Source organism: Barbus barbus (genome assembly GCF_936440315.1).
Source record: "Barbus barbus genome assembly, chromosome: 27".
Classification (NCBI taxonomy): Eukaryota; Metazoa; Chordata; class Actinopteri; order Cypriniformes; family Cyprinidae; genus Barbus; species Barbus barbus.
Genome location: NC_136755.1, coordinates 11,437,759 through 11,726,116, shown reverse-complemented (window position 1 = coordinate 11,726,116; position 288,358 = coordinate 11,437,759). Strand labels below are relative to the sequence as shown.

At 36.6% G+C, this 288,358-nt stretch overlaps 16 protein-coding genes across 28 annotated transcripts; 9 read left to right on the top strand and 7 right to left on the bottom strand.

Annotated features, from left to right (window-relative positions):
• The first annotated feature begins 8,223 nt into the window (after positions 1–8,223).
• On the top strand, positions 8,224–13,640 carry LOC306847175 (CBY1-interacting BAR domain-containing protein 1-like). Its single transcript, XM_079380983.1, has 8 exons — positions 8,224–8,400; positions 8,963–9,197; positions 9,277–9,345; positions 9,561–9,662; positions 10,426–10,530; positions 11,276–11,389; positions 12,170–12,289; positions 13,128–13,640. The coding sequence occupies exons 1-8, from the start codon at positions 8,372–8,374 to the stop codon at positions 13,227–13,229; spliced, it is 876 nt and encodes a 291-aa protein (XP_079237109.1). The 5' UTR covers positions 8,224–8,371; the 3' UTR covers positions 13,230–13,640.
• A 28,233-nt stretch (positions 13,641–41,873) lies between these two features.
• Positions 41,874–48,217, top strand: LOC306847609 (tribbles homolog 1-like). The gene is made up of 3 exons (XM_079381653.1): positions 41,874–42,436; positions 43,215–43,507; positions 47,219–48,217. Exons 1-3 carry the CDS (start codon positions 42,152–42,154, stop codon positions 47,682–47,684), a joined length of 1,044 nt encoding a protein of 347 aa, XP_079237779.1. The 5' UTR covers positions 41,874–42,151; the 3' UTR covers positions 47,685–48,217.
• Positions 48,218–73,802: 25,585 nt separating this feature from the next.
• LOC306846891 (protein LRATD2-like) lies at positions 73,803–76,033 on the bottom strand. The gene has a single exon (XM_079380580.1). It carries the CDS (start codon positions 75,603–75,605, stop codon positions 74,799–74,801), a length of 807 nt encoding a protein of 268 aa, XP_079236706.1. The 5' UTR covers positions 75,606–76,033; the 3' UTR covers positions 73,803–74,798.
• Positions 76,034–77,576: 1,543 nt separating this feature from the next.
• Positions 77,577–102,915, bottom strand: LOC306847392 (protein FAM91A1). The gene is made up of 24 exons (XM_079381319.1): positions 101,459–102,915; positions 100,149–100,233; positions 99,776–99,927; positions 98,775–98,832; positions 96,578–96,645; positions 96,237–96,350; positions 95,796–95,886; positions 90,383–90,445; positions 90,078–90,184; positions 89,951–89,989; positions 88,219–88,331; positions 86,996–87,105; positions 86,718–86,827; positions 84,776–84,862; positions 84,327–84,456; positions 83,470–83,618; positions 82,929–83,063; positions 82,151–82,264; positions 81,968–82,040; positions 81,706–81,843; positions 81,301–81,408; positions 81,043–81,166; positions 79,351–79,420; positions 77,577–78,975 (listed from the first exon to the last, which is right to left on the bottom strand). The coding sequence occupies exons 1-24, from the start codon at positions 101,528–101,530 to the stop codon at positions 78,790–78,792; spliced, it is 2,496 nt and encodes an 831-aa protein (XP_079237445.1). The 5' UTR covers positions 101,531–102,915; the 3' UTR covers positions 77,577–78,789.
• On the top strand, positions 102,862–108,509 carry LOC306847393 (kelch-like protein 38). Its single transcript, XM_079381320.1, has 4 exons — positions 102,862–103,160; positions 103,993–105,346; positions 105,431–105,536; positions 106,774–108,509. The coding sequence occupies exons 2-4, from the start codon at positions 103,994–103,996 to the stop codon at positions 107,061–107,063; spliced, it is 1,749 nt and encodes a 582-aa protein (XP_079237446.1). The 5' UTR covers positions 102,862–103,160; position 103,993; the 3' UTR covers positions 107,064–108,509.
• Positions 108,510–111,694: 3,185 nt separating this feature from the next.
• LOC306846841 (protein spire homolog 1) lies at positions 111,695–159,309 on the bottom strand. 5 transcript variants are annotated; one of them, XM_079380479.1, is made up of 18 exons: positions 158,828–159,309; positions 154,989–155,020; positions 135,226–135,459; positions 127,764–127,889; positions 125,298–125,369; positions 125,037–125,201; positions 124,326–124,412; positions 124,045–124,174; positions 119,737–119,784; positions 118,301–118,458; positions 118,102–118,195; positions 117,844–117,986; positions 117,146–117,163; positions 115,676–115,813; positions 115,394–115,464; positions 115,277–115,304; positions 114,986–115,140; positions 111,695–113,406 (listed from the first exon to the last, which is right to left on the bottom strand). In XM_079380479.1, the coding sequence occupies exons 1-18, from the start codon at positions 159,138–159,140 to the stop codon at positions 113,157–113,159; spliced, it is 2,262 nt and encodes a 753-aa protein (XP_079236605.1). In that variant the 5' UTR covers positions 159,141–159,309; the 3' UTR covers positions 111,695–113,156. The 5 variants fall into 5 exon arrangements, with proteins under 5 accessions (XP_079236605.1, XP_079236604.1, XP_079236606.1 ...); XM_079380478.1 differs by lacking the exon at positions 117,146–117,163 and adding an exon at positions 116,356–116,382; XM_079380480.1 differs by lacking the exon at positions 117,146–117,163.
• A 5,875-nt stretch (positions 159,310–165,184) lies between these two features.
• Positions 165,185–174,337, bottom strand: LOC306847292 (V-type proton ATPase subunit C 1-B). Of its 3 annotated transcripts, none has more exons than XM_079381154.1 (13): positions 174,169–174,337; positions 173,662–173,818; positions 173,508–173,575; positions 173,202–173,287; positions 171,350–171,444; positions 171,168–171,259; positions 170,972–171,070; positions 169,139–169,207; positions 168,308–168,400; positions 167,405–167,498; positions 167,106–167,203; positions 166,911–167,034; positions 165,185–165,806 (listed from the first exon to the last, which is right to left on the bottom strand). In XM_079381154.1, the coding sequence occupies exons 2-13, from the start codon at positions 173,788–173,790 to the stop codon at positions 165,711–165,713; spliced, it is 1,143 nt and encodes a 380-aa protein (XP_079237280.1). In that variant the 5' UTR covers positions 173,791–173,818; positions 174,169–174,337; the 3' UTR covers positions 165,185–165,710. The 3 variants fall into 3 exon arrangements, with proteins under 3 accessions (XP_079237280.1, XP_079237281.1, XP_079237282.1); XM_079381155.1 differs by having other exon boundaries at positions 173,662–173,792; positions 174,169–174,320; XM_079381156.1 differs by having other exon boundaries at positions 173,662–173,795; positions 174,169–174,296.
• A 1,479-nt stretch (positions 174,338–175,816) lies between these two features.
• LOC306847306 (antizyme inhibitor 1-like) lies at positions 175,817–183,932 on the top strand. The gene is made up of 12 exons (XM_079381183.1): positions 175,817–176,189; positions 177,615–177,758; positions 178,358–178,534; positions 178,659–178,832; positions 178,935–179,107; positions 179,877–180,005; positions 180,093–180,174; positions 180,275–180,349; positions 180,436–180,601; positions 180,682–180,797; positions 180,883–181,100; positions 182,791–183,932. Exons 3-12 carry the CDS (start codon positions 178,433–178,435, stop codon positions 182,864–182,866), a joined length of 1,311 nt encoding a protein of 436 aa, XP_079237309.1. The 5' UTR covers positions 175,817–176,189; positions 177,615–177,758; positions 178,358–178,432; the 3' UTR covers positions 182,867–183,932.
• Positions 183,933–184,105: 173 nt separating this feature from the next.
• Positions 184,106–190,761, top strand: LOC306846786 (ribonucleoside-diphosphate reductase subunit M2 B-like). The gene is made up of 9 exons (XM_079380398.1): positions 184,106–184,330; positions 184,901–185,032; positions 186,252–186,368; positions 186,484–186,617; positions 186,991–187,085; positions 187,185–187,318; positions 187,463–187,567; positions 187,659–187,772; positions 187,861–190,761. The coding sequence occupies exons 1-9, from the start codon at positions 184,283–184,285 to the stop codon at positions 188,011–188,013; spliced, it is 1,032 nt and encodes a 343-aa protein (XP_079236524.1). The 5' UTR covers positions 184,106–184,282; the 3' UTR covers positions 188,014–190,761.
• Positions 190,762–192,813: 2,052 nt separating this feature from the next.
• Positions 192,814–201,401, top strand: LOC306847593 (protein LYRIC-like). 4 transcript variants are annotated; one of them, XM_079381633.1, is made up of 12 exons: positions 192,814–193,340; positions 193,931–194,038; positions 196,390–196,474; positions 196,609–196,770; positions 196,900–196,947; positions 197,509–197,673; positions 197,956–198,036; positions 198,155–198,238; positions 198,720–198,844; positions 198,931–199,029; positions 199,139–199,253; positions 199,798–201,401. In XM_079381633.1, the coding sequence occupies exons 1-12, from the start codon at positions 192,987–192,989 to the stop codon at positions 199,863–199,865; spliced, it is 1,494 nt and encodes a 497-aa protein (XP_079237759.1). In that variant the 5' UTR covers positions 192,814–192,986; the 3' UTR covers positions 199,866–201,401. The 4 variants fall into 4 exon arrangements, with proteins under 4 accessions (XP_079237759.1, XP_079237757.1, XP_079237758.1 ...); XM_079381631.1 differs by having other exon boundaries at positions 192,820–193,340; positions 196,606–196,770; XM_079381632.1 differs by having other exon boundaries at positions 192,820–193,340; positions 193,928–194,038.
• A 1,044-nt stretch (positions 201,402–202,445) lies between these two features.
• LOC306847108 (lysosomal-associated transmembrane protein 4B-like) lies at positions 202,446–213,880 on the top strand. 3 transcript variants are annotated; one of them, XM_079380890.1, is made up of 8 exons: positions 202,446–203,074; positions 203,182–203,280; positions 204,536–204,653; positions 206,162–206,235; positions 206,502–206,624; positions 206,717–206,815; positions 207,629–207,724; positions 211,012–213,880. In XM_079380890.1, exons 2-8 carry the CDS (start codon positions 203,188–203,190, stop codon positions 211,084–211,086), a joined length of 678 nt encoding a protein of 225 aa, XP_079237016.1. In that variant the 5' UTR covers positions 202,446–203,074; positions 203,182–203,187; the 3' UTR covers positions 211,087–213,880. The 3 variants fall into 3 exon arrangements, with proteins under 3 accessions (XP_079237016.1, XP_079237017.1, XP_079237015.1); XM_079380891.1 differs by having other exon boundaries at positions 203,006–203,074; positions 203,150–203,280; XM_079380889.1 differs by having other exon boundaries at positions 203,006–203,280.
• Positions 213,881–215,257: 1,377 nt separating this feature from the next.
• Positions 215,258–216,940, bottom strand: LOC306847720 (large ribosomal subunit protein eL30-like). The gene is made up of 5 exons (XM_079381844.1): positions 216,905–216,940; positions 216,742–216,790; positions 215,877–216,022; positions 215,643–215,773; positions 215,258–215,360 (listed from the first exon to the last, which is right to left on the bottom strand). The coding sequence occupies exons 2-5, from the start codon at positions 216,760–216,762 to the stop codon at positions 215,305–215,307; spliced, it is 354 nt and encodes a 117-aa protein (XP_079237970.1). The 5' UTR covers positions 216,763–216,790; positions 216,905–216,940; the 3' UTR covers positions 215,258–215,304.
• Positions 216,941–228,617: 11,677 nt separating this feature from the next.
• Positions 228,618–235,498, top strand: LOC306846926 (uncharacterized protein). Its single transcript, XM_079380630.1, has 4 exons — positions 228,618–229,105; positions 231,451–231,702; positions 232,746–232,796; positions 232,897–235,498. The coding sequence occupies exons 1-4, from the start codon at positions 229,027–229,029 to the stop codon at positions 232,914–232,916; spliced, it is 402 nt and encodes a 133-aa protein (XP_079236756.1). The 5' UTR covers positions 228,618–229,026; the 3' UTR covers positions 232,917–235,498.
• LOC306846925 (2-iminobutanoate/2-iminopropanoate deaminase-like) lies at positions 232,480–237,218 on the bottom strand. The gene is made up of 6 exons (XM_079380629.1): positions 237,039–237,218; positions 235,625–235,727; positions 235,311–235,365; positions 234,770–234,838; positions 234,037–234,092; positions 232,480–233,779 (listed from the first exon to the last, which is right to left on the bottom strand). Exons 1-6 carry the CDS (start codon positions 237,101–237,103, stop codon positions 233,720–233,722), a joined length of 408 nt encoding a protein of 135 aa, XP_079236755.1. The 5' UTR covers positions 237,104–237,218; the 3' UTR covers positions 232,480–233,719.
• Positions 237,219–237,857: 639 nt separating this feature from the next.
• LOC306847374 (serine/threonine-protein kinase 3) lies at positions 237,858–242,419 on the bottom strand. The gene is made up of 11 exons (XM_079381287.1): positions 242,240–242,419; positions 241,883–241,963; positions 241,667–241,795; positions 241,454–241,568; positions 241,205–241,369; positions 240,555–240,722; positions 240,325–240,462; positions 240,039–240,164; positions 239,749–239,947; positions 239,490–239,662; positions 237,858–239,403 (listed from the first exon to the last, which is right to left on the bottom strand). Exons 1-11 carry the CDS (start codon positions 242,260–242,262, stop codon positions 239,245–239,247), a joined length of 1,476 nt encoding a protein of 491 aa, XP_079237413.1. The 5' UTR covers positions 242,263–242,419; the 3' UTR covers positions 237,858–239,244.
• A 1,498-nt stretch (positions 242,420–243,917) lies between these two features.
• LOC306847373 (cytosolic 5'-nucleotidase 1A-like) lies at positions 243,918–260,145 on the top strand. 2 transcript variants are annotated; one of them, XM_079381285.1, is made up of 7 exons: positions 243,918–244,360; positions 246,266–246,310; positions 251,182–251,349; positions 252,316–252,445; positions 256,609–256,731; positions 257,522–257,706; positions 258,543–260,145. In XM_079381285.1, exons 1-7 carry the CDS (start codon positions 244,214–244,216, stop codon positions 258,885–258,887), a joined length of 1,143 nt encoding a protein of 380 aa, XP_079237411.1. In that variant the 5' UTR covers positions 243,918–244,213; the 3' UTR covers positions 258,888–260,145. The 2 variants fall into 2 exon arrangements, with proteins under 2 accessions (XP_079237411.1, XP_079237412.1); XM_079381286.1 differs by lacking the exon at positions 246,266–246,310.
• Positions 260,146–288,358: the final 28,213 nt, after the last annotated feature.

Sequence of the window (288,358 nt, the reverse complement as noted above, 5' to 3'; positions counted from 1 at the left end):
ATCCAAAGGCTGATCATTTAATGCTTATGTGGACTGCAAAAACAGATTTTTTTTTATTATTTAACAGGATTACTCACGGACTTTGAAAATATCATCCATTTATTTACATTAAAAAATATATTTTTAACAGTGGATTGAACTGAAAAACAAATAGAAATAGATCAAATTAAATATAAATATACACACGGGCTTTTAGGGAGGCACTATGAAGGAAAGGATTGTGCGGTTTTATTTCAGCATTAGAATAATAATTAAAAAAAAATCAGAATCAAAATCAGATTAAACTCAAATCAAGAGCTTGTGAATCTTTATTGATGCCCAGCCCTAATAATTTATGCTCATACAACCATTTTAAAATATTGTCAATTCCACAAAAAATGTGATTTAGAAATTATGTGATTTAGACTTATGGGCACAAATATAAACATTAAAAATATACTTTAATACAATTTTATCCACATAAGATGATCTTTCAGCCTGTTTACACTGAGCTTCCTGTTCACAATCACAAGGTCAACTAGTTATGGTAATTTTGCATACTTAATCTATGAAACCTCTCATGACTACAACTAAGCATTATCTGAAATCAGAATCTGCATCTATTTTTAAGCACATAAATTTACATTTAGGCTAAAACAATGTCATGATCACACATAAAAAACACACAAAGAAGCACAGTACTTCCTTATGTTTATGATACAGCACATTGACCATAAGAGCTTTCCCGAAGTAGCCTCTCACTGCGACCTCAGTCTCATGGGCACCATGATGTAAATGTGCTCGTAAAACTGCTGAGCAAATGGGGGGCTAGTTGCTTAATTGGGTTTTATTGAGCCTTCTGGTTCATCTGAAGGTGGGAGTTAAATTGTCTTGATACCTCAGACCTGCCATGTTCACTCTGCCACCAGTCAATATTCACACTCCATCATTACCATTAATGTCCATTTAACACTATTTATTGTCTTCACACCTTTAACTTCACACTTGTAATATGGTCATTCATTTGAACAGGTTATAACGAGAACACATTCTGAATACACATTAATGAGTGAACCTTTTTTAATCCCATTTGTGGTGTATGTCTGAATGGAAGGGCTTATTGAACAAGGGAAAAAAATAGGGCGGGACTTAATTTCAAGGTTATTTTAAATGGGATAGACAACCAAAACATGATAAAAATAAAATTAAATAAAAAGTTATCAAGCTGAATGTTCAAGCTGCTATTTTCCAAATAACGACAGTGATAAAAACATTTATGTTTTACAGAAGAGAGAGCATAGAACAATGTGAGGGTTAAGATATGACGACATGATTTTTGAGTGAACTTTCCCATTAAATATAGCATATTTAAGCAGTCCTCTTTAAGTATTATAATTATATGCCATCGAAAAGAAAAATCTATGTAGAAAAAAGAACCAAGATGCAAAGGAAAAGAAAAGAAAAACACAAAAAAGACCTCACAGTGACCACAAGCTGTTTTAGGAGGAGCACTACTGCCATCGTATGGTGATGTAAGACTCAACTCAGCCTAAAACTCTTTATCCACACAGCAATATTAAACTCATTTTATTTGTCTGTTTATTTTATATTGTTGTCCTCACCAACAGATGCTAATATTAAAATGCTAAAAGTGAACAGACCTTGCTGCCATGTTCTAACAAAGCATTCCCAGAAGAGTGGAAGCTATAATTAAATGTTCATACTTTTGTCCATATTGTGTATGAAAATCATTTAAGTACTCTCTTTTCTTTTGGGAAAACACAAGCAAATAGTACATGCATAATGTAGCAATAACTTTTGTTTCCAAAAACAGTATCACATTACCTTACCATCTGCCTTTGTGTCTGTGTCTGATGCTTCTCTCCATTCAAGACTGCAAACATGAGAAATATTGTGTATAGTATACACAAGTCAAGTGAATTATACATTTTCTGATAACTCTATTTTCTGTGTTTGGATATGCCATGTATGACAGCACTTGGTGATCAAATATCACATTTGGACCGGACCAGCATCCACAAGCATGCACAGCAAAAGACTGGCATCACATTAGAAAAAAAGAAAAAGGGGGAAAAACACATTTTTTTTCCAGATGCAACCTTTCCTCTCCTCCAAGTGAGTGCACTATAATTTTCAGGCTGTCCTAAATGTGAAAGGATATTAATATGCGTTTACATCTGTCTTCTATTAATATTCATGCCTGAATCCACATCTCTACACAAAGCCAATTTTCTGGCCATCTGGGTTATGGCTGGTGGAGGTGATGGATCCGTTTTTATTTGCAACGCAGCTATACATCATGAATTCCCTTCTCCGTCGAGGTGTTGTGGAGTGCCTGAGCAAAAAGTGGAGGATTTTAATTAGAAAATAAAAGATGGGTTTCATAGGGACCCCCATCTCCCTCCAGTCTTTCTGTGGAGAACGGCAAAAAATGCAAACATACCCCCACCCACATGAAGATATAGAGAATCACATCTGCTTTTAATGGTTTTATTGAAAGAATCTGAATTTTTGCTGAATTTTAAAAGCAGTAATGAAATATAAGATACAATGATATAATGTCCTGCGATCCTACAGAGGATAAGCAGTTTAGAGAATGGATGGATTCCTTTTCATTCTTAAGAAAAATGTCAATACCTAAAACAACATCACAAAACAAATATTATAATATTTAACTAATAGGGATGGTATAACTAAAAGGGTAAATATCAGAAGTAACCAACCTTAGAAGTCAGTCTTTATCGGAAAACATTTGGAAAGGATGACAGTCAATTGAACCACTGTCTCCCTATTATTACACAGACATCAATTATTGGAATAGTAGCATGAGTGTGCGTCTCAGGAGGCCAAACGCTGGCCAGGCATGGACACTTCTTAATGATTAATGCTGGAAGTTATTCCATGAACTCCTACTGCATACCCAAGGGGCTTAGAAGCCTCACAAAATGACCAGTTTTATTGCAGTGCTGAGAATCAATTATGCTAACAGATTCTAAAGAATGCACTTCAGGGAAACAAAGCTGCACTCTTGGCGATTTTATCCATTTGCATATTGATGACATAAGGACAGTTTTTGCAATGCAAAAGAGAAATACAGCAAAAATTGTGTGTCTCAAGAGGACTTATAAAAACACCTTCGATCTATTGCTCGTGCCACTGTACCTCACACACACACACACACAGAGATTAAACCTCACAGGACTTTGCAGTGTTTCTGGAGTCTGAAGTCATCCTCAATTAGCCGGTAAAGCAAGAAGTTCTGGAAGCACTCCAAAACGGCCTCTCTAGGGAAGTGATAGATATTGTGTGTTCAGGAGGGGCAGTCTATTACAGCTAAGAGGTTAACGTGCAGTGAAGATACTCAGCTGTTTGCGTGTGTGTGATGGCCGCAGTCTGGTAGCATCACCGGCTCGGAGATGCATTAAGGTAAAAAAAACAGGGTGGGGAATCTGGCTCAAAGAATGCCGGAGCACAATAAAGATTGCTATTAATATTAAATGTGGGATAAATAAATTATACATGCATGACACTTCTGTGGTGTGGGCTTAAAGGTACAATCAATTTTAAGGGTATGGAGGAGAATTACATGGCTGATTCAAATCTGTGCAGTTGTTAATTTATCTGCACATTTATGTCCTTAGCAGACACTTTCTTGCCTAAAGCTACTTACAGTAATGTACACACATCACACAAGTGCCAATAAGAGCACATGATACTGTATATGCCATGCTATGTCTCAAAAGCCATTAAGAACTAGTGCATAAAGCTTAAAATGTGTCTTGAGGATGATTTAGTCCAAACTAAAATTTGAATATGATAATTTTTTTCAATTAGGGAACACAAACCACCCTTTCAATATATAAAAGTTTAATAATCCATTAAACGTATATATGGCTATGTTGAGGAATATGTTTTATACTTTAGTTAGTATTTAATTTGATAAAATGGGGTATTTTTAATAAATCAGTGACAATAAACAGAAGTTTTTAATAATCCCTTTGGACGGAGCCCCTGAAAGTATATGGTGATGCTAAAAATATATAAATGGAAGGAAAAAAAAAAAAAAAAAAAAATTGTATTTCAAGCCTTCAATCCCAAGCAAAACTTTTGGTTACTGAAGAAACTTTGAATCCACTTGTAAAACTTTTGCATTCTCTTACACAAGACTCATGTATGTGAGAAAATTAAAAATAATATGAGATGGGAGGAAAACAACTATATTGTAATGTTTTTGTGAGTGAAGGTAAAATATCTAGGCTATATAACTATTTCAATTTCTATGTTTTCGCAAGCGAACACAAAATATCTCAGGGAAATACAAAAGTTTTGCGAACAAACCCAAAGTTTCTCAGAGGAACGCACACATTTTGCAAGTGAACAAAAAACTGTTGGAAATCATCTGAAAAGTATATTTATATAAATAAAGGAGAAAGTATATTTCAGTGTTTTTGTGTATAAATATAATATTGTCAGGGAATGCAAAAGTTTTGCGAGCAAACGCAAAGTTGGTAGGTACATGAACACAAAAAGCATTGATTGAAATATAATCTTTCCCATTTGCATTATCCATGCGTGGGCTCCATATTTTTTGTGTGCTCTATTCACAGCACATATTGCGTCAACTTACCCACAACAAATGCTCAGCCTGTGTCTATTGAACTTAATCTTTTTTTCTGGGCAGTAATTATGAAAAGTGTCCAAAAACATTTTTATACTCATGCCTTTAAATTAAAAAAAAAAAAAAAATGGGGACAAAAAAAGTGACAACTAGGCCTAGCCCCAGTCTCTCCCTTTCAGTTGGTGCAGATGCATCTCAACATTATGTAGACCCTTTTCAGATCTAAGTATGCCACACAACAGACTTAAAAGAAACACACCACATTTAAAGATGTGAAAGAAGATTTCTTGGGACCAATATGCAATCAGAATATAAGCCAGATTCAAATATACACAATGATGAAATGATTTCTCAGAGGGTTTTGTTTGCATGCTAATGAAACTATTGCATTCTTCTAGACAAATTGACATCACGCAGGCCGAAAGCATGAGCATAAGGTGGGCCGTGCATTTTAAATGAGAGCAGAATGAAGTAGTAATCAGCAGAAGGTTTTGCTCTAATTTCATGTAGCTGCTGACAGACACCACAGAGCACATAATGACAGAAGCAGGCAGGCGTGCGGACACACTGCTGCCGGTGATTGGTGGGGTGCAGGGACCGTAGAGATGACTTGACACCCTTAGAGAGCACAACACTGATTTGGTCTCACCTGCAGGCAAGAGGAGCAATGCTCAAAGGCCCTGATACCTCTCTCGCTGGGCCCTAGACAGCCAAGGCTCCTGACATATGTCATTCCCAATCTGTTCAGCGGGAACACTTCTTTCTGACATAACCTGTCAGCGCGGCACAGACGGCCACCAGCACGAAGCTCAGAGAGCTGTGTTGATGCAACCCACTTCCTGCTAATTGGTGTTTTTGTAATAACACCATCTGTTCCTTAAGAAAGTCAGACTCTGTCTCTAAAAGGACAAAATCTTCCAGAACAAATGAATACGCCAGGCAAACAATGTTTTTTTTGGGCCGAGGGCAACTTCCACAAGGTGAAGACTGAAGATATAAGGGAAAAGAAGAACGCTGTGCTCTAAACATCTGTTCGTTCCTCACTTCATATGAATGTATCATGTAGACTACACTTTAAATCAACACTGACTGCAATCTAATCCCATTTCATTTTTTCCATGCACTCATACAGAAATGATCACATATATACATAAGAAAATGTGCGGTAAGAAAGATATTGGCTGCCATCTAGTGGAAGATAAATGTTCCTGCGCTCCACCGCATAGACTAAAACGGTACCATTAAATTTCTATTTTAAATTCGGAACATATTTTTATAAGTGATTTGTCATCTGCATTGTTTCTTGAAATGCCATATATATGTTAGCTATTATGACTAAAATGCTGTCGTTATGATTAAACAAAGGTTATCATACAATAAACTGGTTTAGCACACCTTTTTATAAAATTAAAATTATATTTTAATATAATATTTTTTAATATAATAATTAATATTTTTTAAAGGAAAAATGTACAGGCTTCACACCTATTTAATTTATTTTATTTTTTTGTATAACGTTACACGTAATCAGCATATTGTAAATGTACAATTTATTCTGTAACTGAATCAACACATTAATTTATACTCATTCTTGTGCTTATCACACAAGAAAATCACAACAAAATCACACAAAAGCGCACATAATTGCAAAATGTAGACCAGTCCTTCTAATATTTTTATAATATTAGTAAAACAAACTGATCAACGCTTCAAAAAAAATGTTCAAGCCAGACTTTCACAGCATTTAATAGCCTATCACTCCACATCTAAGTACCGCGAGAGCGATATGAGAGCAGACGGATCCTTATGCTTTCGAATCGCTCTCGCGGTACTCTGATGTCATACACTGATCATTCTGCGCAGCGCCGCTTCAAGTGGAACACACCTTTCGACACTGAAAGCACTGCAGAAAACTTAAAGGTACAGCACAAACTGTTTCTATACAATTTGGAGAACCGCCCAGATCAGTGATCCTCAAATCTGGCCCACTCCTGCAGAGTTTAGCTCTAACCCTAATCTAACACACCTGAGCATGCTAATCAGAGTCTTCAAGATCAGAGGTTTTCAACCCTGTTCCTGGGGACCCACTATCCTGAAGAGTTTAGCTACAACCCTAATCAAACACACCTGAAGTGGCCAATCAAACTCCTCAAGCTGCTTGAAAATTGCAGGCAGGTGTTGCTGAAGCGGTTGGAAATAAACTTTCCAGGAGAGTGGGTCCCCAGGAGCAGGGTTGAAGACCTCTGAATCATTAGAAAATCACAGGTGAGTTTGATCAGGGTTGGACCTAAACTCTGCAGCAGATTGGACCTCCAGGGAAAGATTTGAGGAACCCTGGCCCAGATGATTCAGTTAAATGAGTGAGTCGTTCATGCTGGAATCGCTTCGGTCGATTCAAGCTGAGGATGACTTGTGACTTCGGATCCTAGAAGCGAACCGACTGAAATTATTGGTATTTGTTGATGAAATATTATCAAGAAAAAAATACATTTGTGATTCACTGACTTCTAATAATCAATAAAATAGCTTAATTACTGAATGCATAATACCTGCATAATGTGGTTGAATTATTCGCTGCTTGCACATGCTCCGATTAATGTGCAGCTACAATGGATGTAAGGTGGCCACATGTCTTTGTTTTTACATGTCCAAAAATTCATTCCAATACAGACATCATATTTCATTCGTTAGATTAACATTTCTAAAAACCAGATAGCCTATTATCTCTAGACATTCAGGTTAATGTGTTTACATGACATTTAGACACAGAATTTGACCAGAGCATAATATTATTGTCCGTGTAAACAGCCAGTGATTAAAAATAATGTAAGTGACCGTTTTAGGCCTTTAGACTTCTTAAATAGGACTCAATGCACAGTGCACACATCTAAGCGCAATGTGTTTTACACAGGCAATCTGTTACAGTGGGATCAATTCCATGGATGATTAAGCATGATAATGAAGGTTTTTGGACATTCTCCACAGAGGCGCAGACACAGCAGCTGGTGACATTCATGAGCGCATCACAATGAATTCCCATTACTTTCAATGATCATGAAGTCTGCTTTTGGCAATGTTACAAACCCAATAAAACCACTAAAGTATGCCATATGTGTATGTTAAGAGGGGGATTAAAGTCAAATTGCTTTATTCATAGTAAAAAGGGATGCAAATCCAGCAGATGATTGTGTGCTTTCATGCTGTTGACATAATGATCAAATTAATTTACAGAGGGCAATACATTAAACATATAGGCTAAGCAAGGAGGAGAAAAATAGGCTATAGTCATTTTCGTATGGACTTTTCAGCTTAAAATTCTAAAACCTTAAAGAATGAACATTGTCACATCATGGGATGTATGCCTTATATAAGTGAACATTAAATATTATAAAAAATATTTTTGATTTATATTATATTATTCGTGCAAACATTTTATCTTAACATAATTTAGGCCATTTCATTAGCCTATCTAGACTTAAAACTATTCACATTATTTGCCAATTATTAATCATATACTGCACTGACTACATATTTGTAATAGTTTTGTTGTTGTTGTTGTTGTTCCTTTATGTACCTGTAGAGGGCGCATCTTTAGCTCCATGGTTACGAAACGGCGTTCCTCCAGATTTCCCGTTTGCAGCTTTAGCATAGAGAATAGACACAAAACTGTTTTTAGCTTTTTAAATACGTTAAGATTCATATCCCTTGAGATTACATTTTTAACTAATACATGTATATTGGTTTCTAGTAATCATGAGCCGTACTCCTGATGCAAGAGCGAGGTAAAAGTTGTCCAGATTTGTTTTGACGGTTGGGAAGCTAGCTACCCAGCTAACGTTAAGCTAAATTATACAACGTTAGTTCATATGAGGGCGTGTTTTATAATATTATTGACTGTAAATGCATAAGAAGAACTTCTATCAAAATATTAAAACAAAAACTGCATAATTATGTGTAACCGAAATGTAAAATTGCTAACAGTATAGCATGTTTGCACATTTCCAAGATACGAGAGGATAAAAGATGCTAACGTTACATATGAAGCATCCTCAATTAAAGTGTATTATTAAGACATGTCTGCTTAGTTTTGTATTATAATTTCTCATGCCATATACGTTGGTCGAATTTTTTGACAAAAACAGGCTGCGACAGAAAACTGCATTTTTACTACCTGAAGGAATATACATCATGATATTTGCACTGTAATAACTAACTGTTTCTCTCATGCACAATGACACATAACCCTTTTAACATGCTGATAGAAGGCAAAACCTGTAGTATAATTTATATTAACAACATTACCTCAGTCAGATAATCTTAATTTTTCTTTGTTGCACATTACAGAGACACCCAGACCAAGCAGATCCAAGAGAACATCACCAATGTTGAGAAGCACTTTGGAGATCTCTGCCAACTGTTTGCGGCTTACGTTCGTAAAACTGCACGACTTCGGGACAAAGCCGACCTTCTGGTTAAAGAAGTTGGCCTTTATGCTGACACAGAGACACCGAACCTGAAACTTGGATTGAAGAATTTTGCAGATCATCTGGCCGAGATTCAGGACTATCGACAAGCAGAAGTGTGTTCAAAATCAAGAAGGCTTACTTCAGCATATTTGTGTTTCCAACTAACATACTAACACATACTGTTGTTCACAGGTGGAGAGGATGGAAGTGAAAGTTATAGAGCCTTTAAAAGCATATGGGAATATTGTCAAAACGAAAAGGGTAAGGCTTTTCACTATAAGCCCCTCAGATAGAAGGATTTATACTTTATAGTTCAAATATACAAATGACCTTCTCCCAGTGATCTCATGAGGGCAGCATTGCATCACATTCTGAGTAAGCGTGATGTACAGTGACTGTTGTCATAGGTCGAAACTTAAGAACTAGAGTGCTCTTTCTCTACCAACCTTTTGTGATTTTATCAAATTTATGTACAGGAGGACCTGAAGCAGACACAGATGGCACGGAACAGAGAGGCCAAGCAGATGCAGCAGCTTGAAAGGATGAGGCAGAAAAACCCCTCAGACAGACAGATTATTGTATCCTACGGTCCAATGTTATTATTTATTCTTTTGCTGAAAATACATAGCTGTTAAGCAGAAGAGTAGGTCTGACAGATTTTACATTCAAGATGCCGCAGCTCTCAAATTGTCCTGTAAGTTAGGGCTGTCAATCAATTAAAACAAATTAATAGATTTAAATGCATGATATGTTGTTTAATTTGTCAAAATGAATTCCATACATATCAATATTTGCTGAGAAATCCCCTAAATAGAGATTTAAGACATTGTGTCAGATGAGTACAGTAATGAATAGATGTATAAAAACGTTCCATTAAAAGTCAGTTACGTCTGCAAGTTAAAATGTTTTTAAACATATTTACAATATCTTTAACTAGTATAACTCAAAATTTCTGCATATTGCTGCATATTTGCGTAAGGTTCTGAATTAAATGTTTAGTTTTTTTACACACAATTTTTAATTCAATTAACAAGTATCAACATCCCTACAAGACATTTTAATGTCAATTAATCTGAAAGATACTTGTTGTAAACCAAATCACAGATTTACCTTAACAGCCTCTCTCAGTCACAGGTGGGACTTGTGTGCAACGAATTGTAATATTGTCTTGAAACTACTTTTAATTAATTTAGTTATAATCAAGTAGGTCCAACCTGATGTGAGTCCTCTTATTTTTCTCAATTCAAAACGTCTTGGTGAGCTGATAGAATCAAATCGTGTATGTCTGCTTCTTGAGACCATTTTGTGCTTTACATTTCTTTGTCTGTTGTGTCACGAAAGGCTGAGAGTGAACTCCAGAGAGCCACAATGGACGCCACACGCACGACTCGCCAGCTGGAGGAGACAATAGATGACTTTGAAAAGCAGAAGATTCGTGATATCAAGGTCCTTTAGACTGCACGATGACTTATTTTATTTGTGAATGGATAAAACAACCTTTAATATTATACTGTATATTATACAAAAATAATATAAAGTATATTTCTATATTATTACATAAATATAATCTAATATAATACGAAATTCAAACAGAGTCTTTGAAAACGTTACTGTTTAAAACTAAACCCACATTTAAGTCAAAACCTTTTTTTATTGCATTTATTTATTATTGCAGGATGCATTTAATTAATTAAAAGTGACAGTAAGAATATTTCTGATGATACACAAGACTCCTATTTCAAATAAATGCTATAGTTTTGAACTTTTTATTCATCAAAGAATTCAGGAATAAATGATTACCATTTCCATGAAGAAATTAAGCAGCACAGCTGTTTTCAATATGGATAATTATAATTCAGAATAATGTCTGTTCGGCAACAAATTAGCCTATTAGAATGATTTCTGAAGGATCTTATGATGCTGAAGAATGGAGTAATGATGCTAAAAATTCAGCTTTGCCTTCACAGAAATAAATTACGTGTTAAACAATATTCAAACAGGAAACAGTTCTTTTAAATTGTAAAAAATATTTCACAATATTACTGTTTTTATTGTATTTTGGATCAAATAAATTCAGCCTTGATGAGAATTAGAGCGAGTAAGATAATTACACTTTTCCATACATCAAATCCTCCAAAGCTACTTCACAGAAATGGTTATTTAGACTGATGTTCTCATGTGTTCTATGCAGAAAATTCTCGGTGAATTTGTAACAGTGGAGATGGCATTCCATGCCAAGGCTTTGGAAATTTACACAACTGCCTACCAGCACATTCAGAATGTCGATGAGGAAGGAGACGTTGAGGTGAGCGCTCTGCACCAGCACCGCTGCACTGGCAGTCCTGCTGGTTCGAGCTTGTCTGTCTTAATGTCTAATCAAATTATATTCTTTTTCCTCCTGAGATTCCCATGCTGTCATGATGAAAGCTCTGGTTGCTGGGGTATAAGGCCTCCTCCAATCCTGATGCTAAAAGAACCAGAGAGGCATCTTGCAATGCATGTTCAGTCAGCTGTGAAATGTTCGCAATGGCTAATGCATTTATTTATGAATTCATATTCATTTTTCTCAACTTTGTTCATATTTCCTTGACTTGCCGGGGAAGAATATCGCATGAATATTATTTCATCAGGAATTTTCTGGGAAACGTTTCCTCGTTCTTCTGAACTTTGCCTGTAATTGGATGTGTAAACTTGTAATAGTCATATATTGGCACATGGTAACAGGTTTATGAAGACACAGCTAGAGCATATAGAGATAGGTCATAAATATTCTTCCTGTAATATTTAACTGGAGTTAATAAAGTTGAGGTGACAATGTTTGTTGGCACACCCTCAGCAGGACGGTGTGTGTAAATGTTTTTCCCCAATCTAAATAGCATGGTTCTCTGTTGCTACAACACACTATGTGGTACTAGTTTGTTGACTCATTTCTCTTTTTAATGTATCTTGTTTAATGTCTCTCGGCTGTACTCGTTATTGTTTTATTATGTGGGGGATTAGGAGATGACATTAGGTTCCTGGTGGTCCATATGTAGAGTAGTCTACAGACCTCTTTTTTTTTTTTGTCTTTTTTTTGTCTTGACAGGTGTTCAGGAACTCACTGCACCCCCCTGATTACCAGTCTCGATTAGAAATAGTTCGTGCCAATTCTAAACTTTCCCTAAATCGAACTGGTACATCAATGAGTAAATCAGGAACAATGCAGGTTAGTGCTTCCCCATATCTTGTGTTACAGATAAAATGATTTTCTGTTGTTATTAATTATGGATTATTAATGTTATAATCAATGCATCATATTCAAAGAGAACTTCTACTTCAATACAGTTCATTAACTATTGGTCCCGAAAAATGACACCTAATGTAAAATGGCTTAATATGCTTTAAATACACACATTATATTCAAGACTGTCTTCATAGCATATATCTTTGTGGATTAATACTTCTTTTTGATGTTAAAATGACACAAAAGAAGATATTTTTGAAGAATGTTGGTAAGCAAACATTTGCTGGTCATTGACTTTAGTAGTATGGAAAAAATACTATGGAAGTTAATGAGGACCAAAAACTGTTTGGTTGCCCGCATTTAAAATATGTTCTTTTGTGTTCAGCAGAAGAAAGAAATTGATATAGGTTACAACTTGAGGGCAAATAAATAATGACAATTTTTTGGGTGACCTATCCCTTTAAGGCCCATTCATACAAGAACCAGAACTGTAAACATAATAATAATCATAACTGTATTAGTGTCCACACCAAAAGAATATAATGCTCTGTTTATTCTAAGAGTGTGCTGCAGTTTTGTCTTCTGCCGCTTTAAATGCTCAAGCTCATTAAAGGGTGGATTCTGATTGGCTGCCAATGTTTTTTTTATCGCTGGTTAGCTGGAGGAAAATCATTCTTAAAGTGAATCCAATGATTTTGGCCCTCTGTGTCATTATTGTTATAGTTGTGATGTGTTCTCACAGAATTATAATTTTATGAACAGCCCTTTAGTTGTGTCTCGTATCCCAAAACTGAGATTTTTTTTTTTTTTTCTGGTGTAGTCAAGAACGTCTAGTAGACAGAGGAAAAAGGATGATGAAGAAGATGAGGATGAGGAGGAAGATGAGGATGATTTAGAGGAAGTGACTGATGATGAGCATTAAAATATTTTCTTTGCCATTTCGTCAAATATTTTCAGACAGTGACGTTCCTGAACTGTATTTAAGAGTGTTTGAAAGGAGATGAGAGATATTATAAAACTAATTTGCATCACCAGCAATAAATTTGATGTAATGATAGCTCAGTTATGTTAGGTAAAGGTGAGTGTGTGGTTAGTTGTTGGCTCTCTTGTAAATCATATACTTTAAAATTATATATATACTGAAAACACATTCAAAGAGAGTGTAACTTTTTTTTTAAATATGATTTTAAATCTCCCATTATGTTTTTTGTGTGTACAAAGTGCCAAGCAGTTTATGTGGTCAATATATTTGGTTAGTATGTGCCTTAGAGCATTTTGGTTTACCAATAAAGCTGGCTCTTGCTTTTGCATAATAGCCCATTTTCATGACCTCAAACGTCTCTGTGTGTATTTGTCCTTCTGTTTACAGAGTGTGCATACCGAAACACTCACTGTACGTTATACACACAAACAATAGTGAACCCCTGGAAGTTGACCCACCCTGTGAACGGTGTCTCATAGCTTTTGTATCAGTCATGAATGAGTCAGAAACAGAAACCAGTACTGCTGGTGTAATTATGACTTGGAGCAAAAGTGTTGAAGACACATAATTAACATTGAAATGCATGTTTATGGAATCACTGTATGAACCTAGAACCATGTCTGCTGAAAAAAAAAATGGACAGGCAATTTTTTTCTAATCAAATGCATGCATCTCAATTATCTATACAATATATTCACACTGTTTAGCATTTGTGAAGATTTCACTAATTTAAAATTCTAATTGGATGCACTTTTGGATTGTGGTCGTTGGGCTTTGTCTCCAGGTGTGAGGATACATGGCGTTTCGTGACAGATGCACAACGTAGCCATTCATTCAGTGGCATTGAGGATGACAATATCTGAGGAAAGGATTCCCTTCTCACCCGTATGACTCATCTTTTACAGAGGCCTTAATGGGAACCAGTGTGTGTTTGTGTGCGCTGTAGCGCCTGACTGTACTGAATATTAACATGATGGTTGCCTCGCAGCGGTTTAAAAAAAAAAAGAACATAGCTACAGCATGAGTCAGAGAGAGAGAGGTGCTGTGGGCTCTGGGTAAATGTTCCCCAGTATATACACTCTCTCCATCCATCAAGCAGATGCAGAGATTTGGTTGTCACGAAAACCCTCTTTGACTGCTGCAGTGGCGTGATTTTGGCATGTATCATCTCTGAATGACAGTACTGCATGACTGAAATATTTCTGATCTTTTTTTTATTATTGAATGAAAGTTACATTATATGATACATACACAAGTAACCATGTAAATACAAATTTTGACATTTTATTTTTTCATCTCAAACTAAAAATAGTAAATAAATAGTTTATTTTAGCAAATATTTTAGGATTAATTTTTTTCTTTTGTAATGTACAAAGTCCCAATGAAACAGAAGTAGTGACAGATGTTTTATGTATTGTGACATACATAGTAGAGGATTGTTGAAAAAGGACAAATGTAGGGTGAGGACATGGTTCTACTGATTGGATATTGAGATGGCATTGCACTTAAAAATCAATGCAAGCTTGCGATCAATTGCAGAGGGATGGGGTTTAAGCAGACTAAATGATGGTAGAAGTCCTGCATATGTCACCAGAAAGTCTGACGTTGACTAGAAGATTGAGTTGGGATGTTCAAAGATGAATTGTCTGCAATAACATCAATTTTAAAATGGATAGGGTGAATTTTCATTTCATGCCGACTTTAATAGCAGGAGCATTTCAGCATGTGTTTCCCTCTGAGAGTGACCAGAGGTCTTGGAAAGAAAATCAAACAAAATATTTTTGGTTTCTTCAATGCAATTTGTTGTCTTTCTTCTGAATTCCTAGAAAGAGAAGGAAAATACAGTTGCATGTTCCCCTTTCAAAATTCTTTAGAATTATGAGTAATGAACTTAGTAACAGTTGAAACATGTCGAAAGTCGAGACTTATTTATCAAGAATTAACGTGATTCTTTATTGACAGATTTAGTTGTCTCTGCATTCAAATGAAAGCAAAAAACTGGTTAACCATATACTATGTTCTGAGTAGAAGTACCTGCACTCCAGGTTTGTTCTGTCACTCTGCTTGTTTTTGTTAATGGTTTCGACATCTGCCTTCAAAAGCGTACTGCTGCCACATATAGTATTGTGCAAGTGCTTATCTGAGTCTAGGATGATACAATCTTCCAGAGATGCCTTGGGGTCATAAGCTACAGCAGGCGGAATAGAAAACCGGCATCTGTCTTTGCTGGCTCTGACCCACTCAGCTGTGCAATGATGAGGATATGCAAATCTGCATGCTTGGATAAGTGTGTTTGTAGAAATATCTATGTACATTCCATTATTGGTGTTCAAATATGCAGCAGGTTTAAGTCAGCAGTCACTCTGCAGCAATGTCCTGTTTTCAGTGTCAAGAACTAACTCAGATTCATTGGAGAAGCATGTTGTATGAAGCACCAGACCCATACGTTTTGCTTCACAAATAAGGAGTGGCTTCGCGCCCTGAACAAAATTTGGAGACATGAGTCAAAATGTTGATTAAAAGTGATGCTTTAAACTGCAGAGTCTGGGTGAGTACGTGACACACCTACACTGCTTCAGATAGTCTGGATGGCAAAAGAAATACGCTAAATAAAAACCTTTTCTGATGGTTTTACACACAGAATCAGTGGCAGACCTGTGAGGAAATGAAATTTTTCCATGTATTCTTCAAAAAAAATGGGGGTTTTGCAGCGAAGAATTTTTCATAGAAGAATAATTTTTGTTTTGCAAAAGATCATTTCAGTTCTTGAAATTTTTCGTAGTGTGAGGAATCATTTTCCCCTAAGAACATTTAATAACATGAAAAGTTTCTACACTTAAAAATAAAGGTTCCAAAAGGGGGTTCTTGCAGCGATGCCATAGAAGAACCACTTTAGGTTTGCAAAAGAACAGTGTGAGGAATATTTTAATAATCTAAAGAACCGTTTTCAACTATAAAGAAAATTTTATGTTATTTAAAAACGTTTCTACGCTTAAAAATGAAGGTTCCAAAAGGGGGTTTCACAGCAATGCCATAGCAGAACCATTTTTGGTTCGCAAAAGAACAGTGTGATGAATATTTTAATAATCTACAGAACAATTTTCCACTATAAGGAACATTTAATGTTATGGAAAGTTTTGGGAGGTTTAACAGTGATGCCATAATCAAACCACTTTTTGGTTCCCCAAAGTACCTTTTAGTAAACAGTTCTTAACAGAGCTATTTTTGTGAAGACAATTTTAATAATCTAAAGAACCTTCTTCCACTATAAGAACCATTTGTCCAATGGAAAGGTTCCATGGATGTTAAAGGTTCTTTGTGGAACCAACAATACCAAAAAATATCCATTATTTTTACGCTTGTAGGGGTTCAGGAAATTCTCACAAGGTCATAGAGCAGGATGCCAGACCCACAGGGGCCTGTCAACCCCTGAAGAACCATCGTAGGTCTTGACCTCATTGGCATAAATCCTCCTTGTTTGAATTATACGACATGCAAAAACGTTGACTGGGTGCATGATTGAGCTATAGTCTGTGATATGAGAGCAATTCATTACCCACAGTATGGAGCCAGTGGTTTTACTAATGTCTGGGAACAGCACGCTAATTGGGAAAATCCCATAGGATTTCTACAACAAAGAGAAATGTGTCCCAACTCTTTATGACCACACATGTTGTCAGCCAAGCACATTTTCTGTTTCCATCAAACGTGCCAACTTTGAGCTGGATCCACACAGGTGAGACATTGAAGAAAAATATATTGTATTGCACTAAAGTGTTTATATTCTCACACGGCTTAATAGCGCTTTCATTAAACCTCCATTAAACTAATGAAACTTATGTCGTGAAGACTGCTTGTTTGATAAGCAGTGCCCTATTTCATGTGAGCAAAAGCCCAGATTTCCTTATCAAGTGACATACGGCTTCTCAAACTCCTTACATGGGCTGCTGGGCCATGTGTCATCGGAAATAAACAGAGTAGGCAGAGACAAACAAGCGGTGGCCATTTCAAAGGAACGGATAAGAGAGACAGTCACAGAGCTTTGTTTTGGAAAAAGTGGAGAGGTTTCCATGGAGCCACTATATGATCCCATGATAATTAGCTTAGTTCACTGATTGCACAACATCCTCTCCATTGGCTGCGAGGTGGACTCATCATCTGGAACATGCCTCTGTTTATGCTTACAGTCGCCACAATGCCTGACTTGAGTTTAAAACGGCTCATGATCATCACAGGAAACACAACGGAGGGATGTTTGTTGTTGTCCATCCGCTCTTGTTTTTACACAAATGACGTTTAATGGTTATTGCTATAGCTGTATGTCAGGGTTGCCAGATCTGCATAACAAATCCAACCTACTGGCCAATCAAAACTATCCCACTGACCGATTAAACTAGCCCCAAATCTAACCCAAATACTTAAACTCAAAATATAAATATAATTCTGTTTAAATTATGTTTTACACACAATTTCAAAATTACATACGGTAACACTTTAAGGTCATATTAATTACTAATTTTAACTAACAATGAGCAATATAGTTGTTACAGTGTTTATTTATTTTTGCTAATGTTAATAAAAATATAACTGTTCATTGTTAGGTAATGTTAACTCTGATTCATTAAATAACATTAACAGATACAATTTTTGATTTTAATAAATGTATTAGTAAATGCTGAAATTAGCTAAGATTAATAAATCACTTTTGGTATATTTGGTTTTTCATTGTTAGTTCATGTTAACTAATGTAGTTAAATAATATTAATAATAAAAGGAACCTTATTGTAAAGCGTTACCAAAATCACAATTTATTTAATGAATGGAAAATGCTTTTAAAAAATGACATACTTTTATTTATTTGCAACAATCCTTGAGAGACCCGCCAAACTGTTACCATGGTAATGGAAACACATAACAGCTCACTCCGTCTCATCATCTAGCACAGTTTTATTATTGGTATTAGGTAGAGTAAAATATTTCAATACAAGCTTTTCTGTCAAATACAATTTACACAATATGTCAAACCTTTAACCCTAGAGGGAAAAAAATCAACCCGCTGCAAATGTAGCCAACTTGGCAACCCTGCTGTAGTGCAGCAGTGCCATAATGAGCTGCTTAAAACAGGCATTTGTGTATATTTGCCTTGAGAAATGGGTAGAGGCATCTTAAAGAGAGTGTACACCCAAAAATAAAAACTTTTACTTTGCAGATGTTAGTCACAATCATTGTGTGTTAAAAAATAAATAAATAAAAAAGAGCAGCTGGCACATTCTGCTAAATATCTTAATTTTGTGTTGTATGCAAGACAGACAGTCTCATGGTTTATGAAGAAAAAGCTTGTGAATAAATTTTAAGGTCGCAGTTTCAGTATCCTCCAAATCCCATAAACCACACCGGCCTTTGGATAGGAGTTACGGTAATAGAGGATTACAGCTAAAACCAGTGTAAACCCATAGTAAATTACCCCATCAATATCCATTCCAGAGAAGAAAACTTATACAATTTACAGATTTGTTTTTATGCAAGACAATGCTATGTTCAAATATATGGGTTTCATTGAACTTTCGTTATTTCGTAATTAGACTGTTTCCATAGGCTGCAGCTCTAATCTATTATTTGCATCAGAGAGTGGCTGGGGTTGAAAAGGTCTTGTGTAAGTGTGGCGGAAAGGGGCAAAAAGGTTCTGTTTGAAGGCTTGGGGGGTGGATTTTGCAAACCGGCACTGCTTGCTTTTGTGCCTTTTGTTTACAGCAGGTTGTTGTGAGAAGCCGTTTGAACAGCATTTGGTAGAACAGTTGTGCAACTGGCCCATTTGCCCAGAGCAAATAGCAGCTTTCTGAGAAGGGGGGCGAGGCCTCATACTGAGCCACTGCTTTTTTCCACTAGTGTCATCGCTTTTAATCTCCTTGACTCCTGCACAATTAGTTTCGAATTCTTATTGTGCAATGTGTTGATAAAGGTTTCAAAGAAAAGTAGCACACCAAACCATTACAGACGAAGCCAATGTTTGCCGATGACTCACGCGGTGCCCATTATGATCTAATTATGCACAATCACGTTCTCATTTATAGAATGTCTCTTCATGAATAATCTAAGGCGTCGCATGAGAACTTCTAAAGGTCAACACCAACAATCGGCTGTTTGAATTAATATGTATATATGTGGACAAGCCATGTTGAGTAACTGGATGCTGGCTTGTAAAGACCTGCAGAGTTCATTTACACATTCCAAAATCTCTAGAACACCTTTAAGAGCTGCAGATAAGAAACACTGTGGGTCATTGCATTGCATTTTAGGAATTCCTGCAGAATATTCAACTGTACATAATCCAAATACAATGATGCATATGCATACATATAAATTTTGTTTAAATAATTTGTTTGAATTAAAACATATTATTCTGGTTTGACAGTGGGGTCCAATATTCTGAAACCAAATTTTGGATGTCTCCTACCATTGAGTTTAGGATTTAGATTCAGTAAATATTAAAATTTTTACATATTTTTCTAAATAAATTAATATTTTTATTCAGTTAGGATACATAAAATTGATCAAAAGTGACAGTAAAGACTTTTGTAATGTTACAAAAGATTCCTTTTTCAAATAAATGCTGTTCTTTTTAGCTTCCTATTCGTCAAAAAATATGGGTTTCCAAAAACTATTAAGCAGCACAAATGTTTTCAACACTGATAATAATAATTAAAAAAAAAAAAAAAAAAAGTTTCCTGACCACCAAAAATTTCTGAACGATCATGAGACACTGAAGTCTGGAGTAATAACTGCTGAGAATTCAGCTTTCCTATCACAGGAATAAATTATATTTTAAAATACAGTAAAATAGAAAACAGCTCATTTAAATTGTAACAATATTTTACAAATATTACAGTCTTCACTATATACTAAATTAATTAAAATGTAATTTTCTTTATTATTATTTCTTATGTTTTAGTATTTTGAAAAATGTAGCCTAATAAAAAAAGTTATAAATAAAATAAATAAATAATCTTGTGACATCGATCATGTGAACACCTTTATACAGACAGTCAGATGTTCTTGCTTCCATTGATACACAAAATGCTTTTTGGAACATTCTCAAATCATGCTCAAATGGTTTTACACACAATAAGATTTATTAAGAAAATGTATGCAAGATAGAAGCATTTTGACTAGTGGTGTATATTCCATATATGACAGATATAGGATGCAATGATGGAAGAAGCCCAAAAAGCCCAGTGGGGCTGCATTATCATCTGTTCTGAGCACAGCACAACAGACAGAACAGGAACAGCTGGTGTAAGAAGTAGAAGCAAACCTGACCTTTCCATAGAGCGGGTCCCTTCTTTATTAAGAACAAACACTGGGCAACAGAGCAAAGAAAGGAAATGGTACATTTGTGTCAATATGTCTGAGGGCAAACACACTCATATAAACAAGTGCCGCTTTCTGTTATCAAAAGCAGAGGGGTGTTGCTCGTTGGCCAATGATAAAGCCAATGTTGAATGGGGACTACCGGGAATCCGTGTTTATTGACCGTCCAGCGGTGTTATTGAGAATGATCATCTGATTCAGAGCATGGTCAATATTTCAATTCAAAATTTCCTCCTGATGCCAATTAAGCAGCATTCCATAAAGATCCAGATGGGATTCTGAATTAAAACTGGTTCTTGGGTCATCATGGGTGTGAATATGGTTTTTGGGATATGGAATAAAAAATATTTCTTCTACTGAAGAATCTTCTTAAACAATGTTTTGACGGCCTATTGAGACAAAGCAGTCCATGTAGGATGGAATTCCTCACATTCATTTGTTATTTTGAGTCATGCTGCATCCCTCCTTTGTCCGGTAAAACTTCCCATAAACAGAGCTGCCTTTGAAAAACGGCGAATTTGAAATGTAAAAATGTTCTTTTCAGCCGGCGCTGTGATTAATGCAGCAGACCACACACTCAGTGGGTGAACAAGCAAAGGCATTTTTCCTTTTAATGAGCATCTCAGGTCATAACAAGCAGTTTCATTCATATTCATGTGTAACTGTCTACGCAACCAGCCTAATTTTATTTCACATCAGAGGTATTTCTTCAAAGCTAACAGGGGTGTTGACAACAGACCGTAAATCTCTAACTTTAATGATTTAAAATGAAAGAGCTTCTTAACATGAATAATTATCTCTTCATATTCCGGTGGGTCCATGTGGTTGATTTATTGTGGAGATACAGCAACTGTTGCATGATCATAAACATTCGTGATGAGATAATAACCAAAGTTACCACAGTGATTGCATAGCAACCATTTATCTTTCCTGTAGTATTGGAGCTAACATATGTATAAGAGTGTTGCAGGCTAAAACTAAGTCAATTTAGGCAGAACTGGAAAAACAGCTGGCGCATCCTCTTTATGTCAGCATCATTAATTACTCACCCTCATGTCGTTCCAAACCCGTAAGACCTTCGTTCATCTTCTGAGCACAAATTAAGATTAAATCCGAGAGCTTTCTGACCCTGCAACTGACACATACAAGGCCCAGAAAGGAAGTAAGGACATTGTTAAACTAGACCATGTGACATCAGTGGTTCAACATCAATTTGAAGCTATGAGAATACTTTTTGTGTGAAAAGTATAGAAAAATAATGACTTGATTTCTTCTCTTTCGGGTCAGTCTCCACTGGCATTCATGAGAGTACCACAACGTATTTTTGTTGTTGTTTTTATTATTTTTGACATATAGCACCGTTGCGCTACGGGTGTCCCGAATACGAATCCTGACTCGAGGACCTTTCCCGATTGCACCCCTATCTTGCTCCCACTTTGCTTCCTGTCTGTCCTATCATAATAAAGGCAAAAATGCCAAAAATAATTCTTAATCTTAATGTGTTTTGAAGATGAATGACGGTCTTTTTTAAGCAAGACTATCCATTTAAGCAAGTTGATATGATTCAAAATTATGCAAACATGCAACTTGATCAGCTAATTCAACTGAGCAAATGCAACATGATTCTTTTATCATAACTTTTATCATCCAAATTGAATTACATTTAATTACATTACAATTTAATAATCTGGAATATTTCACCCAAAAATGAAAATTGTACAGTAAATGGGTGCCATCACAATGACACGACTCCATAATGTCTTGTAAAGTGAAAAGCTGCATATTATTATTATTATTATTTAGTCATTTAGCAGACGCTTTTTATCCAAAGCGATTTACAAATGAGGACAACAGAAGCAATCAATTGTAATATTAAAACAACTAAAAACAGATCCAAAACTAAAAGCTAAAACTTTATAAATACTAAAAATAAATTAAATAAAAATTACAAATGCATACAACTAAATTTCAAAACTTAACATTTAAATGAAAGAAATAAATAAAGCTAAAAACAATTCAAATTATTAAAGAACAAAAGGTATGAGTATAATAATGATTCTAACATAACACTAAGCCAAACACCAAAAAACAACAACAACTATATATATGTATATGTACAACCACACACACATACATTCGTACATACATATATATACATACACATTTATAAATTCTATATATATATATATATATATATATATATATATATATTGTAGTGAGTGGGGCGGGGCCGAGAGCCGTGGGAACGGAGCGAGGCCGGTGGAGTGGATGATAATGAGCGACACCTGCGCCACTCACCGGTCTCGAGTCCCACGGAGGAGCTCCGGAAGGATAAAAGGAGGAGTGACGACAGTGGAAGACGAGAGAGGACCAGGCCTGGACTTTATTTTGTGTTTTGTGTGTGGCAGTCGTCCGTGAGGGGCTGCCGCTTTACTTTTGTGTTTGTTTGTTTTGGTTGTTAAATTCGTAAATGTTTGCCGGTTCCCGTCTCCTTCTTCCCGATCTACGAAATTTGTTACATATATATACATATATGCACACACATATATATATATATATATATATATACACACATATATATATATATATATATATATATATATATATATACAGTGGTGTGAAATAGTGTTGGCCCCCTTCCTGAATTTTTTTTTTTTTTTTTGCATGTTTGTCACACTTTAATGTTTCAGATCATCAAACAAATTTAATTATTAATCAAAGATAACACAAGTAAACACAAACATGCAATTTTTAAATGAAGGGGTTTTTTTTATGAAGGGAAAACAAAATCCAAACCCACATGGCCCTGTGTGAAAAAGGGTTTGCCCCCCCCCCCCCCCCCTCCCCCTGTTACATAATTGTGGTTTATAACACCTGAGTTCAGTTTCTCTAGCCACACCCAGGCCTGATTACTGCCACACCTGTTCACAATCAAGAAATCACTTAAATAGGACCTGCCTGACAAAGTGAAGTAGACCAGCATGGAACAGTGGTGAACCTTCCCAGGAGTGGCCGGCAGACCAAAATTACCCACGAACGCAGCGACGACTCATCCAAGAGGTTACAAAAGACCCCACAACAACATTTAAAGAACTGCAGGCCTCACTTGCCATAGTTAAGGTCAGTGTTCATGACTCCACCATAAGAAAGAGACTGGGCAAAAATGGCCTGCATGGCAGAGTTCCAAGACGAAAACCGCTGCTGAGCAAAAAGAACATAAAGGCTCGTCTTAGTTTTGCCAGAAAACATCTTGATGATCCCCAAGACTTTTGGGAAAATACTCTGTGGACTGACGAGACAAAAGTTGAACTTTTTGGAAGGTGTGTGTCCCATTACATCTGGCATCTGTTCTTGACCTCAAGCTGAAGTGAATTTGCGTTCTGCAGCAGGACAATGATCCAAAACACACCAGCAAATCCACCTCTGAATGGCTGAAGAAAAACAAAATGAAGACTTTGGAGTGGCCTAGTCAAAGTCCTGACCTGAATCCTATTGAGATGCTGTGTCATGACCTTAAAAAGGCGGTTCATGCTCGAAAACCCTCCAATGTGACTGAATTACAACGAGATGAGTGGGCCAAAATTCCTCCACAGCGCTGTAACAGACTCATTGCAAGTTATCGCAAACGCTTGATTGCAGTTGTTGCTGCTAAGGGTGGCCCAACCAGTTATTAGGTTTAGGGGGCAAGCACTTTCACACAGGGCCATGTGGGTTTGGATTTTGTTTTCCCTTCATAATAAAAAACTTCATTCAAAAACTGCATGTTGTGTTTACTTGTGTTATCTTTGATTAATATTTAAATTTGTTTGATGATCTGAAACATTAAAGTGTGACAAACTTGCAAAAAAAAAATAAAAATCAGGAAGGGGGCCAACACTTTTTCACACCACTGTATGTATATATATATATATATAATTTCATTTCCATTTAGTTTGTTGAAGTATTAAAATAACTCAAATAAAATAAAACTTAATAAAAGACCTATACAGACATAATAAATTCAGACATTACTTAAATAAAATTAAAATAGATGAATACAAATCACGACAGTATAGTTTCAGTAATCCTAAGAAATAACACTTCCAAACACACATGCTAAAAACAACAACTTACTTACACATAGTAAGAAATGGTTATAAAAACTGAAACAGAAGTGAAACAAGTTGTAGAAAAGAGGAGAAATCAAAAATTATACTTATATCCTTTGCCGGTGTCCCAGCCCGGTGGAGTCACACGGTAGAGTCGATGGTCTTTACACTCTTCGGTCATCACACGAGGAGGCCTTCACACGACAACTACCGTGACCGCTGCCGTGATAAACTAAGCTTCTTTTTATACCCATCTAACAAAATACTAATTGAACTTCGCTAGACACACTTTCCTTATTTTTTTCACAACAAATGGCCAAGCAAGCGCAGACACTGACAAGATACTAGAGACAGAACGAGACCAAACGCGATATCAGCACGTCTCCACACAGTAAACAAAACAAGCGTTTACTATCAACGACAACTGCGCTAAACACTAATAAGACAAGTAAATACACTTATGAGCTGCTTTTAACTTCCGCTGATAAAGACTGCTTCTCTCGAAGAGTATTTCTTTACACTGTTTTCTGCTGGTGCTTGAACACACTTTCCTTATTTTTTCCCAACAAATGGCCAAGCAAGCACAGACACTGACAAGATACGCGAGACAGAACAAGACCAAACGCGATATGAGATATTTATGAGAAACAAATGCATTATTGAGGCATTTTAACTGTTTTTGTGGCCAAAATACCAGTCCATAATCTATAAAAACACTTCCTCCAGTGAAAAAGTTCATCCCCTGTTGTCCTCTCACCACCAACATAATTGTTTAGAACTGCTCTGGACTGTTTTTGCTTATAAAAGGTGCTTGACCTGTGCATATTTCTCTCCTAATTTAGACAAGATTACATTTCCAATACAGAAAGCAATATTATGTACAGATGACTATTTTAGCTGGAGGCAACAGTTTGAATTTAAAAACATTAATGATGGATTTGTTTATTACAAACACAGCTTTTTACTTCAGAAGACTTTAATTGCTGGGCTGGAGTCATGGATATTACGCGGATTATTGTCATGTTTGGCACCCATTCTCTGCAGAGGATCCATTGGTTAAATTTCTCCAAATCTGTCCTGATAAAGAAATTCTGAAAGCCTTGAGAGTGAGTACATTTTCACATTTCATTTTTGGGTGAACTATTCCTTTAAATTTCCAAAATAAAAGTTTGCCTAAACCATTTGCGTTGGGATTACATTAATAATTTTCTTTGGCGCTAATGTAGCTGGGCAGGGGATTTCCAGTCCCATGCAAAGCAAAGCATGAAGGGAGTAAATGTTGAAATGAATTGTTATTTTGAGTTTTTGAAAAAGAAGAAGAGGTTGAGACTAGTTCATGTTTACCGTTCTATTATGCAGGGATTTAGACACGTTTCTGTTATGTTGTGGTGAAGAGCGGAGCTTGTACTGCTGTCAGGGTGGGATTTTGTGCATGAAAAACTGTATGTTGCTTTAATCAAGGAGCAATTACTGAACAAATGTCTTCCAAGTGCAAACACCATAGACACATGATTGCTTATTTCTTGTTGGATTACAGTTAGTATGCTAACCCTATAGCTTGTCATTCAATTCAGTTACACAAACTTGAGTTCACGCCTTTATTGAATGACCAAAAAACTAAAAGAAACATTTGTCACATGTGAACCATTGTCCAACTGAATTAGGTTCAGCTAAAGAATGTTTTGGCCATATATTTGAGTACAAACACATCCCACACACAGGAGACATCTAGTAACAGATAGGCAGTAACTGAGTGTGCTTGGCATCGGACCTGAAGAACAAAAGAGAGCAGGGAGGATACACAGTGTAATGGAGCACATGCAGGATCCCTGCTTTGTGTCCCTCTGCCTTTCTGAGCGTTTGTTTGGGTAGGACAGGATGTAGAAAGACATCTGGACGAAATCAATCCAGTGTTTGCTATACCCATCTCCAGGACCTTTAAGGGTTTCTTGTCACGATGGTCATGGAAAGGACACCACTGGCTCTGATGCTCAAAGGTTAGATATGCTCGAGCTCAAATTATGTCCAGTCTAGGTTATATCGCTACAGTTTGGGATACTACATGACCTCAAATAGACAATGTTTAGCAATACCATTAGTCAAATCCTTTCAAAATAAAGAGCAGGCATAACCTTTGGAGTTCATGAACCTGTTTAGAGGTAACTGGGTCAATGACATGTTAATTGCATTGTCCAGATATATTAATTCATTAAAAAACACATAATAAATGCAATTCATACATACAATGACTTGAAAACACCTCTTACATGATAAATTTAGAATATAATTAAAATTAATTTGTAAAAAAAAATTATATAATTTTTGTAAGTAAAAATTCTATGAAATAATATCTGGGTGATAAAACTGTCCTGCAAGATCAGAAATTAATGGGGGTTTGCGGCAAATAAAAAATAGTTATAACAAAGCCACTGTGTTATGGTATTCGTTGTTGTAGACAAATAAAATAAAGGATCAGGAGAACGAAGTAGCATCAACACATTTCAAACCTTTAATCAACATTAAGCTCAGAAAAAGACTAGGGGAGAACTCAGGACTTTTAAAGTGAGCAACCAAACGAGGAAACAAGATAATTAATATAACACAGGTGAACTGAATGAACAGTGATTCAACTAATGACAGGAAAAACCAAATAAGGAAACCGACACGTGACACACAGCAGAAATGTTACACATACTAAATGAATCTGCATTTTTGAATGAATCAGTTGGATCAATTATTCAATGATTTATCAGTTAAATGAATGATTTACTGGCTCATCACCTACTGGTGATTTTAGTTACACATTTCATTTAATTTTTTACCGATTTCATATTATATTCAAAATATTACATTTGAAACAAAAATATCATAACCTTGTTTATGCAGCTATAATTGCAGTGTAAACACATCTATGCCACCTCTGAGCTGCATTAAACATCTAAATGCCACTTCAGATGCGGCTTCTGTCCCACCTATTGCAAAGATGGATTTTCCTGATACAGATTTCATTTGATTGGTAACAGCCATATAGTTTCTTATTATTCCAATAAAATGTATTAAAGTTATGAATTTGACATTAAAGATTATGCATACATAATGATTGAAACACACACACACACATATACAGTCGTGGTCAGACTGATTGGCACCCTTGGTAAATATGATCAAAAAAGGCTCTGAAAATAAACCTGCATTATTAATCCTTTTGATCTTTTTTTTTTTTTTTTAAATCACAAAAATCTAACCTTTCATTGAACTAAAACAAAAGAAAATTGGGGAAAATCTCATTATGAAATAGATGTTTTTCTCAAGTACACTTTGGACACAATTATTGGTACCCCTAGAAATTCTTATGAGTAAAATATCTCTGAAGTATATTCCGATTCATATTCACAATTTTGAGCACTCCAGGGTGATTATGAACATGAAATTATCCAGCCATGGCTTCCTGTTTCACAGAAATATAAATAGGAGGGAAAACAAAGCCCAAATTCCCTTAATCATCCATCACAATGAGAAAAACCAAAGAATATATTTCTGATGTGCAGCAAAAGATAATTGAGCTTCACAAATTAGTGAAGTGGCTTTAAGAAAAGAGCTAGAGCAGTGAAAATTCCTATTTCCACCATCAGGGCAATAATTAAGAATTTCCAATCAACAGAAAATGTTACGAAACTGCCTGGAAAAGGACGTGTGTCTATATCGTCCTAATGCATGGTGAGGAGGAGAGTTTGAGTGGCTAAAGACTCTCCAAGGACCACAGCTGGAGAATTGCAGAAAATAGTTGAGTCTCGAGGTCAGAAAAACTTAAAAGAAACATGTCAAACAGCACCTACATCACCTACATGTTGTTTGGGAGGGTTTCAAGAAAACTTCTCCTAGCTCATCCAAAAACAAACTCCAGCATATTCAGTTATCAGACACGACTGGAACTTCTGGGACTGGCTTCTATGATAAGATTAAACTAAAAAATTAGCTTTTTAGCAGCAAACACTCAATATGGGTTTGGAGAACATAGGAATAAAAAAGTACCCCATGTGTACAATTAAATATACTGCTGTATTTTTGATGTCGTGGGCCTATATTTCTGCTGGAGGTCCTGGACATCTTGTTTAGACACATGGCATCATGGATTCTATCAAATACCAACAGATAAAAAATCAATAAGTGACTGACTCTGTTAGATATCTTATAATGGGCCATGTTTGGATCTTCCAACCGTACAATAATCCAAACACAAACCTCAAAAACAACACAAAAATGGGTCACTGAGCATAAAACCAAGCTTCTGCTGGTCATTCCAGTCCTCTGACCTGAACCCTGTAGAAAATGAGTGAGGTGAACTGAAGAGAAGAAGCACCAACATGGAGCTGGGAATCTAAAGGATCTGGAGTGATTCTGGATGAAGGAATGGTCTCTGATCTCTTGTCAGGTGTTCTCTAACCTCATCAGGCATTATAGGAGAAAATTTAGAGCTGTTAAACTGGCAAATGGAGGTTTCAAAAAGTATTGAATAAAAGGGTGTCGTTAATTGTGGCCAATCTGTATTAGAGAAAAACATTTATTTCATAATGATATAATGAATTTTTTAAATTAAAGATCAAAAGGATTAACAATGCAGATTAATTTTCACAGCCTTCTTTGATCATATTTACCAAGGGTGCCAATAATTCTGACCACGACTGATATATATATATATATATATATATATATATATATATATATATATATATATATATATATATTAGGACTTTGACATGTTTTAAACTAGACTGTTAAAAGATTTCTCCTTTTCTTTACTCTCTTATATGTCATTGACTAAATTAGCAGTGGATTTACCCAAAAGTCTTTTAGCATGGCTAACAAAATAATGTGTTCTATTGGTTTAAACTTGTAATTAAAATGTAGCTTGCCAAGCAACAAGATATTTAGTACAAGCTACTAACAAAAGTAGCTAATAATACACTAAAGAAAAACAGCTAAACTACTATCACTAGCTCTTGTTGTTATGTTGCGCCACAACTTTGGTTAGTTTGCTTGAGAGAGCAATAGTGAAAGTCTAATAACAGAGTTCAGGCAGAACATAAAACTAATAAATCTTTACATCTTCTGAATATGATCCAAAAGGTTGCTGTTACTCATACAGACCAAGACACGAGCACGGTGGTCTATTACGTTAACTCACTTTCTTCCATCATGAGCGTTGCAGGAGCTGGCATGTTACATTGCCTCCTTCTCTCACCAAGCAAGTGTCAGAGAAGCAGCAGGGGAATGTCTCTCCTCCTCGGCCAGCTCCGGCTGTTTCCATTTACCTTCCAAACTGATGAAAATATTTACTCCTGAAAACCAAGAGGATAATTTTCCTTCTCTGACTCTGCTCCAAAGGCATCTGGACTGTGTTAAGAGCTTTTGTGTGAGGTGGGAACAGACGGAGTGTGAAGACAAAACCTGAGGAATGTCTGCGCAGTTAACTCCTGAACCCAGAATGACCCATCATGACACTGAGACATCGTTGTCTGCTTTGCTTTACCAAGAAATGGTGCGTATAATAATACAAACACTGTGAGATATTCATAAAAGGCACTGAGCTCACCATTACTCCAGTCTTCAATATCAAAAGATCCTTCAGAAATTAATCTAATATGCTGATTTATATACATTTGTTATTATATTATCATCAATGTTGAAAATGAGAAAGTAAACAAAAACTGCATTGTGAGAATATAAATTACAATAATGTCACGTTTGATCTATTTAATGTAATTTAATGGTAATTATTTAACCAAGAAATTATGCATAATAATACAAACACAGAGAGATGTTCATAAAAGGCATTGAATTGCTTTGCGCACACAAAATAAACTGCACTGGCATACTGAATCGTTAAGAACGCGGAAGAAATATAAGGTTTATATTAAGTTCAGTAACTTGTTAAACTATGCAGAGCTGGCGCACAGACGCTCCTGATGAGCCTTTTCTCTGTTCCCATCTATCAAGTACAGTGTGTTCATAAACACACAGGCCTCGTCCCAGCTCCAGACTGCACATACTGTATGCCAATTCTACTTTGGACTGCACAGCAGCTGATATTCAATCTAGTTTATGCTCGCCTTTGTCCTGGCTTGTTCATATCCCATGAAGATTTGATTCGCAGCCTCATTTCATATCATTTCCCCATTGTGGGAAATTTGGCACTCTGTAGCAAGCGTGTTGCAGTCAGAGAGGCAATTTGCATGAGTTTGTTTTTGGTGTCAGCAAGAGCCGTCAGAAAGCTTTCGTCATCCTGTTTATAGTAAAACTAATCTCATCATCAGCTTTAGAGGAGAGACAAAGCAAATATGGCTAGTTTTGGTCTTTACTCCTCATATGGCATGTACAGCCTTGTGTCCCAAGCATATCACGACTCAGCTGAGATCGAGAGCTCTAGATTTGGTGGGTGAGAGTTCTGACAGGTCCAGGGAACAACAGCGGGTACATGAACATGCCGACGACCCAGGGTGGTGGGCACGACAGATCACGCCACAGCCTATCATTGTAACTCATTAGCATTAATAATGCATGTTTCCTTCTCTTAATTACCTCCGCCTACATGCTATCATAACACCTTCCTCTCAGCACTCACTTCATACCCAATCCATATGACAAGTACGAGCCAGTCGCTGACCCTGAACAGAGCTCTCACGAGTCCACGTTTATGGAAATAGTGGTTGCATAACCCCTGCACACCTCTAAACAAAGCTGACAGGGGCACTTCTTTTCTACTCGAGTTGAGCAAGTGCTGCTGGGGTAAATGCACTTTAGAACTGATGTTAACGTAAGTCTTGACTCCAGGGTTTGCTGGGATTCTCTTGACACTCATCCAGTGTCAGAAATCACCATTTAAGAGCAAAATTCACTCCAACCCCGGAAAACATTTTCCAGTGCATTTTACTTTCATAAGGGCATATTGCTGACATAGGATCCCAATTATTTGTATTAAATAAAAAATATGGTTGTTGCATACAAAATTAACAAAAAATATACACTACCAAAAAGGTTTTTGAACAGTAAGATTTTTAATGCTTTTAAAGAATGCTCTTCTGCTCACCAAGCTTGCATTTATTTGATCCAAAATGCAGCAAAAGCAGTAATTGTCACGGTGCACACACGAGGGAGGAACCAGGAACACGCAGACGAGGATGTAAACTCAAATAACATACTTTACTGGGGACATCAAGGCAGGGCAAGACAAGGCAGAGCAAGACACAGACATCAAACACCGGGGATAACGAGTAGACCAGACAGCACGAAACTCAACAGACAGGAACTTAAATACACACGCTAATGAGACGAACACGGCTAGACAAGAATTAACTGATGATTACATATGACAAGGACAGGAAACAAACCAAATATGGGCACAAGGGGCAGGAACACATGACAGACATACAACAGTTCCCTGACATAACTCCCCCCTCCCGAAAGGCTCGTCCCGAGCCTTAACAGTTCCATCGGGGAGGGGGGGTGGGCGCTCTGGAGGCCTCTCAGGACAGACACGGACCACAGGACGGGGACCTCCAGAGCGGAACAGACAGACAGGACCCATGGCGGAGCAGGGAGCTCAGGAGGCCATGGCAGGTGGTAACTGTGGCCATGGCATCCTTCTTCGGCCCACCCACTCCACCCAGAGCTCTACTACCCCCCCCCAAAATTTCCATGGGGAATCCAGGGGGTATCAGGAGCCCTCCGGGGCTAGACAGACAAAACACGAAAAGACACGACAGAAACCCTCCAGGGTCAGACAAACAGGACAGGACATCCCACAGGAACCAGAAGCCCTCCTGGGCTGGCTAGGAAGCTGAGTCTTCCTCTGGGCATGACGAGGAGTCAGGGGCCCTCACAGGGTCCCTCAGCAACCTCCTCCACTTCTGCGACAGGGGGGGCAAGCGGCTGCAACTGGCCTCCATGGCCACAATTCAAGGAGCCGCCTGCCCCAGACGAGTCTCCATGGACAAGACAAGACATGACAAGGTAAGTTTAAAATGTTCCTGTGGGCACAACAAACACAAACACGGCTCTCCTGGCCGTGACATGTGGACTTGATCCACGGAGAGGGTATCGGCGACCGGCAGGCTTGAGTCAGCGGCAATCCGGTGGGCTTGAGTCAGCGGCAATCCGGTGGGCTTGAGTCAGCGGCGGACCGGCGGGCATTGAGTCAGAGGCGGACCGGCGGGCATTGAGTCAGAGGCGGACCGGCGGCGTGCACAGGGGAGCCGCGGACGGCGGCGTGAACAGGGGGAGCCGCCGACGGCGGCGTGAACAGGGGGAGCCGCCGACGGCGGCGTGAACAGGGGGAGCCGCCGACGGCGGGTTGGCTTTCCCCGCGGACGGCAGCGTTGATCTCCCGCGAACGGCGGGCACGGTGAAGCCGCCGACGGTGGGTTGGCTTTCCCCACGGACGGCGGACTTGGGTGAACCGCAGGTGGCGGCGTGAACTCCCGCGAACGGCGGGCTCGGTGTGCCGCGGACGGCGGCGAGAACAGGGGGAGCCGCCGACGGTGGGTTGGCTTTCCCCACGGACGGCAGCGTTGATCTCCCGCGAACGGCGGGCTCGGTGAGCCGCGAACGGCGGCGTGACTTGGGGAAGCCGCCGACGGTGGGTTGGCTTTCCCCACGGACGGCGGACTTGGGTGAGCCGCAGGTAGCGGCGGATATCTCCCGCGATCGGCGGGCTGGAGGGCTCGCGGCCAGCGGACTCGCGGCGATCCTGCCGAACTCCCACGCCCACTTGACGCGGGCTAAGGCAGGATGACGAGCGGCGAGGTTGGGATAGCCGCGGGCAGCGGCGGATATCTCCCGCGATCGGCGGGCTTGACTCAGCGGCGATCCCGCGGGCTTGACCTGAGGGCTCGCGGCCAGCGGACTCGTGGCACTCGCGGCAATCCTGCCGAACTCCCACGCCGACATGTCGTGGGCTAGGGCAGAAAGACGAGTGGCGACTTCCATGCAGCGAGGGACAAACAAAACAGGAACAAAACAAGACTTTTAAAAAAACGGAAAACAAAACGAGGTGAAGGGGCGCCGCTTACTGTTTTGGTCTGGTCTTCTGTCACGGTGCACACACGAGGGAGGAACCAGGAACACGCAGACGAGGATGTAAACTCAAATAACATACTTTACTGGGGACATCAAGGCAGGGCAAGACAAGGCAGAGCAAGACACAGACATCAAACACCGGGGATAACGAGTAGACCAGACAGCACGAAACTCAACAGACAGGAACTTAAATACACACGCTAATGAGACGAACACGGCTAGACAAGAATTAACTGATGATTACATATGACAAGGACAGGAAACAAACCAAATATGGGCACAAGGGGCAGGAACACATGACAGACATACAACAGCTCCCTGACAGTAATATTGTGAAATATTTTTACTATTTAAAATAATTATAATATAATGTAATAAATATAATGTAATTTATTCCTGTGATCAAGGCTAATTTTTCATCATCATCCCTCCAGTTTTCAGTGTCACATGATCCTTCAGAAATCATTCTAATATGCTGATTTGCTGCTCTAGAAACATTTATTATTATTATTGTTATTATTATTATCAATATTTAAAACAGTTGAGTAATTTTTTGGGGGGGATTCTTTAATGAAATTAAGATCCAAAAGGTCAACATTCATATATCAATAAAAAGCTTTTGTAACATTATACACTATACCATTCAAAAGCTTGGAGCCAATATAATTTTTATTTTATTTATTTTTGGAGGGTGGGTAGAAATGATAGAAATTAATGTTTTTATTTAGCAAGGATGCTTTAAATTGATCGAAAGTGATGATAAAGACATTTATAATGTTACAAAAGATTTTTATTTCAAATAAATACTGTTCTTATGAACTTTCTATTCATCTAAGAAATCTGAAAATTTCTACTCAGCTGTTTCCAACATTATAATAATTATAATATATATATTTTTTAGCAGAAAATCTGAATATTAGAATGATTTCTGAAGGATCATGTGACTGGAGTAATGATGCTAAATATTCAGCTTTGAAATCCCAGGATTTAAATACATTTTAAAATATATTCAAATAGAAAACAGTTATTTTAAATAGTAAAAATATTTCAGAATTTTACTGTTTTTGCTGTACTTTGGATCAAATAAATGCAGGCTTGGTGTGAAGAGGAGACTTATTTAAAGAACATAAAAAATCTTACTGATTGGTGCACTACTGTTCTAAAGTATGGGATCAAAATATTTTATGTTTAAAATATCTTATGCTCACCCATTTTTTATCAAAAACAGTAAAAACAGTATTTTTATGAAATATTATTGTGATTTAAAACAACTATTTTCCTTATTTAATATATTTTAAAATTTAATTAATTTCTGTGAAGCAAAGCTGAATTTTCAGAATCATAACTCCATTCTTCAGTGTCACATGATCCTTCAAATCACTAATATGCTGATTTGGTGCTCAAGAAACATTAGTCATTATTATTAATGTTGAACCGTGATACGTTTTTTCCCAGAATTATTTGATGAATAGAAAGTTCAACAGAATAGCATTTATTTGGAATATAAATTGTTTGTAATATTATAAATGACTAAATGACTGTCCCGTTTAATCAATTTAATTCATCCTCGCTGAATAAAAGTATTATTTTATTTTTAAAAATCTTACTCCAAACTGGTAGTGTGTATTTATTTATATATCAAGTCATTTTAAATAATTGTGCAGTCCATAATGTTAGATGGATTCACTATATTGGGCCCTTTTTGCTTCCTCATTTTAAATGTGGGTTTTAAAAATAATTTTCCATGGCATATTTGATTAATCATGAGTCAAACAGCAATTAATATCAAAATGCAAAAAGTTAATTCAGAGGTTTTCCTTCGCTCAAGCATTACCGAGGATAATCTGGCTAAAAACAGTTCTACTACAACACTTTCTTCCTGGTCTTCCCTGGCATCCTGCCATAATGCCTGTGAAATTATTGCTTTATCCTTTCATAGTATTATTGGTGTAAATATCCGCTGTTGCAGTACAATGCTGAAGGCCATTGAAATCCTGTTAATGTGCTGCAATTAAATTCTTTTTGAAATGCTAAGCTCTCCCTCCCTTTGATAATTTAAGAACAGTTGACTCACGCTTGATGATTGAAAGGTTTAGAAGGATTCACGCTAACGGACTCAAGACGAGTGTAAACTGTAGGCCTACGCTTGACTGGTATTAATGCGTTTTTAAGAGGTTCCCCTCCACTGTTTCTTTTCCAAATGGAATTAAACCCATCTACTCAATGCTTTTTGAACCTGCAAGAAGCTATTAGCAGAACTCAATGCGATACTGCAGCAGACGTCGCTCTCACCATTTAACCTCTCACTTAGGCATCATATGAGAATCTCAACACAGCTCCACATTTCAAACCTCTTTCGTAAGATCATACGGTTGTAAGCAGCGGCGCCCTGCCTCTCAAAATGACTGTACTTTTATTTTCTCAACTGAAGGAGACTGGCGTCTGGGTGGTATGAGGAGCTGCCCTTAGCCACCACATTGCACTTTATTTCCTCAGACTGACAGGATGAGCTCTTACTCACCACGATTGATTGTTGATGATAACACTTTCCACAACAAACACTTGGTATTTTCTTGTGTAACTGGATCCTGAGGAACATGGCGTAAAAAAAGATGCCAACACTACAGCACATGGGAAAAGTTCACAGTAGAAATACAGAAGCTGCGTGGAAGCTTAATAATGGTTCAACTTGGCCTGTTTGAAATTTGATGCTGGTTTAACCCTGGAATGTTTACAAGAGCGTTTTAGGGGTGCTGAATGTGAGCCAATGCGGCTGAATGTATTATGTCTTGTAAACCATCAGGATTTCAAAATCTTGCCACTTGAGATTTTATGAGCCTAGCAGTAGATGTCTAGGCAACACTTCAAAAGTCCCTGCACACATCTGTGACCAAACCACAGCCGCTGAAGGGGAAAGACTCATGATTGAATTACCGTGGGGCTGTTTGTTTCACAATCTGCTCACGGTAGCCCCAGACCTTCCTGACCTCCTGACCCCCACACTACGTCAGCTACTAAGACCACTGTGTCAGCCATTACCATCATGACATCTGATGATTTTGATAATAATTACTCATATTATGGTATTATTAATTCATTCATAATTATAGACAGGAATGTAAAGCGATTGTTTACATGCCATATACAGTGCCCTCCAAAAGTATTGGAACAGTAAGGCCAATTCCTTTATTTTTGCTGTAGACTGTAAACATTTGGGTTTGACATCAAAAGATGAATTTGAGATGAGAGATTAACATTTCAGCTTTTATTTGCAGGTATTTTCATCTGGATCTGATTATAGCACCTTTTGTTTGAACCCACCCATTTTTCATGTTACCAAAAGTATTGGAACATGTGACTGACAGGTGTGTTTTGTTGCCCTGGTGTGTCCTATTAATTGATTATTCAAACAATAAATAGCACTGAATGTCTGCACTCAGTTTCAGATCCATGCAGACTGCATTTATAGTTAGTTAGACGTGTAACCAACATGAAAACCAGAGAGGTGTCTATGGGTGAAAAACGAGCAATTGTGAAGCTGAGAGAAGATGAAAAATCAATCAAACCATTGCACAAACACTGGCGATAGCAAGTACAACCATTTGGAATCTCCTGAGGAAGAAGAAACCACTGGTGTACTAAGTAACACACCTCATTCGGGTAGATCAAGGAAAACATCTGCAGTTGATGACAGAAACATTGTGACAGCTGTAAAGAAAGACCCTAAAACAACTGTTAGTGACATCAGCAACAACCTCCAGAGGGCAGGAGTGAAGGTATCACAATCTACTGTTCGCAGAAGACTTCATGAACAAAAGTACAGAGGCTACACCAGAAGATGCAAACCACTCATTAGCAAGAAGAATAGGAGACGAGCCTCAAAATTTCTGGGACAAGGTTTTATGGACTGATTTTATGGACCAAAGTGATGGAAAGGCTAAAGTTTGGAGAAAGAAAGGATCTGCTCATGATCCCAAACATACAAGCTCATCTGAAACACAGTGTACACAGGTGTACATTATAGTACACATTACACAAGTAATGTAATGGCTTGGGCTTTCATTGCTTCTTCTGGGACGGGCTCATTAATCTTCATTAATGATGTAACACATGATGGCAGCAGCTAAATTAACTCAGAAGTCTACAGAAATATTTTGTCTGACAATTTACAGAAAGATGCAACCAAACTGATTGGGAGATCCTTCATCATGCAGCAAGATAATGACCCAAAACATAGTGCCAAAACAACAAAGGAGTTCATCAGGGGAAAGAAGTGGAAGGTTTTAGACTGGCCAAGTCAATCTCCACACTTAAACCCTGTAGAGTATGCATTTTACCTGCTAAAGAAGACACTGAAGGGAGCAACCCCCCAAAACTGAAAGAGGCTGCGGTGAAAGCCTGGAAAAGCATCACAAAAGAATAATGCAAAAGTTTGGGGATGTCAATGGGTCACAGGCTTGATGCAGTTATTGAAAGCAAATGATTTGCAACTAAATATTAAGTATTTTTCACTTTAATCTATGTTAATTCTGTCTGTTCCAATACTTTTGGTAACATGAAAAATGGGTGGGTTCAAACAAAAGGTGCTATCTTCTAAGTTGTGCATCAGATCCAGATGAAAATACCTGTAAATAAAAGCTGAAATGTTAATCTCTTATCTCATATTCATTTTTTGATGTCAACCCCAAATGTTTTCAGTCTACAGCAAAAATAAAGGAATTGGCCTTACTGTTCCAATACTTTTGGAGAGCACTGTATAAGCATGTTTCTGCATTCAAGAAATAATAAAAGGTAATTGTGACATTATATCTTCCTACAACAGTTTTATTTCTCACACATGCCTCTTTCTTTCTCAAAAGTGCAACCTTAAGAGGAAGGTTCACTTGTCATTCTAATGTTGTTTCAAATCTGTATGGCTTTCGTTCTTCTGAACAAACATGTTTTGAGAAATGTCTCTGTGGGTTATTATGTTTTCGGACACTATTTGCAATAAATTAAAATTAATTATAGTTTAAATTTACACTAAATGCAATCAGTTTTTTGACCCACTTAAGTAGGACTTAAGTACATCTTCATATGCAATAGCATAATTATTGTTTTTGAAATACAGTTAAAATGTACTACCAAATGTACAGATACGTATTTATGGTAAACTAAAATATAATTTTAATGTAATTTCTAATTAAACTTGTGTCATGTATTTAAATATATTATAATTTTAAATATGTAATTATGAAGTTGCAATTTAGTACATTAAATTTACAGTATTGTCTTTAAATGTAACTGAATAACACACTACAGTGAATAACATTAAAATTATAATCAAGTACTTTACATGTGCTTTAGTAGGCCTCTTTACATGTTGCCTCAAAATATGTGTATTACATTAAAACAAAAAAAGAAAATTATTAAAACTTAATGATTAAAAATGTACTTTAATGTAAAACTTTTAATTTGATATTACAAAGTGCACTTAAGTATATATATAAACAGCCATTAAAGTGCACTTCCTTTAAGTACACTTAATTACTATTCAGTAATATTATATTATCTGCACATTTAAAAAATACGCCTTTAAAGATTTGAAGTACACTACAAGTGCACATTCAATACAATTAAGCTCCCGGTTACACAAAGATATCCCTTTAAATCTCACAATTTTATCTTTATTTCTTATTTTAAACTTTCTCTCACAATTACTTTATTTATAGTTTTTACTCTGAAGCAGAAATGGATCTCCATAAATAGTTTTATCTGGTGACTGAAATGCTATCTTGTGCGGTAAACCTACTGACTTTACACCTTTTGGGCTGCGTCTAGTACTCAGACCTTCCCTATTTTTTGTTTTTGACAGTCATATTCATGGTTAAAGTTCAGCCACACTTATGATGTATCATTCCTGTCAAGGCCAGATTCACCAGTATTTTTTTTTTCTTCCAAAGCATCTGGTGTATGTGCACTGTGCATTGTGTGTCTAAAGAGAACGTACCTGTTTCTGGCTGAGTTGTTCAGTGTACAGAATGATCAATTCACTTTGTCTTTGCTACTGGCAATGAGTCAGCTAATTACAGTGGAAAAGAGCTCTGTTAGGGCTCTCAAGCGAGAATGACCTCAAATAGCCATGTTCTCTGAATCACATGCAAACATAACACAAATACCGTCCAGTGTGGTCTCAGTGACACCTGTTTATGTCATAACAAAGGAGAAGTAGATATTTCCCATGGAGTGTAGGGTGTTTTACTCTAAAGGGAAAGGAAGCGCAGAAAACCTGTTCTGTTCCTGCTTAACAGCATAACAAACACATACATCAGATATCAGATACTGAGTCATCAGAGAGATATTTTACAGTCAAAGAAAACATGGTTGCTAAAAATAATCTGTCTTTAATGTTAAATCCTCAATCTGACCACGTTTGAACTCCAAACCTGCAGGCCGCAGATGCACCATCTATTATACACAAGTTACGAATTCAGGCAAGCAGGACAGGAATGAAGTGTACTGAAATATTCCACGCTTCTTTTTTGGAACTGCAGGAACCTTTCTCATACCACGAAATCACCTCAGAATACTTTTATTCGGCACATATTTTAGACTTTGATCATTAGCCCACAAAAACACTCATTTATCTTTCTCATTAACACTGAAAAAGCTCTGATATTTTAAGCAGAAAAAACTGCCCACATTCCCTTGAGTCTATTCTAAACAGGGCTCTCTTTTTCTGTCTAGTGAAACAGGTGCTTGTTCAATTACACCCTTCCAGATTAAGAGCGGTCACAACCAATGAAACGGGGACAAAGGTTTCAATAGTGACTTACTTAACAGTCTGTGTGGGATATATAGCCATATGCAGCCAATTAGGAGCTGAGTCAGATTTTATTTTGTCACACAACTGATGTTTGAAATACAATGCTGGAGTCGCTGTCTTGCGTGCCCTGCAGGCTGTTTGCCGAAGTATGCTAATAGGCCGAATGAGACGGTGAGACACAAATTTATTTTGTGCGTCATATAGGCATATGTTTTCCAGCTCTTTGTGCATTACCCTTCTGGTTAAATTAGACAAATATCTCCTTCCTAGTAAGATCTATGGTTATTCTACAAAGGGCACCACCACCACTCCCATGTCTTTCTCTTTATGGCGATGACTCATCAGCACATTAACAAATATGAACTGCAAATATGAAGTACAAACCCACCGATTCCTCAGACACAGACATGTTTTTATGCCAAGCGGGATAAATATTTAATTGTGGTGGTTGACATATTTGCAGGAAGATGATAGGCCTACATAAAACATTTTAGTAAGAAAACAGGCATATAGTGCAGCAGAATTAATGAACACAACATAACCCCTTGAGCCCTGAATGTCGAAACAAGTTAATCATTGCCGAGCCATGTGTTTTGATGAAGAATGAAAAATATGAATGCAACTTCCTTGGATTTCACAATGACAAACATTTGGAGTAAATTGTATACATTTGAAAAGAATACAAAGGCAGCAGTTTTATATAGCCTAAGTGTTACTTAAACTCTTTGCATGCAGATTTGACTGCTGAGGGGAAAGGAAAGTTGATTAAACCAGCGCTTTACTATTCATCTGGAAGGTGAATGGCATGTGGCGATTGCTCAATCGTCGAGACTGCAATGAATGTGTCACTAGAGAGAGTCTGAACCGGGCGGAGTTCCAGCTTTGGGAAGTCCGATTCATTTTAGCGAATCGCTTCGTTCGGACGAAATGATTCGATAAAAGCGATTCAATGATTCTTTTGAGTCATCACTCAAAGGTTCCGCTAAAGTACCTATAAGCGCGATATTGTGTGCGTCACGTATGAAGTAAAACACATTTTAGTTAAGCTAATTATCGCTTTGTTTAGTTTCGGCTGTATCGATCGTATTGCTTTTGGATTCAAACACCTCGCAGTTGTGCTGCCAAGGTTCGTCCATTCAATGGAATTATTAAAGAAGCTTTCGAATCGATTCAATTGAATCACTAAAAAGAACCGATTCGTTCGAATCGGACATCAGCTGAAAGTAGAGCTCAGAAAATAGCATCAGTAGTTCAATGAGTCAGACAGCCCTTCTCTCGGGCTCAGATCTACACCGGGAATATTTCACACCACACAGCTGCCTCATACAGTATCTCTTGGGCTTCAATGTTGTTCACAAAGCTCAAACGGACTAGCTAATGCAAAAAAAAAAAAAAAAAAAACTTACATTGACGAGTAAGTAGGATCTTTTTTCCTTTTTGCAGCGCAGTGCACAGATCCTTTCCTGGAATATGTTTGCTTGAAATCAGCCCGATTATATCAGTTTCAACTACTGCAGTTTGTAAGAATGAGCGTGCAGTGGCTTCAGAATCCGGTACCGGGAAGATACGGACACAAGCCCTTTGACACAGATGAGCCTGTGACCAGATGTCCGCGGCTCAGCGAGTCCTCGGCTGATGCGGGTCTGCTGGGTTCCTCACCGGGATCCCCGGTAAGCGGAGCACCTCTGAGCTTCAACTCAGCCCACCAGGGTCCCGCTCGTATCGGCCAGTTCCTGCTAGTGCCCCTGACCGACCGACCGGGTTTGCACAGCGCTTTGGACATGGACACAGGAGAGGAACTGCTCTGCAAGGTAAACCGCTGCATAGCCTACTATAATGTACATGACCTACATAAGTATGATCCACTTCGGTCAGCTAACACGTTTTATGCCTCCGAGACCCAGCACAACATGTTATAGTCTTTAGTTTAAAAATATATATAAATATGAAAGTGTTAAGAACGCAATGATTTTAAAGTTTAAATAATAATAATAATAATTAAACAAATTATTATTATATTGTTTGTTATTTATATTATTTATATTTATTGTATAAATATTATAGTCCTATATTATATAGAAATATGCAAATAAAACAGAAAACAATACAGCAAACTTAAAACTGGCAGGTACTATATGATCTCAGAGATATTAACAAAAAAATCTATATGAAAAAATGAAATTGCAAAAAAAGAATTGTCGGGTCTCATAATCTTTTTTTTTTTTTTTACATAAATTTTTTTTACAATAATTATACACTTTCAGTGGGGAAGGGATATCAGAATTTGTGTGCAGATTACATGGATGCCATTTTATTTATATCTATAAAATCAAATATGACAGTCTTGTGGATCTGTATCAAGTATTTCCAAATGCATCTGCAACTGTGTGAGAAGAATGGGGCTGACATGACACACAAAAAGGCTATATAGGATTATTACTTCAAAAGACATTCCATTTTTCATAGTGTGTTTGTGCTTTAATCTTAGAGCATCACCTCCATTCACCTCCAGTGAACTGACTTTACCAGGTCAGAGTTGTAGTTGACTTATAATACTATACTGAACACTTTTTGTTTTGCCATCTGCAGGTGTTTGATATGGGCCATTACCAGGAGAAAATAAGAGCCTACAGCATGCTGTCAAGTCATAAGAACATTGCACAGATCAAAGACATAGTTCTTGGGGAGTGCAAGGCATATGTGTTCCAAGAGAAGGATTTTGGCGACATGCACACCTTTGTAAAGAGCAGCAAGAGGCTTCCTGAAGACCTGGCTTCCAAGCTTTTCTACCAAGTGGTATCTGCAGTGAACCACTGCCACCAGGTTGGCATCATTTTGGGAGACCTCAAGCTTTGCAAGTTTGTGTTCTCAGACAAGAAAAGGTGAGAGTTATAGTGTCTGTGTGAGAGTGTGAGAAAGCGGGTGTTTTTTTGGGCATGCCAGGTGCGGTACTTTACCTCGTGCATCAATGCTGTGACATCAGCAGCGTTTTACTGGGTGAATGGTGTCAGTTCTAGTTTCATTCAGTTTTCGCTTCCTCACAGCAATGTGTCACATTGCGGGTGATTGGTGCTGCTTCCCTAAAGACTCAATGGAACAAACCTATTAACACTAATTTACTCATGTTTCTCTGTAAAAGGAACAAATGGTAATCCGACCTCCGAACCAGAGATTTTTCTGTAGAAAACGAGAGTCCTCTGAATTACTTAAATGAATTATTAAAAATAAAAGTGACTGAATTTAATTATTTTTATCCACAATCCCCAATGAAGAGAACATTGGAGCCTGATGATCTATCTATCTATATATATTTACACTTATGCATTTAACAGACGCTTTTATCCAAAGCGACTTGCATTGCATTCAAGTTACAGTTTTTGCGTTTTTATCAGCTCTTGCTTTCCCTGGGAATCGAACCCATGACCTTGGCGTTGCTAGCGCCATGCTCTACTATTTGAGCTACAGGAAAGCTATCTATCTATCTATTATTGATATATAACATATAGAACTGATATATATAAAGAATAAAACTGATATATAAAATATTATGTATACATATTTTATCATTTTTAATATTTGATTAAATATTAGTTTATGTATTTTTAGATAAAATATTACTTATTTTTATTTTTATATAAAGATAAATATGAAACATTACTTTTTATATTTGAACATAGATGCTTTAATTAGCATGCTGTGTTTCGGCTGCTAGACAGTAGCACTCACTTGGAAAAGTTTGCTTCCAAAATAATTGTGTGTCAAATTAATCCAGTTTATACACATGGCTTGGGATTCCTGCATTCTGTTGCATTACACTGTGTCTAAATGTTTTTGAATGCAAAAACGATGTTACTATGTAAATTTCCCTTTAAAACGCATCTGTTTAGTGTCAACTAAACTCATCTAATTATACCGGGCTTCCTTAAAACCAATTAGTCAATAGTCTGTCAGGCAACCCACCAATTAGCTGATTTAGCAAATATGTTGTTTTTCACATCTCTCAATACATACAGTAGGTTTGCCATTTCTGGGCCAACATTTTTAGCCTGACCTTTGGGCATCGGTTTTCATTTGAGTGAATGTAAGCAGACAAGAACGTGTAAGAGGACGTAGTCACCCTTCTCTCATAGCAGCCAACGGGTGCAGCAAGATGAGTCATAACAATGCACACAGAGGGGAAACTCACCATTCAGGATCATACCAACACACTCGACACTCCACTCCTGACTACGGCACCGCTCGTAGGTGAGGTGCGCCGGCTGTGGCCATTGCGACACTTACAGATTGGCAGTCTGACCTAGCAGATGCGTCCGTCTAGCGTAGACGTGACCGGGGCATGCTGACATTTGGTCAGACGAAAAGCGCAAAGAAGCATTTGTGTTTTCTTTCACTTTGTTTGGCATCAAGCACCATAGTGACAGGTTATGCAAACCTGCTGTTTGTACACACTGTATCTTTCCGAATGCATTTTCCATAGCTAGAATAGCTTTTGCAAAATGTGGTAATGATGAGTGATGGATAAGCAACAAAAAGGCCGAAACTGTGATAACGCTGAGATATGGTGTGTGATCGCATACACAAAGACGCTCATTGACCTGGAATGCATCTGTAGTTAGATTGTGAAACACGCACACAAACAGGCTGGCTGGGCAGGGGCCATTCATGCATCACTGATGTAACAGCGCTGTTCGTGGGTAATAAGGCTCTGCCAGATGCCGTGAGCGTACGGCACAGGTGCAGGAAGAACACAGTGGACCTGCAGCACAGCGCAGTGCACTCATTTGTCCTCAGTCTCTCTGTCTGTCACACACACACACACAGGACTATGACTCATTCTCTCCACTTCCCTGGCAGAATGCTGTTGTGTCATCTACAACCCCCCCCCCCCCCCCCCCCCCCCCCCCAAACCGAGGCCGATAGCCAGTGATGAAACACAATAGCACGCAGGGCAGCTCATTTTACTGAAAGGGATACCACAGACTCATTGGTCATCAAGTCTACCGTTAAAGTCCACAGGGATATTCCTAGAGTAGTAGGGGATTTGTTTCCTATTGGAAATTGAGCTAAACTTAGCCCAGACTTTACAAGAATACATTACAGAGCGCTTCGGAATGAGAGGAAGTGTGTTTATTTTGTGTGTGTGCATTGTGGAAACTCTCGTGCGTGCTTTTGTTTAATCAAAGGCCGTAATTAGATGAGGATCTGTGCTTTATTTGTTGTAGTAGCAGAGTTTGAGGGTCAGAACTAAGAGCGGCTGTCTTTGCCGTGATTTACGTTCACAGCAATCTGTGAGTTCAACAAACGTGACAGAGAGTTGTTTCAGCTCAGTGCACAATAAAGGAAGGCTTCAATACATCACTTTGTTTAGCAGGGGAAGAGAAAGATACTAAATCCATCATCGGCAGGCCCACATGAAATCTGTGCCCACAGAGTTCTGCAGAAAGCTATGCAGACTTCTGCAGAGCCGGATCACCTGTCATTTACATCGCCCCATCCCCCGTGTTTTAAACTGGCTAATTTGATTGTGTTTTCAGATTTGTTAAAAGTGTAACACAAGATTAACATATTTTACAATGCTTAAGGCTGTTTGTAACGTGAACTTGCTCTCCAATGGCAGTTTATTAAGAGATTACCAGCTATGGAAATGCATAACAAGGGCTGTCAAATTTATTGATACCAAGGAACAAATGAGGCCAAAAATGATTATCTTTTTGCAAAACCCCCCTTCTTTAAAAAATGTAGGCAGCTTAATATTTTAATCTATAAAAAAAATAAAAATAACAATTATCATTATGCTAAAGCAAACTGTTAAAATATTATTTGGAAAATATATTAAGGATCTTTACTTTTTAGTAATTTCTTACCTGTATTTAGAAAGCAGAATGAAGTATTATTTTTTATCAAATCTAGTGAATGTAAAATAATCATTGCATCAATATCTTTATATTAATTTATAAATTCATGCATTAAATATGACAGCCTTAAAATACACTACTGTTCAAACATTTGGGATCAGTAAGATATTTTAAAATAAATAATACTTTTATTCAGCAATGATGCATTAAATTGATCTAAAGTGACAATAAAGATATTTCTATTTCAAATAAATACTGTTCTTTTGAACGTTCGAAGAAAAAAGCTTTCCACAAAAATATCAAGTAGAACAACTACTAGTACATCGTACTACTACGATGATAACAGCACTGATAATAATAAAAAAAGTTTTGTGAGCAGCGAACGAGAATGATTTCTGAAGAATCATGTGACAATGAAGGCTGAATCACAGGAATAAATTATATTTTTAAATATATATTAAAATAAAAAAAGAGTACTGTATTTCACAATTTTACTGCATTTTTGATCAAATTAATAGATTTTTTTCCAAAGCATTAAGAAATCGTACTTACTTCAGTTTGGAAAACTCCACAAGTTTTACATCAAAAGGAAGTGTGGAAAATGTAAAATATGACCTGATCATTAGTGAAATGTAGCTGATTCTAAATGGACTGCATAAGCCAGTCATATGACTTTCTTAACAGCCACAACACTATAACTCTTCCATGGCTGTACTAAACATGATGTGTTTGTTTTAGGACCCAACTGAAATTAGAGGGTCTGGAGGACTGCCATATTCTGTGCGGAGAGGACGACTCGATGTTCGACACACATGGCTGCCCTGCGTACGTGAGTCCTGAGATTTTGAACGGAGGAGGGTGTTACTCAGGCAAGCAGGCGGATGCATGGAGCCTCGGCGTCATGCTGTACACAATGCTGGTGGGCCGCTATCCTTTCCACGACCCGGACCCCGCAACCCTGTTCTCTAAGATTCGACGGGGCACATATTGCCTTCCCGATGGGCTGTCCTTAAGGGCACGCTGCCTACTTCGCAGTCTGCTGAGAAAGGACCCGAGCGAAAGACTGACCACAGCAGACGTCCTCATTCACCCGTGGTTCAACGGCAACATGCAGGACACAGGAAACGCAGAACAGCACGTCAACCTCAGAGAACAGACAGTGCCCCAGATAGAAATGGAGCAGGACGAGGATCTTTTCTCCTGAGGAAACCAATATAGCTTGAATATGGACCAAAACTGTTGGTTATCTTGGTGTTTTGTTTTTATTATTTGGTTTCTTATATGGACTTTGTAATAGATTCAGAAGTATACACTCAGTGAATATTCACTCAAAGTACTGTATCATCTGTGTCAGGTTTAAGGACGATGTGCACAACAACCAGTGTATTTTGAAGTCGTTTGCTAGTGAACCATTCTTGTGCTGTATGAAGTGAATGAGACTGGGCATTATGGGTCATGTGATAATGAGAGAATGTGAGAATGTTGGCTTGGTGACTAACCTCGGCCTATGGGCCAGACCTGTGGCTTCAAGATTACTGTCAAAACGAAACATGTAGGTTGACTCTCCAATTGAATACTGCGGTACCAAAGTTACATGTGTATATTAATAGGAGGAGAATGAAACCTAGAGGAATCTGACACATACATACATATGGAGGACTAGAAGTGCAGCTTAAAAAATATAATGAAGAAACAATTATCAATGCATTTAATAAAAAATATATATAATTTCAATAGAAAAATAGAAAACCTTAATTCATGTTTAGAAATGTATATAACAATAGATGATAAATAGTTTTTAAATGCAAAAGTTTTTCTTTTAAAGCATTTAAAACAACAACTAATTGCTTTTCTTAATTCTTTTATTCTTTACACATTGACAGGCATTGTGCGTCAAATGTGTGTATCCTAAAAGTCTATCAAATTTCATTGGTTGCTGCCATTTATGAACTATCCAATGATATTTTCGAAGCTGACTGACAAAAGGATAAAGAAAGCAATTGGCAAATGGCTTATATATAAAAGTTGGATTGTTTTACTATTTATATGAATAATTTAAAAAAATATTTTGTTGTTATATTTAAAATTTTAAACATTAATTAAATAAAATACTAGTAATTAAGTCTATATTTGTTCATTTTTAATAAATGTAATAAATTGATCATTTAATTCTTCACTTCATTTTTAAGTGGCACTTCGTCTTACATGCTATATAAGCTGTTTTAAATCACAGATACTGTGAGCTATTCTGACTTAAGCCTCTCAGAATTGCCAAACTGTTGCCGTTCAAAGGTTAAATGCCACTCATTGACTGTGACAACCAAGGGGTCACCGTTACATACAGATTCTTAAATGTTCAGGATGAGCTTCTTGCAGACTGATACAAAGTGTTCATTTATTCTGCTGTATCCTGATCTCTCTAGTCCTTCTAGTCACGGTTTCCTTACTTGAATCCAAGCAACCTCATAAAAGCATGAGGCTTCAGCATGGCAGGCCAGTTCATACTGCCGGTAAGATATAAGATGACTCAACAGCTGGGCGTTGGTGTAACGAAGAGGAAAGGGCTATGAACCCAGATTAGTGTGCTCAGTATGACTACATATGCATAGCTTTATTCTCACTTTAAAGAAAGGAGAACAGTACTACAATAGCACTACTGTAAGGGTAGAGCGTCCTATAAAGGTCTGTTTTCTGCTTCCCCTCGTGTTGGGGGTTGTGTGTTACCTCTGGACCCAAGCATAATGGTGATACACGACGTTTATGGTTTCTGAAAGGTTCTTTATAAGCGAAGGCTGGAGGGTATGCAAAATGGCTGTCTCATGCATGCAACACATGGGAAAGCTGACACGAGTGCACAGAGTTCATATTGCACTGTGAATTATGTATTTGTGACACAAACCTCAAGGCTTGACCCACGAGAGTTTAACGGTTAAAATTCATTGTACAAATGAGTATTTGTAAATATGTACATCTTAAGTGTGTGAACAAAACTGAATAAAGATTACTCTTTCTTATTTACATCTGTGGTGCATTCTGTGAAATACATCTCTCTAGTGTAGCACAGTGCATTGCATGTAATTCCTTGTGGTTTCTATTTACATTTCCAGACCATCACAAATCACTAATAATTTTATTGAAGTTGCAGGATGTCAATATATAACTCTGGTTTAAAAAAAGGGTGCTTAATTGAATATGCACTTTTAGTGTACTACAGTATTTTAAAAGTACATTTTATACTTTTTAAGTATATAGCCTAGCTGTACTTGCAGATAATATAATATGTAAGAATCTGTTAATAACATGCTGTTAATAACAACGAATGGAATATAGTTTCTTACTCTTTGTACATTAATAAGATTCAAGATTTCAAGATTATCCTATTCAAATCAACGTGATAAACGAGTTAGGTCAAACGCAATTTAAAAGTAGTTAGATTATAGCCTATTACCTAAAATGTAATGTAATGAATTACGTTACTATTACAAATTTTTACATGTAATTTGGAATCAGTAATGGATTACAATTTGTAAGTAATCTACCCAGCTTTGCCCATATAATGATGAAATAAAAGGCCACTAAAATGTACTTTGTTTTTTACAGTGCACTTAAAAAAAAAATTCTTACATTGTGCTCTTAAACACTTATTTGATGCGCTCACTAAAACATTAAAAATAACGAATAAAGTCCTTGATTATAATTTTAACTGCAGGGTTATTCAATATTAAATTTAAAATCAGCATTTTAAATGTACAAAATCGCAACTTCATTATTAAAAGTATTATTAAAATTATAATAATTATTTATTTTTTTTCAAATTATTCAAATACATGATATACAAAACACAGAAAACACCACTAAAGTTCAGCTAATTGCATTTAATAGGACTATAAACCTAAACTGTAACTCCATTTTATTGCAATTAAGATTATGAAAACATTAAATTTAGTTTGCACATATTATTTCTTAAAAGTATGTTAAAGTGTACTTCTTTTACACAAGGGAACTTAACCACTGGCAGCAGTAAAATGTCCTCTTGGGCTAAATTCAGGGCAGACTGAAAGAGAAAGCTTAATGTGCATTTTGACCTGAGAGTCAGGTAGCTCCGCCCTCTGTTATGAGCTCACAGAGGCTTGCGTAAGCGGCTGATTGGGTATCAACAGAGTAGCTAGAGCGTCTCTTTTGTTGGGTGGCTGCCAGGGCGCTTTGCACGCCATGGATGCGATTGCCAAACATGTCGGAGCTGGCCTTGGATGACGCTCTGATAAAAAGCTGTGTTGACACTAGTCTCTCTGAGTGACATTGTGAGTCACTACCAAGTGTATGAAGTTGTCTCCAAATCAAAAGATGATGTGATGGGATAAGGTCATATTTAAGGGCCTGTTAGCAGCTTAGTTGTGATATGCAGTCAAGCTTTAGACGTGATGATAGATAAAGGGGTGTAAAGTGACCCTGTAAGCAACTTGCGTCACAATATGTCAACTGGATCGACTATTAATCTGCTTCAAGTGAAGGTAATGCCATCAGCCATGAACTTAAGCCTCTAAAGACTTGATTTCAAGATTTACAAGAGCAAGAGCACTCCAGGAGCTATAATGATGCACAGCTTATTACTGTAGAGCATTTCATCTTTTGACAGTACCATTTAAACACAGATACTAAAGCACACTTGCTGTTGTTACAGTCAGTTATATTGCAGAGTCTACATTCCCACACATAAATAAGAAGCAGAGGTTCACATGATCAAAAAAATTGTTTCACATTGCATCATTTTAAGATTTTCCATCTAAAACAACTTTACAACACTAATTTCAAAAGTACACTCATTTGAGGTCAATGGAAAGGGTTGGCGGGGTTGAAAAGATTAGTTGAAGAACGTTATTCGTAAGATGTTCACAGTATCAGAGGCCAAGTACACGTCTGTTATGGATGTCTGTATTGATCATTGCCATAGTTGAGTTCAAGCCATTTTTAAGCATATTTGTGTTGAGTTCAAGCCATTTTTAATCATTTTTGTATGCTATTATATACTTATTAATGATTTTATGTTTATATTCTCAGTATTCATTTAATTTTAGTTTACGTTTTAGTAATTATGCTTTTGTCATTTGTTTTGTTTTTAAAAACATTTCTATTTATTTTTATTTCAGTTTTTAGTTTTAGGAATTTACTTAAACTTATTTCAGTTAGTTGCAAGGGCAACATTTCAAATTTTCATTTAAGTTTTGTTTATTTTTTTCCATATAATATTTAGGCTATATTTTATTTGAGCTTATTCAGTTAACCAAAACGATTTTTAATAGTTTTAGTTTAGTTAAGAACAACATGGCTTATGCACATTTCCACATATCTGTAATAAAGCAAAAGTAGGGCAAACATTTACTAGAATCTCTTTGAGGGCAACCATTCATATTTGATCATTAGTGCTATGTCACACTCATGTGGATAAGGTTTGGTACTGCAACAATGATTTTTTTCCAAAACATGTATTCCTGGAAAACAGGAACATAATTAAATTGGACAAATTAGGGAAAAATCACTAGAATTCACAGAATAATTCAAGCATTTCCATATGTGCTAAAATACACAAAAAGCCTGCAGTTCTTATTATGCATGACTATTATTAACCACCAGAGGCCAGTATTTCAGCAAAAGCTGATAAAGTTGTTGTCAGGCCTGTTGAACAGATGGTTTGATGGTTCTCCATGCTGAATGCAAGCATCTGTTTCATGGTCTGTTTCAGTATGTAAGCTACATAAGAGCTCAAAACATTCTGCCGTTCACTCACACAAAATGAGACGCTTTACTCTGTAAACTGGCATCTAAGGAAATCATGGATCTCCTGTCAATTTTAATAGCTTGCTAAATATAGATCATCGTATTATTTTAAAAACACCAAATGTTAGGTGTGCCCTATTTCTCCCAAACATACTTGGATGTTACCACAAACGTGACATTACGAGCATTATTTTAGTGAAGAACCTGTATTTGCCTAATTGAACTTAAGGTGTGCTTCAAATGGTCTCTCACCACGTGTTTATATCAGACATCTGAAGTAGTTCCTCTAAGACGTCAGTAAGACTACGAAACCGTCAAAGTTTAAGCGTTTTTAGCATAGTTGATTGACAAGGGGCAGTGCATTCAAAACGCATTCAACCACATGAGCGTTTACACTAATGCAATGTGGTCTCAAGTGTTTTCCGAATGTGAATGAAACTGAAAAACCTCAAAAGGTTTTGTACCCCATTTACACTCCTATAAGGCCTAGTATTGTTGGGATTCAACTTAATATTCAACGGCTTTTGTTTACGCCACGGACCATATTAAGGGGTGCTGGCAGATCAAGGTTTGTTCTTGGTTTGATCTGCCATAGTTCATGGTCACAGGGAGGGTGGTTTAATGGTAGACTCAACTGGTTTTATTTTCAAACTTGTATTTTGTCTTATTATGCAGTAATTCTGTTTGATAGCTATGACTGACCTTAATATTCTAGTATTCTTAGTTCAAGAATCCCATTTGAAAGAGGAGGATATACACAGGTGTAATAAGTTTTATGAAGCTGTATCTCACTCCTCTTCGGATACTAAAACCAAGGGTGTCCTAATATTGGTGCGGAGGACTTTAAATATTATTATTTTAGATAAAGTTTGTGATACAAATGGTAGAATAACACATATAAAAACAATGGTGGAGAATAGGAATATTGTATTTCTCTCAGTATATGCCCCTTGTACTCCTGACACTACTTTTTTCTCTGTTTTTTCAACCGATCTCTTGAATCTTAATGAGGATGTGCATGTTTTATTTTCCGATCAGGTATGGGGTATGTTTAAATTGTCTTCTAAAAATCCTAATCACCAAATGATTCATTGGAAATTGCTACATAGGGTTTACTTGACTCCAATGAAACGTTTTTATACGAATCTGTCATCTAATCTCTGTTCCCAAGGAGTTTTAGGCAGGTTTTATTTTATGTTTTATTTTTTTGTTTGTGTGTTTTTTTGGGAGTGCCCCTCTCTCTCACGTTTTTGGACTCAGCTCTCACAGGACCTATCATATTTGTTGGGTACTGAGATATGTTTGACTCCTTGCCATTTTTTTTTTTATGATTGACTTGTGGGACTTCACCTTGTCCGTCCAACAAAGATCTTTACTGTTAGCTGCCCTCACAGCAGCAAACAATTGCTAGTCAACTGTTGGAATCCTCCTCACACAATGAACAGACGAACCTGGACGGTGTATCTTTTGGACATTATCTCGATGGAACTCTCAACTTCTTGTATACATGGATCTAATGTGAAGGCTGTGGGTTTGTGGCATTCGGCTTTTGATGTTGTGTCATCTTTTCTAAAATCTTCATAAGAATTATTTGATTGTTATTTATTTATCTATTAAAATTTATTTTTATTATTATTGTTTATTTTATTTTATTTTGCTTATTTATTTATTTTATTATATTTTGGGGGTCTGCCGGGAGGTGGGGTGGATTCTGGATTTGTACAGCTGCTTTTTGTTTTGGGCTACTGTTCCCGGAAAAAAATCAATAAACAGTTGTTAACAAAAAATTATTATGTAAGCAAATTCCTATGCCTATCAGAACACCATAGGAACACCCAACCACTTGGAATGCTTTAGCTAGCAAATTTTGGGAAAGTTTTCATGCCAACTCATAATTACAAAAAGTTTTGTAGACACAAAAAATCTTGAGGTAGAGGTTAAAAATAAATCTATTTTCTGTCCTTGTGGTGTTTCCTCAGGATTTTTATCCTTTTCTGCTTTGTACAAAACACGATTCAGGTTTGAACCAGCGTCCTTAACATTTCAAAAGGCTTTTGTCTCCTGCAAGTGACAAATAACATGGGGAATGTTGCAACAAATCTGAGCGAGAGCTAATCTTTTAATAATCGCACTATGGTGTTCTGAATGCGAGCTGCAGTACGCTTGCTCTCCCTCATGAGATCACGGGTTTGTTTGGCTGGGTTATATCATAACCCCTCCTGATGGAAGTGAGACTTTCAGAGGAGCCATAATTTCGAAACTGCTCAGACAGATGACGTTTGAGTCACACTCATAATTTTATTACCGTTCTCTCTAAATGTCATGTTCATTCCTGCTCAGTCATTCATCAGCCATCACATCTGTTTATAGCCCTACTGGAAATCATGCAGTCTGTACATCATTGAGATGGTAACACTAAGCAGAAAAGCAACTTGTAGAACCTGTTTTCACTCACAACATTGACTGGTTTTATATTAACAGTGAATCATTATAGTACTAGCAAACTTAAGATAATATGAAGGTTAAAATAAACATAATAGGTTAAAAAGAGGTAGAGGGAACATATTTTTGATTTGATGTTGAAGAAGGGGTGTTTGAATGTTTCTAATGAGACTGAGAGGGCATTTAAAACAACAAAGACAAAAAATCTTACTGAAATTCTGTTGATGTAACTTAATTGCTTTATGTGTAACCAGTCTACAAAAAGCACATATTTTACTGAATAAACGTTGGGAAACTGATGTTTATCTTAGGGATGTATGCTATTAGCATTTGAGAGGGTGAAATTATGTACAGTTTTATTAGTAAGAAAACAGTGTGTGGTCGTAACGTTATTCTGTCAAATAAAATTAAAAAAGAGAGGATGTTTTTTTGATATTTAAAGAGGGTCACATGGAGCATTAAAGCAGGAGCACGCTGTTGCATAAAGATAACAAAGTTTTCCTTGTTAGGCAGTAGTAACTTTCAAAAATATTGCTGTTTTATTAAAATAGTGTGCTCTTTATCGAGAGTAAATTGGACATGTTGGATGTATTGAATGTGACACAGTGGAGCAAGAGGCCTAAGTAGCTTATTTTCCAGGCTCCATCAGCAAATACCCAATCAGCATTTTTGAAAAAAAAAAAAACACCCAAAATAGCCAGAAAGATTAATTCTAATCAGACTTACACCGCATTGTGAGAGGCTTAGCTGCACTTTCCAAAAATTGACCATTATATCCAAGCGCACAGACTGCTTTTGGTAAGGAAGCTGTACATTTTTTTGGTGTAAAAATTAGTTAACGCCTAGCCTTCTGTAAAGCCACAGAAGAGAAAACCCTGGCTTGAGCAACAAGATTAGATTCTCAGCACATAACACCTATTGTTTTCGCTTCAAATCCCACAGATCAGCCATCTCATTGGCAGCCTTGCTGGTTGTTCTCCCCATACGACTACGGGGATGGGATGTGTTAACAAGAATATAAATAAACTCTGTCTGAAAAAAAGTCACTATAGAGAAACGATGGGGCTATAAATTTAAAGTGAGGAAGTTCCTTGCCATTATGTAGGCCTATAGAGTTATACAAAACAATTTCCTTGTGAAAATTCTACAGCTGTCAAAAAATCAATATACTTGATCAATAGTAATGTTGGTATATGGGTATTTAAAATAGAATTTCTTTTTTACTTTTTTGCCTTCACTAGTTTATTTTAAATTATCTTTATGCAATGTCTTTGGGTCAACTTTTTCTGTTAGTAGTTTTGGGTCAAGATTACAGGTTTTTATTTTGGTTACATGCCAAGCCGAACGCATCTGCTTGTAATCAAACCTGTTGTTAATGATCACAAAAAGAAAAATTTAAATTAGTGCTGTCAAACCATTAATCACGATTAATCGCATCCAAAATAAAAGTTTTTGTTTACATAATATATGTGTACTGTTTTTTTTTTATTATGTATATATTTTGTATACAATTTTATATTATATATAAATATATTTAATGCATAAAAATATTTTTCATAAATATATACATGCATGTGTTTGTGTTTATATATACATAGTAAATATACGCAGTACACACACATAGATTATGTAAACAAAAACTTTTATTTGGGATTAATCATTTGACAGCACTAATTAAAATGCATTTTTGAACCACATATTTTACATATAGCTTATAAATTTGTAAGAGAAAAAGGAAGGATGCAATTTGTTTTTACGTGTTTTAACACCTCCACTCCCTGCTGTCCTGTGACAGATAAATTTTTAAACATGCAAATGCCCCATGTCATTTCCTAATTAACATGAGCTCATAAAAGCATTTAACACTGCAGGATATCTCACCCCCCCCCCCCCCCCCCCCCAAAAAAAAAAAGAAAATAATAATAACAAATTCATGTCAACTACTTGTATGTATGCAGTGTGTATATTTACATATGCATCTGGCAAATGCCTTCCAACCTAAGCAATTTACAAAGACCGCAGGAGTGAGTCAGCACATTGTTTTAATGATGAGAAAAAAAGTTTTGTTCCATTATTATGTCAAGGAGAATGCAAAACCTGAGATTAACCTCCACCCACACAGAAAAACCGTGCTCTGCCTTTTTATTGTTGCTCTTTTAAATTACAATGTCTTGCAAAATCTTTCAAAGGAACAAGAAGGCCTTTCAAAATTTTAGTTTCAACTTTTTGTGACATTGTGCACTTCTAAACCCCTGTTTTAAACTCCTTGCAAAGTGCACAAGCATACGTTATTGGCCCATAGAAGGTGTTTAATGTTATCAACCCCATTCTTGTGCTTGATTTCAGGGTGTAAGGTGGTTATGCACACTTCCTTCCACCCACCACCGAAACCATGAACTGTCAATCTGATGCCGTAGTGCCTGTTGCCGACCACTGCTGTAGTGGATTGTGAACTAGAGTATGATGAAAGGCCATCTGCCCTATAAATGCAATGAAGGACATTACATTATCAGAAACCAAAGAATGTTTTATAAAAATGGACAAAACATTCAGAGGCTACATTAAAAGCCGTGACCTGTACAGATGTGCAACAGCGTGAGATTCACATGTCAGCGGGTGAAGTAAAGGAGGAGAAGGGTATGCATGACCTCCTGCTGGAGAAGCTGGGCTACTTTAATTACATTTCAGCAGTGCTGCTTTTCAGAGGCATAGACCATGGTTCTGATCATCTCCTTCTGATTATTAGACCTTTGTAGAGACTCTGTGTGCTGTCAGGCTGTAATTATAAGAAGCTCAGATAGCTTTTTACATGTCAGTGCCTTACACAAAGCAGTTCCGGAGATCTACTGGCATTAGGAGAAGAAGAAAAAAATTGATGAGAACTGCACCAGCTATATAACTGAAGACAAATAAGGTAAACATGTATTTCTTATTTCAATTATAACTATTCCGGTGTTTCTTATATCTTGCATTAACTTGCATTGACTCTCAACATCAACGTTAATTTCAACTGCATGGAATGAATGTAAAATTGTGTTAAATGTCATGGTGCAGGGAGCATATTGCTTATTAACTGCACCGTAAAAAGCACAGTGTGAAGAAATGCCATGAAATTGTGAGATGTATTAAAGTTCACCCCAAAATTTTAATTCTGCCATCATTTACTCACCTTCGTGTTATTCCAAACCCATAGGATTCTTGTGCAACACAAATTAAATTAAACCATTAAAGTGAAAAATTTAAATTTGCTGAAAATGTAAATAGATTCATTTGTTTTTTCATTTAGGATTTTAGGAGAAATTTAGGATTACAGCACTTGCTCACACATGGATCCTCAGCAGTGAATGGGTGCCATCAGAATGAGATTCCAAACAGATTAAAAACATTACAATAATCCGCAAGTAATCCACATGACTCCAGTCCATCAATTAATGTCTTGTGAAGTGAAAATCTGCCTGTTTTTAAGAAACAAATCTTTCATTACGGCGTTTTAAATTTAAAATGTTGCTTCTGGCCAAAATATGAGACCATACTCCATAATAACACTTCCTCTGGTGAAAAAGTCCATCCTGTGTTGTTCTCTCATATCAAAATCCACCAACATACTTGTTTAGAACAGTTTTCCCTTGATAGTGCTTGTCATGTGGACTACTTCTGGATTATTGTGATGTTTTTATCAGCTGTTTGGAATCTCATTCTGACGGCACCCATTCACTGCATGATCCATTGGTGAGCAAGTGATGTAATGCTAAATTTCTCCAAATCTGTTCAGATGAAGAAACAAACAGATCAGCTTAGACTCTCTGTCACACATAAGGGTCATAAAGGGTTTGGAGCAGCTTAAGGGTAAATAATGGCAGAATCTTTATATTTGAGTGAGCCATCTCTTTAAGTACTGAGGAAAGTTGGTCAGGAGTGGATTGGCCTCATTGAGTTCAAAGATAAAAGGAGCTTTATAGAAAATGGGAGAGTGAGAACTTCTTTATGTGACTCATCCTTTCAGCCAGAAGCAGCTATGCTATTAAAAAAAAGGCTTAACACAAGCAAATATACAGCCATGAAACTGGGATATAAATAAATATTATTCATTTTTCTCATGTTGTAAAGAAATATCCAAAATCAACCAAGCTTATGGAACATGAGACTTTCTATTTGTTAGTTATTTGTTATTTATACAGTGCCGTAAAAAGGTTTATACCCCCTTCCTGTTTTTTTGTTTTTTGTTTTTTTTATTATTTTTCGCATATTTGTCACACTTAAACGATTCAGATCATCAAACAAATTGTAATATTACACAAAGATAATGCAAGTAAATACAAAATGCAGTTTTTAAATGATGATTTAATTTATTAAGGGAAAAAAGCTGTCCAAACCTACCTGCCCCCTCCTGTTAAATCATGAAAGAACTGTGATTAACCACATTATTTTAGAAAGTTGAGTTAAATTACTAGCCAAACCCAGGCCTGAGTACTGCCAGACCTGTTGAATCAAGAAATCACTTAAATAGAACCTGTCTGACAAAGTGAAGCATGCTTACAGAGCAACACATCATGCCGCAATCTAAAGAAATTCAAGAATAGATGAGAAACAAAATAGTTAACATGTATTAGTCTGGAAAGGGGTATAAAGCCATTTCTAAGGTTTTGGGACTCCAGCGAACCACAGTCACAGCCATTATCCACAAATGGAGAAAACTTGTAACTAGGGCTGGGCGATACATCGAACACGATGATCATGCGCATCTCGTCAGTAAAGCTGGTTCTGTGATTAGCGGAATCACCTACTTTCAAATGGAGCGGCATTTAATACACAAAGCCGTAGATCACTGACAAGCTATGCAATATCGCGTTCATTATCGCAGATGAATCACCTTCGATAATGAATGCGATATTGTGTAGCTTGTCAGTGAACAACGGCTCTGTGTATTAAATGCCGCTCCATTTGAAAGCAGGTGATGGAGATTTACCACTAATCACGGAACCAGCTTTACTGACGAGATGCACATGACAATCGTATGCAATATATCGCCCAGCCCTACTTGTAACAGTGGTGAACCTTCCAGGAGTGGCTGGCCTACCAAAATTACTCCAAGAGCGCAGTGACGACTCATCCAGGAGGTCATAAAAGAACCCAGAACAACATCTAAAGAACTGCAGTCCTCACTTGCCTTAATTAAGGTCAGTGTTCATGATTCAACAATAAGAAAGAGATTGGGCAAAAACGGCATCCACGGGAGAGTTCCAAGACAAAAGCCACTGCTGACCAAAAGAACACAAAGTCTCATCTCACATTTGCCAAAAAATTTGTAAAACCAACACAGCATTTCATAAAAAGAACATCATACCAATAGTCAAACATGGTGATGGTAGTGGGATGGTCTGAGGCTGCTTTGCAGCTTCAGGACCTGGATGACTTGCCATATTTGATGGAACCATGAATTCTGCACTCTATCAGAAAATCCTGAAGGAGAATGTCCGGCCATCAGTTTGTGACCGCAAGCTCAAGCGCACTTGGGTTATGCAGCGGGACAATGATCCCAAACACACCAGCAAGTCCACCTCTGAATGGCTCAATAAAAAATAATTTAAGGTTTTGGAGTGGCCAAGTCAATGTCCGGAAATCCAATTGAGTTGCTGTGGCATGACCTTAAACATTTCTTTCATACTTGAAAAACTTGTGAAAGACTCATTGCCAGTTATCGTAAACGGTTGATTAAAGTTCTTGCTGCAAAGGGTGCCACAACCAGTTATTAGATTTAGGGGGCAATTACTTTTTCACGCAGTGCCAGGCAGGTTTGGACAGCTTTTTTCCCTTAATAAATGAAATCATTATTTCAAAACTGTATTTTGTATTTACTTAGGTTATCTTTGTGTAATGATCTGAATCATTCAAGTGTAACAAATATGCAAAAAAATAAAAAAACAGAAACTTTTTCACACCACTGTATGTATCTATAGATGATGATCTGCTGCAGTGCTTGTGCCAATTCTTGCTCATCTAGATTACCCTCTTATGTCTCACAATATCTTTCAACTGGACCACAGCACGCAGCAGGTGTTCACTGATGTCCAGCAGTGTCCAAAGCTTCGTATCCCACAATTCCCTTCACCTGTGTCGACTGAAGGTCCTTCACCCTCTGGGTGAACAGGAGGCTTCAAACAGCTGCTGCAGAGCTTTGAGTGGATCACTCTCATCTCTGTCTCCAAGTTGGCATGAAACTGAAAGGTGCTTCAAACTTCCCATCTCCTGAGAGAGGCATGCTCTCAGGGCAAATACTGTTATGGACTATAAATCCAGGTTTTGCTCTGGAGATACTGTATGAACAAAAACTATTCATATTCCAAGACTTTATTGTTTGAATATAACTTGATAGACTTTAAGTAGATGGTGCCAGTTCTCCACGGGTTAACAGAGGAACCACAGGTGTTTTAATTCTACTCATTATGAACATATGAACATAGCATTTATTGTCCAAATATGTTTTAGGCTTTGGACAGTACAGTATTTGTGTTGTTCAATTTACCTAATACATTTTATTTATTTTTTTTGTATTCAATATTTTGTTATCTATTGCTTTGCCATTTATTGATGTGTATTCAAATTTTAACCCTGAAGACTAATTTGTCCACTAACAATATCCAGCAGTGGACATATATAATTTGTCTGAAATTATATATTGTGTTTAACATATTTAATATATCTTTCTGTGGTTAAAATAATAGTGGTGGAAATGAATTTTTAACAAAATGTCTGATCAGTTTGTCTTGATAAAGCTAAGTTACAATTGTGTGTATCCTAAATACATGTAAATAAATAATATTATAACAGTTATTTACATAATTTTAAAAATACATGATTGGGAATGACGTACAGTAAACTTATTAAAATCTATATCTAAAGGGCATTTTAAAGGTAGAAAAAATAATGAAGGCCAGGTCAAAAGTTTCCAAAATAGTTTTAATGTGATGTTTATATAACAACAAAAAAAAGTCATTAGTTAATAAAATTTAAACGCCCTGGGACATTAAAATTCTTGGAAGTAAAGAAACACACTTATATATCTGTATGTGTCGCTTATATGTAATACTCTTTGGGACCACTGCATGTCTACACTGATACTAAAAGTGATACATCTTGAACAGATGCCTTCAGTATCACTCCTGACAGTAATATCAAACAGACTGTTCTTTCAACAAAGCTAAATAGCTTTTTGAAGCCCCCCGGCATCGTTCTGTTTCTTTAGACAAGAGTGTTTTGCTAGTTGATGTTAGACTTGATATTAGATATCAAGCTTTATGGTTCCCCCACATGAGTTTCTTTGACATTACTGGGCACATGGAGGAGGCTGGGATGTGAAATTAACGTTACGCTCTGATAGCTCTGACCCTGAGCTTGCTGTATTCAGTGCTCCAAATATTGATGTACTTAAAATGCATCCGAGGCAATCACCGATGGGCACCAGTAAGGCGCTGTGAATGAATCATTCAGGCAGCCCATGGGAAAGTGAACAGGAGCAGTGATCGGATCATTCAGGCCTTACCTGCAGAACCAGCAACGAATGAAATCAAATTGGAAGAGATTTTGCAGTTGGTATAACCAAGGACTGTATCATTCAGCGTTTGGTGTTCATCACAGTGGCTCCTGGAGTTCTCTTCACAATACTGATCAAAGAAAATTGGCCTGCCCTGCAGGTAGTCTGCAGTACTAGCTCTAGCGTTCTTCTGAGTATTCAGAGAGTAACATGACAGCTATCAAAACACAGTCAGACAGGGTAAACAGTGAAAGTAGCTTGCACACAGTTTGGTGGTTATATTTATAATTATATTTATAATTACACTGTTGACCCATCCCTTACACCTTAACCCACCCTTAAACCGACCCATACCACCAAACCTTACCCATATCCAACCTCAATAGCAGCAAATGTGTTTTGCAATACAATATGACCACAATAAGTACATTGTACTTATTTTTGATGTAAGTACATAGTAATTAAGGCCACCTAATATAAAGTGTGACCAAAGCTAGTTCTGGTTTTTACTGTTTGTATCACTCAGCTTGTTTTTGTGCAGTAGCTCTTTCTGCAGGTTACATCATTACACTAGTAGGAGGCAACACAAAACTATCTTTGAGTGAGGCAGCGAATCAATAATTCAGCCTTTTCATTTAAAAACATTGATTAATTCAGCAATGAAAGCAGCGACTGTCCTTATGAATGAGTCATTGAATCATTCATTTAATTGGTTCATTCAAAAACAGTGATTCATTCAGGAATGAAACGTCACTACTGTGTATTGCTCACACCCTAATAGATTGGGAGCATTCCATAGTGTGGTCAAGACTATTCACACCAGGGATGATAACTATAACTCAAACGTTTTAATAATAGTTTTAATTCTATGAGAATAGACCATTTGGAAATACTGTAGACAACATAGTTACATAACTTTGCATGCGCACTTTGGCGGAACAAAATTAGACAACGTAACTATCAATATTGTGTCTAAATATAAGTTGCTCAATAATAACATCTTGTTTATTGAACTGTTGTAGGCCTGTAAAAGCAATATAACGTTCAGCAGGACAGTGATTTGCTGATATACAAACAAACAGCATTCTTCTGATACTGCTTAGGCTTAATTGAAAAGACAAATTTAAAATTACAAAGATACACACTGGAAAAAGCTCTGCTAGTGTCTGATATAGCCTAACATTTGATTCAAGCACTCATTTTAACAGTGTTCAAACACGCAGACAGCATCATGCGGCTTCTTCATTCATTCTGTTATTGAAGCAAATGTGAAACAAATGACTAAGAAGCAAGCTGTGGAGGGAGAATATGCTCCAATTTATTGGAACCATGTAATTAAAAGCAAAGCAGATTACCCAGTGAATTCATACATCAGTGAAGGCTTGATTAGAGCCTGGAGTATGTGACTATTGGCGTTTCTCCACAGCCAAAATAAAGCTTTTTCACTCATATTCTCAGATGTTTGGTGTCAGACAGGTTTTTGTATCTTGGCAACCATTTAATCTCTCCTTAAACACGGTGGCGTCTAAATGGGCCTCATTTCCCAGCAAACTACTCATAGGTATTGTTTCAAATTGTCGTGTCAAATGTTGTTATGGCTGCTAAGCCTGAGTAATGTCAAGAGTGTGTGTGCATGTGTGTAAACATCCAATAACAATTAAATCACTTAAAGCTTTTACTTCAAGTTAATGGGATAGTTCACCAAACATAAAAAAACTGTCATCATCACTCACCCTCATTTCTTCTTTCAAAGAAGCAATAAAGTTGGCATGAAATGAAAGTTCACCCTATTTGTTTTCTAAACACATATTATAGGCCTTACTGTGAACAATTCATCTGTGCATAGAAATGTGTTTGTTTTATCTTTAAAAAATGTTCTGACCTTGTAATATCAAACCTGGTGAAAAGTACAGATTTAACATGTAAGTCTGACAAGTAACATGTTCATGTTCATCCGCATCCACAAGTCCACATCTCAAAATGTTTTCCTTTTTTGAATAATCTATAACACTCGGATCTGTTATACTTCTGTTTCATCTTGACTTTGAAGAATGTTTTACAAAAGCATAAAAGTGCCATAAGGTTTTAAGGGACAAAGAATATAACTCATGCTATATCCCAAGAATATTAAAGCCTTATCATAGTGTTGTGTCAGGAACAGACTGAAAATTGAATTTTAATTTCATTTTGAATTATTTATTTATCATTTATAATATTTTTTAATAATTTAAGAAGTCATTTTAATTACATTTTTTATCATTTATAATAATTTATTCATTTATTCTCAAAATTGTTCCATCTGCCATTACTGTCAAATTTCATTTGCATATGCATATACTAAAACTTGATTGATCAAGATGCCAGTTTAGAAATCACAATAGATAGATGAGTAAAACATGAGTAACATGAGTAAAAAATAATGTAAATTATCACATTATTATTATTATTATTATTATAATAACTGCGTTAAATGTGACCGTTGTCTTGTTTTGTAACAGATAAAACCCAAAATTAATAATCTTATCTGTTTGTAACAGGTAAAGTGCATGGTTACAAATATTGAAGCTCTTCTCTGTTGCTTTGTTCCTCTAAGAAATCTTTTTGATTGTAAGTGCTATAATTTTCTTCCCTCAAGTCTATCAAATTTATCATTTCTATGAATATAAGATGATGCATGAAAAGTGTCATACAGGATGCTGTTCCTATTTCCCACGCGCATCTTTTGCATTTCATGCCGTGTTCGAAACCCACTTAGTGGCCTCCATCAGCCTTGTTTTAATGCACTCACGTTCACAGTCCTCTGGAGTTGAACAGAACACATTTACTACCAATTACCTTCCTCAAGTCATTTACTTTTCTGACATAAAACTTTTAACTCACTCACCGTGAGGTCCTCTTAGCAGTAAAGGTGTAGTATTATGAATGATAGAGGTTTGGGCTGGAGGAGCTTTTATGAGTCAGACAGGAGAAGTGAGAGAGCTGTAATGATAGATAAGGCCAGTCCTCCACAGCACTTATCTGCATGATGCAGACCTCAAGACGCCCTCTTCTCTTAAAAGTATTAATGCATAACCAATCCCTGTCTCAACACACAGAAAAAAAGCGTTGATTATTCCCAACACATTTAAGCTCTCTCGTAAATACATTAGGCTGCTGTTCAAAAGCACTCAATTGATCAGAAAGTAATGTGCAGTGGCTAGGGATGTGCAAAATATATTTTCTTAATCGACACGTCAGTGGGTTTCCTGAATGACTAGCTGACAACGAGATCTTAAGAAAGGTTTGTATATTCAAGGAAGTCTATAATAGTCTCTGCTCAACAATTGTGTGTAAACCTTTCAAACTGACCTATTAAGAGATCCAAGGTTATTGATTGATGGAATATGCTTCTCTTGAAGCCATTAATAAATGTTCTTTCAATCTCATTTTTTTTAAATCACATTTAATAGCCAATTCCCAGTTGACCAATTACAGTACCAATGAATCCTGAAGAGACAGATCCATCAATCAAAAAATTGTAGAAAGCAAATCATGACACCCCCACTCCCATGAAGCATTGCACAGATATTAGAAGGAAGCAGCAGTCTTTCTGTTGTAATATATTTTAAAACGTAATTTATTTATGTGATAGTAAAGCTGAATTTTCAGCATTATTACTTCAGTCTTCAGTGTCACATAATCTTTTAGAAATCATTCTAATATGCTGATTTGCTGCTCAGGAAACTCTTATTGGAAAACAGTTGTGCTGCTTCATATAGTTTAAAAGAACAGCATTTATTTGAAGCAGTCATTTTTTATAACATTATAAATGTCTCTAGTCACTTTTGATCAAGTTAATGTGTACTTGTTAAATAAAAGTATTGATTTATTTAAAAATTGTACTGACCTCAAACTTTTGAAAAATACTGTATGACTCCTGGCAAGTCATTTGTTCGACTTTTATACACTACCAGCCAAAAGTTTTTGAACAGTGAGATTTTTAATGGTTTTTTTTTCTCATCAAGCCTGCATTTATTTGATCCAAAGTGTAGCAAAAACAGTATAATTTTTGAAATATCTTTACTATTTAAAATCTTTGTTTTTGAATATATTTAAAAATGTAATTTATTCCTGTGGTTTCAAATCTGAATTTTTAGCATCAATAATTTTTAGCATCATGATCCTTCAGAAATCATTTTAATATTCTGATTTGCTGCTCAAAAAACATTTCTTATTATTACTATTATGTTGAAAACAGCTGAGTAGAATTGTTTCAGGTTTCTTTGATGAATAGTTCAGAAGAACAGCGTTTACCTGAAATAGAAATATTTTGTAACATTATAAATGTCTTTATCATCACTTTTGATCAATTTAAAGCATCATTGCTAAGTAAAAGTATGAATTTCTATCATTTCTTTCCCAAACAGAAAATAAAAATTATACAGACTCCAAGCTTTTGAATGGTAGTATATAATGTTACAAAAGCTTTTTATTGCCGATAAATGCTGATCTTTGGATCTTTCTATTCATCTAATAATCCTGAAAAAAATTTACTCTGCTGTTATTGATATTGATAATAATAATAAAAATAATAAATGCTTCTTGAACAGCAAATCAGCATATTAGAATGATTTCTGAAGGATCATATGACACTGAAAACTGGAGGAATGATGCTGAAAATGTATCTTTGATCACAGGAATAAATTATATCTTAAAATATATTAAAAAAGAAAGATAAATAGTAAAAATATTGAACAATATTACCGCTTTTGCTGTAGGCCTATTTTGGATCAAATAAATGCTTGGTGAGCAGAAGAGAATTCTTTAGAAAACATTAAATATCTTACTGTTCGAGAACTTTTGACTAGTGTAGCTTTTAGTCATGTCCTTTATCATTGCATTAAACATGATTAAATGAAGTACAGCTGAACAATAATTTAATATGTGAATAAGGTATTCTGACATTATCTCCACACATTATGCTAATTCTGAACTGTTATCTACATCATGAAATATTTAATGCATCTGATCACAATGCTGACAAAGGCACCTGATATGATTGATATGCTAATGTCTTGTATTTTCAGACATGTCATGCTTGTCTCATAAAAGAGAAAAATCAACATTAATCAAATTAGAATAAGGCACTGCGTCTATCAGCACCACATGCAGTGACTTTCTGTTGTGCGCCCAGTGTTATGATGCTGCCCGGCATCACAATGAGGCCCTGAATTTCCATTGCTTTGATTGAGCCAGCAGGTACTCAAGCTAAGGGTGATCCAAATACACCCGTGTGAGTTGATTATAATAACACATATCCAGAATGAAAATATAACTCATGGAGTCTGGATGATTGATAGGTGTGTTTGGCATTTTTATGCCACCTTATTACGCTTCGGGCCATTTATTAATTATCACCAGCTTTAGAAGTAATTTAATCCTTTAAATTCAGTGTCATTAGGCTGTTTAAACAGCAGTTCTGAAGGACACACTTTAAAATCTTTAAAGCTTTCTAAAACATATTGGCACTCTTTCATACGTCTACAATGTAGGACCGAATTCAATCTACCTTTATAAAAAATGTATTGATGTGGTTTTTTGAGACGGGGGAAACAATATTTCATGAGTCCAGCAGTGGTTTCCATGTTCTTCTATGATAGCTTTTATGTTGCCGATCAAATACGTTTTTTTTTTCTGGAGAAATAAGATAAATAATCAAACAAGCTTTCTTCTAGGATGTTCAAAGCAGAACACAGACAGTGGGTAAAAGTGAATTTTACTACATAGCCTGACAAAATTGCTTGATGACATTTTTTGTCTTTCATGTGGAAGAATAATGGTAATTAAATACAAGATAAAATTAAGCACTAAATTTACCAGTTTATATTCAGCCACGTTTTTTTTTTTCAAAGTAATAATAATAATAATAAAATACAAGATAAAATAAGCACTGTATGAACTAAACATGTTTATATTCACCTATATATTTTGCATTTTATAATAATAATAATAATAATAAAATACAAAACAATTCACTACATCAAGCAAGTTTATATTCAGCCACTTTTTTATTTTTAGAATGATAGATTTTGTATTGTTGTTGTTAATATTATTATTGTTATTAACTACACAGATTTCACCTGGTAATTATTTTTAACACCTAACTCAAATCTTTTTAAGTATTTTATTAGTTTAAATAAAATATAAATTTAATTTATAATATTAAAAATGTAATAAATATTTTAGTTCTCTCTGAGCACAACACTTCACATTAATTAGCCAGTCAGTGACCATTTTCACATCAAATATCTAGTTGCAATAACTAGTTCTTATAGAAAAGCTTGATGGGTCTTTATGTATTTCAAGGGCACTTGCCTCTAAATCCAACAGAGGTTTCATACAGACTGTCTCTTTTAGGACATAGTAAGGAAGGATTAAAACATTCAGAAAGGCCTTGCCTTATCTTTCTGATAACAGTCACTTTTCAAAATGACAACAAACCTTTTAAAAGAAGAAATAATTGTATGCACCGTTTATATTACAAGATGTTACTGTACTTACAGTGTTTTGTAATGGCTGAGAGGTCATTGTTTAAAAGACAATACAATTTCTCTTTAGTGGTTTTAAATGGATCTGTTAGGTTAACGAATTGTTCTCATTCATTTCCAATGACTCCAACCAGTGAACAAGAGGCAGCTGACAAATGTGCAAAAATTACTGATGACCACACACAATGCAATGCCATAAGGACATTACTGAACGTTACTCATAAAGAAAAAATCCAGAATCAGTATTTTTTTTTAACAAACTGGCTGAATGAACGATTTAAATGACTCACTCATATAGAAAGTCACTTGTCGCCACTTTTGAATCAAAATCCATTACTTATATTTCTCCTTTATACACTGTATTGTCTACTGAAAACACAATAACACAATATTCTCCAATGCTGCTGACTGTGTGAGGTCTCATCTAAAACAGCTGCTTAAAAAGGGTTTCAATTTAACTTTGAGATGAAGTTGGAGAAGTCTGTCAAAGCTTTGAACCATAATACAAGAAGACTGTCAAACTGAGAACAAGGGCAGCTTTCGGAGAAATGACCAGGAGGCAGGTTACAACCCCCAGAAGAAGAGCTGCAGGTCTTTTTGGCAGAAATATTAAAAACAGCCCGGATAGCAACACACATACAGCACTTCACAGATCACGACTCTGAGAGTGGCTAGAAGGAAGACATTTCTGACCAACATTAAATCATTCCTGGAGTTTGAGAACATCTGACAGCTTCCAAGGAACAATTTGTGGACTGATGAGACTAAAATTGAGCTATTTGTCCTGAGAGTGAGGTGTTATATGTGGCACAAACCAAATATCCTTCACAGTACCATGCTGTGGAGATTTTCACCTTGGAGAACCTGCTTCAGTTAGCCAGAGATCCACATGGTGAAGATTGATTTTCCATCAGGACAATGACACAAAGCACACAACAAAAAGAATAAAAGGAATTGGAACTGCTGCAGCTAGAGCCAGCCTTGAATCCAATCGGAAATGTGTGGTAGACTCGACAATTGCTGTCCACCGACGCGCTCGTCTAATATAGCAGAACTAATTTGCATTGAAGAACAGGTAAAACATTCCTATTGTAAATGTGTGACATTCAAACAAACACAAGAAGATTAAAAGGGAGAATTCCTTTGTAAGTGGGAAATATGTTTAAATTTCAGAGACATCACTGTATTTCAATAAATATTTCTTTTTGGTTCATAAATATGTTGTTGGGGGAGGAAATTTAATTGGAAATGAGGAGGGGGTGCATTTTCTGCCAAAAGATTGTATTTAAACGCTTGTTTAATAATCTTGCTCTTCCCAAATCATATTTGGCTCAAAATAAAACTACCCCCATATATGACGTAAACTGACACAGGCCTGAAACTACAGTACACACTGCAACTGCTTGCAACAGGAAGATTCAAGTACAAGAAGTGACTGCAAGTAACTTCCTTCCTGCAGTTAAAACTGAATTTGCTGTAGCCTTATATGTCTTGTGAAAGAGAGGCCTTGTATAGTGTCACTACTGCAAGGGTTAAAAGGATGGTTGAGGCTTCATCTCACTGAAATATTAGCATAATTTAAACATGGCTTAAAAGGGCATTTTGTAAAGCCCTAAGGAAATCAGAGGTATATCATTAAAGGACACGCTCTTAACTTGCATGGTAATTTGCAAGAAAACTGTGACTACATTTATAATATTAATTAAATGTTATTATGAAAGGCTATCAAACGCTTCAGACATTACAGCATAAAGTGGATTTACATAATGACTCAGGTATGATAATGAGAAGCAAGGAAAAGATTTTGCTGTGGTTAAATAAGCATGTTTGACGAAGTTGATAAGCTATTTAAGCACTGACAAATGAGCTTCACAAGTTCACCTCAACCCAGGTCATCTGAAGTACAGGTCTGCCAGAAACCATGCAGCAATGATAAGGACACTGGGATTTTTGTCACTGGACTATACATTTCAAAATATTTTGGTTTATCTATTTATTAGAATGTTTATGCCTGACAACTCTTTTTATTTTATTTTTATTTTTCTTTCTTTCTTAATATTTTTTTAATTTAACTTAAGAGAATTTATGCAGCTACAATAATGACACTTGAATTTGATTACTGACACTTTATTATTAATTTTATTCATTATTTATTTATTTAATTTGACTTTAATTTAGAGAATATGCAGCTACAATAAGAAAAGTAGGATTTGATTAATGTCCCTGAACTACTCATGTCCCTGAATTTTTCATTTATTTATTCACTTATTTGGGAGCATATGCAGCTACAATAAGAACACGCAACGGCTTCACTACTTTTTAATTTATTTCCATTTTTCATTATGTATGTATTTATTTATTTAATAAATGAGAGAATCTCTAATCTCTCTTAGATTATTTCAATTTTTCATTATTTATTTATTTATCTTCAGCTACACTGAAGACACTAATGAATGTGGGCTACTCTATTTAAATATTTATGTATTTATTTATTTATTAGGAAATTATGCAGCTACCAAAAGGACTTGATGAATCTAACATTATTACTCATTTTTTATTATTTTGAAAATATAATCAGCGATGACAAACACACTTGGATTTGAAGGACATCACTGGACTACTTATTTAATTATTACTTATTTTATTATTTTAATGTTTAATTATTTAAATTTTATTTTTAAATTTCTATCAGTTAGAGAATCTAGATATAGGACATTGGGATTTGATGGCCATCACATGTCTACTTATTAATTATAAATTTTATTATTAATACTTATGTAGTTATTTAAATTTTTTCATTAGAGAATCTTCACAGCTATGAAAAGGACAAGGGGATTTGATTAATGTCACTGGTTAGAACTTTGCTACTCGTTAGAAAATTGCTTTTATTTTTAAATATTTCCATGGTATCCATGGTCTATTATTATACTTGCGTAGTTCAAACCAACAGAACTGTTTAATTAAGAGGTCAGTGTGTTGCCTAACCCCAGAGGTTGCCATGGGTTCCCTCAGGAATTTCTCATACTAATTCTATTCAGCGTTCTTGCACAACAAACCAAAAACAGCTCTATGGCGGAAACTGCTAACTATACACAGCTCAGCTGAAGGAACAGGGCAGAGACCTGCACTCACAGCACAAAGAGCAGTGTCACAGAGTCAGGTCACATTCGAAACATCACCGACTAAGTGCTCATTAGGGGGCTGTTGTCTCAAGCTGGCAAGAATGTTTGCTTTCCAATGATTCACAAAGACTGTGTTGTTGCCTTTGTGGGCAGCCATTACTCACTCACAGTATGGCAGTTGTAATTACTTCCCTGTTTCCCAGCATCCCGTGTTTACTCAGAGTGGCCCTGTGGCAGTGCGATTGGGCTCAAATCATAAAACACCCTTTGCTCCTGTAACAAACACATCATCTGCGGCATATCTCAAAGGCAGGGCTCCTGTTCAGAGAGATAAGTCACACCGAGTTTCTGTGACACTGTGTTTTGACCTTTCGGATTGTCTATGCATTTCAAGTCTGACCACCTGATGTTTTCCTATAGGCAAAGTTTGAAGTCAAAGTCTAGTTTGGATGAAGCATTTGCTTCATGATCTCATGACTGAACGGCTATGAACTACTGCCTGTGGCATTTGTTAGGGCTCTTATTATAGAGTTTCAAAGCAGAGATTAATAAATCATCACCTACGTGGCATTTTATGTCTTGGCCTTTGCTGTATTTATTTAACCCAGTGTTAGCAAACTGTTGCTTTCAGCTTCTTTTCTACAGCTTCACATCATCAAATTCAATTCACACACTCAGAGAAAATTGTATTCAAATTCACAAGTGGGAGGACAATTAGAGGGTAAGCCAACTTTGGCAGCCTTGCAAATGAAAGTCGTGGAGAGTTTGCAGGGTATTGAAGAGGCTCAGGATTAAAGCATATTCTGAATATTAAAACACTACATCAAATGATTTCCATCAGATTTTTTAAAACAAGCTCATGTTTTCACCTGAAGCTTTCCAACTCCACCATATTACGTGGCCTCTGGTAATAAAAAAAGTAAAATATATAAACATGAAAAAAACCAATGAGTGCTGTCATGATGGATTTTCAGGAAAAGTATGTAATTAATTACTCACTCTCATGTCATTCCAAACCTGTAATACCTTTGTTCACCTTCAGAACACAAAATATATTTTTGATGAAATCCGAGAGCATAGATGCAGCTACCACGTTCAAGACCCAGAAAGGTAGTAAGGACATCGTTAACGGGTGTCGAAGACTGACAAGGAAGAGAAGAAATTGTTGAATAAAGACGTTATTATTGTCGTAAGTATTCTCTTAGCGTCATAAAGTTATGGTTGAACCACTGATGTCACATGGACTATTTTAATGATGTCCTTATACTTGAACGTGGTAAGTTAGTTGCATTGTTGTCTATGCAGGGTCAGAAAGTATCTTAATTAGTGTTCGAAAGTCTTAAGGGTTTGGAATGTCATGAGGGGCGTGATTAATTACAGAATTTTCATTTTTGGGTTAACTATCATACCTTCAAGTATCAGTTTCAAAATCATTATCCTCAGTAACTTCTGTTTCTTTCCCCTGCTTCCCACCAAGCTGGTCTGTCTGGAAGTCAGTAGTTTGATGAGAGGGTCATTTTCTACCTATTAGATTGTGTTTTATTAACGTCTACACCAACCCCAACCCTAAACCTATACCCCTTACAAGTATTTATTGTTGTACAGTGTGACAAAATATACGCTGTACTGATATGCGCATGCCGTACAAAATTCCGCGAAAAGTGTGGATTGCTTTACGGCAGCAACAAATGCACACGTACATCTATATTGCTATATTTACGACAGTGAATTCCAATTACTTAACTTCTAGGGAGCTCCAAAGTCTCCAAAAATTACACAAAACTACATACAGTTGTGTTAAAAAAATGCACCATACTGACGTAAAACCATAAAGAGCGAGATGTGAGCTCAGATATGTTCTCAGATTGTGTAATAATAAAAGCAAGAACAACTGAGAGAGAGAGAGAGGATAAACAGGTGGATTCAGTCACTGTTTACTTGCTGTATAGTTTCATGTGTGCCATAACTTTTATAAAGCAAGATCCACATATAATGATTTATGCAACTCACAGAGAGCCTGATTATACATTATAGAGAACAGCTTATAACTTGAGAGGCAATCTAGTTGAAAAACAATACCACCCAACTTAAAATATTTAATAACTGAGTGTGAAATTATTTCGATTTCCAACAGAAGGAAAATTAACATAATTTGTCATCATAATATGTGATGTCAGATAACACAAAGATGAATCTCACGAAGCCCCAAAATTAATTTATCTTTTTATTAATTAATTACTTTTGCAAAAGTAAATGAAGCCTACATTTACGACAGTCAAGATGTTTTGCATTGTAACATTATTTTTAAGAAAAGTTTTACCAAATTTGGTAATAATAGCCTACTATATTTTCATATTACAGTAACGAGTGCATAAGAACATAGGCTATTTTATTTTATTTTTTGCATTACAGCAAGGAAAATTTTGGTTAATTGTTATGAAAAGAATGTTTTACATTCACAATAAGTTACAATGCAAAACATCTTAACCAATAAACCCATAAATTGTCATTATGGGGATTGGGGACACTACAGCTGATTCTTTTAGCCATTATTATATTCACAATGCAGCGTGGCCTGGAGTGATTTATTGTTTTTATAAAGATGGTTGCAACAAATTAAAAATATCGAGGACACATTTTTTATTGAAACTTTTTATTTTTATTAATTAAATTCATTAATTGATATCCTTCCGCTAAAAGATGTAGTCCCTGACATGACAGAACATCTGCTATGGGAGCGGCGCAGTGATATAATGAAGAGTATCGTGGAGTTGACCAATCAGAATCTGTCCCAGTTCTGTCATTTTCTTTGAGCAAAAATTCATTAATTTTAATTTTACAATTAAGTGTTCCGGACGGGTTTCGTGAGAATCACGCACATGTTATGTTGGGATACATTTCTTTCCGCTACCTGTTGCGCGTCAATGAACTTTCGCTTCACTTCCGCTATTGCTCAAATGATGTGCCAACTCCTGTAAAACTGCCGCTTTACCGATCTGATCGTTTCTCCTCTTTTCCATGATCAAATCCTCCAAACTCTGAAACTCCAGCACATGAAACTGTTTGTCAGGCAAGAAGAGCTTTAAACTGTACGGCTGTTTTCCTATCCGTATCTCCCCTCCCATCTTGAACTCTCGTTTACCGAACTTGCACCATGCGGCGAAACACTCCGAATTTCTCCAACTTAACTCTCTGTCTTTGGCCCCCATCTGCTCCATCGCGTTCTGCACCACCATGTCAGGACTGAGGGGCTTGAATTTGTACAGCTCGTTTACGATCCTGCCCCTCCTGCCCTGACTAGCATCGGTCAGGAAACTGTTCTTGACCTCCGCCCGGTGCAGGTGCACCACCTGGAAATCCCCCACGTACACAGCCCAGTGTGGGTACTGACCGGCGGACACGAACTCCAGCACATCCCCAGGCTTACATTTATTCAATAAATTCTCCGGGGTGAACGTCTCCAGTTCCGTAGTGTGGCTACTTCTCTCATAAATGCACTCGTCTCGGTGGTAAACCGCGCAGTCCAGCTCGTAGTGCTTCTCTTCCTCCTTCTGCTCCGATCCATCGACATGCTGATGATGGTTATCGTCCAGTTCGTCGTCGTCGGTGGCGAAAATGTACGAGACCCCGATCCGCGGGCCGTCTTCCTCCGTGTCCAGTCCGTTCGGGTCGGTCGTGGGAACTTCGGCGTAACTTAGGTGTGACAGTTTGTCAACCTGGTTGCCCATATATGCCACTTCAGCAGCGGACAGATGGAGTGAAATGAGCTCCACCTGTTACGAGCAGAGAGAGATGGACATCTGGAAGTAGATTGACTGCGATGCTCCGTCTGCTGCATGTGCCAGATCCGCGCGCATCACAATTACAAACAAAGCACTTTATATAAGAAGAGTTATTGTGTGGGATAAGTCAGAGGTGTATCCAATGATTCGTGTTGATAGTTTGTTAGTAGACCTATCACACTTGATGTTTCCAAGCAGAAAGTTCTTCACTGACATAGGCTAACGACTGATGAAATGAATAAAATATTGCTCCGGTATCCGAATAGAGCACGTTATTTCCGTCCTTACAGAAGCGTAAAGCGCGCTGTTTGTCAAAATGGTCTGTGTTTCGAGCAACACCTGCTGCGCGTGTCTCGGGTTTATCAGATATTATGCGAACTAACAGGCAGAGCTGAAGAAAACCACAGCCACACTCATTTAAAGAGACATCGCTGCAAAAGCACAACACGGTGTAAAGCAGTTTAGACAGGCGTCATTAAGAGTTATTAATATGATAAAGCAGCTCACCCAGGACTGTCCTGTTAACAGCAGTGCTGCTCTGCCAGTCATATTAAAGGAGCCACAAGAACTATAGCCTAACTACTGTAAACAACAAACAAACAAAAATATAATTTGTGTCATAATAATAATGCATAAAATAATTTTGTTAAAAATGACATATAAAGTAATTTTGTTCACAAACAGGACTCTTTTTACTGATAAATCCTTGGGATTACCATATTTTATGTAATATTTACAGTATTCCAGTGATCATGTCATTCGTGTTTTCTGAGCTGTTAGATTCGCAAATCAATCAATAATCGGTCAAAATAGTCTAAATGTGATTCATTCACTTGTACAATGAGCAGCAGTTTCTCCAAATAGTTGAACTTGACCAAGAATAGGCTAACCCAAAAATAGTAATTTTGCATATTTTAAAATAGCAAAATCAAAAACTGTTGGATGTTCACCAGTCCATTTTAAGAAACAAAACTTGCAAATATCTTCTACCATTTTTCAGCAAATAAGCCCCAGTCACACCAAGCACAATAAGATAACTATAAGATTTTAATATTTGTTCTCATTCTATGAGAATAGTATGGAATCCAGTTTTTGGCACAGGATTTTAAAAAAAAATGCAAAAAGGTTATTGTTAATTTTTAACTGAATTGTGTGATAAAGATGACATTGGACTCACATTCATGATGAACAGCTTGAGCATTTAAAGACAGACAACACAACTGCAGAGCGTGCTCATAAGCAGAATGGTTTCATCTGTTGGTGTGGATGGTAATAGTTATTGTTAGTTATCTTGGTGTGAATTCGCCATCTGCGTACAGGTTATGAATGGCTCTGTGCTGTAGGTAAAGACACAATATAACAGTATCACAAAATATATCAAAATATGGCAACGCTTTTGGGGGGGGGGCTTGTGTGCCATGCAATTAAGCTTTATGAATTTAATAATTCAGAATCAGACTTTATTTACAGTCGTTTTAAACTGTAAATAATAGTATTTAGCCATCTTCCAATTAAGTGACAAATTAAATCAAGATATATTTATTTACATGGATTATGCCAGTTTCTGACTATAGTCACTGACCTAGTTTTAAAGAGCAAGCCTCCAGATAAAACCAATTGTAATTATTAAGCTACAAGATTAATTATGAAATTAATGACAGAAAGTCAAACCACTATATGCACTGGCCTCGCACATATTGTAGGATGAAAAATAAAGAGCATCTCAATATGAATTGTTGACAGGCCTCATCAAATGCTTTTTTTTTTTTATCTGGTTTGTGCCATTCCTATGATGATATGCCCCATTTCAGAGCCTCAATGCCCGCTGGTGACACCCTGAATTTGTGTTGCTGTAGCCGACCCATCAACAACCTGAAGAAAACATCTTTTTAAATGACAAACTCCATGCTAACACTTGCAATGGGTGTTTTTGTAACATATTTATTAGTACTTTCATATACTTTTTACATATTCATTTGTTATGACATATTTTGAAGAATGGGACGGCGTGAGGGGAAAATGTAACTTCTGTACCCATTTAATTACAAGAGCATGTTTACAGTCCCATCAAGTACACTACAACAGAGAGTTCCTAAAATGCAGGGTGACTTTATAAAACTATCAGTTATTTTTTCCCTAACACTGACAGGGTCAGGCACGGAGCCGGTGTTGTTTTGGATCGCATCGTTGCAGGAAGAAATGGAAAGGGGAAATAAAGAGATGAGGAGAGGATGGTGCACAATACACACAACGACTCTACACACTCATCATGCAGCACCAAGATCTCTAATCGGTCTTCAAACACCACTACCATAAGATTTGATTGGGGAAACACTGGCAGCACCCTCAGTAAAGGCGTGAGGGAATCATTTTAATGCTGTATTACTGCATATTCGCATAATAAACTCTAAACACATCTACATACTGATGGATAATCGATGACCTTGTTGTCACTACTTGAAGGTTTGTGGACTAAAGCAGATAGTGTGAACATATTCAAACTGGTCTAGTGGAATAAACGCATTCGGTGATACAGTAGTCTAATGGGCACAAAGCAAATAAGGCAGCAAAAATTAAAATAATAGTAAAAATCAACATAAAACAAGTAGGTCTTTGGTCTCAGTGAAGCAGAAACGCTCCTCTGCTAAGCAGAATTGAGACGGACAAGATTTCCAGCTGGAATACTACCTAATAAACCGTAATCAAGTCCCAACAAAGGTCATCCACAGGCTTTGTGCAAAACGTACACCTCAACTTTGTGTTTACAAACCCTGCTGATTCAGTCAAGTAGTTTTTGAGATTTTGTGCAGTGATATCATGCAACAGGTCACAAAACACGGTAATACGAGTAGGGCGACTTCATCCAACATCAGGATTGGTCCTATGTTTTCCAAGCAAAGTCTATATACACATTAAAAGGTTTTTTGTAAATAGATTTTCTATTTGTTGTTTGGGTGAATGGGACGTGTGCCGTCGGGACTTTACTCTGGACGCTCGCATCCAGACGTGACGGATGGCGGCTGCAGCACTTGATGGCTATGTGTGATTGAGTGCCACAGGTAACATGGTAACTCATGACATAAGCGGTGTATGGTGTGGATCTGAACAGGGTTATTTTGAGGGTAGTGTTTTATGTGGGCTGATCTCTCTGTGGGGCAGAGATGTGCAGGGAGGGCGGCGCTCGGCCGCTCCATTCCTTCAGCTCGCTGTCCTTGAAGAACAGGTTGATTGCAGGGAGGGGGACGCCAGACTCTGCCGGGGGCTGACTCAGGGGACCATAGACCCCGCTGTCAGGGTCCGCGGGCTGTTTTCCATCCTGTGAGGGACGGTGAAAAATAGTCAGCTCAACACACGTACAAAGAACATCTGACAGTGAAAAATGCCAGGGGTTTCACACTTCTTACCCAGTTTTATAGAGATTGCACTCTCATAGAGCAATTTCTAGCTGATTAAATATTTTAGAGCAGAACATAACTAGAAAAAATATATATCCACTATAGAAATTTCCATGACTTTATAAGATTTCATTAAGTTCCTGTAGGAAATAGCTATTTTAAAACTTGCTGATACTTCCTGGTTTTCCATGAATGTAGTACAGCTGAATGACACCTTTGAAATAAGACATTAGCACTGCTACTATGAACTAAACCCACATTATAATAGGAATAAAATAAAATTGGTGAAGATTTACCTGGAATGAATGAACAAAACTGAGAACTTTTAATGCCAGTTTTCGACTGGAATGTAGTAACTCTTGAAGACTGCAAAAGAAGAGTGTGTTTATTCTTTAATGCAGATTAAACATATATACTGTAATTAAGGCTGTCAAAATGAACAATTAAATAAGAAAAATTAAGCATATTTAAGCATTATGCATAACACTTTTAATGCATTCATTCAAGGGATGCTGGTTCTGATTAGGGATGCAACTATATAATTTTTTCAGAAATATTTCAGAGTATTTGCCGATACCAGCGCAGTTTTTTTTTTTAATCGATGTAGAATTTCTATACTTCTCTGTGTTGACCTGATCGTCACTCTTTTGTGCGTTAAACACAACCTACTACATATAGATAACTTCATTTTAATGAAAAATAACATGGAAAAAATATACAATCATAATATGACAAAAATACTATTATAAACTAGGTTAGTGGATAATTCAGAAGCAAAAGATACTCTAGAAAAATCATGGGTGCACAATAATTTGATAAAACTTAAAACATTTTGTATTTACAAATAAAAGTTAATAAGTGTAGGACTAAATCTGGTAAAATGGTACACATTGCTCTTTGTATTGTTGTAAAATACATTCATGAAAAAAACAAGCAAACACATTTATATATAAATATATACTATAAAATTAAAATACCTTTCTTTTAAATCTATAGCACAGTAATGAAGGTAGCAACATATGATAGATATAACAGAACTATTAATAATCTTTCATTGCGCAAAAGTATTATAATATGAAAGGCTTTGCGCATCCCGTGAACAGAATGATGCGCTTGAAGCGACATGGAGTCACAGCGCGCAGGCTGCGCAGCCCTCCGAGTCTGCACAGAAAGTTTAAAGGGAAAAGATATTGATACGTAGTGTATTAAATCTGTGCGTTAGTTTATTGATCCTTTTCTTTTAACAGTTTTAAACCTCAGTAACTGCGCTCTTGAAGAGAGTTTGACTGTAGTAACCGAACGTGACACGCAGTTTGAATGCTGAATGGAGGATGACAGACAGCCGCAGTGGAGAGAGATTACCTGAACTTGAATTTAACGACTTAAATATCCATCTGTACCTCAGATGAAACTATGGAACAGCTTCAGAACACTTGAAATATAGTGAAAGAAAACTTTATGGTGCTTTCTAATGTTTTTGTGCTTTCGTGGAGCTTAACAATAACACAGAATAGTATACGCACAATATCAGATTTGGATCGGTCTCGTCTGACCGATACCCGATCTGCAGAAAATGACTGTATCGGAGCCGATACCGATACTGAGTATCGGATCGATGCATCCCTAGTTCTGATTAAAGAAGAGGCCAGTCACAGACTATCACAGAGACAAGTGTGATTTCTCACACCACCCATTTTAGTTTTATCTGTCACTGTAGGGGCGAAAATATATAAAATAAAAAAAAAGCCAGGGATGATAATAAAACGTGCCAAAGGTAAAATATTTGGACAGAGGACAGGAAATGATGGGATAAAGAGGTGGGACTGGGATCAGTAAAATAATGGGTTGCTAGAAATATTTGCAGGCATGCACTGGCACATTGAGCGACGGTGCTCATCGCAGCTAAATATGCCAGTGCATGTCTACAAACACAGTATTTTTAAACACTTATGCACACTAAAAAAGGGGACATTTGTTCAGGTTGTCACCTGTCTTTGCTGCAGAGTTTGTGGGAGACGATCCTCTGACACACTTTGTGGTTTAACTCCGAGCTAAAGAGAGGCATCCCAAAGCAAAGCTCCAGAGGAACCCATTCATCCTCACTGGACGACCCTGGGAGAGTGAACAAACAGGGCTTAGTCGCATGACCTGATTGATTATCAGTACCCACAACACGTTTAACTATACTCTGCATGTTTTCTACAAAAAAATCTGCAGATTCTGGCTCTCAGTCAAACACCACCTACCTTCTGTTCCCGGTTTCTTGCTGCTGTCTCCATTATTCTCCTCCGTAACCAGCTCGAAAGATTCATTGCTTCCGTTGACATCAAGCACTCCGCTAAGATCAGGGTCTCCTGTGAGGAAAGCAAAGAGAGTGAATCTCAAGTTCCTTTGAGACCCTGAAGGTAGCGTTCAGGTTTCACTCTGATTAGTGATGCAATCAAACGTGTGGACTGCAATTAAACATTAATTGAATTAGAGACCTGCTCTAATAAAACACACTGGCAAAAGCTTGAACCGGTTGCCTAATTGCAGCACTTATCGATACAGCCTAGAGTGGCTAATGATAAGTATATGGGCTTGTCCTAATCAGGCATTTCAGAGATTGGTTAAATGGACAGTTGGAATTAAGAAGCAGCTCTTAGCCCCACCATCGGCCTCACTAGGTCGTCTGCGATGTCTGTTGTTGTGGTTGAGCATGGTGATGTAGCCACACTGGTGCTCCAGATCCACTTTGTCCCGCAGGATCTTTAGGGCTTTGTGTGTACACATATTGGAATATGAGAACTCTGGGAGAGGCAACACAAATCAGAGCGGCTAGTTAGAAAGACTGGGCTATTCAGAGTGCTAAACACATCTACAGTGACCCTAAAAACCCTGGGCCACTATATGTATAGACAACTAAGATTGTACCTGCTTTAAGGTCTTCGTCGTCAAATGGGAATGGGACATGGACAGTTTCACCGTGTCCATGCATTCCATGACCCTGAAAAGAGTGATTTTGTTAAATGTTTTAAAATTAAATTAAAATTAGATTAGATTTGAGAATGTGTTAGATATGATAATTCTTGGGTGTTCAGGGTCTCCCTGTATTACCTGGATGAGCACAGCAGAGTGGGTGAGGGCATCATTCAGCATTGTTAGCACGTTGGATGTCGGGACAACCCCAGGGTCATGACCCCATGATGTAATAAGCAGACGGTCATAGGCCTGAGTAACATATCATATGATTATGTAAACTATATTTTACTTAAAAAGGATTTAGTGTATTATAAAAGTATATAAATAATTTATTAAAATCATATATGATAACAGGATATTTAGCATGTTTATAATGCATTTGATGCTATTAAAATGTTTGGAGACAGTAAGTTTTTTTGTTTTTGTTTTTTTGAAAGGAATTAATACTTGTGTTCAGTGAGAATGCATTCAATTTATCAACAGTATATACAATTATAATATTTATATTCAAAGAAGGCTTAAAAAAATGCATTACAGTTTCCAGAAAGAAAATTTAGCACACAACTGTTTTCAATATTAAGAAGAAGAAGAAATGTCTGAGCAGTAAATCAGCATATTACAATGACTTCTGGAGGATCATGTGACACTGAAGACTGGAGTAATGATGCTGAAAATTCAGCTCTGCTATCACAGGAATAAATTACATTTCATAATATATTAAAATAGAAAAGAGTTCATTCAAATTGTAATAATATTTCACAATATTACTGTTTTACTGTATTTTTTTTATCAAATAAATGCAGCCTTGGTGAACATAAGATTTTTTTAAATGTTTTTGAAGAAGCCTAAGACCCCTAATATGCATATATACTGTACAAACAAAAATGAAAAATATTTCAATGCTGAAACGGACCTGGAAGATCTCTGGCAGCTTCCTGAGCCTGGAGCCCTTGGACAACAGAAGTGATGGAGGGCCTTGACCAGTGACAGAATACAGATACAGTTTGAACCAGATGGAGCTGACCTCAGGAATGGCTGGACCAATGTGCTGGAAGAGACACATCAGACACATAATATAAAGCTACGCTACATGGCCAACTTCCAACCAACAGCTCCTAGTGACAAAACATGTAATGAAGTGTAATGAAATTAAGCTATTCCAAATGCACACGTAACTTCTCCCCCAGGCCAAATGCTGACCTTATTTGTAAAAGACATCTAGACAGCATGTAAAAGATCATTATGGAAATGCAGAGATGTAGTTGGTGAGTAGCATTTTTGTACACGGTGCAACTTTTATAAAGAAACCCGAAGGCAAAGAATGACCTATTTAGCTTGAATGATACTCTCAAGAGGACAAGTATCTGACTGCTCACTGAGTGCGCACACAGTCTCGTAAGTCCCAGCGTTCACACATCCCTCCCTTCGGATCTGACTATAGTCTACTGAGCTACCTGAGGCGTGCAGCTGCTGATTGGCCGGATCTCGTTGCTGAGTGGCGCCATGGAAACTAGCAGTTTGTAGTTCTTGTTCAACACACGGCTGCAGGTGGCAGAGTCCAATCCCAGCAGGCTTTCACAGCGGAGGAGGTCCAGAGGCAGGCCTGGCAAGAAACACAAACAAACATCAGTGCCAACCAGGATGTGTGAACATGTGTCTACTTGTACCGCTCCATAATTGAAAGAAAATGTAATTTAATAAAGATCACAGAGATACAGTTTAAATAAGGACACTGATAGTGGCGTGCATTACCCACCAGAATCATTACCACAAAATATTAAGCAGCAAAAACAATTTTCAACACCGATAATACGTGTTTCCTGAGCAGCAAATCAGTACATTAGAATGATTTTTGAAGGATCATGTGACACTGAAGACCGATGCTGAAATGATGTGTATGCAATGATATAATGATGCTGAAAATTTAGCTTGGAATCACAGGAATAAATTGCATTTTTAAATATATTAAAATTGAAAATTGTAGTAAAATTTTAGAATAACAAGGTTATTTTTGAATAAATGCAAATAAATGCAACCTTTACTTCAAATTCATTTTTCAATTTTTTTTTTTTTCAAAAATGAATTTTAATTAAAATTAAGAGAAACCATTATTAATAAATTTAAGAACTAAAACGGTAAAGAATTATTGCATCATTAAAAATCCATCCATGAACATTTTTAAATGAAAAGGATTCAAAAGAACTGATTCATAGAAATAAATTTAATTTGTAAGCAACAATATAGCATTACATAAATATTTTATTGATAACCCAGGTCTAGTATATACAAGCCCTCACATACTAACACATACCTATATTTGGTACATCAGGGCCCTGATCAGGCGTGAGATCTTTGTTGTAGCGCAGAAAGAGTATTGTGTTCCTGAGGGTCAGCGCATGGTCAAAATATCTCTGAGCCTCTCCTTCAGCAGTGCTCTCAACCTTACAACATAAAAGCATCCTTATCAAGTTCAACACACAAAGAAAGTCATTATGTCAGTGAGTAAAGGAACATGTGCAAACAAGAAAAGAGTAACTAAAGGTTGGAGAGATATTAAGGGAGGAATGCAATAGCCTTCATGCTTTTGTATGCGCAAGAGAGGTGAGAGCAGTGCCAAAGCAAAAAATGTGAGTGTGTGTGTGCTGTATAATCAGCCCCTGGTGGTGGCCCCTTTCTATTTCAACACGAGCACAGAGACGGAGATTGTCTGTCCACAGTGTGTCCCTCAGCTTCTTTTGTGTCCTATAATAAGAGTATTACCTTCTCCAGTTCCATGAGAAAACTGTCCAGGGTCTCATCAGACAACTTCCCCACCTCAAACATCGTCACGGCGTGGCTCTTCAAGTTCTGAGATGAAAAACACCACATGAAATCCAGATATTTAGAGATGATATACTAAACATATTTGATGACTGATAATTTTGGAAAACCCTTGAGCTCCTAGAAGTTCACTAAATCACCAGTTAGCTTCAGGGTCCAGCTTTTCCACTGGACTTCAAGTGGGGACAACACTACTAAAACTGTTTAGTGTACAAAATTTAATTTCAATGTTTTCATGCTCTCGGCAGGCAATAATTCACCACAGTAAACACATTGTGGAAGGCACAAACCACGTTTTGCCTTTTCAGCAAGTGAACTCATATTTAACATATTTTGGGCTGCATTCAAGAAGCTTTGTTCGTGTTTTTTTTTTAGGATAAATGCATGTCATACAACTTGCCCATATTGGCACCTGCTTCATTTGGCTGCTTCTACCAAGTAACAGATGAATTAGCATCTAAATACCATAGAGAACAATTAGAGGGCAATTACTGTTGTAGGGATGCCCGACATATAAGTATCAGTAAGATGTTATGTGTTATACACAAGTTTAGTATGAAAATCTCTATACAGTACTAATCATCAACAATAATGTTTTTTATAAAACTGTTATAACACTGTAATCAAGAGGAGCTCAAAGGCTCCCAACCAGTGCCCCTCCCTCACAAACTTAGCATAACATTTAGCATAGTTGTATCATTGGTAGAATGTTAAATGGGTAAAAAAATATTTCAATTGAAGCATTTCCGTCAAATACAATTTATGTAATATGTCAAACCTTCAGGAAGGCTTAAAAAAAAAAAAAAAGTGGCAAGTTTAAAAGTAGTTCCACAGTATAACCACAGACTTGGCAACCCTGTCTGCAACGTGTTTTCAGTCACAACACACCAATTATGAACCAGTGCACTAAATATTATCAAACACCTTTAAAGGGGTCATAAACTGAGAAAAAATAAAATAATTTTATTTTAATAAATAACCTTTGATATATAAGGGGGTCATCGTACTATAAAAACATCCTGTAATATTCAGAAATCAAAACTTTCCTGTTAGTCTAAAAGCAGCTTATATTGAAGCCAAAACGACAACTTGTGGAATGTGCCACTTTGTGATGTAATAGTGTGGCTAAACACCGCCTCCGCAGAAGATCAACGCCTGTTTCTACATCACTGCATGTTTAGCCCCGCCCACTGACTCGCACAAATACTAGGTAAATGACAAGAGCAGCAAATGCAGGTCTACGCAGAAACCAAACGATAAACTTTATCAGAAGTTCCAGACCGCATCAGTAAAAATGTGGTCCTTTGTTCACTTAATTTTACTGTGGATTCTTTTACAAACAAGGCACAATTCAACACAGGATTTTCAGAAAGATTGAAAGGAAAAGACGATGCTGTGCCAACTATATGGGATCCTATGTCACACCACACAAGTTTGAGTAATTGTTTTTATTACGTGATTAATATTGCTTTGTCTGTTATTACAGATCGCTTGATATGTACTGAGTATTTATGCGTTTTTAACCTAAAACACAGCAGTATCCATTTAGGAAGGATGTAGGCTGTCAAACATTTACAACTGTTAGCCAATTATAGCAGTGGGTGTTTACTTCAGAGTCTACAATCTGCCACGCCTATTCAAACAGAGCGTCTGCTGGGGGGGTTAAAAACAAGACAGAAAATAGCCTATTACTTCTAAATTATGTTTTTTAAGTAAAAATCTTGATAACATTATAAGTGAACCTCAGAGAACAGTACAAAATAAAAAACAAAGGCAGTTCATGACCCCTTTAAAATACACAGTAAAATAAGCCACATGTAGTGTTTCAACTATATGTCAATTGGAAAGCAGAAATACTTTAATCTGTGAATGAGACACTAACAGGGGACAGATTGCCCATCATGAGGAAGGCGGTGAGCGTGGAGTCAAACAGAAAGGCGATCCTCTTAGTCGGGGCAGCTGGAATACTTAGACTGCTCACACTTGCAGTGTCTAGAGGACAGGGAAAAAAATCAGAGTCAACTTAATTCACATTATGATGATTTATGTACTGATCGGAGCCAGACTAATGTTCAATAATACACTGCAGTAAAGTGAGCTAGTGTCTAACGGATGAGTGGAAAGCGGTGTATGATTTAATGAATGCTGCTGTGCTCTCACCTTGGTCCTCCAGGCTGGTGGTGTCTGTATCAGTGGCTGAGGAACCGGCCTCCATCACTGGACTCCCACCCTCCCATGACAGCAGCATCTTCTGAGGGTCCATAGTGCCTCTGGCAAGTGCGAGAAAACACTTAGATATAAAACACAGTGAAACACCAGACTAAAGATACATTCACACATACAGCAACTGGGGAAGTCGTGGCCTAATGGTTAGAGAGTCGGACTCGTAATCGAAAGGCACCGAACCCCCAACTGCTCCCCGGGCGCTGCAGCATGGCTGCCCACTGCTCCGGGTGTGTGTTCACGGTGTGTGTGTGTGTGTGTGTGTGGATTTGTTCACTACTCACTGCTGTGTGTGTGCACTTGGATGGGTTAAACGCAGAGCACCAATTTCGAGTATGGGACACCATACTTGACAATACGTCACGACTTTACTTTTTTTACTTTACTTTAACTACTGGTCACATTATGAGATTTTTTTTAACCATTCCCATTCTGAATGATTTGATTCTCAATCACGATTCAGTTCTGCTTTCAATTTGTTAGTGAATCATTTGGGAATATACAAATGACAATGTCAACAATTACTGGACACATAATACAGGTTCTCCTTATTTTTCCTCTCACATTTCCAAATATTTAGCCATTACATATTGTTAGATTATTAGATATTAGATGCAAAGCTAATATAGCACATTGGTACAGAGAAGGAGATTGTATGATTTTTCTAGATTTGCAGTGAAGAGATGTTTATAATGTCACTATGAAGAACAAAAAAAAAAAAAAAAAGTTTTTCGTTTATGGGAAATGAACAATTAAAAATGCATAATAATAGCAATAATAATAAAATGTCTTATTTTATTGGAGTATTAATTAACTTGAATTATTCCATTATCAAAAAATTATTAATTATTATTAAATTAACATTTTATTTAACATGTTTAGCATAATAAATAAATAAATATTGAACAGATAATAGATATATAGAATAGAATATTGATTTAATCCTAGTCATATTTGTGATTATGATGTGGTATGGCCAGATTAGGATATGGCCAGCCCAACAATAAACTCTGGATGTCCAGCAGTAACACAGATAAAATCTCTTAATGTGTGAACAGCCTGGAGTTTAGATTTCTAGAGCAGCAAATGCTTTGTTTGTTTCTCAGACGTGAGCCAGCACTAAAAGCCTATTCATCAGTGTCAGGTATGTCTTCTCATACTTGAGTCTATTGACCGAAGGGGCACTCTTCCACGAGGGGTGCAGCTGGTCCGGGCTGATCACCTGACCCTTTTTGATAGCAAACCCCAGGCGACAATACATGGACACTGCATTCTGGAAGACAATGCAAAAAAATAAAAAAATAAATAGTCCAATATTCATTCAGCATTCATACACAATCCAGTGATAATTATTAACTTCTATAATAGCATGTTAAAACCGTTCATTTACGAGGAAGTCAGCCAGTCTTTTTTTGTTTGTTTTGTTTACAACGGTTTACTGAATTTTATTCTGTCGAACAGTAGTACAAAACAAAAAGCAGCTGTACAAATTTAGAACCCACCCCAACCCCGAACAAAATCAGCAAAAAGAGGCCAAACGTACAGAGCTCTACTCGAGTGCGACTAGGTTCATGAGCACGTCACGTGACTCTCCGGAAGTCAGCCAGTCTCTGAATTATGTTTGGAAAGCATCCACACACATCTTCAAGAATAATCCATAGCGATATCGAAAACAGCTTTATAATAATAAACATTATCACAGCATCATTGCCAAAACACAATTTCCATCTGCCCTTTTCACCTGAAAACAAGATACATCAAATCTGTTGCATCCAACTGATTCTGCAGCTAGGCCAACCAAGCTAAGGTTATGAATACATATTCCCTTGTTTTTCTAAAGGTTATTCTCGACATGGCCATAAGCACGACTCAGAATGGTTCTAGGTGAAGTGGAACAGAAAAGAAAATTGCGGTACGGTCACATATAAAGATAAAACTATGTTAGCCTGACTAAATAGTACTGGAGAAAGTAGGTCAGGATTTGGGCTCCATACAGCCTGATACTAGATTCCTTTATTGTACTATAAATTATGGTGAAAAATTTTTTTATTTAAATATCATTGCATATGTGTGTGTGTGTGTGTGTGTGTGAGAGAGTGTTCATTATTTGTGAAAAATTAGCAGAATTAAATTCTGTATAAATCCTTAATTAATAATGTTCATAAAACGATTCTTACATAAATGGATACTTTGATTGGCTTTATAAATGATTTACAAAAAAAGAAAAGAGGAAAAAAAAATAATTGCTCATGTTTCATAAATAAGGTCCAATATTCAAGCTTTTCCAATGGAAGTATTTATCTTCAGGCACATCGCTATCAAAAGGAACCATGTCTGCCACGCATAAACACTGACAGCAATGGATCTATTCAAAGATACTTTAGTAATTATTTACTAAATGAATAGGTTTTCACTACTAGGATGACTGAAGGAAACGTTTCATTCTATTTGTCTTAGTAAAATGTCAGAGATAATGAAAATGAATACTAGCTATCTTGTGTAAAAATAAATTCATTCTTAAAGATTGTGTCCTTTGAGTCACGTCAGCGTTGGCTTTTCTAATAGGGAGTTATGGATTTTCATGACGGTTCTCGTGAATAAGCTTGTTTTCCACTCTGCCAGATACTGAAATGGTGCTAAACAGCTACAAAGGAAATGTGTGAACACAATGGTTCATTCTCCTCAGTCTGCATCATACATTCAAAGGAGGACTCATTTCACAACCCATCAAAAGGTCAAAGAATTTGGAAAATTGCCTTTGCGGCAGCGGCGGTAATTCCAGAACCGGTGCATCCTGGATTCACCGTCCTCCCAGTCAGCTATAAAGGCATCATTTCATATCAAACATTCCATGTAAATGGACTTCCATTTTCATCCCTGCATGACACGTACCTTCACCAGGCCCAAGTCAATCTCCAGTACATTAGCCAGCTGAAATGACAAACAGAAAAGTGCTATGAGATTCTCAAAGACGAGCAGAATCATTGAAAAGAAATGAAAGGGAAAACTGAATATGTACCTCTGACACATTAGTCTGCTCATCGATGGAAACGAAGATTTTGTAGAGTAGCGTTTCGAAATAATCACCCTGGACTCTGTTCATGACAAACCCCTCAAGCGGCGGCACTGAAAATGAAAACCAAGAAGAGTAACCTAGACGTTTTCTCTGCTATTCTTCCAAATGGATTTGTGATCATCCTATCAACACTTTTTGATCAATGATTCTCCCATACGCTATTATGAACAATCTGTGGTGGTGGATGAGCAAAATCCTTTTCCAAAGAGGTTATAAATAAAGCCTATTTGATAAACTGCAGTGCATACCTGATATACAGCTGTCATCTGATATGGGCACATCAAGATATATATAGCCCCGGTTGTACAAACCTGGAGAAAAAAAAAAAAAAAAAAAAAAAATGGAGAAGATAAATAGATAGAAAGTTATTGTACTGAATGTACCACCCATAAAAACACAGGGCTTCAGACTGTGACTAAATTGTGGCTTTTTCCAACCACTTTTCATGCATGTGCGACTACATTTTTGTTAGAGGTCGTACTGGTCCAACTTCAAAATTGCCCCACACTTTTGGATTGTGCGCTACCATTAACTGCTGTGCATGGAAACCAATCATCTGCACAGGCCAATGGACAGCTCTGTGCAGACCACTACAGACTGGATGCAGAGACTATGATAGTTTGGCTGAAATGTTAAATATTCAGTATATATTATGTTGTTTTTATTATTAGTAGTAGTAGTATTATTGCTATTAATATAATAATTAGTGGAGTGAGGGAATTTAATTTTTACTATTTTAATCATTTATATTATTAACAATGGCAGTTATAGAGTCTCATTTCAATCTCACTGTCAAAATTTAAAAGTTAAAGTCTATCAAAATTAAGCCTATATACATTTACATTTAGTCATTTGGCAGACGCTTTTATCCAAAGCGACTTACAATTGGGGAATACAAAAAGCGATTCATCTTGAAGAGGCAGTCAGACAGAGGAAGTGCTCGTAACACCAAGTCTCAGTCATTGTTCAAATAAGTACAAGCTAGTAGGTGGAGAGAAAGATAGAGGGAAAGTTTTTTTTTATTTATTTATAAAATTTCTATATAAAAGGTGTAAACAAAATTTTTAATTAGAAGTTGTAAAATTCTGTACCATTATATGCAATATCATTGGCAATTGCACTTAGTGGTGCAATACAATAATAATGTCACAATTGTTTTTTTTAAAGGCCAGGGCCCGTATTCATGAAACATTTTAGGGCTAAGAGTTGCTCCTAATAACAAAATTCTAAGAAAATTCTTAGAAATGTGGGCGTTACCTCTTAAAATTAACGAAAAGATCCTAGTAAAGAAAAAAGTAATTCAGAAAGCATCTTAACCCTTAAAAGAGGTCTCAAGGTCCAAAATTGTTAGGAGTACGGACGAGGACTTTTAAGGGGCTTAAGAGTTTCTTTAGCAGTGGAGAAAATGGATGAAACATGAAGAGGGAGAAGAAATGTGTTGCACACAATGCATGACAGTGAGTTAATAAGACGCTACACATTAGATCGTGCAGGGATCATGTTTGTGACCGATCTTATTAGAGACACGTTAACATCTCAGACACTGCGCAGAAATGCCATAGCACCAGAAATGGATGCAATCACTACATTAACATATTTGGCAACTGGAAAAATGCAACTATGCAGCAGTAATGATTTGGGTCTGTTACAGCACTTATTAGGCGGTCTCTGTTCATTTCCTATATAACACGGTAAGTATGATAGCATGGTAAATAAAAAATAAAGAATATATATATATACTCCTCCTTGAACTGCCACCTTAACGTGGTGGAGGGGTTTGAGTACCCGAATGAACCTAGGAGCTATGTTGTCCGGGGCTATATGCCCCTGGTAGGGTCTCCCAAGGCAAACAGGTCCTAGGCGACGGGTCAGACTAAGAGCGGTTCAAAAACCCCTTTATGATGGACAATATTCAGAGGACCGTGACGTCGCCCGGTATGGCGCAGCCGGGGCCCCACCCTGGAGCCAGGCCCGGGGTTGGGGCTCGTATGCGAGCGCCTGGTGGCCGGGCCTCCCCCCATGGGGTCCGGCCGGGCTCAGCCCGAAGGAGCGACGTGGGGCCGCCTTCCCGTGGGCTCACCACCTACAGGAGGGACCGTAAGGGGCCGGTGCAAAGAGGATCGGGCAGCAGTCGAAGGCGGGGGCCTCGACGACCCGATCCCTGGACACAGAAGCTAGCTCTAGGGACGTGGAATGTCACCTCGCTGGCGGGGAAGGAGCCTGAGATTGTGCGTGAGGTTGAGAGGTTCCGACTAGAGATAGTCGGGATCACCTCTACGCACGGCTTGGGCTCTGGAACCACACTCCTCGAGAGAGGATGGACTCTTCACCACTCTGGAGTTGCCCATGGTGAGAGGCGGCGGGCTGGTGTGGGTTTGCTTATAGCCCCCCAGCTCAGCCGCCATGTGTTGGAGTTCACCCCGGTGAACGAGAGGGTCGTTTCCCTGCGCCTACGGGTAGGAGATAGGTCTCTCACTGTCGTGTGTGCCTACGGGCCGAACGGCAGTGCAGAGTACCCGGCCTTCTTGGGGTCTCTGGGAGGGGTGCTGGAAAGTGCTCCAACCAGGGACTCCGTCGTTCTACTGGGGGACTTCAATGCCCACGTGGGTAGCGACAGTGACACCTGGAGGGGCGTGATTGGGAGGAACGGCCCCCCTGATCTGAACCCGAGTGGTGTTCAGTTATTGGACTTCTGTGCTAGTTACAGTTTGTCCATAACGAACACCATGTTCAAGCATAAGGGTGTCCATCAGTGCACGTGGCACCAGGACACCCTAGGCCGTAGGTCGATGATCGACTTTGTGGTCGTTTCATCTGACCTGCGGCCGTATGTCTTGGACACTCGGGTAAAGAGAGGGGCGGAGCTGTCAACTGATCACCACCTGGTGGTGAGTTGGATCCGATGGCGGGGGAGGAAGCTGGACAGACTTGGCAGACCCAAGCGTACTGTGAGGGTCTGCTGGGAACGTTTGGCCGAGTCTCCTGTCAGAGAGATCTTCAACTCCCACCTCCGGCAGAGCTTCGACCGGATCCCGAGGGAGGCTGGAGATATTGAGTCCGAGTGGACCATGTTCTCCACCTCCATTGTCGAAGCGGCCGCTCGGAGCTGTGGTCGTAAGGTCTCCGGTGCCTGTCGAGGCGGCAATCCCCGAACCAGGTGGTGGACACCGGAAGTAAGGGATGCCGTCAAGCTGAAGAAGGAGTCCTATCGGGCCTGGCTGGCTTGTGGGACTCCTGAGGCAGCTGACGGGTACCGACAGGCCAAGCGAACTGCAGCCCGGGTGGTTGTGGGGGCAAAAACTCGGGCCTGGGAGGAGTTCGGTGAGGCCATGGAGAAGGACTATCGGCTGGCCTCGAAGAGATTCTGGCAAACCGTCCGGCGCCTCAGGAGAGGGAAGCAGTGCCCTACCAACGCTGTTTACAGTAGAGGTGGGGAGCTGCTGACCTCGACTGGGGATATCGTTGGACGGTGGAAGGAATACTTTGAGGATCTCCTCAATCCCGCCGTCACGTCTTCCATTGAGGAAGCAGAGGCTGAGGGCTCAGAGGTGGACTCGTCCATCACCCAAGCTGAAGTCACCGAGGTAGTCAAGAAACTCCTCGGTGGCAGGGCACCGGGGTTGGATGAGATCCGCCCTGAGTACCTCAAGTCTATGGATGTTGTGGGGCTGTCTTGGATGACACGCCTCTGCAGCATCGCGTGGCGGTCGGGGACAGTGCCTCTGGGGTGGCAGACCGGGGTGGTGGTCCCTCTTTTTAAGAAGGGGGACCGGAGGGTGTGTTCCAACTACAGGGGGAATCACACTTCTCAGCCTCCCTGGGAAAGTCTATGCCAGGGTACTGGAGAGGAGAATACGGCCGATATTAGAACCTCGGATTCAGGAGGAACAGTGTGGTTTTCGTCCGGGCCGTGGAACACTGGACCAGCTCTATACCCTCTACAGGGTGCTGGAGGGTTCATGGGAGTTTGCCCAACCAGTCCACATGTGTTTTGTGGATTTGGAGAAGGCATTCGACTGTGTCCCTCGCGGCGGCCTGTGGAGGGTGCTCCGGGAGTATGGGGTCCGGGGTCCTTTACTAAGGGCTGTCCGGTCCCTGTATGACCGAAGCAGGAGCTTGGTTCGCATTGCCGGCAGTAAGTCAGACTTGTTCCCGGTGCATGTTGGACTCCGGCAGGGCTGCCCTTTGTCGCCGGTTCTGTTCATAAGTTTTATGGACAGAATTTCTAGGCGCAGCCAGGGGCCGGAGGGTGTCAGGTTTGGTGACCACACGATTTCGTCTCTGCTTTTTGCAGATGACGTTGTCGTGTTGGCTTCATCAGGCCAGGACCTTCAGCAGGCACTGGGACGGTTTGCAGCCGAGTGTGAAGCGGCTGGGATGAGAATCAGCACCTCCAAATCCGAGGCCATGGTCCTCAGTCGGAAAAGGGTGGTTTGCCCACTTCAGGTTGGTGGAGAGTTCCTGCCTCAAGTGGAGGAGTTTAAGTATCTTGGGGTTTTGTTCACGAGTGAGGGAAGGATGGAACGGGAGATTGACAGACGGATCGGTGCATCTTCTGCAGTAATGCGGTCGATGTACCGGTCTGTCGTGGTGAAGAAAGAGCTGAGCCGCAAGGCGAAGCTCTCGATTTACCGGTCAATCTACGTTCCTACTCTCACCTATGGTCATGAGCTTTGGGTCATGACCGAAAGGACAAGATCCCGGATACAGGCGGCTGAAATGAGCTTTCTCCGCAGGGTGGCTGGGCGATCCCTTAGAGATAGGGTGAGAAGCTCGGTCACTCGGGAGGAGCTCAGAGTAGAGCCGCTGCTCCTTCACATTGAGAGGGGTCAGCTGAGGTGGCTGTGTATATATATATATATATATATATAATGTGTGTGTGTGTACCTACTTTTGCCATATTTTGGGGACAAATTTGTACCCAAAAGTGAGGTAAACCTGACCAAAAACCTCCCTTTGGGGACATCCTCATTTGTAAAACGGGTTTAAAAATAAACAAAGTTGTTTTTAAATTGTAAAAATGCAGAAAGTCTCCTGTGACGGCTAAGTTTAGGTGTAGGGTAGGTGTAGGGCAATAGCACATACAGTTTGTACAGTATAAAAACCATCATGCCTATGGAATGTCCCCATTTAGATAGCCAAGTAAACGTGTGTGTGTGTGTGTGAGAGAGAGAGAGAGAGAGAGAAAGAGAGAGAGCGAGTACGGTAAAACAACTTTTTTTGTTACGCCTGTAATTTCAAGGTGAAGGCTTATAATATACCCTACTCTTAAAAGCACTCTTTTATTTCCTTCTTGACAACCAACCAATCACAGTTTTTGTCTTTTCCTCGCTCAGAGTTGCTCTCAGATTGGTCCTGAATCACTTTTAAGCTAAGACTCCTAGTTATAAATTTTTAAGCTAAATTAGGAGCTCTCTAAAAGGATTCTTAGATCTTTAGGAATACGGGCCCTGGTCACCAGTGCTACCAAATCAGTATGTTCCACCATATGCAGTCCTGAAAAAGGATGACAATCAAAGCAAAGTCTTTTATATTCCATTATAACATTAATGCTAAATATGAGTACACTGGTTTGTATGTATGCACAGAGCATGACCTGGTTTGATCATCATTATTTCAAGTGGTTTTCTAAAAAACTGAAACTGTCTCTGTGACACTCACTCAAAACCACATTGTACTCCATTGATCCAGCCAGCTGGGGTCCAGAATCTATCATCTTATCAATGGCCGCCTTCTCCGCCCCAGAGCAGATCTGGAATCAACCCAGTTTTCACTCCAGTTAGAAATCTTCAAATGTGCAACTAAAGACATTTTGTCCTCTGATAGTTTCATGTGGGAAATATGAGCGAAAATGTAGCTGTTAAGAATAATTTGGTGCTTTGTTTTGATGTTTTGCTCATCTTTATTTAAAAATTACATAACTGTTAATGGTGTGTTTTGGAAAACAGTTAAATCATAAAATAAATATTAAATGAATAATTTATGTCTATTCTCAGTGTTCATTTCTTTGAAGTAATATTATTTCCCTTTTTCCATTTCCAAAAGCCTAATGTAATTTCATGAACAAGAATAAAGAAACATTGTTAAATTAATCCACTTTACCCTGATGTCATCCTCGGTGATATATCCGGTCTGTACCACCCACCAGGGCTCTACCGTGATCTCCACAGGTTTTGCTGGCAGGAGATCCCGAGCCGATTTCCTCCGGAAGAATTTCTAGACACAGACAGATGCTGCAGAAACCTCAACAGTGTGAGGTTATCACCGTGTGTACAAAGCACTGCTCTCTATGGATTACATCTTTCATCTTCAACGGGAGCAATGAAACCATCCAGATTTGAGAACCATCTAATTAACATCATTTTAAACTCCCAGAACATATTCCATGGAAGTTAACCATAACATCCTAATTGATCTACAGTGTAAAACCAAGAGTGACTTACTTTGGAAGATCTGCACTGGTTCATTAGGTCAATGTACTGGTTCCTGCCAATTCCAAGCAGCCTCAGACCTGAAAGGTCAACAGGCAGATCAATAAATACGCTAATGGACACTAACTACCAAATGTTTTATGTATGGACACCTAATCTGCAATCTATGACCCTGTTTACACCAGGATCGGAAAGTAATGAGGACTTGGGGCAAAAATTCAAGATAAGGGGGCAAAAAGAACACAAAATTAAGCTAAATATTTTTTATCTGTTGCTATTAAAGTCAAATGCGTAAATGACAAGTGTTGATTACAGAGTAAAGGTCACTGCACACCGAGTCCGAAATCTTTGTCAGAAATTTTTGCATGTAAAAAAAATAAATACGATCTCACGTTGTGTCAATCACGTTTACACACTGCCTCCAAAACTTTCATCAGTCATAAAAAAATTTGGATTAGATTCGATTTTCTACGTTTTCACATCCGTAGCATTCATTTTGATAGGATTGGTAAAAGTCTATAGCATTCACTACACGTTGGTATAAAATATGAAAAAAATTCTGCACACTGTTGATTCCAAATTATAAACTATCCTTTCATTGTAATCACAACGTAATCATTGCCTTAGTGTTCTTTGTTTCTGCTTGAATGCACCATTAACTGCATGATTTATTATAATAGAACTGTACATTCCTGCCATATGGACATTACTTTGACAGTCAGCTCTGATAACAATTTACTCTTAATTGTAAATGTAGAAACATGCATCTCTTGTAAAGCTGCTTTGAAACAATGTCTCATGAAAGCGCTATACGAATAAATGTGAACTGAAATTAATCAAATTGGAATTGAGCAGAATCATTATTTAAACTTTGGATGTACATGTATGTGCATTTAAAGTACAATGGATCATTTATAAGTGACCAGGCAGCATTACAAACACTTATGCAATATGGCTTACATGCGTTTTCGAATATCTCCAAATATGGTTTGAGGTTCACAAAACATTTTGGACACAGTTTTCACCTCTATTGAGAGCTGACCACTTATGCATGCAATTGGTAGGACATCATAGATGTCCTTTAGTGTTTGGCGGAACCTCGGTGACTTTAACATATTCCTCTATGCCCCAGATCCTGCCTTCCTGGGGCCTCAGCAGCCTGTCCCTCACCATGCGTAAAGGCACAGGGGTCTGGGATTATTAGAGAAGGCCAGGCCTGACCGTGACGTGCCAGGCATGATGCCAAAGGCTGTGGGGTGAGCTGTGAAGGGCAGGAGTGCAGCTTCACTTCAGACAAAGAGATTAGAGCGAGAAACCCATGCATAGCCTGCTGGCTACCTTCTGTCTACCCAACCCAAAGACCATGTTCTATGAAATCTCTAAGCATGTACAGCCAGCTATTATTATTATTACTATTATATTATTATTATTATTATGTGCCAATTACAAATGATTTGTTTCATAACATAGTTTAATGATGTGCTACTATGCCAGTGACTCTGTACCCAGATGCTTTGGGGTACAAATATATGTATGACTGTACAGACTTACACAATTCACTTTAATCTTTGCCTGTAATTCATATAAGAGTGTTGACATCAATTCCCCGAAGATACGCCAGTACATTTCTTTCAGTTGAATAATGACAAGACATATGAGGAAAATATAAGGGGTTTGTAAAATGCAATGATACTCTAAAAATACTATAAAATAATCTATGATGGTTTGTCTTGTTGTCAGGTGCTTGTACACTATTATGTTGCTCCTTTGTAGTGATTGCAAAACTCATTTTCAGCTAAATCAACCTCGTGCATTAACTAATGTTAAGAAATGAAACCTTATTATAAAATGCTAGCCATGTTTCTGTATATTCATATATTACACATTTTCTAAATATTATTTCACTAATAATTTAGTAAATGCATGTACGCTACGTCTGAGCCGCATTAAACAGTAAATACATTTTTTGTGGTATATGGAACATTTGAAGCATCAAGAAAGCAATGCCATATTTCTTCTGAAGAATTAGCAAAGTACATTCATTAAAATATTTACATTCACTATTAGTCAGAGTAATTCTGTGCCACTTTATTCTGAGTGAGCAATGTATATTCGTCTCTAGTGGCTTGTGGCCTCGTTATTGTGCATGAGCAGTCAGCAACAGTAACAAATAATGATTCCCAGCTCTGACAGAGAGAGAACAACTTACAGTCAGCAGCAGTGAAGTTGGGCAGGGAATCATAACTCTTCTCACAGTTCATGATGTCCTGAATGAAGGGGAAAGAGATTGGGTCATGCACTTGCAATCAATTGAAGTCCAATGAAACAATAGTTTCATCTACGAATTACGATTCTGTCGTCATTTACTCTCTCATGCTTTTCAAAACCCATGACTTTTTTTCATAACTGGAAAACAAAAAGAAATGTGTACAGCAGAATGTACAAGCTGCTATTTTCCATAGAATGCAAGTGAATGATGACTGATTTTTCTCAAACAAAGCAATACTTGTTGGAGGCTTTTATTGCGTTTTTCTTTTTTGGAGTTTGGCATCCTGGTTCCCATCAACATTCATTGCATGGAAGAGAGCAGTATTAAAACTTCTAATTTCTCAGAAAAAAAGACAGACATATACAAGTCTGGAATAACATGAGAGTAAGTACATGATGATAGTGAACTTTCCCTTTGAATGCTTAAAGAGTAGACTACATCATTTAAAAACTTACTAAGAACATAAGATGAATTTACATAAGTGACACCAGAAGTCACATAGACAGAAAGCAGACGCTGTTGTTTTATACCATAAAATATGGTAAGCTGACACTCTGTAGGAGTCATTTACAGTAATCCTTATATGCGCAAACAAAACACTACCGTCTAGCAAACATACCTGTCTGAAGCATTATCAGAATGCAGAACTTGTACTGTAATGAGCTTATGAGTGAATACTTCTCTATTTACTCTATCATTAAAGGAAGAAAAACACTTGCAAACTAGATCAGAAAAACACTGAACGTTTGGATGCCAGCCCATGTCTACCATATGCTGTAACTGTTTTCACAGACTCAGTAATAAGTGTAGACAAAATAATGTGATAGTTTGAGAAAATTTAATTAGTAAATTTCCTATTCTCCCCATTATTCTCTCTTTACAATTAAAAGATGAAAAAACGATTACAGTAAACATTATTCAAACAGTTGACTTGTCCGTACCTCCATGATGCTGATGTAGTAGGAGAAGGGGGTGACCCGCAGACCCTTGACCATGATGTCAGACAGGTGGTAGGGGTAGAGCATCAGATGCTCCCGGCTGTACTTCAACAGCTCTTCATAATACTTGCGTTCATCCTTCTTCACATGCCTGACTGTTAGAGAAGAGGTTTTTGACAGTGTTGTGGGACACTAAATCAGAGTAACGAGGCTCATTATTTCAATGTAATTACATCTGTTGACAGGAGCTACAATGAGCTTGTTGGTCTGGCCAGAGTGGAGTGAGAAACACAAATGGTTTGAAACAATGTCAGAATGAAAAAAGGAGTTATGGGAGAGAAAAGCAATAGATTTTCTCCGTTCATCTAATGCTTACCTAGGTTATTGCGGAAGCGAAGCTGGTTTCGGATACTGTACAGAAGAACCTGCTTGTCATATTCACGCTGTGAGTTTCCCAGGCTCTATGAATCAAGCAAGATGACAATTGAAACACTGAAAAACATTTCTTACAGAAATGAAAGTGCAAAAATATTTAATTCCAATGGATTTAGTTACACAATGCAAACACAATGTTTGGCATTATTTATGAGAATGTGAAATTGACAGTTTATCATCTGATTTTAATGTAAAAGAAAAATCATGTCAAATGTCAAAAATAATTTCCTTCTGAAAAAAAAATCTAAATTTCATAAAAATTTTCCAAAGCCACAATTTCTATGCTATCCACATTTAATCCTAAAGCATTTGTCTCATTTGTTCTCCATTTAACCCTTTGATGCATGGTTTCTCTACCCATAATTCTTCTATTCTATATTGCAGTTGACAAATAACTCAATTTTTTAAAAATAAAAAATTAAATTCTAAATATTAATAAGCAATTATAAAACAAATACAAAAATATATAAAAAAATAATTTACATTTTGTTCACTGCAAAATAAAACAATGAACTATTCTATAATATTCAATAAAAACTAAACATTATTTGAATAATATATTGTTCAGTGTAATATATTGTACATATTATTTCAAAGCATTAAGAAACATTACAATATTTTATCCCCACATGCTTTAATTGTGTTTGTTTTATTTATTTATAGAGCACAATTAAAAACACAAGTCTGACCAATGTGCTTTACAATAACTACTAACAAAAATCATACCAACATCACAGAAAAAAAAATTAAATAAAAAAAATAATAATAAATATTAAAACAAACATCACAGAAAAGAACGAGAGCCACTTTGCAAGATCAATGTGTTGAGCCAAAGGCTAACTCTAATAAATAGACTCAGATTTATTTTAAAGAACCCAATGTAGGTAAGTCTAAGATATAATATTTAATAACTCATGCATCAGAGAGTTACTGTCTCCAAAGGAATTTTAGAAGAAACCTCTGATACAAAGTCGATACAAACACAACTAATGCAATGACTAATTTATATTTTTAAAAATGCAATTCCTACAATTTTGTTTATGATATGATAGCCTTCTTATATAATTGATCTGCAGGTATCATGCAGAGGAACCTGATGACAGTAACGACAGTGTGTGTGTGTGTGTGTTTACGGATAACTGAATGAATGAGATGAATGACAGAATCTCTGGAAATCATGCTGACGCTGTGAATTATTATGCAGGTAATGATGGGAAAGCCGTGTCAGATGGTGTTTGTGTGTTACTGTACCTGTTTGACATTAGCTGGCAGTTTGTTCCACGGGTAATTCTGCCTGATGTGAAATTCTACGTCCGTGTTCATTGCTGGACTCGAGTTATTCAAACAGATACTCACGGGCTTCCGGGTAAGTCCGAGATGACTACACCCTCCCGGTAACGTTATTTATTCCGTGATAAGACACCGATAGCTAATTAAATGTCTCCGTTATGAATGTTATTTTAGCCTTGACAGTAAGCATTCACTTCCTTGTTGTATTTTTAAGCCAGCCTTCGTCACGCTTCTGGCTATGTACGTCACTTCCGCTCAGCGCGTGACGAAAGGGGATTAGTTTCAAGTGCAGAACAGCAGTGATGGGAAGTCCGACTCGTTTTCGCGTATCGGTTCTTTAAATAATTCGTTCCAATGAACGAGTTTGATAAACTGATTCAGCGGTTCTTTGCTCATGTCACTGACATCCCGTCTGTTTGAGCGGGTTCAACGGAATCATGAAAAAGATCCGACTCAAATGAACGATTCATTCACGAATCAGGCATCGCTGCAGTCAGACCAAACATTAAAACGCAGTGCATTCAAATGTAGTGAGGGTGTAACCGAAATAAACCGTGATAGCACAAATTGAAACTCATATGCTAAATCTTTGCCCACACCTTATTATAAAACTACTGTATCGCTATCAAATTTTCCATACAAATATCTTCTGTTTGTGTTAAGATCAATGCTTTAACCACACCTACTACAAGCCACTAGGTGGGAAAGCAGTGCAGTAGGCAAAGCAAACACAGCTGTGTACATCAAAGGGAACAGGTGACATTACTAAAGATGATGCTCACTTGCTGGCATTCTGGGACTGTCATATAATCTGCCTAGATGCATGTCTGTTTTTCTTTCCCTCTCCAGCAATCTAAACATGACAGTAATTCATCTTCTCCCAGCAGCATGCAGCTGATGATAGGACTGTATATATACACACCAGTATCTAGAGTTTAGTTCATCTGATATGATCTTTTTTTTTTTTTCATTTACATGCTTTTGCCGCCCTTTTCATTTTCTTTTATGTTGATTGCATATACTACATAAAAGCAATTAATTGGTAATCTGTCACTATAGGACACTGACGGAAATATATAAAAATATGTTAGGTCTCCATGCAACAAAGCTAGAAACTAAATAAATTGATAACAAGTGCAAATTCATATAGGTGGCAGATAAATAGCAGTCTGTTTTGTTTTTTCCTTATTTTCTCAAGCAAGAGGCAAACCAAAGTCCTAACAGTTCAGCTGTTCACCGTACTCATCCTAGCCTTCAGCACTGCACTATATTTACCAGCTTCCTGGGTTACACAAGCCTGCCAAGGGGTGTGCACAAGCCCTCAACCCCTTCCTCTGTCCTCCGGATTAGCTGGGTTCTCTGTCACTGCCATAGAAAACACACAAAATGCATGGTGCACGGCCTACCACTGTGGGAATAAACAAGGGGAGGGTCACATGTGAGCCCTGGACAACAGCAGCCCTTCAGACTATTCTAGGTAACTGGAATGTACACAGCGACCTCATGGCAAACTCCAAACTTGAAACCTTGTGTCTTTCTCCATGCCACTTTTGATTGTGTCGTCTTTGAGAGAGAAATCTGGGAGAAATGTATTTGCGTTTATCCTGCTGAACTGTGCCCGATTCGGTTCAAACTCATCAACTTGAGTGTAAAGAACAAACAGGTAAGTTCAAGAACTACTTTAAAAATGTATGAAACAAGATTTAATTGAAGAAATGCTTTATTGCATAGATTGTGAATTCTGATAGAGCATTAACTTTTTAAAAGTGGTTTACCTCTTCTGAATTGTCCTGGTAATGCAATGCAAGTTTTTAATCATACTAAGCAGTTACATGTTATGATCTAGCAAAATTACAGAGTCAAGACAGTGAAATACTTATTTATTGAGATTTTCTTACAGCAGTTGTTGTTACTGTCATTTTCCCAACTGCACTGGTGACAGAGTTTGCGGTCTATTTTAAATAAGTGCCACTGAAATATGATATGGTATCTTTTATCTTTGGGGAATACTTTTAGCCTTGTTGTGGTGTCTCAGAATGGTGTTTGATAATAAGAAAAAAAAACAATTAGCATCCCCAAATAGACGTCAGACAGGCCCATGTGATCTGGAGTGAAATAAAGTCAGTAGCTGTCTCTGGGGTGATTAGACGACTTAGTGTTGATAATAGCCCCATGAAATGTCCTCGTCTAAATGGTTAGGCTGTCAAGGGCAAACCTACCGAGGGGATCAGAAACAGCTGGCAAGAGATACAACGGCGTTGATAAACTTAGCTTTGATAGGGAAATGTAGCCAAGCTCTGCACATGGAAGCATTAAAATGATTTAAGGGACACTGGAATAGAACGTTGTGGCCTGGCGCTAAACATCAGGGGTGATAAAACAGAGAGAGGGAGCAAGGAAAGGTTGTGTGGTGGCCATGACAACAGCAAACCATAACTTCTTACTATGACTCAACTGTAATTTGCCAGTAAACTCTAAATCCTTTCCTTTTGCAGCATGGCTAGTACATCAGAGATTTTTCCATTCAAGGACCAAGAGCTCCCCGCTCACCTCCTGTTTCAGTTGAACATACTGAGACAGGAGCAGATCTTCACCGATGTGATCTTGTGCACCGAAGACAAGGAGATCCCATGCCACAGGAACGTCTTGGTTTCCAGCAGCCCGTACTTCCGAGCCATGTTCTGCAGCAACTTCCGGGAGAGCAACCAGGCTAGAGTGGACCTGAAAGGCATTGCATCGGAGGTCATCGAATGTGTTGTGGATTACATCTATACTGGTACCATCACCATCACCATGGAGCTGGTGCTGCCCCTGATGCAGGCAGCCTCCATGCTGCATTACGGGAGGCTCTTTGAGGCCTGCTCCACCTTCCTACAGGAACAGCTCAATCCGGAAAACTGCCTGAGCATGATCCGGCTCTCAGAGATCCTTCACTGTGAAAGCCTCAAGGAGAGAGCCAAAGAAATGGCTGTGCGGTGTTTCTCAGACGTAGCTGCTTCTGAGGACTTCTGTGAACTTTCCCTTCCTGAGCTAATGTGCTACCTGGAGGATGACCGACTGTGCGCGGAGGAAGAGCAGGTTTTCGAGACGTTACTTGCTTGGATCCACCATGACCCCTTTTCCCGGCGAGGAGCCATTCATGACCTCTTTAAGAAGGTCCGGTTGAGGTACATCCATCCGACATACCTCTTCCAGTTTATCGCCAACGATCCGCTTGTCCAGTCGTCTACGCTGTGCACGGAGATCATTGAGTCTGTGCGACGTCTGATGTTTTCCGTAAGCGCAAAATGCACTCAAGAGCTGAAGCCTCTTTGGACCACACCACGTCGCTACACGTGCCGAGAGACTCTGGTGGTGGTTGGAGGCCGCAAGAACAACGAACAGACGTCTCGAGAGGCGCTTCTCTACGACGAACGGACACAACGGTGGCAGTGGCTCGCCAAACTACCTCTGCGACTCTACAAGGCGGCATATGTGTGTATTCACAGCATTCTGTACGTGGTTGGTGGCCTCAGTCTTAGTCTGGTATCTGGAGACAGTGCGGTTAGCGCCACAGTTTATACTCTCTCATTGAAGACCAACCAGTGGAGGACCGCCGAGCCCATGCTGGAGCCACGGTATGCCCATCAGTGCGTCTCCTACCTACATTTCATCTTTGCTCTTGGTGGAATAGGACCAGATAAACAGATCTCAAATACGGTGGAGCGCTACAACAGCATGTTCAATCAATGGGAGGCCATGGCGCCGATGCCCACAGCAGTCCTACACCCTGCAGTCGCAGCCAACGATCAGAGGATTTATGTGTTTGGAGGAGAGGATGCCTTGCAGAATCCAGTGAGACAAATACAGGTAACAAAAGTCATTCAGAGATTATAAATCTGTGCTTCACTCAAGGTGTGATCCCACATGACAAATGCATTTGGTCTCTCCAAGGTTTATCACATTTCCCGCAACTTGTGGTCAAGACTGGAAACCAGGACAGTGAAGAACGTCTGCGCACCTGCTGCTGTGATAGAAGACAAGATTTATATTGTTGGAGGTGGGTTAAACTGTAAGAAAGAATATGGACAATCTAATATTTAAAACAATGTGACTATGGTTCTTCAAAAGAAAAAAAGCAGTTGTTGAGTGGGTGAATTAAAAAATTATACCTTGATTTTTAGTTGTTTTGGATTATCTTTTTGGTCTTTTTTTAAAATCATTTTTAAGTCATCTTGAAGATGCCCCCCCCCCCCCACCACCAGTTACTGTTGATACGTCTGACAAGTCATGCCGCTCTCGCAGTGAAAAATACATTGCGAAGCAAAGAACATTGAAAATGCGCTGACAGACAAGACAGATCAGGTTACTTTTGGTATGAAACAAAGTCTCAGCTTTTAATTTTGGCATTTTGTAATAAATTCAATCATTAAATACCATTTTGTGGCTCTTTAATGTGTCATGACAGATCGCTGTAGCGCCTCAGTTCAAGCGGCATGTGAACCAATCATCTTTTCGTATTTACTTAAAGCATGAAATAAACGTGAATGAACATCTGGAGGTATTTTATTTTAACTGTGGAAAGACTCAATACACACCATTTTTCAAGTTTAAGTCCACCAAAGTTAATCTACTCTTCTGTCTAATTTGTTTGTTGGACAAAAATTGCGGATTTGGCGTTATGAATGGTCAGATTGCCTGTCAATCAAGCTCCCTGTGAAGGGTCAGTTGAATAGATTATGATTTCAGATTGAATGGTTCCACTCACTTGGCCTATATTATGATAAATAATGATGATGTTTAAAATATGCATTTCATTCATGAAATTATTACATAAATTCGACATTTTTACCTTACAAATCTAAATGTCACGAACAAGTTAACAAATAGACATACACCCGGTTTCACAGACAAGGCTTAAGACTAGTCCCAGACTAAAATGTAATTCTGAGCTGTTTCAACTCAAATAAACTTGCACTGACTCATCTTAAAACATATCAGTGGCTTTGTTTTGTCTCAAGATGCACACTAGTAATGTTTTTTCTAAGGTATGTTAATAAAATTTACTTAAAAGTCCTAATTGAACTATGGCCTAATCCTGGTTTAGTCTAAACCCTGTCCGTGAAACCGGGCCCTGAACACCTCAAAGTTAATCTGTTCATAAATCTGACAAATGCTGTTGTCAAGAGGAAAATCAAGGGGAAAATCTTGCCCCTTGCTAGGATCACAGTAATCTAGCCATGAAACATTATGAATCATTTGATGAGTTGAAACATTAAACTGCTGTTTATTTTTAGGATACACAAGAAGAGTGATTGCCTATGACACCAAAGCTAATAAATTTGTGAAGTGCACCAACATGAAGGAGAGAAGGATGCACCATGCGGCAACAGTCATCAATAACAAACTCTATGTGACCGGAGGACGTTTCCTCAACGGTCATGATGTTATCGAAGACTCAGACTGCTTTGAGTGCTATGACCCTAAAACAGACGTGTGGACTTCTAAAGGATCATTACCGTACAAACTGTTTGATCATGGTTCACTGTCGCTGATCTGTGTCTCCAACCGCCCCAACCCACCATGACTGCTCAGAGAGCGCAACATCTCTGCTTGGGCATCCCGTTCGCTCCCCTGCTCGTTAAGGGAAATTAGAAATATGGGGCCACAGCTGAGACTGGAAACCAGCTGAGGAAGGTTGCATTCGTTTGTGGGTTGAGTACATCTCAGCTGTGGCTTTGATGGTATGCTGTTGGTGTTTGCCAGCATCTGTGCCGTCTTAAATCAGTGGACCTCAGGGAGTGAGCCCAGGACCTCAGAGCAAAACGGCAGACTTATGCAATGTACAGCTGTCCCTGCAGAAATGTGACCCGAAAGTCTTCAGACAGATGTTTCTCATCATGATCTCCTCTCAGAACAGCAAAATTTGTCAATAGTGCCTTGTTAGCATGCATTTAATTGGAATCCAGGAGATATGATAATCTTTTTAGCCAGTGTAAAATCTACAAACATAAGGACATGACTGATGAAGTAATTGGTGAAGTGAAGAGAACATTCCCTGAGAGCTGTGGTGTGTGGTCAGTTCTATGTAATTAACGAAAGCCAAAAAATAACCTAATGGATCATGAAATGTTTGATGTACCATGCACGCTAAAAGTATGTGGACACCTGCTTCTAATTAACATGGCTTACTATTTCTGCTACACACATATCTAACAGATGCATAAAATCAAGCATACAGCCATGCAATCTGCTGAGATGAACATTTTTAGTATGGGGCCCTTTTCTGTTCCAGCATGACAATGAACCCATTTCGGGGGTTTGGAACATGGAAATTAACTGTGGTAAACTTTTATAGATGTACAAGGGTGATTATATTCAAATCAAATATGCTTTTGGGATTTACAATTGCGCCATCAGCAAAATAAAAAAATAAAAATAAACAGCAGTGGTCCTCAACCTTTTTGACACCAAGGTTCCCCATTGTTTGAGACAGCATTCGAAGACCCTCCGATCTAAGCTGAGAAGCATCTCTTAGCATTTTAGCAAGTTAACTTAATTAGATATAAATAAGTTTAAGACTTACTGTTGTCCCTCTGGAGGTTTGCATGGGTCAGTGGTTTTCAATTCTGCTCTACACAATTTGTATGTCTCCCTTATTTGACACACTCAGCTGAATTCATGGAGCTTTCGCCTAATGACCTAGTGATCTGAATCAGGTGTGTTTAATAAGTGAGACAATATTGGCAGAGCGGTGGCTCCCCAGGACCAGGGCTTAAGGCTAGATGGGATACAGCTGTGGCTACTGGGCATGCAAAAATTAATATTGTGTCATTTCTGTTATGAATGTTTATCATATATTAAAAATTATTTTTTTAAACACAATTAAAAATACATTAGTCAACATTTGAGGTGGATCAAAACCCTTTCATCAAAGTTGTCCTAAAACCTAAAATCAAAATGCGTTCTTATCTTATAGGACAACTTTGATTAACTTTTTTGATCCACTTCAAATGTTGATTACTATATATTTAAAAAACAAACAAAAAGAAAACAACTAATTACTGGGTTAATTATTGCCGAACATTACAGTCCGTGAAATATTAATCCACAATTATTCCATAACACTAACAGGGTTATTAACAGGGCATGTCTGTAATCCAGACAGTGTATATGTCATTTTCACACACTGATTCAAACTTAATACTGAACTGAATTAAATGTGATTAATTAAAATTATGTTTCAATTTTACCTGAAGCTGCTAGTTGGCAATTACCTTCTGAGCCTTTTCCATGACCAGAATATATTGCATGATTTAATTTATTTTTATTTGTTTTATTTTTTGTCTGATGACAAAAAGGTCTATATTTGTAATAAAACTTGGTCAGTGGACAAAATGAACTAGGTGACTAGGCTATATAATTATAATTACAATTAATATATACATATACATGCATACAACATTATTATTAATAATAATAAACAGATTTGAGTTTTTCAAAGAAAGTGTTTTATTTCTCATGATTTATTTTTAGATAACTGCATCAATCTCAGACAGGTTTGTTGACAGTTCTTATATAGGCTAAATGAAAAACCTAAGTAAGTCACAGTTCTCATGCAAGAAAGATCTTTCTGAAGATGAAAAGCATGAATGCCTTGCAAAAGCCATAAAGACAATTAATATTTTAAGAAGACTGAATAGAGATCATCGAACATAAGTAGGAAAAAAGTGTAACCAAACACACGGTAAATGAATGAATTACTTTTGGCCATGTATTTTATTTCTTATTTCCCCTTTGTAGCAAAAAAAGCTTTGTTGATAAAAATGAAATCATGACTTCTGAAAGAACAGGAAGTGCTTGTTTGCAATGATTTGTGTTTGCTGCATTATGTTGATCTCAAAGTGCAGTGCTTACGGTTTGAAGAGGTTGTTTTATCCGCAAACTCCATTATCAAATAAAAAAATATGGGCTTGAAGAGCCTTGACATAACTTAAGATACAAAGGACCAGTGGATAGAGATTCAGCCAAGATGTCCATTGCCTCCTAGCATTTAATGCTGCTTGGAAACAGTTTGTGCCTGGTGACCTTACCTATTAAACCAAAAATGAGGTATATAAGACATCTCTGTTTTTCTATTGAATTGCACTACTGAATGAAAGAAATGTTGAAGGGTTTCTAAGCTATTCATTTCTAAAACTGGTCGATTCAGCTTAGTTTTTGCTGCACTTTGTCATTTACAGGACACAAGAAGAAGTAAACAGCTACATACTGAGCATAAGAAAGGGGCCTGACCGCAGGAGAGGCGGCATAATCGGAAGCACAGCTGGTCTGGAGCTAAAACTCACCACTAACTTTAGCCCCAAGCTTTTAGATAGAAAGTACACCCCACAAGCATAGACAGCCCTTGACAACTGTTGTCATGGGAAACTCCAATCAGACTGCAGGACAGGCTTGTTTTGCCACTATCAGTATACGGTCCACTCTCAAAGACTCCAACCCATTAAGACCATTTCAGCTGAACCTCAGCGGGAATGTGTTTGTTTGCAAATAGAAACAAATCTTAAGTTTATTGATGTGGTGTTTTTTGATTTGAAGTAGAAAAAAAAAAAGTAAAATATTGAGACTTTAAGTACTTATGTGCTGTGTTTTGGACATATTACGTTGGTGTGCAATTGTATTTCTGATCTGAATGTCATGAGTATTGCTATGCATATCTGAAACGAAAGAAAAGATCTCATAAAATCTGTACTTTGCAAATATTTTTAATACATTTTTCACAAACATTTTGCAATAGCCACTATGTTATGCTCATGTAATGGAAAAGGAGCCACGAGCAGGCTCAAAGTGCACAATGAGCAGTACGTTTGTCACATTTAGAAAGTGGTTTGTTGCCCTCTACAGTTGTGTTTACCACACAACATGTGCAGAAAAAAACCATGGACTACAAATAATTATTTTGGTCAAAATTGAGATTTATTTAGATTTAGAGAAAGTTTTTAGAGATAAATTAGAAAGAGTGAGTTTTTAATTACTAAAACGATATTTAGTAACATAGAATTTGCCGGAAGTTATAGTCAGCGGTTGAAAGTGATGTTTTTCTGTCCTCTAGTGGAGAATTTCAGTTCTGTCTCTTTCCCACTAGTTTGGGACAAGCATTCACTTCTGTCACTCCCTCATAATATAGTTTTTATCCGCGTTAAATTCAACATGGCGTCTAACCTGAGGCCTGTTGTACGGTTTCTGGGGTCTTTGGATGTTTGGGTTTGAAAAAAACAACAACAAAACAAACAAACTAAAGATTTTTACTTATGATTTTGACATTTCTAAATCAGGGGTGCCCAAACTCGGTCCTGGAGGGCCGGTGTCCTGCAGAGTTAAACTCCAACCCCAATTAAACACACCTGAAGCAGCTAATCAAGCTCTTATAGGCATACTAGAAACTTCCATTCAGGTGTGTTGAGGAAAATTGGAGCTAAACTCTGCAGGACGCCAGCCCTCCAGGACCGAGTTTGGGCACCCCTGATTTAGAAATGTCAAAATCATAAGTAAAAATCTTTAGTTTGTTTGTTTTGTTGTTGTTGTTTTTTCAAACCCAAACATCCAAAGACCCCAGAAACCGTACAACAGGCCTCAGGTTAGACGCCATGTTGAATTTAACGCGGATAAAAACGATATTATGAGGGATAGACTATGGTCTTTACAATGACACACTATATCAAAGTACTAGATTACGTCATTTTTAAAGCTCACAACTTAAAACCACAACTTTTGTCATCTGAATAATCTATCTGTTGTTACATAACAGTACAATCCATTAAACGCACTGTACTTCTAAGCCTTGTTTTAAATGAAATACGACATTAACCCGGTCTATTCCTCCATAAGTTTGTCACAAAAACATTATGTGGCTATTATTAAAGGCTAAATATTAAGGCATGAATATGCAGATAAGTCTGCATTATTTTGAAGATGAAATGCATCTCATATAATTTGCAAACAATGTTAATTTGTCGGTGTCATTAACATCCTCACTGATAGGCCTATTGTTTTTCTTTTATGGTTCCATTTTGGGGTGTCTAATTTTAATGTTTTAATACATCCTAGTAATGTTATCTTCATAATATGAGATAAATGTAAGCACAAAATTCTTCACTGGCATATCAACACAATTCTGATGAGGAATGTGGAATAAAATCAAATGCAATTTCAGATACTCACATTTGATGCTTAATTTATTGGCAATTAGGTTCTTATTTTAAAAAATCATAGATTTCATCATGCACACCAATCATTCTTCAGAGGAAGGCAGTACAGTCAGTTTTGCACAAAACAAAAGAACAGGCCTGTATACCATTGCAGTGCATGTCTATTTATAAGTGTGTGTAGTTTTAATATTTTTTTTTTTTTTTTAAGGACAAAATTTATTTAAAATCCTTCCAAAAACCCTGACATGACTTCAGTACCTTCATATTTAAAGTCTCCTGGGGTGTTTCATTGCACAAAACGGGTAATTAATAATATATTATGAATTAATTTACAAAGTTTTAAGACATCAAAATAAATGTGCAGCTGAAAAATAACAAAATATTTTTTGTTGTTGACTGAAAATGAAAAGCAACATTTGACACTGAAAAATAAAATAATCATTATTAATAATATAAATCATAACTTTATAACAATAGAGCCTATTTTAATAGATAAGTGGATCAGATGAGATTCTGATATACAGCATGTACATAAACATATCCTACAAAAGTCACTTCCTATATAAAAGAGAGAACTGGCTTCCCCCTTTGGGCCGTCACCATCTCCGGTAAATGTTATTTTGACTATGTACATCAGGTCTAAGACATTGCTCAGATAGTGGAGATTTGTTTGGCACAGCCGATCACTCCTTTAAGAAACACTACAGCTTTTAGCATCCGCTCTTAAAAAACACTTCTTAACCCTCATCTTTTGACTAAAATCTCAAAAACACTGCCATCAGACAGGAAAAATATATTTATCTGTACTTTCTGTAATGATCTAAAACGGCATTCGTTTGGACCATGTCACAATCACAGCAGCAATTTTAACAAACAAACAAGAAAAACATTTGGTAAGACTTGATCTTGAATTGTTGTGGAGGCTGAATAAATCTACAGTCTCTTGGTCTTTCAGCAATCGACTAGTACTTCCTAAAAGGGGAAAATAAGTCTGTTTGGATGCCTATTTACATTTAGGCTGAGCATTCGGCAACTATTTACATACAACTGAGCTCCATTGAAAAATGTACATTCAGGCCTTGTGTCTTTCAGTGATCAAAGCAGCCTTGCGATATCTTTTTTCACACTGTCATTTCATTCCGCGTCAACTTAGATTAATTTGAGAAAAGCTGGTCAAAGTTAATTTAAAGTGTGTTAAACTACATTCCAAAGCTTTTATCACAGAAGAAACCTTTTTCCTGAGAAGGCTGGTGCTTAAGGGCTCATGCTGGAAGAGGGACAGCTTTATTTCTTCACCTCTGGCACTTTTTAAATGGAAAAGAAGAGGTATTGAAGGAACGTTACAAAGCTAACAAAAGTGGCCGTATTTTTCATACAGTATGTAACATTAGCGTATTACTGTCTGGCACCTTCGCGACAGGTGAGAACCGTATAAACGGGAGCGTTTTAATAAGGTCCAAACACTTCGGATCCTAAACCTCTTTGATAGTCCGTTCTAAGGGTTTGTAGTTGGAAGAACTGGTGTTGGACATGTAGACAGAGTGGGGCCTGCGGTGCAGACGGGCACGTTTGGTGGTCAGGTTGCGCCTGCTGTTGCTGATGATGTCGTTGATGAACTTCTTGCAGTCCACGCAGACCTCCATGCTGCTCCAGTCCTCTGTGAACTGCTCCGGCAGCTCCAGCTCGTCTTTGGAGGATGAGCGCTCGCCGTGCTTTGATGATCTGAGAGAAGAATCGTCACAAGAAATAATCTTACTGGCAGACATTACCATTCTACAGATCAAGAGTTCACAAACTTTTTTTGTCAGCTGAACCCTAGAACCCAATTTGATTTTAAGTTATAATTTCAATAATTTAAATGACACTATTACATGCTTACGGTTCTCGGATGCAAGTCAAGTAAAAACAAGTAATGCAAGTAAAACCTTTTTAGTAAGGGTTTTATTTGACTGTTTATTTGAGTTTTATTTATATAAAGGGCTACATGACTTAATTATTTTGTCATATATCAAGTGTGATATGATAATCATTTAACTTTGTATCTGAACTTTAAAGTGGCCTCAATCCTCTTTTTAGGTGTATTTCGGTCTACATTATATTCTTGTGTTTTAGGTACCCAATTAAATGTATTATATAATAATAATAATATTTGTTTTATCTCTAATTATACAAAATTAAGACAGAAATATTGTCGTTGTGTAAAAAAAAAATTTTTATATGTGATAATATAAAAAATGTATTTTACACTACAAGTTATAATACTAATATGTATGTCCTAAAGTTTTCACTTTCAAACATTCCCACCAGGGTTATTATAGTTAACTAAAACTAAAACCAAGATAAAACATTTTTATTATTTTAAAATAAAGTTAACAAATGAAATATTTTATAATAAATATTGTAATATATGTTATTTAAATAGTTGCCAAAGCAATCTTTCTTTTTTTAATTTTGTTTATTCTGATGTACTAAAATAGCTACAACTAAAACAAAACAAAAATTAAAAAAGACATTTATAAAAACTGACCAAAAAACAAAAGACAAACACAAAATTACTAAAATGAAAATTAAAACAAAACACTTCAATAAAAACTGATTCAAAAATAAAGTTTATAGTATCTTAATGATAGTTAAATAAAACTTAAATAACATTTCAAATTCAAGCTTTTATTCTGGCGCAATTCTGATGAAATGCTGTAGACGTCTGTCGTCAAAAATGTTGGAAATGATGTGAATATGAAAATAACACTACATTCTCACAAACAGTCCCATTTGTTTATTTGGCAACACTTTACAATAAGGTTCACTTATTGAACTAAGATTGAACAATACTTCTACAGCATTTATTAATCTTAGTTAATGTTAATTTCAGCATTTAGTAATGCATTATTAAAATCACAAGTTGTTTGTTAACATTAGTTAATGCACTGTGAACATGAATAAACAATGAACAACTGTATTTTTATTCACTAACATTAACAAAAATTAATAAATACAGTAATAAATGTATTGTTCGTTATTTGTTAATGTTAGTTAATGCATTATCTAATGTTAACAAATGACACATTGTAAAGTGTTACCGTTTATTTTAATGTTAATGTTTAATGTTAATGCTTGTTTTAATGCTCTCAAACCCTCTGCAACTCCCTTAAGAATCCTGGTACAAACGATACTGGGTCAAGAGCTGATAAAATGTAAAAACTGTAACTTGAATGCAATGTAAGTCGCTTTGGATAAAAGCGTCTGCTAAATGCATAAATGTAAATGTGATACAGACTCTCTCATCATTTGTGATGCTCACCTGGACATTGTGCGCTGAAGGCTGTGGCGCTTGTGACTGGATGTGGAGGAGGGCTTCTCTGTCACGGCTGACGCTGCAGACTCCTTTTTGGGCAGGATGCTGGGGCCCAGAGAAGAGATGGGCAGGCTGGCATGGGGCTTGGAGGGCAACTTTATCTGAGACGAGAGGATATGAGGTCATTAGCAAAGTGAAAACATTTCATTTAAATTGTAATAATATTTACTGTTTTACTGGATTTTTGATCAAATAAATACAGCCTTGGTGAACATAAGGTAAAGATGTTACATTTACCTTCTTACAGCACTGTGAACAAACAGGCCTGTGAAAAGAAAAGAAGAAAAAATATGATTCCACTGAACATCATTTTATTTTCTATGTATAAAGTCTGAAATGAAAATGTCCACCCACCTCTTACAGAACTGGCAGGTGTAGGACCAGGTGAAGAGCGAGAACTTCTTCGTCCGACATGAGAAGCAAAGCTGAGAGGAAGGGTTACACAATGAAACACTTGCATACACACTTACACACACAAAGCATGTTCAAAACCTAGTGAGCTGCCTATACTGTATAGACAGCTTTTTTAGGCATCATGTGCTCCAAACAAGAAGACGATCCCAAAACATAAGCTTGGGCTAATGTATATAGTGCTATACATGTAGAGTGGGCAGTGAATGTGAAGAGTAAATTTACCTTTCCCTTCTTTAGCGCATTATAGACATCTTTATACTGCTGGAACTTCTCCAGCTCTGCTTTAACAAGAACCTGTCTGATATGCATCACCTCCTCTACAGTCAAAGTCAGGCACTCGACAGGGTAGCAGAACTCCTCCTGAAACAAACATCTCACTTTCACAAACATGCCAAAGTATACACTGCATATTTAAACATGCCATGCTGTCACACCCAAGAGTGAGGGATGGAAAAACCATTACATGCTAGTTCACGATAATGGTTACACCTAATGCACAACAAAACCCACAACACAATGGCAATGGAGACAGAGCTGTACATTTAATTCATTAATGAGGAACGTTAAATTGTCTGTTTATGTTGTTATGCAAGTTTCACCTCTATAGGTCAGGTCTTGTTTGCAAAATTTGCATATAAGGATGAGTAGAAATGTTCATGCTCTGTGCTAAAACAATGCACGGCGCCCCAGGACTAGTCCTTACCCAACCTTAAAGGTCACACTGATTCAAGCACACATAAAAGCAATACATATCTCTAATACTTATACCTTCAACCACCTTAACTACTATTAAAAAGACAAATCATGTCTTGTGAACTACAGAATAAGAGACTCATATTGGCTTTTATGCCCCTTTGTCACCCAGTGTTAGTATCAGTAATATGTAGTTTGATGGGACGTACCGCACGACCGCTGGCTAGTGCGTGAGCCTGACCAAAGAAAACAACATTGTTTTTTTGGCATTTGTTGGAAAATAACTGCTGTATATTTTCATTTACAAAAACAAAAAGTGTCACTGATGCTCCCTAAATGTTATAAAATCAATAAATGTTAAATAAATGTTATAAAAAATACTCTAAAGGGACAAAAAGTCTAAGAAACACTAAGATAGTTTAAAAAAAGAAAGCAGAAAAAGGAAAAGGTTCACTGAAAATTATTTGAAAAAAGAAAGGAATATCTTTAATTGTATTGATGATAAATTATAAATAAAATGAGGCATCACTCTCCATTGGTATTTCAAATATAATATAAATGATCAAATATGACAGATTTAGATATTATTATGTAAATATAACAAACACTAAGCCAATTTGACGCTAATTTGACCTACTATCTCTGCACTATCCCATACTTAAACCTTATCTAAATCTTACTTATCTAAATCTAACATTGTTTGAATGATGCACATAACTTGTGCATTATTCAAAGGGAGGAAGTTTGTTGAGCGAAGCTGTTTTTCCATTCGATCATAAACCATCCTGATGACGGGTAACTGAAGTGATTTAAGTGTGGGCCATTTCCTTCAGCAGCTTTCCCTACTGGCCATGCAACATTGTGCAACACACACATGAAGCAACCGCCCTGCTGGAAGACCGATAAAGCCACTGCAGACGAAATAGTGATGAAATGACTCCTCCAACATAATGTAACAGAATCTGTGGGCATGAGAATGTGGAATATGGTGTGCTTTACCTTGTTCTCCGAATACAGCTTCAGTGTAAGGCAGGAAAGAAAAGCAGAGCGGTTACAGCTCTCTATCTATACTTAAATAAAACTACAGTATCACTCACTATCTACAACCATTTAAGAATCATTTTCCTGTAAGAGCTCTGTGATTATCAAATTTACAACCGTTCAAAGACCTCAGAAGTTTTGCAATCACCATTGAGTCCTTTTAGGCAAGACCAAATACAGTCAGCGTGGCTAAATCTGAAGTAGACCATTCTTCATAAATGAAGCTTCATGTAATATTTAGTCAAAAATAAGCTGTAAATCTATTAATACTGCTCTTTTTTAAAGATAAAATTCATTGAAAATTTGTCCTTGTATCGTACTTGTATTATGTGAATGTGCATGACATTAAAAACTGCTGTATGCCATAGATTAGCCTTTAATTAGGCTTCTGAATTGAAAAAGAAAGCAGTTCTTCTTTATTTCTCTCTCTCTCTCTCCACACTAAAGACCTGCAGTGCTGCAGCACTAGACAGAATCCTGAGAATCTAATTATACTTTCACAAGACTCAGGACATTTAAGTGTGACCATAGCCTGCTGCCAATTGACCGCTCAGCACTAAATTACCACTCATTTACTGTCCTGGGATTTGTTCAACAAGGAAAAGCAACTTTGTAGGCAGAAGTACAGAGCTAAAGGAAGGTTTTGTTGCAATTACCAGAGATTTGGAGTTTTGGCGAGACGGAGGCAGGAAAGGCCGTACGCTGGTGGGATCTTCTTTCTCTATGGAGTGCCTCCTCTGTGGAGCAATGCGTTTGTCAGGTTGAGGGGTGGAAGATATGGGAAGGAACTGCGGAGGAGCTGGGAAAAGACGAAAATGAAGACAAAAATTGAGGTGAAGAAGAACTCGAGAGTCAGTGACAGGTTTTATTGGACTGTGAATAAAAAGTTCTGGATATTTCAAGACGGGTCTTACTTTTTTTGGACACGACAGGCTCTGGAGATGTGTCCTCAACCAGTGAGGTGGATATGCTGGAGCTGCTGTCAGACTTCCGAGTGTTTTGTTCCTCCTACAGTACGAAATAGAGATGGTTAACTGTTAATCTGATTAATATTTTTTTTTAAATATATTTTGGCAGGGTTTTTGCAATAAAGAAGATATCAAACCCACTCACATCCGAATCAGAGCTATCGAGCTCGGCCAGCGTTGGCGCTTTGAGCAACCTCTTTCGCTGACCTCCTGCTGCACAGTTTACGGGGCTCCGAGCTGGCGACGTGCCATTGGCCAGGGACAGTGTGCTGACAGCCAACTTTCGGGGTCCATCAGGGATGTCTGTGTGTGGTTGGACAATAGGGACATAATCAGACACCAATCAGGACAGCAAAGAAAACTATGCTTTGTTTACACTGCACCCAACTACGAACTGTTTTACAGTCTACAGATCTTGATTCCTGACTGTTTGCATTGTCAAATTAGAACTGTTGAAATTGGATATCCTTGTTTCTATACTGGTTGCCACAGTAATGACTTAAGCATCAGCATGATGCTAAGACACGTTCCTCTGCAACAGCTGAAGACTTTCCAAAGTGGAAAGTGGAAAGTGTGGACAGAAACTGGAGGTTTTGTCCATCATGGCATCTCACTGTGGTTACTGTATTTATTTACACATTCACGGATATGCTGTGCAAGAAATGGTTTTCTCACTTGTTTTAAGTGACTACATAGTAAATGCCACTTAGTTCACTAATTAGTGAATTCAGACACGGCTAGTAACAATATATTTCTCAAATGACTACAAAAGTGACTTCAAATCCAATCTGTCCATTTAGGCTCAAATAATCTACTTTCTGTTGGATTTAAACTCTCATATCTAATGTGGTTTGAATTGTAAAAACAGATGTGTTTTTTTATGAAGACTACAACTGCACAGATTTGTATTATATACAGCAAAACTGATTATATACTGATTTGCTGCTCTATTGAAAACATCTGTGCTGCTCAATATTTTTGTGGAAACTATGAGTTTTTTAATGATTAGAAAGTAAAAAGAGCAGCTTTTTAATGAAAATATTTTGCAACATTAATAACATGTTACAAACTTTAATGCATCCTTGCTGAATAAAAGTATTCATTTCTTTCAACCCCCCAACCCCCTAAAAAGTATCATACAGACTTAAACTACATGTGTGATGTATGAAACTTTCACATAACTAATAAAATACCAACCGAACATTTAGGAAAATAAAGACCGATATACTACAGATAACATGCTGATCTTTCTATATTAAGAAAACAAACGTACTATGTTAAAAAGCAATAGTCCTGGTCATTTGAGGCTTAAGTGAGATTTATAGAACTTAGATGGACAGAGTATAAAAATAAACATTGCAGCATATTAAATATTGATGCCTGCAGACCCAGAGTTACATAACCCTTCTTAAACTAGACCAATCCTCATTCAGAAATGAATTCTGCGAGCGCTACTGTTCACCCACACAGTTTGTGTTTGATTCATACTCAAGCTCTCAGAACCCAGGCATTTCTCTCGCACTTGGCTCGGAGGTGTGAGGGAGCGATGTGAAAGTCATGCTTGCATCAGGAATACTTTACCTGAGCTTCGGAACAAGTCCTGTGGGGTGCTCATACTTTTGCCTGCGCCTAGAAAGGAACATATCTTCAATATGATCCCAAGAGCACAAAACAGGCCTTTCTATACCTGACATTCACACAGTAAGCCAATATACGAGTGTAAACTACACTTAGGTAAACCAATCAGCAGCTCTGTGACACCAGCACACAGAAGCACAAATGTGGTGCAGCCACACAGAAGCAGCAGCCATACCGGACAGAGGATTAGTGGGATATGGAGGTGGAAGGACAGTGCGGCATAGCAGCAGGAGGACATACAGAAGAAAGTCCAGCACAAGCAGCCATATTGGAGACTAGCAGCTAATACTTTACATTAAAAACTACAAATGTATGACTTATTTAATACAACAAAAGGGAAAGGGAAAGAAATATAGTCTGCTTAATGGGATTTATTCATTAAACACTGACAGTGATTAAATCTGCATGGCTTCTAATTTGAATAAAAGCTGAGCTGGCTCTCAGTCATGTCTGAGCTGGCTCTCAGTGGCTCTCAGTCATGTCTGAGCTGGCTCTCAGTCATGACCAACTCTCATTGGAGATTAATTATTTTAAGTTGTTGCAAATTGATGTTCAGTGTGAACATTCCTAAATTAAAGGGTTTTAAAACTTGGAATCAAACGAAATATGGTATATACCATGACCAAAGTCTCTCAGGCATATCTTCTGGTCATTAAGAATTACAATGAGAGCCAGAGCATGAGAGTTTAAGAAGTCCATAATCCATTTTACTGTCTCTTCCATTCACAGGCCACACCAAGTCTTATCCAAACAATCTTAACAACCATTACCATATGTATTAATGTTGGCTACAAACATGGAAGAGCATCTCCAATTTAATGGATTTGACTGAAAGCCAAAAAAGTTCACAGAAAAGCTTATAAAACTTTGATTTATTCTCTTGATTCAGATTTTTTTTTTATTTGCATGTGGCTTACCTGGTTAGCCGTAAACCTATTGGAATAACTGATAGCATAGCTAGATTTTATGGAAAGTTATCCTGAAACTGGAATACAGTACACAATTTTCAAAATCTGAGCATATTTGAATTTTTTATTCTCAGTTTTCATTTTTAGCGATTGTCATTTAATTAGTTTTTTTATATATATATATATATATATATATATATATATATATATATATATATATATATATATATATATATATATATATATATATACATACATATATACATACATATATACACACATATATATATATATATATATATATATACATATATATATATATATATACATATACATATATACATATATATATATATATATATATATATACATATACATATATACATATACATACATATACATATACATATACATATATATATATATTTATTTATTTATTTATTTAGCATTCATTTGTTTTTATTTTAGTTTTGTACTTCAACCTAAATTTCTAAATTTCATTTCTATTTTTTTAAGTTTCGTTTTTTTTTTCATTTAAAACGGATATTTTATTTCTTTGAATTCTTTCCATTTTTAAAATTCTTTTATTTTATTTATTTTTATTTCTTAGTTCCTTAATCTAATTCTATTTTTAATACAATAGACAACTAATCTAAATCTGTTTTTAACAATTACAACACTCTCTCCGATAGGTTGGAATAGTCTGAAGCTAAAAAAAACAAAGAAAATCAAAGTCTGTGCCCATCATATACTACACGATTTTCTATAAATCGGTCAATTCTGACTTTCCAAAATCTCCACTGTCGACTCGTCCAGACCGAAAATCCAAGCAAAAATCTGAGTAAAACTCGTGTGCCATATTCCAACCTTAACTAAATAAGTAATGCTTGAAGAATTCAATCCACAGACGTGCAGGCTTGTCAATGTAACAGGGATTTCTTCAAGACTGGAGGCACTGCCTTGTCCCCTTCCTCCTCTACGGACTAATAGGTTCAATGCCACAACCCCACGACCAGAGGAGCGTGACATGAGGGTAGGAGCAACTACAGGAGTCTGGCACAAACACAGAAGCCACAGGGTCAATGAGCTGACAGCGGTAAATCCACAGTGAAGTCTTTACCTGATGAGTCAAAACTGACAGACATGCTAAGTGGGCGTATTACTGTGAGAAAGAGGTTATGGATGAAGAGAGAGGGAGGAGAAGATAATTAAAGCCATGGGTTAAAACAAGGCATTAAATGTAAATGCATTTAACGTTAGATATAAAGAATGCTGCTCTGTAACTCCATTAATAAACAAGAACACAATTCAACAACTAAGCAGCCAAACTACATCTTTTAGGATCAAGAAAGTATAAATGTTATTTTTATCATTTCATACTGAACAACCACTATACAGCACATGTAAAGCTGACAAAGCTACAGTACAATTGACATTACAAAAGGGAGGACTGATGAAACTTTCATCATCATTCACACAACCAATGGAATACAATTAACATTTTATACTACTTTAGGATCAAAAACGTATATTTATTTATAATGTACTAGTACAAATGTGAGAAAAATAAATACACTGAAGTCCAGCTACTCACGTAATACATACAATAGATATTTATGTTAATCTCCTTTAAGTTTTAAAGGTTTATAGACTGTAGACACTGAACTTTGTCTCTTTAGGCAGCTAGAGGAAACAACAGACTCTTTTCACCACACAAACTGATAATACATACGTGCAAACCTTAAGCTTTATTAAGTCTGCTGTAACCGACTGGACCAACATGGATCAGTCCGATATAATGTTCGCCAGATTTGTTCTTGTGTAACTGTACAATCATCCACACAAACAGCCTAGAGGTCTTTATGTACAAGTGCACGTTCAACTTTAAACCTCACAATCTTTAACTATCGAATCCTACTGCAAAATACCACCATGAGACCAAATCTCAGGGCAAATCCACTATTAAGACTATGTACCTTCTCTATAACCTTGTAAATGTCAATGGCGTTGATGTACAGTACAAGAATCAAATGGAGTGTAACAATGTGGATGTTTGTTTTTAAAAACATACAGTATCAATCCAAGGTGAGAAATGTAATTAGAGATTTACAGCTGTAAATAAAATGGGCGGCGCAGAGTTAGAGACACAGGGCTGTACTACAGACACTGTTAGTGAACAAATGGTTGAGTGTAGCACAAGCAGACATGCATGAGATTGACACACTGTCACACATCTGCACTGCTGTCTGACATGACCTGAGGTCAATCTCTAACACATCGACAAATACTCACCTTCTTCCACATGATTGATATACTTGATATATAGGTTAACTGACACAACATGAAGCTGGCTTTGAGTGTAAATACAAGCTATTTAAAAGAAACAATGTATACTGAATATGAATAGAATGTATTTTGAAAAATATTTGTGCACAGAATAGTAAACATTTAGACAAGGTGTCTATGCAGTGTTAAAGAATAAACACTAGCGGTCAAAAACTTGGACATACTTCAACAATTTGGTTAAATTTGATCAAGATCTTAAAAACTTTTTGATTATGCGAAAATGTTTGTGCTTATATTTAATCTTTTAAAAAAAATTTACTTAAGATTTTTTACAAATAATATAATAATAATGATTATTATTATTGTACAAAGATAACAAAAGTTTCTAATAATAATAATAATTTATTAGTAGTAGTACTAGTAATATAAACTATTTATATATTATAATTCTGTGCAATATTTTCCACATTCAAAACTTTAAAACCTTTTGATTATGCATAAATGTTTATGCTTATATTTAATCTTTTAAAAATTAACCTACATAAGATTTTTAAAAAATAATAATATTACTGTTAATAAAATTATTTTTTTAAGTATTATTATTTTTATACAATAAGAACAAAAAGTATGTGTATTTTTATAATAATATTTGAATAAAATAATAATAATAATATTTTATAAATATATATAAGTGAATACTATTCATATTTACTTATTTATTTTAGATTTACTGGTCACATACACAATTCCCGTAAATAAATTTGTGTTATTTCACAGTTATGATACCTTTATTATTATTGTAAAACTGGTCAAATTAGAAGACAGTTCAAATAAATATTGAGTACATGTCCCTATATTTTTGGCTGCTAGTACATACACCGTATATTGCCAGACTTAAATATATACTTATATATACACTTAAATATGTACAGTATATATATATATATATATATATAGAGAGAGAGATTTGCCCAGCTTAGGTTTTTAGGTAAATGATGTGCATGAATGAATAGGAGTATGTGTGTTTATGAGAGCAAGTGTGATAAAGTGCACTAACCGAGTCGACTTCTACGAATCATATCAGGTGAGACGGGCCTGAGCTTTCTCTCTGACCGGATCCCTTCCAGGATACGTTCATGAAGACTGGGAGGTCTTGGAGGATGAGGCTTTAGCTTACGAGCAGAAACCTTAAAGCACATTCAAACACATGCATGCACAATCATTAACAGGTTTGAGTTAATAGGTGACATTTGTATTAATTGATCTGCATCATATTAAAGATACTTCAGCTCACATATGCCCAAATGTAAGTGTGTTTGCGTATGCTCTCATGCTCACAGGATTCAGTGGAGGTCTGGAGCGAATGAACTCCAGTATGATCTCGTGAGCGCTCTTCTTTAACCTCGGAGGAATGTTACCATTGACCTACAGCAGAATGAAGGCACAGCAGGGGTCACTGATGTTGTCAGTGAACTATAACCTAAAGTCTGTGTCATTTGAAACAATGCACAGACGCATTTCAAACATGTGTCCTGTCTAAAGAATGCATCAAAATAATATCAATGACAGCTATTGTCTATATCAATGCATTAATAACTAGAGGCAAAGGTGTGGTAGGTGAACAAACACTGACCTATTACCTCACTCAATTCAAACTGGCCTATCATGTAAGGTCTTGACTCTGACGTGGCATCTCTCTGAAAGTTTTGCAGCCTTATATGTCTATTTCTAAACCATAACCTCAAGCCATCTTGATTTACTGATTTCAGTGTCATTCACTTGATCCAGTTCAACCCTATAAAATAAAATAATTCTACTCTGCAGCTTCAGAAATAAGCATGCTTGATTCCCAATAAGCAAAGTAAACATTGTTGTGGTTTATGATCTCTGCAACAAACAGCAATAAAGGTGAATTGCATTGTGCGACTATACTGTTGGTACAAAGTGAAAAATGACTCATGCTTGTTTGTTCATGGAGAAATTCAAAAATAGATTTTGATCATAGATGCTGACACGACCCAGGATTAATTTATACATGTGCACGCTCACCATGACTTTGCGAAGTTTGTAACGTTTGGAGCGGATGTCATCCATGAGCATCTCATAAGGCGTGAGCTGGAACTCGATGGGTAGAGGGTTATACTGACGCTCCTGGACCTTCTTCAGCTTCACACCGTGTCTCAGGTCCCTCATCACCTGCACCCAAAACCGTGCCTGTGGAAAATGTACACAACACATAGTTAGCCATGGCTTATGACTGTCCTGAACCAACAGCGCTCATGGGGAATGGGCTTGTCAAACTGCTCTCACCCAGTCAGCGTTCTGCAGCTCATTCAGGTCTCTGACGGGCTCCTCTGTTTCTCCTCCCATCTTCCGCAAATTCTGAAAAAAAAGAAGACAGAAAAAGATTAGTATTAAGTCTTGGACCAGAGTCTGTTACGATCCTTCAGAAGGTCCATAAACAGACATTATAAATAGCTAAAAATATTTATTTATCTATCTATCTATAACATGGCATTTCTTTGGTGTTGGATATGTAAAATGACATAGATTGTCCTCAGTCTGGGGTCAAATAAGAAAAAGTCAATGTCGCTTTATCCATCGTGGGTCTGGCTTGTGTGTAAATCGATTCACTCTCACGTGACAGACAGTCCCAGTAAGCATGCCAATATTAAGGCTTGATCAATATGCAGCTAATGCAGACTTTAACTAGTCTGCACTATAGCCACACCCACTGATCCACTAGCAAAAGTTCATTTCCACACAGGGTTGAAGTTGGGACAACGGCATATATGATAGAAACAATGGTTGTTTCTCCAGGCTGCATTGGTTAATTGACAAATTACAAAACATGTTCAGTAAACGTCAACAGAGAATATATTCTCATCTTGTTTGTTTTGAGTGGTTTGACATTCATGGCAAAATAAAATGAGATTTACCATCTCAGGACAAATTAAATTGTGTATGATTAAATTAGGATTTTTTTTGCAGCATAGCCTTCGAATTATGTAAATCAGGCTTATGGTCAGAACAATAAATCATTCTTTTGCAGCCACCTGGATCCCTCAGAAGAACTCAAAGTGAAGCAGAGACGTGTCCCCCCTCTATAGTTTAACCTGCCCTGACGTAGATTTAGCATGAATGAACAGAAACACACACAAACAGAGCTAATAATATCTGAACAGAAAGAGTCTGATCTCAAAGCAAACACAACCGTGCTGCATCACAAAACACAAGCCAAAAGGGAACATTTTATTCATGCATGAGAAAAAAAAAAGAAACAGACACAGGAAAAAAAAACAAAAAAAAAAAACTGTAGACTCTGAATCATCAGAGCAAGACTATTCTGTCAATCTGGCGAAGATCAAAAGAACTGCACAACTGATTCTGCCTTTTGTTCCTGCCCCTTTTCACTCGCTCTCTGCACTCCTGTCCTCTGAAGCAGGGGTGATTACTTAATCCACATTCTGGAAAAGTGCTATGCTGCAGTGTTAGGTTCCAACCTTGACCTAACAAACCTGTCAGTAATATTCATCTGAGCAGTTGATCTAGGCTGCATCTTAATTCTCATACTTCTATTACTCGCAAGTCATATGTACTTTGCTAATGTTATTTCACACTTTTATTCTAAAATGTGAAAATTAGTATTTATTTCGATTGTGCAGGTGTAACAGGACTAAATTCTGGTTCAGGACTGAGCAGACCTGTTCTAAGACCCATGACAGCTGCTCCTGTTTCACCCACCAACATGTGTCCTCCACCCAGTGCCACTTGGTGCTGCAGAATTAGGTCTCCTTTTTGAAAGGAGGAGGAGCTACAGTATAGAAAAAAGGTTAATGCAAACTAATGCCTCTGACAGAAAGAACAAATTCAATGGGATAAGGCTCAAATTACATGGTGTTCACATTCCACTTGATTACATGTTACAGTTTAAATAGCCACACTCTGTACTAAAGAGGGCTAAACATGTCTGTCTGACTAGGCTGATCACAGAACAATCCCCTTAAAAACAGCTTCTTACGAACCTTGTCAAATTTAGGGTTACACAACTCAAGCAAATAAGAGCATTCACAAATTTTTTATGAATTCTGATCAGGGACAGTGTTTTTTTCAAAGCAGTAAAAAATAACACTGTAACATCTATATATATATATAGTACATAATATGTTATTAATTTCAAATGCAGATAATGTAATGACGGTGTTTTGGACTTGTTGCTTTATATAAAAAATAAATATTTAATTTAAAAAATGTCTCTGGAAGAAGTTATGAATCACTAAGAAGTTGATGCTGTTAAATAATGAAATGTCTTCAAGTATTGGCAGGTAGAGCTGTTCATAATTGACAACTGAAATGTCAGAACGAATCTCTTTAAAAAAAAGTTTTTGCATGACATGATGGATGTTCAAGACCTGCATTCAATGGAAGGTATGAGGGCCATGTTACATGCTAAAGAGAGATAACAGATCTTTGTAGATCATCTGAATGTCAAATGTAAATGTGAACGAGTCCTGTAGGAAAACCTGATGAAACAAGTGTATGACAATGTGTTGGGTAATAAAGCACTGGTTTCAATCCACCTCCACAGTCCACAGCCTATTATGAGTCACTTGTGCTGTCAGCCCACTAACTCTATTAAAGCTGATAAACACAAACAGCATCATGCTTTTAGTACTGTATATGCATACAGCTGTTTTGATTTTGATTTATTTTACCCAGTAAATATCTTTGTAATATGCTGACTCTACATTTTTTGTGTCATATGAGGGTCATTACCTCTTTGGCACTCTTGATCTTCTCCAGGAAGGTGCGTAGCTCCTTGGTCTCAGCGTACAGGGCTCGACATACGGCCTGATAGTGGTTGGGAGCATCTGATGGGCTGGGAAGGTGAGATGTGCACAGCTGGAGAGGAGAAAACGGAGAGACGTACATCACAGCATTACATTTTTGTCAGCACAAACTTTTTGACCTAAAATATTATCAATTAAAAATCAATTATTGCACACCTGCAGGTAACAAAAAAGGAGAAAAAGACAAAAAAAAGGCAAAAAACTAAAAACTAAAAAAATCCTGCACACTACCAAAACTTGCAAAAGTATCAAAACCAATCATTTATTGACAACGTTTCATGCATATTCAAACATACAAATGCGAGCTAAATCACATTAAAATGACATCATGACCAATCACTGTAAAGCAATCACCCATGGGCAGAGGTGGGTAGAGTACCCAAAAACTGTACTCAAGTAAAAGTAAAAGTACTTCTAGAAATATTTACTCAAGTAAAAGTAAAAGTAATAGTCTGAATAGTTACTTGAGTAAGAGTAAAAAAGTACCGGATAAAAAAACTACTCAAGTAGTTAGTTACTAGTTACTTTGGATCATATAGGTACTGAATATAGTCTATTTTTATTTAGATGTATAGATTACATTTATGTAATGTGTATATACACACACACACAAACACACACACACACTGCCGTTCAATATATATATATATATTTTAATGTAATTTATTTCAGTGATGCAAATCAGAATTTTCATCAGCCTTTACCCCAGTCTTCAGAGTCACATAATCCTTCAGAAATCATGTTGATTTATTATCAGTGCTGCTCTTTTTAGCTTTCTATTCATCAAAGAATACGGAACAAAATGTCACAGGTTCCAAAAAATATTAAGCAGCAAAACTGTTTCCAACACTGGTAATAAATCGATATATTATAATGATTTCTGAAGGATCATATGACTCCGAAAACTGGAGTAACAGCTGATGAAAATTCTGATTTGCATCAATGAATTAAATTATATTTTAAAGTAAATTAATTATGTATTATCCTATAACCTCTGACACTGAAACCTCTGAAAACGCCTCACATGACTGCTCTGAACATAACGAAACAAATGCATATTGATGGATCTTCTGTTCTGCAAAATGTAAACAAATGTAGCCTATATTTTTGCAAGCGTAAATATTGTAAAAATATGAATATTAATTGTGTCTAGAACAGGCCGCGCGCAGAGCTAACGCGGGTGTTCCTTTCATACTCTGTGACAGCTTATTTAATGTATAAATTAAACATTGTATTTAATGTAAGGTACATGTACAACAAACTGGTAATGTCATAGTGGTATCGTGGCCTATACCTGTGGAACAGTAGACAGCACACGCGGTGTTCATCTAATAAAAGATCTTCATATAGCTCTAGCAAACAAGCCTTTGCAGATTTGCTTTCAACTGACTGTAGATCCAAATCCACGTCTTCAGCGCTCTTGATGTTCTTAAACTCTCTGTTATCTGAGTGAGAACCGCTTCAGAGACTCAGCGCGTGCGGCAGGGAACTGAACGAATCATTCAAACTGATTCGCGAACCGATTCACTGGTTTGCCAACTGGTTTGATAAAGCCTTTAAACAGAATCGACTCAAAAGAATGAATCATTCGCGAATGGGCATCGTTCATTGCCCAGAGAAAAGTAGACGGCGCGTTTGGAATAAACCGAAGCATTTTTAACTTGTATTGCATTAAGATACAGTAACGAGAGGAGAGTCGCCCACAGTAACGAAGTAAAAGTACCGTTTTTTATCTAAAAATATACTTGAGTAAGAGTAAAAGTACCCATTTTAAAATATACTCTAAAAGTATTAGTTACCCAAAAAATGTACTCAAGTAAATGTAACGAAGTAAATGTAACTCGTTACTACCCACCTCTGCCCATGGGCATGAATGATGAAGCACCATTTAATGTGATGTTATAATGTATGCGTGTATATATATTTTTGATGTGTTTTTTGTGCGATTTAATGAGTTAATGATGTATTCATTGGGTGTTATTCATAACTGATGGTCCTTCACAGTGATTGGTCATGATGTCATTTTATTGTGATTGAGCTCACATTTGTATGAATATGCCTGATGAAGGTCATGAGACCAAAACATCAGTAAATTATTGTTTTTGATAATTTTGCAAGTATTGGTAGAGTGCAGGATTTTCTTTTGTTTTGTTTTTTACCTAAAACATTAAATATTTTGATAACAAAATTATGTTTATCTATCCCTTCTGAGTCTGAGATTTTAAGTTAGTTAGCCTAATATTTATATTTTTTTATTTATACATACATACATACATACATACAGTTGAAGTCAAAACTTTACATACACCTTTCAGAATCTGCAAAATGTTAATTATTTTACCAAAATAAGAGGGATCATACGAAATGCATGTTATTGTTTATTTAGTACTGACCTGAATATGATATTTCACATAATGTTTACATATAGTCCACAAGAGAAAATAATAGTTGAATTTATAAAAATGACCCCGTTCAAAAGTTTACATACACTTGATTCTTAATACTGTGTTATTACCTGAATGATCCACAGCTGTGTTTTGTTTAGTGATAGTTGTCCATGAGTCCCTTGTTTGTCCTGAACAGTTAAACTGCCTGCTGTTCTTCAGAAAAATCCTTCAGGTCCCACAAATTCTTTGGTTTTCCAGCATTGTGTATTTGAACCCTTTCCAGCAATGACTGTATGATTTTGAGATCCATCTTTTCACACTCAGGACAACTGAGGGACTCATTTGCAACTATTACAGAAGATTCAAACGCTCACTGATGCTCCAGAAGGAAAAGCCATGCATTAAGAGCCGGGGCGTGAAAACTTAAATTTAACTTAATTTGTCTTCTGGAAAACATGTAAGTAGCTTCTGTAGGGCAGTACTAAATGAAAAAAAGTGATATTTAGGCAAAACAAGAAAAATATACACATCTTCATTCTGTTAAACTTTTGAACGGGGTCATTTTTATAAATTCAACTATTTTCTCTTGTGGACTATATGTAAACATCTTTTATGTGAAATATCTTATTCAGGTCAGTACTAAATAAACAATAACATGCATTTTGTATGATCCTTCTGATCTTGGTAAAATAATTAACATTTTGCAGATTCTGAAAGGTGTATGTAAAGTTTTGACTTCAACTGTACATACATACATACATACATGCATATATATATATATATATATATATATATATATATATATATATATAGTCATATATATAGTCATATATATATATAGTCATGGCCAAAAATATCGGCACCCTTGGTAAATATGATCAAAGAAGGCTGTGAAAATTAATCTGCATTGTTAATCCTTTTGATCTTTTATTAAAAAAATTCAGAAAATCTAACCTTTCATTGGATAATAAGAATTTAAAATGGGGGTAAATATCATTATGAAATAAATGTTTTTCTCAAATACACGTTGGACACAATTATTGGCACCCCTAGAAATTCTTATGAGTAAAATATCTCTGAAGTATATTCCGATTCATATTCACAATTCTGAGCACTCCAGGGTGATTATGAACATGAAATTATCCAGCCATGGCTTCCTGTTTCACAGAAATATAAATAGGAGGGAAAACAAACCCAAATTCCCTTAAATCATCCATCACAATGAGAAAAACCAAAGAATATATTTCTGATGTGCAGCAAAAGATAATTGAGCTTCTCAAATTAGTGAAGTGGCTTTAAGAAAAGAGCTAGAGCAGTGAAAATTCCTGTTTCCACCATCAGGGCAATAATTAAGAATTTACAATCAACAGAAAATGTTACGAAACTACCTGGAAGAGGCAGCTTATTCAGTTATCAGACACGACTGGAACTTCAAATGGGATTGGCTTCTATGGTCAGATGAAACTAAAAAATGAGCTTTTTAGCAGCAAACACTCAAGATGGGTTTGGAGAACACAGTGATAAAAAGTACTCCATGTGTACAATTAAATATACTGCTGTATTTTTGATGTTGTGGGCCTATATTTCTGCTGGAGGTCCTGGACATCCTGTTTAGATACATGGCATCATGGATTCTATCAAATACCAACAGATAAAAATCCATAAGTGACTGACTCTGTTAGAAATCTTATAATTGGCCATGTTTGGATCTTCCAACCGTACAATAAGCCAAACACAAAACTCAAAAACAACACAAAAATGGGTCACTGAGCACAAAACCAAGCTTCTGCTATGGCCATTCCAGTCCTCTGACCTGAACCCTGTGAGTGAGGTGAACTGAAGAGAAGAAGCACCGTCATGGAGCTGAGAATCTGAAGGATCTGGAGTGATTCTGGATGAAGGAATGGTCTCTGATCTCTTGTCAGGTGTTCTTTAACCTCATCAGGCATTATAGGAGAAAATTTACAGCTGTTAAACTGGCAAATTAAGGTTTCAAAACGTATTGAATAAAAGGGTGACGTTAATTGTGGCCAATCTGTATTAGAGAAAAACATTTATTTCATAATGATATTCCCCCCCCCCCCCCCCCCCATTTTAAATTCTTATTATCCAATGAAAGGTTAGATTTTTGTGAATATTTTTAATAAAAGATCAAAAGGATTAACAATGCAGATTATTTTCACAGCCTCCTTTGATCATATTTACCAAGGGTGCCAATATTTTTGGCCATGACTGTGTGTATATCTATATATATCTATATATATCTATATATATATATATATATATATATATATATATATATATATATATATATATATATATATATATATATATATATATATATATATATATATATATATATATATATATATATATATATATATATATATATATATATATATATATACACATACATACATAAAAACTGTTTTTTTTCATATATTTAAAGCGTTTTATTTTGATTGGTTTTATTGAAAAACCTATTTATTTAAATGTTACCTTTGATTTAAGTAATTGTTACCTTTTCATCAACTCACAAACCCCAGTTTAGAAAACTCTGCATGGGGCTACTTTCTTGTTTGGGCAACAATCATATGATCAAACATTATTGTCCCTTAGATTGAGAGCAAACAAAGAGTCAGAGGAAATTGAATGTTTAATTTTAATTCTTTCCCATTTGAATGTTGCTATAAATACACTGCACACAGAAATGCTCTCAAACATTACACTGCTTTGGTCCATTCATAAGCAAATTGGTTACAGTACAACTACAAATCGTTAGTAATTGTTCTGTTTGTCAACAAGTCTCTTTCCTAAAATAGTTGACTGCGTTTCAGAGGACAGAAGTGCATTTAAGGTCTCGTCCAACTGTCTGATAAATTAATCCTTGCATCTTTTCCACAGACTTTAAGAAAATCATCTTCTGAATCTGTCTAACAAGTTAACCCTGGCGTTACAGATTATATTTTGGCACATAGCTGAGAGCCAAACCCAAAGCAAGCATGCCTGTCAGGTCAAAAACACAGGCCCATATTTAAAAATGCACAATTACACTGACCAAATGCACTTCCAACCGGCTTAATGGCATTTTTCCCCACACCTTCCCTTGAGCTCTGCCCTCTTCAGGAATGTCTTACACTGTCTCCGTGACGCGTTTTGCTGAGGAATCATGCTTAACGAGAATATTATCTACGACGGGGGAAAAGTGAATACATCTTGGAAAAAAAACCTGCTAGACCTGACAGGAGAGAGATAAGAAGCAAAAAACCGTTTGAGGAGGATGCGCTAAAGGAAGTTAAAGAAACACTCCATGAAGTCCTTTTATATTCCCATTCCAAACGAATGGGCCGAGATAATGAAAGAGCCACATGCCTCAAAGGTAGTCCACTATCTTCTGTTCTCGTCCTCTTTATTTATGTCAATCTTTCTCTGTCTAAATACAAAATCTAATGTCACGGTTCGTTTCTGCGCTCAACCTCATCACATAATTCGGAGATTGAAAGGAAGGCATGAAAGCACAGACATTATCTAACAAGTCCTGAAATGGCCCTGTAGAATAGTGCAGAATATACTGTGAACCAAACTGACCGCATGTTGCTCATTTGTTTGTCATTTAACAGCTTCCATTGGTGTTTTCATGGTATTCCTTGTTACAATTTAAATTCATGCTAATGTTAGTATCTGTGTAGTCTCAGTCTAGTCATAATCTTTCTTTCTAAGTGTCTGAAGGCCTTTATGGAGTCTCAGGGTAATGCGTTACTGGAGTGGGCCTAAGGGAGCAGCATAATGAATACCAGCTGAGAGAGTAACTCTCAGTAAATAACACTCACACCGATCTTAAGAGAGAGCAGATAAACCCAACTCAGGATCTGTGAGGAAGATCTTGCTTCCCCAAGATTCACAATTGTTCAATATTCACACTAAAATATATTCATATATTAAAATTCAAAATGAATTCATTTTTTACTTAGTATGTGTGCAAATAAATTATTATTAATAAAGTAAGATTTAATTACAATTTTATTTTAACATTTTAAGTATTTCATTTACTGGTAAATTTGTGATAAATAAATAACAAATTGTGCATTGTATCCCATAGAATGTATTATACATTTAATAAACAAACAAATAATTGAATAAATGTATAATTTTGATTTTAAAAAATTGATGAAAATTAATATTGAACTAAATTTAAATTAATTTAAATAAGTGTATAAAATTAAAAAACTATATATTTTATTCAATTATAATGTATATTTCAATTTTTACAGTTTGCATAAAATGTTAATAAAAACTGTATTTGTAAATTGTATCCCATACATTTTTTGTATTATATAAATAAATATATCATTTTGATTTAGTTCACCAATACATAAAAAAGTTATACTGATAAAAAATGTATTATTAATAAATGCATTTCAATTAAATTACATTATTAAATAAATTAATTAAATTCATTGCATTTAATTTAAATTATTATTTAATATTTTACAGTTTATAGGCCTATAGTTAACAGCATTTCTAAATTGAATCCCATACATTTTATTATGTAACTAATGAACAAATACATTTATGGGATATAATTGAGGATGGTAAAAAGGATAAATTAAATAAAAACAAAATTTTCTAAATATTTACTCAAAACCACAACTGACAGGGCTATTGGTAGATTTAGTAACTGGCCAATTTGGCAAACACCACTTTTGTTAAATCGTACAGGCGATCACAGTTGTCGGCCAATGCCAATAATGACAAAATAGCCAATAATTGGCCTAGCCCAGGGGTGGGGAACATTGATCCTAGAGGGCCGGTGTCCCTGCAGAGTATAGCTCCAACCCTGAAAAAAAAAAAAATACCAACCTGTATCCTGAAGACCTTGATTAGCTTGTTCAGGTGTGTTTGATTAGGGTTCGAGCTAAACTCTACAGGGACATCGGCCCTCCAGGATCAACGTTCCCCACCCCTGGCCTAGCCGATGTATAATGCTCTATCAATACTTACGGAAATAATATCACGGTAGCCTCTGATATCGGAGACTTCTGTGGGTTCTTCCTCTCCCTCATCCTCTTCCTCTGTTGCCTCATATCCCTCATCAGGACAGTCTGTTTCTGTGTATGTCATGTTGGTCATGAGGTCGATGAGCTGCTCCAGAGGAGGGCTGAGCTCTCTCTCCTCATGCTCTTTCAGGCCGTAATCCAAAGCCTTGTAGATCATTATACCCAAAGACTCTATGATCTGTAACACATACAATTACATTCATTAAGCAAGAATAAATAACCGTAAAGTCATGACAAAAGAAACAACACGTGCTATGACATAAACCTCTATTTTACAACCCATATCATGAGCACTGATAAAAGGCATCAGAGATTAGCTCAAAAGAAAAAAAAAAAGAGTCAACCACCTCTTGGATAAGGCTCATTACAGTCTCATGACTCTCAGAGGCCCACATGCTTTAATGGAGGGGGAATTCAGATGTTCAGATTTGACAAACACTGGATATTTGGCTCAAACTGGGCTTGATAATAATGCTCACTTGGGCCGGTTTTGCATTTACGCCAATTGTTTTAAAAGTTTTGTAAAAAGTATAAAAGAATTATATATGAATTCATTCATGTATTATTTATACTAATGAAAATCAATAGACTAATTATTACTAATAAATTGTTATATTATAATAATATTCATAATTTTGACACTTTACATAAAAATGTTGATAAAAATGTCAGCGCCAATAGCCTTGTGGGCAGCATGCCGACGTATAGCACTGTTGCACTAAGGGTGTCCCGAGTTCGAATCCCGGTTCAAGGACCATTTCCGATCCCCCCCACTTCTCTCTCCCACTTCACTTTCTGTTATCTCTATATACTGACCTTAGGGCTGGGCGATTTTATCGATTAATTCAAATTTAATGTTTTGCCACGATTTTATTATTTAGAAATCGAGGAATCACGATTTTGAATAGAAATATCACCAAACGTTAGAATTACACTTTGACAATGTGTCAGTCATAACAGTAAAGAGAAAAGAGCGATCCAACCGCATGTCGGCGAGCGTGATTAACCGCTAACATGTGACGCACTCTTATCGCTAGGTGCAGTTCACACAGAATGCGCTTGTGTGTTGACAAAGATGCAACGTGAATAAGGAAAACATGCAAGAAGATGGGATGGAACGTCTTTTAACTTGAGCGTCACGTTTTTACAATGCCATTTTATGCATGAGACGCTGCAAGAGATGCGACTGCAACAGTCAAACATAGAAAAATGTTTACATGTTTACATAGAAAAAACCATGGAAAAGCAGCGCAATCTAATATAAAACCTGTAACTACTACTGTATGTCTGATATTTCATGTTTGCATCATGGTGACAGGCTGAAAGCTGCTGTTGTTTTTACAGAACATTTATAGTTAATAATAGTCTACTTGTGTTATACCTTAAGTCATTTTGAATTTGAATTACCTTGACTTTTGAGATTTTTCTAAAGCATTTTCCTCGTATTATTTCTGAACACATAATATGTATAAGACAAGTTTGTACAAGATGTAGTTGTAGTTCATGCATCTTTTCTGCAAAGATATTTAAGTGATTTGTTTAAAATTTACATCATGTTGACAACTTCATGTGTGGTGCACTTTGAACAGAATGCTCTTTAACTAGAGGGTTAATAAAGAAAAAGTTGCTTGAATCATGTTGTCGTTACATTTTCAAGTTGACTAGTTAAAAATCTTACAAAATCGAGAATCGGTCAAACATTCTGAAAAATCGAGATTTACATTTTTTGCCCAATCACCCAGCCCTAACTGTCCTATAATAATAATAAAAGCAAAAACGGCCCAAAATAAATCTTTAAAAAAAATGTTGATAAAAACAGCAACAATTTTATTATCCCCTATCAATCCCCCTTTAAATTTTTTTTTATTATTTTTGTTGTAAATTTGTCTTATATTATTAAGTCAAGTCACATTTATTCATAAACAATGAAGACTGTTTCAAAGCAGCTTCACAGTAATACACAAGAAAATAACAATATTAATGTTGCAAAATTCTCCAGTTAGGAAACAAATATAATTTTAGCTGTAAAGCCCCAAGTATACTTCGTTTTTGTACGTGTACGCTAACGTTGTTGTTGTTCGGTCTCTTTAGTTTTGTTTTCTACAGTGAAACAACGGAGCGGGTCGGTGTTGCCACCTAGAGGAACAACAGATTAGTGCAAAATAACTTGTGAATGTACGACCTGCGCGTACAAAGTACGCATGGTTACAAAAATCGCGTACTGTTCTAATGACAAAATTTGCTTTACGCTGTCCCTCACGTACGCATAAAAAATTAAATGTACTTTGGGCTTAAAGCAGCTCCAAAAAGAAAACAGAATCATTATTGAGCTCAATTTAGTTTAATGCTGATTTAATTTTGTTAAATAACTGAAAGTTCAATAGTTATGAAGCCAACTCAGCTAAACTATTAAAGTAGCTCTACAGAAGACAATAGCATCAATATTCTACTCAAGCCAGTTTAGTGTTGATTCAGTTTAGTTCAATAAGTGCAAAATTCACAAATTATGAAACAAGCTTAATTCAGCTATAAACAGCTCTACAGAAGGCAATAGAGATATCAGCTTGAGTCAGTTTAGCATTGATTCATTTTAGTGAAATAATGTCAATTTTGCAGCGTTCATCAATTAATCTTAAATAAATGATTTACAATAACAATTGTTGTGACACATTATAGGCTATGTAAACTTTCTAAAAATAGCAGTAATGTTTAGTTTAAGCCACAGGACCAGTGAAAACGAGTATCTTTCAGTGCATCACATTTCCAGATAAATATGAACCCATGCAGTATGCTGATATTACCCACCGTGTGCCTGACTGTTTCTGTGAACAAAGATGCCCTCTGTTATCATATGCGCCATCAAGGAGTTGATTGACTGGCCTAGTGTTGTTTTGTACCAGTTCAACTCGATCATGTCAGAGTAAGTTCAGGCAGCAGGAACGGATGCACTCGTGAAAATCAGCCTGGGAATCATTGCAACTTGTGCTCACATCAGGAGACTGACATGACCCAGCGGCCAACGAGCGATCAATTAAACCTAACTAATACAATTGAGCTGCGAGAAGAGTTCAGGCAGAGCAAATTACATTATGCAATTACTGAAAGAGTGGTAAAATCAACTGTGTTTTTCATGCAAAAGTATGACAAACATCCCAAAACAGCAAAAAGTAGGTTGGAACTAGATCAAATAAGGAAAACTATACAGAGAATCTATTTACAGATTTGTCTTCCACCCTTTGTCAATAAACTACAACTAGACTCACACATAGTACAGAGAATTAATTATGTTTATAAAGGAGGTTATACGAAACGTCTTATCAGTGAGAAGATAAAATCCAGCTGAATTATTGTTATATAAGCGAGTGCTCAAACAGATGAGGCTTCGCTACTGGGCATCATGTCTCCGAAACATTTCTCCACTTCCACCGATCCGATCTCCATATCAATATTGATACTTTTCCAGGTCTGGATCTGCAGTAGTTCATACCTGCTAATGACATGCTGTGTTCCAGACTCTAATCCTCATCATGAGGAAAATAAATATTATATGTGTCCTGCTCTTATGTAATCTAATCCTCTGTGTAATGCACTGCACTAGAACTCAGCTACCAGCAAGTCTAGCCTTCGTGGGATTGTAAACACAGAAAGGGCCCTAAACAGTGTGTAGAAGGATTCATTCATTACTTGCAGACTTGTTTTTCATTGTTTAATAACACTTAGATACTAGGAGTGGGCAGTATGAATAAAATCTCATATGTCATATGAGTAATTTTATATCACCATAATGTTGGGATCCATCTACAGTTTATTACAATTCTGGCCAATATAGATAAGATGTAAAAAAAAAAAAAAAGTCCGTAAAATTTATGGTAAAAAAAACTGTGGTTGCCAGAATTTTACTGTAAAAAAATACAGTAGCAACATTTTAGGTTTTACGGTTTTAACTTAAATTTACATTTAAATACTGTAATTTCATTAACTGATATAATTTTAACATACCAACCTATTGAAGCACTGAAATCTGTTTTGTACCTTTGTAATACTGATAACCACCAAAAGCAGATGATGATGAGAAAGTCACATGATGAACCAAAGCCCATCACAAGCAGCTTTTAAATATTAACATAATAGAAGGTGCACAGTGTCATTCACACAAACACTCTCACTGTAAACATGGAACTGAAATAAGGCAATAAGCATTAATTTAACAACATCAGATATAACATACAACCCAAAACGGACAAGAAAAAACTAAGAAACATAGTTATTTCAACAAAAAAACATCAACTTTGAAATGTAACAGGGAATTCTGGGAATGTCAATTTACGGTTATTGACTGTAAATTACATGTTCTTTTTCCACTTCCAAAAACGGTAAAATTACATGAAATATACAATACAGTTTTTCACTGTATATAGTAGGGTAGCTTACCATTATATTTACCATACCATTTAACAGATTTTTACTGTACCATTTTTACAGTCTCTTACCGTTAAATTCACAGTCATTTTTTACAGAATACATTTTCTTTTTTTCACTTTAATTTTAGTTCTTCACTTCAATTTTAGCAACTAGTTGAAATAAATTATTTTTTTTACCTAAAGTTTTTATGGATTTAATTTTTGTAATTCTTACATAGAGTAAACAAGCGTGCAAAATTACATATAAATAATATTATTTAATATGTATAATTAAATATTCATTGTGTGAAAACTCATATCAACTGATATGAATCCATTAAAAAATTACTATAAAACTGATTTATTTGGGCCACGTCATTACTCCATGTTTCTTTGTTGCTCTCACGTGTAAATAACATATTCCTGCCTTCAGCTTCATAAATATCTCAGTCTAAAAACTCAAAGCACAATCTTTCAATGATGTCCTTTTATTCCAGCTTTTCCAGGTGTGGTCAACATCAACAAAACATCAAACATCCACCTCAGTTACACATCTAGGAGAGGCAGAGCTTTTACATAACATACGGACGCCATAAAGAGGAAGTCAGGAGGACGAGAATACTGTATGATGATGCAGACGCAATGACAGCTCATCATCTGTTAAATAATGAAAATGTTGTTTGGCACACGTCAGTAACTAACAGCCCCAAAGCTAAACGTAATTGTTTGGCCTTTGTAGAGCTGCCCATGCTGAAAAGGCAACACAGTATTTATTTTTTGTATAGTTTTATTTTATATTTTAAATTACAGATGCAACTTGTTTTGGCAAATTTACAAAAGCAGAGGTACTTTTTCCTGCAGTATTGCGAGCTTGAGGTACTGTACCCTTACGTTTGTGCTCATGTAATTCAGAGGCGGTGGAGGGTGTGACTGTGTGAACAGAGAGTTCCTGCAGACGTCCTGAAACAGTGAACAAACACAGGAATATTCTCTCTGCAATTTCTCTCCAGGCTTGTGACTCAGAAGGAGTGAGTGTGAGAGAGCACAGTGATGCTGGAGGAAAACTGCAGGAGAGACACACTAACACACACAAGACTAAATCCAGTCAGAAGTACATGACTTCAACTAGACGTGCATCATGATATCATTTGTGAGCTGATCAGCTCTAAATCATCATTGTCCATCTTCTGATAGCAGAGACCATTTGCTTTATTGGCCAAAATGTATATCCTCAAATCCCCTTTCTCAAATCTCCCTGATTATATGCTGACAATGATGATGCCACTGCCTTCCTCTCTCTGTCTCACAGTATGCAAAACAATGAAGACACAGGCTAGTCTTCGTTCAGCCCAGTTCACATGACATCCCTGCAGCGAGGCACATCCCAAGTTTCTTAATCTTTTCTCAAGGCCTGATTTGAGGATGAACAACTTTCATAACTAGGGCTACACGATTAAATCGAATGCGATTTCCATGCGCATTTTATCAGTAAAGCCAGTTCTGTAATCAGCAGTAAATCTCCATCACATGCTTTCAGTTGGAGCAGCATTTACTGCACAGAGCCGTAGTTCACTGACAGGTTACGCAAAAAAAATAAAAATAATAATAATCGCAGACGATATTATTGCACGATTATGAAATCGAAGAAATCGTTCACGATAATGTTTGCGTAGCTTTTCAGTGAACTACGGCTCCGTGTAGTAAATGCTGCTCTATCTGAAAGCATGTGAAAATACCACATTTAATAACATTACTCCAAACTCACTTCATAACGTCAGTGTTTGAAATAAATCCTTCTGTGAGATGATGTGCTTCTTACACAGAATAAGGCACACAACATATTTCATAGTATTCTAAACAGTGATAAAGGCATTGCATTGTAAATATACTTTATTATAATGAAAATTATAATAATAAGAACTCAGATAAACCGTATATTGTCATAGTCGTGTGTTTATTAGTCACGTTGAATCAATGAAATCAGTTAAATCTTCTGTTTATTCAGCAACTGCTTTTGATATTTACTGTGATTCTTCTTCGGGGTGTATTTGGAGTTTCTGCTCGAGAGCACCCTCGGAATTTTCGTCCAAAATGTTCGCGCGTTAAAAAATAAATATGGCCTCACATTGTGTCAATCACATTTACACACTGCCTCTGAAACTTTCGGCCGTCATGAAAAAATTCGGATCAGGTTCGATTTTCTGCATTTTCGCATTCATAGCATGCATTTTGACAGGAAAGGATGAGGAACACGAAAAGAAATTCAGACTAAGTGTGCAATGACCTTTACTGCTGATCACAGGACCGTGCTTCACTGAAAGATATGCATGAAAATCACAGCTTCTGTCTAATCGCGATTTCATTTCGATTCATCGTGTAGCCCTATTCATAACCATAAAAATTTGTGTTGAATTGTAATACTTTTTGTGCATGTATAATTGTGACTAGGGATGTCAATTCTCGATCATTTCCACAATCGATCGACGTTTAAATTAATGAAACGTGGGGGGAAATTAAAGATTTCGTGGCCATGAATTAAGAATACTTTACTATGACTTAAATTGCTCCCGCACTTAAATTCAGGGGTTTTCTAGGGAACAAATTAATGAAACCTGGACAGTGGCCACAGATTAATATGTCATAGGAATGAATTAACAAGTTGTATGAATGAATAGCCTATAGTATCTGTCCTGCTTGCGTGCGCAGCCCTGTCAAAGCGAAGTGCCCGATATGCAACAACTATCTAGGGAAATTATAATTGAACATGACTTATTACTACATTTCAATACAAAATAACTTTTTTATTGTATCTGTTATAATGTACTTTTAAAGTTTGGATCACATTAAAAGCGTAGTTTGTACATTAGTAAATTATTTTCGTGTAAGATCCAGCCCCTTCACCGTCTCTCACAGACGTTTGCACGTTTTTTGCGCCTGAGCCGCACACACCCCAAAATGAAACTGCTTAATCGGCCATCGCTTATCGACAATTAATCGATCGTCGATTAATCGTTGACATCCCTAATTGTGACGATTTCTTTTAAATAACAGAGATACCATTTGCTAGTTTTATGAAGTGCCTCTGCCCAATAATTCTAAGTAGTTTAATTAAAAATAATAATTTAAATGATAATTATAATTTATGTCCATTAACCAAACCAGCTAATAACAGCCTAATTCAGACAGTTATTTACATCCATATAGACTTTTCAGTCTCATTTCAGAGAAAATCAAGACACCTAACAACATCTTGACACTAACAAGAGCTGTCTGTCCATCAGACACACACTGTTGGGTATGGCTGCTTCCTCTATTGAGTTAGCATGCCAGTGCCTTTACACAGATGTGGACAGCAGTCAGCTGTCCGCTGAAGCATCGGCATGTGGCTCAGTGCACACACACACACACACACACCCAAGCACATGATGCATGAACGAATGTGTGCACAACCGCATACATAAGAGGCAATGTGTGTCTGTAACCACTTAACAACGTGCCACAACATATCAGGATATTCCCAAGACTTTTATCTGAACATTACAGAAAAATTATTAAGAGGATGTCTGCTGTGCCAAATCATCCAGGGATGCATAATCAGTAGCACAGCCTGTACGGAGTCAATCACATTATGCAAAAGAGAGGGAATGTTTCCGGATTATTTATTAATAGACGACTGACCCTGTTAAGATGGACCATCTAAAACACAGTGCAGATGAGACAAGATGAGGCAGGCTCTTCATCACTCTTCATTCACACCACTTATGTCTGTCTATTCACTAGAGCAGTGGTTCTCAACCCACGGCCCGTCACGAATCCAAATGCGGCCCACCATGCTGAATGTCACAGTCTATGTGCTGAACACAATTAAAAAATAACTTTCAGTTTTACAATTAATTTTAGGTTTTACATTAATTTAAAAATGTACTAAACAAATATAAGCTATAATGTTATGTATAATAATTTAGTTTTTCATTTATTATTTTCAAACATGAGCAGACCTATGTACTCACGTAATTAATGTTACGCATTTAACGAACACTTACAAGCGCGCACACTTTGGCAGAATTCAATTCAAATAAGCATCAGCAGCCATTAGTTCTGTAAAATTGAGCATCAGAATGGACTCATTTCTTAAGGGAGAAAACGAAATGTGGAAAATGCCACGCATTCAAACAAGAATAGTCGCAGCATTAGCACTTGGACCATAGTGCGGCCCGGTGGAAAAAAGGTTGAGAACCACTGCACTAGAGGGTAATTGCACTAATCATAAGAGTGCACACTGGTGGGAAGCAATTAACATCAAAACATAAGATGAATTTCTTATGAATACCAAAACCATTCAATAGTTGCAACCTCAGACTATTCAGGCATTAATCAGCAGGCAACCTTGACATCCTTAATGTTTCTGATTACTTTGCATTATTGTTATCAAAAATATAGATCTATTGAGCCACATCAATTCTGAATAGTTAAAAAAGTAGTAATAATACTTAAACACTCAATTTCCGCAGTATCAATACAAGTGGAGTTCATGATCTGGTGTTTTCAGAGCGGCTCAGTTCACTGTGAATGTAGCCTAGTAAAACCATCTCTGCATGTGCTATGAATTATGAATTATGAGTGCTATGAATGTGCTAACACAAGCACCAGGTGCATTTTATGTTCACATCTGCATAATTTCCAACATTTTGAGGGCAGGTTATTACAGCATTTCACTAGATTTGCAATAAGCATTCGTAAACCTTTTATCATAAACATCTTACAGAATACGTTTAACTTTGGTAAGTGAAGAAATTACATAAGTATATTATTAATAATTTAGTTTACAGAAACAAAATTACAATACTTATGTAATATTAATCTACTTTATAGTGCAGTTGTATTACAGTAGTAATATATTTCTTAGAATAATAATAATTATCATTATTATTATTATTAAAAAAATAATTTTAATAATTTACTATTTTTATATTTAAAATAATATTTTGCATATACACATTTGCAAATAAATTTATTTTGCATTTAAGTATTTCTCACAGTTGTAAGAAAAAGGCAAAAACACATAATAATACTAATACATATTATAGAATTATAATAGATACATTTATTATTATTATTATATAATCCCACTCAGAGCTATTAGTCCAGAGGAATTTCAGTTTCAGTTGACAAGAAAGTACTTTGACTATTAGATATTGGCCCTTAATGTTGTGACAATTTCCCTGTTGTAGCAAATTAAATAAGGTATTGTAACAAATTAAAAATATCTGTATCATCACAAATCCTACTTAAAGGGATAGTTCACCTCAAAAAAATTTAATTCTGTCATGATTTACTCGCATCATTTACCTAAAAAAAGAATGAATGAATGAATGAATAACATAAAATAAAATACTATGGAAGTCAATGGCTACAAGTAACTGTTAGGTTACCACAATTCTTCAAAATATCTTCTTTTTTGTTCAACAGAAGAAAGAAATTCATACAGTTTTGGAACAAAATGAGGGTGAGTAAAAGATGAGAAAAACTATCCCTTCAACATGGCAGATGTTTTCTTTTTCTTTCTTGACCTAAAAAAAACCCCTGACCACTCAGTCTGCGAGATGGAACATCCCAAAAGGCTCCAAACCATTCAAAAGTGTTTCCATAGCAACATTCCATTAATAGTTATTCATTCACAAGGTGGGTTTCCAGCACTACCACGAATAAACTACATAAACACTGGTAAACCTCTGCTCATTTCATCTCACTCAAGATGATCCAAGCAAACATTCCCATCTGAACAGTTAAATCTGAGCAGTCTGTGTGGGTTTGACTCTCTCTGTAAGATGAGACAGAGATCAGTAATGGTGGAGGGAAAGAGGTCACTCATGTGGAACTGAGCTGACAGGAGGGAACCAAAACATCCTGCCACTTCTTACACACATATAATATTGCAGCTCTATGACAAAGAATATGAACACGCCTGGTTTAAACTCAACTAGTTCAACTGACTTTGGAGTGATATTTCATCCAACTCAATACGTCCAAATTCACATTATAATGCAGTTGTTTTCCTTTCTCCCGAGCTCTATCCGTCTCTCACACTACACAAAACAATTGAAGACACAGGCTACTGTTCTCGGAGCGCTTCTCACATGACATCAATGCTCCGAGGCAAAGTTTCTTCACCATTTTCCCAGCATCATATGGAGATGAGCCACTGGAGATGACCAGTAGAATGCTATTCTGCTCTATTTTACACAACCGCATCATGTTGAGTTTGAGGATAAACTCAGGGCCAGATTTCTGACTATGCATGTGGAGCACATGCTTCAAGACCGCAGACACCCAGAGGTCCCAACCACACCTTGATAAGCTTACAGTACATAGTTGCTTCACAATCACATGAATCAAGTTGGGAGGGGATGACGGTTGTGCCCAAGGGTCCTGTGGTCTTTTGTTCCAGCCCTGGATAAACTATATGAACAGGGTGAGAAATTAACACTCACCACATGAGGGAACTTTGTAATGTAATGTTGGACATTCCCATTCATTATACCTTGTTTTGCCCATATACTGAGATTTTTATTTTTTTTTATCATTTCAACTGCAAAAATAAAAATAGCTGTTAAAAAATATGGTAATATGACAATATTGTGAATTTAATCATGTAAACCTGACATTTGAAATTGTTTGAAATCTATTTTTATGTATTTTTGTAATTTATTTTTTTATATATTTAATGTAATTATTTATTGAACCTTTAGAAAAAGAAAGTTTTATTCCGAGGCCTAAACTAAAGAAAAACTATGCAATTTGGTGCAGCGGTGAACCAAAAGCAAGATAAAATTCTGATATTTATATCAATGATGTAAATCAATGAGATTTTCATAAGACTATAGCAGACTACTTACATAAATATCAGTTGTCACTATATCTTTCAATGAAATTTCTATGATCAAAGCTAGTTTTTGTACATTTCATTTGTTAATCACATTTTAACATGACTTTTCTAAAAATGACAGTCAAGTAAGTGATCTTGAAATATTACTACTAACAATGTATGTTATTCATACGTTTGTTTTAGAAAAATCTGTAAAAATATCAATCAGATGACAGATGAAGTAGTTTGTGAACACCAGGATTTTCAGCAAGGTTTTGATCATGTTAATAATTTAGAAGCCTTTGCTATTTTCATATGAAATATGATAAAGTAGTCTTTAACGTTTTGCAATATGCTGGATTTTGTGTGGCTCACTGTAAATGACCTCAAAAGAGCTGATTTAATGTCAGCTTTGCCATACTTGGTTAAGGCTAACACGATCTTTGAATGGAGATCTGTGAGGAGAATCCTCATTTTCATGATCATTCATAGTATTTTATTATTTTCATACAATTCTCCTGGCAAATCCCATTAGTTATATCCACATTCTTCATTCCTTCCTTCTTAAAAAATCCAAAATAAATCCATAAGTTTGATTTAAACACCTTTCTGATTTCTATCTCCAATGCTTTCATGATTTCTTACCAGCTTCTTGGGCAAAAAAGTACATTTCACACATAAGAACACAAACTGCATTTAAGGGGCATGTAAGAACTGTTTCCCAGGAACATTTGGATCCTGAAGTACAGACATCCACTGAGTGCTAGACTGGCACAGAGATGACCCGCTACAAAAAACACTATGAGAAAGTGAATGAAAGAGAAAAAGTGAACGGTTACATAATGATTTGGGCTTCATCCAGAGCCCTGCAGCAAGGTGGACATTTGCTTCCCTCAGACAAATACTGTGACTCATGTCCCGTACAGAGACTGACAGGGGGACGACTTGTGCTACTGTTCTAGCGTAGGAAAAATCATACTCCCTTATGACCATACTCTCTATGACCTCACTCAAGCATCTAAGATGGAAACAGATGAATAATCCATTCAGGGATGCTAAGAAACACTGTTTTTGCACAACATGACAGAACACAATGCATCACTGTGCTATAGCCTATACTTTTTTCTAAACTTCAATTTTTCACTACTTTCTTCCAAATAAAGTGTAAATCTTACAGTTTCCTTACAATAGCTTCAGATACAGCTCATAATTGTTATAAAACAGTGCTTTAAAAAATCCTTTAAAAAAATGTATTTAAAAAATATTCACAATACACTACTGTTCAAAAGTTTGAAGTCAGTAAGTTATTTTTGTTATTAATCTTGAACAAAATATCTCATGGTACATCATTCTACACATTAAGCAGCAGCATGTTTAATAATAGTAAGAAATGTTTCTTGAGCAGTAAATCAGCATATTAAAATGATTTCTGAAGGATCATGTGGCACTGAAGACTGGAGTGATGATACTGAAAATAAATTACATTATAAAATATGTAAAAATCAGGACTGCCCAACTGATTAATCGCATCCAAAATAAAGTGTGTGTTTACATAAATTGTGTGTTTGTAATGTACTTATATGTATATATAAATACACACACATGCATTAAGAAATATATTTAATATATATATATATATATATATATAATTTATTTTGGATGCGATTAATCGTGATTATTTGATTTGACAGCCCTAGTTAAAATAGAAAACAGCTATTTTAAATTGCAATAATATTTCACAATATTGCTGCTTTGAATTTGTGATCATTTACATTTATGCATTTAGCAGACGCCTTTATCCAAAGCGACTTACATTGCATTCAAGCTACAGTTTTTACTTTTTGTTTTTTATCAGCTCTTGCTTTCCCTGGGAAACGAACCCATGACCTTGGCGTTGCTAGCGCCATGCTCTAATATTTGAGCTACAGGAAAGCTAAAATAAATGCAGCCTTCTTTCAAAAACTTAAAAAAATTACTGCCACCAAACTTTTTCAATACCGCTATGTAACTGCTATCACTCTCAGCAAGACAGAGAGAAAGACAGCAATGAAGAAAAAGCAAGTAAAGATGTCAGATCCAGAACCCCGTTGAGCTCAAAGCAGCAGACTCAATCTAACAGACGATCTGTGAGGGGGCCGGAGACTATGTTTCATCAGAAACCTAAAACCATTAGTCTCACTCTGCTGTTCACGGCCCTTGAAGTCCTCTGGGAAAGGATGTGGTAACTTTATGAGGTTGACTCATGGCCAAACCAGTATAAATTTCATCAACTTCTCTCAGACAAAGCCATTCAGCAGTTTAGTTAACCACTCAGTGACAGAAGCCAGAGAAGCAACAAGTTAGGGATGCACAAACCTAATATTGAATTGCCAAACCATTCCAGATGTGTTTCTTAGGGATATTTATCAGTGTTTTTTGTTTAATTTTAGTAATGTGCATGTTACACAATCTCAGAGGCTCTGCAAGACAGGAGCCATTAATAACCCTAGGTGCACATGCATGGTTAGTTTATGACTGATTAGCCAAACATTGATAAATCAGTTCTTGATTTGATTTATAACATTTATTTCACACTGGATGGAAGGATAATATTTAAAAAGGATGTCAGGGCAAAGTTCAAGAAATGTGAAGAATAAAACTGATTCAAGACTGACTTCACACGTTACATAACATCACACACTCAAGCAATCTTCCTCAGTTGACTACAAAGCATGGCGTTATGCAAATATGTAAGGCTGTCACAGTTATGAAACTTTGGCTGACAAGTAACTGCAATTAATGCTTTAATTATTTTGTTCATATTAGTTATAGAGCATGCTTAAATACGCAAGAATTTCACACTGAATTAGGAAACATGTAAACAAAATTAATGATAATTTCCAATAGTATTATAATAAATTAATAAATATAATATTTTTTATAACATCATGTAAAATGCAGTAAAATACAGTAATATGACAAAAATAAAACTATCTTTCTTCACTTTCACATGGCTTTTTATGGTGCTTTATTAATTAAATTAAACCACACTACACTGAAAAAAAGGTGTAGAAACAATTTTCATTTAGAAATGGCTAGTAAATTTCACAAATACAACATTGAACCATCAAGTAACACATTGAATTAAACATTACATTTTGAAGTAGAAAAACTGAAATAGTATTTTCTTGTAAAACATACTCCAATAATCTTTGTGTACAACACTGAAACAAACACATAAAAAATATCATGTGTACTTCAATACTGACTTAAAATTATTCCCGATTATATCAAATAATAATACATCAGGCGATTATGTAATAATCATGATAGACCTAGATATATGGGTCAAGATTATTTCTGGCTAGAGATCAGAGTCTTCATGTCTTGTTCTTAAACTGTAAACCAGCTGAAATTCAGAGAATCTTTCAGAAGGCATGGGATAACATAAGGGAACCACGTGTAATTTGAGGTTTATTACGTGACTAAAAAGTAATGGTTGTGCGTAAATTGGCACCAAATGCGAATAGGAAAATTAAGGTTGTGCGTCAAGGCTGTGTGTGACCAGGCCAAAGTACTCACACATTCTACCTCATCCTCACACTCACACCGTCAGCTGAGGAAGGAAAGTTATGCAGCGAGGTGAAAGAAACAGGCTTTGTGCAGTGATAAAGAAAACCTCTAGGGATTAAATCACGAGAGCATCAAGCTCACAGCTAACAAACAAGTTCTCCAACCGCACACTACAAAAAAAAGAGAAAGCGAAAGCGAGATGAGGGGTATTTCAGAGATGGATTGTTAAAAAACATCAGTCACTGAGGGGGAAGTTGTATTGGGAATTTACAAGAGTTTCGAACTTATTTTACAGACCTTCAGCATTCCTACTCCTCATCCAAAGCTGGTCTAACAGCAGCCTCTCCCTCGAGACCAGAACCATAGACAGGTAGTATGACCTGTAGCAAAATTTGTATTTTTCATCTTTAAGAGCTTGAAGGTCATAAAATCTTTAATGAGCAGTTGGCGAATGCAGACTGGTGAATATGGAAGCACTTGGAAACCCACAAGTTTCTCAGTCTGATTTTGATGGAGTGGTTTGTTTTTAGCTGAAGGTCCCTGGTGAGAAGCCAAGACATCTAAATGTAATCACTATTCTCCTATTTATAACGTATCGGGAGACCTGCCAATAGTACTGAGTTAATGGGAAAAACTGGGTCAGCTCGCCTTATTCTGTCCGGGTGAACTGCCAAAGGCCAGAGTGGGCCGGATGAAGCCCAACAGAGTGCACTTCCCCAATCGACAGCATTTTGGAGAAGGATCGATATGATTCTGCATTGACAACTAATGCTTAACTGTTAACTATTAATAAATAATGGTTATTTTGAGACCGATTATGGCTGTCTCTGAAAGCTGAAAATAATCCTGTCCTGAAATATCCTGTCTAGCAAGATGTCTTCATCTGGTTGGTTTTTGAGGGTATAGCACAAATGTGACCTTCACTGTCTATGATATCTTTGTGCTTTATCTGTCAATGACACAAGGCCAGTGTTGTTATTTTTAACCATTAAAAACTTATTCCATTAATTGAAGTAAAGCTGTAATAAAATACAAATATCAGATGAAAACTAAAACTTGAAAAACTTCGACAAAAATTTGAAATGCTACTTGAAATAAAAGAGGTTTAAGTTAAAGTAATAAATGACTAAAAACTGAAATCTAAATAGAAAAAAATAAATAAATGACAAAACTACATCAAATGACTAAAACCTAAACTAAAAGTAAAAAATCAAAATGAACACTAAAGCCAATTCCAAATATTAATACTATTATAAATAAATATTACTGCACGCACAAGGCTTCTTTCTGTCCCATCCATTAATTTAATCAAAATACAAAAATGACCATCTTTTATGATGTTTTTACATTCAAAATTAAAATTCATTTACATTCGAAATTCAAATTAATTTTGATATTTTTTGAGACAAAGTAAAAAATATCAGGGCAATACAACTGTCCTGATATCACAACAAAGACAAAAGCCCAATTAAAGAAATTAAATTCCTGAAAAGAAACCCTCACTGAAGAGTTTGGAAATAATCATCTTTTATTAGCTTTTTTTTTTTTTTTTTGAAAAAAAGTAATATTTTAACAAAACATTATTATATAATGATTAAGATGTATGTTAGACATTTTAGAGTCATTAAATTTTACTTTTATTTTCATTTGGAAAACATAAAATTCAAACCACATGAAACAGACATGAATAAATTGACTAATCATTATTGAGTCTTCTACTAAGAAATAAGTATTGCAGCAATAAATAAAAAAATCACTTTGTCATCTCTTAAGCTCACTTGAATCTGTTGTAGATTATTAGGTGGAACATTATGATGCCTGTCTGAAACCAGATTCCTTCGGAGGTACTTTCATGCAAAAACACTACCGTTAAGTCACTGACTCACTGGGCAGTCGGTTTGGGACACATCCAGAGAGGGCTGTGGTTGTGGCCTGTCTGTGGAGAGCAGCAGTTCGCTAGCACTTCATTGAGTGTAGAGGCAGCGCTCAAATGAGGGCGAGGTCTTAAACATGCACACTGCAATATCACATGATCGCTGAGTGAGAGGTACAGTCATGCAGAACAGAGCACACACACTTACACCCTGTCTCATTACTACCCTCAGACAGTGTAGGCTTTATGACTGGGAGGACGCCTTAGCCCAAAGCTCTGATCTCACTGTGTACACACATGAAACATTATGTACAAACAAAGATTCTGTCATCCTTTTCTTACCCTCATGTTGTTCCAAATCTGCAAGACTGTATTTTTCAATGGAGCACGAAAGGAGATATTTTGAGACTGTGGTGGTTGCTCTTTTACATGCAATTGTCCCTTCACAGGGAGCTTGATTATTGATCTGACCAATCATAACGCTAAATCTACCATTTTGTCCGATAAACAAACCAGACAGGAGAGTAGATTAACTTCGGTGGACTTGAACTTGAAAAATGGTGGGTGCTAATGTCTTTCCACGGTTAAAATAAAACACTTCTGATGTTCACTCATATTTATTTCGTTCTGTAAGTAAATATGAAAAGATGATGGGTTCACGTGCCACTTGAACTGAGGCGATCTAGCAATCTGTCACGACACAAAACAGTATTTATTTAGTGTTTGAATTTCTTATTTCTTTTTTCTTTTTTTTTTTAATGACAAAATTTGAAAGCTAAGACTTTGTTTCATACCAAAAGTAACCTGCTCTGTCTTGTCTGTTAGCAAGTTGTCAGTTTTCTCTTTGCTCTGCAATGTATTTATTAATGTGTGGCGTGGCTTGTTGGACATAGCAACTAAGGGGGGCGGGTCTTTGTAAAGGGCCAATTATAATCAAGGAGGACTAAAGTTTTAAAGCTTCAAAAATGAAGTAGAAACACTATAAAAGCCTTCTTAAGCTATAAAAATTTGTTGTTATCCACTGATAATCGTTTAACTCGGGAACCAATTTGTTAACACATAATTCATAATTAGATCATACAATTCTATTTTAGTATTATTTATATAGCCAACTATTACAGTATTCATTATTATTTTGAATTAGCTTTTATATATGTTATTAAAATTTTTGTAACTTTCTTGTTTTAATTAGCTTTTTAAAATATTTCTATTTAGCTTTAATTCATATTTATTTCAATTTTATTCATTTCAGTAATAATAGTTGTGACGGCAACATTTTTTTATTTTCTTGTCAATTAATGAAAACGATTTTTCTGGTTTTAGTTTAAGTTAGCAATAAAAACAATGGTTCAAAGTTTTGACTCAAATGAATCATTCGTTACAACCCATCATTGCTACTCTTTTCTATTAAGATTCTCAGTATTTGAGTCTGGTTGTCACTAGGGTTGCAAAGGGGTGGAACATTTCTGGTAAATTCCTGAAAATTTCCAAAAAATCCCTGGAAGATTCCAAAAGTCCTAGAAAGTTTCCAAAATTTCTAGAATGTTTCCGAAATTTACTGGAAATTTTCCACCTTTTTGCAACCCTAGTTGTCACACAACACTATCATTTGATTTCAGTAGACACGGAATATGGACCATTTTATTATACTATTATCTCACTTTTGAGTCCTTTTTGAAGCTTGAAAACTCATGGCAATTACATGGAAAAGAGCAACCAGCACATTATTCAAAATGTGTTCCACGTAAGAAAGCAAGTCACACAATTTTGGACAACAGCAGGGAGAGTAAGACGGAATTTATGGGCGATTTGAATTGCTCACATTACATACATCAGCAAGGAACAGACCTCATTCAACTTGAAGAACATGAAATTACCGAAAGTTGTCACATGGCTCAAGAATGTTTATCTTTATAAGCCATTATCAAAATGGCTTATCTTTGCTATGTATCAACTCGATAGGAGAAGAGATAAGTGTTTGTGTGCAGAATAGGCAGGGCCCTGCTGTTCTCCTGTTTGAATATCCTCCCATTCACGGTCACGAGTCTAGCATCTAGTGCTCTGTTGATAATCTCGTTCAGAGAAGGCTCCGAATGCATGCATGCACAGCCGCATGTGTTCTTTTTGTTTGCAAGTCTGTGTGTGTGTGTGTGTTGCTGTGTGTGTGTGTGTGTGTTGCTGTGTGGGCGCATGCTTGCATGTGCGCATCCCTCCTGTGGACCCATCTGTTACCGCTGAAGGCGTTTTAAAATCTATCACATTTAGCCAAAAGACCTTCAGTATTTTTTAGCATAACACACAGCACCTATATGTACAGATCTCTCGTGTTTACTAAATCAAAAGGCAGTAAATATGTCTTGTTCTGTTCGGGTCGGACAGCAGGAGATCTCTTGGTGCTGAAAAGCTTGGGAAAACTATTTCCAAATGGATTACAGCAAAGCTCTGGCTACTTCCCAAAGTGGCAGGGAGCTTTAAAGACCAAAACATTCAATCTTTGAGGCAGGCTGAGATCCACATGGTTGTCACACCGACAAAGAACAAACAGCTAATGAATACCATCAAAAGAATGAGGTTACCATCGACGCAAACACTCCTGAAAACCACTCGCACCTAAATCTCATTCGCAAGTATCCACACCACACTCTAAAAAGTAATAAGTTGACTTAACTTAAAAAAATTAAGGGAACATGTTGCCTTAAAATGATTAAGTAAATAATAATTAATTTGACAATTCACTTAACTTATTATTTTTTATTATTATTTATTATGCCATTTTAAGGCAACGGGTTTCCTATGGACACAGACAGCAGCACAGAGTCAGCAAAAATATAAATATATATATACTCTGCATCTAGAAACCTTCAGAAACCAAACATACTGAGATTAAAACTAGCTTTTTTTCCTCAAGATGGCTTGTCAAGCTGATGCCCGAAACCAAATATAGCAACAAAATGACTATTTTCTCTCAAGTCAAAAACCAGTCTGGCACCTCGACAAAAGCGAACAAGATGACTCACCTCTACTGATGAACTGGGTGGGATGTGTTTATCTGTAATGGGAAAAAAGAAAGAGAAACAAATCAGATATGCATTATCATACTCAATGTTTTAAATTCACATACCACAAATTATTCTTTTTTTCCACATGTTACAATTTCCTCTTTCTCAACGATCTTGACAAGCTAGATTTTTCCAAATCTGGGTAGTTGCTAATGAGTCAAGGATTGTTAGGTGTTTGCTAAGGTGTTCTGGGCGGTTGTCAGTGTGCTGCTATTGCAATTGCTGGATTGAAGTTGCTATGTACTTGCAATAGTACTATTTCTGCAGCCTAGGTTCCAGAAGAATTATTTATGTATTTTTCCTATGTATTTATTTCTATTGAATGAGGTCAATCAAAACTTTTAATGGAAGAAAAAATGTATTTAACAATCGGATGAAAAGACAAAGGTACAAGACTGCATTTAATAGCTTTACTGCAGGAAAGAACAACAACAAGAGATATAATCGAATTACAAACAATGGAGAAATATAAAACTGTTGATGTGGTTGGAAATAATATATATATTTAGTTTTTTTTTGCAAAATATGCATATATATATATATAAATATTTAAGTAGTTTGAGAATGTAGGGAGATTGTGAGACTGTTACATCATTCGCAGGGCTTCATGGAAGCAGGTGAGGGCTAAAGAAGTTCTTTTGGAGTGATTTGTTTGTTTTGATTCTATGATTGGTGCAGATTTCTTTGCTAAATCATGGGTGATATAGTTTTTCACCAGTTATGCTGTTAAACATGATTATAAAATGAAAAAATAAAAATAAAAAAAGTTGACAAAATGCAGGCTGATGGCTTCAACAGATGCATACCATTGATTAACAGCCTCTCAGATCACATTAAGTCTGTCTTTAATGGTTTATAAGTAATTATTAAAAAATATATTTGCTTATTGAGAAAGTAAATACCATTTTTACTTCGAAACCTGACTATCACACTCTATTTTATGGCTAGAACTGGTAGTTGCTAATGCATCGGTATGCAGTTCATAGGATGTTCTGAATGGTTTTACTGGTCCAAATCAAAAGAGACAAAATCTTTCAATGCAAGTCTATAGAGTTTTTTGTTTGTTTTTCATTCCAACCAAACATTTAGAAAGGTAAATATCACATCTCAACATGCCACATGATTTGAGGTTACATTTATTTCCGAAGCACAAATGATGCGGGATGAGATTTAAATGAGGCTTAATTTTGATGCATTTGATTATGCAATAATAGCAGAGATGCTGACCTTAGCAAGCACCGTTAATTAACAGCATTTTTCTAGAGATGTGTGCAATATGGGTTGCAGCCATGAATAAATTTCATAGAAGAGAAATTGACCATGACAAACCCCCTCCCCCATTTCTATATTACACTGAGGGACCCGGGGGGTTCACACCTCAGACAACCTTCACATGAAATATTTAACTAAAATCTATAAGAAGCAGACAGAGACGCAATTTCTTCCCATTGAGCCTGAAATACACAACATCTACACTGGGGTTAGAATCATAATGTCTGTCTTTTAGCCCTTCCTTCAGTTGCACTGGAGGTATAATGTTACAGTGTTAAAAGAAAGAGCCTCCTCTGGGATTGGCTGAGACCCAGTTGATTTCTGCCCCTAATGAATGAACCCAGTGTCATTGCAATGGCAACTTTCAACAACTGAAACTCAAATATAACTGAAAATGTGCAAAGAAACCGAATCCTCAGAGTATAACCTGCACCATCAGGACACGAAAGAGGTGTTTTTGAAGAGGTTCTTTTGTCTTTTAGCGGATTGCAGTTGCATTGTTGTATGAAAACAGACAAGTACTGTAATATTATCTTCCAATAAAAATGAAAGGAGATCACTGGAAATAATTCATCCTTTACATTTGTGACCTTGTTACCATGGAAAGCCATCCACAAGGATGTTGACTCAATAGGAAAGTAACTAACCAAAATTTGGACAAAATGGAAAAGGTGCAAACCCATGCTACTAAAAATGACTCTGTATTTATTTATTTTAATAAATATTCATATTTTTGAGCTTAGTCAGACAATTAATTTCAAATAAAGCCACCAAGTGGATTACTAAATATGTTAATATTCGTATATTAATATTTGTTCATGGAAAATACTAGCAATGACATCTGTGACAAATATGCAATATATTCTGATGCTTTTGATGCAATCACAACAGCTTGTAGGACAGAAAGTAAATAGCGTTATCCATGTCAGATTAACTTCTCAGAAGCTTCAGAGCTTACACTTTCATATTTCATAGTTGGAATATTTCCAGGGTTGCAGCAACTATGAATCAAAAGAAGACATAAACATCATTGAAGCATTGCCTGGAGCTTGGAGGCAGATGTTGGTCCTTATTTACACACCCAATCTCTAATATACTCTCTAACTGTTTTGCTTGGTTTGAGGGACAGATCTATTCACCAGGGATAGACCACAACTGAAACTGGCAGGTTCACAACCTACAGTCTGATATCATTGGTCAGTCAGCGTAATTTGAACGTATCCACATTTGCCAGGCCGGCAAATTTCCCCAGGAGAGCAGAATTCAGCAGACCATATTACATAAGCATTGATTTTCCTGGCTGATAGGGACCATCTGATCTAATTACTTGCTTGACATTTGGCATTACAGTTCTATACTTAATAAGGAAACAGGAGATATATCTTTTCTCTTCAAAAAAATAAATAAAAATAGCTTAGCATAGCTATAATATGACTGTCTTGATCTAAATTACTTCAAGCAGAAGAAACCTATGGATGTGTGCTTTGGAAATTAAATCTCAGATGAAGATACTAGCAATATAAAACAGCAAAAAGATCTCAAACAACTGACTATCATGTCTAAATCCTTGTTAGGGAGATGGAATGATTGAGACATTCATCCCAATAATTACACTTATAACCAGCAGTCAGATTGACTCCCAAAGGAGAAACAGAGATGGAAGCCAAATCCAAAAGCCTGAGGCTAAGGAACCCAAATGAGATAATGGTTGCAAATTTAATTATAATAGTTCTGTCTGAGACATCACACTCTCTAAATTAATTTTTTGAAATGATGACGATTTTGAAAAATAAAATAAAAATAGAAGCCAGATATTATATATATTCATAGCCTTGCTATTCATTCTCATATTTATATAAAATATTGATATAAAATAAATAATTTTAACCAGTAATCTGACGGTATATTTTAATTTAAACTGGTTTAATATTATTCACTTAGCACATCCAATTAACTAAATATGATTGGGAATATAACATCAGAGCTGTATTTAACACATTAAATGTTCAACATTTATCATACGCACATTCTGAACAATACATAAACATGCCTAAATGTTGAATGAAGATGAGAAGTATGCATGATTTCACACGAGTACTAGGCCAAAGAGCAGGTCCCTTTTGTTGCCCTCATGACTGAAGGTGCTTATGGATGAATCCATCACATGGCCCCATTGTTTACAGTGGCACGCTGGTCGCCACGATATAACCGGTATTATAGAGAGTAAATTGCACTGAATGATGGTTGAAATCCATAAGGTGCTAACAATATCAAAGCATATAATATTCATACAATTATATATTTAAATTCTCAAGTAAAACACCTAAAATAATCGGCGTAAAGCTAGAATAGAGGTGTAGGTTCATCTCTAAATCTGTCTAAAATTCGAAATGGCCTCCATTAATCATCATTTCGCTTATATTTACGTGTCAGTTTTAAATATAACGCGTCTCAATGCCATTGCTGTTTAGCTGGCTTCATGCTGCGCCATTTAATTGGACTTCTCATGTAAACATTCAGTTTACCTGGACTGCTCTGTTGATATACTTTCACAGTCCCGTCCTTCCGGATCCTCACATCTCCAGGACCCGCAATCCGTCCAGGTGGACTCCCACCTGTCTCTTTCCGTCTCTGTTTTTGAGTTAACCACCTGCAACACTGATAACACACGGCCCAGGCTTGCTCCTCATTGATGGGCTGACTGTACAGTGTTAAAATCTCTTCCAGACACAATTCATCTTCCCCGTCCGTACAATCCATACTAATGTCTTCAGGTTTCGCTCCATCTCCGGGATCCTGGAGAGCCGATGGTGAGATTAGCATTCCTTCGTCAGTCATTCTTCTTCTCCAGGCTTCCCGAGAGCAGGAAAGACTGTGTTACGACGATAAAGAGGCAGGAAAGGTATGTTTACGTTAGGTCTGTCATCTAGAAGCAGCGCGCGTGTCCTCCTCTGCTGTCTGTGTCGCTGCTAGATCTGAGCTCGCGCTGCTGCTGCTGCTCGACTCTGAGAGGCGCTCGGATGACTTTTCCGCATGGTCTCAGAGTCAGTCATTTCCTCAGCCAGGTTTCACAAAACAAACTGTTAAGACTTTTTTTTCCATATTTTACATTAATGTAAGAACTTTACAATTAGCCAAAACGCGTAGCCACAAATTGTTTGTTTGCAGTGTCGAATATTTAAAAAAACAACAAGCTAACACATCTACAAGTTAATGTTAGTTGGCTACATTCAAGATTCAACATTTTTATTCGTCACATACACAATTATACAGAGTATAACCAGCAGAGAAATGTAAGTCAGGTCCGCTCCAAGGACATATAGAATACAAATATTAAGAAAAATAAAAGTATAAAAAAAATAAAAGAATAAAATAAAATAAAAGATAAAAAATATAAGTATAAATGTGCAGGTAAGTATGTCGTTGACTTAAATAGTAATGTAAGAGGAATGTGCAAAAGAATGTGCAAAAAAGTTGTACAGGGTATTTAAATGGCAGCAATATGAGTCAGAGAAAAATTATGAATAGCTTATTGATATAGTGATATTTACATGAAGTCAAGTGATGTTATGACACAGAGTTAGAGTTTAGGAGCCTGATGGCCTGGGGGAAGAAGCTACTCCTAAGTCTCTTATATATATATATATATGTTAAAACATATGTTAAATCTTGACCTAAATTTGGATGAAAACGTTTAATTGAACTCTAACTGTGAAATTTAAATGTTAACCCGTTAAATGTAAAATTATTTGGTATGCAAATAGGCTTGGCGCCAGTCAAATGATTGAGGAATAAACCAGTAAGCATACAGGCTTTGCAACAATGGCCTGTGCTAAATTTAAATAGATTAACATTTAGTTTTAGATTGCCCAATTAAAGCTGATTCATAAATAATTAGGCTGCTGTACCCTTTTCTTTATAAAAAGGTGACATCTCAAAATTGCAAACTAAATTGTGGATTTAAAACAGACACAGGGACTCAATTTGCTTAACGAATTAACCGAGTGGCAGCTATAGTAACTGAAATGGTAAAAGCAAAAAAGGATTTACGGGATATTTTACTTTGAGGTAAAGTAAAATATCATGTCTGGTTTATAATTTAATTTGCTTGCAATGGATAGTATAAAACTAAATTGGTAAAATCTTAAACAGCAGGTTCTCTTGTTTAAGTTAATGTACAGTGCATCCGGGAAGTATTCACAGCATTGAAGGTTAACAAGCATGTAGTCTCTGTTACCCTTAATGGAAGAAGTTTGAAACACCCTGATCTGCGTTTCCCAAAAGCATTGTAAGCCTAAATTGATCGTAGCTCCATTGGTTTCAATTGGTCTATGATGTACTTACTTATAATTATTTTGGGAAACGCAGCCCAGGACTCTTCCTAGAGCTGGCCTCCTGGCCAAACTGAGCAGTTGATGGAGAAGAGCCTTGTCTAGACTGGTGACCAAGAATCAGATGGTCACTCTAGTTGAGCTCCACAATCATATATGCAGATGGGAGAAACCTACAGAAGGACAAACATCACTGCAACACTCCACCGATCTGTGCTTTATGGTGATATGGCCAGACTCAATCCTCTCCTCAAAGATACATGAAAACACACTCGGAATTTGCAAAAAAAAGTACCTAGGCTAAAGGACCCTCAGACTCTGAGAAACAAGATACTCTGGTCTGATGAACCTCAATTCTAAGCATCATTTGAAGGAAACCAGCTCTGCTCATCACCTGCAGAGTACCATCCCAAAAGTAAAGTGTGCTGGTGTGTGTTTTTCAGCAGCAGGGACTGAGGGACTCGTCACAGTAGAAGAAAAGCTCAATGCACCAAAATATAGAGATAGCCTTAATGAAAACCTAGTCCAGAGCAGTCAGAACCTTAGACTGGGCAGAAGGTTCACCTTCCAACACGACAATGACCCTAAGCACACTTCAAGAGTGACTTATAGACAACTCTGTGAATGTCCCTGAGTGGCCCAGCCACAGCCTGGGATTAAACCTAGTCAAATATTTCTGAAGAAACCTGAAAATGTGCGTCTAACCCCATCCAACTTGATAGAGCTTGAGAGGTGAAAAGGCGAGGAGAAAAATGGCAGATAATTTCCAAATGATGATGAGCAAAGATTGTCGCATCATACCCAAAATGATATGAGGCTGTAATTGGTGCCAAAGGTGCTTCAACAAAGTATTGAGCAAAGGCTGTGAATACGTGATTTTTTTTCCCCCCGTTTTTTATTTGTATTAAATCTGCAACAATATCAAACAAACTTCTTTCACGTTGTCATTATGGGGTATTGTTTGTAGAATTTTCAGAATCAGAATCAGAATGAGCTTTATTGGCCAAGTATGTTTGCAAATACAAGGAATTTGTTGTAGTGACAGAAGCTCCACAGTGCAACAGAAAGAGAGCAACAGGACAGGACACAGATAATAAAATCAATGTACAAAAAAGCAAAAACACAATATATAATATAGACAATTATGGTGTACAGGTCTGATATGTGCAAATTTGAAATAAAAAAAAATTAGATAAATAAAAAAGTAAGCAAGTGTGGTGAATAAATAATAGAGTTGTATGTTCCGCGTTTTATTGTTGAGTGTTCATGAGATGGATGGCCTGAGGGAAGAAGCTGTTTCTGTGTCTGGTCGTTCTGGTGCACAGAGCTCTGTAGCGTCGACCAGACGGTAACAATTCAAAGAGGTTATGTGCTGGATGTGAGGGGTCCAGAGTGATTTTGCCAGCCCTTTTGCTCACTCTGGGTGAGTACAGTTCTTGGAGAGTGGGAGGGGTGGTCTAATGATTCGCTCAGCAGTCCGGACTACTTTTTTCTGTATGTCAAAATCATGTCTAACCAGATAGGGGTGGTTGTAACAGTTCACAGCTCATTTCTAGAGCAACAAATAGCATATTGCAAAATCGGTAACGATTTAAATATGTCCCGTTTGTTTCTATTTATTTATTTTCCTGGATATTGACAATACAGAATAGCATCACATTTCATGCAGCAGATGCTCTGCACATACAAATTTTCAGCCTCTGTCCCTGGAGTGAAAAGGTGACTATACAATGTGTCAGATATGTTTTCAGAGTAAACTGTGTTAATGAATATATATGTATATATATATATATATATTTTTTTTTTTGCTGTTATGAATCATAAAAACATTTCCTACATGTTTACCATTTTTAATTTCAATTGTTGTGAAATGAGGATGATAAGGGATGGCATAATTATTATGTTGGACAGCAGAATTTAAATAAAATTCACACAAAAACAATGTTGCATCATACATGCTGCTAGAGGTAACATTGCTCCTTGTACTTGACATTAATTTACATAGTTTTGGTATAAGTTAAATATTTCTATAAAAATAGTACTAATCATTTTAGACTCTATGTCTGTTCCTAATGTCTATTTTGTGATGCAGCATTAAGATCTGGTAAAATTATGCACAAATAATGTCTCAATTGCCTGTGCTCCAAGATAAACTGCTCCATCTAGTGGTTCCAGTGATTTTACAGCACTTAGCTGTCCATATTAAACAAAGCAGGGTTAAAAAAACAAAAAAAACATTTTTATACTAAATAAAATAAATTTGAACTTAAATTAAAATATAATAATTAATTATTTCAGATACATGCCAAAAATACTTAGCAATTTGCAGTAAATGCATATAAGAATGGAATAAACAAAAAACATAAATAAAAACATTAAGAGGGCCATAATATTAACCAATCAATTAGAATTGTTGTTGTTGTTGTTTTTTTTACAAGTATTTAAGCATAAGAAAAATATTCAGTTGCCTTGTCTTTTAAAATATGGAATTTGCATTCAAATTTCAAAGTGACATTCTAAGATCTATTATTAATTGCGAGCGATAACTCCTTTTGTGCAACATTATGAAGGTGAATTTATTTTATGAAATTGAATTTATTAACATTATGAATGTGCTTTGCTCAGTAACTCCTGTGAGGATATCAGGATTGACTAAAATCTATATTTGCCAAGCTAAGGATCAGATACATCGTCTTAACCCATTTCTGCAACAAACTAATGCAAAGCATATTTCTATAGGCTAAGTGTGCATTAATAAGATATCATCTCTTATGAAGCTCTATTTCTCTTTACAGTTTATGGTTTCTTATATAGTCCATAATCCACATCGCTGAACTGCTCTGGGTTTCGTATCCTCCACATCAGACAGAGATGGGGGTGTTTTCCCCTCATGGCTCCCCTGGGTTAGATGCAGCATTAGATGAAACCCTTCAGAATGAGTAGTTTTCTCCTTGTGCGTTGTCTGCTTTGAGTCACTTATCTGCTGTAAAACACAAGCAAGCTGTCACCATATCGAACGAAAAGCAGACTTAATGTTATTCAAACATTGTTCTTTCAGTCTGCTTTGTCTGTAGGCTATATTGTCAAAACCTTGAAGTTTGAAGGATATGAGACCTTTGGACGTGTAATATCTCATAAATAGCTGTTAGTTTTTTATTCAGAAACTGAAACCTCATGACTGCAGGATGTTTTTCGATGGTTTGTGCAGCTGGAAGTCAAAACCTGCTTTCCACATTGAGTTCCTGCATTAACCATCTGTCTGCCTCTGTCTCCACAGGATCTGGCCTCCATACCTCTACCTGAGGAGGAAGTGGCAATATGTCACAAAAAGCTTATTTTTTGCCTAAATTAAAAACTATTTTAAGACTAAATGACATTTCAGAAGAGAATAATAAAGCCAAACAAACTTTGATTTTAATTGAGAGAAAAACCTCAGCATCTTAAAGCTACAGAGAGGAATACGTTTACGTTTTAGTGACATGTTTTAGCACCAAAAACGTGTTCACATGCAAACTTTATATTTATATATTTATAAACCACACATGGGCTACACCCAGGAGTGATGATGAGAGTGCTAGTTTTGTATTTTCTAATTTAGTGCAAGATTTTTCATAAATTATAAATCTATGTCAGTGTGGTGTAACCAAGCTATATATATTTATTAAAATATTTTAGTAGGCTACTTTCTGTCTGATGTTACACCACTTGACATTTAGGCTGCACCCAGTCCCAGGGGTGATGATGAGAGTTTGTATTTTCCAATTTTATACAAGATTTCTCATGAATTATAAATCTATGTCAGTGTGGTGTAACCAAGCTATTTTTGATCGTCATTACTGTATATTTATGTCAGTAGGCTATATTTTGTAGAAAACTATAAAAAAAAAAACTATAAAATTAAATAAAAAGTAATTAAATAAAAACTATGAAACCTAAATGAAAACACATGAAATATTATTAAAATATTTCTGGACATCCTTATTTGCCCTTGACTTACTGTTTTATAAAAACAGCCCTGGTATTACTGTACAGTGGTGCTGCCATGGTACTTTTTTTTTAAGGAAACTGAGAGTGATATTTTTGACAGTCATTTGCTTCCAATATTTCTGCAGAATGAGTGCATATGTGACCCTGGACCACAAAACCAGTCACAAGTAGCATGGGTATATTTAAAGAAATAGCCAACAATACATTGTATGGGTCCAAATTATGAAATTTTTCTTTTATGCCAAAACTCATTAGGATATTAAGTAAATATCATGTTCCATGAAGATATTTAGTAAATTTCCCGCCGTAAATATATCAAAACTTAATTTTTGATTGGTAATATACATTGATAAGGACTTAATTTGGAAAAGTTTAAAGGCGATTTTCTCATTATTTTGATTTTCAGATTCCAGATTTTCAAAAAGTTGTATTTCATCCAAAATTTTTCCTCTCCTAAGAAATGTAGGATTATTATTTATTCAGCTTTCAGATAATGTATCCTTTTGTTTTGTGGTCCAGGGTCACATAGTAATTTGTATAGTTCCTCACTTCTGACAACAAGACAAAATAAACAAAATGGTGCTATAATTTTATTGACTTTGATTGGTCTTTACATTTAGCATGTGATCATTTCACATTTTCCAGCAAAAACATAAATACTTTTAATCTCACAGCAGAAGCACAAGCACAGACAAACACACACATAGTGGTTCTCACCAACACAATTAAATATAATCACTGCATTACCCGCACATGCCACAGAGTAAGCACCAACAGAAAATTAAAAACAACAGAATGCACAGCCATTATGGGCTCAGCGAAAGACAAGTGTTCAGTGTTGGACCACACATGCCCTCGAAGGACAGTTTTTAAAACCCCTGAAAATCCTTCCTTTGTAAACAAATTAAACCAACAACACAGATGGTGATATTCTGAGACCTCTTATTTGAAATAGTGATCTGCAGGAGTGATAAAGGAATGAAGCAGTGAGAGGAAGGTACTAAAGATAAAGATCAACATCAAGTGTTTAATAAATTATTGGGTTCAGTCTCTGTGATGCAGGATGGAATGGTGCATTGGAATTTGAATTCTATTTGAAGTCAAGGAGGTTGCAGTCGAGCTTGTAGTAAACATACGGATAGTACTCTTGCTGGCTGAGATTCAGACCCGGGATGTCCATAGATGCCTAAAACAACAAAAACGAACAAATCAGCTGTGATATCTCTATACCTTCAATTAGGCCAGTTTATTATGCTCACCAAAAGCTGCATTTATTTGATCAACAATGCAGTAAATACAGTAATATTGTGAAATATTATAACAGTAGTGAACTTTCAACAGCCATTACTCCAGTCTTTGTCACATGATCCTTCAGAATTTATTCTAATATGCTGATTTTGGTCATTTGATCATTTACTCGCCCTCAAGCTGTTCCAAACCTGTATGAGTTTCTCTCTTCTGTTGAACAGAAGGTATTTTGAAAAATGTGCACAACAAACAGTTGCTGGTCCCCATTTACTTTAATTGTTTAGTTTATTTCCATACTGTGGAAGCCAATGACAATGTTCAATGATAGAAAGAAACTCATACAGGTTTTCAACAGCTCGAGGTTGAGTAAATGACAGAATTGCCATTTTGAGGTGTTTGGGGTGAACTAAACCTTTAGTTTAATCAGTTATTATTGGTGGTCAATTATTAATAATGGTTCTTACTGTTATTATTGCTGTTTAATATTCTTGTGGAAACTGAAACATTTTTCAGAATATTTTGATGAATAGACAGTTCAAACAAACAATTATTTGAAATTAAAATCTTTTGTAAATGTCTTTAGTAAATTATAAATGTCTTTACTGTCACTTTTGATTAATTTAACGCATCCTTTCTGAATAAAAAAAAAATAATAATAATTATTTACCCCAAACATTTGAATTGTATATCACAAAAACAGTTTTCAATATTGATAATAATGTTGTTGTTGTTTTTTGAGTAGCAAATCAGCATATTTGAATGATTTCTGAAAGATCATGTGACACTGAAGATTGGAATGATGCTGAAAATTCAGCTTTGCCATCACAGGAATAAATTGCATATTTAAATATTTAAAATTTTTAAAAATGTAATATATTCTTGTGATGGCAAAGCTGAATAGAAGCCAGTTATTTTAAAATGTATCAATATTTCACATTATTACCATTTACTATGGTACTGTATTATTGATCAAATAAATGCAGCCTTGGTGAACACATGAGACGTCTTTCAAAAACATAAAAGAAACTTAATAATAGCTCACATCAATAACAGTAGCACTGCTGTCCAAGTGTTTGTAAAGGTCCTGCAGAACTTCCCTCAGTTTCTTTACATTCCTCTTGTTTGGCTGAAGCAGCATGGCCTGGAAATTGACTGGCAGCCCATACCTGTTCAGACAATCTACAATCTACATCTGAAAAAGATTAATACGCTTTAAACAGATTTGTATACACTGTACCTCAAGACTGACTCTGTAAAAACCCGGAGTGCCTTGATGTGTATCCATGCGATGAAAGCCTCACTGAAGTTTACTTTAAGCCAACGCACCAAAGGACCCTGAGGTGCAGAAGAAGATTGACCGTTATCATCATTACTTATCTTTTCTCTTTCTTATTACTTCAAATGAAGACTAATCAAGGCCCAGGGCCTCTCGAGCTGGCTGTAAGGTTGATTAGTTTTGAGGTTACTCATCAACAATATTGTGGAGGATTTTATAATGTTCAATAGAGAATAAAATTTAGACCGCTGCATGCATACAAATTGCTTTTTCTTGTCAGTGGAGAGACGAGTCATCTCCTCTTTGTCTGCTTTCATCTCCTCTTCACTGTACTGAAAATCACGCACCATGAACCTGAAAAAAATCAGTAACACAGGGTCAGCTTTCCTCTGATTCAGCTGAAAGACATGATGGCATCAGTGAACATCAAAAACAGACAGACACTCAAACACATTGTGATTCATTATAGCGGCCTTACAACAGTATGTGATTCATAATCTGAAAATACATTTACACTGATTCTTGAAATATGGGACAAAACTGTCTACAGAACTAAAAGCGTATAAAGTATTTTTTTTTAATAAGAATTTTTTTTACTATTTTTTAAGATTTTTAAAATACGTTTTTATTCATCAAAGGATCCTGAAAAAACTATCACAGTTTTTAAAAAAATAGATTAAGAAGCACAACTATTTTCAACAGTGATAAGTCAGCGTATTAGATTGATGATTTCTGAAGGACCATGTGACACTGAAGACTGGAGTAATGACTGATGAAAATTCAGCTTTGACACCACAGGAATAAATTATATTTTAAAACATATTAAAATAGAAAACTCTTATTTTAAACTAATAATATTTCACAATATTGCTGTTTTTATTGTATTTTTGATCAAATAAATGCAGCCTTGATGAGCATAGGAGACTCCTTAAAAAAATCTTAACAGCCCTTCTCAATGATAGTGTATACTTTCATTCTTTTACATTATTTTAGACTTTCTATCAAAGAATCTTGAAAAATTTATCAAAATGATCCCACCTAGTATTTGCAAATCTGACATTCAAATACACTTAAGGACTTGAGACTACAGGATGGTTTCAAACTGATTTTCAGCTCCATTTGACAAAATAACAACTACAGACTGTAAAGCTTCAAGGACTTACTTGTTTTCTCTTGATTTGTGTTTGAAGTCATCAATAGCCTTCCTGAAGAGTGTAACACTAAACAACCCACTGTCTTGGTCTTCAAATAAAAGCCTAACAGATGAGCAGATAAAAAAATCGGAGTTGATGTCAGTCACTGTCACCATCACAGAGCAACATTTTCCCTCATTCAACTGGATAAAATACATATAAAAGCTTTGAACATTAAAAGTATGAATTCCATTACAACATGAGGTTTGTAAAGACACATGCTGCCACTTATCAACACTAAGTAATTAATAAGGTAGAAAAAGATGATTTATAAAAAGCATAACTTAGGAAGGTATTTCTCAATTTCAAACTTCTATCTCATTAAGTGTACAAATTGTTTTTTCCACTCGCACAGTTTCTGCCATAGACCTATAATTCATTTTCTTTAAAGCACTGAACAGACAGTTCTGGTCAGGTTCACGGTTTTCATGTTTCACATTTTCTCTTTTTAATGAGATCTATTATTATAGTCTTGGAACTGTTCTTTGCACTGAATGAAATTTGTTCTCGGTGTTGTTGAATCTCCTTGAAATGTTGCTTGGTCTTCATTTATGATTTCTTGCAGAGCTGATTACTTCGGATTAATTGAGCACATAAAGGAGTGTACATGTGCAAAGCAAATTGCACTGTAATGCCTGTATTACTGTGTAACAGCAATAACAGAAGGGCATGGTTTCCATAGATACAGTCTGCCAAGTTTACATGTCCACCAAAAGCAAAGCGTAACGATGTCAAGATTTAAATACAGGCAACTCAAAGTTCATAATTCTACACTTTAGATCATTATTGAATTTTACTCACTTTGTGGATCTTGGAACCACCATTTCAGAAAGACTTTCATAGGTCTTCTGCCAGTCAGGATAACTAGTCCTTTTTAGACCATAAATTGGACAAAAATTATTTTTGAAGAGGTAACACATATATAATGAAACAAAATGTGTTCATTCTAAGTTATTGGGATAGTTCACCCAAAAATGAAAACTGTGTCATCATTTACTCACACCTTCTGCAAAATGCAAACGAAGATATGGTAAACGTACCTATTAAGCTCATGTACCTATTAAGCACACTTCCATTTTTGACATCAGATTATAAAAAGAAAAAATATTTATTATCCTACTTGATATCTTAACCAATTGATATGTTTGTTACTATACACCTCCTAGAATTTCAAGTCAATCAGATCATGGCACACTGAGATACGAGTCTCCATGTGTTCACTCTGTCTGGCGGCCATTTTGAAAGCGGTCTAAAAACTTTCACCAAAAGAGGAGCCCCTTAAATGTGCATTTTTTTAGATGTTTAAGCCTTTATTTTGGTTAAGTTTCACTACTTTTTGTAAAATTAAGAGATTAATGTTCAGACTTTTGCATATTATAACCTGGAACTTGGATGTGGGAAATAATTACATTAGATCCAAAAGATAGTTTTAGCAACAAAGCACCGATGCTACAGAACATCGTTAGCTGACTAGCTGTATAAGATTGTGTGCTACGCTAACATATTTATTCTTTATTTAGCAAAATCCTGTCATTTTAATAAATATTACATGACATTTATTAAAAATTGTTGCAGCTCCCATTAAGCTCAGAGTGCTCTCTTTAAGCTCTTCCACATTGAACATCTATGTAAATACTTCATAAACAGATTTTAAATATTAACTGATGGTCATCACGTTAAGTTAATTGATTTTCTATGGATTCTGTCAACTCCGATCTGCAGACTGGCTCTGACCTTTGGCATCTAGCATCACCTTCTCCAGACTGTAAATCTGTGGACAATCGTGTAGTGTATTCCAGCCTGAAGAGACTATAGATAAGTTGACATCCATTTAAATAGAGGTTTCAGAACGAGGCTAGTTTCTGTGTTCATCCCCACGAATTAAATGTTTTATTGGTTTGTTTTATTTGATTTTTGAATGTTACTTAGCTGAACGTGGACTCGTATAGATGTTACTATGTGCTTTAATGACACTTCATTATGAATATATAACTGATCGACTTGAATGCCTTGTTGCTTGATTTTAGTGTTCTGCTTTTTTGTGTGATTGACTTTGTACCTTCAAAAAAATATATTTTTACAATTATTCTTTAAAAATCTTCCTTAAAATAAACAAGAATGTTTAATAAAACATGACGTGAGCTTTAATGGGAACAGGGGTGTGCTTAAAGGGTACAAAAATGTACCCATTAAGCACAGCCAGACTTTTTTAATTTAATGATGTATATCTTAATTGAAATGCTTTTGTCATTTAAAATCGAATTTAATATTTTTGTGTGAGAGATTAATATTTTATTTTAACAACTTTTTGTACTGAAACCAATATCTTCTGCACTAAAAATGTCTCAATGTAGATTTTGGTGAGCTTAATAGGTACGTTTACCCTATTCTTAATATTGTTGGTAAGAAAAAAAGGGTTCTTCCACAGTATAGACAAAAACTGGGAAAAATGGAAAAAGTCAATGGGAAGACAGTGGGAACTTAATTTAATAATTTAAAATATCTTCTTTTGCATTCCACAGAATAAACAAAGTCACACAGGTTTGGAACAACATGAGGGTGAGTAAATATTGACAGCATTTTTAATCCAATGAAGAAACATTTTAAAAGCACAAATACTCCAGCTTGACTTACTTTGGAACAACTACAAGTAGAGTAGTAAGGTATTCCGAGTCTAGAACAAAATCATCCCTCTTGACTATATCAGCCAAACTCCTCGTCAAAAGACTCCCTCTAGTGGACAAGACATGTTATTATTTAAGGTCACTTAAAATGATAATTGTAACTGAATTTTTAAATAAATTAAGAATATGAAACTCCTCCCACTTACACATTCTTTCTCTCCAGACTCTGAAGGTTCCCTTTTAGGCTATTATAAGCTGAAGCTCTGGCTTTGAGATCATTGTCAATCTGACTCACTTGCTAAGAACAGAGAACCAAAACAGGAAATTTTAAAGAAAAGTAAATCTCCTTATATTATAAACACTGACAAAATATTTTAACATGCCTCACCTTGGACATAATCTCTGAGATGTTCTTAAGGGACTGTTTGATTGGATACTTAGCCATATCCCACTGGAACCGTGTAACATATGTGACCAGATCAACTGTATGAAAAAAGTTATTCATTATAAATATTTAGAATAATATAAAATAAGATTTATAAGGTAATACACTAGTACATTCAAATATGACTGACTAGACTATGAAAGATTACATGCATTCTTCTTTGACAAAATGTTAACTGCAGTATCTCACAGAAGAGAGTACACCCCTAACATTTTTGTAAATATTTTATTATATCTTTATTTGCTACAATGTAAAGTAGTGAGTGTACAGCTTGTATAACAGTGTAAATTTGCTGTCCCCTCAAAATAACTCAACACACAGCCAATAATGTCTAAACCGCTGGCCACAAAAGTGAGTACACCCCTAAGTGAAAATGTCCAAATTGGGCCCAATTAGCCATTTTCTCTCCCCTTTGTCATGTGACTCGTTAGTGTTACAAGGTCTCAGGTGTGAATGTGGAGTAGGTGTGTTAAATGTGGCGTTATCACTCTCACTCTCTCATACTGGTCACTGGAAGTTCAACATGGCACCTCATGACAAAGAACGCTCTTAGGATCTGAAAAAAAGAATTGTTGCTCTACATAAAGATGGCGTAGGCTATAAGAAGATTGCCAAGACCCTGAAACTGAGCTGCAGCACGGTGGCCAAGACCATACAGTGGTTGAACAGGACAGGTTCCACTCAGAACAAGCCTCGCCATGGTCGACCAAAGTAGTTGAGTGCACATGCTCGGTGTCATATCCAGAGGTTGTGTTTGGGAAATAGACGTATGAGTGCTGCCAGCATTGCTGCAGAGGTTGAAGGGGTGGGGGGTCAGCCTGTCAGTGCTCAGACCATACACCGCACACTGCATCAAATTGGTCTGCATGGCTGTCGTCCCAAAAGGAAGCCTCTTCTAAAGATGATGCACAAGAAAGCCTGCCAACAGTTTGCTGAAGACAAGCAGACTAAGGACATGGATTACTGGAACCATGTCCTGTGGTCTGATGAGACCAAGATAAACTTATTTGGTTCAGATGGTGTCAAGCCTGTGTGGCGGCAACCAGGTGAGGCAAGACAAGTGTGTCTTGCCTACAGTCAAGCATGGGGGTGGGAGTGTCATGGTCTGGGGCTGCCGGCACTGGGAAGCTACAGTTCATTGAGGGAACCATGAATGCCAACATGTACTGTGACATACTGAAGCAGAGACTGGGACGCAGGGCCGTATTCCAACATGATAACGACCCCAAACACACCTCCAAGACGAACACTGCCTTGCTAAAGAAGCTGAGGGTAAAGGTGATGGACTGGCCAAGCATGTCTCCAGACCTAAACCCTATTGAGCATCTGTGGGGCATCCTCAAATGGAAGGTGGAGGAGCGCAAGGTCTCTAACATCCACCAGCTCCGTGATGTCGTCATGGAGGAGTGGAAGAGGACTTCAGTGGCAACCTGTGAAGCTCTGGTGAACTCCATGCCCAAGAGGGTTAAGGCAGTGCTGGAAAATAATGGTGGCCACACAAAATATTGACACTTTGGGCACAATTTGGACATTTTCACTTAGGGGTGTACTCACTTTTGCGGCCAGCGGTTTGGACATTAATGGCTGTGTGTCATTTCTTCAGTGTTGTCACATGAAAATATATAATAAAATATTTACAAAAATGTGAGGGGTGTACTCACTTCTGTGAGATACTGTAAATGTTCATTTGACATTACCTGTTAAATGTTTATGTGATTTTTATAATAATTAAGAGTAGTATTGTTTGCCATCAATGTTGTGGTTAGTATGTATTGAGGATTTTAAGTTCACTTGCCTCCATTGGCCAAAAGATTCTCCTGAACTTTATCTCGACTGTCTTCTAACACATCAGCCATGTACTGGGCCACTTTCCTCACCACGCTGGAAAATAACAGCAATAAATAAATAACAGCAGCACAGGATAAATATACATTTAAATATATTTAGAGAACTTTAACTTTAAAAACCCCATTAAGGGAATTATAGGAACTATGACTCTGTGTAATTGATAATGATCAATATATAATAATATAAAAAAAAATCAAATGTATCAATTTTGAAACTAAACACTCTGGTAAAAAGTCAAACATAGACATGAAACCTCTCTACGAAAGAGTCCAATTTGGCAAGCTCATCTGACAGCCCAACAAGGACATCCAGAGTTCCCACCTGTTGAGAAACACCCCCAATACTCATTAGACATCTGGAAAATAAACCAGTGCTTTAACTGAAATAGAAAACAAGGAGTCGTTTACTTTCAGTTCAGGGATGTTGAACTTGTGGTTAGTGGACATGTTGGTCTGGGTTGTGGCCATGTTCATCTTGTCCCATGTCTGCTGGCAGGTCTTCTCTCCAGGAGCAGAGATCAACCAGAACTCGGTCATGACTGCTCAAATGATCACGGAGAGGGTCCTTAAGCATAAAGATTAAACTCTCATAGCATATTTATACCAAAAACTGTCAAATAGATTACAGAGGTCTTTTCAAGGTTGTCTGATCATATGAGCAAATCCACACTTCTCCATTTCATTCCATAAAAATGACCAGTCACGAGTCATCAGAATAATAAAAGCAGATAATAGGTTTCCTGCTTTTAATCGTGTTTTAAAGACTGAACACGTCGTTTTTAATCGTAAAGTGCACGCTGATTGGTATACGTTTAAGTGATGCGATGGATTAAACGCGCTTTTTTTATGTCTGAATGAGCCGCGTTTACGCCTGTCACGACTATCAAATTTAAATAATGCTTTGGCGATACTTACCGGTTATATAAGTCACTTCAGTAAACTACTAAATAATCTGTTAAAATATTATGTTTTAATGAAACATAACTGAAAACACAGTTAAATGAGTATCCGTGTTGACAAGCCGTCGGACAGCATCACACTTCGTCACCTGACCGGAGGATCAGTGTTTCGTTCAGTTCACAATGCGTTCAGAATGCGCAATGAGGGTATTTTTAACCTTTATTAAACCCCTTCAAATAACAAACAGATATATACCAAACTACATATGTTAAGATATACAAGCTAATTATAAATTAATTATAATTAATCAATATATTTTCAGAGTAAGACATTTAAGGCATTTTAGCTGCTTTAAGTATTAAAATGTTTAAAGAAAACAGCTTGAGCTTTAAGAAATCTACATTTATCTAAATAAAACGTAGCCTACATATAATCAGACAACCTTTGTATGGCATAAAAACGCTAAAATTGTGATAATCAAAAGTATTACATTCTTTGGTAACTTCATACATTCTGTCTCAAAAGTAGTTCAATAAATTGCAGTTGTAGAAAATATTTCAATATCTTAATTACTGAATTCACTAATTCACCTAAATTAAAGCGGTTGCTAATTTTTACAATGTGTAAATACAATATAGCATACAATATAATGTTATTTGAGCTTGTACAGTATGGTATCCAATCATGACAATGATAATGAACAGATTCACATTTATGCTACTACTTAATTGAAACAAGATGATATGCAAATTCAAGTCAATTAAAAATGTATAATTTTCTGTAAATAACATGATTTGCAGACAAAGTATATGAGATCTCAAATATAAAAGGAGCAACATGTTTGCCATCAATTCACTAAAACAAAACAAGACCTTCAGTGTAGGCATGTGTATTGTAAAAAGATATTTGTCTGAAAATTAAGCTTTTTAGTCTGTTTATGGAATTATCTGAAATTCTTAGGCAAACAAACTAGAACCTGAAACCATAAAATATGACCTTTCACCTATTAAAAGGCTTTGAAAACACTTGCAGTGTTGAGTATGTTTATGTACCTTTGTGTAAGGGTTTGTTATGACAGCTTTGCCAGCTGTGAACCTCAGCATTGTTAATTTCTTCATTATGAATCAGAAGGAATACATTAACTGATGTTTGATGATGATCAAACTTTTCATAACAATTTACAGAACTACAATTTAAAATTGTACTGGTTCTGGTGGTATGGTTGTATAGTATAACGATATACTATTACAAAATATACTATAAATCTAAATGAACAACAATGACTTTGATATAATGACAAAGAAGAGGGGGAAGCATGTACCAGAAAGTACAAGCAGCGTATTAAAGCAATATAAACAGAGCCCACGTTGGCCCATACATGTTCAAAGGAGAGTGTTTCTGTAAAAGGAATTTCCTTCGAGAACATAATTATTTCACGAGTACATATGTCCCCGCCCACCGCCATCAGAATTCTAGACGCTGCGCTCATGAATATTAATTAGAGTGGGCGGGCGTTTCTTGGAAATCCTCCCCGAACGACCAGTCTTGAGCCAATCACGTAGCTCTCCACAAGTCTGTAGAATCGAGATTGAGGTCTCTGCAGAGTAAAAGAGGGCGTTTCTGAATTTGTGGGTGTTTTCAAACTGCTGGGAGTTTCTCAATCATACAAACAAAATGATCCCCCTTGCCTAACCCCATCCCTAAACCTACCATCACTATGACGTCAGCCAATCAGGACACATGGTCTAAAAACGCCCCGATCTGGTAACTCCCATTACTTTGCTGCAGAGACCTATACTTGGTAGAATCAGTCATTTAGGCCCCGCCCCGTGTTCTCTAACCGTTTCTCCAGCAGCGACCATTTCTTCCTGAGACAGACAGACAGCAGTACTCTCGTGTTCCGCTGAGCTGCCCTCGCCCAGGCATATGGCACATACAGCCCCTCTTCTTTCTTCTATTTGTGTCCCCACCACTCTTTAAAAATTCCGCCGAAAAAGAGAAGACGATTTTCCAAATCATTCAGGCCGTTATCTCACGTAAGTACAGCGTTTGTTGTTGTTTTTAGTCTTCATCCCGGAGAAATCCGCCGTTGCTGTAAGGAGCCGTTACACAACATGGCGGTTGGTTTTAGTCGCGCTAACTAGTTATACGGCCAACGGCAGTGCTCCGCGAAGGACAATGAGAAATAGATATCGAATTATGAGGATTAAACGCGTTTATTTATATAAATCATCAGTTGTCGGAGCATAGCGCGGGTTTAGTTGGCTAAACAGTTTAGTGAGCTGGTCAAACCCAGGCGCTTACGACATGTCCTATCAGGTTATTGAATGACGAGCGTGTTACACATTACATTTATAAACTGATTTACTGTCTTCTAATATCAGATTAGACATATATGTGGTAATAAAATATATCGTGCTAACACTAGTTAGGCCTAGGTGTGTTTAAAATATAGTTTTCCTAAGAAACATCTATTTTGGTAAAACATTAAGTTAACTCATATCAAAACACAAGGCACTTTCAACCTTATTATACTATAATAACTATAAATGTAAAGTTTGACATATGAAATAATAGCTGGGAAAATATATATTTTTAATTTAACACTTTAATGAACCTTTCGACAACATATAAAAATCTTTTTTTTTTCAAAAAGTTTGTATTTTTTTTTTTTTTATAATTATGTATTATATATAAATAACAGTTGTCACTCTGTAACTTTCAATAAAAAGTCTTTGTAAGGTGATTGAAAAATATAATAATGATAATGATATATAGTCCTCAAAAGCCTGTTCTCATATTTGATACTCACATTTTAACATGATTTTTCTAAAAGGTGATCAGTTGGCTTTAGTCCATTAATTGTCCATCTTATGACGTTACTAATAATATAAAAGTTACCATTTACTTGCTGAAAAAGTGTGAACTATCAATTAGATTAGATACAAGGCATGTAGTAGGTTGTGTGCAACAGGTTTTTCCAGTCAAAGTTTGAGGATGTTGATTATTTAGAGGCCTGAAAAAATAATGTGTCAAATAACATGCTACATTAGGCTTTATAGGTTTAAGGTGGTGTTCACATGAAGAAACAAACACCATGACCTCTGATAAATGTTCAACAAGTTACTTCATTTATTGACAACATGTGGGAAGATCCAGATAAGATGTTGTTTAATGTTAAAAAATGAGAACACCGAGTATCTGATCATCAGGTCCGTTTAGCTGGTCAAGTACAAAGTACAGCAGTCACTTGATAAAAACATTATAGCCTACAAATAAAGTGAATCTGAAAATATATAATGCATCTGTATTAAGAAAACTGGTTGTGTCTAAGTCGAGAGTTATTTTAGAAATGTTCTAATCTTGCCTTAGTACATTTGTGTTTTCTAAGTTTATTTTATCCATCAGCTGCTCTTGTAAATCAAATATTTATGCATACACCTGTTTTTGTGACTCCACAGGGCTCCCCACTCTCTCTGCGAGAGTATAAGCGCTACCCAGAAGGCCTAGGGGAGGCCCTCTACCGCGAGCAGTTTGACTTCAACGCTGAGCCGCCTTGGGATCCTAGTTGATAGCGGGAGAGGACCATCTCCCACGTTGTCCATGTGAGTCCATAAATATTAGACACACCCCTCTTGAAGTACCGTTGAGAGACAATTACATAATACGATTTATTTAATTACACATAAAATCTGTGTCTGCACTCATCCAACTGTTGTGGATTGTTTTTGGTTTACATAATCTTGGTGGCTTATATGTAACACCTTTGTCCCCCGTTCATGCTGCATAATTCCATTGGTAATACCATCAAATGCTTCATTGTGCTTCAAAGCCACAGGGATTTATCTTGATTGGGACTGAGTAAAAAAAAAAACCATAGCCTGTAGGTCACATTGTTGAAGCCAATGCGTTGTCGTCATCTCTAAAGATGGACTCGTGATGCCTTCTCTAGTTATGCGATTCATTTTCCCTGCCTCTTGTATTTATTAGCCTTATAGAAACCTAATTTAGATCAACAATAGCCTTACAATGACTTTGAACTTCCCGTTCAAATTTAGCTCATAAAATACACTGTTTTGAAATATGTGGGTTGGTTTTGTAGTTGTACACCTTGGTGTGAAGTTTTGTGTGAAAACGTAATGTTATTTGTATGTTATGCATGTTGTTGTAATGAAACTACTATATTTTGGTTTCCCCTGAACAGTTTGTTGCATACCCAGAATACCCCAGCGGCTCAGTAAACTCTCTATGATTGTCGGATTTGCGGAATACGGTTGAGATGAAAGGATTCGTTGATGCACCAAACTACTTCATTGAACTACTTGAGGGAGGAACGACCCTTGACAATGTCATTGACAACCATGTCTATGAGCAAAATATGGTTAGTTCAGAAAATCATTCTCCAAGTAAATGTCAGACTGTGTTATGAACATCTGTTTTAGTAAATAAATGGAACACAGCGGTGTTGTTTCTGTCTTTATCATTGATCTGATTTTGTTTGTCAGGCTGAAAAGAATGCATTTGTTGTGGCCGACCTTGGGGCCCTAATGCGACAGCATGTTCTGTGGAAGACCACTATGCCTCTTGTTCGACCCTTCTACCCAGTCAGCTGTAACAGCAGCCCTGTAGTCATTGAAGTCCTGTCTGCTCTTGGCGTTGGTTTTGTCTGTGCAAATAAGGTAACAATTTTTTTGATTCTTACCTGTACAGATATTAGAAAGATGTCAAAATGTATATTTTGAAGGCATACCAACTTATAGAAATGTACTTACTTCTTTCAGGCTGAAACCACATTGGTACTCAATCATGATGTCCCTCCTGAGAACATCATTCTGTCTGGAGTTTGCAAGCAGCTTTCACTCATTAAACACGCGGCCAAGACCGGCATTAACTATTTGGTGTGTGAAAATGAGGCAGAGCTTCGCAAAATTGCCCGTGCCCATCCTGATGCCAAGTAAGTCCTTAAAACGTATTTTATATATGTATAATATACATTAAAACAAAATGTATGTGTAGTTTATTTGTCATTCAAAAGTCAGTAAAAGTTTCAGTAACACTTTAGTTTAAGGGACCAATTCTCACTATTAACTAGTTACTTATATGCATGCATATTAGTTATTTATTATACTTATAAAGTACATATTAATGTCTTATTCTGCATGACCATATTTGAGATCCTTTAATCCTAACCCTACAAAATCCTAAACTTAACAACTACATTACTAGCTAGTAATAAGAAGCAAATTAGGAGTTTACTGAGGCAAAATCGTAGTTAATAGTTAGTTAGTAGTGAGAATAAGTCCCAAAACTAAAGTGTGACCACGTTTTCTTTAAGAAATTAATCCTTTTTTCCAGCAATTGATAATAAGAAATGTTTCAAATCAGCTTATTAGAATGATTTCTGAAGGATCATGTGACACTGAAGACTGGAATAAAGGCTGCTAAAAAATTCAGCTTTGCGTCACATTAATAAATTACATTTTAAAATAAATTAAAATATACAACATTTGTTTTAAAATGTTGTTTTACTGTATATTTTAAAAAAATATATATTGATACAGCCTTTGTGAGCATGATAGACTTATTTCAAAAACTTTTTTGGTCTTCATCTTTGAATGGTAAAATATATAGAATTTATTTTATATTGTAATATATTATTATTTATTTACAGTAAGTGTTTATATATTTATGTAATTCTTTCTGCACTGTTTTTATCTTAACAGGCTTTTGCTTCAAGTGTCTACTGATGCACAGGTTGAGGAAGCATGTGTGACCATTGGTTGCTCCCTAAAGAGCTGTAGACACCTTCTGGAAATGGCGAAGGAGCTGAGTGTGAATGTGGTTGGAGTCACGTAAGTCAACTAATTTTATCACCACTAATTTGCTGAGACTCACTTTGTCTTATTTAGAGTTTTTAAAATGTGGGACTTTTTCTGCAGGTTTCAGGTACCAGCATCATGCCGAGATCCCCAAGCATACACCCATGCACTGTCAGACGCCCGCTGCATCTTTGACATGGCGGTGAGTTGTAGTACGAATGTTATAAAATGATCATTTAATTTAGATTCATTAGTAAATTTCATGTATCTATTGTAGTGCTGAGTCTTCCTTACTTCTGCAGAAGGAACTAGGCTTTGACATGAAGATCCTGGATATTGGTGGAGGATTCAGTGGTTCTGAGTTTCAGTTGAAACAGGTATGGCAAGCATGCGTCTCATTTGTTTTCCTTTTTTGAATATCATCCACTTACTCAAAGCTTTTCTTTCATGTCTGTTTGATCAGGTCAATTCGATCATCAGACCCCTGCTGGAGGCCTATTTCCCCTCAGCGTCTGGAGTGAGCATCATCGCTGAACCGGGAAATTTCTTTGTGTTTTCCTCCTTCACTCTGGCTGTCAATGTTATTGGCAAAAAAGCAGTATACCGGGATCTCCATAGCAGCACTCATGGCGAGTCCCATCATATTTGAGATAAATATGGCATTAGATACATCAGCCTTATTTTCTCACTGTGTCTTTTGCACTTTCAGATGAGCTGACCCCAAACGATGCACCAGAATTTGTGTATTACATGAATGATGGTGTTTATGGATCTTTCATGGGGAAGTTGTTTGGAAATGTCATCACCACACCATCTGTCCACAAGGTAAATAACACACATGTACCTGCACACATGAACAATATTTCAAAAAGTTGCCTGAGATATCTAAATTCATTGTTTTGTTTCTCAGCTGTCGCTCACCCTAGATGAGCCCGTGTTTTCCAGCAGCCTGTGGGGTCCATCCTGTGACCCTCTGGACCAGGTGGTGGAGCACTGCCTGCTACCTAAGCTCGCTGTTGGGGACTGGCTCATTTTCAGCAACATGGGGTCCAGCGGTCAGGAGGGTCCGGCAACCCTCAGCGACACAGACCAACCACCTGTGTATTACACCATCTCCACAGATGACTGGTGATTTAAGATCACATTATATTTGACCTTTTGTGCTTGTCACGGACTGCTTTTGTCTTCCTTTTTTCATTTCACTCATTACAAAAAGTGATTGTGTAATATAAAAGGTTGTTGAAGTTCACCCCAGAATGAAAATTCTGTCATTAATAACTCACCCTCATGTCGTTCCAAACCCGTAAGACCTCCGTTCATCTTCAGAACACAAATTAAGATATTTTTGATGAATTCTGAGAGTGCTCTCTGACCCTCCATAGACAGCAATGTAATTACCACGATCAAGGTCCAGAAACGTTGCAAGGACATCGGTAAAATAATCCATGTGACATCAGGGGTTCTACCGTAATTTTAAGAAGCTGTGAGAACTTTTTGTGCGCAAAGAAAAAAAAAGATAACGACTTTATTCAACAATTCGTCGTCTCCACGTCATCCTAGCGCCTGCTGTTCTGTGTCAGCTGCACCACACGGATACGTTGTTTTTGTTCAGATCAAAGCGTAAACAATGTAGAAAACGTATCCGCGTGGCGCAGCATACGTTGTTTAGGTTCAGTGGATACTCTCCAAAATGGCGCCAGGGTGAGACAAATTGTTGAATGAAGTCATTGTTTTTATTTTCTTTGCGCACAAAAAGTAATCTCATAGCTTTGTAAAATTACGGTTGAACCCCTGATGTCAGTCACATGGATTATTTTAATGATGTCCTTTCTAGATGTCCTTTCTGGACCTTGATTGTGGTAATAAAATTGCTGTCTATAGCTGTGTCTCATTTATAAGGCTGCGTCCGCCAGAGGTCGAATCCTCTGTAGGATGCGTAACGTATAAGAAGTGTCCTCACCCTAGAATTAAACGAGACGGCCTTCGTAGGACGGGAGGAAAAGGAAACAGGAAGTATCACGTTGATCTGCCAACACATTTAGATCATCGTTGCACTCTCACACTACTTAAAATGAAGGAAAAGCAAGAGGATATTAAGAACAAAGTTTTTACTGGAGGCACTTTAAGTTAAGTTGGAAACACCGCCGCGCATGTGTGTACATCTGCCGGCGCTGGCATTTTTTCAAATTAATGACGGTTGTTTACGGCGACACAAACAATTGCGGGTTATTTGTAGCAGCGAAGGATACACCTGATGCATCCTCCATTCGAAGGTTGCATTCGGAGTGTCCTACTTGGTTTTCTGAAATGAGACAGCCTCGATGACGTATGCACCCTTCGAGTGAGACCTCCGGAGGACGCATCCTTCTAAATGAGACACAGCTTATGGGAGGGTCAGAGAGTTCTCAGAATTCATCAAAAATATCTTAATTTGTGTTCTGAAGATCAACGAAGGTCTTACAGGTTTGGAACGACATGAGGGTGAGTAATTAATAACAGAATTTTCATTTTTGGGTGAACTATCCCTTTAACTGTTTTCCAGTCATTTTGTATTCTGGATTCAATCTTTTGATCAGCTTCCATCTGGAACTGATTGGTCCTAGGCCTCATTGATATGAGCTTTTGAGTGAACATTGCCAAAATTATCAACACAAGTATTTTTTCACTCATATGCTCAGATCAAAACAAAGCCTCTGCTAATTGAAAGGAAACATGTTGACCGAAAGATGATAATATAGCATAATTGGGATTTGAAAGGATTTTCAGAACAGCACAAAAGTTAAAGTTAATATCATACTGTTTTTTTCTTTTCCTCTAGGTTTGAGATGCAAGAGGCTGGAATTTCTCTTGATGATGCCATGAAAAACCTCTCATTGGTCCAGTATGGCTTGTAAAAGAGCCAAGCTCCGTCCACTAACCACTGGGCATGTGAATAGCTTGCAGACTCAACATTCCAACAGTCAGGGGTGGAAAATTATATTTGTTTTGGTGGGGGAGAAAAAATGACTTGGTCAAAAACTAATTGATTGACATTGTTACCTCAGTTTCTCACAATTACAAAAGGCTCACTTTCCTTATCACTCAAAAAGAATGACAGAAAACCCATATGAAATAACATATGCAACAAAATGGAAAACTGTGGAGATGGCACCCAAATCTTGGGTTTCTTAATCAAACACCGTTTACATAAATGTTAAACTAATTTAATTTTATTATGTATACATATATAGATATAGATGACCTACTGACAGTCTTGTAAATTAATTGTCCGTACAACAAGATGCATTTGTCTCAAATCAGGATAGATTTTAGATTCTGCACAAATAGTCCTTGAACAAGCGAAAATTGGTTTAGCAATTCTGTCCTTGTTCTCACTTTTCATGGGTTTTATTGGAGTAGAGAGCTTCTCTTTGCTCATCATGCCAAATTATGGTTTCCTCATTACATGTGGTGCATCACGTGACAGTATTTCCAAAGGTTGATATATGTATCATAGTGCTCTATGGTTGAGTGTGCTGTAATTTGCAGTATCCCTTCAAAAGATTTTGAAAATTCTGCCAGGTTATCAGTTGAAGGTCAATATAAATTGGTTTCATGTTTTCTCTAACGGTATGCTTTATAAAACTAGAAAGACTGCCTGGTGTTATGAATCTGCTGACAATGTGCTTAGAGGTCACATTTACCTCAAGTAACACCTAAAAAACAAGTTTCACCACAATCGGTTTAAATGCTGCACTAGTTCTCAATCGAAAATTCATATGTTGTATATTTCAAATTCATGTGAAACCTCTTGTGTGTCTAGCATGGTGTCTAAGTTTGATTATAACAGCTCACTGTTTTATAAAATCACACCCCTTCGAAATGAAATATACCCTTTGTCTAAGTCCACTAATGGACCATTGCCTGTTTTTGACTGTAAAATTGTGCTTGTAAAAGTAATTAAAATATTAATTTAATACATTTCTGAGCAAATACGATTGAGTCGTTTTTTTGTCTCAAAGTGCTTTATGTAGACCCCTGAAAGCTTAGTTAATAAATTAAACTACAATACCCAAAGCAACACTGACATATATTTAAACTACAATACCCAAAGCAACACTGGCATATATTTTGAACCAGCTGAGGGTGGTTTTATATTTTAATAATTTTAGCTTAGGAAAGGGTTAATTTCTATAGCGCGTGTACAGTGGAGGAGGAGCTAGTCGCGTGCTGTAACACTGCTTCAGGAGCTAATTCTCAATGATAGACCGCAGAAGACGTAGAGAGATCACAGCTTCACTGCTGCTGACTAAAGACTATTAGTAATAACCATGAACTCCGGTATAAGCAACACTCCGACGAACATTATGGAATATGAGGTAATAATAAACCTATTCTACAGCACTTAAGTGCGAATTTGCGGCCTTCGAAAAAATGTTGAATCCGCATGCCTTGTTATTTGTGCGGCTGTGAGCTTTCATAATAAAGAGCCTAGCGCGTTAGCTAAAGTAACTGGAGTTAAACAAAACGATAAATAACATTTATGATAAAAAAAAAAAAAAAAACTCTAAAGTATTTTGTATAATAATGACAGTGTCAGTAAAAGGAGTGTTAAGTGTTGCGGATAGCGACAGCAATATTTGGATTAAAGATAAGTTGTAACATTAAGGTATGGATAAAGTGAATCAAAAACTGATTTTGATATTTATTTTCTGAGTTATATGTAAATAAAATTGAGGATTGTAGTGTTGTTTAAATCACATGTACATGAAAGCCGTCCATTTAAATGTTTCGTAAGCAGATTCGTCATCAGTTTGCCTCACAAATCAGCAAGTTGTTCCCCTCGCGCTCTCATAATGAGTGATGCAGGACGAAGACAATGGTGAATTAGTTACAACACATCGTTAAAAATCCGTATTCCTCTATTAACTGCTATGTTTCTCCTGCAGAATGGCCACAGCATTGAAGACGAACCCCTTCTCAGAGAAAACCCAAAGCGCTTTGTCATTTTCCCTATTCAGTATCCCGACATCTGGAAAATGTACAAACAAGCTCAGGCTTCATTCTGGACCGTTGAGGAGGTGAATATTATTTTTAGTAATTTATCAATTTAATATTAAGATGATAAATGTTGGCAACTCTGATGAAAATACTTGAATGTGTTGTAATAACTGTTGTACTTACAAAACAACTCCAACGTGCGGCCACCATGCCAGGGCAATTCAATTATTATATAAAGACCCGTTCAAAGAGAACTATAACTGTAAAGTTGTGATTGTTCTCATTGTATTGAACAGCGCAATTCATTCCACAGCCATTCCGATATCTTTTATTGATTTCAGAGCAGTTTGTTTTTAGCTGATAAACGCTGACAGCCAATCAGAATCGACCAGACAGAGCTTGCGACAGACAACATATAGTTATCACATAGCACATGCACGTCTGCAAGATATCTGTTAAAGATCATCTGGTGTGTACAGACGTCTTTAAGATGTCCGTTTTACATGCATTATAAATCATAAACATCTTAAAGAAATCTAAATTTACTCTTAAGATTTCTACTCTAAAAAAACATGTCTTGCAGATGTAAATAAATGCAGACGTCTCCATGGTGTACGTGAATGTATTTAATTTTTTATAAATTTATTTTAGTGTGTTTTAATTCAATACAACGAAAACGACGCAAAGAAGGATGTCACCTGATGGATATTTTTCCAGCTGATAAACAGTAAAACATTGACAGCCAATCAGAATCCACTCCACTTTAAATAGCATAAAGTTGCAGACAACAAAACTGCAGCATGCTTGCATTTATAATAAGCTTAATGTTATCGTACATTGGTGTGAACTGGCCTTAATGATAACTTTAAATATACAATTTTAATAATAGTTCTAATTCTGTGAGAATATGGAAGTCCACACGACAACTGTAACCATTAAGAAACAGAGGAACTATATTGTTGGAATTGCTTTCAGAATATTTTTTCCCAACTGATAAAAACATTGACAGCCAATTAGAATCCACCCAATTTTTTTATAAAGCAGACGACCTGCAGCAGATCTTGTGATAAACAGGTTATAGTCCATTGGTGTGGATGCTTATGTGTCGTTATTGTTCTTGGTGGAAACAGGTCTTTGTTCTAAACCTGTCCACGGAAGTAAGAAACCCACTTTTGAAATAACGTGGGTGAATTTTCAGTTTTGGTGAATTATACATTTAAGAAAATTGTATCAAAAATAGTATTTGTCCTTATCGCTGCTGAATATGAAAATGCTAAACATTTCAATGGTTTGTTTTAGGTGGATTTATCAAAGGACTTGGCTCACTGGGACAGCCTGAAGTCTGAAGAGAAACACTTCATATCCCATGTACTTGCTTTCTTTGCAGCAAGTGATGGGATAGTCAATGAGAACTTGGCAAGTGCATCTCCTTCTAACCTACATTAAGATTATGGAAGCCAATGTAAAATATCAGACTGAATAGATCAAGAAGATGTGTCCCTTCTAAACATCATGTCTTTACTTGTCACAGGTGCAGCGGTTCAGTCAAGAGGTACAGATCCCAGAAGCTCGCTCCTTCTACGGCTTTCAGATCCTCATAGAGAATGTGCACTCCGAAATGTACAGCATGCTTATCAACACCTACATAAGGGATCTAAAAGAGAGGTAAAAAGTGTATTTCTTTACTTTAACAAAGTCAGTTTCAGCTTTTAAAGTGCTTTTACACAGGTGACAGGTGCGAGATTCAGTTAAGCAGTTTATGATAACATTTTCCTTATGTGGTTTATGAGCAAACTTTGCAAGACATTTTTTTCTAACCACGAAAAAAGTCTTGTACACATAAGAGACAAAGTTAATGATTGCTCTACTTGTGAACATCTTTGATTAAAATTGTAATATATGTGTTATAAACAATCATAAATAGTGAAATTATGACATTAAACAAAACAACAATACAATAAACTATATATATATGAACATAAAGTATTGTTTTCTCTCTCTCTCTCTCTCTCTAAATCCAAACTTCTTCTTCTTAAAGGGACTATTTGTTTAATGCAGTTCACACCATGCCTTGTGTAAGGCGGAAAGCAGACTGGGCCTTGCAGTGGATCTCTGACACAAAATCAACTTTTGGTGTGTGGAAAAAATGCCCCCTAAAATGAGCATGCAATATTGATTATTACACTTGAGCAACAGCAGTGTATATATATATATTTATCTCTTTGGTTTTAGGAGAGCGATTAGTAGCATTTGCAGCAGTGGAAGGCATCTTCTTCTCTGGATCATTTGCTGCCATCTACTGGTTGAAGAAAAGAGGCCTGTTGCCCGGACTCACCTACTCCAATGAACTCATCAGCAGAGATGAGGTTAAATCTTTAAGATATTCAGATCATGTTTTGAAAAAGATTTGTTATCTGTGTCCATGATAAAAATATAGAGATAAGAAGTCCCAGTGAAAATCTAATCAAGGCTGTTATTGATTATTGGTTGTGCCATCTGAAACTTCACAGGGTCTGCACTGTAACTTCGCATGTCTAATATACAGCTACTTGGTGAAGAAACCGTCTGCTGACAGAGTGAAAGACATCATCACAAAATCTGTGTGCATTGAACACGTACGTACACTTTGCTGTACTCTAGTGTTGCAGAATATATTATTTCAGGCATGAGCGTAACTGCATTTGTTATTTGCTTGTTTTTCTGTAGGAGTTTCTCACAGAGGCCTTACCTGTCAATTTAATCGGGATGAACTGCTCTCTCATGAAGCAATACATTGAGTTTGTGGCTGACCGGCTGCTAACAGATCTAGGATTGCCCAGAGTCAGTATTTTATCAGGATTGTATTATGATTTTTGTCTTATAATCTTTATATTTATATAATAATGCTTTTTAAATTCTGTCTCAAAAGGTTTACAAGTCAGAAAACCCTTTCGACTTCATGGAGTCCATTTCATTGGAGGGAAAAACTAATTTCTTTGAGAAGCGAGTGGCTGAATACCAGCGACTTGGAGTGATGTCAAACGTGATGGACTGTGAATTCACTCTTGATGCAGATTTCTAACCATGAACTAGAAGAAATATTATTTATTTTTGGGACAGTTTCATTATGTTCTGCAGAGAAAAAAAGTCAGTCATTTGACTTTTTTACTTTTAAGTCCAAGAAGAAAGTAAACAATAAACTAGACTTTTTAGGTTTTGTTTTATTTTGGTTTCCTTTTTTCATTCAACAGGAGTAAAACTTTTAGAATTTCAAAGATGTTTTAGGTCTTTTTACATTTTACTTGATTACTGTACCTAAGCATTATTTTTGTGGATTTATTATTAATGCAACTGCAATTTAAACGGACTACTTGTACTTTTACTTGATTACATTTCAGAGGAAAAAACGGTACTATACTCCTTACAATTTTATATGAACTTTTATTACAGAAGTTCTTTTTTATTACATTTTTGCATTTTACTTTCTTTTATACAGTAATCAGGTAAGTTTTAGCTTCACTTATAACTTTCATCAGGGAAATGGCTGGCTTAATTTTTTTTTTAAGCCAGTTAAATTAATTAATTTTGTCCATTTTTATACAACCATTACCTGTCTGTGCAAAAATGAGATTCTAAATACTGTTAATATTTGGTGGCATGATCGCTTTGCATTTATTGAGTGTTACAAATCTCCAAAAATATTGGATAATGGAAAATAAATAAGTGGTATTATAATTATATACTGAGTAAGAATAGGAGCTGTCAATTAATTAATTTTGAATCTAAATAATTACATGATTTGCCTATTAATTAAAGTAATGAATCAAAATCACATACCAATATTTAAGAAAATAACCTGTAATGCCCCAAATAAACAATAAGAAAAGTTGAATTGTTGCAAACAATGTGTTGAATTGAAAGCACAAAATGTTACTTTAAAAGTCTGTATTGCTTGTTTTATTTCCATGTCATTCAACATTAACTTAACATGTACTTGTATTCTGTCTGGAATATGTTTCTGGCTTCTTCATCACATCTTGTTCGGAAGATGAAAAATGAAAATTCTGTTATTATTTACTGACCCTCATGTCATCCCAGACGTCTCTTTCTTCAGATGAACACAAATAAATATTTTAAGTCCATGTAATGCAAATATACAGGACCTCTTCAAAAACCACACGTGTAAACGAGAGTAAAATTTACAACAGTGTTTTTCTTACACGCCTATAATTTTGTTTAAGACGACATCGATTCATCAACTGGGGTTGTATGGCTTGCTGGTGTGTTCATTTTGTATAGTTTTTAAAAGCATCATCTTTGGATGTCCTGTACAGTTACATTACATGCAGAAAGATGGATTATTTTCCAAAAGTCTTTCTGAAGGGAATCTTTACGGCATATACATGTGGGATGGCATGAGAGTGTAAAGGATGGCGTATCTATTTAAGGGTTGTATTTTTGTGTTCTACTGTGCTGCATATAAGTTGATGTTTTGTCCATTGTGTTTTTTTGTTTTTCCCCCTTTACCAAACCTTTGTATCTATCTAAAACTTTGTAAGATAATTCAATACGATAAAACAAGAATATTCTCTCTTATTTTTAAGGTTACTTCGACTTTAATACTGGAGTATATTTTAAGTTGTACGTTTTGCTTTTAAAGTAAAATCTTCACTCAGTTTCTGTACTTTCACTCAAGTATAATTCTGAGTACTTTTACATCTCTGCAGTTAGCCTATAAGTTATAGGCTACAACGAATTTGTCTGGGTGCAACTCTGCAGACCTATTAACATAGACAGAAAGTATTCAGACCCCCTTCACTTTTTTTTCCCCCCAGTTTTGTTATGTTGCAGCCTGATACTACAATTGTTTAAATTCATTTCTGCCTGAATTCATGGTATTTATTGCATCTAAACAAGACATGTTCTACATCTTCCTTGGTTTGACATCTTATACATAATCCATTACTCTTCCCTATTATCTGTAATGTATCATTCAATCTAGTATGACCTATAGTCTCAGCCTTGAGTATACCACTTCTTCTCACCTGTTTGTCATATTTATCCTTTTTCCTCCTACTTTTGCTTGATTTATATGATAATGTTTAGCTTTAATCTCAGACTCCCATTATGGGAAGGGAAGTTGTGGCCTAATGGTTAGAGAGTTGGACTCGTAATCCAAAGGTTGCGGGTTCGAGTCTCGGGCCGGCAGGGATTGTATGTGGGGGGAGTGAATGTCCAGCGCTCTCTCCACCCTCAATACCACGACTGAGGTGCCCTTGAGCAAGGCACCGAACCCCCTACTGCTCCCCGGGCGCCGCAGCATAAATGGCTGCCCACTGCTCCGGGTGTGTGTTCACGGTGTGTGTGTTCACTGCTGTGTGTGTGTGTGCACGTTGGATGGGTTAAATGCAGAGCACGAATTCCGAGTATGGGTCACCATACTTGGCAGTATGTCACTTCACTTTATGCCATATTTGCATTATTTCACATTTGATCTTGGTTTTAATCTCTCCTTTTCCCATTGAAGTATTAATTTCTACTTCAAGTTCAAGTTGAGCTTTATTGTCATTCTGCTACATGTGTGGACATATAGTGGAACGAAATGTCGTGTCTCGCAGGACCACGGTGCTACAAACTAGTTAAACATAAGATAAACATACAACAATGCAAGTATAAGAGAGAAAAAAAGAGCATCTGACTATACATATACTATAACTACTATACCTAGTTGCCTAGACATACACAAACTGAGACTATACAAGAACTTTACATATATACTGTACATGAAATTGTGCAAAAAGATAAAAATAAAAATGGTATATATTTCATACATGCTCTTCTTCCAGTGATTCTTATCGGCTTTTTCATTACCTTTGATGCCAATATGTGCTGGAACCCAACAAAACTCAACTTCTATTCTAAATTTCTATTATTTAATAGCAAATGTCTAGTTTCAATTATTAAATCTTCTATAACTGAAATATTACTTTCTGAACTTTGTAAGGCTGCCATTGAGTCTGTACATATGACTGATTTAATTGGTTTATTTTCTTCTATCTATCGTAATGCTGTAATTATCCCAGACATCTCAACTGTAAAAACAGGTTATTTAATCTAACACAATTTAGTTGTTAAATTCTGGAATATACATTCGCCACAATGACCATTTTTGTTTTTGACCCACCTGTAAATATTTTAAGATATCCGTAATATAATGAAGACAAATATATTTGACTATATTTTGCAAAACTTTGATCATCTTGGTATCCTCTTTTCTCTTTTAATAATTCTGTATTGATGACTGGAAAAGGGAGCATCCAGGGAGGAACTTCACGTAAAGCTTCTTCAGGGCTAAACTCAAATTCTTTAATTCCAAATTGTTCTGATATTATTTATATTCCAACCAATGATATTCCCAACATTCATTTAATACTGATGTAGCTGGATTGCTATTGCTGCTTATTAGTCTAACGCAATATGTTAATGACAATTTAATGAATCTTAGTTTTAGTGGGGCTTCTTCTGATTCTACTAATAACTCGTTGGTGTTGTTCTCATGGCTCCTATTGCAATACTTAATGCACTATATTGGATTATGTTGAGTTTTTGAAATCTAGATTTGCATACTGTATTATATACAATACTTCCATAATCAATATTTGCTCTTATCAAAGCATTCATTAAAGACTTGTCTATCCTGATATGTATTGTCAGCTGTGAGGTCTTTTTATAGAGAGGGGTGTGCCTTTCCAAATCATGGACTTTCATTCGCTCGCCACCAGAGGTCACTCTTCCATCACATTGTCTTTCACACCACACAGACTGTTATACATTACCCTGGACTGCATTTCCCATCATCCATTGCACTGACACACACACAGCTGATTGCACTAATCAGGCTCACACCTGAGATTTATCACACAATCACACACCCTACTTAAACCATGGACTTCCTCTTGAAATTAAAACTGAAATTAAGTGCTTTTGCTATCGCATAGAAAACCACAGCATCTCCCTGACCTGGCTGCATCAACACTACTGTGGTTGCTGAAACCACGCCTTCTTTCTTTGCATGAACATTATGCAAATATTTCCACATAGTGACATAGACATGTGGGGGTGTGTTTGAATGAGCCGTTTTAGGGGGGCGTGGCAGAGTCTTAACTTTTATAAAGAATATCTCTTTGGTTTCTTTGCAACTTCAGGGATCTTATCTATGCACAATCAGCTTGTGACACTCCAAAGAGAAAGGAAAACTTGAAATCACATCATATGACCCTTTAAGCCACATTAAGTGTTTTAGAAGGTCCCAAAACCAGCTTGAATTAAGCACTGACTGTATTTTTTTATACTTGAGTCCAAGTTCAAAATAAAACTCTATGAACCGCTCCATTGTGAACATACAGAGCTGCATGAACCACTGCAAGCTGTAAAGTAAACAGTCTGAACTCAACTGGTTTTGCGAGAGAACGCAAATATCTTTGTGAGGGAACGCAAAAGTTTTGAGAGGGAACACAAAGAACGCAAAAGTTTTGCAAGAGAATGCAAATCATTTGACAAATATTTTTTCCTCCCACCATGTCTCTTACAGGGCTCCGTAGTGATAGAAGCAATTATTGAAACTAATTTTGATTGGTTAAAACTGAATTAATACCATAATTTTGGAATAGACTGATGAGGTTAGTTATTTTAAATATTTTTTCTCTCTAAAGTATCAGTAGTGGAACTGTGAAAGAAAAATAAATGAATTAATAAATAAATAAACGGAAACTTAAGCTAAGGGAAGCAAACTAATGAATAGATTCATCAAAAAGAAAAGCGAGGATATATTCCTTAGACTTTTTTTCTCCTTTTGATGTCCAAAAATGCTGCGCCCTCCAAAGACGTCCAAAAGTGTTGTCTAGGTAGTCAGATCGATATGTTTTGAGACACAGCCATAATGTAAGAAGGTGAGAAATATCAAAGCCACTCCCTCCTGCCATTCTCTCTCTCCCGCTGCCAGCAGCAGCAGCTCACTCTCCGTCTCTGCGTGCGGTTCTTCTCCGCCTGCTTAAAATGGACCAGGACTGGCGAGCTTTAGCCACACAGCGAGCCGAGTACGTGTCTGACCGTATCCGCGGGCTGCTGTCCTCCGGCCTGGACTTCCTCCGGGCCGAGCTGGGGCTTGATCTGGGCATAAAGCCGGAGCAGTATCCGTCGTGGCTGATTCTGAGCGCGGCGCTGATCGGGCTGACGGTGCTGCTGCTGATCGCGGCCTGTGGACGGAGGAAGCGCCGAGTGGCGCCCGCTCCTGTGAGCCCCAGGACTGCCGTTGCTGAGACTCCGGTTAAGGCCGCCGTAGCACCGAAGGCTGTGAAGACCGAGCCGAGCGAACCGAAAAAGAAGAACAAAAAGAAAACAGCCGAGAAGGTAAGCGGCCTGCGATTGTGATCTGCTAATGCTAATGGCTATGAATCAAAACTAAGACAGCTGTCTTCCTAGACAGCCTTTTTGTGATTCCCAAAAATGAAATCTAGACAGAGCCTGCTAGGGTTTGAGATAAATTGTCTTTCTAAAAATTATATTCAGCTGACTTGAGTTTGATAGAGGTTTGCACGAGAAAGTTAACGTAGCTGCTAACGTGCTAACCTGTCAAAACCGCTAAGAATCAGCTATTCACACAGAAATTCTTTCCCTGTCATAATTATTTAACTTTATACTGCTTATTGTCATTTTTAGTATTAAATGAACAAATCTGGCGTTGTTATTTGATTACGAGTAACGCTATAGTAATAAAACAGACACGAAGGCGGTAGGAGAGCCACGTAGCACAGTACAGCACACGCTCACAAGTTTCGTTTTGGCTAAACACCAGCTTTTTGTGAGTCTAAACTATAAAAGATCCGCCGTAGTGTCGGTTTTCATTGCCTACGAGTTGTTTTCAAGCACTGTCAGTTGATAGAGGAAGGAAATGTGGAGTTTGTAATTGTTGGCGTGTAACTGTCATGCGTCCGCAGCAGAAGGCCCAGGCGAATGGACCTCAGGAGGAAATCAAAGTCACCGAGGAGAAAAAGAAACCCCCTCCTGCACCTGCACCAGCACCAGCACAGCCACCTGCTGACACTAAGGTTGGTCTACCTAGTATTCATGCTGGTTTCGTTGAGGAAGTGTATGTTTTGTTTATATATTTGTAGAAACAATAATTGTAGTAACGAAGGCACTTTTGGCACAGCTATGGTGCATTTTAGTAGGAGTGGTTTGCTTTTCTGAGGAGCAAAACGGTTTCAAAATCTTTGGAGAATTGCTAACAATGTCGAACATACGTATGCAGTGATTTGACTGAAAAACTTGTATATCTTGTAGTCGTACTAACAAACGCTCAAGGAAGTAGCATAAACAAAGCAAAAGAATCATACTGTGACAAACTAATAACTACATCTGAATACAAATATTTATACATGATGTCATAAGCGATTGTGAAGCAAACCTTTAAAATTGAGTAATTAAAGGCCTGTTCACACGAAGATCAAAGAATATAAAGAAAACTATATTAATCCACACCAACTGACAATAACGTTGTTAATTACAAGCACATTATGCAGTTATATATTCTTCTGATTGAAATATTTGCTCTTTAAAGGGGTCATCGGATGCTACATGCATTTTTACATGTTTTTTTAAATGTGTTGGCAGTGTGTGTACACAACCACCCTATAATGATAAAGATCCACTCAGTGTTTTTTTTTTTTTTATCTCGTCAAATCATATCTCCTTTCTCATATCAAGCCATTCTCAGATGCCTGTCTGTGTGACGTCACGCAGACCAAGGCCAGTCCCACGATTGTTGATTGACATGGCCGTCTTACCTTAGACCCGCCCTGAGTGAGCTGTCATCAGTCCACCATTGTTTCACCGCCGGAGCGGTTGTAGACAAGAATGGCCCCTAAGCGATTGAGGTATTTTGTTGTTGGATGCAATAATGAACATAGCAGTCGTCATTTACTCCCGACGTCTGAGCCGCTGAAGACGCAGTGGATTACCTTTTTCTTTTAGAAGGGAATGCATCCTCCGATCTGCCTAAATGCGTTTGTTCACCCGAATCATTCGTGATCCAGCCTCACATACAGAAGAAGTGAGTATAAGGTTCTTTTATGGATCTTTGCAAATCGCCTTTCCTAATAACGTGCTAATTAGAAAGTTTTGCGGCTAAAGTAAACCGTATCATGAGACTGGCTCATCACCCCACGGAAGAGGGGCGGGGTCAGCAGAGCTCATTAGCATTTAAAGGAACATGGACTAAAACAGCTTGCTTTAAAACAGAGCTGATTTTGACAGGGTAAAAAGGGTGTTGTTTTAAACTACCACTGAGAAATTTTAACCAAAGTATGTTATAGACTTTTAATTAAGACTCTAAAGAATCATATCAACTTGTGGAAAATGGGCATCCGATGACCCCTTTAAAGTTGAGTGAATTTGGCTGTCAGTTGGGTGCTTTGTAATTTATCAGCTGTAAAAAATCATTCTGAAAGTGATTCCTAAAGTGGAGAATTTAAGAATAAATAGTACATATAGTACCGTTGCGCTTCGGGCGTCCAGAGTTCGAGTCTCGGCTCACAGACCTTCCAATCCTGTCCCCCCTCTCTCTCCCACTTCGCTTCCTGTCTACATACTGGCTTATCTTAATAGAAGCAAAAAAAAATATTACTATTGTAACTCTAACATAATAAAACACTTACAAAAGAAAGCAAATGAAATGCTTTGTTTACCTACATGCCATGTGACAATCAGAGAACCGTGAACAAGCAAATCTGTTGTGAAACTACTAAAATATTCACAAGCTCCCCATGAGAAACCTTAATGAGTTTTTATAAGTTAAATTAGTCAAATGGGTTTTTGAATATCTGCACTCTAGACAGTAGATTATAGATATGCAATGGTATTATCCATATTATATATCAGTGTTTACACAGTGTTTCAAATCTGCATGCCCTTTCCAATGTCACAGTTCAAGTATCATCTGGAATCAGTTTCCCACTTGCACATATGACTTCGCTTGGTCATTCGTGTGTTCTGAATTCGTCATTATGAAATTTCCAAGTCCACTTGTAGGGCACATTGAAAATACTTGACAGGTTTGGAAAGTACATTTGACTCTTTTGCACAGTAGTGCTATGAAGGTTTGAATCAGCCTTGGTTCAGTCTGTAAACAGTGATTGAGAGAGGTCGGGTGTCAGTATTGGCCTGTAATTTGATAATGCAGATACCGCAAATGTAGGGTACATCCAGAGGGGAAACTGTGTACTTTGTCCCAAGGCCTCAAACTTTATGCATAGCTTTTACAAGGCCGGTTAAGTATTTTAAGAAATCTTTATAACAATCTGTCACTATGTGCCTGTAGAAAGTGTGAGAGTAAGAAAGACACTTTGTTTCTGACTTGTCAGGAAGTTCTAAATTAGTGTTTTTTTTGGCTCTTACGCAGACCAAGAAAAACAAGAAGAAACCAAAACCAGAGGTGAAGCCAACCCAAGATGTTTCCTCCACCCATGGCAAGGAACCTGATGAAGGTATGAAACTGGCTTACTAAACTGTAGTGGAAACTTCACATTTTCAGTATGAAGGCTGTTTGTTAGTGATTAGTCTAAAAATTCAAATGAGCTGCTTGTACGAGATGCACTTTCAATATGACCGTGTTTAGCAGGTGCTTGGGAAACCAAGGTCAGTAATCGAGAAAAACGTCAACAGCGCAAAAAAGAGAAGGGCCCTGGTGACAGCTCTGGGAGCCCTGAGGCTGGAGGGCGTGCCAGTCAGAAGGTAGAGCAACCTGCAGTTACAGCCCCAGCTGGCACCAAAAAGAACAAGGGTATGCATTTCCTAAATTCAGTGCTTGTTCATGAGACGGTGTCATTCAAGAAAATGGTAATACGCAAGGATTTCCTTTGATGCATGCTAGTTTTGATCATTATAGCGCTCTTCCTTTGATGTATTGTAGAGTCATCACGTGCCAAGGCCTCGAAGGGTGACCCCATTATACCCTCAGGTAAAAATGACTATAGAATTAATTTAATAGAAATTCATGTATTTTTATTGAGTGCATAGATTTATGTATGTTATTGTTCAAAAGTTTTGGGATGGTAAGATTTATTTTTAATTATTTTGCGAGGATCCATTAAATTGATCAAAAGGACACTAAAAATATTTACAATGTTAAAAAAGATTTCTATTTTAAATAATTGTTCATTTCAACTTGAAAGAATCCTGAAATCAGTTTTCACAAAAATATTAAGCAATGCTTTCAACATTGATAATAAGAAATGTTTCTTGAGCAGCAAATGAGAGTGATTTTTGAAGGATCACGTGACACTGAAGACTGGAGTAATGGTTGATAAATTCAACTTTGAAATATAAATTACATTTTAAAAAACATTTAAAGAAAATAATTGAAATAATATTTCACAGAATTAATGCTTTTATTGATCAAATAAATGCAGCATTTGTGAGCAAAAATGACTTCTCTAAAAAAACATCTTACCGTCCACAAACTTTTCAACTATAATGATGTGACAGGAAGTACCTTGCTAATTTCACCCTTTTCTTTTAGTGCTGTCTGACTTGAATGTGAACTCTGTTAATGGTGGAGGATGTACAGAGGGTCCTGTGAAGTCAACCCAAACAAATGCTTTAAACAACGAGAAGTTGTCTGCTGGAAGAAAGACCCCTGGGCACAAGAACCGTGAGAACGCCACCCGGAAACAAGAGTCAGAGGGTAATAGATCAGAGCTGTTTATGACCCTGCCATGATTTGTTTATAACAATGGTTGATTTTAAGTTTTTTTTATTTTATTTTTTTTATTCATTTATTTTTTTTTCTTCAAATTATTGTGACAGATCGAAGTTTCTTGTTACATGTAGGAATCATCAGATGGTAGATCTAATGAAATTCAAACCTCGAGTTATTTCTCATTACTTCATTTTAAGATGTTAAGCATAGTAACAACACTCGTATCGCAGAGGTTTTTATTTGCATACTGTCTTATTTTTTTGACAGGGCCGTGGACTGGTTTGGTTGGTAAAATTAAGGCAGAACCAAACCCAGTAAACTTGACAATGGTTGGACTGAACCCATCAGGTACTTGGTTTTAATTTTCATTACGCTGTCATTCTTGTGTGGAGCATATAATTTAGTTCTTGTATGCTAATAAGAACTACAAACATGAAAAATTAACCTTTTCCATTTATTTTTGCAGGTGGAGAGACTAGGACTAAATCGAACTCTGAAATCAGGCAACGGGACAATGGAAACACCTATGACAGTCAATGGTCCAGCTTAAGTAAGATCAAAACTGATTTAGACTAAACATTTACTCGATGAATGTTTCATTCCAAAGTTTATGATCGGTAAGATTTATTAAAGTTTTTGAAAAAGTCCCTTATGTTCAGCAAGGCTGCATTTATTTGATTAGAAATACAGTAAAAAACAGTAACACAGTGAAATATTATCATAATTTAAAAATACTTGTTTTCTATAATGTGTTTTAAATTGTAATTTATTCTTGTGATGTCAAAGCTGAATTTTCAGCATCATCACTCCAGTATTCAGTGTCACATGATCCTTCATAAATCATTCTAATATACTGATTTGCTCAAACACAACATTATCAGTGTTCTGTTTAATATTTTTGTGGATTCTTTCATGAATAGAAAGTTCAAAAGAAAATCATTTATTTTAAATCTTTTGTACAATTTATGAAATTCACTTTTGATCAATTATGAACGACTATTAACATCATCAGTATCTCCATATGATTTCAGATGGTCTTGCCTCTGAGGACCAGAGCTCAGACTGGAGCGCTCCAAATGAGCTATGGGGCAATTTTGAAGAGCCCAAAGTAGATCCCCATGCTTTGAAAGAGATGCCAGTTAACAAGCCGCTTGTGGTATGAAAAAACACATTCACTTACTGTTTTGTAACTTATATCAACAAAACCTTTAGTAGATTTTTAAGTGTTTGCTCTGGATGTAGGAATCAAATGACAATGACAAGGTAGATCCTGCAGGAGGTGGAAAATCCAAAAGACGAAAGAAAAAGAAGAGACCAGAAGAAGACTGTTCAGCCGCTGAGGTAACCATCGTGTTTCAATAAACCAAGTATTGACACGATGAATGAACACTTAAATGTCAACGCTGGTTGAATTCTGCATGACTGAACAAGTTGTACGTTCTTCTTCCAGGTGACTCAAGTAGGTTCTGCTCCTGCAGAGAAGAGTGCGACTGTCAAGCCTCATCCTCCTCATGTTCCAAAAGATGAGGGATCCAAGCAAAACGTCCCTCCACAGTCTTCACAAAGTGAGTGGATCACAGATGATGAGCATTAGTATCATTGAAACAGTATTATAATATAATAGTTTGAGTAATTTTGTGGTGTTTGTCATTTTTTGTTGGTTTTTATAGATGGACTGTTTAATCTGTTGGGTTTAGTTATTTTAGTACTTTGTTGAATGAAAATGTTTTGTTGTATTTTATTTCAGTAATGTTGTGTGGTTTTAATATCCCTAGTGAGAATGTTTAACTATAGTACATGTTTGACCTAATGCATTTGACCACATACAGTCAAAAAATAAAGTAAAAATGCTTTATTTTGAATTTCTTCTTTTTTCATTTTATTTTAATACCATGTTCCCATTACAGAGAATATCTCCAGGATAATTTGCATTTAACTTTGAATTTAAAAATGTCAATTTCCTAAATCCTAAACCTTTATTTCCAGGTTTAAATGACATTTTAAATCCTAGATGTTCAAAGTTGACTTTGGGACCCTGCTGTATATAATAGTAACGATATAACTAAAAATAATCATGCTGAATAAAAGTCTTTATTTTTGCTCCCACAGAGAAATCTGATCAGAATTGGGAACCACTGAAGCAAGTTCAGAAGAAAAAGGCCAGGAGAGAAACATGAACCGTGAATAACATCCAGGAAAGCTTATGCAAATAGTTTATGCAATAATTTCACAGTACAGAATTTTATATTGAATAAATTTACTGTGCTTTAAAAAATAAAAAAAAAATCCAAAATAGAAACAAAACTGAGTTGGGAGACCTCTGCAAAAAAAACAAAACAAAGACAAATCTAGAGTGAAGGTGAGCAGTCCATGGGCTGGAACACTACTATGTGCACTATTACGCTACACTGAAGTTTAAGGAATACTCATCCTTGATATCAGACATGCGTTAAGTGGAGCAAAACTTTCATGATCATTATTTTCCAACTGCTTCTAAACTGATTTTGAAGTTGGAGTGTTGAATTTAATTTGGAAAATTTTAAGAATTTACTTGCTTTCCATCTGTCACTGTTCCTGTGGCACTTCATTACTGCTGAAGTGTTGCAGTTACTGTTAGAAGCCACAAAGAGGAGCTGGCGTCTCCTCCAGCAGTACTTCTGTGATGTTAGCTTGAACAGTGAAAGGTGAATTACTGTAATCCTATAGATTGCTGTGGTGGAAATCCAGAGAACGGTTATATTACAGAGAACTTTTTTAATGCTAAACCTATTTTCTTAGAGCTTTTCTTCCGTCCTGATTACATATATTTTACCTATATAACTGGGTCTGTGGATCTTGGAGATGTTATGACTTTTCCCTTTTTAATCAACTACTAGTTGACTCTAATGCTTTATTTCCTGCAAACTAAAGTAGAAAAAGCCACGCCATATGTATAGAACTATAAGGGCTTTTTTTCTATGGTCAAACTCTTTGTAATTGAACTGTGCTGAAGGTTGTAAAATACCACAAGTATTTTTTTTTTCTTGCACGATGTGAACATTTGATTTTTGTTCATTTTGACTAAGTTAGTAGGTTTATGTGATTTTTAATTGGGAACGTTGATGATGATTAGCGCAGCTTTAATTTCATGACACTAAAACCGTATCAGTATCAGGAATCTGTTGCCTTAATCTGTAATTAGTAGCGGATGCTTTCTGTTCTCTTCCTCATTTTGAAGTCTTTTTAACAGGTTTGTCGTTTTATTTAGTTTCAGATTTGATTGATGTCAGTGTTGCACTTGCATGAAGTTAATAACCATTTATAGTGATGAACAACGTCCTGATTCTCTGTCCACTCGTGCAAGTACCACTCACTGTAAATAGGCTTTAATGAATGATGAATGAATATGATGATAATGATGAATGGTTGGGAGGGGGGATTTTTAATGCATATTCATTTTTGGGTTGACTTAGTGGTGTTTTGCCCATGGTCGTTTTGTAAATTTCAGTAGATCATGTTTCTGAGGCACTCTGGGCTAGCATCGGATGCCTGCCTTAGTTTATCATTCTAGAGGTCACTCAAACAATGTATTTCTACCAGTCTATGGATTTAAAAATGATCATGTTTACTTGAGTCAATGCAATTTCTATGTTGATTTGTTAAATAAAAGAAGATCGCTATTTGAGCTTAGAACGGTTTATTTGTTAAATAAAAGAAAATGCTGTTTTGGTTCAGAGCTGTTTTTTTTTTTTTTTTTTTTGAATGTTAGCAACTAAGCATCAAGCCACACACACACACACAAAATCACACTTTTGCAAATAATTTAGCTAATAGTCTTGCTGTTTAATCTTACATTAATAAAACATTCAGAATTCAAAGTACAACCCACAGCCATAATATTTGCACGTAGAATTGCAATTAGTCATTTTTCTGTTGTTTTCATACTGACTTGTTATTGGTCTTTATACTCCAAATACAGCACATTTTGCACAGACTCCTTTATTTATCCATCAATATTTGGGTTGACGACATTTTTAACTGCCATTTCACACACTTCTATTGCATGGCAAGAACTAGTTAAGGGACTGCAAATTATTAGTTTATTGTCTGTACCATTTTTTACTAATCTGATAGAAATAGTGCATACTAGACAATGATTTGATTTTGCAGCATCCTGACAATAAGTGCAGTCTCGTGTCACATGTACAGACAATCTGTGGCACATTAATCCTTTTTTATTGAAAACCATGACTTTTTCAGGATTCTTTGATGGACAAAAAATGATGAAAGTTTTTGTTGTAACAATTACTGTCACATTTGAGCAAATGAATCCTTCCTGAATAGAAGTAATGAATTCTTAAAATAAAAAAAATGATTAATCTGACCCCAAAGAAGTTGGAGTCAATGTATTGTGCAACTAAGACATAAATACAAAATACAAATAAACACAGAACTAAAAATAAAACAATACCCTGAAGACAAAAAATATTGTAAAATATTTACATATATTTCTATAAATTGTGAAGGTCCCAATTCCAGGTGAACCTGAGAACATTTCATTCTTTGTACAGCCACCATGTTGATGTTGTTTTTCTGCTGTTAAAGTAACTTACAGTGGCTGAGAGCTGTAAATCCCCTGATGCAGTGAAGGAGCTGCCGCCCACAGAGGCTTAGGCAAAGACTCCAGGCAAACACACACACACACACCGTCTCATTGGTAAGGGCCATCTGCTCTCCTCCTGTGTCACGTAGAGCCCTGTCCTCATCAACACTGGATCACTTCATATAATCTCACTGGAGGAGATTATATGAACACTTTTGTAACACTTTTTGTCCGGTTTTTACCTATTTTTCATATCCATGTGTAACTTGTTTTGTCACTTTAAAAGATTTAAATAGATGTATGATTTTCCAAAACTTGAGATCTTAATAAAATATCAGTTGTTTTTCCTTCACAGCCATGTCTAGTTTAAGCAAAGAGGTCAGCTGTTTCTGTAATTTTTTCATTTTGGAATATAATATATTCTTCAGGCTGGGCAAGTTTATTTTATTTAGGCTGAATATGTATTTTTTTAATGTTATAGATTTAATAAAAAATATGCGTTAGCCCAAATGGTTTGTATTTTTAGTGTTTCATAAATTGTTTGTGTAATATTATTTTTGTGTTAAATTTTGCTGATAAACTCAGGTTCCATTGTGACAACTTGCTCTATGTTGAATGACAATATTGTTGTCACAGCTGTTTAAACCTCAAAAATAAATCTAATTTTTTACTTCCCGGCGGGCCCCTGACGTCACGCTGAATCCCCCTCAGGTCACGTGGTGCGGAGATGAGATTAACGCAGCGGTGGGAAAGAACTGGAAACGGAAACAACTCAGGATTGAACGGCGACCGAATGCTGCGACGGTGAGCTGTAGCTCTCAAAAACCATCGTTATCTATATATATATATACTCAAATAATATCGCTTCGATTTAACAAGGCGTACATGAAGTAGCCGTGCTGTTTTTGTAGGGAAAGATGATTTCTCCGTGGGACAGATGGTACACGACCAGCTGCTGCCTGTGCTGTGATGTACGAACAGGCACCATTATCCTCGGCATCTGGTATATGGTGAGCCAAAACAACTCTTATATACAGTAACCCCTTCTGATTATTTTTATATCCATAAAATATTCTTAATATGATTAGTAAGTAATAATTACACTAGCAGAATTCTAATTGAATTCTTTTTCTAATTTAGGGGAATTAAAATTAGTAAATGGTAGTTTTTTTCAAAATCGTGGTTGTTTTTTTTGTGTGTGTCTAAACGTTTGATGTTCAAAATTCAGCACTCATCTTTATAATATCTAGGATATTGTGCTAATGCCAGAGAGCAACACTGCTGCCAGAATATGAAAAGAGAATTAAAAAGTCTTAAATAATTTTACCACTAAAAGATACCATTACTCCCATGATGTCGTACTTCCATCTTTATCTAAAAGTTGAGGCTTGTTTTAGACACGAGTCCTTAATCCTTGATCTTTTGCAAAAACTGTTAAAGGAATTTTTCTCTTATCAAACTGCTTAAATATAGGAGATGCAAATAAACAGCGGTAGATTATTCCTTCTTCTGCACTGCAAAGAACAGCAGAATTCATTAACCTAAAAACTACAGTGATGCTTACTGACACAGACAGGAAACTGCTGACACAGACAAAACATTATCAGAGACAATGAATGAGGATAAAGGCAATGTGTGCCACAGATTCATTTCATTTTTGATTTGTCCTTTAGGTAGAGCTAACATTATAATATGGTTGATGGGACTAATTTAGTCTGGTCCGGCAAGTAAAACAGCAGTCAAACATTCAGCAGGTCTAGAACAATACGAATGAATAAATAAATAAATATATATTTGTTAGTCGCTTTGGATAAAAGCATCTGCTAAATGACTAAATGTAAATGTGTGTGTGTGTGTGTGTGTGTGTGTGTGTGTATATATATATATATATATATATATATATATATATATATATATATATATATATATATATATATATATATATAATGTTTTAGTGAATTCATTATATATTTAAAATTAAAAATGTTTAATATATTGTGGCATACGTTATAAAAGTATACACACATGCACACGCGTGCATGCATATCATTAATAAATTATTTAAACCATGTATTATGAAAGTGAATGCAAATACTTTTTATACTTCACACAAGATACTGCAGGTATTAAAATATAATTTTGAAATCCAAAGGCCTAATAACAAACTGAGAAGTAAACTAATTTAAATAGACCATAACGTTTTCATCTTATTCTGTTAGTTTTCACCTAATTAATTTGTTGTATAATAATCTCTGTCTCTTTCAGCTCATCAATGCAGTGGTTTTGTTGATCCTGTTGTCGGCTCTCAATGACCCAGTCCAGTACCACTACCACCTCACCAGCTCCGAACTCGGCACGGATTTGGATGTCATGGACGATGCAAGTACGTTTGAGTCATTTAATCCCCTATAGTTATTAAATTCCAGTATGAGCAAACAAGTCATCAACTTTTTAAGTTCAGCGAGAGCTCGAAGACTGCTATCGTATTTCACTGCTGTCTGTGCGGCTATAGATTCTGGCTCTGGTGGCATGAGAGGAAATAACTGGCGGCTCTCATCAGCAGGATTCAAACTACGATTCCTTGTAATTGGTCTGGGCAGCTTTGCATCTGTTATATGAAGCCTGTTTTGCAATAGGTGCTGAAGTAGACAGAGTGTCCTTTAACATATGCAGGGGATTAAGCACTATTTTAAAGACCAGCACCACTGAACTCAATGTACTTCCAGTACTGAGAGCACAAGCAGCTCAAATTAATTTGATAGTTACAGCATCACATTCAAAAGTGTCAGAAATTAGTAAAACCCTGCAGTATTAATGTGAAATAGTATTTCAGGATGTCAGTAATAAATTGCATACTCTAAAAAGTTGGAAAATTATAAACTAAGGCCAGAAATCTCCCAGTTGGCAGTGGAGGAGTTAGAGGAGTTAATTCACTTGTTTTCCTCAACACTGTGCTTATTATCTGTAAAGCTTCTTTGTTTGTATTTCTCAATAATATGAGATATGCCTGTGTTTTGGAGAGAATGAGAGTCTGCTGGCTGTTTTGGAAACACAGCACTATAGATAGTAGGTCAGGTAACTAATTCATGGAGCCTGTAATGTCTTGTGAGTGCTAGGCTGAGCTACTAAAATTTTAACTTCGGGAGACAATGTTACTGGCTCGTATGTCCATCTCTAGCTTTTTCTGATGAATTAGTAAATTGGTTCATAAATGAATCATTCAGAAATGTACACAGATATATTTAATTGCATTTTCATAGAAATTTCGATGCAAAATAATTTATAACAATTGACGGATATATTTCAGTAGATTTTCATAGAAATTTCAGTGCATAATAAGAAAATTCATAAAATTTTACACCGATATATTTTCCGGTTTGTTGATAGTTCTGGCTATTGACACGAATGTTCGGATTTGTTGAAATTCTGATCAGCAGTTTTAATTTGATTCAGGACAATTTCTGATAAATTCTTCATTCAGGTCTATATGATTTGGATCTTATTAGATTTATCTGGCCCAGTCTACATTTCAGTTAGTGCAGTTAATTTGTAGAAATGTAGCCTACAAGAAATTCTCTATGAATTGATGCTGTGAACTTTACAAGGAATGCTCTTAAATTTGTATTAAAACATTTATTTTTAACATCAACACTATTAAAACAGTTGATGTTAAAAATAAAAACATTTGGTAAACTGAGTTTTGTAGCGAGTAGTGCCAGGCTTGCTGCAAAATAACATTTAGCGAAATTCTTATCATATTAAAAGATCAGCTTTAATTTTAGAATTGATATTGGATTATTGAATTTCAGATTCAATCCTAAATGGTACATTTTGGCTATTAGACTCAATAATCCGTCTGCAGATCTGATGTTATGTGTCTTTCCTCCACAGACATGTGTATCGCTGCTGCAATCTCACTGCTGATGATTTTGATTTGTGGAATGGCGACCTACGGTGCATATAAGGTTAGACAACTTGCTTATTAAATGGATTATTCACCTAAAAATTAAAATGCTGCCATTATTTACCCACCCTCATGTTGTTCCAAACCCATGAGACTTTCTTTCTTGAACTCTAAAACAGAACTTTTATTTGTGATTGAATGATCCTTTGAAGCTCATTGAATAAGACCATTTATCTATTTACCACGAATTTGCTAAATTAATCAATTTAAATGGTCAATTCATCAGTTTTTGCTGCGTAGTAAAATTATTTCTTTCTTTTGTTTCAGCAAAATGCTGCATGGATCATTCCTTTCTTCTGCTACCAGATTTTTGACTTTGCTCTTAACACACTGGTAGCAATAAGTGTTGTCGTTTACCCCAACACCATACAGGACTATCTTCAGCAGTTGGTAAGGATCTGATCTGACTCTTAAAATATCAAACTTCGAGTTGCTGAGCATCATTCTGTTATTGACTCCATGTGTCTTTTATGTTTTAACAGCCTGGGACCTTTCCATACAAAGAGGACTTGATGTCCACAAACAACATGTGCCTAGTATTAGCAGTACTTCTCTTTGTTGGATGCATCTTAGCCTTTAAGGTAAAGCAAAACAACTGTACTGCTTTCCCTTTATTGTGATCTGCCAGATCATTTTTGGTTCACTATAACTAGACGTGATACACAGTAGCCTGCAAGATGACTGTGAATATGACTGCTTCAGACAAACGCTGTGTTGTCCTTCTAGAAGCCTGACTTTTCCAGAAGACTTCAGATGTGATACAAATAGCTTTATGACAGCCTGCACGCATTAGAGAGAGGCAGATTACACTGCTGGGATAAACACAGCGTGCTAAAATTAACCTCTGCTTGTCTCCCATGCTGTTGTATGCATGACAGTCTAATAGGTTGTTTGTTGCTTTGTGATCTGTCTAAATCAAACCGAATGCCTCTGGGAATGAACATCATCATTAGAACAGACTGTATATTTTACTTAAGGGTTCATTTCTTGAACCGTAAAAGCAGATATTTGGTTGACAGTTAAGTTTTTCAGCACTGTATTCATTTAGCATTTCTGGGTGGACTACTTCTCTAGCATAAATGCAAAAATATAAAAGGTTTAAAAATGAAGAATAAAAAAGAAAAGGTAATCAGTTAAAGCACAACCTTACCTCATATTGCCACTGTGTCTATTTTAAACAAAAAATGGATTTTAAATGAAAAAAAAAAAAATCATGTTTATGTTATTTGTCCCAGATGTTCTAGTTATATTTTTTTACCATCTGGAAATTAAATAGTGTAGACAATGCACTGTATCTGTGGCTCATTATTTTTTATTGCTTAAGCCATATGCACATGATTTATGGTGGTGTTTTATTTAGCATCAGCGGCTGTTCTTTCTCTTTTTCTCTTTAGGCTTACCTTATTGCCTGTGTGTGGAACTGCTACAGATACGTCAGTGGGAGAAGCACTACAGAAGTCCTGGTTTATGTCACCACAAATGACACTACAGTAAGTCAGAGGTTTATATGAACATAAACTGTTTAACAGTTTACACTTATATTTGCAGATGTCTCCATAATGAACACACATAGACTATTTCAAACAAATGCAGTTCTTTTGAGCTTTCTATTCATCAAGAATCCTGGAAAAATGTATCAAGTGTATTTCCAGAAAAATATTAATAAAGTATTCAACAGTAATAATAATAAAAGACTGGAATAAAAGCTGCCAAATTTCAGTTGCAATCACAGGAATAAATTACATTTTAAAATGTATTAAAATAACAATTTTCTATTTTAAATTGTAATAATATTTCACAACAGTACTGTTGTACTGTATTTTTGATCAAATGATTTCATAATAGACAGACTCCAGACTTTTGAATGGTAGTATAATTATGGATAAAAATCATAAGGAGTTTGATGATTCTGTTTCAGATTTTGATTCCATTTAATTCACCCAGTTCCTTACTGATTCATTAATGATTCTTTTAGTACATTTAAGGAGGCAACAAATAAAAGATACTACCTTTATTATACCATATAAAGCTATATAGGAGATTTATATTTTTATAAACAATAAAATATAATAATACATAAATAAATAATGCATATACATAATACAGAATTTAAAAAATATATTATTTTGGTAACATTTAAATTACAATAAATTCATGAAAAATTACATTAAAATTAAACATTGAAAATGCAAAATAATTATTTAATGAATGTATATCTTTAACTTTTATTATGATTTGGACAAATGAATCACGGTTCAGTAAGTGAAATGTGAATTGAATATTATCTGAAAGGCTGATTCAGTGAGTTTGTGAGTCATATCAATCGATTCACTGAAAATAATTGATCCACACAAGTCATTCTTCCGCAAATCGGACTAAACTGGTCATGGTGTATATATCAGCAAAAGATTGCAAATGTTTAAGTACCATTAACCAAACTAAACATAATGAAAATCATCCGGTTCGGTTCCTGGCCCATCATGTGATCCAGTCATAAAAGTAGTCTCATGTAGTTTATCTCTGCACAGCTATAGGGGATGTTCAGACGTGCATTGCAGCAGGATCATGATGACGGTCTCCTCATGCCTTATGTATTGTTGAGTCAGTGTTTGTGGAGGGCATTAGAGAGGGCAGTGTGCTGTGCTCCTCTACTGCCTCTAATCTCACTACTGTCTGCCATAAGTAATCCCGTTTTACTGCCTCTGTCTGTCTGTCCTGCTGCTCTGTTGACCCTCCAGTCACTGACAACTCACATGTATGAAGAGTTACATTTAATGTATTTGACGGATGCTTTTATCTAAAGTGGCTTACGGTGCTTTGAAGGAATGCATTTTATTTGAATATTTATAATTATTTAAAAAAGTTTTTTGGGGGTGGGTGATCGGACTAATTGGATTGCCCGGGTCATTCCACAGATGAATTACACAGATGGACAACCAGTATAATGAGTGGTCAGATGCTTTAAAAAGAGACAGAAAGAGCTGAAATAAAAGGCCATTGAGAAGCATGGGGCTTTTTCACCATTCAGCTGCAGGCCGTTACATAACTGTCCACACTTGTTTGGTTCATTTGAAATCCGCATTCCAGCCATCCTGACAAGGTGAAAATGTGATCCCCTCAGGGCATTCATGACCATATTACTAATTAGCTCACCTTTTCATAATAACAGAATGTTTTGGGCTGTTTTTTCTGCATAGGGAGAATAAATTATCCTCTGCTGAGATAGATAGCATTTAAATTTAAGATGAAGGCATTTCGGGGACCCTCTGACCCAGCTTAAAAATGCTTTAGTTTTATGTTTGACATGGCCTTGGTTTACATGTGGCTTGCAAAGCAACAATAATTCTATTTTTAAAAGGTATTTTTTTACAGATAGAGACAGTAAGGCACAGGCAGCATTCAAACCTGCATCCTCTAAAGCACCATACATCAGTGGCTATTTTCAGAACACATACTTTCATGCTACTCTTATTATATCTTCAGTATAAATTATGTATATAAAATTTAAAAACATTAAACTTTTATTTTAGCTAGTTGCCAAGGCAACATTTCTCATTTTCATTAAGTTGAAGTACTAAAATAACTAAAACTTAATAAAAAAAAGTATGTAGACATATTTGAATAAAGAAATAAAAATGACAAAAGCAAAACAAAATTTAAACTTTAAAATATAAAATCTGATTCAAAATACTAACAAAAACAATACTAGTACATCCAAGATACTAAAATACCCAGATGTACAGAGCCCCGAACATGACATATAAAATAAAAAATAGATATTGCGACCACAAATAAAAAAATAGTTCACACTACTTATTATTCCTGGTTATGTTTTATTAATTTGGTCCATTGTTTTGGTTCAGGGCCACATTGTATTTTTTTCTTGCCTCATTTTAGTTAAATTGTAGCCACGTTGTAATAATTTGTTACCTAGTTTTAATTTAGGTAAATCATGAATTAAAGGGATAGTTCACCCAAAAATGAAAATTGTCATTAATTACTCCTTATGTTGTTCCAACCCCATAAGACCTTTGTTTATCTACACAACACAAATTAAGATATTTTTGATGAAATCCGAGAGCTTTCTGATCCTACATAGACAGAACTGACAGGGTTGTAAGGACATCGTTAAAATAGTCCATGTGGCATCAGTGATTCAAACGTAATGAAGCTACGAGAATTCTTTTTGTATGCAAAAAAAAAGGGTACTGAAAATAAGGGCATGAATGAAGTTGTGGAAAACAAATTCTTAATTTGTGGCCATTATTCCTTTTTGTTCCAGTGATATTGTTTTTTTCCTCCAATGTTCATGTGTGGGGCTCCATATGGATGACCTGCTGTGTTGGCCAAAATGTGCAGTAGCTGAGTACAGTAATTTATCCCAAAATGCAGTGCTCTCAACTTGCCCCATTATGTCCAATGTGACGAATGAAAGATGATATCAGACATGATTTATTTAAGCTGTTTCTTGACTTCTTATGTTGAGTTCGACATAAAATTGTGTATGCATTCAAAGTAAGTTTATTTTGTATAGAAATATAGCCCCTGCTTTTTAAATTTTTTTGCATAATGTGTTAAGTTTCATATACTAGTTTGAAATCTAATTGGCAGTTTATAGCATACGCTAATATTCATGACAAACAGCATGTGTGCTAATGGTTACAGCTCAAACTATTCTCTTATTGTTCTTGATTAATCTAAGAATATAGTGTACAACAGAAAAAGGGAACATATTGTATACGTAAAGTATTTAATAATGTTACTGCTTTATTTCCAGGTACTACTTCCACCCTACGAGGAGGCCATCGCTATTCCACCGAAGGATCCCCCTCCTCAGTACGTTTCAGCTTGAGAATCGCACCACTCTCTTACTACGCTCCTCCCAAACCTTCTCCAAAGAAACAATCTCCGTCACAATAGCCCATTCCATTGCCCTGGTCTGCTGTTTGTCGCTGTGTGACGTAAGTCTCCTCTCCTCTCTGGAGGCAGCAGTATGACTTTGAGACGCCCTTCCCTCGACGAGGCTGCCCAGCTGTCCTGGCAACCCAACGCTGTGTGTCAGCTCCAATCTGATTTGCACTTTGGCCGATTATGTGTGGCACTGGCCTTTTTAATACTGTGAACTACTCAGTAGTGTTGTTGTCTACTGATATACCTGAGATTTGAATGCAGCGTGCATGATAAACACGGGAGTTACGTATGAGCACTTTTAAAATGGGAATTATATAGAAATATACTGAATGTAAGAAGCCGGCATTTTCACTTCGATTTCGACGTACTGTACGAAATAAAAATGACAATTTTTTTATTCAGAATATAACTAAATTAATTGTTAAAAAAATTAATGCGAGCAATTCTACACCATTTTATCTAACAAAGTGAAATCTTTTAAGTCTTCCTTTATACACAGTGTCCCAAAACATGATGTAATCATTGATTTAATATTCTCTTTCAGTCAATCAAATGCTAATCGTTAGTTTTAGATGGTGTAGATGTCACAAAGACTGAACGATCCTGCTGCTTGTGAACAGTTATAAAGCTGTATACACTTAATATTTGTGAAACTCTGGTTTAGATTTGAAATCAAGTAGATTTGAAAGATTCATGTATCATGGGGGATCTGAATTCAAATTAAAGCACTTGTCACTTGTTTACTTAAAAAAAAAAAAAAATTAGCTTAAGGTGTCGTTACATTTACCATTGTTTCAGTAGGAATCCATGCGATTAGGAATTTAGTTTAAATTTGAATTAAGTGAAAGATTTCACAGCATTAAATCTTGCACGCAAAGTCTCCACGTGGACGAACAAAAGCTGCTTGGTTTGAAACTTGACTTCTGTGTGAGCTGTGCTTCAGAAATCTCTACACTATGGACAATACACATTAGGCCTTTTTTGTCTCAACATTTTTCTAAAATTATGTAAATGCATCTTTATAGTTGAGACACTTAGAATGGAAGTGAATTGGGACAATCTGTTCAAATTAAAATACTGTATTACTGTCAATAGCATCGCCACACGGTGTGTGTTAACATGATTTTAGTGTAAAAAAATCACAAGCTAAGGAAATCCTGTCATTAACTACCCAGAAAGGTAGTAAGGACATCGTTAAAATATGTGACACCAGTGGTTCAACCGTAATTTTACGAGAATACTTTTTGTGTGCAAAGAAACCAAAAATATGCATTGTTGCATTGTAGTACTCCGTGTTGAAGTCTGACGCAGAAGAGAAGAAATAGTTGAATAAAGTAGTTTTTTTTGTCGTCTTTGGACACAAAAAGTATTCTCGTAGCTTCGTAAAATTCAGGTTGAACCACTGATGTCACATGGACTATTTTAACGATGTCCTTAGTACCGGCTTTCTGGGCCTTGAATGTGGTAGTTCCATTGCTGTCTATGCAGGGTCAGAAAGCTCTCAGATTTCATCAAAAATATCTTCATTTGGTTTGGAACCACATTGTCAATTAATGACAGAATTTTCCATTTTGGGTGGACTAACCCTTTGAACAGCTTAAAGCTCAATTAATACACAGATTTAAAGTGCTTTCATGAAATTAGAAGCTTCACACTTAAAATCCTTCAAAAAAAATGTCCCATTCACTTCCATTGTAGGTGCCTAACCTACCTTAATTTTTGCTTCTTTAAACAAGGGACCAGACCATTTTTGTGGTAATTGACATTATTCCACAAATGCTGTCGACTGATCTTGACATGCATTGAACCAGACAGTGCTCAGTGAATAAATGAGAATTATGGGTGTTAGGAAATCATTTGGTGAAGTTACACGCTCCTGTTTGGAGAAGTAGTGGGACTTTTCTGTCATTATCACTAGGTTACAATCTGTGGCTGCAGACTGCAATGTTTTTGCACATGTGAATATTATTCATTCATGTTTTTGTCTGTGAAGAATGGTGTGTTAATCAGTAATTGTGACAAATGAAAAGTAAACGATGTGACCCCGACAGTAGATTAGCATGTAGTTGAGTTCAGATGACATGGCATCTCCCCCAGTCACCTTCTAGCTCAAAGTAGCTTGTGTTATTGGGAACATTTTTAATTTTATATACAGTGGCTATGCAAGGGTATTTTGTAACATGTATCCATAGCTGAAAATGACTATATACTTACATTTATTCATCATGGTAACATTAGATATAGAAGCATTAATGAAAGTATTAGAGATTGATAGATGTAGGAATTTTCTTTCATTTTTCTGTGTAGACATTCATCTTCAATTGAGCATCTCCGAATTAGCTTCATGAGCAATGATTTATCATGAAACATAATTTAAAAAGATTCTGTGTATTTGGAATATTACTTTTGGTATTGTGACCTGTAATTTTTATTATTTTCTCACAATATTTCTCATAAAAATGAAGTAATTATCAATGGATATCACAAAAAGAATTCTCAGAAACTCAGAACAATGTCTGTCAGTAGGTAGAATGCCTGTGAATGTTTGTCTTTGTCTTGTTACACATCCTGTATTGGGTTGACACTGGCTTATGTCTTATTTCTAAACAATACAATATTCCAGTAATGCTTCATTATGGCTGTCTTTTGCCTGGTGTCTGTCTGTCGAAGCCCAGGGAGATCTGGGATCAGAGAGGATTTACTTCATAATTAAAGAGTGGCATTACCTTTGCTTGACCAGAGGAGATGGATTCACCTACTTTCAGTCCTGCCTCAGCAGAACTGTCAGGGTTTTTACCAATTACTTTGGTTAGAAGATACTGAAATATATATGCACTTCATCCACTGACCTATTTTTGATGGTCCAAGGATGCTGTCCAGTGACGCTTTAGTATATAAAACTAAAAACACAGCCCGAGGTCCTTTCTGAAGCACCTTCCTGTTGCAATCTCATGCATATCACTCCAGTTCCCTATTTATCCTTTAATTTTGCAAGCTCACTGAACATGCTCAGTTGAGGCTGACTATATTTATCTGTGTGGGTACTAAAGAATTAACTTCAATACTGACTACACGTGACTGAGGAAACTAGGGCAATCCCTTCAGTGAGGAGAGCGTTTGATGTTTTCTATTTGGGCTGGGGGAAAAAAGTATGTCATAGCCGCAGCACATTTCTAATGCCTCAGCCTCATCTCAAGGGCTGCATTAAATCACTGGAGTGTGTGAACAATTTTGAAATGAAGTTTATAAATACAATGCAAAAAAACAACACAGATGGTCTCATTTTGCACGTTTGCCTTGTTTAGAGTATTAGTGTGCCTGGTTTACTGTGCCTATTTATTGCTGACACTGGCACATAGCCACTGCAGTGACATCATTTTTTATTTCATTCAGATAACTGTGTTGAGCAATTCAAATATCTCATCAATCCAATATTTTATCAAGTCTGAAAAAGATGTCAACGTCTTCCAATTTTATATAATTAATATATTTGTTCAAATTTTCATATGGCCCTCAAGATTAGGGAAAACTACATGAGACAAAATATTTGGTAGCATTTAAAATGAAGTTTAACTATTTTTTCAGCATTTAAATCCTATGGGTGACAAGCTTTTCGTTAAGACTGCATAACAATTCTGTTATCAACAATTTATACATATTTTTCAATTTAGGAAAGGGCTACAGAAATTTTCAACCCAAAAGATAACATTGTATTTTAATTCACCCTGTACTGATAAAACGTTTTAAATATTGCGCCTTCTAGTGGCAAAATTGTAATGCATATAAAAGGTGTGAATGTGTAGCTTTAGATTCATCCCATTGCTGTGGGACAAGATGAATTCACAGCACACAAATTAATTTTCACAACATAAAGAAAATATTGGACTCTGTTCATACTTTTAAGAAACTGGGAAAAAATAAACATTTCCCAAGAGCATATCAAGGATTCCAGAAACAGGTATCATGTTGAACTGAAAAATAGGGACTAAATAATATCCCATTCCTCAACATCAAAGATCAAAAGATGAGAAGGGGGAAAAAGTTCACACCTTTTATCCATTAGACATCAAGTCTGAACAAAAGCTGAGACAAAAATAACCAAAAACCACAAAGACCGTTTCAACAACTTTATTTCTAATAAGATGTGATGGAAATGGCTCTACTTCTCCCCCTGCTGCTGCTGGTCTGGCATGCTTCTGATGATGTCAGAATCGCCTATCAACACAAGAGAAAGGCATTAATGACAGAACAATTCATTTAACCTGGACACAATATTGCAATATTGATATTGAAAATGCAAAGGACGGTCAGACAATGTCTAAGATACTCTAGAGTTCCACATCGGATTCAAAATATCACAAAACATACCAGCAACTTTTTAAAAGTACATGTACTTTGACATGTAATTATCTACTAAACTAGTTACAATAAATCAAAAGCGTAAGATCAAGTCACATCAGTTCTCCCACTGAATGGAACAGATGCATGAATACACACCAGGGTCAATGATGGCCAGTGTGCACACCCTGTAATATTTGCCACAGGCTGTGCCGAGCTCAATGTTGTTTCCACTGTAATGATGGACTCCGGTTTTGGCCAACATAGCGTAGTACTCAATCTCAGATTTCCTAGAAAAAAAAAATCATGAATCATTAAAATATCCTCAAACCTTATACAACTGTATTGACTAAAACACCACAGATTATTCACAGAGCAGTAAAAAGCACACACCTCAGAGCGGGACAGTTGTTGGCAAGGATTACCAGCTTGGCTTTTCCTTGGCGAATCATTTTCTGAGACTGCTTGTATCCGAGAACATATTTACCGCTCTTCATCACAAGCTGCAGTCTAGAGTTGATGGACTCCAGGGACTTTTTCTGTAAAAATGAAGAGAAAACCATAAATACACCATAGAATACAGTGGCTAACATGTCAAATATCTCTTACATCAGGCTATTATCAGTCATTTCTTCGAAAGGGGTGTGACTTTTGTATATTAATCTTGTGCACTAGACTAATATGTGCATTAAGTCTAGCACATTAATACATTTTAAAGCACATTAAGCAATTTTAAAGTCACATTCCATTCATAATATGAAGATCAACTTATAAACAGTGTATACATAATGTGACCATATCACGTCGGCTTCACAGACAACTACAATACTATATCTCAATGACATTTCATAAGTATTGCTCCCTTACATTCATTGGGACATCATGATTTAACGAATGCGGCTTAATTTACGTAATAAGCGTTTGTCTGATAAAGACACATGACGCTATGTGGACACTTGTATTAAATATATTAATAATTATATATGCAGAACACAATACAAAACAAATCCTCTGTACTAGAGACATCCCGTCAAGCAGCTGCACTCTTGAACTAACGTTAGCTCATTTAGCCCACCCAACAGCACGTCACCTTAAAGAGACAAACATTTGCACCATATAATGCGTATTGACACTTCAATTGCGTAACTTTAATCTTATAGATCAATATTTGTGGATGGAAGCGTGTTGGTTTTTATAATCAGGCCTGTAGAGGAGCTTCCACGTGAAGTTCTCCGGCGCAGCATCGCGCTCCACTCACCGTTTTCTTTGCGGCCACCATTATTCCTGATTAGTCCGATCTGGCCAACCTAAACACAGAAGAGCGACCAATCAAGACCTACACTTTCTAAATCATGCGTTTGTATCCCTGACAGAAGTCTTAAAATTAGTATTTTAATAGTTTCCGACAGAGCCGCGTTTACCTCCTGATCACACCAAGATGGCCTCGTAGAGAAAGGGCTTCCCAGCTTGCACCGCGCGCGTAAACCTCAAGCGCCCGCCTCGCGAGAACACAAACCTCGAGACCGCTGATCTCAGAACAGTCACCTAGGGCTGTAAGATTCCGAAATTTTGGGAATCGAGTCCGAGTCCGATTCCGATTCCTGGGTCTGGAATCGATGGGATTCGATTCTAAGAATCGATTCCTCTGCTGTTGTTTTTTTTAGAATGAAGGAACCTAATCTCGTCATGACTGCAGGAAATGTATCCTTCTCATAATATGAAGCTTTATATGTAAAAAAATGACGATACATTTCTATAGCTCTGATTTTTTTAATTGTCATTTTGTCTGCTTTGCTAGTGAAATTAGTCATAGCTCACTGCTCAGCAGGAACATGCATTTATCGCAAGCATTGAACAAGACATGAAGTGTCTGAAATAAATGTGCACACTTCAGCAGAATGCTTTGCATAAAATTAACAAACTGTACATTGACACAAAATAACCAGAACATTAACAATAACACCGATACAGCTCGTGGTTTATCTGTCAATCAGATGCGCTCTCGGCCACTGATGCTCGTGACGTTTTCTTTTAGAATTATCATTGGCTGATAGAAATAAAAAAAAGAACCTTTTTGTGTAAACGAATCAGACTTCTAATCACTTTTAGCGAGCATGAGGTTCCTCCCTCCCTCCAGGACATCTACAGCACCCGTCTCAGGTCTCACCCGCAAAGCCCTCTGCATTGCAGGTGATCCCACCCACCCAACACACAGCTTCTTCCATCAGGCTGTCAGGAAGCTGAACTCTGACCCTCCAGATTTTTCAAGCCAATGGAACCCTGGTTCTTAAAAGGAAAGACAACAGTTGAGGGAGTAAATGAAATTAATAAATGTCTTGATTAATTAGTAATTTTAGTTCATTTAAATTCTTCTTATTTTAAATAATTCAAAGTCATCTTGAGGCTTCCTCTGAAGTTTGCTGATGCTCCTTGGGTCTCAAGCCCCTGCTGAGAACCACTGGTAAAGGCTTGGTCAAAAAACTGTAGGCCTGTCCAACATACTTACTCATTCATTATTATTATTTTGAACATAGTATAGACTAATATAGTCATAAAACTACAAAATTACAAGAACATTTGAAATGTTATATTTTTGTTACTTTGTCTGTTTATTTAATTGTGAATGCATCTCAGATATTTTCCCTCATCCACCCAAAGTAAACAAATTATGCATCTGAAATGACACACACTGTCAGAATATATTCTGCATTTAATGAAGAAATTATTTCTTGGCTGTTAATAAATAAATACATTCTGTGCGTAAGCCAGCAGGGGGTGCTCACCCTGCGGTCTGTGTGGGTCCTAACGCCCCAGTATAGTGACGGGGACACTATACTGTCAAAAAAAAAAAGCACCGTCTTTCGGATGAGACGTTAAACCGAGGTCCTGACTCTCTGTGGTCATTAAAAATCCCAGGATGTCTTTCGAAAAGAGTAGAGGTGTGACCTCGGCATCCTGGCCAACTTTCCCCATTGGTCTCTGACCATCATGGCCTCCTAATCATCCCCTTACACTGATTGGCTTCATCACTCTGTCTCCTCTCCACCGGTAAGCTGGTGTGTGGTGGGCGTTCTGGCGCACTATCGCTGCCGTCGCATCATCCAGGTGGATGCTGCACACTGGTGGTGGACGAGGAGACACCACCCCTCACAATGTAGAGCGCTTTGAGTGCTTAGAAAAGCAGAAAAGCGCTATATAAATGTAATGAATTATTATTTATTATTATTAAGCATGGGTGTAGAATTAAACCCACATCTGTTTTGTTGGCACTGTCATGTGAACTGTCAGTTGTGTTGTGTCTTTTGTGAACGTTGATTCCTCTCATGTGGCATAATAAAGTGTCCATTGGTTGCACACTTCAGAATCTCAGAAGAAGCACCTATGCTGGGTTAAATGTTTAATCCAACTTTCTGGGTATTAACCTAACCACTGGGTCAAAACAACCCAAGTTTGTCCATATTTTACCCAGCATTTTTTGGAGAGTATTTTTTGTCTTACTGATTTATGAATAGCACATAAAGCTACAAGTTTGATTTTGTGTGTTGTTGTGCATTACTCATTGTCACAAAGTCAATCAAACTCTTGACCTTATCAAGGGTGCAAAGTTTTTGTTTGCGTTAGCACACCCATTTTCACCCATGTATGCTTTTGCTTTCAGTTTAACTGTCATACAAAATACTTCAATTAATGTGTTTTAAAAAAAAATATATGGTTTGTATTTTGTGTGATGTAAGTTTGATTTTGTGCATTGCAAAATGTGTCAGACTAATAGAACATTGAACAAAATTCAATTTTGCCCACTTGATTTCCTCAACAACGTGAACACTGAACGGGATCTAAATTGCACGTCAAACAGACGTCACATTTTAATGAAGACTGCAACAGAACTTGTTTTATTTAACAGCTCAGAAACAAATCATGAGTTGCTACACACCCAACCCAAAGATCACACAATGAGGAGGTATTATTAATGTTCAACAGACCAGACCAGTTTAGCCAAACCAGCAAACAATCTTAAAATAGTTTAAGCTGCTTTTTTCAGGAGTCACAGGCACAGAGGTGCACTGCTAATTTATATCAAAATAACTGAAAATAAAACATGTCAGTGTTTTTAAAACGTCAGTAAATGACTAAACATTTTTGTTTAATAACCTCTGCTCCCTCCTGCAATCAATCCTCCCTTTCCAAAGGGTAATAAAAAAGTAATTAAGACAAGACGTTTTGTACAGTAATATTCAGAAGAGCATAATCCATATTTCTGTCTGGTATTCATTTTGATTGACTGATTTTTTTATTTGTATGTGGTGTATTTTTCTATTCATAAACTTATTTTGGATTAGCCTTATGGGCCTCACTTCGGCTTCGAATGTGACCACACATTTAAACTAAAAGCGAAAGTGAAGTGGGTAAAAGGGTGATAGATAAACCACGTTTGCTTGTTGTCACTGACAGAATAGAAATCTCTCTTGGTAAGGACAGGTGTTAACGCGATGGAGGTGGACAAATATATCTTGACTGAGGCGCTCTCTGCGGTTCTGGGAGTCACGGTGAAATTGCAGTCAGATTGTAAGGGTTTAGATGGAGTCGTACAGTTGCATATTACCAGTCTGACTTCTCTTGCCCTTCTTGGTTATGAAGCATTTGCGCTTGTGGTCCAACCTGTGTCTTATCTAACTTCTTTACTGTCGCGGTGGTTTGTTGGTGATCAGCAAAATTCACAAGAGACCCCGAAAAACGAAAGCGCAAACTCTTCTCTCCGGAAAGAAATATTTGCAATCCCGGATGACTTTTTCGACCCAAAGTTTGACTTTGACTTCACAAACATGTCAGAGTCAAAGTCTGATGAGTGCACACGCCAGTGGCGGAGCTAGACTTTTAAAACAGGGGTGGCAAAGGGGTGGCAAGGTATTATTTTGGGGGGTCAATATACAAAGTGTTCAATTACACTAAAAATAAATTATTTTCCACAGAATGTATACAGATTAATTAAAGTTGTTTATTTTCCAAAATTTCTTTCTTCTGCTGAACAGAAAGGAAGATATTTAGAAGAATGTCAGTAATCAGACAGTTTTAAAACTGTCTGATTACTGACATTCTTCTAAATATCTTCCTTTCTGTTCAGCAGAAGAAAGAAATTCATACAGGTTTGAAACAACATGAGGCTGAGTATATGATGACAGAATTTTCATTTTTTGGTAGAGTATCCCTTTAATGTTTTTTGTACATGGCTACTCTACCTACCACTTGGTCCTTTTGGTGCACATGTGATGCTTGAGCTGGGTATGGGGAGTTCAGTGCATTGTTCTTCTTTTTCTATTAGGACTGGCTCACTGTCTTCCTCATCACTGGTAGAAATAACCGTCTCACTCTGGTCTTCTTCTGAATTTGAATTCATTATAAAATTATCATTGGATATTATACCATAATACTTTGCACAAAAATCATCACACAATCTGAATTTAAGACACAATTTACTGCCTCTGCTCACTGCTCTGACCTGCTGGTGATACACTGGGTTCTTGTGTGTCATCATCTTTCTCTTCTTGACTTCCCTGTCCACCACCTACATATGGTTCACTACAACAGCTGACACTGGGATCTGTTTGGCCCTGATCTGCACCTGACTTTTGCTTCTTGGTGATATCGCTTTTTCTCTTCATTCTGCTGTCCCTATTCAAAGGAAAGCTTGGTTACACACCTCATGAAGAAACCAAAATTTGGAACAATTTGCTTGTTATTATTTACCATGAGTACACCATTACTACAAATACTAAAGTAATACATTACGACAAAATGTGAGTATATTGAGGTCTAGCCTATTTGACAACACAAGGAAAATTGCTTAAAGACGTCTAGACATGTTATGTTAAGTGCTAATAAATTGTATGTCTACACAAAGTTACTTCAGTACATCTCTACAGTCACATCTATTCAGGGATGCAAACACATGTATGGTCAAAAAAAGAGAGAGGTTATTGAAGCCCTCGCCCCGCGGCAAATATCCAGATACTTACATAATTGTGATGAATTTAATCCTTTGTAAATTATCATTTTGCATTGTAAGATTACAGTTAACACCTTTAAATATTACATAAATGTATTATGTATTTTTATTAAACTTAGTGAGTATATAAATGAGCAGCAAAAAGTAATTCGAAAAAGTAAGCGATTGAGTGAGTGAGGGAGGGAGTGAGTGAGAGTGCGTTCGCGAGCGAGTGTGTGTGACTGTGTGTGTGTGTGCGCGCGAGAGTGAGTGAGTGTGTGTGTGTGTCTGTGTGTGTGTGTGTGAGAGAGAGAGAGTGCGTGTATGTGAGAGAGTGTATGTGCGAGTGTGTGTGTGTAGGCTATATGAGTGAGCTTGTGTATGTGCGAGTGAATGAGTGTGTGAGACAGCTCGCGATGACTGGTCGGAAAACAACGTGTAGTCTGACATGTTTCTTGTCCACGACGTGACAAAATTTTTAGGAGTCAAAATCGTGTAATCTGACACAGTGACAATCGTAACAGACAAAAAAAAATCGATTCGAATCGTAAATCGAGTTTTTTATTAAAAAAATCGCAGATCTTCATCGGTCCCGTGTGTGCTGCCGCGATGTTTTGGAGCCGTTTGGAGCATGAAAGAGCTGCGTGTCAGCTTAACCAATGAAAAGTGTAGCAGCAACAGCACGCTGCACGCTTGTGCGTGCTGTGTAAGGATGCATTCACGTCCGCTGGGAGATTTGAGAAATGTTCGTAAAAATCAAACAGTGTAATGTTTTCAGAGGGGTGGCAACAGGGGTGGCAAGGACTTCGTCTGGGGTGGCAATTGCCACCCCAACTAGCCCTCTGGCTCCGCCACTGGCACACGCGGGGACGAGCCGTACAAGCGGCCCTACGGCTGGATGCGCTTCGCCCTGAAGGTCCGGGACAAATATCCGGGCGGGAATGCTTGGCTGGGAACAGACGGATGGAGAAGCCGTTCAGTGCCCGGTGAGTGGCCCGTCTCCTACCACGGAACTGATTTAAAAGGGGCTGAGGGCATCATACAGACTCACTTCAAGGCGGGAGACCGTCAGGCGTACGGAAGAGGGATTTATTCATCTCCAGACATCAACGTGGCAGAAGATTACGCGAAGAGCAAAATATTCACGTCGCAAAAGAATGGAAAGACTTACAAAGTCATCATGCAGAACAGAGTCAACCCCAAGAACAGGAAAATCATCAAGGAGAAGAACTTTTGGTTGGTCCCTATACCAGGAGGGACATCAGCTGAAAAAGAGAAAGAAATCGTGGAGAGCTCAATACGCCCATATGGCCTTCTGCTTAAAGAGGTGTAGGACGGTAAACGTGCCTATTGAAATTGCTTTCAGAATTGAGATTACTCTTCGACAAATATTTCTTTAAAATATTGAAAAGACTTTGACTTGGCTAATGATATTGTTTATTAGCCATGAAAAGCTTTTATTAACCCATTGGTGAATTCTTTAGGCCTGCTTTTTCTGTTCTATACCTTTTTAGTGTAGGCCTATATGTCAAGAAATTTAAAAGACAAAATAGCCTAAAGCTTTAGGCTACATCAGGCTATTTCCACTAAAACAGGAATTGACACATTTGTTCACTGATTTCATAAGTGAAATAGATTACTTTATCCTTTAAGTTCTAAAGAAAATGAAAATGAAATTTCACAAAGGGAAAGTCTCAGCTGATTTCCATATCTTCTTTGAAGTGATTCAGCTCTATCTCCTCTTGTTCAAATGTCAAATACTTCAATAAATAAACCTTTTACTTTTTTAACTTTCTTAATGAATTATGTATTACAAGCTCACTGATAATTAGAGAAATATTGTAAGCTTTATTTTCTCTCAAAAAACAATGTTATGTATAAAATAAAGTTTTACAACCCTTCCAGTGTTTGATGTTCTGTTGAGATTGATTGGAGTAGCTACTGTAGGCAAGATTTTAAATGTATTTTGGCTACAAAAAAGAACACTTTTGGCGTCTGTATAATATGCAGAATATTAGAGATGTAGAAATGATCTGATCCCTATATGGAGGGAGAACGAGCTGAAAAAGTGACCTTTTGTCTCCTCACTAATCCTCCAACATAAGATTTACTATTTGCACTCCGGACAAGAAGTGCTATATTAGCTTGAAAGGTTCCCAGCGTTATCACGTAATTGCATTTTTTTACTAGTAACAATGCCAATTAGAGAACTTTCTAAATCAATTCTTACTGGTAACAATTACAATTAGAGAGCTTCGTAGTAAGAATTGAGATCTCTCAAATGTAATTGTTACTAGTAAAAATGCAATTATGTTGAGTTACGCAAGGAAACATTCTAAGGTAGAGTGGGGGAACCCCCCCCCCCCTCCCCCTTAAGGATTGTGTCATTTTTTTCAGTGAAACAAAAGTGAAATGTGCTCAGAAAAGTTATCATTGTTTTAGTGACAATGACATAAATTATAAACTAAGTATGAAAAATGTCCAGAGTTTTCATGTTATTAGATTTTTAACAAAAATTTAATTTGTGCCAAGGGGGCGTTTTACCCCACCTATGGGGCAAAATGCCCTCATGAGTGGGGTAAAATGCCCCCCAGTCTGACGAAGCAATTTGCTTTAAACATTTACAACAAAATCAGAGTACAGTTTTATTCAGTCTATTGAGAAAAAAGAAAAAGAAAAGTTAGCTGATGATAACTGCCTAGCTAACTAGCTACCTGATGCTAACTTGAGGTCATTTTTAAATATAAAGTCCAAATATTTTTATTCAACCAAACAGTTAGAATTAATTTGATGGGAAAACAAAGGATTTGATGTTTAGAACAGAATAACTACAGTAATTGCCCATTGCCCCCTGGGGGCGTTTTACCCCACATATGTTTGAGAAAAAAATATGTCATTTTGAAAATATAATTATATTTTTATTAAATAACACGTACTACTCCCTACTGTTCTCATATCATATATAACTGTGATGTTCTACAAAACAATAAGCTTTAAAACACTTTTTATTATTATTAGCCTACTGCTGAAAATAATTTACAGTGAAATGCGTTTTCTCTCCGGTACATCACCAGTGTAAGCTTCATGGTGAAAACTTCTACATCACTTTTGTCAACGTAGTCCATAGTTACAATAACAATTTATCTTGACTTTATCTTGCGGTTATTTTGAGAAAAACAGCTCAAGTCAAGTCACCTTCATTTATACAGCGCTTTTAACAATTCAGATTTTGTCAAAGCAACTTTCCAATATCAAAATAGGAAAAAAATAGTGTCAATAATGTAAAATGACAAGATTAAACACTCAATTTTCAGTTAAAGGAATTTAATTATTGAATTGAGTGATGTCATAGTCCAGCTCAGTTCAGTTTAAATAGTATTTGTGCAATCAAGTCGACAATATCGCTGGAAATTAAGTGTCCCAAAGCAAGCCAGAGGCGACAGCAGCAAGGAACCAAAACAAGGAGTAGGGGGCATTTCCCCCCACTCTATCCCTAAGCTAAATGGCTTGCCATAGGCGGCAGCCCATCACTAGTGTGGAGGCAAATTTGAGTGTAGGAGCTCTCATAGCGCTTGCGTGCAAACTAAGATACAATTCAAATTATAACCCGCCAAACTGGCAGAGTTGTTGTGTTACCTGTAACGGTTAATTTACACTCGCATTTTGCAGGTTGGGTGTTCATTTCAAACCCTGACTAATAATAGAACCAGATCACCAATTTAAAACCCATAATTAAAATTGTTTATAAATAAGAAGAGAGTTTTTGTTGGCTCAAATGCCATTTTACAAACCATTATTTTTAATAGTAAAATTAGGGACAAAACTGATGCAAGTATGCACTCAGAATTGTTAGACAACACTCTCAGAGCTCTAAGAGTAACTGGTGCTGTGTTAGTTACCCTGCTAATCTATATTAGCCACAGAAATCAAGCACTATATCCTTCGACACAACCACCACCACCATTGTTGGCGGTTCAGTGATCATGAATGCAAGCAGCAAAAGGATTCCCAAAAGTGTTACAGTACGCCATCAAAATATCCACCAGAAGGGCAAACCACCAAATGGATCAAATCAATGTCCATCAATGTGCAAATGATAACAGGAAACAGCAATCCAAAGTTCTAGAACAGGATTTTAATTCAACTCCATGTCCTCAGTTAGAGTGCATACATCATTCAGGCAGATACCCATTCATCTCATTACTCACTCCATCTCCCACCAAACTGACACACTACACCCTACAACTTTCAGACTTGTGTCCCTGAGTCCTGTGTTTCCCCTCCTCTCGTGCCCATATTTGGTTAGTTCCTGTTCCTGTCCCCATTTAGGTTTATTAGTTCATACTTCATATGCAGGGGTGTTGTTTCCATATGGCCGTCGCCATACCCAGGGGTGATTCTAGGATTTTTTTAATGGGGAGCCAAGAACCAGCCTGGGGGGGGGCCTATGGGAAAAGTCATGTGCCCCAACTCAAGTGGGATAACATAAAAATGGCACTGCACAAGTGCCTGGACAACTCATCTCTCGTTTTATAAATAAAAACAACTGAACAGACTTGTTCTCAACTTCTTTTATTGTCCAAACAACACGGTGTGTGTGTGTGTGTCTAGTGAACTTTTTGTAAAAATTGTTCATGTTCTGACTTTCACCTGTTGCTGCAGATATGGCTTCTGGTGTAGTCCTCACTGGCCCTCTCTGGCTGCCTCTGACCTGTGCTGCCAGGTTCAGGGCTGCTCATTTGCTGGCCAACTTGGCCCTGCCTGGTGGATTGGCACTGACATGCACTGCACTGTACTGCATCAACCTGTCTTTGACAATGTATTGCTGCTGTTGTCCCCTTTTCATTTTTTTAAACATAAAATTCTGTCTAAAAATAATAATAAAAAACAACAACTCTAACGTAATCATCAATATTACACAAATAGTAGGCTATATTTAATAGCCATATTCTCATCTGATTAAAGACAAAATCATTTAAATGTGAAGCTGTTCTTGGACATTGCAAATTAAAACAATATATATATATATATATATATATATATATATATATGTAAGACTACCATGCAAAAACGTTTGTTTATTCAATAAAAAACAGGTGCTTTTACTATTCTGCATCTTAACATTCCAAGTGTCAGAAGCTAACATGATTAAAACCGCACATTTTAGCGTTTACCACGTTACTGCAGTAGCCCCTCCCTGCAGAACAAAGACCCAGGGGCGGGGTTGGATCCACATCTAGGGGGTGGAGATGGATAGGTTTAGTTATAGGTAAGGTGGGACCCCCTGGATCTTGTGTTCTGCAGTGAGGACCATCTTGACATCAGCGGCAGCGCGTGAGATTTTAAATGCACCCAAACTGCTCCCGCGCCGCAGATGTGACTTTGATCGTTTTTTCAGACAGTGCCACCTGCTGTTTGGAAGATTACCTAACCTGAATTCAATTGCTGATAGATTGCAACTTACACTATTTTTCTACTATAAAATATTACGCTATGACTGAATGCATTATTATATAAAATATTACACATAGATTTAATGCATTAAGTCTGGTTTATTTTTATAATTTGTACTTGTAAATAGAAATTGTTCAGTTACTTAAATATTTTCATAGTCATTTATTGTTTTCCTAATTAAGGATTTATCACATTCTTTAGTATTGAGTTAGGGGATGATCATTAACTACTATTTACATACAATAAATTATAGTGCTCGGAGTCATTTTCTCACACCAAACTTTATTTTTGAGGTCCTACAAGTCATCGACCTGTAAACAATACAGAGAAAAATGGTGAAAATAATTGGGTTTATAATGTATATATTACATATTAAATAACATCAAATAAAATAAATGCTTTACATTCTTGTTGGGGAGATTTTTAATTTCTCGAGCAATTCTCCTGTCAAATTTAGTGGCTCGCGTTATTTGCTTTCTGTGCCTTTCTGAATACAGACACCAACCCATCCCTGCACTTCACACCCCCTGCACGGCCTGGAACATAACATTTATTTTGTTATTTTCGCTGTTGTCCGTGCTTGTTTATTTACAATACCTGCAGAGCTTCTGATGGTTCGGCCGGCTTAGAACAAGGGCGGGTTTATACAAATGTTGGGGGCGTAGTGATCCCGACTGTTGCGTCACAGTCGGTGTAATGTTCTGATTCGCCTGTTTTTCAGTGGTCTTTTTTAATCACGAGATTTACATATGAAGGAGGAAACTATGGTGTTTGAGGCTCACTGTATGTCATTTCCATGTACAGAACTGTTATTATTTAAATATGCCAGGGTAAAGACAGTTTTTCATTCTATGGCACCTTTAAGACTCACTTCAAGGCGGGAGACGGTCAGGCGTACGAAAGAGGGATTTAACGTTATTCATCTCCAGACATCAACGTGGCAGATATGTTTGCGAAAACCAAGAACTTCACGTCGCAAAACAATGGGAAAACTTACAAAGTCATCTTGCAGAATAGAATCAACCCCCAGAAGAGGGAAATCAAGGAGAAAAACATCTGGTTAGTCCCTATACCAGTAGGCATATCTGCTGCGAAAGAAAAATAAATAGTAAAGAGCTCAGTTCGACCTTATGGACTTCTGCTTAAAAAGGTGTAGGAAGGCCAACGGTAGGGCCTATAGCAGAAGTTACTATACTGTACTTCCAAATGCTTAACATTCTATGTGTTATGTTCTATATCTAGGCTATGTGTTTCTCATAACGGAGGACAAACAGAGGGACAACATTCTATGAAGTGTATTAAAAAGGCATACATTTTTTTTCTTTTGCACATCATTAAGAGGGGTTTTTTGATACCCCAAACACCGACAACATTTGTTGTCATAATGCCCACAAATATAAGTCGTAAGTCTCATTATTTTAATGCAACTTAATACAACTTTTCCAATCTCCAGAGAACCATTTATCAAACTCAAGAACCATATATATATACATATATATATATATATACAGTGAGTTTCATAAGCATATATAGCGTTCTCTGCGCACTGACATGATGTACCATAGTTGAAGATTTAGTTATGGACGGTAGGAATATTTATTGAGAGATGTACAGCTACACAGTGATTTTTATGACAGTTTATTTGGGGAAGGCCAGCGCTAATCCAGATGTCACCTGTAGATGTCGCCAAAATCATTACTCAACCAAAACATAGAGTACGTGATGTTATTTTAAATTTAGAATAAATGTACTCTTATTAAACCTATGTTAAACCTATGTATTATTTTGGTAGTTAGAACTTAAGTTGAACACTAAGCGTCAGCTGTGATTTCTTAGCATTTTAATCCGAGAGGATAGAACGTCGCTGATGTTTTAGCATTGCAAATTCAACTGTGACCTGTAAAGTTACCGGGAATAAGAGCAGGTTTGCATATGAGTGTCGCTCATACACACTCGGATACACCCAATGTGTTCCCTGACCAGGGAATGAGTACTGTCTGCGCGTTTAATTAGCACATTCCTCCTGCACTTGAAGTAGATGTGCGCCGCTGGGCACGATAACACTCACTAAAGTGCTTAACTTCACTGCTGTCAGAGGAAGACACGATGGGATGCACTTCTAGCACTCAGACCACAGCTCAAGACACGACAGAACCCAACACCAAACAAGATGGAAGCACATCAGGTAAGAATACACTACCCCCCCAAAAAATCACAATTGATCTATATTTTGTCAAATATTGTAGATTTGCAAGGTGTTTCATGAGGTTAAGGAATAATTTTAGGTAAGGGGGCACTGCATTTGGTACATTCATAGTGTGATATAGATGTCATAATGTGTAGACACCAATGCTAAAATGCATGGCAGATCCTTAAGTGATAGAGGAAGATTGTGATCTTAGTTACTTTTCAGATCCTGGGTCACCCTAACTTGAAACTGAACCCTCATCTATTGTGTAAGGCATCCAGATCCTTATCCAGAATGCTGTCATCAGTCCGCCATACAGTTTAGATCTACTTGACTCCAGCGTCTCTCGTAGAGAAACTTGCAGTATTCATTACACTAAAATCCCCATGGAGAAACCTAAGGTTAAACTGCTTGCCCAGAGCTTAAACTATAAGACTTTTAACTGAAAGTTACAAGAAAAAGGATGTTTTTATGGTTTGGATGACAATTTCAAATCGCAATTTGATAACTGCTTTTGAATTATTAACATTCTTTCAGAGAAACACTATATTATGCGGTTTTATAATTAGCATGCATGCAGTTTTTATGATCCCATGTTACACTTACATTTATGTATTTGGCAGATGTTTTTATCCATAGTGGCAAAATGCATTTACTGGTAACAAAACCATGACTTTGTTTTTAGCATCATGCTCAGTTGAGCTACAGAAACAAAATATTTGTACTTTTAAAAATGGATTTGTCACACGGCAGCAGCAAAAATGTAATTAGAAATTGCTAAATGCTTAAAATGGTGACCGGTCAGAACACCTAAAATATACACACAAAACACACCTTCCTTTATACGATGATATTGATTGCAATCTCATGAACATTCATAAAATGTGTGTGATTTAAAAAAAAAAAAAAAAAATACATTTAAAAATAATTTTGAGTTTGGTTGTATTGAATTAAATTTGTCAAACAAATGAAGGAACTTTGTTTTGCTTTGTTGATGTTACATGTCTGTTTCCTGAGCTATCACAGTGGGTGAATTCTTGAGGAAATACATTTTAGGTGATCAGAGGAGGTCCTCCCCACCTCAGGAGCTCCCTCAAGCGTGGTGATGCATGTCAACCTGCCAGTGGTGATATTTAAACAAAGTGTGTGCTTATGGAGCTGAGAAGAAGGTTTCATGTAAATGTTGTGTGCTTTAGATCACAGATGTCCGATGTAATAAAGATCTGCTAGTTTGCCTGTTTTAATACATCACCTTAGGTTTTATTATTTAACCAGAAAGTCAGTGTATTGCTTTCAGTTTCATGTAAGTATAGGCAGTTGACACTTGATACAAGATGGGAAGAGAGAAAAAATATAACATTTTTCATAATTCTGTGTTGATGAAATGTGAATTCTGTGGAAAAGATTTAAATATAATAAAATGTGTTGAACCGAGCTGAGTATATTGAACTCATGTTGGATTATTTTATCAGTATTGAAATTGAGATTATTCTCAGTTTATTCTGCAGAAACCTGTTTGAAAACTCTGTGTGTGTGTGTGTGTGTGTGTGTGTGCTTGTTTATGCCACATTGTAGGGACCAAATGTAGTAAAACCTGAAACTTTTTGAGGAAATTTTTTATTTTTTTTTAATAGTAAATGATGTTTATCTGAAAGTGTAACAACGCAAACAGGTTTTCTGTAAGGGGTAGGTTTAGGATTAGGGTAAGATTGGGGGAATAGAAAATATTGTTTGGTCAGTATAAAAGTAATAGGAGTCTATGGAAAGTCCCCACAATTCACAGAAACAAACGTGTGTGTATATGTGTGTGTGTGTATATATATATATATATATATATGATGCTGATGCAGAAATGACACAATATATCACAAGTTCTGACTCCATGCAGGCCTAGTTGTACCCCATTTATGATATGTATATGCCTAAACACATGATCCATAATATGAGGGAAATAATAGAGGGGGAAATTTTTTTTTTTTTTTACTGTTTTATAATAAAAATGAATAATTATAACGTAAAATAATAGTTAAAAAAGATACTTCAGAATGATTAATATACTATTTTATTTTTTGTAAATATTTCAAATTTATATATTTTAAAATTTTGTTTTATTGAGTGTTTTTTTCCCCTTTCTGAATAGTTTTTTTTATTAAGTTTTAGTTTTAGTTAAGTGCTCCAACTTCAAATTGTTACCAATAATTGCCAAGGAGACATTTCTAATTTTCATTTAGTTTTATTATATTTTAGTTAAAGTTTTTATTTGAAATAATGAATTCTTTTAATGCTTTTAGTTTTAGCTCACGATAATAACCCTGGTTAAAATGTTTGTCTTAATCTCTAAGGAACAAGTAATGAAAACGGTGGTCCTGCAGCAGACAGTGAGACGATTCCAGACCAAACCCAAGCTGAGGAATCTCCACAGACATCCAGTGCAGCTCCTGATGCCTCAGAGGAAGTACAGAGCTCTGAGGCTGCTGTAGCTCACAGTGAACCAGAGGCAGCTGCTGCTGAGGCCGTTACAACTGACCAGCCTGCTGAACCTGAATCCAGCCCCTCCACGACAGCTGAGAATACCGAAGAACCAGCACAGAGTGGTACGTTTCACATTTACAGACAACAGCCAATTTCCATAACTTAAAGGGACTGTGAGCAAAGTCTCATGGAAAAACTGGCTCAGAGTAGTTCTTCAAGATTAAGGTACATAATACCTTGTGTTCTGTTCTTGTGCATGCAAATGGCTTTGGTACTTTCGAGGGACGTATCTCTAGATGCAAAACACCTTGTACATTCTCTTTTACAACGAAGGCTTCCTGAAATACATTTGTAATGCTATAAGAAGTTAAAGCACCATTTTACACATTCATACTGAAGTGAAAGGTGTTGGCACTAGTTTAAACACGTGTAACCTGACAAGTGTCCTACTAACCCAGGAGTACACTGCCCTGCTTAATTTCCCCTTTCCAGCCTTGTTACCGAACGTTTTACTAAGGGTTTCTAGCAGATGTTCTTCCATCTGATGGTCTGAAAAAGGTTAGGAGAACTGAACCTTGAGAAAGAAAAGATTTTGGTTACTGAAACCAGGTTCCAGTTAAACGAACAGGTTTGTTTTCGGCATTATGCACCGTAAAAAATGGAATTAGGAGTAGTGCATTATTTTCATCTTTAACAGTAGTTTCTTTGGCCAGATCTTAAATGTGGCGAGGGCCACAGCTTGCCTCACTGCCTGAAGTTTAAATGTAAATGACAATTTATCCACGGATGCAAATGTCTTGGGTGCAATGTGGAAAAAAACTTTGACATTGTCAAATAACGTAATGACTAACCACAGAATAGAATGCAACAAGAAATAATACTCTGCTGGACACAGCAACTGATTTTAAATATATTTTTATTAGTTTTAGTAAGTCCAACGTAAGAAACGCACAGGACGTGTTCTGAAAAGATACAATCAGCTAATGGTCTCTGTAGACTGATACATTTATCATATATTTGAGAATTTCAGTTCATTTTAATAATGTTTTTTTAACCAAAATTTATTACAAATTTTTTTGGGGGGCTGTATAAACCATTATGAAGAAAAAAAAAAGAATTAAGCCTAAATTAATAGTAATAATTACATGCATCTATATTTCCACAGAAAACACAACTGAGGCCCAGGCTGAATCTTCCTCACCAGAGGAAGCACCTGGTAAGTAGGTTAATATGATGCAAGACAGACCTAAAAAGTTAAATCTTCTCCTGAGGATAAATGTCTGGTCTGATTTCCCATACCACTTCATCTCTTTCAGCCTCTGGTGCAGATAGTTAAGTGTGCATCATTTGGCACAGCCACTACAGAATCACTACTCAACCACCTGATTTCAATAAACTCAAGATTTCATACGCATAGTTGAAAAAAAACAGTGGAACATTAGCTCATTTATTATATAGATATTGCTTGTTCGTTGCCAAGATATAGACCAACTGGTCTTCAGAGACTCTGTGCCTGTCTTTATATACAAAGATTACAAACATCCCACTCCAGTTATAGTTTAGTGAATTATAATTGCTGGCTTTAGTTAGAGTTTTCCAATATTTAATATCGGTGCCTATTTTAGTGGCTTTTACTCCTCTATAAAAAATGCAAAAAGCCAAAGTGAATAAACAAATTGTGGAATGCTATTTATATAATTATGTAATATTTTACCAACTGAAATAAAATGTTATATACATTTAAAATGACAACGGACATGATATTTGAAAAACAGGCTTTTTGATTTTATTTTTTTGTATGCTAATGTATTCCTGCAACAAGCATGACAGATTGAACTCAACAAATGGAAGTAATGTTGTTTTTGTGGTGTGGTTTGATTTAATGTGATAATGACAAGTTTAAAAATAAAGCTGAAATTAACTGGGTTTTGAATTGTTGCTATTACAGAATATATAATGATGAGAGATCAATAGTGAATTTCAATAGCATATTTATATTAGCAAAGTGGCCTACAGACTTGGTGACTTCCCTGTTATTAGTTTAATGGGAGACTAAAAGTCTGATTGATTTTGTAATCTGGGATGTGGTTTGACTCCGTATAACTGTATTTACAATTTGTGATGCATGCTATCATATAGTCAGGAAGCATCTGTGATGGGCCCCAACACAGCAATCGCTTCAATCTCAACAAGCCCCCCCTGTAAAACAGAAAATCAAGTTAAAATGGGATTTCCCTCCCTTTTTGATCTCAAGTCGATCACTTACAGTAAAGTAACTCTCCTCAAGAAGTCATATAATTTGAGGTATTCTTCATCTCCATAGCTCAAACAGTATGGATTGTGATCCTTGGATGATCCTTCAGAAATCATTCTAATAGGCTGATTTACTGACCCCAGACTTTTGATCAGTAGTTACCTTAGCAAACACCAATAACTAGTCTGTGTTTTATACTCACTCTGGGCAGGGCAGCTACTTGATAGGCAGCTCTAGCTGGGAAATTGCTCTTGAAAACTTAGAAAAAGAAACAGAGAAACCAAAGTTTTCAGACTTTGGGAAAATCTGGGTTCTTTCCTGATGACAAAGATAAACAAAACTTCCAGTAAAGTTGAAACTGACACTTTGTGTCTATAAGCTATATAAGATATCATTTTCATCTGGCATAGTTGACTACTGTAGTTCTTGTGATCATGAAAAGCAGCCTCTTATGCTTGTTTATATGCATCATTAATTGCATCATAAGTTTTAAAGAGAGAACGACACAAATTCAATTCAGAGTATTTGTTGACGCTGCAGGTTTGCATGTCACATCCTGGAAGGTTCTGTGTGGTAGGAGGCAGTGATGATGGGTTGTCCTCATAAAGAGGAGGCTTTCGTTTCACAGAACTGCACCGTATCCCTTTACACGCAGACAGGATAGGATTACCCATCAGCTTTGTGGTCAAGAGGAAATACACAGGGCATAATCAATAACTTGCATAAAGCATTACCACTAAAGTGTAGGATGGGAAATAAAGTTATTTTAGGAAAGGGATATACAGGGAACACAAATGCCATGATTGTTTTTAATTCCACTACAATGTCATTCCCAATTATGAGGTTTTCTACATTAGCAAGTCTATTGAAACTGTAAGGCAAATCTGTGGTTATATGTGTAATTATTCCATCATGACTCTTTTATTCATACTCACACTGCTTGTAAACATCATTGACGTTATTGAAGTCATTAATGTCTGCCAACAACACTGTGGTTTTGACAACTGCAAAAATAAATAAAAGTACAGTTTATAAAATGCCTGAAAATTAGTAAGAAAGAACTGACATGTTAAAGGAATAGTTAAATCCAAAATGAAAATTTGCTGAAAATGTACTCTCAGGCCACCTGAGATGTAGAGAAGTCTGTTTCTTCATCAGAAAAAATTGGAGAAATGTAGCATTACATCATTTGCTCACAATGGATCCTCTGCAGTGAATGGGTGCCGTCAGAATGAGAGTCCAAACAGCTGATAAAAACATCACAATCCACGAGTAATTCACACAACTCCAGTTCATAAATTATTGTCTTTTGAAATGAAAAGCTGCATGTTTGTAAGAAACAAATCCATTACGACATTTTTAACTTCAAATGGAATACAGCATACATCCTAGATGGCGTGAGGGTGAGTACATTTTCAGCAAATTTGCATTTTTGGGTGAACTATAACTTTAAGCAGGTGGTGCTTGATGATTTACCATTTTCATATCCACATCCAGCAGCTTTCAGAATCTCCCCCATGTTAATGAGTGCCTATGAAGTTGCAAGGAAAAACACTGAAACATGCATAACTACGTTTATCCAATGTTGGATTTTGTTTTTGTCAAAATAACTGCTTTGTGCAATAAAACTTGTTAATTTGTGTATTAAAGTCAATGTGAAATCCAAACAGACCATATTTACTTAATATATTAATTACTTAAAATATAATTATAATACATGATTGTGAATGAATCATTTATTCATCAAAATGTCAACAGTTGTTTAAGGGCCACTATATGTGTTTTGTCACCTGCTTGGCCTGATCCTGCACTCCTCCGGCCACCAACTGTCCACCAACGTCCATGCCGATCTGTCCTGAGATGTACATTGTACGGTCCACCAAAACAGCCTGGCTGAATGTAGCAGCAATATAATTTAAAATGTAAATTAATAGTGAACTCTGAGTTTGGAAGGAATAAGAATGTTTTACTAATATACATTACAATGCATTGTGGGTAATGTTATCTTCCTCTGCCTTCTGCTGGCACAACCAGTGCACTGCAGTTATAACTAGCCCAACAGCCAATCAGGTTTTCTTGCTTTATGTAAGGTTGGGCATAGTATATTTGGATATTTTTTTAATCATAAATTGGATACTGAATATTATATAAACTAAAATCTCACAGTAGAATTGCAGACCACAATGATCAAGTGCAAGTTCAGCTTGAGATCATAGTCCAAGACAATATCAAGTCCAAGTTAATGTGTCTAATACAAGACAACTTCAGTAAGTTACATAATGCAAAAATTAATGCCAGTTGTTTAAGGACAAGGTTTGCACAACTGCAAGGAAACTAAAGATCATAGGTCGAGTCAATATTCATTCATGCAGGTTTAAATCATGTAATCAGCTGGGCATAAAGTGCAATGTATATAATATATGCAATAAAAAAAATACACTAATCTAGTGCCAGAAATACTAACCATTTTTAACATAACCATACTGTCAAAGCAGAAGAAACCCCATTGACCTCTGGTCAAGTCAATGAACTTGACGCCTCCTCCTCTTCTTACTCTCTATTGGTTAAAACATCAACGCCCCAATTGTAACCACTTTCAATTACATTTTATGCAAAATAAATAAATAAATAAAAACATGCATTAATTAATTAAATAAAAAATATTAATAATAAAAAAAAGCTCTAACATCTGTAAATGTCTTTTTTGTTGGAGAAACCTTTTTATATTTTTATAAGGGGGGTTGAAGCCACCTGTTAAAAATGATAAAACGGTGGTTATGGAGCGTTACAGAAATCTTATCGTAATGCATGCATAAAATCCCTATTTTACAGTTTTGAATCTAAATGCTATTGTTCTGTAACATTAAAGTGATTGAATGAGAAGACCTGTATATGCCTTGTCTAATAGGGGCTTTAAGTATATATGGGATTTTTCTCTTAATAGAAGCCATCTCATCTAAACAGTTTATGAAAAGTAAGTCGCTTTAAATCTCCAGCACAAAGTTGCTGAGTGCAACAAAGACACGCCCCGATCAAATATTGCATTGCAGCCTATGTCGGGCCTTTTGTTGCTTAATGCATAGCTTGTGGCGTTTTATGTAAAATAAATTAAAAAATCACACTTATCCATATGCTAGAGCATGTCACGTGTGCGTTTGCTGAGGAAGGTAAACATGCTGGTTTGACTGGACAGCAGACTCTCACCTGTAGGGCCCGATGGCGGCTGGAGCAGCTGCAGTGTGAATGATCTTCCTAATAACCGCAGACATCTCTGAACACTGAGATCCCAACGACACCCGGGAAGCACAACTGTCAGTACACTTCTACTGGAGTTAATGAATGAGTGTAATGCAGGTTTGTAGGGATTCACTTCCTGTAGGCGTCAGCGATTCCTACCATATCGACCCACATATAGAGACATTGCACGTGTATTTACGATCATTCAATAACATGTCGCACAGTATGGAACTATAGTTGGAAGAAAATTCAAGGAAAGAAATGGTAGACAGAGCATGTATGGTTAAACCAGCTGATACAGGTCTTTATGTATGTATATAATAGTTTTCATAAATAAGATCTCTGTGAAATAGAGTGATTACGGTAATTGGTGAAACCAGTCAAAAAGTTCAATATCTTCATAGTTTTTATGGTTAATAGGCCTATATATACAATTTTATAAATATTAGCTTGTTTATTGTAGTTTTTAGTGCTCATAGTTTAAATAAATGACTCGAGAGAATCATATTCACACCATAAGTATTGTTTTTGTAACTTCAAACTGAAAAAGTTATTTTTAAATAATATTGACATTTGTTCTGAAAAAGAACAATTTTTAATTGAAAAAATATTTTGGAGCTGAGAAAAACTAGAACGACATTTTACTCATTTTCTAGGACTGGAAATCACCATGAAAATGTCCTTTTGTTTCCAGGTTTGTCTCTGTATTTCATAGCGTTTCAGTAGTGTTCCCATATGTTTCACAATATTAAATATACTGTTGTTAAATAAGTCCACATAGGGTTTAAGGAGAAAAGTAACAGACCTTTATTCAAAAACTATGCAGAGTGCAAAAAATAACACACATTATGAATAATGCACAATAAATTAGAGTGTTCAGTAAAAATGTGCCTATGTAAATGTCAGAGTATGAAATAAACTGATATAACTCACAACTGCAGGAAATGTAAGGCATTGGTAACATCCCTATTTTATGAATAAGCTTTTGTAAAAAAGAAAAATCATTAGACTATACTTCAAACCAACTCGGATTTATAGACATCATCAGTCCACAATCAGGGCATAAACATTGTGAGTCATTTTAATGTCTATTTAAAACAACTCATCCTTCTCTGAAAAGATTCAGCAACCGGTTTAGGTCATTCACATTACTGGCATTGTTACATTACTATGTCCTTGAGTTGCTGTATTGCTTTTGGTTGTTATGGAGAGACTCAAATAGGCCTAGTAATGTTGGTACCATTACCATAATGAGAAACACAAAATCACTGCATTGAAAAGCCTCCATCTTTGAAAAAGACCAGAAGAGAGACAGTTCAAAGCCGAGCAACCCCTGAGATAAAGCAAGAACTTTAAAATGGGGCACAGGAAAAGTAGTTCTCACTTCCTCACGCAAATACTTGCCACAAGTTATCAAAGAGCCAGTGGCAGCGAAGAGACCATAGGGAAGACGTCACACAGAAACATTCAGAAACCGAGAAAGTGACATTCAGCATAAATAAGCCATGCATATTTACAAAGCTGTGGACAGATGTTTCAAACCTCACTTTGTGCCGACAACGAATTTTGATGGGATGGGAAGCATAGCTGCAGGAATGGTCCCATTTCTCTCTAAATTAATACCAGTAAAGATGACTGTGGCATCTCTACTCTAACATGGTCCCATATGAGCAGAATACTAACCTATAAAATACTAACTTCCAAAAGAGGGTTTTCAAGCGCTATAAGGCATTCTCTACTTTTGATTGTCTTTGGTTTAGTAATCCATTCACACCTAAAAATGACTTTGCAGCAGTCCAACCAGCATTTCTTAAGAATTCAGCCACAAAACTTCACATTTTCACAGTAATTTTCACCTGGGATTCATTTATAGTATTAAGAAAGTATTAACCATGGATGTAGAGATGGCTTTAATTTTAAAGTTAAAGAAAAGCCTAAACTTCATAACAATAGAGGTTGAGACTGATTAAGATTGTGAATAATTTGTTTTGTTTAAAGTGAACTCCTAATATTGTGACCTTTGAATTCTAAAAAACAAATCGTGATTTTATGTTTTATACATCCACTGGGACCTTCTTCGAATGTACAAACAGCAGGAATCTAGAATACGATGCAAAGATTGAACACATAAGATCTGGCCAGCCAGCTTTGAAGCTTCCGCATCTGAAGTCGGTTAGAAGTTCTGCTGCCGGCGTTTCTTCGCATCCATGGCGTCAAGAATGGGTTGCCTCTTAGCCGTGTAGCGCTGCCGCAGATCTTCAATCTCTCGCTCCATCATGGGGTCCAGAGCAGAAAGGCGCATCTGGAGCTCCTCAAAATCTAGGTTTTTCAGCTTCACAGACAGAAACAAACAGTGATTCATTTGATTCAGCTTTATGCATAAACAACGAATCGAAAGAACATTATCAGAGCACTTACAAAATCGAAATCTCCATCTTGCGGCACTTTCCAATTATCAGGGAAAGCGGTCTTGGAAATTAAACACGGGTCCTGCTGGTTGTGATTGTAACTCTCTTGTGCTTTATTTGAGTCTTGTTTGTCAAAGTAGTCCATGAAGGATGGACGCTGAATTTGCTGAGATGTAGGATTTCCTGTTCAAAGGAAAAAAACATCAGATTACACATTTCTCAAAGCAGCAAAAAAGTGTTAATGTGAAGAAAAAGACACAAATACTCACTCCTCATTGAGCCGAGATCTACCTCATCATCATCATCGCTGTTGATGACCATGGTGCCCAGGTCAGACTCCAGCATGGTGCCACCGTGCTCGATCATGGTCTGAGCGCCATCGCTCATGGTGCCTGTGGCTCGCATGGTTCCAGCGCTCTCCGAACCAGACTTCACCATGGTGTGGGAATCCACTTCCACTTCCTCATCCTGTACAATGCAGTCACATACGTAATCAGCTAAAACACAAACGCTGACATAAACTGAAGAACTAATACACAACGTCAGTGAATTATCTCACAGAGTTCTCATCATCCTCCTCCAGCTCTCTTTGCTGCTCCTGTTGTTTCTTGATCTTCATCTCCATGGCCTCTGTGATCAGGTCTCGCAGGATGGTCACTGGCTTAGCATTGGTTATAAATGGATGCTGCCGAATAGACAATGATCAGCAAACCAGATGTTTATGATCACGACTTGGATGGAAAACCCAAAAACAAATCCCCAAAATAAAATAGGGAATTAATAAATAGCTGTATGAATCATAAACAGAAACTAGTAGTTAGCAATTTTTTTGGCTCTTCCTATACCTGTAGCAGTTGAGTGGCCGTCGCTCTCTGCTCTGGATTCTTCACCAGACATTTCTTCACAAAATCTGTGAATTCATCACTCCACAGCTCTGGCTTGCGGAAAGTGGGTGGAGGGTTTGTGGGGATCATAAAAATAGCCTAATGACACAAAAAGACAAAACGACACACCATCACCAACCAGTTTCTTGTTTAAATTTCACATCAAGGACTTCTCAGTATGTTCCACTCACTCTCATTGGATGAATGTCTGCATAAGGAGGCTTTCCTTCGGCCATTTCTATGGATGTGATGCCGAGAGACCACATATCAGCCACGCAGTTGTAGCCGATCTCCTGGATTACTTCAGGGGCCATCCAGAAGGGTGTTCCTATAACAGTGTTCCTCTTCGCCATTGTGTCCTTTTGTGGGCATTATAAATAAACATGATTAGTGCATGAAACATGATATACACGACCAGTTTGGATACACGTGACTAAAATTGATCTTAGATGAATATGGATGAGAGAAAAACATTTAATTTGAATACTTAAGTACTTACAATTTTAATGTAAAAAAAAAAACAAAAAAAAAAAACAACAAAAAAAAAAAAATATATATATATATATATATATATATACACATACATACACAGTTTTTTCAAAACTAAATTGTAATTTTTTAATGAATGATTTAAGAAGCTGAAAATACTACATTTATTTGTTTAAAACAACATAATTCACACACTTTCACACTATGTAATTACACTTGTTTTATCTTTTTAATGACTTCAATACTATTCTAAAATATAGATAATTTTAATAAAAATGCTGAGTAATGTTCAAACCTTTAACTAGTAGTTTATGCAAGTTCTACATTAAAGCAAGATAGTTTCAATACTCACAGTAAGTTGTCCTGCCACTCCGAAATCAGCTAGTTTAGCATGGCCCTCTGTGTTGAGGAGAATATTCCCTGCTTTGATGTCCCTGTGGATTTTCCTCATGAAATGGAGATATTCCAGACCTTTCAAGGTGGATTTGAGGACTGTGGCGATCTCATCTTCGGTGAGCTTGACAAGAAAAAAAAACAAAAAACAGTGTTATTAACCATGCAATGAAGTTCTGTAGTGTATTTCCAGTTGTATTTTATTTACCGTTTTGTTGCGCAGTCTGATGATATCAGACACCGATCCAGCGCCACAGTACTCCATCACAATCCACAGATCTGTGTTCTTGAAATAGCTACCATAGTACTTCACCACATAAGGACTGTTAAAATATATGAAAACAGTAACTGTAGTGTTGGGAAATGTTTCATATAAAGCCAAAAATAAAAGGTTATTGTTATTCATTAATGGCTGGTTTACCTGTCACATTGTTGCATTATGGAGATCTCTTTGATGATCTCCTGCAGGTCTGATTCGACAGGAACCTGTTTAATGGCCACAACCTGGCCTGATTCCTTGTGAATGGCTTTAAAAACACTGCCATATGATCTGAACCAAAAAACATTCATTATATTAAATTTTTACACACAACTTAAGCATACAACATCACTTAAGTAGTATAATGTTAATACACACCCTTCTCCAAGCTTTTCAAGGACATCGAACACTTCCTCTGGCTGCTTGGTAAGACTGTCTTCACTGAGTTTCTTCAGTTTACTGTCATGAATAAACACAATCATAGTTTATTTAATGCATAAAACGCCATGGGCCCAGACAGCAGACGATAAAATGTAACTTAAACTAATATAATCACCAATAAACATAACAACAACTGGTCTAGTAACTTTAGTTAATTACGAACATTAAGATATTAACCCAATAATCTATTCTAGTTCGTTAAATGGTCTGCAGTTTCAGTTTGGTTAGTAAGATGAGGCCTGTAAATATTAGCTTGACTGATAGCTGGTTAGCCGAGCTCGTGTTTTCACTTACTTTTTGGGCACCGAATGCTCCATTATTGTTATTCTAATGAACAGGTAATTTCCGATTAATTTCAAACACTTTGTTTACTCAAAACTTAAGAAATAAAGCAATAACGCATGTTTTGTTTGGACTTTCAGGAAGCACTATCTGTCTTTCCGAGCCGCCGCTGACAACGATGTGAAGCGAACTGACGTGTGGGATTTTCCGTGATGAACTACACTTCAAAATAAAAGTCCTATGAGCGTCACCGTTAAGACTATACTGTATATTATACTGTAACTATCCACTGCTTATAAAATACAAAACTCTATTACATACTAAATTCTATCTGTATAATAGTAAATATATCGCTTGAGGCTCAGCGAGGTTGCAATAATGGAGACTCATTTACAGTGTTGGAGCAGAAAATAAATACATACATTAACGCCACGAATCGATTCAAAAGCCAGTTTATGTTATAGTGGATTTCATTTAGTTTCATATTTATGGGCAAAATATATTAATATTGTTAAAATAGGGTATGGGTAAAATGAGGGCGATGTATGCAGATTCAAACATATAGCCTAAATGGTGTTCAGTTAGTACAATTAGTTTCTGACTGTTTATGATTAGCCAAACAGTGTTTCAGAATACAGCAATGGGCCATTTCACTTTTTATCATTCCACTTGTTCATAAACCAGCGGTAGGCCTACATAGAGAGCCAGGAGCAGAGTTTACTTTGAGTTGGTTTGTACGCCAAATTGGGGAATGGAAAGCCCAGAGTGACTCTGTACGCTGTAAAAAAAGAAAAAGAAAAAAGAAAAGTTGAGCCAACTTAAAACTTTAAGGCAACCAGCTTCAGCAGATTTTTGAGTTCGCTCAACTTATTTTTGTAGGAGATTTTCAACTTTTTGTTGAATAAACTTAAAACAACAAGTTGAGAAAAATAACAAATCTGCTGAAGCTGGTTGCATTAAAATTTTAAGTTGGCTCAACTTTTCTTTTTTACAGTGTAGACGAATAGGAAGGGGAAAATTCACAAAACTAATAGGCCAATTTTTGTCTAAAATTTATATTGCCCAATATTGTTTATTGTAAGCAATATCACACTCACACTCTGCAATGCTGAATATCTGGATGTCATTCTAATATTGTGGAATCCTTGAGAATGAGAATATAGTTCCTCCTTCACCCAGAAGAGGGCAGCCAACCACTGGACAGTATGGACAGTTTGTCACTCCAGGCCCCAGGGCTGTTGTCAGGGCGCCAACTAAACAGCCAATCCCTGGCAAGGTTGTACATGGGGATTGAAATGCTGCCTAGCAACTGATTATTGGGTTATGGGGTGTTTTGCCCCATTACAATGGCATTAAGGGGACAGCAAGAAGATCTATCTATCTATCTATCTATCTATCTATCTATCTATCTATCTATCTATCTATCTATCTATCTATCTATCTATCTATCTATCTATCTATCTATCTATCTATCTATCTGTCTGTCTGTCTGTCTGTCTGTCTGTCTGTCTGTCTGTCTGTCTGTCTGTGTATGTGTCTGTGGGGAAGGACTAGCTGTCAGGGAAGCCCATTATTCATTGGCTGGAAGATGCTGATCCAATCAGAATATTATATTATGAGAGAGGGAGAGAGAGCACATGCAGACAGTTTAGAGCGAATAGAGGGAAGGCGAGGAGGGTAGCATGTGCATGAGTGAGGGATGAGTGAGGAGGGAAGAAGAGAGAGAAGGCATAGATATCAACACATACCACGTCACAGCAGCAGATTGCAGGCAGAACGTCAGAGCAGAGAGGATATAGCCGCATAGAACCAAAGCCAGCACTATCATTAGACACTGAATCAGGAATATAGCATCGGATACTGTTCTACCTAAAGCTGGAGACATACTCTGTATGTGGAAGAGAGGCTGTGCATGTGAACAGAGAGAACAGCACAGCGTGATACAGCCCTGGATAAGTGTGCGGTTAATGAGAAGAGTTAGAGAGAATGAGTCTTGACCCTGTTCAGGTCATGAAGATGCAAGACCCCATACCCAACAGCTGCCTATCAGCCTCAAACGGTGATAGCCAAGCATCCTGGGACAACAGTAAGGATATCCATGAAAATGTAGGTTCTACAAAGAAGCCCAAATCAGTAAGTGTCCCATTTGTGAATTTGTGAAATTCATTGTGATGTGAATTTTCCAATCACTTCTGTCCTTTTTCTGGGGAGGCCAAACTTTTGTGGGCTATCTAGTGCGTGGAATGTTTACATACAGTACTGTATGTGTTTCAGCGCCCACTTTTAAGTCAGCCTTTTTTTTCCAGTTGCATTTCCAGTCACTTTACCCTCATACTGATCTGTAGCTTGTCAGAACAGCATAATTACATGAAATATAATTACAAGAGGAGCATAGCCTTTTATGTTGTGATGCCTGGTTGTGGTGTCAGTGTTTGTAAAACAGAAACAGAACAGGTTTCATGGGAAAGGAGGGGGGTGATAGCACTATTAGGTAACGGTACTAATGTAAGGAGATAATGCCATCGGAGGTACAGCAGGTGCAGCTCAATTTAAGTTGTCCACTGCTTATTTAGACTCTGCTAACACCACTGTAAAGATATCGAAATGCCATCTGTCATATTTTGTGCATGGCGAATAAAATAGTGACACTGCTGCCAAGGGCAGAGCTTTATAATAGGACGTTTTGTCTGGCCTAGTGCATTTGTTTGGTAACTTAGAGAACTTTAAATGTGTTATTAAAGGGCACAGTCACATAAAAACAGCTCAGCGTGTGCAACAGGCAGCTGGCCAACACCATGTGGATAATTCCCCTCTTTGCTGTAGCCTTTAGCTCAATACTTACTCTAAGCGTCACTGGCCTTTTCCAGATCTATTAATAACCAGCAATGGCGTTCTCCTCTTTGTTATCCTCTTGTATTCTCCCATTTCCAACACTTGCTCTGCTTTCCCCAGACTGACCCAGAAGTGATTCATGATTCCTGTTCCTAGCATTGTGGGTATAGAAAGTCACCACCCACAAAGTTTGCCACTTTGACCTGTATGAATGAACCCACATTGGCCAAGTGATGGAAATTATATTAAAATATATTATTTGAGTGAGTGATTTTTTTTGTACAGTCTCATTAAAGTCTTACATTGCAGTCTTACATACACAAAAGTCTTGATTACAATAAACTGTTAAATATTTCCAGCGTTATTGGCGTTACAGAGGCAATTGAAGGCATTACAGTTTATATACTGCATGTACACTATAGTGTAATTTGTCAAAATGGGAACCTGCCATTAGACAGCTACATATAAATGACAATATACATACATTTCAATATTTACATTAATTTAAGTAATAAATGTTGTAAAATTACAACAGACGTGTGGAGTCACAGTCAGAGCCGATCCTCCCTATACGCAGAATACACATGCTGCGTAGGGCCCCTGAAACACCAGGGGGGCCCCTTGCTCTAAAAGATGTCTTAGAATCTTGATGATAAGATGATAAAGAATCTTGAATAAATAGATTATTAACATTAAATAAATAATAAGAAGAAATATATCCTGAGCAGCAAATCAGTAATATCAGAATAATTTCTGAAGGATCAAGCGACACTGAAGACTGAAGAAATGATGCTGAAAATTATAATAGAAAACAATATTACAATATTATTGTTTTACTATATTTTTTGATTTTCTTTCAAAAGACTTATTATAAAACATAAAAATATTTGTAAAAAATGTACAGACCCAAAACTTTTGAATGGTGTACAATAAAAAGCACAGGGCAAATTGCAAATTGTTATTTTTTGAATCGGTAGCAGTTTTTCCAATATTGTTGTTGGTCACCATGATAGGAGGTTTGGTGATTCGTTTCTCAATAAGGCTTGTCTGTTATTTGCTTTCTGCCCCACCTGTGTTTTCCTATTTATTTCCAACTATGGCAGTCTCATCCATAGAACATATATATGTATTGTGATATGCATTACATAATAGACAAATCTGTATGGCTTTGACGTGGAGGTTGATATGAAATGTTATTTTATGAAGGGACCTGTGAGACGGGCCAGGAAGGTGGAGGGAGGCATATTCTTTGTAAGTATTTTCAAAGGGTCATGCAGATTTTCACCGTCTCATTAACAATCTGTTCTGCTTTGCTCTACTAAACGCATGACCTTTTGAACCATAATACGGACTTACACAAATAAATACGTAAATGCATTTTAAGAGCTCAGTTTGATGGTGCTTTTAGTACATTTGACAGTGTGTTTAAGTCACATTACTGGGTGCAAAGAAAATTCATTTCGAAATCCATTTCTGTCTTTCAGTAGATATATCAGTGTGTCTGCCAGTGGTGTTTAACAAAAGGCAAGATATATAAGTTTTCATGTGCCTGTGCAATGCATTCAACATTTTTTTGCTGTATCCATTAGAAATTGTGATTTCCTGTGATTGACCACACATGAAAGGCAGAAAATGGCAGAATGAAAAATTAGAATAAGTAGCATAACCACAATATCACACACAGTGGTCCAAAAATCTAAGATGAAGAGTGAAGTGAAAATCCTTTTTTATGCATTTTTTAACACACACACACACACACACACACACACACACACACACACACACACACAGACATGCACGCACACACAAATGTACAGTATATAATTACAGAAATTATTTAGCAGTCAGAAAAATTAACATGAATTTCACAAATTTACGAATTTCTTTAGTGACTTAGAAATAGTGCAGAATAAAAATTTGAATATAAACATTTAAAAAAATTTTTTTTTTTAATATATTATAAAAATAAATATTTTTCACTAAAATATGGTCTATAGTAGCGGTTCTCGACCTTTTGGAATCCATGGCTCCACTGGTCAAAGACACTATCTGAAGGCCTCCCAAGATACTTCTGCTATCATTTTATTTTAATTTTATTTACAGAAACCAGGAGTGGTGATATTCGAATAATTAAATAAAATATGTATAAAAAACTAAAATGATCAAAATGCATGATTTCAGAAGCTTTAATAACAATGGTCTTCAGGGTTTACACTTTTTACCACTTCTTGTCTTTTATAGTCGTATGTGATTATTTTGTTTTGTTGTGCTTCTTAAAATTATTTTTTTTTTCTGACAAATGGAAATTTTACATAGCTAGAAGAAATGAAAAAAGTAAAAACAAACAAAAAAAATCTGTTCATTATAAAAACTACACTTTTTTAATAAAAAAAAAAAAAAAAAATAATAATTATAATAATAATAGTTTCTATGACTTTCCAGGTCCAGAAATCACATTTGTAAAGTTCCCTCATATAATCATTTTGTGCACGCGTGTGTGTGTGTGTGGGGGGGGGGGGTTCCCACTGGTTTATAGGACACTTCAGACTCTTTCCTCTCCTCTCAATAACTCTATCTTTCTATCTTTCTTTCTTTCTTTCACGACTTTTCCCCCCTTAACATTTACCCATTTCCCTGTGTTTTGCCTTTATATTTCTGTCTGATTCTGAACTCTAATATCTGTAGTAAAATATCACATATAGCTGGGCACCAAAGTTGTTATTTAAACAATTAGGATAGATACTAAACAGCAGGTCAATGTTCACTCTTCCTGATCTGTAAAGGGCTTTTAGAATAAATGTTCCCTCTAACAATGTGCTGGATAGTTAAATTCTTGCCCCATTGCCCCAACTGCCGATTCCTTCTGTAATGCAGTGGCCACTTATCCACTCTCATTTTCCTGGTAATGTCTCATTTCCACAACCACCTGAAATACCCAATATCATCAACAATTTCTCATTCCTGGTCAAACCTCTCAGGATCTCCCATCACGAGCGAGAGATGTGACACGGCTCATCTGGAATAGCAAATCGGTCTCCGGTTCTTTGGGGAAAGAGACTGTTAACTCAACACAGATCAATTTACACAGGCTTGTCCTTTTCCCTTAACCCCCCAGGCAGTACATGTCTGGGGTTGGAGGGTTGTCACTCTGTTGAGGGCGTGTTGAACAGCACGAACAGAGGTCTACGTCATGCGGCAGCCCCTTTCCAAAATTAGCCCTGCTCTTCCTGGTGGTTTCCTGTGACAAACTCAGCTAATGTGTGGCCATGTGACTATACATAAGCACTGTACATGTTTTATGCTGTGCTGCTGGGAATCACATTACTGAATATATATCACCTGATGCATCCTCGGCAGTTTCCACTACATAACACAGGTTGACAACATTACTTGGAAATTAATTTTTGTATAATCACTAGATCACTTTTAGTGGTCTGTGTGGCTGCATGTGAAATATTGATTGAACAATAAAATTGGGGAAAGAGCTATTGTGATGACCATGATAATCTCAAATTATCCAGTCCTGTCCGATCTACTCTGAAACCGGAGATCCTACTGTGCTCTTCATTAATCACGCTATTCGTGCCTTCTCACCTTAAAAGATAATCTGTAATGACGCATGATTGCTTACTGTGGAGAGATGACTACTGCATTTCGTACTGTTCTTTCAGCTGCTTTATGCACGCTACAGAATTCATTTCTTGCTGGCTCTTTTTAAAGAGATAGTTGACCCAAAAATGAAAATAATTGTCATCATTTTATGTAACGAGTGGTCAGGCTTCTGAGCTATATTTTAAGTCATCTGAAGTTATGTGATACATTAGTGGCATTGTTAATCAATAATTTCTCACTTCGTGTGTGCTTATGTATATTCAAATATGGTGCATTAAAGGGATAGTTACCCAAAAATGACTTGAAGGTGAGTAAACAATGGCAGAATTTGAATTTTTGGGTGAACTATCGGTTTTAACATGTCTTGCCAAGTTTTAAATAAATGATCTTAAATGTCACTGGTTCTTATATTGAACAGTGTTATTGTACACACCAAAAGTAAAACTATTAAAAATATATTTTTTTGTTTAAGTAAAGATTAACTAAATAACTAACTGTATATATATATATATATACACACACTCACTGGCCACTTTATTAGGTACACCTTGCTAGTACCGGGTTGGACCCCCTTTTGCCTTCAGAACCGCCTTAATTCTTCATGGCATAGATTCAACAAGGTGTTGGAAACATTCCTCAGAGATTTTGGTCCATATTGACATGATAGCATCACGCAGTTGCTGCAGATTTGTCGGCTGCACATCCATGATGCGAATCTACCGTTCCACCACATCCCAAAGGTGCTCTATTGGATTGAGATCTGGTGACTGTGGAGGCCATTTGAGTAAAGTGAACTCATTGTCATGTTCAAGAAACCAGTCTGAGATGATTTGAGCTTTGTGACATGGTGCATTATCCTGCTGGAAGTAGCCATCAGAAGATGGGTACACTGAAGTCATAAAGGGATGGACATGGTCAGCAACAATACTCAGGTAGGCTGTGGCGTTTAAACGATGCTCAATCGGTACTAAGGGACCCAAAGTGTGCCAAAAAAATATCCCCCACACATTACACCACCACCACCAGCCTGAACTGTTGAGACAAGGCAGGATGGATCCATGCTTTCAGAATCAGAATGAGCTTTATTGGCCAAGTATGTTTACACATACAAGGAATTTGTTGTAGTGACAGAAGCTCCACAGTGCAACAGAAAGACAGTAACAGGACAGGACACAGGTAATAAAAACAAAATAACAAGAAATAGCCAATAACCAATGTACAAAGCAGCAAAAAAAAAAACAAAAAAAAAAACACAATATATAATATATAATATAGGCGACTATGTATGTACAGGTCAAGTATGTGCAAGTATCTTCATGTTCTTTACTCCAAATTCTGACCCTACCATCTGAATGTCGCAGCAGAAATCGAGACTCATCAGACCAGGCAACTTTTTTCCAATCTTCTATTGTCTAATTTTGGTGAGCCTGTGCGAATTGTAGCCTCCGTTTCCTGTTCTTAACTGAAAGGAGCAGCACCTGGTGTGGTCTTCTGCTGCTGTAGCCCATCTGCTTCAGGGTTTGACGTGTTGTGATGGTATTCTGCATACCTTAGTTGTAACGAGTGGTTATTTGACTTACTGTTGCCATTCTATCATCTCTAACCAGTCTGCCCATTCTCCTCTGACCTCTGACATCAACAAGGCATTTTCGTCCACACAACTGCCGCTCACTGGATATTTTCTCTTTTTCGGACCATTCTCTGTAAACCCTAGAGATGGTTGTGCGTGAAAATCCCAGTAGATCAGCAGTTTTTGAAATACACAGATCAGCCCGTCTGGCACCAACAACCATTCCACGTTCAAAGTCACTTAAATCCCCTTTCTTCCCCATTCTGATGCTCGGTTTGAACTTCAGCAAGTCGTCTTCACCACATCTAAATACCTAAATGCACTGAGTTGCTGCCATGTGATTGGCTGATTAGCAATTTGTGTTACCAAGCAATTGAACAGGTGTACCTAATAAAGTGGCCGGTGAGTATATATATATATATATATGAAGTAGATGAAATAGAATGAAAAAAATCAACATAAAAAATGAGAAATAAAATTAAACAAAATAAAAAACTGAAATAAAGTAAATTTAAGTTACAGTACACAAATAACTAAAACTGAAATAAATATAAATGAAAGCTAAATAGAATTATTTTTTGAAAAAAGGAAATTGTTTTAAAATATTTAAGAAATGACAAAATAATTGAATAAAACTACTAAATTTATTACTAAAATTAACAGTATACAATATGTTAGATGTAAATATACCCATATACCCGAGCTATCCTGGAGATGACGATTATTATAGTGAAAAAAATATATATTTTAAAATTGTCACACAAAGCTATGATTTGACTTCAGAAGATTTCACAAGTCATATAGACCACTTTTATGAAATCAGTGCACATGCTTTTAACAAACAGAAGAACCAGGCAGCCTGTACTTGTATGTTATATGCTCAACATTTGTAATGAATGTCTCACAGGGAAAGTCTCACTCTTTCACCATCTCTATTCAGCCCAAACCAGAGAATGCAGTCACCATTGCTGTGTCGTCGCGGGTTCTGTTCCGCACAGAGAAAGAGCAGAAGGTGTTTGAGCAGAAAGGAATAGAGGAGTACCTCAGGTATCAGGTGGAGCATGAAAATGAGCCCTTTGCTCCGGGCCCAGCATTTCCATTTGTTAAGGTAATAATGCACAATAAAATATAATGCATTATCAATTTATAAAGAGTTATTTTTTTACACAAAAACTAGGACATTGCCTTAAAAGAATAGCTCACCCAAAAATGAAAATCTGCTGAAAATTTACTTACCTTGAGGCAATCCAAGATGTAGATGAGTTTGTTTCTTCACTAGAACAGATCTGAAGAAATTACATCATCCAATGAATGGGTGCCGTCAGAATGAGAGTCCAAACAGCTGGTAAAAAACATCACAATAACCCATAAGTAATCGACTCAACTACAGTCTCTTGTGAAGTGAAAAGCTGCATGTTTGTAATAAACAAATACATCATTAAGATGCTTTAACTTTAAACAGTCACTTCTGTCCAAAATGAGTCTATAATCCATAATAATGCTTCCTCCAGTGTAAAAATGTCATACCCTGTTGTCCTCACACATAAAAATCCACCAACATATTTGTTTAGAATAGTTTTGAACTGTTTTTGTTCGTAAATCATGCCGATCTGTGCACATTTCTCTCTTGATTCAGGCAAGATGACTTTTTCACTGAAAGCAATATTATGTATAGAGGGCTATTTTAGCTGGAAAATATGTTAATGGTGAATTTGTTTATTACAAACACAAATGCTGTAAACTATTATTAATAGTTTATTAATACGATTATTTTGATGTTTTTATCAGCTGTTTGAACTCTCATTCTCTTATTCTCATGCTGAGCAAGTGACAAAACGCAAAATTTCTCCAAGTTTTTTCCAATGAACAAGCAAACTCATCTGCATCTTTGATGGCCTGAGAGTGACCTACATTTTCAGCAAATTTTCATTTTTGTGTGAGCTATTCCTTTATCAGTATTGACTGCAATGTTCTCACTGTCTACTACTTACTTCATTTGTATTCGTATTAATACACTATATTGATAGTATACAACATTTGTGTTTTAGACACATTATATTGTGTGTTTTCTCAGGCACTGGAGGCCGTAAATACCCGGTTGCGGGAGCTCTATCCAGACAGCGAGGAACTTTTTGATATTGTGCTGGTAACCTACAACCATGCTCATGTAGGCATCAGACTGATCAACACCATCAACTACCACAGTAAGTATAATTTGCTGATCTTCTAATAACCTAGATTCATACTTTCCACAAACATGTACATGGTCAGAAAGGTCCATTCTAACAAACAATGCTACCCTTGGGTGATCGGTGTTGACAATGGATGATAGGATAATTACACTGAACAAAATTATAAACGCAACACTTTTGTTTTTGCCCCCATTTTTCATGAGCTGAACTCAAAGATCTAAGACTTTTTCTATGTACACAAAAGGCCTATTTCTCTCAAATATAGTTCACAAATCTGTCTAAATCTGTGTTAGTGAGCACTTCTCCTTTGCTGAGATAATCCATCCACCTCACAGCAAATTATACTTACTGTGGTAGTTGATGGTGTTGATCAGTCTGATGCCTACATGAGCATGGTTGTAGGTTATTAGGGGTTCAAGCACGTAGTGCTGAAACCCTATTGTAATTGTTAGGATTTTTACATTTTTTTTAATTATTATTCTTCTCCGGTAAAACTGATTGTGCAGCCCAAACCGTAAGGCCTAGAGAGCTGAAACTTGGTCAGAACGTAGTAGTATTGCTCGCTACTCAGATCCAAAGACCCAATCGGCCTATCGGGTCAAAAAGGCGTAATTGCTCATAGCTTTTTTTTTTTTTACATTTTTGGAATCCTTGTGTCAAGGCCAGCCAGTGAATTTGGGTCTAGGAGGTCCCGTTTTTGCGCAAAATTGAGTGATATTCGAAACCTACTTTTGCGAACTAGTCCTAGGTTTTTCGCCCGATTGGAACCAAACCACTGCAGAAATATTCTCTGGACAGTGACTATCAATAATTATATAAAAAAGTTGAAATTTCGACTCACTGTTGCAATGGGGCCCCAAAACGTTTGAAAGTCGAGGGCCAATTTTACTAAAAAGTCTATAACTCAAACTCTATAACTCTGGTCAAATAATAAAAAAAAAATTGTGCAGATCTGCCACTTGGTGGCGCTATAAGATTGAAAAAACTATAACTGGGTAAGCGTTGGTCTGATCGTCATGAAATTTGGTTTGAAGTGTCTTTGTCCGAAGTGGCACAAATATCTATAATATCTATCTCAAAAAACATGGCCGCCATTGGCAAATTTTTTTTAAGCACCTCTTTGACAAGGTTAACGGAGGTCGATCGGAACGAAACTCGGTGGGCATGTTCGACTCATGGCCCTAAAGGTCTGTAAGAATTTTGAAAGAAATCGCCCACTAGTTGGCGCTGACCAAATTTTTTGGCTCTGTAATCACGTGGAGTTTCACACATCTACACAATATGCATATCATTAGATCTCCTCATAATGAACATCTTTGCCCCAAGAACCATTGCTGTCAATCAAATCATTCATTAAATGTTAAAAACCTACTTTTGCGAACTAGTCCATGGTTTTTCGCTCAATCTTGATCAAAACACTGCAGTATTAAGCTCTGGTCTCTCTAGATCAATAGTTATCAAAAAAATGTTGAGTTTGTACTTTGGTTAGCTATAACGGGGTCATTTAGAAAAGGGGCGTGTTTACATGTACCCAAATGCCTATAAAACCTAATCGAAAACTTTATGAAACTTGGTGAAAACATGTGTCAGATGACTCTTAACAAGCATGCTGAGATTCATAGAGATTGGACCATAGGTGGCGCTATAAAAGTTAAAAAGGCCTTTAAAACACAGGATTTCTATAGTAAATGCCCTTCAATTGCAATAAAATGTTCATATATTCATTTATACACTATATCTTCATATAATATGAGAGATCTCCTCATTCTGAACAACTTTGCCTCTAGGATCACTGCAGTCAATCCAACTGTTCTTTAAATATTTAAGATTATTTTAAAAACATACTTTTGTTAACAAACCTTAGGTTTTTAACCCAAAATCAATCAAATCAGTGCAGTACTATTCTCTAGACTCTCTAGGTCAATAATTATCAAAAAAAATGTTGAACATTTGCATTTGGACAACTGTAACTGTCATTTTATAATATGTTCTTTACATAGTGTACCCAAATCCTAAAAGAAAGCCCTCAACTTCTCTCAATGATGCATAATTTCATTCTAAACAAGCATGCAAAATTTAAGAGAGATTAAGCAAAAATAACACTTTAATAGTTATAAAGCTTAAAACACAGTGTTGTATGAGAAATTCCAATTTATAACCATGGAAGCGGAAGACCACTAATAGGCTTATTAAACACTAAAATAGTACTGTTAATAGGTTTTCTTATGATATTATAAAATCACTGTTTTAACATTTAAAATCACTTTTAATTAAAGTTGACCATTTTATTCATACAGATATGCCAGTTTTTATAATATTGCCATATTATGATCACATGAGAAAACTGAAAATGACATATAAACTCTTAAAAATAGAAGACTTGCAATAAGGTTTGTCACCTATCACTATACTAGTTTAATCATTTAATTTCAGTGTGTGTATGTGTGTTGTGTTTCTGTGAGCCTATTCTCCATTTTGGATGTGTTTAACTGTCAGCCATACATCCAGGTTGACCAAGACCACCTTAAGTGCTTGAACCCCGGTGATCGCTGCTTGCAGCTATAAATATATATATATATATATATATATATATATATATATATATTTTTTTTTTTTTTAAAGAATAGAATTAGAATAGAGAGTGCTAGACAAATAAAGATGGAAGAGATGTGTTTTAGCCAAATCTTGAAGATGGTTAAATTGATTGAGTAGTCTTATAATGTAATAATGTAGAGTTAACGCAAAATTATTATCATTATCTCAAAATAAACACCTTCAGGACGATACAAGACACCACCACTCACCAGAATGTGGACGGGGGTTCATTTTACTATACTGATCAGTTGACTGTCCCTTATCCCTTCTTTTACTCCTGGGCAAACTTGGCTTGACATGTCACGTAAATCAAATCTGCTGCTGATGGCTTACTGAGCTGGCACCCATGTGTCAAAAGCTAAAAGGAGCACATTACCCCAACATTTCTCACCAGTCTAAGTTTCCATCTGTTAAACAGTTCATAACTGAGGTGTCAATCCCTTATGAAAATTAACCATGGTTTTACTACAAATAAAACCAAGAAAAACCAAGGTTACTATAGTTATGGTAACCACAAATTAAGCATAGTCTTGCAACACTAACCATAATTTAATCATGGCATTTGTAGTAAAACTGTGGTTATACAAATGGTAATCAATGAGCAAAAAAACCATGGTTACTACAATTTACTATAATAAAACCATGCTTAATTTTCATAAATAGTGAATGTTCTAATTGAAGACTGTGACCGTTTAACATTTACATTTTACATTTATTCATTTAGCTGACGCTTTTATCCAAAGCGACTTACAATTGCTATATATGTCAGAGGTCGCACACCTCTGGAGCAACTAGGGGTTAAGTGTCTTGCTCAGGGACACATTGGTGTCTCACAGTGGATTCGAACCCGGGTCTCTCACACCAAAGGCATGTGTCTTATCCACTGCGCCATCACCACTGCGCCATCACCACCACCACACGGTTTAAACACGGTTCAAATAAATTTCTTTTCTAACGGCCATTCGTTAAAAAGGTTTTTACAGATAAATTAGTTATTCCCACTTTTGATAAATTTAAATGTGTACTGAAAGGAAGACTCCAGTCATGTAAAAGCTGTTTTATTTTAAATGGAAATAAGAGCGCCCATTTTGAGATCTCGAGATTTATCTCTGTAAACAAAATAATCATGGTTAAATGCTAATAGAGCATTTCTACAATTCATTGTCTTTGTTTAGAACTGCAAACACACAACTAGGTGTCATTATAAATCACGGACTGCTAAATCAGCCACATTTATATTTACAGATCATCGCTCTTTTTAAATCACACATACTTTCTCAAAAGGCACCCTTTATGGGTAAATAAAGTACAAAAGTTTACCTTTTGAAAGTGTACTGCCTCAGAACAGCTCTTGTAAAAAAAATTTCTGAGAGTATATTCTTAATAAAAAAAAAAGAAAAGCATTAGACTGGGTGCTGGATATGGTAATAACTGATTAAATGTGTAACAATAGCTTGAATGCAATGTAAGTTGCTTTGGATAAAAGGGTCTGCCAAATGCATAAATGTAAATATATATGTAATAATATCTGGTTTTCATGAAATATTAATTGCTGTTTAATATTCTTCTCTCGTCCCCAGATCTATTCATTGAGCGGTTCTGCATGACAGGAGGTAGTAGCCCCATTGGGTACCTGAAAGCGTGGCATACAAACTTGTATTTGTCTGCTAATGCTGAAAAGGTTAAGGAAGCCCTCGCTGAAGGTTAGTACACAGTAAATATCTGATAACACATGCAACTGCCTAGTGCTTCATCTTGTAGCTCAATTACATTCAGTAAATCAAAGGAATGTGACATTTTTTGAGCAACAAGCAGTGCACAAAGTGCTAACAAGAGACCTTTGATGTTATTTTAATGAATACAATATTCATCAGAATTTTTTTCCGGCCAAATAAAGTTGTGTAAAATGTTTTAATCAAATTGAATTCTCAAATGGTGAGTAAAAGTTATATTAGGTGTATGATGCAGAATTGGTCTCAGTGACATACAAAGTATAGCAAAACCATATGAAGTGAACTTACCAAGAAACCAGTTTAAAAATCACGAACAGGTGTGCCTTACAGACATTAGACTTGTGGTATATTTAGATAGCATTTGAAAGGTAACCTGTCAATGGCTTTGAATGATGAAAAGTGCCAAATTACTTAGTGGTCATGGTGACTCCAAAGGAACTGCTCTTGCAGTTTGCCATTTAAAATGAGTTTGCCATTAAATGAACCTTTGAGCACACGAGCACCATATTGTATGTTGCTTTGTTCACATATTACAGTCATCAAATTAATTATTGCGGAAATAATTGTGTATATAAAATAAGTTAAATAAAACTAACTGAAGTGGTGGAACGCATTGAACTCCAGATCGACTTAACAATCCAATGAGCTATTTGTTTTACTGAGGCTTAATGGGTCCTAATGTCTTTAAAGGACACCCTTTAAATGTCATTCATCACACTGCTTTTTCCTTTAGGCTGGTGAGCTTTGTGTTTTCTTGCAGGGATTGCAGCAGCCACCATGTTTATGCCAGAAAAACAAATCGAGGTGTCCGAGACCCAGCTGAGAGTGGCATTTGATGGCGATGCTGTTCTTTTCTCTGATGAGTCTGAGCGTATTTTTAAAGCCCACGGCCTGGACAAGTTCTTCGAGCATGAGAGGGAAAATGAAAACAGATTATTAGATCATGTAAGCACTGCTATTTTTACTCATTTGAATGGTTTATATTTTAAATATGATACAGAGCAAATGTAAAATGCATGTTTAAAGTAACATGTATATTTAAATAAAAAATAGATCATTTTTGAAAAAATTATATAAATAGATTGAAAATTTGCACTCATCATCAGGCCATCCAAGATGGAAATGAGTTTGTTTCTTCATCGGAACAGATTTGCAGAAATTTAACATTACATAACTTGCTCACCAATAGATCCTCTGCAGTGAATGGGTGCCGTCAGAATGAGAGTCCAAATCTTGATCTGTGCATATTTCTCTCCTGATTCAGATGAGACAACTTTTGCACTCGAGAATATGTTATCATATTTTTGCCAGAAGCAACGGTTAAAAGTTAAAAATGTCTTAATGATGAATTTGTTTATTACAAACATGCAGCTTTTCACGTCACAAGAATTAACTGATGGACTGGAGTTGTGTGGATTAGTTGTGGATCATTGTGATGTTTTTATCAGCTTTTTGGACTCGGCACCCATTCACTGCAGAGTATCCACTAGTGAGCAAGTGATGCAATGCTGAATTTCTCCAGATCATTTCTGATGAAGAATTCATAAAATTTTCATTTTTGGGTGAACTATTCCTTTATAATCCTTTATAATTATAATTTTTGCATATGGTGCCACTAGTGGAGTAAAAAAAAATTACACACGTCACCTTTAAATTAGCAGATATTATATGTAAAGTTTTATATAAGGCTAAATCTCTAGGACTGAGTTTTCTTGTTCTTTAATGTAGTTGATGCTACAATAGACATGCTGTTTAATACTGTATATATGTCTACTGCACAGGGGCCACTGAAGGGTTTCCTGGAAGTGCTCGGGAAGCTTCAGAAGAAATTCTACGCTAAAGGCCACCGTATGGACTGTCCCATCCGCACCTACCTTGTGACGGCCCGCAGCGCAGCCAGCTCAGGCATCCGTGCCTTAAAGACTCTCCGTGCCTGGGGACTGGAGATGGACGAGGCTCTTTTCCTGGCTGGGGCACCAAAAGGCCCCATGCTGGAAAAAATCCGGCCCCACATCTACTTTGATGACCAGATGTTTCATGTGGAGGGTGCTGCAGAGATGGGTGCCATTGCCGCCCATGTGCCCTATGGGATTGCACAGAAATACCCTCATAAAAAAAAGCACTAATGCAGGAAAATAACAAAGACGAATGGGGAAAATATAAAGAGGCATATTATGTTCTTATTTTGGAAGCGACGTTCAAGTTGCAGATATTTTTATTTTGTAAATTCGGTCGTGCACTCATTGGATCAGGACCTCAGTATTTGCTTGGCCTTTTTCTATGACCTATGCAAGGACACACACAACATTTAACCGATTCAACCCTGTATTGTTCTTCTGCACTGCCTCAACATCAGCAATGCTGTACATGACTTTTGAAATATTCATTATGAATGAAATTTGACCAATGTGCCTCTGCTGAAGCACTGCAATGAATGGTCATTTTCATCTAAGCATACGTTTCTCAGCGATGGTTTGTCAAAATATACATGACATCAACTTACTGTTAAAATGGAATGTGTGCTGCTATTCTTATATGTAAAGTGACAAACGAAAAGGAGTGATACAGAAATGGTGTTTACACAGTGTGTGTTTTGAACCGCACGGTATAATTCAGCAATAGACTGTGAAGGGTGTTGTTGTTTATTGCTGTAGATGGTGTTGTGTGAGCAAAACTACAGTATTCTTTTATGTAATCTAATGTATGTATGTCATATATATATGTAATGGAAGGAGTGTTAGTCTGTAATGTAATGTTCGATATTGATAAGAAGCCATAATATTTTACATATGAGAAAATTAACTACTCAGAATCTATCGAAAGCCATGAATTTTTTGTTTTCTCATCTGCATTCAATACACTACTGTTTAAAGTTGAGTAATTATAGTTAGTAATATATTTTGAAAGAAATTAATAATTTTATTAAGCAAGGATGCATAAGTTTCCACAAAAATATTAAGAAGCACGAATGTTTTCAAAATTGTTAATAATCAATGTTTCTTGAGCAGCAAATCAGCATATTAGAATAATTTCTGAAAGATCATGTGACGCTGAATACTGGAGTAATGATACTGAAAATTCAGCTTTGCATTACAGGAATAAATTTTATTTTAAAATAAATTACAATAGAAAATGTTTTTTTGTATTGTAATAATATTTCACAATATTATATTTTAATGTATTTTTGATCAAATAAACGCATCCTTTTTGAACATACGACTTTTTTCAAAAACATTAAAATATCTCCAAACTTTTGAGTGATGGTGTAAATATATGTTTTTTTTAAATAAATTGTTAAGTATTGATTACTTTTGTGTCCTGTATACCAAAACGTGGATGCTGATCCACCTATGTCCATAGGCCTCAAATAAAATGTGACAGACCAGCTGCCTCCTCCATAAATGTTTATTTATAGAAATGTGTCACTGTACAGTTATTCTAATATGGACTGAGAATGTCAATATTATGAAGGACAAAACATATATAATGCAAAGATTATGATTTCATTGAAAAAGATACAGTTTACGTATGTGATTTGAGGTATTTTCAGGCAAACTATGCTACTTTTGGACAATTATGATGGCTGGATTATGAATTATGAACGCAATTTCCTGTGTCATCCTATTTGTAGTCACAATAATGAAACACACTCTAACCAAGGCTAGTTAATTTTACCAAACAATATTTTACAGCCATTTTCGGATTCTAAGAAAATTACCTAATAACTTTTAATGTCATTTCTTAAATTATCAGTTAATGTCATGAATACTGATAAAGATAGTCAAAGACATTTCCAACACTGAATAAACCTTCTACTCATTAAACTGTATAATGTAGAAAAAAATAAAGTCATTAACTCAGAGAAGCAAACATCATTTCAGCTTTCATTGTGCTCTATAATCATAACTGTAACTAATGGAGAATGTATTGTTCTCTTGAACTTATATACAGGATGTTATACAGGATGTTCTGTTCTGACCGAATGAAGAGTTTTTAATGGTTTTTGCTTTTAGAAACTAATGTGAAAATCTACCTTGATACAAAAGGTAAAATTTTGAGGAATGCAGAATTTTATGAGGACACAGAACTTTTGTATCCATGTGCAACGTGGCACAAAAAAAGTCTTATCAGTTTCACCGTCACCATATTTCCCCTATAAATGCTGTGTAGACAAAAGAGTAATTGCAAAATAGTCCTTCAGCTGTTTCTTGTTCAGTTTAAAGAATGAAGTGTTTTATAAAATAACATTTTTGGGTATATTTTTTGAGAATATGTTTTAGCAATCCTGGCATGCACCTCCTTAGCATCACATTAGGTGGCAGCAATGCTTTATGCGATGCTCAATGACTGCCGAGGATCTAGAAGCTAAAGACCTCAAAAACAATATTAATGCTACCATAATCTCAAAATAAATATCTTAAAACATTGATGAATAAGGAGCATTTATATACTTTAGACGTTTATTATTTTGTGTGTCACCCTACTTTGCATAATCGATCAGATTTCCTTGTATTTGCAGTGCGAGCGTCTAAGAACAGGACTAAAATTTGTCAGTGTCCAAGCACTTGTTAAGCTTAGTGAGGATTTGAAATTAAAAAGAGAAGAAATGAATGCTTTCTCTGTTGATCATTGCTGCTGGTGCCAATTACCCAGAAGCCTCGCCAAAATGCAGGCGCAGATAAACTAGAGGGCTATCAAGCAACTGTGCCTCTGAGGCGCCATCGTGGTAATGAGGCCATCGTTGTCCACCCCATGTGTAGTGATTGATCAGAGATCGTTTTATTACTTCTGAGAAGTGCTGGGGAGGGACTTCTGCCATCAGGCTGACTTTATAATACACTGTTCTCAAACGCTCTGTAAATAAGCAAATGAAAGTCTGCTGCTAAACAGAATTTCAATAAAATGGTCATTTGAAACTGACTGATTAAGAAAAGCTACCCAGGATACATTTGAACAACACCTTCATTTCAATTGCAATTTAAAGGAACAGTTCACCCAAAATTTTGCCGAACATATACTGTCAGGCCATCCTCATCATGTCTTCAGATTTAGAGAAATTCAGCATTACATCTCTTGCTCTGGAGTGAATCCTCTGGATTGAATGGGTGCCGTCAGAATGACAGTCCAAGCTGATAAAAATCATCATCTCAGTAATCCACAACACGAGTCCAGTTCATCATGGTCATCTTGCATGTTTGTAAGAAATAAAGCCATGGAATACAGATGGATACAGATAAAGATGTAGTCAAAGACATTTCCAATATTGTATAAAACAGTCCAGAACAGCTCTAAACAAATATGTGGGTGGATTTGGATGCGAGAAGACAACAAGGGATGGACTTTTTCACGGAAGCAACATCTTGAAGTATTTGTTTATTGCATACATGCAGCTTGTTCCTTAATAAGAAATTAATTGATGGACTGGAGTCATGTTGTAGATTATTGTGATGTTTTTATCAGCTGTTTGGACTCTCATTCTGACGGCACCCATTTACTGCAGAGGATCCATTGGTGAGAAAGTGATGTAATGCAAAATTTATCCAAATCTGTTCTGATGAAGAAGTAAGAAGTAAGGGTGAATACATTTTCAGCATTTTTAGGTGAACCTTTCCTTTAAGAAAATGTAGAACTATTGTATATAACTGACGGTTGTATTGTTTTCCATTGTTCTGACAATTTTAAATGAATGAGGATGCATGTTAACAGTTTGCCCATAGAGGCACTTCAAACTGATTATGTGTTATAAAGCTCACAGAAACTGAATTCTGCCAGCAAATCGATGGTGATGCTGAAACTGTTTTGTTTGCTTGGCAAAACCATGCTGTTATGCACTCAGGAAAATAAATTCATAACACTTTTACTTCCTTCCTGTAGTTCTGCAGTTGGTTCATTGTGCACTGGCTTGATAAGGGTCTCACAGAGTGGAACATTACAAGTCGAGGCAAATTTGTGGTTTTTGATACGCTTGTTTTGTCAGAGACACATTATAATTGCATTTTCTGTTGAAATAATGAGTGTGGAATTTTTTGGAATAACCTTAGGTCAGTATGAACACAAATCTAAACACACCAGAGCTCGCTACTTTTGACAGCTGCTCTGTTATGACATTTGCCAGGCTTGGCTAATTAGAGTGGTTGTAAAAATGCACAATGCAGGCATAAAAGCATTTCTTTAGTCACAACAAGATGTTAGCGGTTCTGTGTACGGTATGGCAGCTTGTATGTGCTGTACTTGGACCATTACATCCAGTAGTATTAGGCTGAACCAGCTGTGATCTGATGGGTGGAAGATTATGACCGAATTATTGCGAGCTAGTGAGCTGAAGCCACATCTAAACTTATTGCAGACAGATGGAGAGAAGTGCCGTGAACTCATATGATCTGTTTGCCACAATGCAGGGTCGCCCTCTCGCTCAGCACGGCCTCGCTTCAGTTAATCATGCAGTCTCCACTGCTGATGTGTCTTTATGCATTCAGACCAATGTTTAGCAAATATATTCCACAGAAAAACATCTTCTCATCAGATAGGCTGCAGCAGGTTCTTTATACACCTAATGTTTAATATCCTGTCTAAAATTGATAGCCTCATGGCCCTTTGATGGTAGTCAATGAATTGGCCTTTGTGGCAATGAGGTAATAGTGAGGTAATTGAACTAATAACAATAATTAGTCTCTATCAGCAGCTGCGGGAATTCATTAGGGAAAATGTTGGAGATTGGACATATGGCCCCGGGGAGTTAATCATCATTATAATCCAGTGCCATGACTGACCACAGGATTGGACTGTAAAGGGAATTTACTCTTGTTTTTGCCCCATTCTTTATGAATTTCTCTACATGAATGTATGCTATCATAAAATTACAGATAAATAATTACAAATAAATATAAAATGTAAACGAAAATGTGCTAAAAAGAGGTGTCCCTTGTTAATATTTTTTTCATGCATATTGTAGATATAGATTTGGGAGCAGGGAGGCAACTTTGCAATTTTCCAAATTACAAGCTACAAATTTTTAAGCTCTAATAATAACTAATAATCAAGTTACATAATCCGAAATAAATATATTAAAACTATTTAAGACAGCTTTTTAAAATAAATATAGGATTATAACTAAATTATCATTAAACTTAAACAGATAAATTTACAATAATCAGAATCAGAATGAAACTGTACAACGAATGAGAGCAGCAGCACTGAACTACATATTTGGTAGAAAAAGACAAAACGTTGCATGGGGTTTTTTAGGGACTTGTAAAGGCGAATTGTTTTGTATTAACTGATTCATTTACATGTACTGTCTTGAAGATTTTTTGATTACTGAATCGGACTTCTGAACTCTGCCAATGAGAGTGAATACAGTTTAGGAGACCATGCAAGGCGATCTGTAATATGATATATTTAACCTTATAGCACTCTCATTCATCCATCTAATTCGCGCAGGACTCTTGTAAGTAGTCGATGGACCTTCTTCACGTTTGCGGGTTTCTCAGCAGTGGAAGCATTGTTGTCAACTTAGCAATTTTGTTGCTTGATTTAGAAACTTTTCAGACTACCCACCCTACCAACTTTTTTTTTCTTCAAAAAGCACCTATAGCAACAAATTTATCTATTTTTTTAATTAATTTGGCAACTTTTAGCAACTTGAAAAGTGAATCAAATTATAAAAAGGCATACATTTCCCCTCTAAATTACACTAAAAGAAAAAACATTAATGAGCTAGCCAGCCAAGCAGCACATCAGTGTAATGGGCAAAACGAGACGAGATCTATTTGATCTATTTGATTTGACTGTTAGAGCTTTTTTAACAGACATGGTCAGAAACAGGCAGGGTCAAAACACCAGCAAACAGGTATGGCACAGGCGAGACAAAAGAGTAATCCAAGGACAGACGTGATCAGTCTCTGGCGAACAATATCTAACAGGGCAAGGCAAACGGGTAATCCAACAGTCAAACAATAATCCAGGTTAGGTACAAATAGAGTCCAAAAGAAAAGACAAGAGAGAAATCCAAGACAGGCAGAAGATCAGGAAACAGACAATAAGGCAATACGACGTGACTAGACTAAAGGTCATTGCACACTGAGTCCGAAATATTCGTGTGAGTTTTTCCGTTTTTTGTATTCCTCATCCTTTCCTATCAAAATGCATGCTACGGATGCGAAAACGCTGATTGACACAACGTTGTCACAGATCGACCAGGCTCTCACTCCAGCCAATCACAGCGAGCACCCTCACCCACGTTCTAATGAGCACACCTGCACATCATCATCACCTCATCAAGACACATCATATAACCACACACCTCACCACAGTCAGACGTCCGGTCTTGTTCTTATGAAGTGGACTCCTGAATGTTATCTCAGCGACCTACCAACTACTTACCTGCCTGTGAACTTACCTCTTGTGTTCTCTCCGAGTGTTATGTCCATCCGTGTCCTGGATCCCTGTTTGTCCTCCCTGGAGCTTTGCGACGAAGCGTTGAGGTGTGTGGTTCCCGTTCATCCACGAGCTCCTGTCAGAAACACCACAGTTCAGTGATATTCCCATCTCATCATTCAATGTCTCTGCATCAGATACTCACCGCTACATTCTCCTGCCTTTGCTCATCTGTCAAATAAACCTTACCTCCTTTATATCCCGAGTGTGCAGTCTGCTTCTGTAACAAAGGTGAGGTCGTATTTATTTTTTAACGTGTGGATATTTCATTCAAAAATTTGGGACTCATTGTGCAATGACCTTTAGACTAGAACTAGAAACCTTTAGACTAGAACTAGGACCGGGAACTGGCTCCGTAAAGTAGCTATCACTAGGAGAGCGATAAATGCTAAACAATATTCGGCGATCAGAAAGAGGAAGTCCATGGCTTATAGGCCCGGTTTCACAGACAGTGCTTAGACTAAACCAGGATTAGGCCATAGTTCAATTAAGACATTTAAGTCATTTTTATGAACGTACTTAGAAAAAAAAAACATTGCAGGTGTGCATCTTGAGACAAAACAAAGGCACCGATATATTTTAAGACCAGTGCAAGTTTGAGTTGAGTTGAGTTTATTTGACACAAAAAAAGTAATAATTCACTGTTACAACCTTCATTGTCAAGGATAACACAATAAAGTTACAGCAACTTATTTCCATTGTGGTCCTGTTTCTTTCAGCTCAGACTTACATTTTAGTCGAGGATTAGGCTTAAACCTGGTCTGTGAAACCGGGGGATAAAGTGTGTTTGATTGGTTGCAGCTGTGTGTGTGTAATCAGTGCAATGGATGATGGTATATGTAGTCCGGGGTGACATGCAATAGTTTTTGTAGTGTGAGAGTCAATGTAACTGGAAGGCAACATCTGGTGGCGAGCAGACGGAAAATCACAGACAGGATTCGTGACAATCAGCCTGTAGAGAGTTGGAGAGAACTGCCTAGCAATACAGAGATGAGATGTGAATCAAGTTGCCAGCTGCAATAGTTCAAAAATATTTCTTCATTTATGATACGCATTGTTATTAGTTTGTTCCTATCATTGTTGATCAGTTAGGTACACTGTGGACTGCTGAAATACAGTACTTGTCTGCACAACAAATTTACGTTTGGGTACTAATAAAGATACCTTGACCTTGACCTTGATCACAGTCTTGTGAAAACGGTCCATTGGTATTCACCACAAAACAAATGCCATGTGACTCTGAAGCCGCAGAAAAAATTGGCACAGCAACGCGGATTTACAGGTGAAACCACAACAGTCATGCTATTACAAGAATCGGACACTGGTAATACATCTACTAAGCTAATGAAACATTAGCATTATATTTCGTGCTTAAAAAATGTATTTCTCAGAAAACTATTTTGGCTGTCTATGGAGAAGTTAGTGTAGTTATTATCTACCAGCAGAGGCTGACGAGGCCATATTAACCAGCTAAATTGCTTGACTTCACGTTTGATATTTACTTTGCTTTATTGCTTGGTAGTAAAGTTTATTACAAAGATAAAGGGAAGCGTCGTAGCGTTTTGATACGCTACAAAGCTACACATTTGAAGAACCAACTTCTTACTAGAAAATATGCATTTTTTTTAATTGCTACTACAAACATATTTACGTTAATATTGCTGTTTATTTTATTTATTTACTCGTCTAATCAAGAGATAATATTTTTGCATGCATATCCACGAACATCCCTCCTGAAAGAAAAACGTAAACCAGTCTAAGCTGGTTTGCTAGATTTGAGCTGTTTTATGCTGGTTTTTGCTAGTGTAAGCTGGTGTCCCAGCCTGACTAGATGAGAAATACCCAGAATCCTTTAAAAACCAACCAACAGACAAGCTATGTGTGTATAAAAGTAATTAGTTCCTAGTTCCTCCAGTTCTTCCTTTTTTTTTGATTCACTTTCTGCTGTAACACAGGCATCTCTTCATCAGACCAGCGCCTGGACTCCGATATCCCAAGAACAACAACCTAATTTGAGAGTGAATGAGTCTTGACGGATCCATCAAGCTTCAGAAAAATGCCTCTGATCAGCCAGAGCCATCAGTTCAGGATGATAGGCCTGAATAGATGACAGGGAGCTGGAAGGAGCCAAGTATTGGTAGAAAGCCTCGCTCCCTTTGCGACAGCTCTATTGAAATGTCTCCTTAAGCAAGCATGCAGATCTAATCAATAAGCTCATACACTGCCGGCCATTGATTTCTGTTGTGACTAAAAGCAACAGTTAGACGCATTCTTCTACCTGTGTCTAAAAAAAGAACAGCAATTTCTTTTTTTTCCACAGACGTCATTGTGGAACTGAATTAAATCTCATGGAGGCAGACAAGGATTTGTGTAATTACTTAACACTGACGTCTTGGTTACAAGCTTATATGACGATGATGTTTAGACATTTCATATAACTTCAAAACTCCTTTTTTGTACCCTTTATTATAATGTAAATTCGTAAATTTATTTATTTCAACATCTCTCTGGTGCTGAACCTGGACTTAATGGTCGGCAGGAGGTATCCATGGCAACAGGATGAGGTTGTTCCTCAGTGTGGGCAATCTTTGGTCAATCTTTACAGTATTTATTAAATTAGAAACAGCTTACTGCTGTCTCCATAGTAACCAGAGCCCAAGTAGCACCATTAGAGCAATCATGCATAACTTAACTTGGGCTCCGTACAAGAACAGGGTTCTTTATATTAATCAACACCTTTATAAGTGAACTCACAGTTTTTAAAGTCTAACTCTCAGAAACATATGTTTATAATGTGTTTTATAACGAGATTTGGCAGGAAGTAACACTTTACAATAAGGTTGTAAATGTAAATATCTGTTAATGCATTAGATATAATAGATATAATAATATAATATTAATATTTTGAATCTTTGTCAGAAGCATCATGCTATTTATAGCAAAACACATTAAAGTCGATTTTTAATAAGTGTGGTTGTTGTTAAATAAAACTATTAAAAATTATTTCCGATGTTTAAAATAAAGCTAAAACAGAATATAAATATTAAATTAAAAATTAAAAATATTGCCTTGGCAATTAATTGAAATAAGTTGAAGTGGAAGTATCAAAATCTCTAAAACTGAAATAAAAATAAATTTGTATAGAAATATTTAAAAACAAAAACTGATCAACATAACAAAACACACAAAAGTACCAAAACCTCAACTAAAACTTAAAATTAAAAATAAAACTATAAATACCATAATAGTATATAAATAATGCTAAAATAACACTGTTTTTAATGCAGCTTCCAGAAAAGAAGTCAAATAAAAGAGATGGTTTGTATATCTGATAATTAATTTACACAATTATTGTGAACGCAGTAATTGTTTTGTTTGTCTAAAATGCTTTGATTGACTTTAAATATCTTGCATTTAAAGACTGATATTATTCAAAGATCATACATTCCTCATCAGTAGGGACATTAAAACACATTTTTAATAATAAGAAATTTGTGCATTGTGCACAAGTAGCACTCCAAATAAAGTGTCATTACCATTTTTATATCAGTAAGTTTGAGCGATATGTCAGTAAATATGTTAATTCATTTAAACTATACTTAATCTGAAATAAATTTATTTTAAATATATAACTTTTTTACTAGGGCATATTCTGCCCACCATGATATCATTTGAAACTTGTATGTCTTTTTCTGTGAACCCAAAAGAATTGATATTAAAATGTCCAAAACATGTTAGGATGGGATTTAAAGTCTCATACTAAAGCATTTTGATTATTGCATTCATTAATATTTAACATATATAACTAATTGTAAAGTGTAACTGAACTGCAAAGTAAGCCTGATTGGGATACATCGCTGACACCTTGATGTAACCTTGCGGTCAGACTGTGGGTGGACAGGGCAGCAGTGGGTGGCTTGCTCTGGGTTTTTAGGTCCCTAGTGTGCATCCGTTATCTCAATAAACATGCTGTGTAGACCTTTTTGAAAATTCAGTGAAAATTCTGCTTAACTTACCTCAGTTATCAATATCTGTTGTTAAATTGCCAGAAAACGAACACATTACAACATTCACTGATTTTGAAGAGCTTTCCTCATCTAGTCATGATGCAAAAATTAACTCCAGCCATCAGCAACATCTCCAGATGTTACGCTCAGCAGCTGGTTGATCGAGTGCCCCAGGACTATGTTCATCCACATGGAATTTGCATTGAATTCCTTAATTTGCATCTGTCATGATGGTGGATGTTTTACAGAGAAAGATTTTGTGAGACACATTTGTTTTGTCTTTAAAATCATGAAGATGTGTGCCATTTGTATCCTGAAGCCAGTGACGCTTGTTGCGGTGCCAAATGTTGTCTTTGACGGTGTCTATTTAGATAAATTTTTTTATAACTGGCATATTAATGTGATGATCCAAAGCCAGGAATGAGATGAGAGTAGCGCTAAACAAATAAAAACCAAAAACCTCTTCGGCCTCATAAAGGAAGGAGCTGACTCCAACTGCCTCCAGATGTGCGCCTGTCCTCCAACAGTTATATTGATGGCCTAATTTTAGTAGCTTTTTATTAGAACCTAAATGTGCTGTAAAGGTCACTTATTCACCTCCCAGTGACATTTTAACTGTTGAGTCACACTTCGCCCTATGTGTGAAATGCTTGTTCTCGGAAATCAGGGTTATTTTATGTCTCTGTCAGTTTGATCCCGAACAACAGGCGTCCCTCCCCAATGCTGTTGATCTCCACTCCCTGTCAGGCTGCCCCGCTGGCCTCAAATGGCCATGTTCATCTCTCTCTCTGTGACTTTAAGCAGACAGTAATGTAATAACAGGGACCCTGGGTGCATAGACACGACATGTCTCTAAGGTCACGCAGATTATGCACCTTAAGCCAGTCATCATTTAGAAACTTAGAACTGAGTCATTAGAGAGCGTTAAAAGCAGCAATATGAAACTGAATGTTCGTCAGTCTTCGTTTTACACATTTGATGATTAAAAACCGCAGGATATTTGAGGGAGTCATGTTCTCAGAATTTTCCTGATTTGCTTCAATAGGCTCCAATGTATAACTCAGTTGAAGATGGTCATGTTCACATACATACAAGATCACATGAAGAAACCAACTACAACATATAGTAGCAATACACCATTAACCATGATTTACAAGCCTACTTGCTATTTCTAGTCACAGGCCTGTGGTTTTAAAGAGAAAGACATTCATTATTATAAAATCATGATTTTACATAAAATAAAAATATTAAAAAGTGACTGTTTCTTGTATTTGTGACTTCATATTTTATTTTAACCTTTATCTCACAAATGACCTGTTTTACGTTTTACACTGAAATGGAAACTGGACTGCTAAATATTCAGTAGAGAATTTGACTACCTCATAATGCTTTGGTGTATGCTCCATTTTACCAGAAGAGAAAGACTATAATTCTTAAATGTGTACAATATATCGTTCAAACTCATATTCAGAGTATAAGCAATGTGAGGGGTCAGATAGTATCTTAGTGACTTCCTTACGAACCGATATGATTCCAAGGTGTGATATTCTCTTTTCCCTATAATTCCCATAGCCATCTATACCAGACGTGCAAGTTTGGCTTTAGATTGAACTGTAATGTTTCTAAACAACACAGTATAACCATATTGTAGTACACTTCCAATTACAGCCTGGTAAAATTAATACATTGCTTTACTTCTGAACCCTGTAAACTGTTAGTCTTCGTAGAAACTGTAACCTTTGCTGCGCATGAGAACATATCTACATGGGGTCCCCAGGTTAGTAAATTATCCATATACACACCCAGGTATTTATAGGAGCACACTTGTTTAATGGGTTCCTCATGAATAAATACGGGTGAGCGGTTCCCAATTGACTTGGGGCAAAGACCATTTCCTCTATTTTTTTATATTTATAATAAGATGATTTAGGTCACACCACATCACAAACCTTTCTACCTCTGAATAATATGGATTAGTATCATTATACAAGAGGCTCAGCAAAGCTGTATCATCTGAGTATTTTATTATGAGGTTACTGGGATCATGAGTTGTGTATTCATTTGTATACAATGTAAAAAGAATTGGGGAGCTAACACAACCTTGTGGAACTCCTGTACATGTCCTTCTAACCTTTGATATACTGTGATTAACCTTGACCTGCTGCCTTCGATTAGTTAAAAACAAATAATACCATTTGAGTAAAAATGGATTTACACCCAACTGCCTCAATTTTTTCATCAAACAATGGGGTTTAATTGTATTTTATTATTTATTATTTATTTATTTAGTCATTTAGCAGACGCTTTTATCCAAAGCGACTTACAAATGAGGACATAAGAAGCAATCAAAACCAACAAAAGAGCAACAACGTGCAAGTGCTATTACAAGTCTTGGTTAGCTTAACACAGTACAGATAAATATTATTATTATTATTTTTGTTTGTTTTAAATAAAAAGACATATAGATCAAATAAAATTAGAATAGAGAGTGCTAGAGTTAGGGTCAAGTAAAGATGGAACAGATGAGTTTTTAGCCGTTTCTTGAAGATGGGTAAGGATTCGGCTACACGGATTGAGTTGGGCAGGTCATTCCACCAGATGGGAACAGTTAATGAAAACGTCTGTGAAAGTGTTTTTGTGTGTCTTTGGGATGGTACAATAATGCGTTGTTCACTTGAAGAACGCAAGCTTCTAGAGGGCATATAAGTCTGAAGTAATGAATTTAGGTAAAGGGGTGCAGAGCCAGTGGTGGTTCTGTAGGCAAACATCAATGCCTTGAATTTAATGCGAGCAGCTATTGGTAGTCAGTGCAAGTTGATGAACAAGATGATGTGCAAGATGAGGCGTGACGTGCATTCTTTTGCATACCTTCCTGAGTATAATCATGTGTGTATCAAATCAGAGATAGAACTCATTTAATTAATTTGCCTTCTCTAAATCATTATTAGTAAAGAGATGCTTATGTCTAGTGTTCATATTTGTCATCGCTTTAATAGTGTCCCATAACGTTTTTGATGGGGTGGATGTAAACCTCTGCTCTAAAATGTCCTTTTCCTAGCACTTCTCAACATGCCAGTGAGTTATTTTTGCACCAATCTCAGTCCAACCCAATCCTTCTCCTTCTTCCGATTAATACAATCTTTAATTTCTTTGGTAATATATGTTTTTTTATTAGGAAAGACAGTGACACATTTCTTTTCCAAGACATTGTCCACACAAAACTTAATACATTCAGTTATTGTGTCAGTGGCCTCATGAATGTCCCCATTCTGTAAAATTTCCCAGTCTGTGCTCAAAAAATATCCTTTAACTGTCTCTACACTGTTCTCTGACCACACAGATATAGTCTTGACCTCAGTTATTACTCCAGTCTTCCGTGCCACATGATTTCCTGCTGAAGAAACATTATTATTATCAATGTTGAGAACAGTTGTACTACTTAATATTCTTGTGGAAACAGTGATACATTAAAAAAAAAAAAAAAAAAAGAAAGTTTCAAAGAAGCGTATTCATTTGCAACAGAATTGTTTTGTAACTTTATGCCTTTACTGTCACTTTTGATCAATTTCATGCATACTTTCTAAATAAAAGCATTAATTTCTTTAAAAAATAAATAAATACATTTGGGGTCCTATTGAACCCCCAAAATTTTGAATGGTAGTGTATATCTACTAAAAGATCATTTGGTCAGTATTTAGGAATAGCATGGATAGATTGCATATTGAAGTTAATAGACTGAAAACACACACACTAAAATTTCTCCTTTTGCCTTTAGATTTAGGCAGAGTTGTTGACTTATGTTGTATTATACATGGATAGTAAACTTTTAGTTTTTTTGATTAATCCAGCTGTAGGCTAAAGTATATTTTTTCTTCTTCACAAGACAAAGCATTGTTGTAAATTAATTAGTCTCCCAGACTCAACATCTTTCAAACAGCAATAGAACAGATTTTTGCCCGATTCGAATTTGTCTGAGTCAGTCTCCATGGGGAGAACCTTTCCACTGCTCACCATGGCAACCTACTTGTGCATTGGGCTGCTTCCAGATCGTATGGTGTGAGGTTCATTCACAGAATCTGTTTAGACGGCCCTTCTAGAAAGTACTGGCTAACAGTACATTGTGTAATGTAAATAATACCATGTTTATTCCTCTATATGAGGGATGCCAATAAAATATGTCATATGCATTACATCAGAACCCCCCCTCCTATCTCATTTAACCCAAACAGGACCAGTTACCATGGTGAGTCATCATGAGTCAGAGATGAAGACCTCCAGCATAATACTTTTGCTACGGGGCCACTCTTGGGGATTCTTACATAAATGTTAAACTAAATATAGTCTTTCACAAGTGATGCTGCATTTCAAGACTGAATGATTGCTACATGCGCATTACAATCTACAAATCCATCCATCGATGATCAACAGGTCAATAATTTTACAAAGTCGTATTTGAACGATGTCCAGAAGTTCAGAAATCCAGTGGGCTTCAAAAAGAGACCAGTTTAAACCTGTAAGTAAAAAGAAGGTTTTAAGATTATGGAAAATTTGAAACAAACCTAATTTGAAACAAACCTAACCTAAACCTACACAGTAAAGGGTTTTAGCCGATGTTTTTACCCAAAGCAACTCACAAATGTGTCAGTATACAAGGTGATTTTATCCAAAGCGACTTACATGAGCAATATCACATGAGTAGTATGGAGTGAAAACAGTATCAGATCCTCCCATAAATGCACACGAGAGATCCACACTTGAGAGATCCACACAATCCACAAATGCACGCGAAGGATCCACAGGGCGATACACAAATGCACACGAGAGATCCACAGTCGCGGACACAATCCAGAAATGCACGCAAGAGATCCACACACAGGGCGATTCGGACATAAAAGCATGTTCTCTAGAGGTCTCAGACATTCAATACTCACTGATTTTATTTGTTGACTTAATAATATATTTCCAGCAAGCGTGCACAGCACTGTTTGAGATTCATTCTTCTGGACATTTAATTAATGATTTGCATTATGTTGGATTTGAAAGTCTCTCAACAATATTGCTCTTAAATGAAATTCAAACACCAATTTATTTTCATCCACTCTAAGCATATCTGCTAGATGTCCACTGCTTGAATGCCTCTGTAAATGCTCCTTTTGTCCAGGGACAAGTTGTCTGCTCTCATCTGTTAGCGGCCATACCAATAACCAAATCCACAGTGCCTGATGAGCTGTATCTTCAGACTAATGAGTAGCCCTGGGTGACAAGGTCTTCCAATAGAAGCATTGTCATCACTATTCACTGATGCTTTTTTGAGACTTCCCATAATATGGGGAAAGAGAGAGAGAAAATCCTCACACATACATTAAACCTTCCCAACTTTGTTGCCATGGAAGCTCAATCCTTTTGGCGAAGCTTCTCATTCTTCAATCTCCATTTAATTAAGGCTCCTGAGCTGCCAAATGCTGTTCGGCATGCGACTTTAAGTACATCAGCTCTATCAAGTCATGTTTGTTTTGACTCTTACTATGTGGCCATCAAACTTCCGCAAGGCAGCAAATCCTCTGCTTCAAGCGATGCTGGGAATTATGAAGTTCAGAGGGTTTTTAATATTTTCTCATCTCCTTTGAGAGCCAAGGATGCAACTGAAATTCATAAATATGGTGTGTAAAGCCACATGTATTCATTGTTCATAGAAAATCTATTGCGTTTCAATAGACCTTTATGAATTTGTAATTTTGTCACTTATGTTCTTGGCCATCGTCAGTCTCTCACTTGTGTATGGAAGCCCAGAGACTTTATATCTCACAACGTGGCATTTTTCAGAACTTTCTCATAATCACAACCTTATTTTATATGATTAAATATTTAGGGTCTCACAATTGCTACTTTATTTCTCATAGATGCAACTTCATATGAGGTAATTGAGACTGTATTTCTTGTAATTGCAACTTTCTCATAATTGTGAGATTTTTTTTTAATGTAATTCACATAATTTATATGTAATTTTCATTAAATTTTTCTTTATTTTTTATAATTATATTTGGACTTTATTTCTTGTAATTGTGACTTTATGTTGTTATTTCAACTTTTTTTTGTAATGGTGAATTTGTGTAAATTTATATCACATAGAATGACATTTCACAGTGACTTCTTTTCTTGTCATTGAGCATTTATATCTCACAGTTCAAACTTATTTATTTTTTAGCATTATATTTAGACTTTATTTCTTGTAAATTTCTTGTAATTGTTACTTTTTGTTGTAGTTGTTATTGCAACTTTTTATCGTAATTGCAAATTTATGTGCAAATGTATATCTTTCAGTGTGACATTTCCCAGTATGACTTCTTTTCTAGTGATTTGCAAATTTGTCTCACATTTGCAAATTTTTGTTCATTTCTTATCTTTATTTTTGGAAATTATTTCTAGCAATTGTGAATTTCTTGTAATTGTGACTGTTGTTATTGCAACTTTTTCTTGTAATTGCAATTTTGTGCAAATTTATATTTCACAGTGTGACATCTTTTCTTGTCAATGCAAATGTACAGTGGTGTGAAAAAGTGTTGGCCCCCTTCCTGATTTTTATTTTTTTGCATGTTTGTCACACTTTGTTTCAGATCATCAAACAAAATTAAATATTAATCAAAGATAACACAAGTAAACACAGCATGCAGTTTTTAAATGAAGGGTTTTTTTATGAAGGGAAAACAAAATACAAACCCACATGGCCCTGTGTGAAAAAGTGTCCCCCCCTCGTTAAAACATAACTGTGGTTTATCACCCCTGAGTTCAGTTTCTGTAGCCACACCCAGGCCTGATTACTGCCACACCTGTTCACAATCAAGAAATCACTTAAATAGGACCTGCCTGACAAAGTGAAGTAGACCAAAAGATCCTTAAAAGCTACACATCATGTTGAGATCCAAAGAAATTCAGGAACAAGTGAGAAAGAAAGTAATTGAGATCTATCAGTCTGGAAAAGGATATAAAGCCATTTCTAAAGCTTTGGGACTCCAGCGAACCACAGTGAGAACCATTATCCACAAATGGCGGAAACATAGAACAGTGGTGAACGTCACCAGGAGTGGCCGGCCGACCAAAATTACCCAAGAACGCAGCGACGACTCATCCAAGAGGTCACAAAAGACCCCACAACAACATCTAAAGAACCGCAGGCCTCACTTGCCTCAGTTAAGGTCAGTGTTCATGACTCCACCATAAGAAAGAGACTGGGCAAAACTGGCCTGCATGGCAGAGTTACAAGACGAAAACCGCTGCTGAGCAAAAAGAACATAAAGGCTCGTCTCAGTTTTGCCAGAAAACATCTTGATGATCCCCAAGACTTTTGGGAAAGTACTCTGTGGACTGACGAGACAAAAGTTGAACTTTTTGAAAGGTGTGTGTCCCATTACATCTGGCGTAAAAGTAACACAGCATTTCAGAAAAAGAACATCATACCAGCAGTAAAATAATGTGGTGGTAGTGTGATGGTCTGGGGCTGTTTTGCTGCTTCAGGACCTGGACGACTTGCTGTGATAAATGGAACCATGAATTCAGCTGTCTACCAAAAAATCCTGAAGGACAATGTCCGGTCATCTGTTCGTGACCTCAAGCTGAAGCGAACTTGGGTTCTGCAGCAGGACAATGATCCAAAACACACCAGCAAATCCACCTCTGAATGGCTGAAGAAAAACAAAATGAAGACTTTGGAGGGGCCTAGTCAAAGTCCTGACCTGAATCCTATTGAGATGCTGTGGCATGACCTTAAAAAGGCGGTTCATGCTCGAAAACCCTCCAATGTGACTGAATTACAATGAGATGAGTGGGCCAAAATTCCTCCACAGCGCTGTAACAGACTCATTGCAAGTTATCGCAAACGCTTGTTTCCAGTTGTTGCTGCTAAGGGTGGCCCAACCAGTTATTAGGTTTAGGGGCAAACACTTTTTCACACAGGGGCATGTGGGTTTGGATTTTGTTTTCCCTTCATAATAAAAAAAAACTTCATTCAAAAATTGTATGTTTGTGTTTACTTGTTATCTTTGATTAATATTTAAACTTGTTTGATGATCTGAAACATTAAAGTGTAACAAACATGCAAAAAAAAATCAGGAAGGGGGCCAACACTTTTTCACACCACTGTATGTTTCATAGCTGCAGCTTTGTCTTTATTTGTTATCGTTATATCTTGACTTTATTTCTTGTACTTGCAATTTTCTGGTAATTGTGACTTTTTGTTGTTATTGCAACTTTTTGTCGTAATTCCAAATTTATGTGCGAAGTTATATCTTTCAGTGTGTCATTTCAGTATGATTTCTTTTCTTGCAATTGCAAATTTACATCTCACAGTTGCAACTTTTTGGTTATTTTTTATTTTTATATTTAGAGACTATTTCTTGTAATTGTGACTTTTTATTGTTAATGCAACTTTTTCTTGCAAATTTGTATGACATTGTATTTCACAGTGTGACTTATTTTCTTGTCATTTCAACTTTATATCTCATTTGTTGCGATTACATTTTTAAATTTTACTCTGAGGCGATAACGGGCTTCCATGCTTTCTCCTGAAAAAAAAAGAATTATTTTTATTTTTTTTCTCCGTTGGCAATTGGCAAAGTTGTGGCGTTTCCATCCTCTGACTACTATGTTGTTATAATATGTTAATAGTGGAGTTTCGAGTTTTGTTTTGAAAAAAATATTCCCTGGATACCAATGGCAGAGATTAGCAGAGGATCTATAATCTGTCAGATATGATTCAATAGCTACACATGCAAATTCAGTCTCATTAATGCAAGGAGAGCAGAACGGAAACATTTGACCTTGCTACATAAAAATAAAGCTCAGAATCCACTAGCATGAGTCTAATTCAGACTGGGGTGTCCCGGTTTTTGTCCTGGTAATTAAGACAGTCACAAAGAGGCTAATTAGGGCAATCCACATTAATTAAAATCGCTCCCATGTGAAGCTGGTCTCAAATTGGATTTAAATCGAAGGACTGGTGCAAATGTGATTGATGTTTACATAGATAGAGCTCTGCTCTTTGATCATGAACTTCTTAAATAGATGGTCTTGGATCATATATTGCGCAGCACTTCAGGGACTAGCCCATAAACTGTGGTTTGATTTCAAATCCTCTTTTATTCCTCATTTAATTATTTAGGGCTGAATCTGATAACTTTGTAAACAGAGCAAATTACAAAGTATTTGTACATAAAAGGATGTAGTGATGAGATTAACACTTATTGAAAGTCAACATGATTACGTCAAAACCATTGTTCATCATAATGAGGGAGTCAGATGTGAAATTGGACCAGGCTGTGATCTGACAGTTCAGTCCCGAATAAAAAGAGACACTCTGCTAAACAAGTGACAAGTGACATTTCCTAATGAAATGCGATGGCGGAGATGGTGAAAGAGTGAGAGATTCTTGTACAGTAGATTTCACAGTGAAGTCCTCTGAGTAAACAGCATCAAACAGAAAAATGTTTTTAGTAAAGTGAATGAGATTTTTTGAGATCAGCAGGATTCCAGTTATTACAGTATACATAATTGCAGTCTTTCCCAGACTGAAAATAGGACACTAGGGCTGCATGATGTATTGGTACCATCAGTTATTATCAGCCAATGTTTTTAATTGACTGTTTCGGTTGTTATGTTATCTTTCCTCTATTTATACATATAGATAGCCTCATTTAACATTCTTTAAAAATACTAATAAATTAATGACACTTAAAAGCTTCAGCAAATCACAATCATTGTAGGCTACTTTTTTATATTGTATGTTATAATCTTATTAGTACTCATATTCTTACAAGATACTTATGTCTTATGATTTATGTCTAGCAATTATGACTTTTTTTCAGAATTGCGAGAAGCAAAGTAAGAATTTTTTTATTTTAGATTCATTAAACAGGGTAAATAAGCGTTTCAATAAAAGCGCCGATGGGAGGGGAAAATTCTGCGTGTGATTTACTCACAATGCGCACATTAAAGAACACAGATGCAACGTCTCATTTCCATAATTACCAGCACAATCTACTAAGAGCACGACAAATTACCGAAGGCTTTAAGACATGCTTTTTTTGGATGTTGAATAATGGCGCAAATATCAGTAATTTGACGAGCGCAAACGTTAGTAATTCACATTGCATGATTAATTTTAATACTGTCATCCCATTAATTATGTCTGAAAGTGAAACTCCAACAAATGCATATTCAATAAGGTCAGGTGCAAAAATAACTGTATCCACGCCTTTTCAGCGCCAATTATTCACTGCGCTAATTATTCAGTTATTTTAATGCCAAAAGACGGTTTGCACTGGCGCAAGATATTAGTGAATCTGTCCCAAAGTCTCAATTTTCTTTTTAATTTCTGTTTTAATTCTTTGGCAGGCACTTGCTTCCATAACCAACAGAAATGTGAGTCAATATTCACTTATAATCTTCCCCTCCAGTGAGCTGTTAACTGTGAATAACTAAATCAGTGAGCTGGTTTTCTGAATTGGATCAACCAACTCATTAAAAAACAAACCTACAAATTTTTTTAGCCTACTGAAAATAATGATTTGTTCATGAATGGGACAACATGTTTCGAACAACATGAGGATACAATATGTAAATCTCTTTAATTAATACCCATTCAAGGTAACATTTTCAGGCTGTTTTCAATTTTTAGCAGTTGCACTCTACAGTATAGACAAAGTATGCATTACTTCCCATGCATAATAAATGTGTGATGTTCCACTGACTGAACAGCTGAGAAGTGTGTGAAAAGAGATATGCACTCTGTTTTTGCCCAAACCTTCTAAGATCACTACTGAAACACATTCTGATATCCACACAAGATATTGAATATTGATCTGAACTCAAAGTTGCTTTCAGAGAGAGGATGAGTCATGAGACCCATCACAAGAAGATTCCTATCTGAGCACATTAACCCACCTCAGTAAATGTCTCTAGAGGTACAGCATCAGCTGAGCGTCACAGTTTGGCTCCAGAGTCGTGGGAAGACATCAAGCCAATTACTCCACTACAGCATCACTTTAACAGGATTTACTGCTGTACACAAATGGACTAGTCTGGTGTACTGTAGGTGTCTGCTGCATAGCGAGCATTCTAATTTACATTTATGCATAATTTGTACTCAAATGAACCCTTAACATGTTTTTCATAAGAAAATTGTCAAATGTAGTGCTTTTGTGACATCTTGCCATCATCAACAGCAAGAGGGCAGCTCTGTGCATGTCACTTGTGCTCTGATAATCGTTTCAGTCTCTTTGGATTTGACAGTTTCTGGAAAGGAAAGATACTTTGATCAAAAGTTGAAAAGAGGAGGCTTTGAAGAACTCGAAATTACTGATTTGTTTGGTCGTGATTCAGTAAGAGAAGATTACACGTTCTGAGTGCCACTGGATATTTCTGCGTTATGGATTATGGTTGTACATTTAATTAAATGGACAAATCTCTTATTGATGAGCGTCTTAAGTTATAAATAATGCTTAAGGATTCCTTTTAAACTAATTCACATTGCAAGGACATTTCAGAACTGAATTATGCTCATAAAATGATGCCTCTTGTTGAAAATTTTATTCCCAACCACTCAGACTTTCAGACTGATGGCGAGATGAAGTTCTTCTTCACTGTGTTATTTAATGGGTTCAGATTTGGGATGTTATAGGTCTTCCAGAGGATTATGAGATGGTGGTTCCTTCTGGGCTCTGGGTTTGTCTAGAGTTGTGTAAATAAAATTTTTTTTATTTGATTTATTTTCTTATTATGTATTAGCATTATATTATTGTCAATTAGCAGTGTTTTCCCTGTTGTCAGAGAAAAAGACCTGCAATCCATTTGCTGGTCATGACCCAAATTAGAGAGCCACTGACTCAATCAAATATGATCATGAAGTTACTAATCTGAATGTTTTTTTTTTGTGTTCTGCTGTTTTAATCACAAAAATAGGCCTATACGCTCCAGTAAACCTGATTAATTTCCTCTCATTTTCTGTGACTGCTAAGAGAATTCTCGTGGGTGTGTTTATGTGACTTTTGTTGATTAGAGGTTTGTACTGATTGTTGTCTTTGTGTGAATGAACAGGGGAAACAAACTGCCACGTCAAAACTGTATTCATCAGCATCAATAATCATTGTCACAAGTGGCCATTTTTCGCTCCTGTGATAAACACTAAACCCATTTGGGTGAAACGGACACTGTATGACTGAATGATAATAGGTGAGGAATGCAGTTTATGAGGAGCATTCTGGGTCTGTGCAAAAGACTCAAGAGAGCAGCAAGAGAGTAAATGAAGCTTAAACACCATCATTCATCTTAACCAACCTTTATAAATGTCTCTGTCTTAGCAGTACCAAGTTTTGTATTTAATCACAAACTGCTACTTACTTGCCTCAACACTTTTCACAGTTCTCATATCAACACTTTCATCCATCTACTCTGTATAAATAATTCAACATCTTATGGGTTATATAAACCAGCGATATGCTTTGCAAAAACTGATGGGTCATTTTAAGGATTTTTAAGTTTTATTGTGCATATTGTGCATTTTAAGTGCACATTGATTGCAACTTGTGAAAGTCAACCCAAGCAAATGAATTGATATTCAGTGCTTGTGTGGGTTATTGCATATCCTTGAGAACCAGGAATAATTCAACCACAACTTTTAGAGGAAACTTTGCAGCAAATATTGTAAAATTAAGTTTTTATGCAAATAATCTTGTTAAAAGCACTCTGAGTGCATTTGCATGTACAATTTTACATTGTTTTCCATGCTTAATAACCCAACAATGTGTGAGGGTGAGAAAACACCATAAACTGTTTGTTTGTTTTTCACTAGGTAATTGACATTTGTAATAAGATAATTACCATGATTTAACTCACCATGTAAACATATTTACCTTTGCATTCTGGCAGGTTATTCAATGTGCACATCCCTTTTTATGCTTTAATGTCAAAACCAGAGAAAAATATTGTCCAGTTTGTTTGTGTCTGTTAGCTGATTTTGCATGTAAATGCCCTGGCCTAGTCAAAAAGAAGCCCTACAGTCTGTAGCTTAATAAGCAGGTAACAGTATATGTTACATCGATAACAAGCTTTTCATGACACTTCTAAGCCTCCATACAGATGAGCATAGAATTCAGACTCTGTTCCTATTCAGATCTCATCAATATTGCAGCAACACTCTCCTGCTGCTGGTGGGCTCCACCATCATTATTAATTTAGCTTTGTTTTCTTTTTTTTTCTTTTTTCGGTCTCTTGCTGCTCAGCTGCTGTTATACAAGGCTTTAGGCTGACTCCGGGGCTGCATTGCAGATGCTCAGTGTTTCTTGGCTTCACATAGTGGAATATATATCGTGACAGAGGGTTTTCCCACAACATTACATCAACATTTGTCCTTTAAGGCAATCTGCTGCTAATAGCAGCAGTGACAATGACAAACACTTTAATAATTCACACAGTCTGACTGCAAGTGCTCTTACCACTTACCTTTAAATTAATTCTCACATACAACTGAATGTAATTGATAACGTTTGGCTGCTTTTGTTTATAGGCTAGCGTTAAATGGCCAGAATGGTGCCACCTTGATATTGACATTGCAATAGAAATTGACCATCGTTTTTCTCTGGCGTCACTGATGGCCCATTAATATGCACCAGTGTCATCGCCTCATCTGTGTACAGAGGGAAGAGAATCATCAGGTACTCGATATCGATCCTGATGTCAAGCATGCAGATTGTCCTTGTTGTGTAACACGTGTTGAATTGTAAACCTGCCATATTTAAAATTCTCAGACTGAGAAAAACTGACTCTGATGTAGCTTTCAACACCTTATGACTGAAGTACATTTGTTAGACATCTCATATTCCTTTGTAATGAATGTTTTGTTGCACCAAATTGCAGATAATACATTATTCATTACTCATTATGTTAATTCATTACTCTTTATCATGACTCATTATGATAATTCTTTGCCCATCTTTGCCAATCAAACTCTTTTTATTCTCTCTGTTGATTCTTCATTTAATTTATAGTAAATGTTGTCAGATGCTTTAATGAGTGCATCAGACAACAATAAACTAACAAAATATTTTATTATTTTTATGAAATGCTACTGACAAAACCCATAATGTTCATTTTTACTTAAATGATCAAGTAAAATCACAGTTCTAAGTATGTGCTTGATTCGCTGCACAGAAATGATTGGGGTCATTCCTTCAGAAATCAGACTACACTAACTCTGCATGTTTTGACTCACTAAAAAGAATCAGCTCCTAAATGTTCTTTAGAAAATCTGACTATACTTGTACAGTTATGCTTATGACTAAGTCAAAAAGAACCAATTCATAAGAGTCTTTAATTTTGTAATCAGCCTAAAATGTCCAGTATTTGGCTTTGTTTACCTATTGAAGTGCTCATTGCTGTCATCATATATTATATGTATGTGTATTTGCGTTGCTTTCACCATATAGATCCCACCTTCTCGCAAACAATGATTGGTAAATTACATACAATTCCTGCACGATATTGATCAAACTTCCTAGTCATTAACTTCAGCAAGTATGAAAACAATGAAAACAAAGTCAAAAACTACACATTTTAGGCAATTTAGAAATCCTAGCCAGGACATGTACAGGATTAAGAAGATGTATGATGAAGAGGATATGCCAAGTTCTGTTATGAAATTTTAGATGGTGCAGGCTAATGGGTCGATAACGCAAACTGATGATATTCACAGTGTTAAACTACTCGGCACAAACTGATTGGTTCTTGTTGCATACGCAGCCAATGAGCTTGCTGCTTTACATTTCAATGACTGGTTAGTGTCATGAATCTGGTTTATGAACTTCTGTTAACTCACCACCAGAGGTCACTCGCTCACCACATGGACTCTTGCACCACACTAGCTGTTGCACGCCACCTCAGTACTACAATTCCCATCATCCATTGCACTGACGACACACAGCTGATTGCACTGATCACACACCCTACATCAACCATGGACTTCCTCTTCCTCTCTGCTGAGTATTGTTGTGCATTTATAACTCTCCTAGTTTTAGCTGCGATACGGAACCCGCTTTGTTGTCATAGTCTTGCCTTGTGTGTTTTTCTAGTGTTTTGATTTTTGCCCGTGTTTCCTGGATTTACCCCTTTGCCTTGCCGTTTGGACTCTGTTTACACCTCTCTTGGACTACTGCTCGTATACCTGGATTATCTCTCTGCCTTGCCCTGTTAGATATTGTTCGCCGATCGTCAACTCTCGCTAGCCCTAGGATTGCTCTGTGTCTTGCCCGTACCATACCTGTTTGCCATTGTTTGACCCTGCCTGTTTATTGTCTATGTTTATAAATAAAAGCTTGCACTTGGATCCGCACGTCTCACGTCTTGTTTGCCCTGTTACAGTTAGCATCCACTAGAGCATTTCACAGTTCAGAGATCCTCTGAAACCCTCCACCTCCTTAGCTCCACATCTGCTACAGGTTACTATATATGCTATTTGTGCATCAGCAGTATGTCTTAAATACTCACTGCAGCGTACTGGCATATGTACTGGCAGTAGCAAGTTCCAGCAGCAACAATAATCTACAACAACAGCAATCACCGACAGCAGCTGCAATTCAGCAGCAGCAGTGTAGCAGATCTATTCTGCCAAGACCAAATACATTCACACTGTCATATCCATTACCATGCTAAAGTCTTCCGAGGGCTGTCTTGATAGAAATATGATATCCAAGGCCCAATGACTTTTCAAGTCACAATTTCTACCTCTACCTCACAATTTCTACCTGTTTTAGAGCCTACACATAGAAGACATGACTAGAAAAATGTATATTCATAAAATGTAAAAAAAAAGAAAAGAAAAATCCAAAATGTATAAAAATGCTAATTTTATGAATTTACATGACTTTTCCAGGTCTATAAATCACACTTTTAAAATTAGGCTCCTTCATATATTTTCCAGTATAGTATGAACCCTGGTTCTTCCAAAAAAAAAAAAAAATATTAAAAGTTATTGAGGGGGTAAAACCAAATTATATATATTTAGCTAAGTCTTAGTTATTTTAATGCTTGTTTTATCTTATTTTAAATAATTTTATATTGAGGCCCCCTTAGAAGTTTTAATGAGGCCCCCTGGTTTAGACCCACTGTAAGCCCTGTTTCTCAATTCCCAACCCTTCTTTTATTAATTTGAGAGAAAGGGTATGAGGTCCAAATCACAGTTTATTAATCTGCTTTTGTGAGCACTCTCACCAATGTGCCGCCATGCACTGAGGTTCATCCTCTGCCCTGCCCTGCTGAAAGAGATGTTCTCCTCTGGACATTACCCAACACTGCCAATATCGTAATTACAGTAATATCCTAGATGGAGGGAGGCTGCAGAGTCTAAATGACTTCCACATCATGGACAACACATGGCAAAGGCACTTTCCTCCACTCTGGCCAGCATTTGTTTTGGTCAGACCACGTGGGCCACAGGTGCCTATGACAGAAGACATGCCTTTATGAAACTAAGAAACTTCTGCTAAGGTCAGTGACTGTGAATCACAAAGAACACAAAAAATCTCTATGCAGATCAGTATCTTATTTGATCTTTTGTGTCCCTTTAAGGCTGTCTAGAGAATATCTAAGTTTAATATTTATCATAATGCACTGGGAATAAGCAAAATGCATGAGTACAGTGAGAGCTTTGAGAAGCTCTTCTCATTCATCCATTAGTTTCATTCAGCTGTTCGTGCATTCATTCATAATCCTTTGCGCTCTTTGGTTTATACAAGAACATCCGCTCTATTTAAGTTCAGAGGTGATTATTGAAAGGTGTTCTAGCACCTATAAGCATTACGGCTGTGAAAAGCACATTAAATCAATCGTCACCTTGTGCTCTGAGAGGCAGTGAGTTAAGACCTGTCTTCAGTGACCACTGTGATGAGGTTGGTCAAGCTTCGACTAAGATTATGGACAGGCTCGCCCTGTTTCACCAGAAATAGCTCAACCCGATAATCCCCTAACTGAGCAGAGGTGACATGAACAGCGTAAGGATTAACCGTCGCTGAATGAGACAGTGGCCAAGTGAAAGTGCCGCCTGCTTCACAGGTCTCTGAGTCAGGTAGAAATGTAACACCAGTAACCCTGCGCGCAGTTTCCTTTGGTCGTGTGTTTAACCTTGCAGAACTGCTATCAGAGAGGGTATTGCACTGTGAAAAAGAGGGCTTGCTCACTGCCTGCATGCTAATTTATGTTGAGGATTCATGGTGGGAACTAATTCTTGTTTTCTTAGTGTTAATTGATTCTGTGATCACAGAATTTAACACTGTTTGCAATCATTTATTTTTATATTTTGGCTAATTTTATTATGCTTTCAGCTATTCAAAGTGAAGAGCTCACAATTTTGCACATTTATATTGATGGGCTAGTTATTATTACATATTCCCTGATTCCATTCAGATTCACAGCAATTTTATTTGAATCTAATTTTGATTTGATTCATTTATAATGTCCATTTTCCTTACATATGAAAGAAATCCTCGGTAACACTTTAGAATAGGGAACACTTATTCACTATTAACTATGACTTTTGCTTCAATAAATTCCTAATTTGCTGCTTATTAATAGTTTCTGATTCTAATATTCTAGTAATATTCATGCTAATAAGCAGTTAAGAGACCCTAAACTAAAGTGTTACTAAATCCTCTCTCTACTGAAGCTGTACAGGACAGTGTTTCAGACTGATTCAAATCTGTAACCTATAAGATCTGAATCATAAGAGTCATTTGTTTCATGAATCAGGCTACACTATTTGCACTGCATGTTTTTAATTCACTAACAAGAACTGGCTAATAAGAGGAATTTCTTTTGAATCAGACTAAACTGGTTTTATGATTTTTGTCATAGAAATATCTCATACTATTTTAGATCAATATCTTGATTTAAATAAATAACCAGAAAATCTATATTTTTATCTAGTAATTTAAATTGATTGTATAAATCAATTAAAATCTATATCTTCAATCACTGTGAATCAAACCTATTTGATCTGGATGTGTCATGCTTTACTCTTTGAGATGCACAGGTTTTCTGCTTAAAATCAGGACAGAATGTGTCAAAATGTCTAGGTTCTGTCTAGGCCTTGAGACTCCTGTGAAGGTGCTTTGGTCTTTTGGGAAAGACTTTTGTGATATGCCCTAGGCTTTTGAGTCCAGTGTATTTCAAAGAAACAGAATAATGCTTGACACAGCTAACAAACCAAGAGGTGCAATCGAATGAGGAGCAGTGGAGAAATTCAATCACACAGTTTCTTATTCACATAGAGAGAGCTAGAGAGGAGAGAGGAGGGAGCTGAAGATATAGCAACACTAATGCAATCAACATCAGCTGAGTCAGAGCTTTGGCCTGGGATAAGACTCCACACCAGCCGTCTCCATCTACCAGTAATATGGCCACTCAAAACACACACACGTTTGTTTTGTGAAAAGTGGGGACATCCCATAGGCGTAATGGTTATTATACTGTACAAACCGTATGTGTTATTGCCCTACACCAACCCTACACCTAAACTTAGTCCTCACAGGAGATTGTGCATTTCTACCCCCCCCCCCCCAAAAAAAAACTCACTCTGTATGATTTATAAGCGTTTTGAAAAGTGGGAACATGGGGAAATGTCCTCATAAGTCACCTTCACCTTGTAATACCTATGTAATACCTGTGTCATTATACAAATTTATGTCCTCATTTGTCACAAAACCGCACGTGCGCACACACACACACACACACACCTGCTCTCATAGATCATAACATTATCATCCTCAAGACCTATTCCCCCAGGATTTGATTAATGTTATTTCAAGCTCTTTGCCCAGTCTTCCGTGAGACACTTCAGTCATGCTTCTTGAGACTAAACTTAATAATGACTAGCAGCATGATATTTAAAGCAGACCATTCAACTTCCTATTCATTTCAGTGAACAGTGATATTTTAATTTGTTAGAACTGAAATGTAAAACTTCACTGTTAAAAATTCAGCCCTTGAATTCGAAGATTAATATCTACTAGAAGCAATATTCCCTAACAAAGCAGGACAAATTTCAGAATTTATTCATGAGTGTGAATTTGAATAAATTTGACCACACATTTAGAATGAAATTAACAGGAAGATTG

Bases quoted from the DNA above. Each gene is read 5' to 3' on its own strand.
- LOC306847175 (XM_079380983.1), top strand. From the start codon at position 8,372: ATGAGCCGTACTCCTGATGCAAGAGCGAG. The intron at 9,663-10,425 runs GTATCCTACGGT...GTGTCACGAAAG, and splicing joins CCTCAGACAGACAGATTATT to GCTGAGAGTGAACTCCAGAG. The intron at 10,531-11,275 runs GTCCTTTAGACT...TGTTCTATGCAG, and splicing joins AGAAGATTCGTGATATCAAG to AAAATTCTCGGTGAATTTGT.
- LOC306847609 (XM_079381653.1), top strand. From the start codon at position 42,152: ATGAGCGTGCAGTGGCTTCAGAATCCGGTACCGGGAAGATACGGACAC. The intron at 42,437-43,214 runs GTAAACCGCTGC...TGCCATCTGCAG, and splicing joins GAGAGGAACTGCTCTGCAAG to GTGTTTGATATGGGCCATTA. The intron at 43,508-47,218 runs GTGAGAGTTATA...TGTTTGTTTTAG, and splicing joins GTGTTCTCAGACAAGAAAAG to GACCCAACTGAAATTAGAGG.
- LOC306846891 (XM_079380580.1), bottom strand. From the start codon at position 75,605: ATGGGCAACCAGGTTGACAAACTGTCACACCTAAGTTACGCCGAAGTT.
- LOC306847392 (XM_079381319.1), bottom strand. From the start codon at position 101,530: ATGAACACGGACGTAGAATTTCACATCAGGCAGAATTACCCGTGGAAC. The intron at 90,446-95,795 runs GTGAGTGTCACA...TTTTTTCTCCAG, and splicing joins GGAGTACAATGTGGTTTTGA to GTTTGTACAACCGGGGCTAT. The intron at 83,619-84,326 runs GTATGTGTTAGT...GTTTCTTGCCAG, and splicing joins CCCTGATGTACCAAATATAG to GCCTGCCTCTGGACCTCCTC.
- LOC306847393 (XM_079381320.1), top strand. From the start codon at position 103,994: ATGGCTAGTACATCAGAGATTTTTCCATTCAAGGACCAAGAGCTCCCC. The intron at 105,347-105,430 runs GTAACAAAAGTC...GGTCTCTCCAAG, and splicing joins ATCCAGTGAGACAAATACAG to GTTTATCACATTTCCCGCAA. The intron at 105,537-106,773 runs GTGGGTTAAACT...GTTTATTTTTAG, and splicing joins CAAGATTTATATTGTTGGAG to GATACACAAGAAGAGTGATT.
- LOC306846841 (XM_079380478.1), bottom strand. From the start codon at position 159,140: ATGACTGACGAAGGAATGCTAATCTCACCATCGGCTCTCCAGGATCCC. The intron at 135,460-154,988 runs GTGAGTCATCTT...TATGTGTTACAG, and splicing joins CACCCAGTTCATCAGTAGAG to ATCATAGAGTCTTTGGGTAT. The intron at 115,465-115,675 runs GTAAATTTACTC...CCTTCCTCTCAG, and splicing joins ATGCGCTAAAGAAGGGAAAG to CTTTGCTTCTCATGTCGGAC.
- LOC306847292 (XM_079381154.1), bottom strand. From the start codon at position 173,790: ATGACCGAGTTCTGGTTGATCTCTGCTCCTGGAGAGAAGACCTGCCAG. The intron at 173,576-173,661 runs GTAAACGACTCC...GTTTCTCAACAG, and splicing joins TCAACATCCCTGAACTGAAA to GTGGGAACTCTGGATGTCCT. The intron at 171,071-171,167 runs GTAAGTGGGAGG...CTTGTCCACTAG, and splicing joins AGTCTGGAGAGAAAGAATGT to AGGGAGTCTTTTGACGAGGA.
- LOC306847306 (XM_079381183.1), top strand. From the start codon at position 178,433: ATGAAAGGATTCGTTGATGCACCAAACTACTTCATTGAACTACTTGAG. The intron at 180,798-180,882 runs GTAAATAACACA...TTTGTTTCTCAG, and splicing joins CCACACCATCTGTCCACAAG to CTGTCGCTCACCCTAGATGA. The intron at 181,101-182,790 runs GTGATTTAAGAT...CTTTTCCTCTAG, and splicing joins ACCATCTCCACAGATGACTG to GTTTGAGATGCAAGAGGCTG.
- LOC306846786 (XM_079380398.1), top strand. From the start codon at position 184,283: ATGAACTCCGGTATAAGCAACACTCCGACGAACATTATGGAATATGAG. The intron at 185,033-186,251 runs GTGAATATTATT...GGTTTGTTTTAG, and splicing joins CATTCTGGACCGTTGAGGAG to GTGGATTTATCAAAGGACTT. The intron at 187,086-187,184 runs GTGTGTGGAAAA...CTTTGGTTTTAG, and splicing joins TGACACAAAATCAACTTTTG to GAGAGCGATTAGTAGCATTT.
- LOC306847593 (XM_079381630.1), top strand. From the start codon at position 192,987: ATGGACCAGGACTGGCGAGCTTTAGCCACACAGCGAGCCGAGTACGTG. The intron at 196,948-197,508 runs GTAAAAATGACT...CTTTTCTTTTAG, and splicing joins TGACCCCATTATACCCTCAG to TGCTGTCTGACTTGAATGTG. The intron at 198,037-198,154 runs GTACTTGGTTTT...TTATTTTTGCAG, and splicing joins GGTTGGACTGAACCCATCAG to GTGGAGAGACTAGGACTAAA.
- LOC306847108 (XM_079380890.1), top strand. From the start codon at position 203,188: ATGATTTCTCCGTGGGACAGATGGTACACGACCAGCTGCTGCCTGTGC. The intron at 206,236-206,501 runs GTTAGACAACTT...CTTTTGTTTCAG, and splicing joins CGACCTACGGTGCATATAAG to CAAAATGCTGCATGGATCAT. The intron at 206,816-207,628 runs GTAAAGCAAAAC...TTTTCTCTTTAG, and splicing joins GATGCATCTTAGCCTTTAAG to GCTTACCTTATTGCCTGTGT.
- LOC306847720 (XM_079381844.1), bottom strand. From the start codon at position 216,762: ATGGTGGCCGCAAAGAAAACG. The intron at 215,774-215,876 runs GTGTGTGCTTTT...TTTTTTTTCTAG, and splicing joins AACAACTGTCCCGCTCTGAG to GAAATCTGAGATTGAGTACT. The intron at 215,361-215,642 runs GTGTGTATTCAT...TTGTGTTGATAG, and splicing joins ACTGGCCATCATTGACCCTG to GCGATTCTGACATCATCAGA.
- LOC306846926 (XM_079380630.1), top strand. From the start codon at position 229,027: ATGGGATGCACTTCTAGCACTCAGACCACAGCTCAAGACACGACAGAA. The intron at 229,106-231,450 runs GTAAGAATACAC...TTAATCTCTAAG, and splicing joins ACAAGATGGAAGCACATCAG to GAACAAGTAATGAAAACGGT. The intron at 232,797-232,896 runs GTAAGTAGGTTA...CATCTCTTTCAG, and splicing joins CTCACCAGAGGAAGCACCTG to CCTCTGGTGCAGATAGTTAA.
- LOC306846925 (XM_079380629.1), bottom strand. From the start codon at position 237,103: ATGTCTGCGGTTATTAGGAAGATCATTCACACTGCAGCTGCTCCAGCC. The intron at 234,839-235,310 runs GTAAATCATCAA...TTATTTTTGCAG, and splicing joins TGGATGTGGATATGAAAATG to TTGTCAAAACCACAGTGTTG. The intron at 234,093-234,769 runs GTGAGTATGAAT...TCTTTTTCTAAG, and splicing joins CAATGATGTTTACAAGCAGT to TTTTCAAGAGCAATTTCCCA.
- LOC306847374 (XM_079381287.1), bottom strand. From the start codon at position 242,262: ATGGAGCATTCGGTGCCCAAAAA. The intron at 241,796-241,882 runs GTGTGTATTAAC...TTTTTGGTTCAG, and splicing joins CTTGAAAAGCTTGGAGAAGG to ATCATATGGCAGTGTTTTTA. The intron at 240,723-241,204 runs GTGAGTATTGAA...TGCCCACAAAAG, and splicing joins GAGTGGCAGGACAACTTACT to GACACAATGGCGAAGAGGAA.
- LOC306847373 (XM_079381285.1), top strand. From the start codon at position 244,214: ATGAGTCTTGACCCTGTTCAGGTCATGAAGATGCAAGACCCCATACCC. The intron at 251,350-252,315 runs GTAATAATGCAC...GTGTTTTCTCAG, and splicing joins CAGCATTTCCATTTGTTAAG to GCACTGGAGGCCGTAAATAC. The intron at 252,446-256,608 runs GTAAGTATAATT...TCTCGTCCCCAG, and splicing joins CAACACCATCAACTACCACA to ATCTATTCATTGAGCGGTTC.